Consider the following 288,358-nt stretch of genomic DNA (forward strand, 5'->3'; position numbering starts at 1 on the left):
GGAGCAGGAGACACTGAAGACAAGTTACAACTGTTAGATAAGAATGGCAGCAGCACATGTGAATGTATGGCACAAACCTTTAAGAAAATGGGCATTGTTGATTCTGAGGCATGCAGAATAACTAGTTCTGCATCACATTTCCAGCGTTACCGGCTAATATCTTTATTACAAAGGACGTCTTCACACTGTGATGATCTGCAATTTATATTATGTTGGTTAGCTCTGACTGGGCTTGTGAGTCACGTGATGGTTTTTTTCTGTTTGAAATCAGATGAAAATAACTCTTTGACTGTCTGTGAACTTGTCCCAGAATGAGCTTCCTGTGGTGCCTGCTTACATGCATCCCAATTGAGTTTTCTCCAATGTTTGCCTAAAGTGATTAGCAAGCAGGTTTTCAGAATTAATATATTTGCCAGCATCACTGAGAAAAACGAGTGCAACATGCAGCTGGAATCAATTGCCTCTCTCATTTCAGTGACTGCTCTCTGCATACATATTTTTTCCATATATTCAGAGTGCATGATGTAGCTTTTGTGCTTGTTTAATTTCATCACCTAGCAGTTTGTACAGTATGGTCATGTTTCAGGAAACCAGTAACTTGCATCACAAACAATAATTTATTTATATTTTCCCCCCCTCCTTCTCCATTTTTCATTTTCCTCCAGTTGATTGAAAAGCTCCTATATGTGAATCTCCCCGATTCTTCCTCATTGCAGCAAACATCAGGTGAGCAAGTCATTGTCTGCTTTTCTGGCATTTCTAACATTTCCTTTCTTTCCTTGTTTTGAGTGATATCCTGAGGTGTTATAACTGAATTTTTAATATCTAATTATTTCCTTTAGAAAGTTGTCCACAACAGCCTATCTTGATTTGGAATTTATTTAGGCCATTGTATTTGAGGGCAGGCTAGGATTGAAAGGTCAGAGTTGAGCAAAAGTCATGCTACAGACAGATCTGCTCATTTCAAATAATTTCCAGCATACTTTGTTGTACTTCAGAAGTCTTGTCCCTCTGCTATTTTTCTATCTTACCATTGCTTTTCAGATTGCCTAGTCTGTCATGTTGAACTGAAATGGTGATGCGGCATTTACTGGAGGGGTGGGTTTTTTGTTTTGGGGATGTTGTTTGGATTTGTGGGGCTTGTTTGTTTGTTTTCTCCATCAGTGTTACAATATTTGAAAGTACTATCAAAATTTAAAAAAAAAAGAAAAAAGAAAATACCTGCTCCCGTAATACTAAATTTTGCAAATCTTAGTAGTAAGTGAGATTTCTTACTGTTATGTGCAACTGTGGGATGAGAACTGTCATATCAGTGCCTAATGTACTGAATAATGGGCCTTCTACATAAAGTTCATTTGCTTTCTTCCTATAGTGACAGATGCAAGGAATTAATTTCTCTTAGCAAGAAATGTTCATTGAAGATAAGGCCTGAAATAAACACTGACACACAACTGTGAAACGCCCTGAAACTGTTTCTTGGTGACAAATTACTGCTGAGGTACATAGACCCTTCCACAAAAGTGACACCTATTGAATTTATTAGACAGATTATATAGAAAAGACTGAATCATTTTTTTTCTCCTGTTTGTAGAGCTGACATTTACCAGCTTCTCCTAAAGAATTGGTTATGGGCTGCTGAAAACAAGTCAGATGGTTATGAAATCTCTTGAACTAACCACCATGGATCACACAGCCTCCAACATTGTTTGTGCAGTAGCATTTTTTGTGTGGAGGTGGACAGATCTTGAGTTTGAGGCTTAAGTCATTGATCTTTCAGTGGGAAATTGTACGAGAGTTGCAATCAGAGTTGTGAAGCTCTGTGAATACAGTGAAGCATGCAAACAATTTGTACACTGCACAGGCTAAGGCTGAATGCGCTGACTGGGTTGCACCAAAGGAGGAACCTGCAGAGTTGAAATCATGCAGCAGAGATAATGGGAAATTTCATTTTTACTAAGTGAGGGAGTCAATGTAGTCAGTGAAGTGTAAGCAAGCATTTAAAAGTCAGCTTTTTGTAGAGGAATATATGTTGCAATAGATTTCTTTTCTAGGTGTTTCTTTTTGGAGACTCTTGTTACAACACTACCTTTGGTCACCAGTCAGTTTGAATGTGGGCTAATGTTAAATTCTGTCTCTTACTTACATGTAGTCAAAAAATACTTTACGTGGTACTTCTCATCAGTACTTTGCAAAGGAGATTAATATAAGAAGTTGCAGTTTGTTAATCTGTTCACAGAATCAGCAACAAAATAAAATCTGTTGATCACAACCTGTACTGCTTTTTCTTGCCCAGTTTATATAACTACAGATCATTTTAGTCCCCTAGTCATGTTATTTTGGGATTTGAGTCCAGGTTGGTGTGGTATGGGGAACAAAGGCTGAACCTCCTGTATCATCAGGTCACCAGTCCCTCAAGAATTCAAGAGCCTGGCAAGCCATGTGGTTCATTGTGCAAAGGCACCAGTTCACTCAATTGGTATGCATTTAATCCTGTGCTTAAAATGCAAGTGAGCAAGCTCCTAATTAAAAGCCTTCTTTATAATTTGCAAAAGCAGAAGCATAAAGAATTTCCCTGTTGCATCTCCATCCAAATTATTATCAATAACCTTTTAAAAGGTAAACAGGGAAGTAATCCTCCCTCAAGGTATTCTGAAGGAGAGGAGAATAAAGTATCCTTCACCAGCTTAGGATCAAAGCATTCATGAGACAAACAACTCCTGGTGAAGGCAGATTTGTGAAGGTCTGTCTTCTCTATCCTCAATAACTTTGCAGGTGTTTTTTTCCCCCCCCTTGCTTCATATCCCACTTCCCTACAACAACCCCCTTGAACGAGATATACTTACAGCTGAGCATGAATGCTATATGGAACGAATTACAAAAAAAACCCACCCCTACTGAACATGTACTATAGGTGAGCACTGTGTGATATGGCTCAATGTAGTTGTTTCAGAAGGGTTAGATTGATCCTTGCCCAGAATGCTGCATAAACTCAAAGCGCTGCTTTGATCCTGCTCTCCTCCCTGGTTTGTTGGATGCCAGTACATGGGTGACTTTTCCCCGAGAGGTGCAGTGAATAAGATATTACAAAGAAGTATTCAACAGCACTTTTTTTTTTTCCTGTTTACCTAACTCAGGGGGACCTCTGCAAATAAATAATCTGCTAACTTTTGTTCAGCTTGCTACAATGGAAAGGTTTATCTCACTCGCAGACTTCTTCCCAACTTCTCCATAGACACGTGAATGCAGCAAATATACCCGAGTAGCACCCCAGAGGCTTTGGGTCTGTTTGGCCTGATGTATGTGATGACAGCCCAAGGCTGTCCTGTTCTCACAGTGAGGTGCTAAAAGAAGCTCTCCATCATTTTAGCCAATGAAAAGAAAACCATAACTCTGATGCCTGTTTTATTCCCCTCAATCATCCCTTCTCTAGCATCAGGATTCAGCTAGAATTTGGCTGTCTCCACTAGTCCTGTCTCTTTTTTTGCCTACTCCAAAATACCACCTGTATCATGGAGTGGCAGAAACCTTTCTCCAGTTGGCATAAAAACTTTCTGGACTCCAAACCTCTCTGCCTCAGAGGCACTGTGAGGCTACAGTGACTCTAACCAATTCAACCTGTACCATTGTGGGTGAGCAACATTGTGCACATATGATACAATGTGAAAAAGAAATTTTCAGCCCAGCAATGACAAGCCCCTAGGTTCTTTGGATGTTGGAAAAGATTGTTTTGATATTCTGCCGTATGTGTAATTTTAGTATTATTTTTTTCTCTCCTGTGATTTAAATTAATTCGAATCAAATCATTAGGCCCCAGACTGGTGCTGAACATAATGACTCATCCCTAAATTAATATTATCTATCCTGAACTATTCCTGTCTAAATCACTGGAAGATTCACACTCTTCACAAAGTCAGCTACATTCAAATGAGTTCTGCAACATTTCATTAGGTAATGATGTACTTTATATGTCTGGGTCAGCAAATGTTTTCCTGCTCTGACTGAAAATGGACAAAGTATGGGTAACTGAACAGGTGTTTTGTAAACTTCCCTGAGTGAAAGAGGAGTTAAAAAAAAAAAAAAAATAGTAAACAGAGCTTGAATTAGGAGAAAATGCAGCATAAGGTACCACAGGAATTTCCAGCTCCAGCCTCACTTCTTCTTTGTACATGTGGCATTCTATAATAACCTGCCTCTGGTTCAGCAAATTCTGTCTTATAAATGATGTGCTTGACACCAGCACTTGAAAGGGAATATACTAAAGGGATCTGTTAGCATGAAGAATAAATGCACATAATTAGATTGAGTTCAGTGGTCTAGGTGAAACCTTTGTATAACCGAAGTCAGTCATTTCAGGTGCTTGCTGTACATTGGACCTCTCACATCCCTACATCACTGTGTCATGCTCTGCATTTCAATCACAGCTATATGAAAGGAGAGACTGGCAACAACACAGCAAGAGCATCCTACAAATGCTTTTCTGTGGCTATAGAGCCCACATGCTAAACATTCTCCAAGCTATACATAAAGCAATTTGTCTCCTAAAAGACTTAAGTATAGCCCAAATAAAATAAACGGAGAATTATTAACTTATTATTGCTGACCATCAAACCTTGTTAGGTTTTTTAATTTATTTTCTGATTATCAACTTCGAACAGTGGCTATTTTTATGTATTATCAAGCCTGTCAGTAAATGAGCTTCTTTCTTGCACACCTGTGTTGACATGATATGGCATTTAAGGCTTAAGTAATCTTGGTCTCCTTAGGAGAAGAAGCTGTCAATTGTCCCCTATAATTAATGGTAGGTTTATCATATGAGGCACTGCCTGTAGTTTTAAGCAGTAAAGAAAGCATGGCTGTCCTAGATATAGCTTGCAGAGTGCTGGCTTCTGGTTATGGTAGCTGCAATAAGAAATAACTGAATGATAAGACTTGACAACTGCTCCATTTTATAAAATATGAAACTATTTTTGCTTAATTTCTATGTTTCCATGAACAGCTGGAACTTTCCATCTTCCACAAATAAGCAAGAAGAAGTGGTGATGGAAAAAGAAATAATATAATTATTTTCATCTCTCTCCCCTTTGCTGGCATAAGGCAATTACCTAGCTATTGAATACTTTAATACAGGTCTCATCTGCAGCAATCTCGTGGTGAATTTATATGACCAGCCCTGCTGGCGTCAGTTACTTTCGTAACCTGAATATGCTGGATACAGCACATTTATTTCATTGTGAGAAAGTGAAGGAATAATGCTAAAAATGAGCGACTGAGCTGACGGAAGTGACATTCGAGGCAGCAGTTAGGAGGGGCTCAGAGTAATTCAAGTGTAATGAATGTGAATCATACCCGTATCAGCAGATTTGGTATCTGGAAGCCAGTTTGCTGGAACTCTTATTGAGTTGCGTCTCTGAATCTTCTAGGTTGTTGGCGATTGCTCAGTCTCCAGGATGTCTGGGGATGGGCTTATGGCCACTTTTCATCTAGCTGCTCTTCTCTAGTTACTCACCATCAGTGGTCCTATCTTGCTGCCATCTTTTTCAGGGTATTGAAGCATAGAAACTTCTTACAGTATCAAGGCATGGTCCTGGGGCTATTAGTAACAGTTATTTTTCTCATAGATGCAATCTGTAAGGATCCTAAATCCTGTAAAAACATTCAAAGTGTTTTTTATACTTTTTGATTCTGCTTTTTCCAAAGGCTTCCTCCATTTCCTCCTTGTGTGTCTGGGCTAAAGCAGTATATGTGGTGGGTCATATGTTTTTATCCCCAGATCAGATGTATTACAGAAGTCAAAATGATCAGAGAAAAGGTAAATAACATTTAAAAACATTCAGTAAAAGGTTGCTTTGTGTATTAGGCCTAGATTTTGAGCAATAACTTTTTGCCATTTGCTCTTTATTCAACAGTAATTTTTAAATTCAGTGTGGTTGAATAAATCGTTGGGTATCTCAGAATGAACTAGCCGATTATAGTTTTAAACAAAACACTAAACAAATACATCAGTGAAATATTTTATTTTGATTCTCTAAAAACTGTTGTTCAATCATGTAATTTTCTCCTTTGGCAGATTTTCAAAGTTTTCAAAATATCGATTGTTCTGTAATTTTAGTCCCCACAGCTGTGGCAAAAAGTTAATTTCCTTACAAGTGAAGCCAATCTGCATAATCGAGATCTGAAACAATAGTACTTTTTCTGCTTTTCCTGCTGAACAACTGCCTAAAGTAATTCTTGTGCTATCATAAACTACTTGCAAAAAGATAGAACATGATGTGCAACAGAGAAGTTTCATATGAAAAATAACATAGTGCATGATTTAATGTTCCTGCAAACTGACTGTATGCAAAAATGTATGTACTTCTAGTACTACTGGGTAAAGAGTTTCTAGCATTCCCATTTCCTAGAGGGCTGCTCTTTACATGTGGACTTCTCTCCTGCTCGAAATCCCATGCACCTTTCATTTCCCACAGCTGGCCCAAGGAAAACTCCCACTTCCCCAGGGGGGAGGAAAGAATTATATTTATCCAGATGCCCATGTAAAGTCTCTCCTCTTAGCATATGTCAAAAAAAATGACAGGCTAGACAGCTGGCAGGTGCACACTGCAGTGAGCCTCTGTGAGCTCTCTAACACCTCAGCCGGTGAAAGCAAAGTAGAAGTTGGGCAAGAAGAAACAGTGACAATAAAAGAACTTGGATAATGAATATTCCTGCATATATGAGTTGCTGTGCAACACCAGTGGGGACCAGTAAGATGCAAAGGAATGAAAAAGGAAGATCGAGTTTCTGGAGTGCTGGGGATTGCTGGGTGGTCTGTTTTGCAACAGAGGTCCAGGAATCAAATGGCTCCCTATATTCCAGTCAGTGGGTTTTGCTGACCTAAGGATTTCATGTCAAGGATATCTTTCTGTTGCAAGGACCTAATCACCTCCATCCACAGAGCTCATCAATACAGGTTCCTTTTCCGTGTAAAAAGAGAAGATACTTTACAGATAGGCTTTTTGTCCACCATTTGCCCTGTGGTTAAAAATGAGATCTGTGCCTGAGAGAGGCATTGAATTTAGGAACTGAACAGCTCTAGGGCCTTAAAAAATAGATGACTAAGCTTCCTTTTGTGTATGTGTCTTGCTAGTGTCACACATCTAATGACGTCTGCAAGGATGACTGGAGTTACTCAGCCATATTTTCAACCACCACTTTGAACAGCTTGACATAGCCTTTTATTTTCTCTTTAAATACTGGAGGTATTTAACAGAAAATATATTTAAGTTTCTTTTTCAGGGTAAGATTTTTCCCAGCAGTATTTGGGGCAGAACATGTTTCCTGTAACCTGTGTCAGGGCGCAGCTGCTCTGTGAGGGCTGAGTGCCCATCGTGCCTTTTATTGCTGCCCTGGGATGGATGTATCAGTCTGTCAGAATCTGGCAATGAAGTGAGTCCTGTGTTTTAAGATAGACGTGAAGAGAGAGGTTCATCACAGGTCCCACCTAGCCATGTTTTAAAAGACCTCTATGACCCATTCACCCCTTGCTGAATGTCACTCTCAAGAATTCTAGTTTAGACAATATATGGATGGCGGTAGATACATACACGTATATATCCATGCATGTTTATATTCATATATGTGTGAAAGCCTTGACAGATGTGAGCAGTAGGTGTTATAAATGGTTGTAGCACATTGAAGAGATAGCATTACCAGTTGTGATAAGCCACATAGCTAATCTGCATTTTAATTCCACAACAAGCCGCAGCAGTCAAACCCAAAGCTGTGGTTCAGAGGAGCAAACTGCATCTAATTTGCACCACACATGGCAAACGAATCTCCAAAGCAGAAGAGGACCAAAGAGCTGGCTCCTATAAGGGAAAGTTACTGACTTGTTCAGTAAAAAAAGAAAAAAAAAAACTTGAAAAACATGAGTAATATGTATGCAACATGTAAGTTAGAGGTAGGTTACGCCCTGGTTACTTGAGCAGAGGGTGCTTGAAAACTGAATGTGAGTTCGCAGTGGCCTTCCAGAGCCCAGTGCTACTCTTCCCACACGCCAACAGCTTCCTCTTTGGAAAGAAGAAGTTATTTGTTTTCAGGAATTGCTGAGCTTAACATTAAAATATACCTTCATAAGTCTGAGCACTTTACAGAATCAAAGTTTTATCTTTTTTACTGTATAGCCAGTGAAACTGAGGCACAAATAATATACTCTATTTAAGGTCACACAGGAGTCTGTGATAGAGCCAACAGTAGAATTTGGCTCCTTCCTTATAACGATTGTTTACTCTGAATTGTCCCTTCTTCCCAGCCCAATTTCTTCTCTTTGTTGTTAATTTATACCATCTTCCTTGTTGAATTATTTTAACTAATGAACAGGTTATAGCTTTATTTGCTTTTTCTTTCACAAAGATTGAGACATGTTTAATTTAAGGAATCAAGCAAACCAGCTTTCTAACTATTATTACCTTTTTAATCAAACATTAAATCCCAAGATTTCTATTTAGTTTTCAGTTGTGTATGTTTTTCTTAGTCTAACCTCACTGCAGAATATTCTGTTTACTTATAACAAAGCTCAGGCTTTTGCTTGATGAAGCTGTGCTGCTACCTTTACAAGTTATTTTAACATATTATTTTAATTGCCTTAAATAATTGAACTGGTTTGCACATAGACATATCATTCCATTCATTTCTGTGCAGATTTTTTCTTCTTCGTTTCTATCATAACTAAGATGCAGAAGCAACTAGATAAAACAGTGTTAGTTACAGACTATAGAAGTTGAAGTCTGTCTCTTCTTTCCAAGCCTAATGTAGTTGCAGCACTACTCATTAATTTCAGATTGCCAGTGAATTTAAATACCGAGTGTCATTATTTTACCGGTGTCTCCTGCTGCTCTCTGCTATCCCAGTTCCTGAGGCAGCAACAGGAATCTGACAGTGCCGCCATCTTCAGGGACATGATGTGTTTCTCTCAGTGAGACACCTTTAGCTGTTCCTGTGAACAAACAACCAAACAAATGAAGCTAAAGAACTTGGGAATTACTTGCTGCTCAGGAAAATGTTCTCTGTCCTGCTCACACTATTTCTTTTTTATTTTTTTTCAAGGTTGTAACTCTAAATGGCATTGTAAGGTTCTCTTTCTCTTATCATCTCTTTGTGATTGTATTGACCATACCTGTCACATTCATAGGCAGCATTGAAGTGCTTGGCATCTCCTGAAAGGCCAGGAAACCTTCTGGAGGCTTTGCTTCTGGTAGAGAATTGATGTCAAAATGCAATGCTTGGAAAAGAAAGGAAAGCCTCTTTTGTTATAAGAGCAAGGAGGGGACTGCTGTCCACCCTTTCAGTAAGAAATGCCATTTGATGGGTTCACATCAGGATTCCTGCCTGCTGTGATGACCCTTTGACAAAGGCATGTGAGTCATATGACGGTGTCTTTAACCTCATCTGCAGAAGCCTATGCCTTCACTGAATGTTTATATATGTCCTGATCTTTACATGTGGTTTCTCAGCATTGGGTATACATGCAAAAAGGTTACTGATCTATACAGGCACCTTAATATTTAAGGGTGAATTTTTGAAGCCTGAGTGAATGTGTATGTGTGGAGGTCTCTAGTAATGGAGAGGAAGGGACCCCAGGTAATGTCACCAAGCAATCTTGGCATGTGGGGAAAGGAGGTGAACAGTGGTGGGACCCACTGGGTCAACCAGAAGAACTGAGCTTAGCTGTGATTCTTAAACTGATATTCATGAGTTTTAAATGCTAAGCAGATTTGCCACTGCATAGGGCATCACTGATTTATTATAAAAGAAGAGTATGGCAAAGCTTTAGACCTATCTAGCTAAAGGTTGATCCTGAGCACTGTTTCTTGGCATCTATGAGCAGCATGCTTTTTGGAAGTGATGTGCTCCAGATGTCACTGATGATTTTGCCCATCTAGGAGGGAGAGGGCACTAGGGATGGAAATCTGCCCTGTCAGCACTGGAGCAGAGTTTTATCTTCAGAGTATAACCTCAAAGACTGTAGAGAATCTTAGACGACAGAGATGGGTACAAAAGACGTGATTTTACAGTAGGTTGTGGTACCATGTTCTGCTCCCTGAACATGAGTACCCTGCACGCAGGCCTCCAGCTCAGGAGCTCCTTTGTTGTGGAGGAGCTGGCCTTAGGGCTCATCAAGTCACAGGACCTCCTCCTTCAGCTTCTCCTGGCCCTGCCCACGCTGACCATCCATGTCACCAGGAGGAAACAGCCTGGCAGGGAGACCCCAAGCAGCATGAACCCTGCTCTCACTCTCTCCTCACCCCATGCACCAGGGTCCACCAGCTCCATGGAGACCAATGTGATACATGGCAAGGTACTCTCCTCACCATCGTTCACATAGGCCCTCTCCATCCATTTTTCAACCCTACAATCTTTCCTTGTTAGTTCTCCAGTCTCTGTTTTCTCCTCATCCCATGAGACCTTCAGGGTTGTTGAGGAGTGAGTGAGACCCTCAAAGGGCCATAGTGAAAGATCTGTACAGACTGGCAGTGCAAAAGCCTTAGGTCTCATTAAAACCACAGTGGAATCACAAGTGTGCTCTCTGCATGAGGACGAATTTTCCCTCTTTTTTCCTTTCCCAGCCCCTGGCTGTGATGCAGGATGCTCGACTCCTCAGCACCACTGCAGCACCGTCTGGACTTTCTGACATCCATAACATTGCCCTTCCCTGCCCTGGTTCACAAATCTGAGGGAGCCTCAGACCCCTGCTATACTTCTGTGACTTCGAGTCGTGCTGTTTCCCTCATCCTCTACTGCCTGACCAGCTGCAAAGGCACATTAACAACTCTCACAGCCTCCAAGTACTGCAGGATGGGCAGAGCTACCGGTGGAGTTTGCTTTCAGCTCTTGTGGCTGAGGTGGTTGACAGATGTTTGGAGGATTTCTTGTCTCTGGACCAGCACTTCATCTGTTCTGAGTTATTCAAAACACAAACAGTGGGTTGGCAGGAGTGAAACATGCTCAGAACCAGGACATCAAAACAGAAATATATTTCTAAAAAGACAAGTGTCAAAAAGAAAAAAAAAAAAAGGTTTTCATGCAGTTTATAGTGAGATGTATTTAAATAGTCGAGTTTACCTTCTTTTAACCCCTTGGTCTCCAACTTGAAATGCTGTTCCACTACATCTATAGCAGTTTTTATGCTTAAATGTTATCATGGGCCTTTTGGGTCCCTGCTCTGCTGATGGATGGATCAATCACATTCCCAAGGTGTTTGGAGTACTAACTCATAATGTGACTGGGGACTATCCTGTTCAAGTGTACTGTTATAAAGTTGTAGCGAGATCCCATGAATGTAGTGAGAGATTCTGTTGTATGGAGTGGTGGAGGGGGCATTCAGTGAGAAATAAAAAAACTCAAAAAAAAAACAGAGCCAGGGAGATGTAGGGAGGAGATGACAGCAGAAGTAAAAGAAGGCTTGAATTTAGAGCAGAAGAGAGGTAGTTTGACATATTTCAAAATCATCATCAGTACAGGAAGAAGAGTTTCAGGGTTCTGTAGCAGATACATCTTGCCTACGTGTTCCTAGTAAGGTAGGGGCGCTAGCTGACACCCAAATGAATCAGCACCAGAGTCACGTGAAAAGGATGAGTTACTGTCAGCAGGCTGCGTGTTAGGAACTCCAGTCACAGGTAGAAAAGTAAGTATTCCTCTGTGAGATCTTTGGAATATAATCCTAATAAAATTCAAGAAAAAACATAGGAAGCAAGTGTTTAATAAGCAATGGAAACAAAGTCCAAAAATATCAGACCAAAGTAAATTATTTCAATTATATTTACGCTTTCTCTTCTTTTTTGAGTGTGATGATTATGTGGAGGGAAAAAAAAAACAAACCAAGCAGCCAACCGAAAAAAAACCAACCTACCAATGTTTCAACCAGTGTTGAAAGCTGCCATATCCTATCCAAATGTTATTTGGTCCACATGAGAGCTGGTGCTATTAGAATAACGGTAGCATAGAGTGAAGATAAAACCCCATTATTACTTTGCACTAATAAATCACCGGAGTGCTGCTTTGCTGCCTTTCAGTAGTTGCAGAAATAACTAGCTATTGATGCTGTTCATCTGGGTATCATCCACATAATTTCCTGTTCTGGTTATAATCCTTATCATCAGGACAAAGTCATGCAATAATATTACCTGAACTCATGATAGTCTTTGACCTGCAAATTAATCTGTTGCTGTGCTTTATTTTGAGAACACTTTTGATGACAGTGGATTCTTGCTGCGTTGTCACTGCTTATTGTTGTGACAATGTGCTTGGTATGAACACGTTTTTTTAGAAGCTTTCTGTTCTCATGGAAAATAGTACTGATGCTCTCACATTTTCCATTTTTGTTGAGATCTGATGTGAAACTGAAGACTCCAAATGTACATGCATGGTGGATTTATGAATTCTAGTTTTGAGCTTGCAGCACTTTTATTACCTTTATAGCAGTCTGGACCATGACTGAGTACCCGCTCCTTTTTCTTTCCAATAGATGGATCACTGTGCGACCAGGGCCTGAGTTAAAAGTGATGGAACTGCTTTTCTTTTTATGTTAGAGTAACTCAGCCCAGATGAACTTGACTGATATTAATGTCAATGGAGAACTGAGCAAAATCTGCCTGCATCCAGTGGATATTTTACATATTTATTTTACCTTCTCATTTTTTTGTGTTAATGTAAACAGATTTTATGAATTCTTGCCATCCATGAAGAGAGCACATAGCCAGGGAAGATACTGCATTTTTTTCTGAAATGAAAGGGATGATATTTACCCATGTTAGATTCCTAATAAATGTCAGTTTTTATCTGTTTGTGTGCTTTTGGGGGTGGATGGTACCTAAACATTCATACTTGAAGCACTAAAACATTTTGCAAACTATTGTAGCCGAGGGCATAGCTACGCCTACCCAACCAGCATAAGAATTGATGAGGAGGTGTGGAGAGGGAGAGGTGAGAAAAAGATAGAAAAGCAAACCTGGGTGATCTGTGTTTCACATGATTGGATCCAAACGATTATATACCTTTATTCTCACTAATCATCAGGTTTAAGGTGTGATTGCCTTCTGTTGTTGAAGGCGTTTTGGCTCGGTGAGTTCTAAACCCAGTGGAGAGCTGGTCTGTAACTGGCCATGGGGTCGGTCTGTTTGGTGATGCTGGAAGCATCCTGCTGCTTCCAGCTGTTCCTGCTTGTGTTGCTGGAGAGTTTTTGAGGCAGAGCCATCAGACTGAAGCCTTGATCTGAGTCTGAGTATGGAATATGAAGCCATGATGCTGGGCATGGACTTTCAACGTGGGAAGTCAGAAGACATGTTTACTGTGAGAGGACACTTAGGAGAGCCCAGACACATACCTGCTGCTCTGTCCCGGAGCTGGAAACTAGGAGCATTTTTAATTTCTGTCTTGGTGGCCAGCAATCTCCAGCTGAAAAGTCACAGCCCACACCTAAAGAGCATTCTGATTTGTTTTGTTTCCTCTTCACTCATCTTTCTTTTAGCAATGCTTTATTTTAAATTGATTTTGTTATTAGTGGATCTGCTCAGAGGCAGTGCACCTCTTACATATATTGAGAACCTGACTCCTGACTTTAGCGGGAGCAAGTGACAATGTTTTAAATTAAGCTGTCCTCCCTGCAACTATCCTTCTTCCTTTTATCTCCCCACCTAACCATAAATAACCAGGCAGAAAAAGGCAGGTAGTGTTATAAATTGTCAGGATACACAATTGCCTCATGTTCTGCATTCTGTTCTCTTTCCCCATTATCATCAATTTTAAACTAAAACTTCATCCATTTGTGGTTCTGCCATGAGAGGATGTCAAACAAATTGATATTGTAGTGTTTAAAAAGTAGTATAGAATACAAATATATACCAATACATTGATAATGTTCAGCAGCCAAAAAACCTACTTCTAACTGGAAGGTGGTGTTTTATTACTGGCATTTAAAGACTAAGGGAAGTGAAGTATAATATGGGGAAGAGTGATTATCACTCATAACCTCTCATTTAAAAAGATGAGTGCTGGTTTCTCTTGCTGTGGTGGCCCATGATCTATTAGCCCTCTGTTTCCCTTATACAGTGGGTGTTCTTCTAATAAGGAGTTCTCTATTTACTTCTAAAACATCAGTATATCATCAGTCGCAGGTCCTCATGGTTGTTCTACTAAACAATTGCAGGCAGGAATTCTAATGAGGTCTGGCCCTCTTGCTTTCCTAAACACTCAGCCAGAAATACCTGGCACAGTATCTGCCAGGCAGTTGAGGCGGCTGGCAGGGGCATCATCCTTGCCTTTGGGTTCATGCTCCCTCTTCATTTTTTATCATGACATTTCAGACTGCCTCGCTGTATTCCACTCCCCCTTGGCTGGTGCTCTGCTGTATTTCCAGAGGTGCTATAACAAGCAGAACGTGTTTTGCATTGCAGTTACTTTATTAAATGCGGATTCACTGTCATGTAAGGTACGTGGATTAGTTCTAAGTTACAAAAATGTGTTTGTGCTTGTACCTGGAGCTTGTTTCCTATACTGGGGCTGTGAGGTGAGTGTGACCTTCCAGGACACTGTTCCCCACACCACTCCAGGCTGACACATGCACGAAAAAAAGACATTCCAAATTCCTCATGCCAACTCCCAGTTTCCTTTCATGTGTTAAAATGTGTAAAGTTGTGCTTCAGTTCAACTCACAGACATCCTGAAAGAAAAGTCAGAAAACGTTCCACTTTTACTGCCCAGACTATGATGGGCATGTTCTGTGCATGTCTCAGTAAGTGTCAGAAGACAAAAAGGGAGTCAAAACCTGCTGTTGACTGACCTCTCTTTGCCCTAAAAAGTCCCTTTCTCTGATATAGCTAATGCACAGGTGAGCCAGCTTGCAGCGGAAGGGGACTTAAAAGTGGGAGGGCAAGTTTTTTTGGTGTGTTGGTTGGTTGGTTGGTTTTTGTTTGCTTGATTTGGGGTTTTTTTGGTGGTTGTTTTGGTTTGGGGTTTTTGTTTGTTTTTAATTTTTTTTCTTTAATCACTGGAAGCTTCTAAAATGTCTAGTCATGCATTAGGAAACAAAAAAAAATATCTTAACTGTGCTGCCAGTTTCCTTTTAGAATTGTCTGAATGTTTCCCATTTTGGATAACCTTCAGACACCATGCAGAACGCCACAGACCATATCCTGTTATCGGTTTTGGAGCTGAACTGCCCTCCCATTGCCACTGAAGTTTAGACGAAGGGAGGCAGTTTGCATAAAAAGCAATGACACAATATGGTCCATGATCTTGTTTTAACAAATCAGGCTGACTTGCCAGATGGGTTTCTGCTGTTGAGAGCAGACAATGCAACGCTTGTTTTGTCTGATTTTTGGAACTCTGGGGATTGTGACCAAAAGTGCTGTCATTGAAAGTAGTCCAGAATTAGTGGACTTCCCTTCACTTTTCACTCTTCTGAAAATCTTTAGGACTGTGGTTTTGACAGTGAGCATTTGTTCATAAATATTTTGTTACACAAACCTGAGACTGCAAAAGAGGGGAAAAAATCTGCTTCTACGTACTTGAGCCAAACTTTCAGGATATTTTTCATGCCATGCTTTTTGTGTAGTGCCAGTCTCAAAAAATTATGCAGAGCTGTTGGGAAAGCAAGCTGTAATACAATGCTGCTGCTCCACAAACTAATAACATCCGAGAGAGTTGGGCAGCATGATGATCGTCATGTTTCTACTTTTTCTTATTGTTTCAGTGCTTAAATCACAGCCTTCAGAAGTGACTTTCACAGAAACAGTTACTAATAAAACCAGCCTCACCAGGACAATGACAATAAACTTTATTATATTTGCACTGCCAACTTCCAGAAGAATACAGGACTATTTAAATAGACACTCAGATTCCATGTAAGGAATCACTGGCCATGAGATATGAATACCAGAATGACAGCAATTATGTATTTCAGACTGCAGACTAATCAGGAGATTAATATGTATTTGTCCAGTTCAGTGTTAGTCCTGCTAGTTAAGCCCACTAGTGACAGCTATAGTTGGGGACAGGGCAATGATTTGTTACCCACTACAACAAATCAATCTATAAATAAACATATGACAGAATGAGCACCGTGGATGGGAGAAACTTTGATATTTTTAGAGAGACAAGGATGTCTTATTCTATCCAAAACTGGAGGCAGTCATGCTAATGAGTGGGAGATGATTGTGATAGATCAGAAACAGGAACTGGAGTTAGTAATAATCTCTGTTTGCTCTGTTTCTTGCTTGCAAGTGGGAAGCTTTCTAAGAGGGGAACTCAGTGATAAAATGTGAGTTGGCCTTGGCAAGTGATGCTAAGGGTGGATCTGGCAGCAGCATGGGATGAGCCTCACACATAATTTGGGGGTGGAAGGGGAGCTGTGAGTGAAATATAATTATGGCTTGCCTGGCTGGTAATGCTGCCCTGAAGTTGCTCTCCTCCCTGTATTGTGAAGACATTTTCAGTGCAGCTGGAAATGCTGTTGCTAACCAACACATGAATATGAACACAGAGAATATAAAGCCACTGGCATTTTTGAAGATCAAGTGTAAAGGCTCTTCATCTGGAATATATTTGTACTTGCTAATAGCTTCTGACAGTGATAAACTTTTGGGTAATATCATTTCACAAATGTGAGGTTAAATATTCCAAAGGATTGCTCCAAACATGGACTCACATTGTTTTTAAGGTTCCTGGCAGTGAAGAGGTCTAGCCTGGCTTGTCTTGCCATTCGAAGATGAACTTTCTCACTTCATTAGAGATCTGTCTTTTCTGCTGGTTGGGAATGAGAAGAAAAAAATATAAAAATAGAAGTGGTTATATTTCAGAAAAAAATGCATCTATCTTATAAACAGAGCAATTGATATACTAGTCATAATGATGCATCTAGTCAAGCATCCTTAATAAGCTCCTGATGCTCTGCTTGATTTGCGCCAGACGGCAGCCCAACACAGGCATTGGAAATGAAAGTTGCCCTTCAAAGTTGGATCTCTGATGACTGGCATTTCGCCTGTGTGTTCTGCTAAAGAATCATGCTGCCCAGGAGCCTACCTCTGCAGAGGAACTGACTTCTTGATACCCTGCTAGTTCTCAGTGTCACCTCTTCCCTCATGACTTGTGGGAACTCATTCTGTGTTACCAAAAGAGGAGTGAAGAGGGAGACAATTGCAGTATATAGACGTCTGAAGAGCAATTGGAGAGAGATGTATTCCTTTTTTTAGTGTTGTTTTCAAGTCCACATTCTTTTAAGAAGAGACAGAAAAGTCTCAAGGTTCCCCCAGATCATCCTTGAAATCATTCAAACATGTTTTTGTGACAGGCTGAGAATTAAGTAGGGTCAAACTAGGTTTGACTTGCAGTATTTTTTTCCCCAGTCATTCAGAATAGCTACTTTATGTATGTGTTCCCTTGTATAAAGCAGAGTAATGTGTATGTAAAAGCAAGCAGCACACAAAAAGAAATGTATTCATATAACAAGGACACATTCCTGTTCCCTACAAGACATAATTCAGATGTACCATTTCTTGTTCATCTCTAATCATTAGTGCCTCACCCTTTAACCCTCTGGCTTTGCTGACAGTTTGTATCGGTCAAGCACTGAGGCCAGCAGCTCATATCGAGCTCCTGTGCCACATTTGTGCTTCCAATCCCCTCCGCTCCTCTCTGCTGCCTGTTCTTCTCCCCAGCTGCTGCAGTTCAACATGCTGCTTCCTCCTCCTGCCAGGACTGCAGCACTCACTAAATCCAGGTCTAAACAGCAGTCTAGGGTAGCATCACGGTGCCTGTGCTGGGTTAACTCAAGTGTCTTTCCCCAAACCTCTGCTGTGGCAGCTTGCGTGCATGTCTTCTGGGTGAGATAGTTTGTGATGGTTTGTGAATGGGCCAGTGCAGAGCACTCCTGGGGCTGCAGGGGGCATGGCAATGGCCACGTAGGCAGTTGCCAGTGGAGCTGTGCGCACCCCTATATCTGCTCATTATGACCTCTTCATTCTCCTTCTTGCTTCAGCTAGGCGCTTGCATCATCCAATGGCATTTTTAGGTACCTCTCTAATGCCAAACTGCCATCTCATATATATTTTTTTTTAAATTTTTCTTTTAATTTTTTACTTTTTGGGAGCAATCTTTTCTGTTTGGGGTGAAAACAAGCTGTGATTGAGTGCTGTTTCACATCTCTAAAAATAAAAGTTGGCTTTCTTAGTGCACAGCACACTCCCTCTCTTTCTGCCTCTCCATCTACCCCTGCTTCCCTCTCACTGTTTGCTTCTTTCTGCTGGAGAGACTGGGAGGGGGGCATTCTTGGCAACTACCGAAGATGGATCCTAAGTGGTGCACAAGCGCACACATAGCAATTTGGCACACAGCAGGGGCCGGAGGCGGGAGGCATTTTGGGTTTGTCAGCTCATCGGCACAGCTAGGTTCTTGTCAAACAGCAGAAGTTGCACAAGTCCCCGGTGGCTGAGATGCAATCGGTGAAGCTGTGTTGGTCTAGAAAAGCAAAGATGTGAGGCCACAGGATCATTTCTTCCCCCAAGCAGCATCACAATTTACAAATCGGGTTGCAATCTGATGTTACCGCCTCAACACTCATTCTCTTTCTTATGTGCTTAAATTTTTATTTCAGTTTAAATACCTATCTTCTGCCTGTGTATCTTCATGTCCCTGCCTTCACGTATCAGCAATTCTGTTAATTGTGAATCTGTGATATTCATTGCTGGGAAAATTTGAGATCTTCTTGGGGTCAGCTCAAGCTTGTGCCTTGGACCATTTTTGTCAAGCACAGGAGTTTCCAGAAAGGTGATACATATACCATGGGAGTTACATGAGCTGCTCCAAAACTGTACCCAACACAGGGCTGCACCAGTATTTGGCTTAGCTAATAACACTGCTCCCATTGATGCAGCATTGATGACTTGTCAAAAAGTATATAAGAATTAAAAGTGTATTGTGTTTCTGGTCTAGGATCTGAAGACACTTTGCATAGCATGATACTATTTTTCTCTGACAAGATGCCTTACACTTCCCTAAACTGCTTCTCTGACTTAAAATATTTTTTCCAATGTATATTTGCATGAATCAGAGATGCCTTTTCTATTTGGATTTGCAAGCAAAAAGCCTTGGAGCTTTTTACCTCTATGCTGTTTGGGAGATGTCCTTTCATCTGCTACAGTGTGATTTTGATTATGCTCATCTTCCTTCCATGACTTTGTCAGTTGCTTCAAGTCATGCTATATAAATTTATTTAAGATATCTCAGTAACAAGCTCATATAACTCTGTGATTACTTTCTTGCCTTGACCTCCACTGTTGTAGATGTTGAATCCTAATGAAGGGAACATGAGGATGCTGACAGATCCCTGCTTTCATCTGTTCACAACCACTACCCCCGGTGCAGCACTGCACTCTGACAGAGTAAGGGGTTGCTTCTTCGAGAGCAGCAAAGTCCTGAGAAGTTATTTTAGAAACCATTAAGCCAATCTGTCACATAATGCTTGGCCTGGAATTAATTTTATGCTAATCTGATGATCAATCCAGCATTCTGCAGGGTGGAAGAGATGGCATAATTACAGACTTCTGTAGGAATGGAGTTAGGAGGTTCTGGCAATCTCGCTTCAGGAATCAAGCAGTTCAGGGGAGCTGTGGCTCAGCCTTTTCTTCCACAACACCACTCTGGACTTCACACACACCATTCTGCACACTGGATGGAGAACTGTGTGTATTGCTATTTTTCAGATGAACTGATATACTTAAAAAACTGAAACAGAACAAAAGCTTAATTATTGGTAATCAAAGATGAGAACCATAGAATACTGGGTTGGAACAGCCCACAGGGATCATCTAGTCCAACCTCAAATGTTTGTTTGGGTAATTAAAGGGTGGCTGACAGAGAGTTCAAAAATAAGCCTCTAGTCTAGTGGCATTCTGCCAGGTTAAAGTCCTGTTGTGGAAATATGTTAATGTTGTCTCGTATATACAGACTGGCTGGAAACTTGTGTCTTATTTGGTGTATGTTTCAAAATACAGGAGTTAGAGGGGCTGGACTAAAAAATTATTCTCCTCTCGTTGTAATATTGATCCTTGTGATAGTGCATAGCAAGCTATGTTGGCAACATCATGGGAGACCATACACTCACTAGAAAATCCGTGATACGATAAAAAAAAAATCGACATATACGTGAGGAAACTCAGTAGTGAGGTAAAATCTCTTGTGAGAATTGCATGCAGGTGCATCTAGGTCCAACACCACCCTCATGCCAGAGTTTGGGTTGCTTGTTTCATGTTGTAAGTGCTTGTGCAATGTTGAATGATGATACCAGCTGTGCTTAGGTTCTTGAATTACAGCTAGATGGTGGCCATAAGAGGAGATACCATGCCTGCAGGAATGGTTGGCTTGCCACTAGACTGAAAAGCATGGGGCTGGAAGCTGAGACTGAAAAAGAAATAAGTAGTTTGTTGAATCTCTCTGTTGTTCGTTATAAGCCTCTTGGAGAATATGACTTTGTATGTCAAAGTTTTGTTTTGATATTCTTCCCTAATGGCCTGTGCTGGCATATGGTCCCATACATAATACAAGCCTAAAGCAGACAGCTAAATCCCAATACACTCAGAGGAGAGATAGTCTCTTACCGGCATTCAAGCTTTGCAGCTAGATTTGGTCTTCACTTGGTCTTGAATTATTTGTGATGAGGAGTCTAGCTAAGGACATTCATTTCCTGAAATGGATATGCAACCCATGCGTCAGCTACGAACATCCCTCACTGAACTGATGCCTGGTGCTTTCCTCTTTGAAGAAAAGCTGCAATTTTCTTCCTTAGTAAGCTTAATGCCTTTTACAGAAACTGAACAAATCAAAGAACAACTGAAGTTATATATATGTACAAATACAGGTAGCTGCACATGGTCACTTAACAGATTGTGTCACATCAGGACAAAGCAGGCTTTCCATGTTCCAATTTGGTACATATTATAAGGGTTGGAAGAATCCACATTCCTTAGGAGCAATGTTCCTTTCTCCAGTAGGCTGGATTATGTAGCTTTCATCACCTGACATATTTTCTCCGAAAGACAGTAAAATACAAAGAGAATTTTCCAAATCTACCAATAATGTGATTTGAAAGATTTAAATGTTAAATATTTGTTTTCAAGATTTAGTCTAAAGATAGATGTTCTGGCTAAAATGATTTTTTTTTTTTTTTTTTTTTTTTTTTTTTTTTTTTTTTAAACTGGATGACTCGAATGGTTACTCAGGGAATGAGTAAAGAATATTTAGCTATTGCAGTCTGAAGAGTGCATCTTGATTTGGTCGGGGTAAACAAACAATACAGCTAGTAGGGAGGGAGAGAACCTGCCCAGATCTTGGCCTGATCTATATATTACTATCAAAAGAGAGACTTGGCTGTGGAAATTAAGTTCTTTCTCCCTGGGGATCAAAGAGGTTACTCAGAGGATGCAAGGGGAATGTAGGGATTCAGCTGTGTCACATTTTCTCTTTAATTTAGCTGTCTAGGGAGCCTCCCACGTTTTGCAGAAGTAGAAACATCCAGTTTCATTTTATCTTTCTCAGGCTGCAGCAGCTTTCTTCTTCAGAAGCCAAGGTCTCTGTGTTTACTTTTGGTGTCTGTCCCTTTAACTCTCCTACAGTTTTGCAAATGCTTTTGGTGTGTTTTTAAATTTTAGCTTATAATCACATTTTTTAAAAAGGCACCATCTGGTCCCTGACTTGGTTTAAAATAACAAACCAGCCAGCACAAAGCGAGCAGTGAGAATTTACACCTTTCACAACCCAGTTTCCACACCTGTATTTCTCCACAAACACTGCCACTGGTGGGTCTCGTTACCTCCAGATAGGTCCTGCAGAAAGCAGGGCCTTTGAGCTATTGCTTTCCATTCCTTTCATCTTCAACGTACTCATTTTATGGAGACAAAATGGATGCATCAAAGAAGCTTACAGCTAGGACTGTGGAAGATCTGCTGTAAACTACTCAGTTGGATAATTTGGAGTTGGAGCTCACGTTTGTATTTAAGCTGCCCTCTGGTGCTTATCACTGCTGCAGTGCAAGCCTTCACTGCATCCCTGGTGCCTGGAGACCCCTGCAATACCCAGCAAGCAGAGGAAATCAAGTACTGCATGAATTCCTTAAGAAAAAAAGTGGCCCAATTCTGTGGGTGTTCTATTTTAAGCAGGATGTTAACATGCCATGTTATAATTGCAGGTTATTCTAGGTGGGAAGATTTTCTTGATTTTTCCGTTGTTATGAGTCACTTGTAGCACTAGCTTATTTACCTTCTTGCTGCACACATCAGCACTGTCTTTCTTGATACTTTCCCAGTAGCCACAAATCAAAGCATGCGACCATCACCCTTGGTGTGGCTGAGGCTCAGCCTGGGATTTATTTTCTGGCTGTTGGAGGACCTGAGGTTGTTGGTGTCAAGGTAGCAGGAGCAGTGAAATTAATATATCCTTTCTTATTTGTAGCCAGCAATTTTGGAGGGACTAAAACCACTGTTGGAAAGAGAAGCAGGCTAATGTGATGAACATGAAAGGACCGTGTTGGGCTGTGGGTCTCCCATGCAGTTTATCTGTCTTGTGGGATATTCACTTATTTTTGTTTTTCTTTTAACTAAAGGCCGAGCTGGACAATTATTTCCCTACAAGCTCCTCTGTGCCTGGATCATATTCCTGAGCCTGTCGCAGCTCCCCAGTGCTGGTGGCTAATATTAACCCCACAGCTGATTGTCACGGTTGGTGCCCTGTGACAGGTGCGGGACGGCCGCCGTGCTGGAATTCCGCCCAGACCGATGCCGGCGCTGGCACCGGCCTTCCCATTATATCCAGAAGGGCCCCGTCCTGTCGCCACGATGCCCCAGCCCCCCCCAAGCTGGCCCCAGCTGTCCGCGGGACGTGGAGCGGGGCAGCGGGTGCCCAGGGAGGCTGCTGCACAGGGAAACAAACTGCGACTCGTCTGGAGCAGAAAGGTGGAAGACTCCTGGATGGGACTACTTCTGCTGTGTGGACAGGGTAAGGAGAAGGTTTCAGCAGAGCCCCCAGGGCTGGCGGTTTTGTAGCGCTGCTCTTAGAGGAGGGAAACATGGACACACACACAAAAACCTAAAAATCACGTATCAACAGTGTGAAACTAGTAGATCTGGGTTGTGTTTACTTATCTGTTGGTCATAGTTTCTTTACAGCACAGCACTTTGGGTTTGCATTAATTTTTATTAGTGTTCTCTAAGTTTAGAATGCTCCTGTGCAAAGTTACTTTCAGTTCCAGTGGTGATTAGATGGTGATGACGTGTTTTAACAATAAACATGGGAGAGATATAGAAAAAGAAATCAAATGTGCTGACTGCACTTGTGGGGGGGGGGGGCAGAAGCGCTATTGCTCTGCTCTAAAAGTATCTGATCTGTCTGCTCAGGGGTAATATCTTTAAGGTTTCCTTCCTCCCTTTGCTTCCTCCCTTTCCTTCCTCCTTTTTTTTTTTCCTAAACCATAATAGGAGCTTCTGGTAAAGACAACAAAATGTCTAGGTGGTGTTTACTTGGCATAGAGGGTGGAGAGAGGAAGGGGGAGCGGAAAGGCTTGTAATGCTTCACGGTATCATTTCTAGTGTCCTGTTCCCTTTACGTGACCCTTCTCCCTTGACTGTGTGAGTAGACGCAGGGCTGTCAGGCAGATCAGAAGAGATCTGTGTGCTGCAGTGTGACTTCTGCTGAACAACCATGCATGGTATCTGCGCGATGGCTACATGCACGATCACGGATAGAGCGAGGCACATTTGCTTAGGGAGTTGAGCAGGTTCTGTCTGCAGTGTGACAGTCTGCTGTGTGCTGGAAGCCAAATGCTGCTGCTTCTAACATACAGACAAAAAGTGAAAATAAAAAGAGAGACTTGTCTCTGTAATTCAGTGATTTCTGCTCTGAACTGGAGTGCTACCAGGTGTAGATCGACTTGAGCAGTGCTCCTGGAGAGTTTGATAGTTGCAAAAAACACTAAAAATGAGTGGAAATCTCTCCATTGACTTTGGTAGGTTTTAGATCAGCACTGTCCTCACTATTTCTGTCTACAGATAGTTAGGGAAACAATTTTCTGGAAGTTGTGGAATAAATAAGTGCTATCTGGGCCAAATAAATACAGTATGGAACTCATGAGGAAGCTCCAACTTCACAAGGGTCAGGTGCAGTCCAAGTATCTTTCTAGGAGAGGTTTTGATTTGAGTCCATTGAAATTTGAACATGGTTTTGAGAAGAAAGAGAGAAACTGCCTTTTCTCTGTGGAACTTGTGACAATTGTATGGGGGGGTCATACCTCAAAGTGCACTGGAGGCTGCAGGAACTGTAACATCTTGAGAGGCTGTGAGATCCTTCCCAGACCAGTACCTCTGATTGAGGACATTGTGCTACTGTAATACTATTACTGTCCTGCTGCTCATGACTCCTCCAATGCCAGCACTGGACTAGGGACTTGACGTGGTTGTTTGGCAATGAGGACGCTATGTAAACTATGATAATCCCATACATGTTGTAACGCCCTGACTCATGCTTCCAGCCAAACCTTTCTACAGCTCCCTCGCCACTTCCCACCACCCACCCACCCTGGTTTCTGTTCCTCTTATTTTGATATGTGAAGCAGGATTTGCTGCACCTCAAACCAGTGGTTCAGCAGGAGATCCTGTGCAGGGAAAGGGTGGTGTTTTGCTGAAGGCACAGGGAAAATACAGGTCTCTCTCCCTTTGAAAGTAATTTATTTGCAGCTTTGAAAGTACCTCTATACACAGCTCACAGAGGAGCCATTTGCAAATTTGATGCCAGTTTTTAAATACAAGATGAAAGTGGATTTCACTGTCACTAAACCCAGTTGCTAAGAGCCCATCAGGATAGGTCTGTCTACCTGGAGAGCTGGTGCTCTTGCCTTCCAAAGGATCTTGTGTCCAGGTAGGAAAGCACAAATGAGCATATGGATCTCCAGTGGTGCTGGGGACACAGTAGATTACAAAATGCAGGAGATAGAACAGCACGTTAATTAAAAGTTTTATTTATATTTTTAACCATTATGAGAAAATTTTCAGAGTTACAAAAGTTTGAGACTAATAAAATGTTTTTCCTACAGTACACAAATCACTGATCTTGGCTAGAAGTTAGAGAACATATCTAAATAAGTTTTACAATTGACCTTTCATAACCAAACAGGTCATGCAGTCATTGCTGTATCTGCACATAATTTTTTTTTTTTTATTAAAATTATGTATCAGTTTCATAAGAAACTGTCATTATGCGTTTATGGGTTCCTGTATTGTGTTATGTACTGCATCACACTCATAACTTACCTTTGCATCATTCTAGTAACTTCTTGGATATTTAGCTTGTAATGTCACTGCAACATATTATGAGAAAATCCAGTTACATTTTGAAGCAGTATGGGAATCTCCTCTGTTAGTGCAAACTCATTATCTGGTCAGACCTATTTTAATTTGGTGATAAAGAAATGGAAAAATCTATTCTGGTGACATACAAATCTAGCCAATGAGGAAGAAAATCCCTTTTGCTTTTTCAATATTACAATCATCTGCCTTTTCCTATGCCCTAGGAATATATATGTATGCATTAGACAATATGATTTCTATAACATAGAAAAGCATGGGCTAGTTACTTTAAAAATTGACCCTGTTATGATCCTCATACCACTGCTGGTGAAGCTGGTGATAACCAAGCATGCAAGCAAGGTATCCCATTGCCACATACTGACAATCCTGCACTTCTGCGAATTTGTAAAGGAACACTTCTTTCCCTTTCTGGCACAGAAAATCTGGTGATGATCTGTCCCCTCCTCACCAAGGTCTAGAGATAAAGAGCAAGGGAAAAAGGCTATTTGGCAGGGAGACTGGGGAAAGAAGACTGGGACAGATTTTCTACCAGATGCTCCCCAGAGCAAAGGCAATTTCCAGACAAGTTTGTTTACAGCTACAGTTGTTTATTTTTTATAAACTCTCACCTCTTAAAAACCAAAAGGGGGAGGAGAAATTATTGGAAACACAGAAAAAGCATGCATGAACAATATTACTGGGGGAACAGAGGTATTCAAGTGGACTACATGACCCATCCTTTGGGGAGGTCTGAGGAGGACATAACCATAGAAGAGACTGGACAATGCCCTCAGACACATGGTGTGAATTTTGGGGTTCTGCTATGCAGGGACAGGCGTTGGACTCGATGATCCTTGTGGGGTCCCTTCCAACTCAGGACATTCTATGATTCTATGATATGGAGCTGGGTCTGTTGCTGTCCAGGTGCCTCCTGTTCTTGCCTCAATTGTTGCTGACAAAATTCACTGGCATGCTAGGGTAACGTTGACATGTTCTCACTGTAAGTGATTACATTTAGATGTCTTTGTCTTGAATCTAGATCTGTCTTAGGTCCATCTAATCCTGAGTTTCCCTTGTTACTTTCCTGGAATGTTCAGCCATCTCTCCATCTTTCTTCTTAAAGGAAGACGGTGAGTTGTCAACAAAACAGGCAGGTTGACATCTCCTCCATGAAGGGGATGTTGATGAGGAAGGCTCCTAAAGAAGGTGCCCCGTTGAACCCTTAACAACACACTGGCAGCTCCAGGCAGGTCAAGCGGTGGTGGAAGAGTAATGAAATGGAAAACTGCAGCACCCCAGGCCCCCAGCATCTGCAATGGTGGATCCCCATGCAGTGCAATGGCCCAGAGTGGGAGCAGGGTAGGCGACTACCAGTGATGAATGCTGTTGAGACCTCAGAGGGAAATGATATAATAAATGGTTATTCTGGCACAGTTGGAAATGTTTACATAGAAGTGGCAGGTAATAAATAAGCTTATGTTGCTATAGATCCTCCAGGCAGTGCTGCAGCAAAAATACTTTCTGATTTTCTTTAAGGGAAAAAGGTATGAAGGCAGGGACTCTTATTTGTAATAGCCAGGCATGAATAGAATTGTGTTTGCTTCATATAGTCGATGTAATCTAAGGCTGATCAGGACCCAAGTCAAGTATCGCTGCAGCTGTAGGTTCTCAGTTGTCATAGCTAAGGTTACAAAACAACTTCCCTTGTGGCTTGTCTAATGTCACTGTCTGGAGATGAGGCCCCACTGCTGTATTCATGGTTAAAACACCTTCTTTACTTGCACTTGTTATCAGGTCTGCCAGGAAGACGGGCACAATCAGACAGTTTGCCCCAGGCACTGACTCATTATATGTGATAAGTGGTAATATAGAGAGGTCCATAGACTCAACTTCTGCCCTGGAGTTTCAAATTGTTCCTGTTTATCATTTTCTATAGTCTTTTACTTGCCCGCCCCCCCCTCCATTTTTTAATGTATTTTTCTCTCTTGTTTATTTTTATTTGAATACTAGAAAACAGACCTCTGTTGCTGCTGCAGTGGTCAGTAAGATAGGCTCTCCAAGCTAGTTTTTGCCGGGTAGATAATTATTACTTGCATGCAGCATTACAAAATTAATAAAGATTTTGATTAACAAATCCATGAATTGATTTAGCAATCTGGAAGTGATTGTTCAAGAAACAACTTAGCATCTCTTGGTTTAAAAAAAAAAGTGGGAGGAATATATTGGCAGTATTTTTAGCATTTTGAGGTAGCTTCAGAAGTCTTACCCACAGTCCCCCAAAATCAGTGAAACAATGTCCCCTCCTTTTTATTTTCTTTATAAACACCTAAGCCATGCATAAGAAATTTTGTACTGAAAAAAAAATTTAAATAGATGTCTGAGGGTTAGTGAGCAGCCAGGGAATAAGAGTACTAAAATTGTCTGCTTAACCTCAAAGTTTAAAGTCTTTCACAATGTGTTTCAGATATATTCTGCAGGGTTTTTGTTGGTGGATTTTTCCCCCCTCAAGAATACCACTCATTGTAAAGACAGCTATCTAGCTGTCCACATTTAAAGGACAACCCTGCTGCAGGAAAGCAAACAAACAAACACACAAAAAATAAACAACCAAAATAAAATAAACTATGAAAACAAAACACCAAAAAAAAAAGCTCTTATACAATTGAGGTCTAGTTTCCAAAAATTACAATGCTAAAACTGTGAGTTTTTGTGGGCCACTGGTATTGCAATGGATGTTATTAGTGAATAAGAGAGGGGCCATAAGAGCATTTAGTATCTCTTCTTACATGGGGTGCTGATACCTACAGTGGGGACTATCCAAGAGAGTTAGTGTTTATAAAATCAGCATTGACGTTAAATGGCATAGTACTTGTGTTTTCACACATTTTTAATTTTTAGAAGCTTTGTCATTTCAATGGCTTATTGTGCACCTGATTTTATATCTCCTATTTTCTCATCCATGATAAAGCTTTCTGGGATCTAGGACTTGGCAGGGAGGGAGGATTATTTTGGAATAGGCATGCAGTGACCTATAATTTGACTTACAATATTAGGTAATGGCCCAACAGTTGCTGTATCGGCCTACTGAGGACCAGCATTCGGAAAGTGAAGTCTGCAAAACAAAGCAAAGCATTTTTTTCCTGAACACATCCCATAACTTTGACAATTCAATGTGGCTGGATAGATTCTTGCTGTTTCCTGTGCTTCCGCACTACACTAAGCCTAAAGTAACTGGATTTTAGGATTACTTCTTGTTCAGTGCAGAATTGGCATCATAGGATTATAATGCAGGAGTTTCTGACCACAGTATATAATATTATCCTGCAATGTGATTTCCATAGTATTGTATTGTGTTCCCTCCTGATGAATCCATTGTTCATGAAACTGGGTATTTTAATGATCAAACAATTGTTCTGTTACAGATAACCTTAATAGTAGGTCTAAATCTAGTTGGTAAGCCAGACTACCAAGTTTTACATAGAAGAAAAAAAGGTGGCAGAAGAAACGTGTGTGGTGAATAGATAATTATATACAATATATATTGGTTCCAACATCATATTTATTTTAATTATAAGAATCTGTTTGAGAAATAAAGCAAGCATTCCTAGAAGACACCTAACTGATAACAGTAGGGTTCTCTGGTTTGCTGCAGTTTATTTGCAGATTTTGTATGGTTTACAGAGTAGTTGTGAGTATGATTATACCCACTTTACATATGAGGGATCCAGTTTCTTGAAGATCAGAGAAAAAGTTAGAGGGGAGCAACAGGTCTGCTGCCACCTGTGCCATGACCTCTTTGACTTTCTGAAGAACATTTTTACAGCCACCCATAACACTGCTGCCCATTGCAGACTCCAAACAGCCCACATGTGTCTGAGGGTTGAATTTCAGCCCAGCTGATCTCCTTTTGCTGACACTGCAGTAATGAGCTGTAACAACAACATGCTGTTCCCAGGACTGCATGGACTTTGCTAATGCCAATGAAGAAGTAAAGCTTATTTGTCGTGACAAGGTGATACTTGTATATTATGCCAGCTCTTATGCTGTTAAACAAGAAAATTTCTACTGATTCTCATTGCACTTAGGAAGAAAATACTGAGAAGAAAAAAATCAATATTTTCAAGCTGGGAAAGTAAGTTTATCAGGTTTCTGAAAGAGACTGGAGGCTAAATACAAAGCCACACATAACAATTAAGTTTGAGGAATTTTACCTTGAAATGAAAAATCCTTTCCCTTTTCACACTTTTAGACACCAGAGGTATAAGAGCAGTGCCAAGTCAATACGATGGGGAAGGACAGGGAGCTGAGCTGGTTATTACCCTCTGAACTCTTTGTCAAGCCTTCAACAACACCTTGAATTTAAAGTCCTATTGTTTGTGAGAGAAGAAGACATGTGGAGGGGCAAGAGCAAGAGCCATCTCTTTGGTTGGCAATGATTATTTGTGATGGAGATGTTGGCAGGAGATAACACCAAGAGTTTCAGGGTCCATCTTGCTGACGTGAGTGAACAGACATGAAGAGCATCATTGGTTTCAGCATGGCCCAGGTGATATGATCATGGTCCCAATGTCCTTTGGTAAGCCAGACTGCCAGAAGGTGGGAGTGTAGCTGAGATGATTTTTTAGAGAAGGATGTATCTGAGTAAGCTTATACTGGAAGCAGTCTCTCAGGAAACCTCAGGCTCGTTCTGTGGAAGTTTGATTTGTGTTTGGTTACAGGACAGAAGAGCTGTTGGTGTGATTGAGCTTGTTTGGTTACAGGAGAGAGGAGCTTTTGGTGTGGACTCTCCTCCTTTGCTAGCCTGGTGCAAACAAGGGACCTGAGGAACTGCAATATTTCAACCATGTGCTATTAGAGCTTGAACTGAAACACTAGCATCATATAGCATATTTGGATTATTTGGACTATTAATATTTCTGTTACTATTTTAATATTATTATTACTATTTTTTCTTTTTCAGAAATATTTATATCAGGGAGTCTATGTGCTTGACAATTTGCAGAAGAAATTGCTTTGTCTGTTTTAGAGGATGAAGAAACAGGGACGGCTACTGCTTCCCTGGGCAGGCTGGTCACGGAGGCAGACTGCTTGAAGCCTTGCTTTCACTCCTCCTCATAAAATCTTCTTCTGCATTGCAAGGAGGCTTCAGTGAACATCACAGCTGAGATGGATGGGATTTGGGTGGCAGGTTATGGGACAAAATCTGCCAGCCAGAGCTTTCATAAGTAGCAGTAGCCAGAGTAGACATCCCCATGGAAAAGACATGCTGGAAAAGGAGATAAATCAGTCTTAAATAAGCAATTTTATTGACAACTAAGTCAGTCTGTGATGGGTGAAGGAACTGGTGCTTTTTACTGTGTGAGAACTGATTTGTGCCATACTATCCAGGTGATAACCACGCAGAAAAAATATATAAACAAAAAACAAAACAAAAAACTGCATATACACAGAAACAAAACTGTCCATATATTAGAAAATGTCTGGTGACAACTGGACAAATGCAGCACAGGGCTGATCCTGTTGGTGTCCTGTGTTTTTCCTTCCAGGTCACCAATGAGGGTCCAAGGCATTTCTACACTGCTCAGATTCTGAGCCATCAGCTCCACAGTTCATCGCAGTTTTTCTGTTCGTTATGCAGAGTGAGGGGGAAGAAATAAGGCATAAATAATTTAAAAAAAAAAAAAAAGCTCCTCTCCATGCTACAGTTCCTTGCCTTTGGGCACTGAGAGGTTTAGGAGTGGCTTCCTGAATGGAGTAGCATCCCAACCATCCTGTAGGTTAGATGTGTCACTCATGAATTTGTCCAGTCCCTTTTAGGCTGATTTTATGCTTTTTGGCCTCTGCAGCATCCTGTGGCTTAATTACACCTTGTGCGAATAGGTTCAATGCCACACTGGAACCAGCAATTAGTACTTGCAGTGGTGATGCAAAGAGACGTTTTCTGTGTGAAATGTACTTTTCATCAGCGCTACCCCATGAGGGGAGCTGCCTGTTGAAGCTTGCCGGAGATAACTGTTTCAAGGGGGGAAGGGGCTGGCACCAGCCATCCTGTTGCCTATGAGCAAGAAGAGGTAGATAGGTACTGTCAGCGTGGTGCCACACACCTTGTGCTACCTGGCACTGGAATAATTAAAAAACTCGTGTTGCTCACTGAACCCCAACTGCTTCTTTTGTTCACTGTGGCCATGGAAACACCTGACCTATTTACACCTTCAGCGGTGTGAGTGATGGTTGGTGGAAGAGAGGTGGGAAAATGAAGAATACTTTGAATTTGGATTTTGGAGACTTTTAATTAAGATGATGCATGTGAATGAGGGTGTGTGTGTGCTTGAGAGTCAGAGGATCACAGCCTGAGCAAGCCAGGGGTTCCTTCCTCAGTGCAGCCACAGCATTGGGTGCTCCTTGAGCAAACGTGATTTTCCCAGAGCCTGTGTTTTGCATATATAAAATAACATTTATCTTCTCACCCACCATTTCCAAAGATTTGTCAATAGCTTTCTCAGGTCATATGAGAATTCATTCTTCTGTCACTTTGACAGCACACTCTCTCTGCAGCATTCATCCCTGAGAAGGCTCCTGTACGTAGAAATCATCTCGCTCTACCCAGAAAAGAATAGAGAGGAGTCTCATTCTGCACACAGGTTGCCCTTGCACCTTAGCACTCTCATCTGCTACTTGCCTGTCTCTCGGTAGAGCCGGGAAGGTGGGAATGAGCCACATAAAGTCATTTGGCCCCATGAAATGGAGCAGGAGATTTCCCTTAATTGCAGCTGGGGCATTTTCTTAGGCTTGCAGATTCCTGTGACAGCATAATGCCATGTAAGTTAGTAGAGCATGGGCACAGCAGATGTCAGGCTGAGCTTCCAAATTCTGTTCTTCTGAGGGCACGTATTAATATAAACAGGCAAATTTGGTTTTAGAATAGCAGTTACCTGAAATGGAGCCCTAGCTAAAAGACAAGGAGATCTGCTGGAGAGGGTAAGATATTAAACTCTAGGTGTAAAAAAAGTCCTCTGCAGATACAAGATAATCACAGTGTGTATTAAGAATGAAAGGAACTCTAAGACTTTAAAGATCTGTTGGGAAAGCTTACGAAGAAAGGACGTTCGCATTTGGTATTAGTGAGAGAGTCTTTAATATTCCCAAAGCATCTGATTAATAACCACAGCATCAGACCTCAGGAATGCAAATTTGGTAGCTCTTTTAGATAAAAGCTCCCCCTCCACATGCTTTTTAATTTTTTTTTTTGATTGCATGTTTCAAAATCATTCATGTTCTGGCAGGTAACAGTTTTTACCCTGAAAGTAAGGGTTGACAGAGGAACAAACTGTGCAAATTCTGTTCTCAAACACCAAAATTAGAGAGAAAATACCATCTGTCTCCTCTCCAGCCGACTCTCCCTGCTCCCAGTAATGCCTTCTAGTGGAAAAACAGTCGTGAAGCTACGAATACGACACACAGCAATGCAACATAACACAATGGTTTGTGTGTGCGGAGGGACGGCTGCTTCTCCTCAGAGGAGGCAAGTGGAAGCCTTGTTCCCGGCTGGATGGGGAAGATGTTCATACTGCCCTGTGCTGCTGGGCCCCTGCCTGGGCTTGGTGGGACTCTTCCATGACAAAGGCTTTCAGGTGGCATTCCTAAGAGTTTTCTCCTTGCCCCGTTACAGCAGTCAAATTGACGGAGCTTTGACAGCAGCTGTGACTCATTTCAGGAAGAAATCCACTTGAGTGCTCATTATCACTTCAGCATCATTTACATTTTTCCCAGTCGGGGTGAATATTTTGTTGTGACAGGGCACAGGCTGTTTCCTTTGCCCTGGGAAGCCCGTGCAAACAGACTTTCTACCTGGAAGCTCCTGCCAGTAGCTTTGCAGCTGCCTGTCTTTTGTTTCTGACTTCATTTTTTCCTCCTCCTTGTCCTTAATGGCTGTCTGGGTTTTGGAGACTAGTTACACAACACCTTTTTCTTTTTATTTTTTTCCCTCCTCCAGCATCACTGAGCAAATTTCAAGGCTGCGGAGGAGGGGGAAGAGAGACTGATGTGCTGAGCCACCTTTGCCCATCCACTTGTGACTGGGGTATAATAGGTACAGTTGATTTGAGACTGCCAACACTTTGCTGCCAAATTGAATTTCTCATAAACTGATTATTGCAAAGTGCTCCTGGCAGAGGAAAGTTTAACACTTTTCTAACAAGCTCAGCTCAGCCCAGCTAGTATGAGGGATACTGTGATACTAATCCCCTTCTGGATCCTTGGCCAGGATTTTGGATTTACCAAGAAACTGTTTCCACCTCCATACCCTCACCCTTGAGTAAACCCACTTAAGGTTTTTTCATATCTATTATTGGTGCAGACATAGGAAGGCTTCTCTGCTGGTGTCAAGCAGCCTACCTCCATTGATTTCAGTGCCCTGAGTTACTTTAGTCCTGTCGGGGTGATCATATGATTCAGACACTGTTGATAAAGTTGATGGTAATCTACCTTCAATAACTTAATCTTGGCATTTTCCTCCAAAGAGCTATGTAGCCAGGGACCAGGGCTGGCTGAACTACTCAAACAATTTATCTGACAATTTCTGTCCTGTGTTTTCTGCTTGCAAAATACTCATCTGAGAAGTTTTTGGTTTATAAGTCATTTATTTGTCATTTTTGTATCAGTGGGTTATAAAATAGGTAGGTAAATTTGGTACCTCAAGATGCAATATTGTCCTTGTTTCCTGACTGTCACCCTACAACCAGAAATAGGTTGTTTCTGAAGAAGCAAGACAACCTCCTACCTACAGGCAACTACCTTTTCTCTTTCAGAGACATGTGCTTAGTGGACAGAGTCCCCAGAATATACTGAATTTGCATGAGTGTTCAGGAAAGAGAAACTAGAATAGAGATTGCAGTTGAAGCAAAGCTGCTATTTGCAGTTAGCCCAAATCACATTTAAAACTCAAAAAATACTCACCGAGAGTATTACTTTGTATGAGATACATCCCTTCAGTTTAGCTACTGGAGGCTGTGCCCACTCAGTCACTGTGGAGGACCTGGTTTGTGGTGGTTCCTTGATGTGAACTCCAGCCAGATAGTCCAGGAGGTGGGAAGGGATCCCACGGTGCAAACACATCCGCTTGGCTAACCTGGCAGAACAGATGCCAGGTGTAAGCGATGCCTTTGAAAAAAATAATTCATCATTTTAAACCCCCCACACCTCAGATCACCTTCCCAGCAGGCTCTCGTAGCTTAAAATAAATAGTACCTTAGCAATAATAACAGGGCGATGGCATATCCTTATTTATTATTCTATTTGCTTTGCCTTTTCTTTATTTTTATGTCATTAAAATAAGGCAGGGGTACACACATGCTGGTGACATAGATGCAACAGAAAGCCCACACTGCTCCAGAGGGGAGACGTTTATGGAAGCGCCAAGGAGCAGAACAAAGGCACAATGTGCTGCTGGGTCCACCACAAGCAAGCACTTGTGAGGAATAATCCATACAATATACTGGACTCACATGGACAACACGGTCGCAATTTGAAATGCCATCTGTTTAGCAAATCTGAATATTTTTTATCTGCCTCTGAGATGAAAAAAGAAGTAGGAGTACTGAGGCTTTGGTTTTCTTTGGTGGTGCAAACAAGCAAGACATTTCCAAATGACCGAGCAGACCCTCGTCTGCATGGGAGAGGGCAGCTCTGCTGGTCCCTGGGGCAGGCAGGGCAACCGTTCTCACATTTACAATAATTGTGAATTAATTAAGATTATGCTGATATTTGTAATTCACATGTTTCCACTGTAATTTTTTACAAAGATTGGACAACTTGAAAATTTTTGTGGATCAAAAATCCACAAAAGCTAAGGAAAAAACACCCTGTGTGAGGACATCAGGGATTTTTTTTTTTCAGTTTTACTCCGTGAAAATTTCTTTTTGCTGTCCCTTAGCATCCATTTTGAAATGAAAAGTCACTTTGATTTGAAAAATGAACTTTTGTAATTAAAAGTGAATTTCAGTGAGACATTTTAAATGATGCAGGATGTTCACTGAAAATGACCTAAAACCAATGTCAAATCTTCTCAAAAAATGCTTCATCGAGTACTTTCAGCCAGCTCTTCTCAGCACATAGACATTATCTATAGCAGTAGGAGCTCTGGTGTTAAAACTGAAAGCGCACATCATGAAAAACTGTCGTTTCAGTCAGATAATTCATAAATATTAAGGATAGTAGTTTGACATGATAAATGGTATTGAAAATCACTATGTGGTAGAAGAGGAACAATGGCAGCTGTGAATGTGCTACAGTTAAGTGGACAAAGATTTTTGGAATGGAACTCTATGTATTTGTTGTTTTAATAAAAAAACCTATGTTTTATTCTGGTTTGAATATTTCAGATAGGGAGCAATATGCCATTAATTAAGAGTTTTAAACAAACAAGGAAGCTGGAATAATTAACCACTGGGTTTTTTTCTGTCATTCCAGACCCTAAAATATCAGAAAAAAATGGTTGAGTGTAGGTTTCCTCTTCTGGGGGATGAGAAGTTGAAAAAAGTAAGAAAAAAAAAAGTTCATTTTATTCTGGAAAAAATATTTAATTTTTTTTTTCAGATTTTTCTTTTTTAATCAAGTAAAGAGGAGAAGGGGAGGGAAGCTGCAGTTATAAAGTTCAAAATTTTCATTAAAAAAAAAACAAAAAAACAAAAAACTCTTGCCTTTCTTCCAAGAATGTAAACTAGTCCTAAAAAGCAGTATATGGAGGTGGCCCAGAATAACCAAACCTTCTGTTGCTTCTTTGCAAAAGCACTTGTATCTGCACTGTAGCTTCAGAGAGATGCGGCTGCGCATCCGCCCGTTTGAATCAGGAATCTGTTTCTCTTGGTGAGAACTGGCCGAGGAAGACGACAGCATGTTTCTCCTCCCACCTTCCTCCTAACTTTTGCCTGTGTTCATATACATATGTAAATATACATAAATGCATTTTGAATTGGCATCCAGCAAGAGGCTGGCTTTTAGGATGCATGTGTCAGGACCTGTCCTGCCTGGTAGCTACACACCATGCAGTTCTCGCACTGAAGGGGAGGGTAACACCGAAGACTAAGATGCTCTTTCTCTTCATCTGCAAATGTTCTGGCAATAAGTGCACTGCCAGAGCAGAGCAAAACAGGCTTTTGAAAGGGAGCACGACTGCAGTGGTTTCCCTAACCTGTTTTTCATCTTCATTGCTTTCTCCCAGCCCTTTTTCTCCCTGTCCCCTCACTGTCCCCAGCAGGACTGGGGACACAGTACCTGTCTGGAATTGGCCAGGCACAGGTCAGGTGAAGTAGGGACCATAACATTTTGGGTTTTCCCACTCTGCCTCCACTAGTTCTGTGAGAGAAGAAAGAGGAGGATTTGGTTCTTCAGATTCATTCACGTCTTTTTGCCTTTGTTAACACTGACACCAAATTTTCTGGGGAAAAAAGCTCCATGTTTATTTCAGAGAAAAAAAGCTGAAGTGTTGTTTTCATTCTGAACTGGGAAGAAAAATGCTCTTGACTTTCTCAAGGCACAGAACTCTAAAAATTCACTTAACATCCTATTTTACTGGCTTTTCAGTTCTGAATTTATTTGCTCTATTCTCCTCTGGTAAGTCAATAGCACACAGTGCTTTCATTTGGTCTTTTTTGCAATATCTGAAATACTTATTTTAATCGATTCTTTTTTTAAACCTGAAGAGCAGCTGTTACTTGGTGTTGACTAGCACATCTTAACATCGCTTCTAGATCACAAAGTTTCTTTTTTATGTTATAGCTGAAAGTGTTTCCCACTTAGCTTAATCTGTTATATAGGTATCTATTTAGATACCATTCATTTGGATGTATTAAAAAAACAAAAAAAAAAGTAGGGTCTCTATTTTAATTTGTGTGGCATTGTTCTATTAGACTGTATAATCCAGCATCAAACATTTCTTTAGACACAAGCCTTGCCTAGTTTCATCCAAAGCATTCCTCTGCTTGGAGGCATCAGGCAGACCCCATGAGCAATTTGTTTCCAGTTGAGAGATATTAATGTGTCGGTGTGATCAAGTGTTGTTGTTTTCTTCATTTTCATCTTTCTGTGGCATTAAGGTTGTAAACGCAACAAGTGTTGATGAATGAGATGCAGAGCCAAACAGCAAACCCCCATCAGTGAAAGCAGAGTGATGTGATATAGAGACAAGAATGATCTTTTGATCCATTAATATATGCTTTGTGTGTACACATAGGTTGCTGTACAGTGTGCTCTCATTTACTAGCTGGCTATATGGCAAACATGGTGCCTGTATAATTTCTGACCTGTGTCTGTGGAAAATGAGCTTTCAAGCCACGATCTTGTATATATACTGCTCAGTTTGTTGCCAGAGCATGTTGCATACATGTATCATATCATCACCTGGTAAACAAATTGTTTTTGCAGTTTGGTCAGCATCATTAGTTAATTAGACCCTGGCTGTTTAGGCACCTGGAACACGCAGTGGGAATCTAAACTATTCTAATAAAAGGATTTATTTATAATGAGTCTCACCACATAATGAGTTCCAACCGGGGAGGACTGACCATTAGCGGATGACTCACAGCATTACCGTAAAGATCAGAGTTGCATATTCAATTTTATAAGGCTTACATACACTTAGTGAGAGCACAGATTCTAGAAACAAATCTTCTGGCTCCTGTTTTTCCACCATGTTAAACTTGACACAGTTCTCCTGTGCCTGAGAGTAAACAAGCAAGACACAGCAGACTGGTTTTTTATTTTATTTTTTTTTATTGCTCTTCCTCTCTATAGCTTCAAGAGGAAAAGAAGCTGAGTTTTTAATATTGCGAGAATGCTCAGCCCTTTTCAGCTGGGAGATGTCAGAAGCAGCTGCAGACCTAAATGAAAGGAGCTCATCTCTGAAAATTTGCTATGCTGTAATAAATGCAGAGTTCTGCTGGTGAGCTGCTGATGGCCCTTTAATGTCTTTATACTTTAGCAGTACTCAGAGGCACTGTGGTTTCCTCCTCCTCCATCCCTGCTCCCAGCAGCTCCCTTCCCCCTTCCCTGCCCACCCAGGCTCAGGATTTCATCATGTGAAAGCGAGAGTTCACCCTAACGTTCAAGAACTATGCTGAGTCTGAAGACAAGGGCCACGCTTGGTTTCATCAGCCAGGCAGCAGCTTCCCTTCAGCTCAGATTGATGTTGTCCTTCGCTGGCGTATCTGCTTTAAACATTTGGCTCCCTGAGTCACGTTCGCATACTGCACGTTGTTGGTATGCCACATGGGGGTTGTTATCTATTTATTTTATTTAAGTAGCATATGCTATGGAAGGGAAGGATGCATTTTCTCAGTATTCTTGTGATGTAGTTTCCCAGCTAGAGGTACACAGCATGCTAGGATGAAACCCAAGAACTACCTTCCAGCCTCCAGGTCTCTGCTCTTTTCGCGCTAATCTGTGAGTATCAGCATCTGCCAGTCTGGAGACTGGCAAAGTGTTAAAAGCATGACAGATTCCCCAAAATAACGCGTTTTCAGCTGGGGAGGTGAGGATAGCGTATGCAGAGCTTGGCAAAATGATCTTGGAGTTTAAAGGAGGCTCTGGGAAACCGTCTGGATGTACTATAATTTTCAGTGTAGAAACCTTAAAAAGCCTTTTCTCCCCGAAGTTTGTAAGATATTGAGTGTAGTCATGCTGTAATTCATCATGGGGTACATGAGGCGTAGTATTGTGGACTGGTGGGTGAGACCCCAAGGAAAGTGGGGAGCATGACTGACGGGCAAACCAAACACAGCCTCGAGCAGCCCTGGGTAATGTGGAAGCGCTTGGGCTACCAGACACTTGTAATGGCCAAGAGGATCATTTTGAGGCAAATGAGCATATGCAGACAGATGATAAAACCACAGGATGGTTTGGATTATTTGGAGTTTATCACAGCTGAAAGTCAAGAGTACTGTTCACTGCTGGATAGAAATGGGACTAAACAAAGCATAAAACCCAAAATCTCTCTGACAGGAGGAAAGAGACTAATTGTTGGGATCCTTCTCAGCCTAACAGAATAAGGGAACGTTTATAGGCATTAATGAAAATATGGTTAGGAAAAGAGCCGTATGTGGTTTATGAGACTGTAATGAGTGTGGCACTTGGAGCCCTGCAGGAGGCACCAAAGCTGGCAGGGCTGCAGTCATGAGCTGTCATTGTAGTCCGTAAAGCTCGGTGGTTCAAGGCAACAGCCCCAGTTGCAGCAGGATACTGGTCATTTGGAAAAGCCATGGTTTCAGGGACAGCAAAAGATGTGGTACCAAAAGCAACTGCAGATTCACAGTAGTCTCCATCGGTTGATCTGACTCAAGAGGGCATGAATGAGAACATGCATGGTGAGAAGGAGTTCCACACAAAGTCCTGCAGGCTACAGTAAAAAGGAAGCATCAACCCATTTCCCCAAGGCAAGTAATGCTCTGGTAACCCCTGAACCTGCAAGTCTGCCCATGCCTGCATGCGATACGCAACAACTGCTGAAGACAGAGGTAGTCTTTGGAGTCTGGAGGAAAGGATGTAAGTGGTGGGAAGACTGGCGATGTCCCCAAGGTCAGCAGGTGTAAGGCAATCTCTACATCATGGGAAAAGATCTGGTAAAAACCTCATTTTGTGTTACAAGCTCAGAGTCCTCACCTGAGCTTACATAGCACTCAGCTGGCAGGTGTAGTGCTATAAAGAAAAGCATCAGCAATCATCATTATAATGAAACTTCAGTTTTTTCATAGCATGGAATATTGCAGTAAAATACCACCAAAAACTGAGTTGCTCTGATTGACACGGTAAGTATTAACATCAGGAAATCATCTTCTTTCTTAAATTTCCTTCACATTTTTTATTTCACATGCTGTTTTCATATCAGTTTGATTTTTTTCAGAGACAAATAGTCCCTTATATAAGACTTTAGCTGTTCATTTTCTTCTGAAGTTGCTCATTTGTTCTTCTTCTATTGTAGGAAACCTGTTTGTAGCTAGGATATGCCAAGAAAATAAAATGGTCCTTTTGCTCCTTTTTCCCAGCATGCTACCCAGCTGTCCCAAAATCTCAGTGCTCTTTAATACTGAAGACTTCAAGGCAGAGAGAGATAAATAGAAAGAGACTAAAAGTACCTTTATATGGGGCAGTTTGCCATTTGGCACTAGCCTCGGTCTGAGTCAGTGTTTAATTGTGTTTGCTGATCATATTTCTGGCCTGGATATTTTAAAAGAAATGTTATCAATTAAAAAGAAAAAAAAAAAAAAGGCAGGAAAAGAGAGGAAAAGTCACACTGTGAGCTGCCTGAATGCTTTTAAAATTTTATTTTTCCTTTTTAAAAAAAGAGCTCGGGAAATTGAAAACATCCACATTATGTAAAATGCAAGTAGAGATTTTGGAGTGCGAGTTTACCAAATATATGCAAAATCTAGATGTAATTCATCCCTGGTGTTGCAGCTGGCATAAATTTATTCCAAGATCTGTACAGAATCCTTTAATTCCCTGGTTTGACAAAGACTGGCAAACAGCCAGGTTGTATCAGATGTGCCAGGCATTGTGGGCTATGGTTTTTGCCTAAAGTGCCCTCAGTGAACTCAGTGTTGTCACATATTTTCTATGGTATTGTATGCACGAGCATCCAATGTAGTTCATTCAGCCTAAAACATCATAGCCATTAGCTAATGGTGACATATTTGGGTTTGGGGTTTTTTTCTATTTGTTTCCGGGTTCAGTCATTTTGGCCTGGGATCCTGCAATGTGAAATTCCCCTGCTAACCATATTGTGAGAATGGGATATAAGTCTGTAAATTGGAAGCTAAGCTATAGCAAAAAAAAAAAAAATCTTTCTGAGGACTCTTTCTCTATATAGCTTATTAAAGGAGTAACGTGGCATTGCTCAACCTGGATGGAAAGCAGCCTGTGATGGGAGGGCATGAGAAGAGACAGGTGTGGAGGCTGATGCTCCCACCTCCGTGCTGCCTGGAGAGCAGGCACAACCAAAAAAAGTTTGGCAGGCAAAGTGCTGCTCCAAGTTTCTTACTAGAGAAGTTTGTCTGCTCCCCCGTGAGGGGTCCCATGCAGGTGTATCACCCTTGAGCAGAGCAAGAATCCAGATCTTTGAGGCTAAATTGTTTCCAGGTGCAAGCAGCAAATTCTGCATTTGGCTCCTCATGCTCCGCCTTCCCCAGGGCAGCTGCAGCAGCTGTGGCAACACTGCCAAAAAAAGAAGAGCCCCCCAAAACCCCACCCATAATACAATGGGGAATTTGGCGTGGAGCTTGGCATGATTGTGGGCGAGGAGGGGGGCAGAATATCAGGCTCCATTATCTTGTGCATGGGTTTGACAGAACAGCTTTTCCCTGTGAGAGAGAGATTCCTGGCTTTGTTTTCTTATTTTCAAACGTAGTCTCCAAAGGAAGCATGAGAAATAGAATAGATCACATATAAAATACCCAGGTGGAGTGTTGCTGGTTTAGGTCTTTCATCCTTAAATTGATGAGAATGTTGTGAGTTTCATAAAACCTGAAGGATACATCTGTGTTCCTCCGGCAGCACAATAATAAAATCAGCAGAGGCTGATGCTACTGTGCAGATACATCGCTCACAATAAACATTTGAAAGGCATTACATCTCTACAGTAAATGAGGCTGTCAAAGAAGGCCACTTTCAACAAATCATACTAAATTATGGCATGTGAGAAGTAGTGCAGATTAGCTACTCTTAGTTCATTCATCACTTAATAGCTGGTCTTGAATGGCAGGCAAGAAGAGGGAAGCTGAAGGTATTCAGCGATGTATTAGCTATGGAAATACAGGGGAGATGTCCTGAACCCAATTGTTTGGCTGCACACCCTGCACCTTTGAAATGTAAGGGAGCTTCCGTGCATCTCCAAGGAGGCTGCAGCAAGTGCCAGAGCAGACTCGTGGTGGCTGCGGCACATTGTGCTACTCACTGCACTCCCTCTTTGTGGAGACATGTTGAGCATTTTCCTTTTCCCTGATCTCCTTGAAAGCCATTCAGGCTGAAAATGTATTTTACACTTTGTGTATCGGTGCGACAACTAGTGTAAATGTCTCTTCAGTGTCGGCATTAGCAGCTGACTGCAGCCACCCATCCTTGCCCGCCTCTGCCACCAGCTCTCCTTGCAGCCTTGGTCACATCAGCTCCACTCTCTGCTTGCAGTATGTACCAAATAAATAGCGCTTCCAACGCTTATTTTCATTTGGATATGGATCGCACGGATGAAAACCTCAGTAAAAAGGAATTAGTATTTGTAGAGCGAATTATTAGTATTTATAGTGCTTCTGGCAAACTCTGCCTTCTTAAAGGAAGTGCCGATAATTAGTTATAGTGTTTTAATTAAAGAGAGCAATCTGTAATTAACAAAGGGATGCTGTATTCTACATCTAATTTTTATTATTTTTATTAATCAGCAGTACTTCACAGATGTTAAATTTTCAGTTACTGGTTACTTTTGTGTATTTTTTCCACTTCAGTGGAGTGAAATATTTTTACCATGTTTTAAGACATAGTCAACCTGATGGGGAGACTCTGTTCATGTCATATTGGTGCTTGTGGCAGTGTTGTACATGATACTTTGGATGCTCTTGAGAGAAAGTAAATTTCTGTTCTTGTGCTTTAAGTTTCAGCGCTTTGCTCCTGTGGTGTAAGTCACCTGCTGAACTTAAATTATACAGGTTATATAGAAACCTAGTTTACTATCCAATTTCTTCTCAGGTAAGTGGTCATTTCTATTAACTGAGTGTTTAGACAGCATTGCACAATAATTAGTCTGATTAAATTATCTCATGTGTAATTCATCAAAGAAAAATATTTTGTTGTTATTTTTATTTCTTTTCTGATTAAAAAAAAAAACAAAACAAAACACCTAAAATTTAGTTTTGTAACACTCATGAACTCAGACATTTTTCAAAATGGCAACCATATTTCCCAAATGACCAGTTTGAATGTGAAATATATTTTATTTTGGTAAATTATTGTTCTTTGTGTGGCTTTATATGAGTCTGGATAGCTGAAATTGGTATTATAATAAAACCTGGTAAGGACCCAGCGATGATATCTGAGCAACTTTCAAAGAGCCTATATTTTTGTGTATTCTGCTTTGGAGACATATATATTCAACTGCAAGTGTCTAGCTCAGAATGACCATGGACATTAATTTCCTACAAGATGTGCCTGACTATTCATCTGTTTGTGTGTCCTGTAGAGACAGCACGAGACAGTCTTGAGGATCGTATGCTTCTTAAATAGGTTGCTTTGCTGCAGAAGCTGGCAGAAAAATTCCTGAGCAGCTCCACACTGTTGGCATTAGCAGTTAACACCCTTCTTGTATGTGACAGGACATGTGAAAGAGGTGTATGGCCGCCTAAGCTCACTGTCAAAAGCAAAATAAAACGGTCAGAGCTGTCAGTACCACCAGATTTATATATGTTCCTTGCTGTTATGTCCTGCATGCAAGGTGCAACCTCTATCCAGCTGATAGCCCCTGGATTTTAATTTTCAGGTGAAGTCCCTTGACACTTTTGCAGTCCTCACAGCTTCGGTGGTAGAGTGGTTCCTGCGAAGTGTAGCTTGATGGAGAGATTGTAGCTGCAGATTTAGTCTGAATGTTAATGGGATGTAGAATTTATATTGATGGGAAGGGAGAGGAAGATACTTTCTTTTCAAACAGAGGTGTCTCTGACCAGGGGAAATTGGTGTGATCCTGCTTAAAAGGCTCCTGCTGGGGCTGGCAGAAACAGTGATGTGGCCTCTGCCTTGGAATGAGAGGAACACGTACACACACTGTGTATCCACCCAGGCTTGGCAGTGGGGTCCAAAAAACCTTTAGCTTTTTTCTCCTGCCTCTCCCTTCTCTTCTGCTTTTCATCCTTCCCACAACTCTACATCTGGATGTAACTGCTATTGTTTGTTTTGAAATAATTTGGGAAACTTTTAAAACAAAACTGAGGTTAGCATATCACTATTTTGCATCATCTTTAATTTCCTTATTTATTCTTCAAGTATCTTTTGAAGGAGTAGCTAGGATTTAGGATGCCCACATCAACTGTAAGCTGAACCTTCTGGGATATCCTAGTCACCTTCCCTTCTACTTCCCCTCTTACCTAGTGCTTCAAAATAAGAAAGACCTTCCTTGAGGGGAGTGCTTACCCATGCTTAATTAGAGACTTAACTATAGCCTTAAATACTTTCCCAAATAAGAATCATCCAGTGAATCACAGCCTTGTGAAAATCCCTGGCAGGGAAGCTTCAGTTCTGAGGCTTCCAGATGGTTCACCATGCCCTTGTTTTGAGCTTTGCTGAAGAGTGCATGAAAAGACTCACAGCTAGAAATAGGAGCACTTGCATTTAATTATTTATTTTATTTTGGTTACACACCTGGGCACACAGGTTAATGATTCTCTCAAAACAAGAGTTAGTGAATGTTGGCATTTACTAAAAAGGAAATGCCTTATTGTGTTATGTGTGTATAAGCTAATGCAGGTTTCTAGGGTAGCTGAGAGAAGGTCCTGGAGGTCCTTCTTACTTATTGTTGCTGAAGGGAAGAATGGAAAGGTAGAAGGAAGAGAGCCACAAATAGAAAATTAAAAAAAAAAAAAAAAAAGAAAAAATTAAGAAAAAAGAAGAAAGAATTAAGAAGCTAATAACAGCGAAAGCTCACTGCCGGGGCTATGTCTCTTGCTGTGTTTGAATGATTTTTCTTTGTAGACAGCTTTGCACAGCACTATTTTTAGAATCTCTTTAATAATTGAGCTGCAGCGATTGTGCTCAGCAGTTAGAACAGTCAGGGAAAATAGCATCTCAAAGAAACCATGCACCAGGGTAATAATTTAAATCAAACTGCATTATACCGTGCTCCCCTTTCCTCCCTCCCCCGGAAGGGTGAAATGCTGCAGAACACTGAACACAGGGGGGAAATGAAAATTGGGCAAGTTTACAGCATGTAATAAAATCCATCAAGAGAGTTCATGTTTTAGAGGTGGAGCAGAGGAAGAGGAGATCTGGTCATCTGTTAATGAATTACCATCACCAGGTGCTTTACGAGGGGAGTGCCTCAGCTTCCCACCACCAGTAGTGAATTAGGAGAGGGCAGCCTGCCCCCACCTTCCAATGGGACAACTGTCACAGAGGAAAAATGTCTATCAGACCATGCCAAAACAAATGCAAAGCAGCAGTCCAGTGATATACAAGAAGCTCCAGTGGTACTGTTGCTGTGTGATGAGTCTGGCTGTTGCCTGGCTGTACCACCAAGGCTGTGGCACTCACCAGCACCGAGCTGGGTCCCTGCTCTGCTCCTACCAACTGCATCCTACAGGCTTGTTTACCCATACCCGTGGCAACACATTGTCCCCAACATCTCTTCTTACAGGCAGCAAACTTTGGCCTCTCATGGGAAAGCAACTGAGGTGTGGACAGTAAATCCAGGATAAAAGAATCACTGCCTAATATCTCTTGAAAATACAGGGACAGCAGCTGCTATGGCAATTTGTAGATTAACACTACACTATTCTGATTTTTAGTGAACTCGTAAGTTAGTCCTATTACCTTATCACAATACTGTTATTTCAAACACAATTTGATAATAATTTTATTTTTCATTATATTGTGATAATTATTTTTATTACTGATACAGACAAGCCTGATGGCATGTTTAAGTCCTCTTTAAGGTTTTCAAGCATTTACAAGTTGGTTGTCTTGTCTTAATTAACATGCTTCATTACTACACAAACAGAAAATTCTTTGAAACAGAAAGAGAATATAAAGTGTTATGATTATTGCTAATTAATGGCTGGCTTTCAAGATATAAAAATAGGAAAAAAAACAGTTATCATCTCACAATGTAATATGACAACACAGAAATAATTAGAATCCAGTTCTGAACAAAACTGTAGAACTTGTGACAAATTCAGAATTGCAAAAATGAAAGTTATACAAACTCCTGTTCTCTAGAATTTTCTTCTAACATAAAATTGTTAAGCAGACTGAAACAAAGATATTGAGAATCTGAGTGTTGACCTTGTCTGCTCAGGATGCCTCAAAACTGGGTGCAATCTTGAAAATGCACAATAACCTACTGGATTTTGGGAGTAGGATCTTTATGGATGATTAATGAAGCTGAACTTGTCTCTTAGGAAGTTTGATTTTCCTATCAGCACATGGAAGATTCCCCTCAGCCTTCCTTTATTCAAACTTTTTATAGTTACTAGAACTTATTCTTCTAATATTTGAACTCAGATTCTTCTCTTATAACACCTTTTTCTTCCACTTTTTTTTATAAAATAATAATATTGACATTCTGATATGAGAAATATCCGTATGATAAGAAGCTGATGTTGAAGTTAATGGCTTCTCTTCAAGTTTCAACAACTTGGCTGTCAAAGTGTAAAGGCTCTTTTTCAAAAACATTTATAATAACCTAAGTCATAAAAGTCCACTAAAAGTATTAGAAATATAATTATATGGCATTAACCTTCTTTCCTATTCTGACCTAATACAGAAAGGAGTCTCTTCTTTGAAATTCAAGAAGAATATTAAAAATAACTTCTATGTGTTTTCTTTGTTAGTTGGCTTTTATTTCCTTTTTTAAAGTAGCATGCACTTTTTGCCTTGCATGTAATAAGACCGAGTTTTAAAGACATTTCATTGCTACTAAATTTTAAGCTCCTGTTTTTTGACCAAATTGGAGTTGTTGTATCCTACTTCATTAATTCTGTGTTGACCTGGTTCCCAGAATACTTAGTTTAATTTGGGAGCTGTCAAGGAAAACAAAAAGGAAGAATATGTTTCAGGATAAGTTGCTCCTCAGTAAACATGTAGACAGCATCCAAATTGTTGGTGCTGAACTGTCTATTGCCTGTCTGCAGGCGAACTAATTTGAAAATTAAAAACAAGAATGTCACATTCATAAATAATAAAATAATCCCAGCAGGCTTGTGGAAGGGGTTGTGTCAAGAACTTGTGGTTTGAAGACCAGGCTGAGAATGTGATTGCTGGATCCAACTGGAAAAGTCTTGCCCGGGCTATCACAAGGCAGGAGGGGGCACTGAAGTAAGACCAATATGTACTTGACTGCATATTTTTCGGATATCTGTAACTGTTTGGTTGCTTTGAGACTGCCATGTGACCAAAGGGTTCTTTGTTAAGCCTGTAATCCATAGTTTTCTGGCATGTCGTCATGGGAAGATTAGCTTGAGAAACCTTAAGTCTTGTGACCCTGGCAGTTCTGGAGACTGGATGTGGGTGAGATGAGGTGCAGAAAAGATCTAGGAGGTGTCTGCTGCAGTCTGGAGGATCCATACAGAGAAAGCAGAAGACAAGTGTGGGCTGTACTGAGCAGATCTCCAAGAGGTCTAAACCCAAGGCTGAGAGCTGTGATCAGTGACTGCAGACATGGTAGAACAGCACGGGGTGGAGGCAGAAGAGCATGGGGCCACTATTCTCATCTCCCTCCTGAGAAGAGATTGGGGTTAGACTGTAGCACATCCTGTCCTTGCAAACATGATTTTTTTTTTAATTTAAAAGTACTCTATGCTTTCCACAGCACCTGTGCTAACTCAGAAATAGAAAGGTTGAGCCTAAAGTGTTTGGTATTGCAGCAAATTAATTAGTCCCTGAAGAGCAGAATGGCTTTGCTCTGGATTTCTTCTTTTATTCTCTGTCTGCTCACCTCATCTCTAAAGTCCTCCCTCTGTCCTCTCCAGTGGTCCCAGCAGGTAGGGAGGGAGGTGTGTTTGGGGCCAGCTGAGAGTATTACAGGCGCTGCTCAGCTGCTTGGCCACTGCCCAAAAGCACAGACAACAGCCGACATTTACCTGTGTTTTCCTCAATACAGACAGTGACTTGGACTCTATCTACCTGTTTATCTCTGTGAAACTTGTAGGACCCAAAAAGTTTGAGAGCTCTGACCCAGTGGCCAGGAGCAATTTGTCAGTTATGATGACAGCGGAGCGAAGAAAGGGAAAGACACGAGGCAGCATGCAGGCAACACCATCACGCGACTGAACTGGTCTCAAAAGTATACTGAAACATAAATTTGCCCTTCAGTTTTAAAAGATAACTTTTAGAACTTGTTAATGTCATATGTAACGTAATATTTATCACATTTTATAAAAGTGGAGGGAAATACCATTGCTAGACAGTGGACTTTTATATGAATTAAAAAAAAAAAAATAGTTCAACTCTTCTTTGGAGACTTACCAGCTGATAAGGAGACATTACCGATGTAGTAACTGAAAGGACAGAGGAGTATGAATAGCCAATAAAAAAATAATTGTATTGTTTTCTTTTCAGCCTCATACTTGCTTTTATGCTTACTGAATGCTGGCTTCTATTTATTGTGGAGCATAAGTGTTGGAGTTATATCTAAATATAAAATATATATTTAAAAAATAGCAACATGAATTCATTGGCACAAAGAATTCATTGTTTACGGTTTACAGGTTGGCTGATATGCAAAGAATATGTGTGAGTAACATCTCTCTGCAGAAAGACAGAAATATGCATATATCGTTATACTTGCAGCCATTCAGCAGAATGGCAATTTTCAACTTCACAGACTTTCCTGAAGCTCAGATGCATGAGCCAATTGGACCCATGAAATTGAAAATGAGCTCAGATTGGTTTGGAGGGATTAGAGCTACAAAGAGCATCCACGGAATTGCGAACTTGGCCTCTCTGAATTATCTGAATCCAACCTCACAAATTCTAGTTGGAAACTTCATTTGATGGAATTTGCAACATACTGGAGAGAGTCAAGTGGACCTGTGGTCCCAGAGACGGCTTTGTGGCTTAAATGTTGTGAGCTCTCAGCTCAAGCCTGACTCCTCCAAAGCTTGAACAATCTATTTAGTATTTGGGGGTATTTAGATGGATTATATGTCAGCTGGAAAGCCCATGAGTCCTAACTGCTCATGTAAGCTTGTAACTCTGCTTCTGTTCCTCTTAACCTTCTTTTTCTGAATTGTGAGTGATGGGAATTAGTGTTTAATTTATTAATTTTATTTTCAGTGAAGGGAGAAAAGGAGGAATTTAGTATTTAATTTCTTCTAACTTTTTTAGAAAAGAAACAGAGCTAATAGTCAAACATCTGAAAAATCCTTCTGGCTTGACCTTGTTAGCATCTCCAGTGTTCTCTGTGTAAATACAAAGACATCTTCCACTATAGGTTTCTAAAATAATCACAATAATTCCTGCTTTTGCTACATCTCATTGTCCCAGCTTTATGGAAATTAAAGTGAGAAAATATCTTCAGTAAGAAATATGGTGGCTGAAATACCTTGTTTTGGTGACAGAAATAAGAGCTACCTGCGGCCAGGAAGGTGCCTTTTGCAGTGTATGACATTCTCATCTCTTCACTGTTCAGCCATTAAGGTGTAATGAATATCTTAATGTCCATTTTTTAATGGAGAAAACTGACAGAGGGATCATTTAATCAGGTCTTCAGTCTATTTTTTCAAAAGTGAAAGCCTGCCACTCTTCCTACTGAGATCTTTTATTTGTGCAACTAGCAAAGGCTACTGTCCTAGAGAGAAAAAGAGCTTTCTACATATTTTAGGATTACTTGGTGCACTAGTTTTAAATTGCGACTGCCAGCAACTGATTCAAAGCAGAACTCTAGTCACAGCCTCATTGCACCATCTGTGCATTTGATAAAAGACAGGTTCGTTTAAGGATATGCTGAAAGGGAGATAGGTAAGAAATTAAAGACTCCTATATTCATGGACACCAGACTGCAGTACAGTGCAATGATGTCTTTGTACATAATTTCTACATAAATCTTGTCATCAGTAGTCTTACTTTTAGGACAAAGATTAAGAATTAACAATAAAATATATTATAATCTTTTTCACATGTAGCTGAATATCTATCTGCAGAGGCTGAGGCTTTCCACACCCGTCCCGCCCTTCCCCGCTATCCCCAGAAGCTAGAGAGAAGCTCCTGTTTCCATAATACCATCTTTCTGCCATTGTTTTTAATCAGACTATCTTTAGATAACATGCAATCATCATCCTCTCTTAAGATACCCATTACAAAATGACCCCCGCTTTCTGTGTCGATCTAGAGAGACCAAAATTGTTAGTCTGATTTTTAGTAGTCCTGTAGTAGAGAAACAAGCATTTAGAAACGGAAAGTAATGGAAAGAAAATGATAATTTCATTTTAGCCAGGTATTCAGAGCAGAAGGCATCTGAATGTTAATTGTAGAGGAAATACAAAGTCTACTCATTGTTATGTTATCAAAATTGCTTGCGAAAAGGTAACAGGTGATTGTGAGATGCTAAATTTACAGAAGGATCCATTTGGAATTATATTTTAATTTAGAAACTTATTAACAAATTTACTTGTAGGCACATGGAAATACCAATTATGTTCTGAAAAATGTAAGTGCATCAATATTAGGAGCCTGAGCAGTGTTATTCATACACAGCAATGTAATTAAATCCACCTTGAAGTGCGAAAGTCAGTTCAATTCTCATAGAATCACAGAATCATAGAATAGTGTGGGTTGGAAGGGACCTTCAAAGGTCATCTAGTTCGACTCCCCTGCAATGAGCAGGGACATCTTCAACTAGATCAGGTTGCTCAGAGCCCCATCCAGCCTGGCCTTGAATGTTTCCAGGGATGAGGCATCTACCACCTCTCTGGGCAACATGGGACATTGTTTCACCACCCTCATTGTAAACAATTTCTTCCTCATGTCTAGCCTGAATCTCCCCTCTTTTGGTTTAAAACTATTACCTCTTGTCCTATTGCAATAGTGCCTGCTAAAAGTCTGTCTCCATGTTTCTTATAGGCACCTTTTAAGTACTGAAAGGCTGCGATAAGGTCTCTCTGGAGCCTTCTCTTCTCCAGGCTGAACAACCCCAACTCTCTCAGTCTGTCCTCACAGCAAAGCTGTTTCAGCCCTCTGATCATCTTGGTGGCCTCCTCTGGCCCCTCTCCAACAGGTCCATGTGTTTCCTGTGCTGAGGGCTCCAGAGCTGGATACAGGACTCCAGGTGGGTTCTCACCAGAGCAGAGGGGAAGAATCATCTCCCTTGACCTGCTGGCCACGCTCCTTTTGATGCAGCTCAGGGTACGATTTGCCTTCTGGGCTGCAAGTGCACATTGCTGGCTCAAGTCCAATCTTTCATCCACCACTACCTCCAAGCCCTTCTCGTCAGGGCTGCTTTCAGTCCCTTATCAAGGGGACATACACGTAATCTGTACATAAAAATACATATTTGTAGAGTATATACAAATGGATATAGTGATGCTTTATATATGTTATTCCTCTATTCTGAAATGTTTATTTGAAATAAGAGGGTTTTATCAGACTAGTAAGTAATTTAAGACTTTGTATTACATTTGGGCAACTATGTACTTCTTGCTAATTTATTTTCATTAGCTACTCAGACGTATAAATGCACTTACAGCAAACTTACGTAGCTCTCAGGAAGCAAAAATTGCCTTATGTTGAAGAAATTTTATGGTACCATTAAGGCTGACCCTAGATAACTGGTTAGGAAGGTTTTATGCTGTCACTGCACCATTCAAGGTAAAGTGCTAACCTGGCATTGTTACGGCTTCTGAAGTTAAATGGAGTTCCTCATAGGTCTTTGCAGTTATTTTACAGTTGTTATTCATTAATATGTAATGTTCAGATCTTGTATGCTTTACTATCATTACATCGAACAGGAACAAAAATCAAGGATTTAAGAGCACTATAAATTTCTGGTGCTGACATATTACAGTGCTAATACACTGTGAGACAAATTTTCAAAAATATTTGACATTCAGGCTAATTCTCAAATGAGCTAGATCCCAGTTCTCCACTTCAGTCAGACAGCAAAGCTGCAGGGGAAAATCTTGCTCCAGTGACTGTTTTTGTGGAGAAAACCAGTTAGATTGACAGGAGCCAGCATGCTGCCCCAGTGCAGTGACCAGCAGCATCACCTTCCAGCCTGGGGAGGAAGGAAGAATGCATGATCATCTACCACAGACACTGCTGATTCTTCCTCATTCTGCTAAGATTAGAAGCACCAGTTTACAGCCTTCAAGGCTGAAGAGCAAGGCTGGATTATTAACTATTAAATATGATATTAAGAAGCAAGAAGCAATTACTTTCTCATTTAGCAAATTCAGGAAGTTTGCAGAATTATGAGGCTTTAAAACTAGCTGGCTTTTTGAAACAAATAAATCTTTAGCCAGTGCTTGAAATGGATCTGTATATAAATGTGGATCACTAATATGGCAGGATGGAAGCAAGGCTTGTAGAAAGGCCTCTAGACCTTATAGGAGATTGTTGTCTATACACATATTCATAGAATTGAAAGGGTGCTTGTGCTTACATTTGCATCACCTTTATCTGATGACTAACATAAAAAGAAAGCAGATATCAAACTTTTAATATCTGCAACACCTTATTTAATACAACCCTCAAAACACCAGCTTAAAACTGTCATATAATTTCTTCAGAAACTGTATTTCTTGTACCATGAAAGCTGAAAGCTGATGTGCGACCACTGTCATCCACTCATATATTGCTGTAGGTGGAGCAGGTAGCACAGCCAGACACTACCCTTTAAAAAACAACACCCGAATAAAACCCTCTCCTGTTTAATTATCAATAGATCTGGCTAACCCTCTGCCATTCTCTGGATATAAATATTCCAAAGTCTATGCTTTGGGCTAGATTTCATTGAAATTTCATCCAATGCCACCCAGCTGTTTCTGAAGACAAAGTTAGGCAAAAAAAAAAAAAAAAAAAAAACCAAAAAAAAGCTTTTTTTCCCTTGAAAAAACACTAACAGAATTTCCTGAAAAGCCCCATTTCCCAAAAACTTGAATCAGATCTTTGAAAATAGCAGTTGTTTTGGAATGTGCATGTTTGTTCTTCCCATGAGCATCCGCTAAAATTACAAGTTTTGTAACTACAGCTCAGACATGTGCAATAGAGATTTCTTTTAATTCCAGTAGCTAATTTTCCTCATGCTTTCACAGCATTTTGTAAATGAAATACTCTAAATAACTTAGCTGTCCGAAGCTGCAGCTATACAGTGAGTTTAAGCAGCCCATCTTGGCACTGCTGTGGATCTGTGAAGGAAATACCAATGGACTGTTGATTTTCTGCCCCTCTCAGTCTTTTTGGGGTCATAATATGCTGCACATACTCTTAATGTTTTGCACACACCGTTAATATCTGAAACTATCTAACATACACAGATCATATATGCCACATTTTTCATGAGGGTCTTTTACAAGTCATGGCTTTATCAAGAACATGATATGTGTGTTTTACCAGCTCTTTTGCATGTGTTGCTGCCTATAACACGTTTAATTATCTGCACAGATTTTCAGTTGGTCTTCATTTCCTTGAAATGGCTGATCAGTCAAGTCACTGACAACTGAACAGCTGTGTTGACTTGTGTTGGTACTTTGTTTGACCAATTTGCTTTGATCCTTCCAACAAAGAAAAAGTCATTTTGATTCTGGGTTTGGCTCAGAAAAAATGAGTTTGGTGTATAAAGGCCTCTATCCTAACTAGAGCTCTGTCCTTCAGGTATATTTCAAATGAGGAAGGTGGGTCTCAGTCCCCATCCCACTCAAAAGGTGTTATGGGACCTGAGTGGGACTCTCTAGATCACTATCAGTGACACACAGGGATCCAGTGGGGGTACATTCCAGGTGACTAGAAAGCTGTCTGCAGGAAAAGCTGAAAAAGAGATCTGAAGAGAAATGGAAAAGACCAGGAATAACTATATAAATGGTGTTGGTTTGGGTAGTCTATGGAGCATCAGGATAATCTCATTACACTTGGGATTTGATGAAGACTAAGATGCTAAGGAAGAGGAACGGATACGTGATGAGTCTTAGGTTTGGAGGCTGTGATTAGCTACACAGGGAGAATGACCATGGGATGAGGAGTCCAGCTGTGTGAGGAGCAAGTCAAGGTCATAGTCAGGAGCTTTCAACAAACCATCACACTTGAATACACATAAATGCACTATTTCCAGAACCTGAAGTGGTTCTTCAAGGACTTTGGATGAAAGATTTGCTTTTAGAAACTTCTGTGAAGTTCCTCCAAACCCAGCAAAGTATGTGTTTAATTTCCCTTTTAGTGTTGTTGCACCTGAACAATACTAACCTACTATATCTCCACTAGGAAATGAGAGAATTAGTTTTGCCTGTGTCACTTTAATTAGCCCCTCCCTGCTCTGCCCATAAATAATTTACTCTTTGCAAAATACACTTTAACTGCACGATCAAATTTTTCCCTCTGGACTGGAGCTTCCTTCATTGCGAAGAATAGCTCTGATACAGTAACAAATACATACTGTGCAGCAAAGGATGCTGTTTATCTCCTGCCTCACCTGTTGCAGAAATTAGGCACTGTTTTCCTGAAGGATTTTTTTTCGTGCTCCTGCCATGTTGTTCTGATACAATATTTATTAAAACAAGACAGAGAAGCTTTTACAAGTCCCATTTGAACAGTTCCACAAACTGTTGCCTTAAAGCAGAAAGCGTTGCCCCCTTAACTGAGATTCGGTCACTAACCATAAGAAAGCTGCAATACTATTTCACGTTTTGCTTCTGTAATGGATCCAATGAGTCTTTTCTATGTTACACTGAATAGGAGCCACAGTGCTTATGTGGTCACCTATTCCTCAGCTGAAGGCACAGTAACTTCCATGTAAGCTACAGTAACTGGGAGTTGAGGGGCAGCAACATCAGGAAGACTTTCAAATTCAACTGCAGCAGCACCTCACTAAAACCAGTCTTTCAACTGGGAGTGAAAGGTCTTCATTTTGACAGAAACCCAAGGTTCTCATCTCTGTAAATGTCTGAGGACTCACAGCATCAAATGAAATCAGTAGGAAATTTGCTTTGGACAGCAAAGATGCCGTTCAATGCTAAGTACACTTAAACTCTCTAAGCAAGTTGAATGACTCGTTAGTGTATTTTTATAAACCTGAACCACAATTCCTGTAATTTAAAATGGAGTTAGTACCACCTTTTAATATCACAGATTTTGGAAAAAAAATAGTATTTCCAAAACTGCTTGAATGCTTTAGTGGTACGTGCCAAAGAAAAGTCTGTAAGCAAATTGTTCTATTTAGAGCAAAGAGTAAATTACAAAGCCAAACCATTAACACTGATGAGAAATTAAATACTGAACAGCTCCTCATAAAGTTAGTACCATCCACCCAGTGTGTTGTATGGTACAAGGAATCAGCAAAGCAATAGTATGTGACTTTGTGATTAAAAACTCTTTGTTAACGCATTCTCATAAAGGGAGTAAATTGAAGTTGCTCAGATCATTTGAAGTTGTTCAAAAAAGCAGAGGGTTATGAGTAGCCTAGAGAGTGAAGTAATCAATAAGGTGGTTGAGTATGCTATTTATAATATAATACTTCTCTGTAGTTTGTCACGTTTGTCATTACTGAACATGCAGACTCTATTTGGTTTGCTTGGCAAGGTTTTGGTAGTGGAGGGACTACAGGGGTGGTTTCTGTGAGAAGCAGCTAGGAGCTTCCCCCATGTATGACAGAGCCAGTGCTGTCTGACTCCAAGATGCATCTGCTGCTCATCAAGGTCAAGCCCATCAGCAACAGTGGTAGCGCCTCAGGGATAACATAGTTAAGGGGGAGAAAAGCCTGCACAACTGCAGTCAGAAGAGAGGAGTGAGAATATGTGAGACAAACCAAGGTCAGTGAAGAAGGGGGGCAGGAGGCGCTCCAGGTGCTGGAGCAGATGTTCCCGTGCAGACCGTGGTGAGGCTGGCTGTCCCCTTGCAGCCCATGGACATCCACAATGGATCAGAGATCCACCTCCAGCTCGTGGAGGACTCGTGTTGTGCCCAAATGAGACTGTGACCCTGTGGGAAGTCAGCACTAGAGCAGTCTACTGGCAGGACCTGCAAACCGGTGGAGAGAGGAGCCCAGGCTGGAGCAGGTTTGCTGGAAGGACTTGTGAGCCCATGGGAGACCCATGCTGGGGCAGTCTGTTCCTGAAGGACTGCACTTTATGGAAGGGAAGTTCTGCAGCCTGTGGGAAGGACTCACTTTGGAGAAGTTCACAGAGGACTGTCTCTCGTGGGAGGGGCCCCACACTGGGGAAGAGTGTGAGGAATCCCCAACCTGAGAGGACAGAGCAGCAGAGAAAATAGGGGATGAACTGACCACAACCACCACTCCTCATCTCCCTTCACTGCTGGTGGGGAGGAGGTGGAGAAAATCAGGAGTAAAATCAGGAGTAAAGTTAAGCCTGAGAAGAAAGGAGGGGTAGGTGGAAAGTTTATTTTAAGATTTGGTTTTATTTTCTCATTACCCATCCCTGATTTGATTTGGAATAAATTAATTTCCCCAAAATTGAGTCTGGTTTGCTTGTAACAGTAATTGGTGAATGATCTCTCCCTGTCCTTAACTTGACCCATAAGCCTTTTGTAATATTTTTCTCCTCCTGTCCAGCTGAGGAGAGGAGTGATAGAGTAGCTTTGGTCAATGCACCACACAGATTTAACTGTAATTGCAGTAAACCTTCCCTTAAGATTGGGATTTTTCCTTATAAAAATGACCATGGTTTGTCTCGTTTATTGGTTTTTGCTAATTGTGATTCTTCATGGAAAGTTTTCATATGTGCTTTCTCTCAGCATCACTCAAAATAGTTTTTCTAAATGAAACACACTGTTATATTTGGAAAAGAGAAAAGTAGTCCAATTTTATCCTTTTTTCTAAGCATGAATGCTAGAACCTTCTCCATCTCTGCTGCAGACTGTTTTGTAATAAACTGTTTTAATTACAAGTAGTCTTGCTGTCCATGAGGAAATTTCATAATCGTGCTGCATGGCGAGCTGTGACTGATACCTCTGTCTCTTTCTTCCCCTGACTTTTTCCTTCCCTGAACCACACTTTTGACAAACATCATACCCTTACGCTTAGTCACTTGGATGTGGTGAGCAGCTGGTGCCAATGATTAGAAATAGAGAAGTAGCTTATCCAGTGAGTAGGTTTGTTCATGTGATTTTGGGCTTCAGTTTGTGGGGTAACACAAAGGAACACAGGGTACACAAGGTGAAAGTAAATCTCGCAACATCAAATAAAAGCATTAAAAGGAGCAGTTGTGTAAAAGTGGATGTTCTCCCTTACCTCCTGTGTCAAGTTAGGGTTAAGGAGACAGTTTTTGAATGATCTGTAACTCGCTGGAGCAGAGCAGAAAAGATTAATACACTTATAAAGTGCTTAAACTTGCCTCCCAGCCTAAGCTCCAAATCTTGTTTAGCTCCTTTGAACCAGGAAGGGCCTTCTACTTTTATTAAACAACTGAAAGCACATTGGTACTCATAATCTTGAGTTCCTCTAACCAGATGTGTCCAGATTACTCAGTTTATTGGTAATCTAAAGTTTCTGGTTTTTCAAGGAAACAGTAATCCAAATGCAATATAAAAGAGCAAAATTATTCTGCATTTTTTCTGGAGCTTCTGAATCCTCTCTTCCTTTTATATGGCTCTAATTTCTTTTTCAGGAATGTGTCAGAACTTAATAAAAAGGATAGGAGCATTACAGTTTTGTTTGTGATCTAGGGAGACAAACAAAGCAGGGGTTGATATGCCAGAAGTGATAATGGCCTATCACTTTCAATGGAAGACCCTTGAGTAATATTGTCCTGGAAGTGAGATATAAGTTTGTTTTAATTGCCAGTCAGGATCACCTGAGTATTTTCTGCCACAGGGTCTCGTGATAACAGGGAAAAATAAAGCAACAAGAAACAGCAGGCACTATATGGGTATCATTGCACAGCCAAAGCTTCCTCTAGGTGTTGTTTTTTTTCCCCTAATAACTGTCTTTTCTCATTATACAGAAAGCCATCTCTGCTCATATGAAGTCGAAGAAAAGCAGAGGCAGGGTTTTACAATGAAATTTGTTGACATCTGAAAACACTTAAGAGAAAAAAAGGCCTCACAAGAAATATATTTAAAAGTACTTTTTAAATTAAATTGTGTTATCTTTAGTTAGTACCTCTTCTGAGAAGCTATTTATTTGCATAAGACCTGATAGTGTAGAAGGCTTAGGTATCTGATGTGTTCTCTGATGGTCTAGTGTTGCCCACAGTACAATTGTTCATTAATATGATTGCATTTTATTTTAAGAGTTCACTGTAATATTATAGGATGATATAGTCACAGAATATCTCAAGTTGGAAGGGAACCATAAGGATTATTGAGCCCAACTCCCTGCTCCTTGCAGGACTATCTAAAACTAAACCATATGACTAAGAGTGCTGTCCAAGTGCTCCTTAAATTCTGTAGTACACATTTATCTCGGGACAAAGGAGGAATGCATGCAAAAGACTAAAAGTGAACAGTTTACAAGATACACTGAACTTTCTTGATTTCTTCCTATGGATTTTTTGTATCTTAATGATATTAAGATTAGTAAAGCAAAATCAGCAAACAAGCAAACTGCAGGGTTTTTTTCTGTTATTATTAAATCTCTGAACAATTTAGACAACAGGACCTAGTTTCACTTAACCTGAGTTGTTCGATTTCCTTGCAGGATCCAGTATTTCTCATCGGGGATTACATACTTTCACAGACCAGCCTAGTTTTAATATGGTCTTTCACCCCTTCTCTGAGAAGACTCCACTTGTGATGCAAGCAGTGCTGTTTAACAGTGGGAATCACGTAATGTAAAGGATGTGAAAGCATTTGGATTTTCTGTTAAAAATCTTCAAAAGCTGGCCTTTAGCAAAGAGCCTTTACCACAACCTCAGGATACTCTACGATCTCTCATTTCACTGACTTCACAGCTCTAGAGATGGCTACCAACAGCAGAACACAAAATTTGGCTCACTCCCATTCCTTTTGAGTTGACCAACTCTTTTCAGTCAGCCCCAGACTGGACTTCTATATGGCTTAGGGACTTGACTGGAAAATCTATACTACACGCAACACAGCTTTGCCTTCCCCAGTAGTGTGAGACAGTAATTAGGATCTATCAGTGAGTTTCTGTTGGGCTCCCTTGGAAATTGCAGATTGTATTTAGGCAGTCAATGGTGTCTTGCAATGCATGGAGCCATTTTAGATCCAGAATTTCTGTGAAACCACCTTTCACCCTTTATTTTGGTGCAATTCAGGTAAACTGTAACTTTCTTGGATACCCTCTATCATTTGGCAGTGTAATTAATGTGTAGTAGGCTTTTTTCCCCCCCCTCTTCTCTTGGAACAGCATTGAGTCAGGCTGTTCTGCCCCAGAGCATCTTTAAGGCTTCCTGTCCATTTGTATCAATATTCCTTTCCCTTGGGGCTTACTTCTCTCGACAAGACCAGTAAGCTACATCAAGTAACCTTCAGATCACCATTCAGGGCACATCATTTGCTGTTTCTGTCTTTTTGTTTAGTGTTTTGAAAACAGCATACATAATTCATGTACAGGTGCAATTTCCTGTTGCCATCATGCTACAATATGGTGTGTAGTAGTAATCGGTAAATTAAAAAATACTGAAAATGAAGAGGCCATGGTGGGAAGTAAAAATATGTGGATATTCTTAGTAGGTGAGCTGGAAAAGAAAAGCTGCAGTTGTACACTTCTACTGCCATTCATAGTGTTCTCTCTGCTTATTTTTCCTATTGCATGCATGGAGGGCCATCTCCATTAGGTGTTTAATTGGAACTGGAAGGATCATGTTGCAAGCTTAAATTGGCCACTGATGTAGAGACACATGCTTAAAAGTAAAAACAAGAAAGTGAATATATGGATCACAACTTAAGATGCTTTCCAGTTGCTCAGGGAGGCAAACCAGTTTTACAGTACTAATTAACATTTTAGGGCATGCTATATCTAAATAGCAGGAGACTGTATGTGTGTGGGAGGTATCATTTCATGACAGAAATAAATTTAAAAGTGATCATTTTCTGAAAAGTAAGAAAATATTTTACTTTTGTGGTACAGAAAAAAGGTGAAAAGCATGTTTTTACTATCAAATGAAAAATTTGGGTATTTTGGCAAATGGCATTAGAAAACTGCAGCACTAAAACTACTGAGGAAGAACATGAGGTGTACATGCATGTTTCTCTCTCCTGTTGTTAATTGTCTCTCCATATCTCTGGCAATCTGGCTCTCCCTCCTCCATTTCACACGCAGTGAGGATGCCAAGAAAAGTTGCCTGGCCCTTTCCCCCTCACTCCACAGATGCAAACACTGAAGCCCATGCTGGGGCTTCTCCTCCAGCACAGTGACTTTAGTTCCCCAGTGAACCCTCCCTTGCACAGATCTTTATTGCCCTATTTGTTGCTGGTCTCTTTTGTGCATTGCCCCCTCACATTCCACCCTCATGGCCAGGGATGCCAACCTCAGCCCCTCTGTGCTGAGATTTCTCTTTCCAGTGCCTCCCTCCACACGTGGCACCTACGTAACAGGGATGTTCAAACAACTGCTCACCTCTTCCAGGTGTCTTGCTTCATAGGTCTCTTCTAGATGAAACATCTGTTTTCCAAAGAGGTTGTGGATAGATTAAGAAGTATGTCTGTAATCGAAAAATACCATTAAATCTTTAAAATACGTGATTACCATTTAATGCACAGTTACTACCTCCCCACATTTGTTTGCATGCATCTTTTTGTGTGTCTATGCTTTTGAGCTGTAAACTTGTGTTTCTCTCTGCCAAAATAGTGCTTTACAACATAAAAAATATTCTGTAGGTGTTCCTAATGGAGAGAGTTGGTATTTTAGCATCTGGCTATTGTAATGATCCCACTTATGCAAATAAAAGGAATTTAGTGTGAACTGAAAAACAACTATGACTAAGAAAACATCAGTAACAATGAGCAATGGAAAGCAGTGGATCGTAAACACCAGGAAGGAAATTTGTCTTGCTCAGGAAAAAAAAAAAAGGTAAATAATAAAACTGAATGGGAGACAGAATAAGTACTAAATAAAATGCCTGAAGAGAAATCCTGATATCAGCAGCAATTACACATTTTAATATGTTGCTTGTAAGGCAATGGAGATGATATGGACAGGTGTCTAATTATATATTCTGTTTATAATTAAGCCTTTATTTTATATAATTTTAGAACCACACAATAACATAAACTGAAGAACACAGCAGCACGTTTTTTTCTATAAGTCTAGTATTTGTGAATTTCTGTGTCCAACTGTGTACAGCATTGTTAAAGAAACCATCAATCAGTCATTATGATACAATGCTGAATGTATTTCAGCCTTACATTCTGACTACTGCAGGCCAAAATATTGATATGATTTATTTTCTAAGGTAATGTGTTATAGAAGCTGACAATTCAATAACTCAGCAGTGTCCTGGAATATAGCTTCTTGATATTGTCTTGCTCTCATGAAGCAAAATGGAAGAAAAAACACCTAGTTAGATGCACAGTTCCAGACAGATTTCCAGCATTTTTCAGGAAATATCCCAGTTAAGTGTGTTAGAATGTTAAACAATAGAAAAATCTTATCAACTCGCACTCTTGGCTTTGCCATTTTTTGTGGTAGATTTGGGTACAGAGTGAATTTTCTAGCTTCTTACAATTCTGGGGATAAAAAAAAAGCTTTTAATTTAACTAAAAAATGTATGTGTACAACTTTCTACTGTAAAGTTTCAAGTCAGATTGCCTGTTTTGAATTCAGAAATCTGAACACATCTTAATTCTGAAAAGGACAAGAATTGTTTCTGATAAAGATTGTTTAGAGACAAAGCAGTTAATTTAAAAGATATGAAAAAACTTTTATAATTAACAGTTTTTGTGTTGCACTTTTTCAGACTGATGAAAGATAAAACTCTCGTAAAGTTTTCACAAATGGTGATCTTTTTATTTAAAAGGGAAAGAATAAAAGAGGTGTCTGTTAAAAAGCAGGTCCAGAGACACATCCCAACAGCATGACTCATGCTCTTAAAACTCGTTCTATGCCTGATGCATCAAATTTGCTACTCTATGTAAGCCTGTAGCTTGCTTTCTATTGAGAGAAGAAAAAAGACTTTAAAAGACGGAGGCAGGAGACCAGACTTTTGCAGACATGTGTGGCAAGACTTCCAGCTGGTAGTGTTAGCACAGATTTCCCGAGAGCTTAAGAAGACTGCTGCTGGCCCATTAGCACCACCACACACAGCGTGCTACTTGTCTCAGCGTAGACATCACACACCCCTGTGTTAGAAGCACCAGCAGTGAATATTAATCCCAGTTCCATGCGTCCTGTGCTCAGGGATCCACAGAACTGGGGCTTCTTTCTGGATGGAAAAGATAACATAGGGAGGCAGCTGTGCTGTGGTGCTAAAGGTTTGCATGAAGTCTGGGGTGATATGATTAAGCAAGAAAAGGAGGGGGAGTTTCTAACTTGTGTTTGTGAGTCTATAATCACTGACATGTGTATAAATAAAACTTCAAATCCACTGGTGTGCCAAAAGGTTTGAAAATTAGAAAGTAAATAAAAATGCATTCCATTATCTAAAACATCATGAGGTTGTTTGAAATACTCTCATTTTGGAGCTCTTAACATCTCTTTAGGAGGCTGCAGCCTTCAGATATACCTGTAACGCCTCCACTAAGTTGCCACTTGTATTACTACCCGCCTTTGGTGAAGAAACACTGGCACAGATTTCCCAGAGAGGTGGTAGATGCCCCATCCCTGGAGACATTCAAGGCCAGGCTGGACGGGACTCTGAGCAACCTGATCGAGTTGAAGATGTCCCTGCTCACTGCAGGGGGTTGGACTAGATGGCCTTTGAAGGTCCCTTCCAACCCAAACTACTCTATGATTCGACGAAGAATATGCTTCAGTAAATCACAAAAAAAAAAAAAAAGGTATGAATTCATATTTTTTTCTCAATATTCCTCCAATCTTAAATGAATGCTACCTTATACATGTACCATGATTATACACATAAGATTTTAAAATGTCATTTTGCCATAATTAGTTTCATGAAACAACAGAAAGCTAGCAGAGTTTCCTCAATAAGTCTCTGCGGAGACAATCAACTACTTCACTAGATTCTTTGCTGTGGGTTCATTTTCCTTTCATCTCTTACTTCATGGAATGAAACAAAAAACTGAAAAGTATAGAAAACTATAATGTGAAAACATACAATCAGATTATATGAAAGGATATTGGCTTTATGCTGTTAAGAATCTGACTGATTTATAATTATCCAAACCTGAATGTTTCAACAAAAGGCCATTTTGACTATTTCACTTAGAGCTGTGTTTTCTATGAAGATATCAATGTATATACATGAGTATATAGACAAAGAAAACATTTGTTCCAAATATTTGGGGTTAAATTACAATATACACCACATAATAAAATAGTAGGAAGTCTGTGAAAGGATATAAAAAACTGTTCTTGAAAAAGAAATTGCATCTCAATGACCCGTTAGTCTTTATCACAGAAGAGAGGGAAAAGACGTTTAATGGCTTTGCTTGATTCACACTGTGATCCTCTACAGCTGAGCTACTGGTGGCTTCATGGTCACTGAGAGATCGTGAAGAGCCTATGGAGAGCATTCAAGCTTTTGTGTGTGGTTTGTGCACACTTTTTCTCTCATATTTCTTCCTTGACATATTTGAGAGCCTTGTTTTGAAGTGGAATGTTGAAATCTTGGCATTATTTCAGAAAAAGTCTTGTTTACTAGCCAGCTCTTACAGGATTTTTGCATTAAGAGTAGTAAGATGGGAAAAAGGACACCTGAATGCAGGCTTATTGGCAATGTGCATTTGTGGATAAAAATATTAATTACTATGGGAATGTGGTGAATTAGGAGTAATTAGGACTGTGATTGGGAACAGAAAAGATAAATGTTGACATGTTATGTGACTCTTACATACATTTTCACTTGGAGTAACCTATATAGAAGATGTCACTTTATCTTAGAGAGGATTCTGTGGGGTTAGAGGGTATTCCAGAAGAGAATGACAATGAATAAAGGCACAGGAAAGCTCTCATATGAAGTGAAAAACTTGTTTACCTTAGAAATAAGAAGACTTAGAGATGACATGTAAGTACATAAAGCAGTGAATGGTTGCAAATAGGTAGATGAGGAGCCTGTGTATTGCAACACTGGTGGAATTCATAAATAGAGATGTTTAACATTAGAAAGGGAATACGACACCAAAATTCTGTGAGGTATTGGTAGCAAAACTAATTTACTTGAATCTTGGTCATTTATATGGATAAAGAAAAAGATCTCAAGTTTAATGCTAGGAAAGAGCTTAGGAAGAGTTATTGAAGTACTTTTTTCAGTTCACTTCAGGATTAGCAACAGGATTCTGATAGAATCAGACCCACAATTGTTATTTCTATGTGTGTGTATCTCTGTGCATCTCACAAATGCCCCTTTACAGGAAATATTAATAGAAGTGCAGTAAAAACAAAACAGTTTCCCCTCCTACCCTAGCACAGTAGCCTCCAGGGCACCTTATTTTTGTAGGCTTTTACCTAGAGAGAGAAAATACTTTCATTTAGAATTGTTCCTGAAACTAGGATATAGCAATGAAGGTTCACGTTGTCTATCTGGAGCAGGCACAGGCTCCAGCACGGATTCCCCAAAGTGGGGGTGTCAAACTCATTTTCACCAGGGGCCACAACAGACTCACTGTCGCCTTCAGAGGGCCAAACGTAGTTTTAGGACTGTATAGATGGAACTACTCCTACATTTATACATATATAAATGTATATATACATACATATATATACATAAAAATGTAACTACTCCTACACTTATACAGTCCTAAAATTACGTTTGACCCTTCAAAGGCAACTGTGAGGTGGACATGGTCCCCAGTGAACGTGAGTTTGACACCCCTGCCCTAAAGGGAACCCATAGCTGGGTTTTGCCCTGAAGGGAAGCAGTTAATTCACTCCAGGGTAAAGTCGTCCTTTCTTCCAGCCCAGCAGAGAAGGCTCTCCTGGTTTCAGTGGTAGAAATGGAGTACATTTCCTTCATTTCACAGTCCCTTTGGACTCAACAATAGAGCAAGAAAAAAAGGAGATGAGAGCTCATAACAAGCCCTTTGCAAAAATGAACAGATTGGGGGGAGACTTTCTTATGGTAACTGATACCAAATAATAACAACAAACACTTTCAGGAAGGCCTGAGATTCATGAGGAAAATGAACCAGTTTGACTTCTCAATGAAAATTCATAGTCTGTATTATATCCCATGAGTATTATGACACTGTTAGAATGTGAGAAAGGGGAAGGTGAGATGCAAGTAACTGTTTCTTTTTCTGCAGAATTACTTGCATGGAAAAGGCTAGGATTTCCCACAAGCTCCAAAACCATAAAATATCTATCTTTTTTCTTTGTTCATTACTTACATGGATAATATTTATATTGTGTGCATGGCATTCTAGCACATTGTTCTTTTTTGTTTGCCAATTCGTGTATTTTCTTAGCAAAGCATGGATTGCTAAGGGTGGCTTGTCATTCATTTGAAAGTCCTTTCTAACTTCATGACTGATCTTGTCTACCTTTGATTAAATTATTTTTTAAAACATACTTTCACCTGGACTTCTGTACTTTTTCCAGGTGCCATTTCTTGTCTCACCAGCTTGCTGAGGGTATTTAAAATGTTTTTACTAGAAAATAATTCTCTCAAGACATATCACATAGCTAAAAAGCAAAACAAAAGAGAATCTAATTTGCCTGAGGGAATAATCCCAGAAGAATGGTTACTGCTGAGTGTGAAATCATAGTTTAGTAGTGCTCCAGAACAACAAAAGAATGTATTCCTGTGTTTCTGGAAATCCTATGTGCAGGACACCACTGGGAGAGATGGAACTTGAAGTTCCTGATTCCTTCAGAAGCTGGGGTTTGTTTGCAAAACAGATAGTTCCTCTATTGCAAAAATAATATCACCTTCTATTCCAGGTGCAATAAAGCAGTTGAGTACTGACTTGGAAAAATCAATTATTTAACCTCCAAAGTACACTGCTATAAACAAACATTTTAACCTCACAATCCACCTTCATGGACATGGTATTTTACTGTTGGAACCGAGCAATTGTTTTGGCCTCTAATCTATTGCTTTCCTTTCTTTTATTTTTCCCTTCCGGCTCTTGAAGAAGCCAGCAGTAACATCTGTTAGAGTTAAGATACACTGCAACGACTTTTCAGATACTGGAGCCCTGTAGCGTATTGGCTATGCAGAAGCAAGGAGATAGGTATTTCTGTCTACATGATCTATAACACTGTGCTGCTCATTCAAGAAGAGTGATCTATTTTTAGAGGTTACCAAACAACTCAGAATAAAGAAGCAATTGTATAACAGATGCAAACCTGAACGTTCAGATTATCCAGTTAAAAAACTGGAAGAAATCAACCTTATTTCAGTTCAGCTGGAGGGAGTAAGGTTCTTTAAGAGCACCCTAACATAGAACTTTTGCTATCAAGAGCTACAGATGCTTTAAAAAACAAGCAACCCTTTTCCCCACTTCTGATGACAAATAATAGGAATTATAGTGCAAGAGATTTATGCCAGTGTATGATGTTGACTGCATTGCACCTAGAGTTTTAAATCCCATTAGAAACTGCTTATCTTGTTAAATGAGGAATTTAATAGTATGCTTGGATAGTCAACAGCCAAAACAACATCAGCAGTGTTTTCAAAGAGTAGGAAAAATGATAAAAATGATGATGACTGAGTAGGTACTAAGTGTCAGCTCTGTCAGTATCATGGGCTTTAGATTTAAGTTTTAATATAATATTTCTCAAACATTATTGATTGTCACTACTTAAAATTCACAGGTTTCCTCCTATAATGCTTCAGGAACATTGAAAATGTCACTGCAAACTCAACACCTGGAAACTTTTATATTTGAGTTGGAAAAAAAAAAAAACAAACCTGCAGTGTTTACTCTTACAAACTGAGACAGCCTAATAGTCTTAATATTTCAGCAATTTTCTACGGCAGTTTATTAGGTGCACTGCATGAGGATAAGATAAAAGTTTTCAATTGTATAAGAAGAAATAAGTAATTTTTAAAATTTATCCAACGTAGTATAACACTCCTGTAAAGATGGGTAGTAAAAATGAGGCTCGGGTAAAATAAGTGGCATGAATTCAGCAGAGCTTTGATTTCACCCCACCTGCCAAAAATCCCACTTTCTACCAGATCCTGGCTTCGGAGGAAATATTGGTAATGAAATAACTCCTTTTCTAATGTAAGATAGGGTAACCTGATGTGAGCAGGCTAGGGGAGAATGGCAGGATGGGGTCTGCAGTGGTAACCTTTGCATATTCAGCTTTGCGGGGGTGAAAAAAAAAAAAACAAAAAAAAAAAACCACAAAATGAACTAGAAACACTGACAGACTGAAGGAGGGCATACCCTATTTTGAGTGAGATGAGGGCTGACAGCAAATTCACACAGGTTGAATTGAGTGTGGGGGGGGAATTTTCCTACTGTGTTGGATTTTTCAGGTTAATGTGGAGGAGCTCCTTACTGCTTCTGTGCTAGAGGCCAGGTGTTAAGAGAAGCTACAGCTTGCAGGACTGTGTGGAAGGAATAGAGCTCAGGCAGTTACTAGAGATAATCTCAGTGTGTGTTTCTTGTACTTGTGGTAGCTAAGTATGGAGAAAACTCTGCTACTGAAAGGGAAACAAATTCATTTCTACTTCATTTTTTCTTCTAGCTGGCTTTCCAACTCTAATGAATGAAAAGTCATCTGGAGAAACACTAATTGTGTTTGACACCACAAATACTGCAGTAATGGAAGCAGGTTCCTCAGCTAGGCAATCTGTTGATCTAACAAGCTGCCTCAATGAGATTAGCTAGTTTAAGGTCTTGTGACATTATTCATTAGTTTTCTAACACACTAATCTTTACAGTACGCTTCCCAATTTGTTGTTGTATGTCTTTCTCTAGCTATAGACTCTGTTCTTTTATACCCAAGATAATGCTTCTTGTTAATTCATTGACAATCAGCAGCAAAAAAACAGCACTCCCTGGCACTTCACCCTTCTTGCAATATCTCTGAGAATGTTCGTTTCTCATCAATGTCATTTTTCTGTCAGTGGGAAGGTGACCAGAGGAGTTGATCAAGAAGGCATCAGAACGTATTTATAAATGGATATCTGTGAAATTTGTCAATGTTGAAATTAGTTTTGTGCAAGAGAACTGGTTTTATATTATTGTATTTTCAGGAGCGGTCAAACTGCAGGAGTCTAACAGTTGAGTGCCCAGAGGAAGTATCAAAATCCTGTGATTAGCAAGTTCTTGCAGTTTCATGCTATATACATGGGTGTGGCAAGAAAAGAATAACAGAACTAATGTATGTTTCTGTTAACAATACCAAAGATGTTTAGGCATCACTAGGATTGCGGCAAAGCATCCTCTGTATATTGTCAGATTTTACAATCATCTATGGTTCTCTTCTTACTGCTTTTTGTGGTAATTCCTTATCAGCATGAAAAATTCTTATTATTGAAAGTGACTGTTGCCTTCACATTAATCTAAAATATAACTACGTCACTATCATAGCATAACTGCATTTAACTGAAAGGGCAAATATTAGCTTCAGTTGCAGGGATCCAGGAGTTGCAGAGAGAAAATGTGCCATGCTACACCTTTACTCATCACAAAATTGTGATATGGAGGAAAAAGTGTTTGGTATGCACAAATAAAATTCAACAAACATAATGGATCTATTTGTCTTGGCAACTTCACACGTTTCTTTTTTTATAATGAATCACAATATGAATGTAAACATCAATTGCCATCTTTCAAGAATTAGAAAGTTTCAACTGCTATTTTTTGTCATTCACTGTGCAATTGAACTCTTTGAGTATCACAGGAAAAGCTGTTCACAAATGGAGCACTTCTCAGTTCAGAAATACTTTGTCCTATATGGTTTTATTTAGGCTATACCTATAAATAGAAATCAGCTGGAAGAAATGAGCTTACTGTGCTAAATCACACTGGTTTATTTAGCTACCCAGCTAATCCTAGTAAGGCTAAAAAACAGTTAATAGGCAGTCTGTAAGATCTTATAAGATGACATTTGGAAATCCTGCAGTCATATTAGTCATTAGCCATGGCAATATTCTGCCATAAGGCAATGAGTCAGACAATTTATTAGAGAACCTCATCATGATATACCCTCTGGCATGAATACGGAGAGAGGGAAAGGAAAAGGAGAAAGCAAAGCACATAGAACACAGGAGAGGAACATGGAGGAATAGAAGAAGGGCAAAGAAAGTCTGAAAGAACTTATTTTTTAGAGGTAAAGGGTAAGGGTGAAGAGGCAGACAGCATAAATCATGAATCTTGAGGACCCACAAGGTATGCTACCCTCATGCTTAGTGAGTGAAGTTCAATATCACTGGAAAATCTAAGTTTTCTTACAGTCTTAGTATGATGTCTTGCTCCAGACATGAGGCAGCTCTTGGCCACCTTCCTTACAGGTGGTCGATAAAAGTTGTGGAGAAGACTGGCATTGAAACACTGTTTTTAATTCTGCCTAATTTCTCAAATGGATGCGTGGACACATTTGGCTTTAGCAGCAATCATGTTTGCTGAGAAGCATCAGCAAAACAACCAAGAGTGCACACAAGCTGACAAAAAGCCTACAGGGGACACTGGAGAAATGCTCACCCTTGGAAAAAATGCTGGGCACTGCAATTAAAAGGAAAGAGGTCTGCTACTTAGGGGTTTGTGATGCTTTTACTAGCAGTGACTCCTCTGCCGCTATTTTGGAAATAAGCACACCACTTTTGGCTGTGATGCTCATATATGCAAGGCTTGGTGCCTGCGCCATCACTGCAGTCAATCTTCAAAGCTGCCAGCCCCTGGAAGAAGAAAGGCAGGACACAGTAAATGCAAGTATTGTACAAATACTAAAAATGATAGACACAAGGAAAAAAAAAAAAAACACAACAAACAACCAACCACTCATACAACTAACATTTTACTGCAGCACCTATTTTTTTTCAAATTTCATCTCCCTAAGGTGTGCTTTACTCCATGGAAGGGTGTGATGACTTAAGGACCTTATTTACAGTATTTCCAAATGTCTAGGTCTTGATTTGTCCTGAATCAAATTCATTTATGTCCTCTAATGATGTACAGTTCTATCAAAAATTTCTGAGCTATTAGTAAGATGTTCTCCATGAAGGCACTATCTTTTATGTGGTTCACTGGCTTTCTTCGTTTGCAAGGTTCATTTCTTTTTTGAGGCACTTGAGGAAAGAGGTTTCCAGTTTTATTTATGTTTATAGCAAAGTGTTTACAGTTATAATCCAGAGAAGAGCTGATCTGTTGGGGTTTTTTTGGTTTATTTTCTAAGTATTCTGATTTGTATGAAAATACTCTGCCTGTGATAAACACTTACTATAACTACTTTATAAATCAAAATGAATAATTTATTGTTTGTGCTTTTAAAAACTGTGTTAATCAATACCAAACGTTTTAAAAGAATACATACAGATGATATTATTGGCAAATGAGATTGCTGCTGAGATCAATGTAAAATTCCCATCGTCTTTGATGAAACTATTTTCAGACTGGGATGTTACATTTTTGCAGACAGCCATTACATAAACACATAAAGATTGATAGTTCTTTCCCCAGAATTCCAACAGCCATAAGAAATATCAGAAGAAAGAGGTGTGAAGAATAAACAAAGGCAACAGGAGATGGGTTGAATTGCTCAAAGTCATCCTTTAAATAAAAGGTAAAATCAGGAGCAGAGCCCTGATATTTGAATCAAGACCTGGCTCCTGCTTAATGACATTTCTTCACATGCAGCTTTCTAAGGTGATGCATCTTTCTTGGGTTGTGGAGATCTCACATAGTGTGTAACAACAAAATCAACTGCAAGAAGAAGCTTCAGCAGGTTACTCCCCACTGCCACGAATTACTTTCCTTAGTGGCATCTTGCCTTTCTCTCTGCCCTATCCCCATGCTTGTGAAGCTCTTCCCCTCTCTGTCATTTACTTCTGTGAGCCATGGGGCTCTCCTGACATTGATAGAAAAGGCGAGACAGGGAGAAAGCTTTGTGCCTCACATGTCCAAATAAGCAGTGGATCACAGGGCCATGTAATACAGTTACGGATTTGAAACAAGGCTCCTGTTCGCCATGACATCGCACTTTCAAATTGTTTCATAAAGCTTTACTTCTTCATAAGGAATCTCAGAGGGCCAGTGTCTAATTCCTCTTTGGGGGAATGTGGTAATATAAATACAACTAGAATTTCATAACATAAATATTACAACAAATAAAATATTGTTGAAAGCTACATAGCATAAGGATAACGACATATGTCATTAAAATATATTTATATTTTAATTGTCATACTAATCATTTGATCATGTGGGCTGTAAACTTATCATGAATTTCAGCTGCATTAGGAAGGGGCCATAAAATTGTAACTGAAAACCTTCATGCCACATACTAAATTGTGACTAATTTTACTTATTCTGACATTATCAACCTTCCCCAGTTGTTTTAATATCCTTGTAGAAATATTAGTTTGACTGTTTTATTATGTTTGTGTCTTGCCCTGTGATGTCTCACTTCTTCTGTGTAAGTGCTATTACTAATAGTCAAGCAAATGAAGAAGTCCAAGGACGACACTGTTTTCTTTAGAGTACAACTATTGCTGGATAACACTGGAAAATGCACAGGCTTTCCAGATGAATGTGTCTAAACACAGAAACTATTTTACATGGAAACAATCATCAAGTTGAATGGCTACTGTGGTTCATTATCCATCATACTTTAAAGAAGCTTATCTGCAACCTAAACGATCAAAACATAAAACAGAGGTTAGGATCATGGTCCAATCTTTCAAGAGTATGTATTATAGGATGTCTCTTAATGCCGTTCAAAGGACTTTTTGTGTGTGTACATTCAATTGACTCTCAACAGGATTGTTCTGAAATTTCTTGATGGGCATGTACATGTGACTGAGCAGCACAATCTGGCCCCTCGTAAAATCCAGACACTCTCTGTCCAAAATGTCATGAGGCTTTGAATGTAAACTTACATATCCTATAGATATCTTAGTCCAGTGCTCTTCACCCTAAATTCAGCAACAAAAGATGAACAACTACAATAGCCACAGAAAGCAGATGAATCCTGAGAAAAATGGATTTCAGGAGCACTCTATCTATTTACACAGAGAAGTTATACAATAACTAAGGGCAAATGATGAATCCCTGAATCACATGTTGGTTAAAGCTAGAATAGCACAGAAGTTGCCAGTTTTTTTGAATGCTGAGGAAAGGAACTTTATTAGAATCAGAAAAGTAATGTTATTCTGAGACCTACTCTCTTGCTGCATCTGTCTCTCTTTCTTCCATCTCTGCTATTTGTTAAATTTCTGCCAAGAGCCTGCCTGCCCTCTAAAGCCTGGCTTCTAGCTACAGATTTAAAGAAATAATAGAAGTGTTTTATAGTTTTTGCTTCATAATGTACTCCTAGTAACTTTATGTAAGATACACAGCATGCCAGACAACATTAAAGAGAGTGGAAGGTTCAATTCTTGTTTCCTTCAAGGGTTTGTTTTGTTTGGTTTTTTTTTTTTTTTAATAAACTACAGAACATTCTTTTATGTTAGGGAGTTTTGTAATTCACATAACTGAAATGCTGATGAGTAGCAGCCTTGGAATGAGATATTAACTGAAGATAATGGAGGTGATCGTATAGTTTACTCTGTGGGCCTTGGATCAAGCCCTGAGAAATTTTTATTTTTTAAGCTGTATATTCTGATAGGACCACATAATTGCCATATTCATCAAGAGGTGTTCAAAAGCAGACCAAAGCATGGTTATAATCTCCCAGGATTTTCACAAGGCTGGAGCTACACTGCATTGTTGTGTTGTACTGAACTTTCAGGTAATTATTTAGTTTAATATGTCTCCAGGGTTTTCCATGACACAGGAAACTGATTAGAAATTTAAAGCATACAGGAGTAAAAACAAACCAAACTGAATTTGAAAGAGAACAGGCTTTTCTCACAACAAAGCAAATTTTCTTATCTGTTCCAGCAGCAGATCAGCAGTAAGAGTTAATATGAAGGCAACACATAGGTAAATGGCTCTGATAAATGAATCTTCATCTTTCTAGGTGTCCTGTGCTTGGCTTAAGCAAATATATCATTCAGAGCTGGCTATCCCTTGATTCAGTCATGACAGGATGTGCTTTTGTCCCATTTAGGACTATATCCCTATTTGGATTATGTATATATTTGCATAGATATTGGCTCCTGCTTTACTAACAGAGGAGAGGCATAAAATGGAACTTCTCTTGGAATGGCAGGAAATAAATTTTTGGTATGCACAGGTTCCCCATAATCTTAAGTTTACTAGCCAGCAAATGGGGTAAGAGTAGCCACACTTTTTAATTAACTCATTTTTTTTCCCCATGGCTGTCAGCAAATTTACATTTGGCTGCGTGAATCCAATTTCTGTTGGCAGCACAGGCATTGAGACATGTACAGCTTGTGCAGATTGCAGCCTGCATCCGTGCTTAAATACTGAACTCTGAATTTCATTGCTAGGCTGTTCAGTGCCCCCACAATGTCTTTCAAAGTCTTATAAGCTCTGGTTTATTGTATTACCTTTGTCAGTCTGAAGTGCAGTAATTTATATTTGTCACAACTCTCCTTCATTTGGCATGGTGCAACCTTGGGCTTTCTTGTCTTGTCTTTTTTATCAGTGAATAATTAAAACCACATAAATAGTTGATCTTGGTGATACAGCATACAACACCAAGATGTCTTATGTAAAAGCCATGTATTTTTACTTCTACTGTCTCATTTGCTTGAACTAGATGAAAAAATTGTTGTCATGTAAAATTAAAGATGATAATAATAGGCACTATTATTCTGTTTACTGCATGCTGCTAATACAGAGATTTAGATTTCTCCTGAGGAATGTTTTGATGTATATTTGTTTTCAATTAAATTTGCATATGCTGCTTTAAAGAGAAAGATACTCTATTTATCTCCCTATTTGCTTTCACTGAGGAGGGAATAAAAGTTCCATACTTCTCTCCCTTCACTGCATCACTGTAGGGGAGCCCTGTATTGTGCATCATAAAGAAATTGGGAAGCTGGGTAATTAATCATGAGCTTTTATGTAATAGAAAGTTTAAAATTCATTAGCTTTATATCAGAGTGAGTGTTATGAGGGAGAACATGTTGTGAATGAGAGGGAGAGCCTTATAATTAAGGAAGTGTGTAAATAATAATGAAAGTCATTAGTGCCATTCAGTTTGTAAGAATGTCATAATGTAATTGGAGCATTAAAGTGAAATTTGCGATGACAAACATTAACGATACAAAAGAGAGAAAATGTGGTTATCTTTAGTTTGACAGATAATGTCAGCTTTCTCACAAGGCCCAGATGGTGCACAGGAAAATGTTATGAACAGTTTTGTTTTAATATTTTTATGATGTGATATTTGGGAATACAATGTCACAAACACACAAGGAGGCTTGCATTTATGAACAAATAGTGCCTTGCAGAGTACAGAGTCCAATGCTGAGTGATGGAAGCAATAGACAGGGAAAGCCCTGTCATTGGTGCAAGACTATTGTTGCAATAAAGGTGAGGTGTGGTGTAGCATGGTATTATAAGGATGTTAAGTTTTCTGTCTGTCTCTCTCTGGATTTTTTTTTTTAATTAAAAAAAAAAAAAAGGAGAGGGGAGGGAGAAAAGAAAGAAAATGATTTAACAATTATGCTGGAAATTATATGATGCTAAAATTGTAACATATTCTGCTGTTTCAATGAAGGGACTTTCTACAGTATTGAGCATTGCAAAGACTGTAATTTTAGGGCGTGAAAATATGTAGATTCCAAACAAAGGAAAAATTTAAATATGTCTAGTGGATAAGGCAAGGCGAAACAAAAAAGAAGGCAGCTGGAGAAAATTTGGGGGGACTGCATTATTTTAAGGGCAGTGACTCAGAAATAACTGTGCTTAAGACCCTAAGACCTGAAAGGTCCAAGACCAAAAAGTGCTGGAAGCTTAAGCTGTTGCATTCTCTCTGTCAAGTACAGCATTATGGGGTTTCATACTGCCCCTATCACTTCATGTTGAATGGACCTGATTTTTACACAAGCAGTCATCCATTATTTACTGTCTCTTTTCTGCAGCCCACTAGCCAACACAAAAGTTGATTCCGAAGTGTTCATTCATGACCAGCGTTTGCTGTTTGCTGCTTCTCTAACTGAACAGATTAATAAATCTTGGAGGTATAAGCACAGATGGTCACAATTTTACAAAATAAGAACTAGCCTTTCTTTTCTTTACCTTTACTGTAATTCCAGCCTTTATATTAATTTGTGTATTGATTACAGATTTTGAGAATTAGTCTGTAATCTGGCAGGTTCATCCCTATTTAGGTAAGACATATTTTTTTAAGACTTCTCTTTTAATTATTCCTGGTATAATAGTGTTCAAGATGTGACTATCCAAAATACTAGCGGCCACATCTTGAAACCATCATACTTGTTTAGACTCAGGCAATAAAGCCCAACCTTCTACAAGCAGACTTCAGATTGGGGATCCTAAAAGAGCAATAATTACCAAGCCTCTTTAAAGAGTGATGTACTAAACTTCATCATTTCATGTTTATGTTCCTGAGTTAGCAACCCAGCCTTGCAGTTGCATCCGCAGGAGTTCAAAGGTGGGAGCAGCTGTATGTAAGCCAAGGCCGGTGCCTCTCTCTCTGGGAGGTGCCCAGCTGGCTTCCTCTATATTACTGTTCAAACACAATCAACATTTAGGCATTGTGGGCAGCAGAAAACTTCAAGACCCAGGGTTAATATAGGTCTGGGTTCTGCTCACTGGAGGTCATTGCTTTGACTTCCTGGCCAGTGTGAACTTCAGAGTGTACTGCAGTGAGGTTGGGTGGGCTGCAGGAAATTAATGCATCCAACTTGAACAGATGCCGTGGACGGAGTCCTTTCTAGAGATTCTGAAGGGAGAAGATAAACATTGTTCCTAAAAAATTTTAAAGGAAAAAACTGGTATCTGATTGAAGAATACCAACATACTAGTGGGGCATCCAGTTATTTGTGAAAAATACCTGCAAAGTAGATCTGGGCCTGATGTCACTGGGTGCCTTCTCTTAAGTTGTTATATTCAAAACATGTATTTCAGAGAAGGCTAGATGTTTCTAGAAGCAAAAGTTAAGAGTGCAACATGTTCAGAGGAATTTCAAATGGAGAAATCAGTAGCTGACGAGTATTCTGGTTTACAGGGTCTGATTGGCACAGCAAGGCTTCTGTGCTTCACCTCCAAATCATTTGACAGCTGCAGTCTCTAGGTTTTCATATGGTATCTGATCTACACAGTGGCACTGCTTATTTAACAGATAGTGCCTTGGGTTGCATCTGTGTGCCCTGACCAAAACACAGAACAGAGATGTGTTCAACATCACCAAGACTCAGAGTTCTCACTACATGAAAGAAATAGCTAAGCTGAAATACCTCATAGTCTGTATGATACATCTCTGTCTACTTACAGCTGTGATGATGGTCTTTTCCAAAATATACTGCTGTTGCTCTTAAGTGTCAAACCAAGCCTACAACTCCATAATAATGTTTTACTGCTATTCTTAATATTGCTACAACAGGAATTCTAGAATGTAAATGGGATTCCTGACAAGATTGCTTTTTTCTTTTTTCTCCTCCCTGTCATTTCCTAGATCCACTTGCTCACCCATGAAGGTCCCTAGTTCCCCACCTTCCCCTCTGTCAGAACACCTGTAGTGATGGTTTAGCTGTGAGAGAGGCACCATGTAGCTCTGAAAGCCTGTACTACCCACATCTTACTATGGTAGCTGAAAATTGTCACCAAAGCTTGTCTAATCTCTAGGTATGCTGGAAGGAACGCTATGCTTTTACACTTTGCTTTAGATAAAAGACTACAATAAAGGATTTTCTTGGTGAGATCTTGATAGGAAACTCCTTTGTGCTAGTGAAGTTATTTGTGATTCTTATGGGTCCTCTGCTGACGACTGTAACTTCCCCCCTGCAGATGCTGTGTTTGTCATATATCTCCTTAGGGCCACTCATACTTGTAAACCAAGCAGTTCCTGGGCTCTTAGGTGACCCTGAGCCGTTGGGTTATTAAAGCTCATAAATCCTATTGAAAGATTTTGAAATTTCCTCAGCTTGATTTTTTCCCTACTGTACTCTAATATATGTAAGTAGCACACATTCTCCACAATGAATCAAAGGTTGCAACATAACCAACTCACTGCACAACCCCCTTTTTCTCACCATTTTGTCTCTGGCCCATGCTAACACCACAGCTCACAGCATTCTTGCCCACTCCCTTTTCTTGCTCTTTTTTCTCCTATCACTGCTTGTCTTGTTTCTTTGCTCTGATGTGCATGCTGGACATATATATTATAAAAAAATACAGTGATGCTAAGTTCCTATATCAGAGATGTGTTTCTGTCCAGAGCAACCAAGAGCTGCTTGCTGCCTGAGTTTCTCAACCTGTTATGGCTCTTTGAGTGTCGTCTGCAATATGACTGAGTCAGAAGGATACTGGGCTGAGCCCTCTGTGTGGTTTCTGGAATACTTTGAAACATCCTTTTTGACCTGCCAGATGCCCTTTAGCCCATGAAACAGTCCACTGGTCCCTCTAATGCTGTAACCTGAAAATCCTCCAAACCTTCTGCCTATAAACATAAATTAAGAACGAGAGGTCATTTGCACCAATGCTAGCTGTCAAAGCCAGAATTCAAATTCCTACTAATTTTCTTTTGAGAGTCACAGCTGAGCAGGAACTGCAATTTCTGGTCTTAAGGGGGATCAGATGACTTTTTTTTCTTTGTGGGGTGAGGAAGTCCACACTGGAATATCCTTTTCAAGATACACAGATACAGCACATCAAACACTTTGGGATTTCTTAAAAGAAACTAAGAGGGGATTTGAAATGTCAAACACAAAGAAATGATGCTGTGCTTTTAGTGGGAAAAAAATACCTTCCTCAGCCCCTTTAGCAACAGATTATATTTTTAAAGCGTTGTTCACTGATCTTCCTCCAAAGAGAGAGTCTTAGGTTTAGGTACCTGATCTTAATCCTAATGAAGCCCATTGCAAAATTCTCACTGGCTTCAGTGGGAACAGCATAAAGCTTCCTTTTTTTTAATCAAATGTGAGCTACCAGTACAAGCTGTACACAAATTGCTTGGTTAATTTTCCTTTACTTGTGATGTTGTAGCTGAAACAAATATTTTAGCCCCTCCTGAGAAGTGTTTGAAACCAGAGTAATTTGGCTGTATTTACATATTGTAAGGTGCCATTTTAAGTAGAAGTGCAGTATTTTTAAATCCATCTACAAATTATGCGTGATTAATTTGTTTGTAACACATAGGATGTAAAAATGTAAAAAAGTTTAAAAATTAAAACAACTAAAACTGATCTCTTTTACAGAAGGCTATGACAAAATACATCAACAGTTAGCCTCCCATACTGTTGTGCTTCAGTCTGAATCATTCCATAACTCCAAGACACAACAGACTTCATATGCTAGCTTTGTTGCACTGAACAATGACTTGAGCTTTTACTAATGGATTAAGTAACACTGCATGCCTTCTATTACAGGAATCTCCTGTGATCGCAGAACTGCACGAAGCTCTGTATGATTGTCTGACATCACATACTTCCAATCTGATGTTGGTTTTTGAGAGCCCACTAAGGTTTTCTTGACTTCTAAGTGCAATTGAGGTAATGTAGTTAGAAAGTGTGCTTGCAGTGAACAAGTAATACAATTTGTTGTCATGCTTTGAAAATACCTAAAGCTGAAGAGTTTGGTGCTGCCTATTGGAATTTTGTATAGGTATAATGCATGTATGCTTCACTGCTGTAGGGTGCTCCTATTGCACAAGGGCAGCGTGCACTATCGAAGTCCTAGAAAGAGTGCACTGGGGGTTAATTAAATCCTTTTTTCAAGTAAAGGTATTTGCAGAAGTAGGTCTTGTGTTTGGTTGGTTTTGTTTGTTTGTTTTTTGTTTGTTTGAGGGTTGGTTTGTTTGTGTCTTGTTTGGTTTTGTTTTTTTTTCTGATTATCCCCAAAGTCTGGCTATGAAACAGACAGAAAACATTGTCAGAAGTCTGAAGATTTTATCAAATTCTGCCTCTGCTTAAACACACAGCTTCTGCTGACTTCCAAGAAGCTTAAATGGACAGTTATCCCTGTGCATGTTTACAGATCAGCACAGGCAGCAGCAAACCATTGCCATGGTTCCCCATCTCTCAGATATTATGATTGTGTAACAATTGTGATTTTTCTTTCTGCAAAGAAAAGTCCTGAAGAGAAGATGTAGGGTGCATATTGTGTTAAGATTCATACCTGACTCCGAGAAGGTCTGAGGTGACTTCTCAACAACGGGAAGCAATTTCACCTCTTTACACACGCTGTGTTTGATGCTGCTCACCATTCTGAGTTGAAATATTACCTTTCACGATCCTGGGGTGATACCGTTATATTTTCCTGTTTCCTTTGGTGTTGCTGGCATCTTTTAGCATTTGGTAACTTGCCCCAAGCACATCCTGCCGCACAGGAGAGTATGGAGTGAACTGCCAGGACTACAGCTTGGATGAATTTTTATCTGCTGACAGATCTGACGGATAGCTTTGGCGCTTCCCACACGGAAGACACTCCAATATCTCAACGGTGGGAGACAAGCTGTGGACATGTGGCTGTTTTACTTGTTCATTGTGTCTAGTTACTGGGGTAAGGTTTTGAAACATTCACTCCCCTCACTTCCTTTCCTCCTTGCAGGTGAGTTGCAAGCCATCTAGTGAAGGTACGATTGAGTACTGCTGTAATGTCCTGATGCAGCCTGCATTCTCTCCTTTAGCTGGGCAATCTGCTTGGGTGGGAGGGGATGTTGTGAAGCAGCCAGGTGAAGTCTTCTGCATTTCAGTGCATGTTCAAAATAGTTTTGGCAGCCATTTAGGAAAATGAACTTGGGTCCACTGTAGAGATGGCTGAAAGGAACAATTCAAAACCAAAGAAGTAGTCCTTCCCCTGTAGCATGGCGGTGCCATTTATAGCCAGTCTTTTTGCTTTCAGATCCAACATGCAGCACACAGTGTGGGGATATGTTAAATAATGAAATTAAAAGTAGATGGAGCCACACGCGACGATCCTAGGAGTAAGCCACATCAGGAGGTGCATTAGCAGAACAGGTTTTGGTGTGCCTGGCTGAATGCCTCTGATCACTTGAGGCGTGCACTAGGAGCCTGCTAATGCACACCCTGTTGTGGTTCATTGCTTGCTGTATTCTTCCAGTCTGATTCCAGTCAGCAGTCCCTGGTAAAAGCAGGTGTTTGCTTCTGAGGGGAAAGACGGATTCCAAGGATGCCAGGATAATACCTACTAAAGCAAACGTTTCCTCCCAGGCTTCTGTATATTTGTCTGTGTTTGACTGGTACATGAGTTCTTCTACATGCGTTAATTGTGGCAAACTCTCTTTTCTAACAAGGACTTTCTGCAAGTACATAATGAAGGGAGTGCATTTTTAACTGTATATTTTAAATAGGAATTGTCTGTCTGTGAGAGTTTGGTTATTTGTATTGCTGTAGACAGAAACAATCACTTATACTTCATAGTACCTTGCCGCTTTGTACTTATTGACTGTTTATGTTTAATCTATACGATTACTAATTGCAGCTAGTACCAGACTCTTCTGTCTCCTTTCAGGTTATTGTAGTGGAGGGCATTGTACCAGATGCATGGTTATTCACAGAGCATGCTTTTCCAGCAGCTGAATTGCTGGATCTGCTCTAAATGATCTATGGCAATTACATTTGGCATTGTACAGCTATAATTTTACTGCATATTAATAGCCACCTAGCAAAGAAGTAAATGCCCTTTTCTTGGCTGGGTGCAAAATGAATGCCTGGATGTATCCAATTGGGTAAGACGAGGCTCGGTTTTTAAACGGGTAGCGGGGGTTTGATGTATTGGAAATGCGTGTGCTGGTGAAATGTCTGTTTTCCTCTGCCTTGATGGTGTGCGGTGAGGCTCCTGGAGAAACATCATCAAGCCAGAGCCTAGAAGGAGCCATGCTGGGAAAGAGGAGGGGAGGGGGAAGGGGATCATGTGCCCCATTTTAAGTGGCTCATCTGCTACCACCCAAAATCTGCTGCAGTCTTTCCGCGCCCCCCCCCTCCTCCCCGCTTTTCAGCAGCTCAGCTGAGCAGTGCAGATGCTGTCAGGTTTCACCAGTAAAAGTAATAATTAAAACCACCCCTCCCCAGACCTTCCCTAAAGCTGTCCGCTGGAGTCAAGGGCCCATTTTCTTATATTTTTTTTGGGGTGTGGGGAAGCAAGCGATGGGGAGTGGGTGGAAGCAAATAACAAGGAATCAGAGCAGACTAACGAGCCTTCTCCTTATTAGCGCTGCTTGGGGGCTTTGTCTCTGCTCCCGGCTGGGGATGGGCTGATGGGGAGGGGTTGGGGAGGCAATGCGACTGGAGGGGCCGGCGTGCGGGAAGCCACACGCACAGACGGACACACAGACATACACAGGCGTCCCACACACCAGACACAGAGCGCAGCCGGGCAGCTCCTCGCCCCGGTCCCGCCGCGCAGTTCGCGGTCGGCGTGTGTGTCGGGGTGGGGTAAGGCGGGAGAAGGAGGGGGAGGGCGCAATGGCGGGGGAGCCAAGGGCTCCTCCGAGGCGGCCGTTGGCGCGGCCGAGCCAGCGCGGGCCGGCGCGGCGGCGCTGAAGCGCGCAGCGAGCGCGGAGCCGGCGAGGAAGCGCCAACGATAACGCGCCGCTGCCTCGGGTCCGCGGCGCACCACGCTGCGTGGGCGGGGAGAGAGAAAGGGAGAGGGAGAGACTCGCAGACAGACAGTAGAGCCCGGGAGCGCGACAGATAAAGGAGAGGTAACAGAGAGAGGAGCGAAAGGGTTCCAGTCAGGCACCGAGAGAGAGGACAGGCAGCAGCCAGAGGCAGGGCAGGCGACGGCAGCCCGGCGGCGGACCAGGGCGACGCGAGCGGAGCGGGGAGAGGCGAGCTGAGCCCAGGCAAGGCGAGCCGAGCCGGCCCCAGGCGGGAGGCGGCCGGTGGGGTCGGGCGGCGCCGCCGCGGCCAGCGCGCCGGGCCAGCAGCGGATCTCCTCCCGCGGAGGAGGCGGAGGCGAAGGAAGAGACCATGTATTTCAGGAAGACAGGCACTGTACTGTAACAGCAGCGTTATCTGCAGCCAAATAAACAAACCAGCCAACCAAAAAATACCAAACAAACAAAAAAATAACCCAGGCCACCAAGACGCTGGGGGCAGATCCTGTTTTCAGGCAAGGTAAAAAAAAAAGGAAAAAACAAAACCAAAAACCGAAAAAAAAACAAAGCAGAATCTGTAGACATTTGTGTGGCGTGATGTTCTTTGTTGTTGCGATTTTTTTTCTTTTTTTTTTCCTTCCAGCATGTGTTTTCTGTCATTTCGTTGGAGTCAGTCGCCCCCCATCCCCCCCTTCACCCCTCCCCGTGATCTTTCAATTTTTGAGGTCAGGGCGGCTTGAGCATGTGGAGTGGAGGGAGAGGGGAAATAGGAGCTGTGCATGGAGCTGGGGCTTGCGCTTATTACATGCGATGTGCAATTATTTATAGCAGCTGCAGGATTCCGACTCTTAAGATGCGGTATTTACCAGAGCGGGAAGGGGGGAAAAAAAAAAGGGGGGGGGGGGGCGGGAGAGGAAAAAAGGATGTCGTTCATAGTCTAGAGGGGCAGGATGATATCGGTGTTGAAGCTGGAGCCTCGCACGGGATCGCGAAGCGGCAGGGCAGAGGTGGTGCAAGCCAGGTACGGCGCTGAAGGAGGGCTCAGCCGCGGGTCTCGGCGTGGCCCCGGGGCCGCCTGCCCCCGCGGAGGGCGGCCCTGGCGCCTCCGCAAAGTTTCCGCCGTCTGCCGGTAACGACCGGAGGCGCTTCTGGTGGGAGCCGCGCCGCCTCCCCCGGCTCCCTCCGATCGCAGCGGGGCGGCGGCGGGTCGGGCTCGGACGCGGAGGTGAGGTGACCGGAGCTGGGTTTGAGGGTGACGGCGGTGCTCCTTGTCTCGGAGCCGGTGTCCGGGAACCTGGCTCAGGCTGGGGAGGGGAGCGCTACAGGGGGGGAAGCTGTGAGGGGAGATCTCCCTCCTCCCAGCGGTTCTTTTAGCTAAAATATATCAAACGGTAAAAAAAACCCCAACTTTTACTCGCCGATTTGTGAACAACATCGACGGTAACGCTTTTAAAAGCCGTGCTTTGCTGGAGGTAAAGCCTGGGCTTGTTTGACTTGCATTGTTCTTAAGGGTGGCGATTTGAGGGTAACAGATGTACTTGATGCTTCCTTAGCGTGTCTTTTTTTTTTTTTTTTGCATGCAGTGAAGGAGGATCACAGTCCAGGAGTTACGGTCACATTGTTAGGTATCTTAGCAGTCTGTTTTCATTAAAAAAAAAAACTTAATGTTACTCTGTTTAGTGTAATTCTGCTTATTTGTATGTGTGTTTCAACGATATCGCTTGTAGATCTAACCAAGATGTGCTTATCCAGTGCAGCCATTCCGCAGTCTTGTTTAATTTTTGTTTTGGTTTTGTTTTTTGCATTCATTTACCGTTTCGGCCAGCGGGGGGAACACGCCGAAATTTCGGGTGGATTTTTTCCATGCTAGGTGTGTCTTTGCGCCTCTCGTCTTTGCGCTTCCAGGTGTGTGCGGTTTTGCTTAAATTCATCCCGCTGTCGTGTGATGTTGCTGTAAATGTGCCGGGAGGGGAAACAAAGGCATTAAAGAGCAGCACAAGTGTTTGTTGGTCACCTGTTTGACTTCTCTACCATTGCGCTGAGCTAGATGCATGCCCGGTGTGCGTTCTTCTAAATGACATATGTAAATTTTAGGCAAGTACAAGGCAATTGTAGTTGAGGGTGATGGGGAGGGGAGGAAAAAAAGAATACTGTAAACTGACCTGCAACTTTTCAGTCGCATAATTTAACTGCACGATGATTTTTGTTTTAGCAGTCTTCGTCACTGATCGAGGCAAGTTTGTGTGCACTATTAGGCTTTTGCTAATTTCGCACTGACTTTTCCTCTCAGTTCCCAACTGGGCATGGTTACCTTGAGAGCTGTGCTATCAGCGCTGTCAGAGCATGCTCCGGTGGGGAGATCGGGTGTGTTCTATTTTTAATGCTATTTAATGAAGATGCTTCTCACTCTGCAATATACGAAGCATAATGGAAGAGCAGAGCGATGATTGGTTATGGATACTGGAAAAGGAAAAATGCAAAGGTAAAAAACAGAAATCCCTCAAATATTTCTATTAGATTAATGAAAGAAAATGCAGCTGTGCAGAAAGGTGATCGATTAGCTTGTTTTAAGTCAAACTCTGTTGTCTAAAATGATTTAAAAAAAAAAATTAAAGTTATATGAAACAAGGTGTAGATAGGTAATGATTTTGCTCCGTTGGTAAATCTGATTGTACTTGGGAATGCTTAAGTCGAAGAAGAGTATTCTATTATAGTTCTTTTTTTAATGTTGAAATGTTTTATGATGGAGTAGCGCTAAGGAACACCTTAAAATACTAATTTTTTTCTTACGTTAGCCATTTTTACTGATCAGCTATTTATGTTCTTATTGGTAGCCTCCTGAGGTGGGAGTTTTGAGGTTTTATTCCTTGCAGTTTAAAGTTAATTCAGTTGATATTAAAAATCATTGTTGCATGTGATGCTCGCAAGCACCTGTAAACGTGTTGCGATCTGTGTGTAAAGGAAAATACTTACAGATAACTACAGTGTGTGCTTTTACGCAGGATGCATGTAGATACTTTTGAAAAACTGCCTTGTTTAGTTCCATGTATCTGTAGTCACAAATCCATTTAGTAGCTATTTGCAACAATCCATGTACTCGGAATCATATAGAGAAACTCTTGATTAAAGATATCTTCTATAAAACAATTGTATTTTCTCTCTGCTGCCTACAGTTTTATAGGATGGTGGTCTAAAAAACGGCTGAGTACCCCTCCTGCAAAATCCTTTTCCGGGCGATAATTTCCTACTGCTATATTCTAGTCCTTTCGACTGCCCCAGGGCTAAGTGTGCAAGTGAGGGTTGCTCGGATGAGTGTTACCCTGGATCGTACTCTTGAAGGAAAAATTACGTAAAAATGATGGAGGAAGGACAATGAGATTTTTAACACAAGTGTAATGGTTGGTCTCGGAGAGAGAGAAGAACAGCGCAACAGTCTCTTTTAAACTTTATCCTACTAGAGTGAAATTGTGGGCCAAATAGTGTGTTCTTGGTGGTGCTGCTTTTCCTGTGGGCTTTACTGGCGTTACTTGCATGATTACAGTAAATTCAACTTGGCCTGATAAAATCACTGTTGTTAAACAGAATTTCTGAGAGTACATAAAAGAAACCTACAAAGTCTTAAAATCTGCTGCGCTCTTGGATTCCTCCCAGGTTATGATTTTAACAACTAACTTTAAACTTGAAATCAATGGGGGGGAAGGGAAAGTGCGCTAATTCTAAGATGACTTACTTATAGTCTGCCTTTCCTCCTGTAGGCATCACTCCCACTACAGTCAATGGGAGCTTTAAATTTGGAAGTATGTCAGGGTTTGGTTGAATGGTTTTAACAGTGCTGAAGACAGACACGGGGACAAATCTCCAGCAGCTGTAAATTGGCGTAGTTCCATTGGTTTTAAGAACAGTATAGGTTTACACCAGCTGATGATACACCCCTCTGCTTGTAACATACAGGATCTGTAACTTGCATTGAGTGGTATTATTAATTTTGATGGCATTAATTTCAGAGTAGGAAAAATATTTTGGCAGATTGGCAACTTCTTGTTTATAGGGACTACTCATAAAGGAATGGCTTGATCCAGTGAGTGCTCCCAGCTCAGTTTATTTGCTCAGTTGTAAAGAGAATTTGTCACTTACATGATTATTTAAAGGAAATGCTATTCGTGTTAAGTAACCTATTTTCAGAAATATTGTTCAAGATTGGCTAGTTGAGATGTAACTACCGTGCAATAAACTTGCAAAATCCGTTTGTCCCCTGCTCATTCATTTACTAGATACGAAGTTCTGTATTAATATTCTCAGCAGGTAGTAAGTCAAGCAAATGGGTTACTTTTTCTTCTAGAAGATTGAAACATTCATCAAACAAGTAATACATGACAAAGCCTGTACGTTCCAGTGAAGAGCATTTGATTCTGAAGACTTGAAAGTACTATGTATGAACGTCTTTGTATCTGTATGGTAATATGCATTTCTAGGGCGCGTTCTGTTTTGATGACAAAATTCAAGCCAGGTAAGTAAGATTTTCCTCATTTGGAGGCTGGGTAAATTGACTTGCAGATAAATTATGCAAACCATGTGAGGTCACTCATCGGGTTTTTGACAGCCAACAAATGAGACCTGTTCCGGTCTCCACTGTTAGGTGGGTCACTCCTGGATGATGTCTCCCTGATTAATTGCTGGTTTTCATTTTGTTTTCTAATTTTTCCACTTCGTACAAGAAATGATGAGTTTCAGAAACATGTAGATTTAGTTAAATTGTTTATAACTATTAAAAATATTTTGGTTTTATGTAAAAATTTAATGATAAACGCTTCTAGCAAGGAAATGCCTTCAGAACAAGTGCAAGGAATGTCTTAGATCTGCTCTGGTTTCTTTTGGAAATGTATTAAACATGCTTGTAAATTCATGTAGATGTACTGGCTACTCTACAGAACTGGATATGTTTTTCTTGGGTTCTTCTTTAAGAAGGAGAATTAAACCCAAATCATAATAACAGCCACTATGGTTTGCGTGAGTGTGCACACACATGCAATGTATTAGAAAAGTAAAAAAAGACATTACGCTATAAAACTACAATACTTTTTGTTTTAATTAAGACTTATTTCTTGATAAATAACATCTGTGATGGGTTCTTGTCTAGTAAGTCCTGATTTGTCGGTGAAGGTCCAAACCACTTAGTTATAGGCTGTAAGAGGTAAACTGCTCGTCATTTTCTTAGATGTTTGAAGTAACTCTAGTTTTAGACTGTGTTACCTCATACGGTGGCTTTACAGTAGGTTAACTTGATGCATTGCCAGTGACCCTATGTAAGAGTGCTCCCTATTTAGAAGTCTATGTTTTTTCCTTAATTTAATGTTTAAGAATACATAAATGATCTATGTTAATTCTAGATGTGTGGCATTTGCAATCCAAAATTACTAGTTGCAGAGTATTGTCTGTGACACACTCTGTTTCATCTTTAGGGGAGGAAAAAAAAACCAACCAAACCTGAACAAATACTTTCATACTCTCCTACCACAATTTCCCTCTTCCACCTGTTAATAATGTTACCAGTTTTTACTACCACTTCCTTTTTCACTGTTGTGGTTCCCAGGCTTTCAGGTAATCCATCATCAGTACACTTCTTTAACGGTTCCTTGGAAAAAGGTGTTGCGGAAAACGTCTCCTCATTCAAATGTATCGGGTTTTAAGTGTATGGTGAGATTTTTAAACTGTGTGAAATCATTCTGGATTCCTAAATAAATAATAAGCTGGTATATGAAAATGTTACATCACTTTTGTACCTGCCTCCCCTCCCCCCTGTTCCCTTATACTGAGAGGAAGATGTGGGGAGAAACAAGGAGTAAACAAAACATATTTTACAGGAGTGAGTTTAGAAAGAGCTATTTAGATGAAATAATTGCTACTGTGATAAACATAGTGAAAAATACTAGGCAGTCCACAGGTTTTTCTGTTAATACTGAAGAAGCTATGAAGTGTGAGAGAGTGATAATGTCATACAGCATGACTTAGCTGAAATGCAGAAGGCGTAGTTAGGCAGTGACAGCTGGGAATTTGGAATTTATGATTTGGATATCCAATGACTTTCTGAAGCAGGGGGCTTAGAGTATTTTCTAGTCACTGGCAATATATGGAGGCAGTAACCACGTCAGACTGTTCTCAGGGCAGACATGTTCACACAGCATATGTTGAAATATGTAAGGTGAGAAGTGCATTTTTTGTGAGTGAAAGAAACTGTTGTTCACGGAGAAACTGGTACATTTTATGCTTCTTTTTCCAAATTAGATGTCTGCTCTTGATCTTTTCAAGCCAAGAGTCACAGTTAACAAGAAGAGAACCATGAGAAAAAAAAGTTCTGTGAAAAGTGTTCTTGTAATTTAATGCTTTCTGGTATATATCTCATTTAGTCTCAGGCAATACCATGGTTTATTTATGAGCTGTTTATACAGCATCTGTGTTAAAATTATAGAAGCTTAGTAACATCTTCGAACTGATAAAGCTGCCTTGGAGCTTTCAGTCAAAGGAAAGCTTAAATGGTCAGCAGAACAGTGTTAAATAGTCAGGAATTAAAAATCAAAAACTCCAAAACAGAACAACAGCAAAAAACCTCAAAAAACGTACCACCACCACCAAAATAAAAAAGCCGCAACAAACCAAACACAGCAAACAAACCACTCCCCCAACCCCCCCTTCCACCACTTAAATACTCTGTTTTTCTTTCTGGAAGTTTTTGTCTGTTTGAATTCTATGCTAAAACATAAAAATTAAATATATACGAATCAACTACTTTCAAGTTTCTATTTCATTGCAATTTTTGTGGCCACAGAGCAGTGATTTTTTTGTTTTTTTACTGGATTCATAAAATCATCAGAGCCAGTTTTATATTCTAGGAATTGAATTCCATCATCAAAAACATGCCCGTACAGCTAATAATTTTGTCATTAATTAATCCTGTTGCAGTATTTGTATTTTTATTGCCTTGTTAGTTGAAGTCTCCCTGTGCCTTCAATACAGAAAGCATTTTATAAGTTTTCATTACTTCATTAAATATGAGAGACTGTGGTGGTTGTCTTTACAGGGAGTGCATGCATCCTGGTTTGGATGCCTTGCAGAGCTGCTACTGGTGTAATGCTTTATTTACTGTGAACAAAGTTGTTATTTGTTCCCAAATAAAAGGGATGGCAAGGCTTTTTGGTTGAATGAAGCTAATGCAGATAAACTGCAGTGATTGGAAGCATGTTATAAACACAATTGAATTGTTGTACGGTTAAATACTCCACACTAATTAATATTGAATTCAAATGGAAGTGTTACTGAGGAGCAGACCTTAGTGTTGATGCTCTCATGTGAAATTGGTGCAGCACGGTGCGCTTCTGGAGGTTATATCTACTTTATGCTTCTTGGGTATTTGTGCCATTGAACTTAATTTGAAATGATTTGTCTTCAATTGCACAAAAGTAAATTGTAAATTGTAAATTGCAGTGGTTCAAACTCAACTTTAAGGTTTCTCTATTTTCAAGCAACTATTTCATTTCTAAATACACTGCCATTGGCATAACATTTAGAATCATTTGAATGAGCTTGCTTAATGTATTATAAAGTATTTGTCATGGAGTCAGAAATGTTTATGGTGTCATAAAAGCTTTAGGAGAAACACATCAAATAAATTGGTCCACTCTAAAGGCTCGCTACAGATTTTAATGTAAACTCGGGAGATGTCTGATAGCTTTATAATTTGTGTACTTTATAAGCCATGAAATCTGAAGTCAGGAGGTCTGACTTTAGTGCTTTTGGTTTTTGTTCATTTTAGAAAAAAATCAGAGCTTTCTTCTAGAAAATAAAAAAGAGTGGACATAGATCTAAAAGGAAAGCATAATGAGCACATAGGGCATCTTAAAGTGCTGTGTTAATAACACCTAGTACACTGAAGAAAATGATAACAAAACCATTTTTGCTTCAGGTACGGTTTTTGGGGAAGCTTGAATTCATAAACAACAAGTTTAACTTAATTGGAAAATGCATTGTATTTAGCAGCTTTATGTATCTCAACATGATTTTCCACTTCGGTATAGCAATCTGTTCTGCATCTGAGCAGCAAAATGGAGTGGTGTCTAGTGACAACAACTGTGGCAAGCAGGGTAAGAATCCTCTTAGATAATGAAGCAATGAGTTATTACTGATGGATAATGTAACTTTTGTTTAATTTGTGTACTGATGAAAATGACAGGATTTGAAATAAGTCCTTGAATGACCCGCTTCTTGAAGTAACCATCTTAAAATTAGAGGCTGAGATAAGGGAGTAGTGGGGTAAGGTACATAATGGAAGATTAGCAGCAGTAGTACTGCTTGTAATGTGAAATCAGGTTGTGAGGCATCAGAATTAGAAGGACAGCAAAGGAAAGGAGGACTTTCAGGAGACATTCCCTGAAGAGGAAGTAATTGGAATTTTGGATCACCCAGAGAAAATACAGAGGTGTGAAGCGTCTTTTGAATATAATTGATTTTCAGTTTTTAAAATAATAATAAATATAATAAGACATGATAATAATTTAAAAATCCTTATACATGTGATGTATCTTTGCATGGAGGATTGGGACAAAGTGAGTACTCCACTGCAATCACAGTTGATCTCCTCAGATCCGAGGCTGTAGGAACTGTAAATGATCTGTGTCTTCCAAATTTTGCTGTTGTGGAATTGCTCCTCTCTGCCACCTGTCTGGCAGAACAGAAAGGAAGATAATGAAATTGTTGCCGGGTTCTGAGGGCAGCTACATGGCAGTGTGCGCTAGGATGATGCTGCTTAGCCTGGCTTAATGTCAGCGTATGAAGCTGGCGGGTGAATCCTGGGGAGAAATGCAAGTTCATGGGCTCTCTAGTATGTAGCCGGTTCTTCTATGAGAATAAATGGGTTTCTGTCTTAATAGCTCTTGTCTCAGCATGCCAATAATGTCATAAATTAGTTGGGTATTTACTGAAATAGCATAATGTGCCCCGTGACTGCGTCAATTCACACCTTTCTGTAAAGGGCTTTGTGTTGGAGAAGGATTATCAGAAAACAGCAAACTTAAGACACAAATCTTGATGCAGCATTTTGACTGCCTGTGGTTATGCTACCGGTAACCGTATAGCCATAGCCGTGGGGCTGTGGTTCCTGCAGACACCCTGTCCACTTATTCTTTTGTCATGATCATTTCCGCAATGCGGGAGGAACATGCGGCAAGTGCCTACCTCTTCCAAAGCCCACACGTTTCTTTGATGTGTTTGTCATTCCTCAGGATTTGCTGTTTTTTCTGTTTTTTGGGGTTTCTTTTTAAGCAGAACAGAGAACATAATTTGTACTCAGGAAGGCTAATTATAATTTTGCTTTTACAAATAATTTCTTAGAGAACTGTATGTTCAAAGAATTGCTGCTCTTTTCTACGTTACTGTTATGTTCAGTGTCCAGGCGATGAAAGTCAAAATGTAGATTCATTTGGCACCTGTTCCTGCTTGTGTTTTATAACATGTCACGTCTTTATTAATGTTGTCAGACACTTCCAAGCCATCTGTATTAAAACTACATCAGTAGAAGAGCGGTTCAGAAAACCAGACAATAAAATATCAGCACTTCTTAACAAAACATTTTATTGATTAAACAACATAACTTCAATATGTAGAAAGATGAAATCAGTTTTGATTACTTCAGTACTTTGAGAGCAACTGTGCTAATACTCGATTCTTTGATTGGCCTAAAAATGACAGCAGACTGAGCAATTCAGTTATGTATTACAAGCGAATGCCATGGCACAGGAATGTGTTTGCTAGATTTACATTGACTTGAGATCATAAAGAAGGAGGACCGTAAGTGACCCAATACTTACGATGCGTAGTTAAGTGTCCCTCTTGAATGTGTCATTTATTACCGACACTGAATAGTTGGAATGAGGCTGGCAGATGACGGTGTAACATACCAGTGCTCCTCAGAACATCAGCTGCATGTACAAGCAATTTCAGTGTCTATTCATTGCCAGACAGATGATTTTAATAAAAGGAATTCAGAACCTCCATTTTTGACCTCTGATGGTTTATTCTGGGGCCAGTAACTTGAGGTACTGTTGTTATTAAACATTGTAAAATTGGAAAATGGAGGGAATTTCAAGTAGCCTCACAACCTCAACAGAGAAAACGAAAAATACAGAGGGGAGCTAATGTCATATTCTTCTGGCAGCAGCCCAGTGTGTGAAGTAAAGCACACTGAAGTTAGGAGACTTATTGCATCCTTATGTGTAACGCACAAACAAGGGATCTTCCATAGCCCTGACTTAAAGATTGCTGAAAGGACATGGAATGAAATATTAGAGAAATTCACTGCAATCCTAATATAAACTCTTCTCTGTTTTTGTTTCTTGATGTATGTATTTTAAGCAGTCTCTAGCATTTATGTCTCTCCCTCTTTTCTGGCTGTTTCCACACATGCATCAGTTGTCTTGGTTCTGCTCCTCACATTGTCTGGCCATTCTTCTTACTGGGCATTTGCTTTTGTAAGTTGTGCCCCTTGTGTGAACTTCCCTTTGTTAAACTGACCCTTCTGATTTTTCTTGGTTTTTCATCATCTACTCGTGTTTCCCAGCTTTTGTTTCTTGCCTCTCTCTATATCAGTTGCTTGCCCCTGTTTGAAATGCCTGAAAGCTTTGATTTATTCATCATATAATAGTGCGTTCTTAAAACTTCTGTAGATATTTGGATAGTGAGTTTATAATAAAACATGTCATATAAAGCATACTATCATCATTCCAAATATTCTGGTGCCCTGATCTTTTGGACTTTGTTTTGGCATTTAAGAAAGGAGTGCCAAAACAGCTCTGATTTCATCTATGAAACAAAAGGTTTTGTGGTGTAATCTAGAAGACTTTGTGCTATGGAAGTTTCATGTACAGCTCTTATAAGTGTACCTGGGTCCCTTTGGATCCTCCATTCAAATTCATTAGCTCCATCGAATCCAATATATGTGTGATGCTCCTGGAAAATATTGTGTCTTGAACTCCCCATCTGTTTATGTAGATTTTTTTTTTCCTCGATTAGTAATATTTTCAATAAATTTCATATTAGTTGGTTGCTTAGAAAATAAAGCATAATGGAAATGAGATAAAATTAAATGCTTCCGATAGTGTGTTTGTTGTCAAAGAGTTTTTACAAGTTGACTCTCAGACCTTTCAGATGGGATTGCTGTCTGTGGTATGAGCAGGAGATCCCAGCAAGTAGTGTAGTACTTAATGCATTACATTGGATGTAATGTTATTGGGTTGTGCAATGGAGAGAGGAAAAATCGATGGAGTTCTTATGTAGAGAATGATTTAGTATTTTGTGTATCTGTGCACTTGTTGAATAAGCTTGGAAACTGCACCAAAAGCTGAGGGTTATATAGTCTAATAACTTCAATTATAATGATTGTTTAGCCACAGATCACGTTCAAAAGTGGAGGAGACTGGTTGATTTTAAAGGTAGTTACCAACTAAGACATCTAGCTGTATACATTTGAGGACCTATACTAAATACATAATCCATTTTTGTGAAATGTTTATATAGAAGCTACTTGTAAAGACAGGGAAATAGAAGAACTATTGGCTGAAATTTCTCACTGAAGTGGAAAACTGGTGTGTTTGAAGGAGCATGGTTTGCTGCCATTATCTGAAAGCTGGTATTTTATTTTTCCTGGAAATCTAATTTTTTTTCCTATATTTTGTTTTTGTGGTTTTTTTTAGCCTCTTTTAATTCACTGTTGCTGAGATATAGCAGGAGAAGCGCCTGTACTCAGCTGCCAGTTACGGATTTAATTCAGTTATTTGTTTTTCAGTAATCTGATTGCCATTAGTGCCTAGTTCACTAAGTGCCGCTGTACTCTGATAGTTTATTATGAAAGTACCATTATGAGTATTCCAAAACCTAATAAAGAAATAATGACAGCAGTCTGAACAGATGATGTATAGTAGCTATGAACTTTTTTTTTCTTTTTTTTTTTTTTAATTTTAATCTTCAGACTGGTGGACAGTCAGCTCAGTCATCTCTCAAGCAGCGCTGAATTGAAGAAATCTCTCACCAGTTCAAGAAAAAATTATGTATTGTGTGGAGTCATTCCATGTTTCAGAGGGATGTCATACTAACAGGTTGTTTAATCCACAAATAATGGTGCCAATTCTCTCCTCAGTGTACTCAATAATTGAATTATTGAGTTCAGTTGTTGCCAAGGAGATGATTTGTGATTTTTGAAAGCATGTCTCTAGAAACCCAGAAGACTTGGACCACAGTGAGATGCGTTTGTTTTTTCATGTAGCCTATGTTTAAGTTGAAGGAAAACTATTGCTTTTATTGACTTAATTCTCTAGTCTTAATCATTGCAAATAAAGGCATGAAAATGTTAGTCCATATAGCCCTCTTGCTGCAACTTGGAGAAATAAGCAACTGGAATATGCTTCTGTAGCAGGAGACTGGTACGGCTAGAATATCCTTCTGAAGTGCTCATCTATATATTTTATGGTCTCTTAAGTTTTAGCTACCATGCTTATATTTCTGAGTAAAACTGCATTGAGCTCCTTTCCAAATGACTGTATTACCGGTCTGCTGCCTTTCCAATGTAGTGGATAGGAGAACAACTGGATTCCATTTGTAAGATAGGCAGAACACTTTTTTTCAGCTTTCTGCTAAATTCAGAAATTGGAACAGGTCAACTGCCATTATGCAGGAAGGGAAGCTGCTATAAAAATAACATCGCTTTGTGTTCTTCAGCCCACCAGAGTGACTGTAGATGCAAAATGCAGTCTTTACAATCCCCACTCTTGTGCTCACTAGTGTCAGCAAAATGAAAATAAACTTTAATGTCGAAAACACTTTTTTTATTTTTGGCTGGCAAAAATGTAAAGCCAACCAAAACCCTCATCCAAACACAACCAAAAAACCAACCAGAAAACCCCAAACAAAACATCAAAAACCACTCCCCAACCCCAACAAACAAAGAAACAAAAACTAAGAACCTGAAAGCCAGGATGATGACACTGGGTTAGTTACTCCTGCTGTGAAGGGCTCTGTTGTAGCATGGTGGGGGGTGTATGAACAAGTCTGGCAGTGGTAATGGCCTAGCGGAGGCCTGTTCCTCTCTGCCCTGCACAGGCTATAAGTGAGGGCTGTGATAGTCATAAAATGCCCGTTTACCTCAAGAAACAGAAGGAAACCCTTTTATAAATTGTCTAACTAGTCTGACAAGAGAGAGGATGAAAGGATGTGTTTGCAGATAAACAGGGCTGCTGCCTTTTAAAGAGTATTTTGTGGTACAGACAGTGAAATACCATGACAGGTTTGTATTAGGGGTTGGTTTGTTTGTTGTTGTTTGTTTTGTTTTTTATCAGGAAGGGGACAGATTTTTCAGTACTTCCAAATGCCTGTCTGAGGTTATTTGGATTATTTTGGGTTATTCTTTTTCAGTGAAGGCTTTTAAAAATATTTACATCTTAAAAAGGGACCTTTCTGATAGTGGCAATAGCTACAAATTAAAATGCTACCGATAGTATCAGTTGGTGAGCCGCATGACTTAACAATATCCTCATAGAAAATGGCTTTCCAGACAGTGCTTTTTCCAAAGAGCAAAGACAGGTTAATGGGTGTAATGTGAGAGAGTAACATGAAACAGTTTCAAGAGGGAAATGGTCTACCATGAGACAGGAACTTGGAGAAAGATATTTGAGCAACAGAAATCTCTGTTGTTCAATTTTTTATTTTTTTATTTTTCCCTAACATTCTCTAGCACTGAATTTCGCCTTCCTCATGCTCAGCTTTAAAAAGGATCAATGTCCCCTGGGAAGGAGAATAGGCAGTCAGACATCTCTCATCAGTGTGAAACTTCTTAACAAAGATTTATTTGCTGAGTGAATAGAGGAAGAAAACAAAGCAAAAAAATAATAGATTTTAAACAAAAAAATGCACTTTCTGCATCATCTGCACTTCCCTATAAAAAGTAAAGTGTCCAGCCACTAACTGGGGTGATCCAAAGTGTGTCTGTACAATAGGGTGTCAGTTGTACTACATGGTAGACAGTGAGGATAAAACCCGTGGTATAAATCAATATTCCCGTCAAGGCTTTGAAAAGCACTGGGAGCACATTTGAACTTGGGTAGTGAAAGCAGACTTCAAGTGAAATTGAGCCCGTCGCGTTGTTCAGTTTGCATGAATACTCTATGGTGTACTTTAATGGGTGTACAGCTGACGTACTCGAGATGCAAGATATCCTAGACAAGTACTCCTCCTGTGTAAGTGAAATATGAAAGATGGTCTGAGAAGTGTAGGCACTGCTAAGCAGGCTAGTAGAAGAAATCTGAAGGAGAGCATTCCACTTTCAATACTGCGTTTATTGTAAATAACTAAAATGTCATCACTTTATTTAGATGCTGATACGACTACCTGTTTTTTCCTGTGTTTATTGTCAGTGTTGTGATGCAGGCTTCCAGACTGCTTATTTCTGAGTTTATTTCTCTTAGGAAATGAATCTGAGCCATTATGATAAATGACTTGTAAATACTATTGCGGTCTGATTAGATTTATAACAAAGTGGATCCTGTAGACAGCATTTTGCATAAATAAAAGCATTTCTCTTGCTCTTTCACTTTCCTACCTGCTATCTTGTAGTAGTAGTATCTTGTAGTTCCTGAAACAGCTTGATCTAGAGGGTGCAGTTCACTGCAATGTGCTTTAGGTGGTCATACAAAAAAAGCATGGAAGGTTTTTCCTGACTGTTAATACTATTGTTAAAAATTCAAGACTTCTGGGTTCCTTGTTACATCCCTTGTATCTTCTTGTATAGACAAAAAATGTTTTAAAATATGCATACAGTTTTGTAAGTGGCTTCTCTTCATACACACATATTCACCTACCTGCCACAAGAGTTTCAGGGTGCAGAGGGGGCACTGGAGAATGGTGGCCACGTACCTGGGGAAGAAGGTGCTGGTTACCCATCTAGCTCTTGTTTTGACCAACTTCTTTACTCATTTAACTGCTTTCTTCCTCAGTATCCTTACCTGGAAGGAGACAGTAACCTTTTTTGTGTTTATATTCCCCAGATGTGTGGTGTTTTCCTCCTTAATTAGAGATTACGGCATTTTAGGGATTTATTATAAAGAGGCACTACAGGAATATACACTTTCCCTCTGTGGTGCTAATATTGGCAAATACAATGAAGTTAAGGTACCTTCACAAGTTAGCTCAGTAACGGTTATCATTTGTGTGTAGTCTTTGAACCCACAGAAAATACAAAGACATTAACTTTCCTGTTGCTGCTGTTACTCTCTGCAGTCAGTGTTGGGTATTACTGCCTCTGTTTAGCAATTATTTTCCAGCCAGTTCTAGCAGGAGATAATGTTGAAGAATTTGAACAAGTACAAGACAAATAGGATTTGAAAAACAGTCACCATATGTTAAAAAAAAAAAGTCAGAATTGTGTTAAAATTTAAGAATTTTAGTACCTGAGGCAAAGCTTGATAGAACTGATTCTTTCAGCTGGTTTATTTTATATTCTAAGTCTAGAAATATGTGCTTAGATATAGCACATATTCAGGCTTAGCCCTTCCAAGGACAGTTTTTCAAACAATATTGTGGGGTTTTGTTTGGTTGGATTGTTTCGCCCGATATGTAAAAGTAAAAAGAATACATCCACAATTGCCAGTTCTAACTGTTGCACACAGCTTTCAGTTAGGCAGATTTTTATTTTGACGGTCAAAGTTTAATAGAGAAAATATTTTGAGGGGGAAGCTTTTGAAAAAACTACAAAGTAGACTTGACCTGTTTTGTTACAGGCATGTGAATTTCCCTCTTGTGCTCTATCTTCACTTTGTGTTGGGTGTTTATAAAAGGCCAGTCCCCTTTAATAAATAGCAATTACATATAATTTTCTATGCTAAGTTCCATTCAGTATTTCAAAAATGCTAGTTTTCTTGAGACAGATGTGAATCTAGAATAGCTACTATTTACAGTGAATCCTTTCATTATCTATATGTTTTATTGTTAGAACGTAAATATTTTTCTAAAAAGCCTTGTAAGGTGTATCATGAAAATGTATGATACTGTAATGATTGTGTAGGTATACATAAGAATTTAATCTCCTTTTACATCTTTGTTTGGACTTTATAACTTCTGTCTTGAGACTCTTTGTGTTATAATCTGTTATTTCTCACTTGACAGGATTTTTCTGGAGGCTGGCATAGAGAAGTGACATAAAACCAGGCATTGTCTGGTTTGCTGGGCTCTGTATATGTGAGAGGTCCTGGATTTTAACTTAAGGTTTCCATTGACTTCTGTGGCGTCACAGTTTCACTGTGGGTTTTGGCATGGATATCACTGAAGTTTATGTACCGAGGTATCCAGTTCTATGTGTCACTGGCTTGTACACGTACATGCTGCTTAAGTCAGTGGCTTTTGGATAAAAATATAATTTTACTTCTTATTAAAGCACTTATTAGTTCTCATATAACTGCTCCATGCCATTAATTTTAGGCTTTTTCAACAGTCTTTTTAGTGCTGTTCTAGGCTCACTTTGAGGTGTAGTTTTGACTGCTGTGCAGCAGGTACCCTCCTTTGTGCGTCCCCTGTTCCCCTGCTTATCCATTTTTCGAGGAGGTACCAGCCATGGATGAATGGCTGGGACGAGTGTGTTAATCGCTTTTCAGTTTTGTTCTCAACATGAATGAAGGATTTAATTTAAAACGGGAGTTATCCTTTTCCTTTCCTGCTGCCCTGGAACATTGTGCCTATCCTGGTCTCAAAGTTTTTTCCCACTACTGGAAATTTTAAGTTTTCTCCTTGCTGCAGCTAGCTGCAGCCAGTCTTTCTCTTTTTGTTTTTAGTAATACCCTGTTTCTCTGACCTTGAGTTCCTTTGAATTTTCTGGTATTTTGCATGTGAAATGACCCATTTCCCATGTCTCTGTGAACCAGGGAACACCCTTATTCCTATTCTGTCTTCTCTGTGCAAGAGCAGCTTCCCTGTAGTACAGAATTATTTGCTTGCTTCTTTAATAGTTTCTTATGTTGTCTGAAACATGTAGTGCTTTTAAATTTAGCAAAAAAACAGATGGCTAGGGGCATAAAGTCCAAAGCCAAATTTGGTAATAAAATAAGCCTGTGGCAGCAGTAAAGCATTAATGTATTTAGCATTAATTTGTGCTTTGAAAGGTAAGATTGCCTGATAAAACCTTTATATGAGCCAGTAGAGCCAAAAGACAATGTTTTCCTACTATGGTGAAGTACAGATTGAGTTACAGACTGTTGTGTTAGTTTATTGATTGTCTGATGAGAATGTATATCCATTGTCTGAGCAAAGTATATTTACATTCCGTAAATTTATATACAAAGTGTGTCAGAAGCCTAAATTGTCTTCCTTGTGTGTCACTATTCAGCCTACATGCATGTTTCTTTAGAACTTTATACTGCAAAAATATTAGGTCTGATCTGCTAAAACAGTTATAAATATTTTAGTATTAGATTTGTCTCCAATAGGATAATACTGAGCAGACGTTAACTTCCACAGAACCATGTGAAAATAGATACAACTGCAGTAATTGATCAGTGCCTTGTTTTGCCTTGTTCTACTCATGGGTAGATTTCTTGTATGTACACACGCATATGTATATATACAGTGCTCAGCTGTACTTCACTGCAACTAAAATTTTGCATTCACTGTGGTCATGAGCAATAAAATAGACCTAAGATAGAACGAAGGAATAAAAATGATTAGGTTAAATTTAACAGGTAAAGTAATGGCATTTCCAATTCTTAAAAATCATATGTACACACCAGTTACATACATGTGTAATATGGTGTTTGCCAATAAAAAGAAAACAAAAGATCAGTATTGTAATATCACTTTTCATTTAAAAAAGAAAGGCCATAGTCAGGTTCGTTTCTTTATTTTCTAAAGGTAGTCAGAGGCTCTCAAGTATCATGTAAATATTTGGTGATTTAACCAAACTGGGGCAGTAAGAAGTGTCCAGAAGCATGCATTTCAGGAGAGAAAGAGGTCTGCAAGTTTTATCGTACATCCCCAAGAGAGAGTCCATAGATGAAAAACAAAATGACTCCCATTCCTATAGAATCTGTTAAAGAACCAAGAAAACAAAATGTGGTAGTTCTAAGTCTTTTTACCATCCCCAGTTCACATCTGGAACCAATAATCTATAATATAGGAGCAAACCCAGAAACAATGAAAGAAAGCTCCAACCTGAGATGCTCTCCTGGGAGGTAATTTTGAGTTTGGAACATATTCAGAGAAGTGCTTGGCAGAGGAACTAAAGGCCATTGAAAGAAGTTTTATGTTGTGTCTCTTGAAACAGAAATAAATTTCACGTACTTAAATTATCCCTTTAGACCTCAGGCTCCATATTACTATGTAATTATTTTATTTTTTGTTTATCTTTTTTTCTGTTTGTCTGAATTGCCAGAGATTCCAACTAGGTATATGGTATTTGTTCTTGTACAGTCTGTTTCACATACTTGCATTGATATAAATGTTTAACATTAAATCAACGAGCCTTTTTCATAAGAGATTATAAAAACTTAAGTGGATGTAAAAGAAAATTATGCAGACACTTTTACTTTCAGAGAATTTCAAACAGTTGTTTAAATGCTTTGTCATATTTTGGTTAGTTTTGTCAGGGAGCTTATGCGAACTGTTTAATGTCTGGACTTAAATGAGAATCACTTGATTATCAGTAGAAGAAAGCAGAGTATTTCCAGTATAGAAGAAGGAAAGCTGATCTTGAGGCCCCTAATAGGGTGTATCATACATGGGTGGAATTACAACCAGCAGCCACACAGGACTGTGGTGTTGGAGGTTTGGAACAGTAGCTTTGCCAATCACAACTTCAGCTGAAATACTGCTAATTCTGCTGTGGCAAGGAGTCAGTGCAGTCTGATATTTGAATCAATTGTTACAAGATATTAAATGTTCACATATTGAGAAAATTACTTCCACTGAAATTGAAACAGGTTTCTCTTATTCCATTTTAACCCTTTGCAACCAAAAAAAAAGTGGCTATCCAGAAGTTAAACGCTTGAGAGATCTTTTGTACAGTAGAGTGGGTAATAGGAAAGCATTTGGTAATGAAGGGACAGGAAAGAAGGTCCTCTAGGGGAGGTCTTCCAGTAGTGTGTGCACTACTAGCAGTATGCAGCCATCTTAACAATGCTTTATGAACTGTGCTTGGACAGCCAAATGTTTTGTCCTTCTGCAGGGAGTAGCCTATTAGTTGTTACAATGCCAGTGGTGGTACCCACCAAAAATGTGAGAACTGCCTCTCTTAATTATCCCTGCTTTGTCTGAGGCTTCATGCTTCGGAAACTTTTGTATCGAGAAGCCCTTTGAGGATGACTACAGTCTCACAAATTGTTTTAAAAGACTGATTCTAGCCTCCCTAATTGAATATCTGTAAGAGCTGTACTTCGCAGTTGGGCCTAGAGTTTACAACCAAGATCAATGGCTTATTAAACTCTTCCTTTTTTGGTCCCACACACTGAAAAAAAAGTTTCCTTTGTATTGAAGAGGCATAGGTGGGAGGCAGGTGAAGAAACAGGGGCAGAGATCCACGTTCATGCAGCCAAATAGAGCACAGGAATGTGAGGCAAGTGCATTCATTGCATCAGAGGTTGGTGGTTTTTTTCTTGTTGTTTGCTTGTTGTTTTGGTTTTTGTTTTGTTTTGTTTTTTTGTGACAGTAAGTCGCATTCTTCCTAACAGAGGGTGAGAAAGCATTTCCCAATGAGTGTATATCTTCAAATTGATATCTTTCTTATGATATTGATGAACCTAAACTTTGTTAATTGATTTGTGGAAAGTAATAGGAGTAAAAATACCTTTAAAACCTCTTGTTTTACTTTCCTGGGGTGTTTTTGTTGTTGTTATTTGTTTGTTTAAATACTGCCCAGTATTCTTGTCAGTAGTCTTACTTCTTTATATCACGACAAGAGTGTTTTTAGGCAGCCATGTTAAATCGCAAACTAACACGTCCCATTTGTGCATGTGCTATGTGCTGAAATGTCAGATACTTAATTTTTTAGGCTGTCCTAAGTATGAAAATGACTATCGCCATAGCCTCCAGAGCAATGATATCTTTGTCGTGCTCTGATTGTAGCCAGAACACGAGAGACGCTATATTTTTGGGTAGAAGATAAGAAAGCTAAGAATCAGGCCAATCCTGATATGTTTGAAAAGCTTCTCATTGTGGCACTCTGGTCTCACCAGCTTCAAACAGCATGGATCAGAATTACACATGGTAGAATATTTATAGGTGTTGGGCTTCTTCACTGTTGGTTTAAAAACGGTCATTGAAAAGATCCATTGTTGCCTTTTTTCTACCATGACCATCCTTTCTTTTATTAAACTGCTGACAAACCACTTGTAGTGAAAGAAGCTTGATTCTGTAAATGTTTGTGGATAGGGAGGTAAGTATTTTGGGGCATGTTGGTTTTCTAAAAGCAGAAGTTTTGTTGGTCAACTGGGATATGTTGGTTTTGATTCACTGTTATGGCTAGAACAGAGTTCATTCAGTTAGCGCTCCAAAGTGTCCTGCCTCGTTGCTTCATTCCGAGTTGTCAAGCGACGACTGTGGGTGCTGGAGGCGGGTTAGTCTGTCTCAGTGTTTTTCTGCTCTGTCAGTGCCTTGGTATTTTGATTTCGTGAGGTCTAAATGTTTCCCAGAACAAAGGTTTCCAAGAAAGGAGAAAGGCCCTTTGAGCCTGACAGCTGAAATTTGGGCAGTTCTATCAGTTAATAACTTTTATGAGACCATCAATCTTTCAAATTCTAACCTTTGGTTGAATGACTAAAAATGCAACATTAAGCATAAATTAACATGCCAGCAATTACATTTGGCAGCCTTTGCACCTGTCTTTGGCTACAGTCATATACAAATGTAAAGAGCCTCAGACCTTTTTATTCTTAGATCTCCAGTCAGACTGGAGGCAGGCTAAAAACTTGTCTGGATTTAAGATGGCAATGATGTGGATAAGGACTGGGAAAAGTCAGATGAAGAAAGAAAATGAAAAAGAACAGTGAATTCCCTCTCTATTCCTTGTTCTTCAAAGGTACTACTTTTTTTGTTTGCTTGCTTGCTTATTTGTTTGTTTTGTTTTGTTTTTTGAGAATGGTCTCCAAAGCTAGAAGTAATAATGATTAGTATTCAGAATTGTTGTAGTAGTACTTCAAAGAGTTGGTCAATCCCACTGACTTAACTATTATGCTTTCTCACAGGCTTTGTCTATACTGAGAAGGTGAAAAGGGGGTGCCAAAGTAACGAGGTTGCACACTGAATAAACCCCTAGCAGCAAAAAACATAAGAGTTACAAGATAATATCTTTTCGTATGGCTCGTGGGGATGGGTTAGGCCATAGACCTTGTGTCTGTTCTCGGGAGGGTAAGGAACAGGGAACATTGTTTCCGTTTAGATTGAATTCATCCATCTTCAGAACTCAGTGTCACTTAGTATTATTTTTTAGTATGGTATTATTGTAGACCAAAAAAAATTCCCTTTGGACAGAGAAGATCATACTATGACCTGTTAATAGAAAATGGAAGGTCTTTTCTTGGCTGAGAGACATAGGTCTTTTCTTGGCTGGCTGCATCGTAACTGGGAACACAGGATAAAGAGGATCTAACTGTGTTGGTGTTAATGCATGTTGGACTTGCTGTAGCACAGTAACGTTCAAAATGGAGAGTGGATTTGTCTGCATGGTGTTTTAAAGGTGTATTAGTGTAAGTACTGGTTTTCCTGATACTTGGTGCTCTCAGCTCTCTTTAAATACCAAGTTCACCATGGGCTACAATAATTAGAATACACAGAAATAATAATATTCCTCCTTCTTTTTCTTGCTCTACTTTCCTGTATCTTTTCCTTTCTTTTCCTCCCTCATTTTTGAAACAAACAATGAGATTAAGTACCAAAACTCCATTAGTACAACATTGCAGTTGAGAATGAAATTGTCAGGATGGCTGCTTACGGTTCCCACAACAATCATAACTAGGCTAAATTGCATGTATGTATTAAGGCATAAAACATAGAATACATCAATACAGAATATTCCTCATAACGCATTATGCATGCTGTGGGAGCCATCACTTTGCAAATCTTGACTTCAGTGTTTTTAAAATCTCTTTCGAAATGTAACATTAATGTAGTTTTTCCTTTTGCATCTACATTTTTTTCTTTGCCCACTGGTGATAAAAATCAGGTCATGAATGCGATCTTGGTATCCCTGTGAACTCTGCATAGCAACCAGTCCTCCTTCATTTAGTGCTTTTGCCGTGAAAACTGATACAAGAAGAAATAAATAACAGCATGAAGTGAAATGAAAAGTGTAAAACAGCGAGTTCCCATTATGGCCACATTTCATCTCAGTAAGATCTCTGATAAATATTTTTAGAAAAACAAATTGAAATATTACTTTCTTGGCTTACAGATACATGTAAGGGGATACTTAGATCACCTTTCTATTCTGCTGACTGGTAAGTGTCGTATCATTTTGCAGTCTGGCCAACCTTTGGTTCCTGTGCTGCTGTACAATAACAGTTCCCGTGCCAAGGCTACACCATGTAGATGTCGGGGGTTACTAAAACCCTGAACTAGGGGAATTTAAACACACAGTAATTGCTGAAGCTAATGTCACAAAGCTGCTGTGGCAGCATAGCAAGCCTTGGTCTGTCCTCTGGTGCAGTGGCGGGACTTGTGGGCTGTTGTCATCTCCTTCTAGCCTACTTCCAGGCTCATCCATCCTTTATCCTGTTTGATTTGGTTCTGATGTTTGTATGTTTTAGCTGTCAACCAAATGAAGACTTTCCCGTGAAACTTACAGAGCCAGGAAATTGACCTGAAACTGGTCATGCAAAGGTCTGATTGTTTCCGCTCAGTTGAAGAAGATAGCTTCATTTTCAGTGGCAGCGTTACTGTTGTGCTTCGGGCTTACAACCATCATCCTCCTCTTCTGACTCCCATTGAAATCAAGAGGAGTTTGTACAGAGCAGCAGCATAGTTTGTAATCAACAGCAGGGTATTGCATTTACAGTGATTTTGTTTAATTTGCTGTAATTGGAGTTAAGTGCAGAAATCTTGCTTAGTTGTGACTTATTATTATAAGAAGCTGGAATTTTCATAATGGTCTATGATATTTTGGTGTCCAACTTTCCTTGGAGGTTAATGAATACTTAAGAGTCTTTATTGTCCTATATTTTGAGCAACTGCAATTTAATGTTGATTAACAGAATGCTGATAGAACTTTTACAGTTTTAATAGAGATTTGGTTTTGTCCCTAAAAATACATACCACCTTCTTGTCTCGTTTTAGCTGGTGGACTTGTTTCCTGTATTATGGTAGGTCCAAGCAGCTCCTGTCAAAATTTTATGTGGAGTATGCTCGATAAACACAGACGAAAAAGTATTTCCCTCACCAAACAGAATGCAATCCATTTAATTTTGTAATTCTAGAGTGACAAATTGAAAATCATGGCATTATCTGAAATACTTGAAAAGCAGCTACAGCTTTTTCATGGTTTCAGAGGTGTGTGTTGTCTTTGCAGTTGCTGGTAATCTTGGATTGGGGTTGGAAGATGCACCATGAGACAGTAGCTCTGACAGCCACAACTCCAAGGCTCCTTCCTTACAGGTCAATATGAGGTTGACTTTTTTATGGTCATATACTAGCAGGAAGGTCCTAAATTGTACTTTTGTGTTCCATGAGCTGTCTGTCTTAACAGCTCTCTTTAGGAGAACAAAGGTTGAGAAGAGGGGTAGAAAGAAGAGAGAAATATTACTGTTCTTGGGGGTTTATCTGTTTAGTTGTTCTCTGACACAAAAAGTATCCCTTAGATGTAACACACACTGAGATCATAAACTCGAGGTAAGTTCAGGTCTCCATGCATGCAGGCGTTTCTGAGGATCAGGACGTTTCTAGCACAATTCTCAGCTTGGCACAAACCTAGCTTTGCTGATGGTGTTTAGTTGAGCCTTTAATATATTGGACTACATGGTGCAGTAACACAAGTTGTTGATGGGCCTGTTCTTGGTCCTTTCTAAATTATGGCAATTTTGTAATGGTGAGTTACTTAGATATTTAGAGGACAACCTATACTGTGCCCACGAGTTTTCTGATTCATGACAACTAGGGAACTGCTTAAAGGTAAACTATAGCACTGAACTTACTAGTAGATTATATACACATATATATATATATATATGTTTTAGGTGTGCAACAGTTTATTAGCTTCTTTTTCTGTTGCACTCCTAGGGGAAGAAAATAAAACTTGTCAGGTTATTCTATATATATTGTGCATGTATATAAAGGCAATACCCATCTGTAAGAGCTGTGAAAAATCACCTATGCAACATAGAAACTTGGGCAATAGTAAAAGGAAGAAAAACAACTTCAGCCCAGTTCATCCTGTTCAACAAAAAAGAAATCCATCTAATGTTCTGGAAGTCTGAATTTTTAGGAAAAGATAGCATTGTTCAGAGATACAACTATTTTAATTGAAGTATTTTTGAAAATAAGTAAACTCTAAGGCAGCTGAGGCTAATTTCAAATCTGTTTTGTTATAAAATTATTTTTCAAGTCTTCCCTTAAGGTTGTTGCCATAACTTTCATACTGTCAAGTGATTTCAGTCACAAACAAATTTCTTATGGTGACCAAATTTTTTTGTAATTTAGACTGAGATTTTTTCATTTCTGTAACAGGGTAAAAAATTTCACTCAGTCATACAGATTTGTTTGGAAGTCATGCATTATTGAAAGTCCCGTGATTCTCCAGCAGAGTTGCTAGTGTGTCATTATTTATACTTGCTTCTGCTGGTATCTGCTAAAACTTGGAATATATGTAAGTTTGCTTATAGTTGGTACCCATATAAAACAAGTCCCTGGGCATTTTAACCACATTTTAAAATGGAGTACATTTACTAGGGATTCTGTGGTGTTTTTTGGTGGCGGTGTTTGTGTTGATACTTAACAAACCAAATTTCATAATTGTTTTGTGTGATTTTGAGATACTGTAGCACTAACAACACTATTTGTGGAATAGTTCCTTTGCTTTATTATTCTGTATGAAACTGTGATTCTCCTCTCTTTCCCTCTTTTCAGTGTTTCAAATTTTACGGTAGTTACAGGGTTTTAATCGATATTTGATCAATTTGTTTTGCTATAAAGTGTGTCATAAATTGAGCAAAACATAGAGTTCGCTAGTTTTACTTTTTATTGTCTTTTGCAGAAAGTTCAGACAGGTCACTTTTAACATCGGAAGGGCATAAATAGTTGCCGTTGCACTTTGACACGTTACAATAAAACATGCGATGGCTGAGGTCTTTTTTGTTAGGAAGGGTGATTTGCAAGAAGGATCGCAGTTCCTCAGAACTGGGCCTGCAGTGACAGGAGTGGTTATTGACTTGCCCTTTCTTGTTATGTCATGTTTCATCAGCCTTTGAAAATCTTGAAGGTGTCAAAAGAAATCCTGAGGCTCAAATAGCATAGCATTACACATTAAAAAGTATTGACCAAACAGATTTTGTGTTGTACACAAAAAAAATGATTTTGGTTCTTCCATGGGGAAGGTCAGCCTAGGCTCAAAATATTATTAAATAGGTGAAAAATACTTCATTCACAGGTGGACTTTTTAAAATGTTTGGAGGGAAAAAAAATAAATCACTGGATTAAGTGGTTGAATACCACTGAAATATTCATAACTAGCCAATAGGAAATTTTTGTTAAAGAATTTAGGGCAACTGAAGTTCCAAAGTACTCCTTGAATTCTGAAATCTTAGAGGTACCTTCTTGAGTTTTTATGAAAGCCTTTATTTCTTCCAAAGACTAATAAATGAAGGTCCCATTTAACAGTCTTGTTTAAGATCCAGGCTGGGACCCAAGCCTGGAAATACATCTTTAGAAAATCTGTAGCATAGAATCGTCTTTGATACATACCAATTTTCGTAATGTTTAAGTCCCACTGCCTCCATTTTTCTTCTTCAAATTTCATAAAGTGTATTATCCTCTACCATTTCAGTGTTGTACTTTATAATCATATTTTTATTTACTCTTTGATACAGAGCACAGCAATGGAAAAATGTGATGTTATGGACGTTCTGCAATGGAAATTGAATATATTACAGGCTATAGAACTTCAGTCCCACACTTCTCTCCTGTAATTTAAGTCTCAGTATTTTTGGATTGTTGATATAGTTAGTGGTTTCTAGTGCCAAGTAAGACAGATTGTTTCACAGCAGGTAAACACAATTTTGGATATTATAGAAGTTTTCTTAAAATCATATTTGAACTTGTAGAGACTTCAATCTGTATAACAAGATTTAAAGTGATCAAAAACCATCACTTTTTTCTGTTTTTTTTTAATGTCATTTTTGATTAAAGTTATATATTTTTCTAGTTTAAATTGAATCGGACATATTCCTTGGAGTCATTGGCTTGAATATTTGATTTCTGCTCTGTATTCATTGCTGTTTTATTAGTTCATGTGTCACGAAGCTTTCTGGCTAGGCATATGTGGAGTGGTCAAATAACGTTTTTAACAAAACTACTTAGCTCTCTCCCATACATATGTCATAATTTCTTCCCTGAAAAACACAAACAGACATGGAAGCACTTTTTCTGCCTTTTCTTTTGTTCACAGTATTGCCTGGAGCCTGGAAGTACTGGCTGGAAAAGGGAAACATAATGCAGAAACCACGGGGTTTCTGGCAAGACCCTTTCAGAAGCCGAAGCTGCAAATCTATGAACTGACACTGCTGGTTCTGTAAACCTGGCGTTCTGCCTTTTCTCTCTTGACTATTGTAACTGCTTTTGAAGAGGATTTCTTCCTCTCACTGGCCATTATGGTGACAGTATAAAATACCTGGCTGGTATTTTATAGTTGGATTTGTTTGTTTCTTCAGGAACTGATCGCCATGTCTAATATATTGTCCCTATGCTGCGAATGAGGAAATATGATATATATCAGCACGTATCTTAAGATCGGTTTTAACAGAGGGGGAGGATCTCTAACAACATTTTTAGGGATGGCAAAAGATACAAATGTTGATCTCTTTGTTATTTCTGCAAGTGAACATAAGCTGAGGATATCTGGCACTTAAGTGCTTGGAGCATTGCACAGAAATGTGTAATGGTTTCATTGGCTTTTATAATATGCGTTTAATTATTAGACATTTAAACATCTAATTTATAGTAATAATTGGCATGTTTCTTCATTTTCCTTTAAAACCATGGCAATATAGAGCATGAAATACAATCCATAGTATGCTTACGGCTTCTTTTTTTGAATGTGTGCCATTTACTGTTCAACTGCATTGCCTGAGACCAGCCAAAATGGAACCAAAAAAATGGGATTAATGTATGTACATAAAATACAAATATACATAAATTAAAATGTAAATATATATAAATTAAATACATAAAATGTACAGTTTTTATATAAAACATATAGATACATGTACCTATTTATGGGTTTATAATTCCTCTATAACATGCGGATAGTAAGGTAAAGTCTCTGCCTTAATTTTCTTTTTCTTAGGAAGGGCTTCAAACAATGAGAAAACAAGGGGATGTAGATCTAACAAGAAAAAGTGGTCATTCTCAGGAGATTCAAAATTAAAAACAAGACACATCTCCAGATTTGATTGAAAACTTCCAAAATCTCATCTAGATCTCTTGCAAGATTTTAAATAGAACAGTGGTATCTAGCAAAATAAGCTTACTTGATGAGATTTTGTCTGCATAAAACATTCTTACAAAACAAACAGATACCCCCCAAAAAATGCAATCAAACAAAAACCAACCAATGAAAAAAAAATCCCAAACAAACAAAAACCTTATACAGATTTTATTTTTTTTTCTTCAGCTGCAGGCTTGTTTTGTTTCAGAAATAGCATTAGAAGAAACAGGAATATCTATTGTGTTTCATTCCCATGATCAAGAGGCTTTTGGAGGAAAAGAGTGCATGTTCTTTTCTTTCAGTTCTTATGTGAAAGCTTTTTGCTGTTTTGCTGTTGGTGTTTGTCTGCTAAGGCAATTCTAGTGGTTAAGTGCAGCTCTGTTTCATCAGCATAATGCTGCTTTGCTGTTGGCAATTATTTTCTTTCAGGATTTGCCAATTAAGCTAGTGCTAGTGAAAATGCACCTAATTTGTCAAGAAATGGCAGGATGAAATATAGGGGCCATTATATAAATTGGGAAAGAGAAAAATCAGGAAAAGCATATGTGAGACTTCGTGATACTTGATCCATTCCTCTGACATTTTCATTCTGGTTATGCTTCCCTCCACTGGTGATGTTGGAAAATGTCTAAAATAATTGGTCATAAGTTATGGGTCATCCATGTCATGAGTATAAATAAAAATTTTGATTTGAGAGAAGCTGCCCAGAAAGTTTTGTGCTGGGATTATGTTAGTGATGTACAAAATTGGTTTGTTTTGTTGTGTTTTGTTTAGTGTGGGGTGGTTTTTGGTTGGTTGGTTGGTTTTGTTTTCTTTTGCTTTTTCCCCCTTAGACTCAACTGGTTTGTGTTTATCACAACTGGTTATTAGTGAATGAGGCATGATGGCTTAGCTGGCTGCTGGTTTTACCTGCAGTCTGCTTAGACCGAAGTCTTCAAAGGCTTGGCGTGTGTGCTCAAAATGCAGACTTGTAGTGCCTGGGTTTTCTAGTAAAGTCCTTAAGCTTTAGGAGGAACTGAGTAAAGATTTAGGTAAAGGTGAGCTTATAGTTTTTGTATGTAAAGCAAAATTGACTTAATCCATGGTTACCTGAGAGGATAGAAATGTCAAAGAGAAGGCATTGAAAGGAGGAGTATAGGGTTAGCTTGACTTGAAGTGTTTCAAGAACTGCTGTATTAAATAACTTATATATTTATATTGTTCACATTAAAATTAATGCAAGTTATACATTCTTCCAGATTTTATTATGTGTAGCAGTGCATCATGGTGCACCACAAATCGCTTTAGTCATCTCACCTAGACTGTGCTGGACACCTGTAGTCCCACCACTTCAGTCCATGACAGCACCCAGACTCTGCAGTAGCTCTGGTTGCCCTCAGCACTGCTGAGACCTCTCTGTGGGGCACCCTGGCTCATTTATGCCGTGTTGTTGATCACTATTTCATACTGAGACGCGAGTATTCCTGCTGGTGTATCCTTATGATGTTCCCTGTCTTTAAACTGGTTTTAATGTTCTTCACTGTGTGTCAATGGGTGAAGGAATGTCTGTCTGCACACAGTGCACTCCTGGTGGAGGGAGAGTGTGAGAGACATGTAAGGAAATTTTGAAGCAGATGGTCCATTGATAAAAATTAGACTAGATGTAGATAGCAATAGAAATAGTGTGTATCTCTTTAACTGGCATTTAAAAGGAATTGGCTTCTTGAAATCCAACAGCAAATAGTGAGGTGACATACAGTTATTTCTCACAGGAAGAGAGAACTATTGAGAAATCAGGAAAGCTATTTGAAATAAAGAACAACTATTGGCACAAGAAGAAAAATATACGAAGTATTTGGTGTATACAGTGGGGTAATAGAGAAGGTGTCCTGGCAAGACAGTGAGGTTCTTGAACATCCTTACAGTAAAATTACTAGAGCATCCTCTCCAGACCTCCTTTAATCCTAAAGTAAAGCTATCAGTCTCTAAAGAGGACTTTGTGATACAATTATCTTTGATAGCTGAAAAATAGACCTGATTATCTGGAAAGATGAGTTTCAGTCCCCTTTCCTTTTGAATTTGCCTGTGTCAGCTATTGTTTTCATTACAGGATTTGAGGAAAATGACTATTGTGTATTGCAGGGTAACGTGTGTGCACTGAAAGGATGGTTGGGCACCACTGTGTCTCCGTGTTTGGAGTCACAGGAGCTGCACTGTGTTCCACCACCTAACAGTCAGACTACTTAGTTTAATGGCTTTGATTTTAGGAAACTTTGTCAGGTTTATGTCTTGGAATGAGATACAAATTGGGGTATGTGTTTGAAATGCATGAGGCGGTGTTGAAGGCTGGGCTAAAGCAAGCAACTCATTCCAAGGGTGAAGATTTCTACATCTGATTAGCTTGTTAAAAGTTTGGCTGTTACTCTGTTCCTAGTAAACTTATGTGATTGACATTTATTAGCCAGATCACTCAAAGCCTCATATCTTTCCATGCTTATCCTGGAAGACTTCAAGTGGTCATAGTGACAGATAAAAGAGCTTTTATTTTTTTTGAGCCTTTTCTTAAGTATTACAACAAAACTGGCTCTCCCTATAGGCCATCTATATTTATTTTCCTCAGTAACGCTTCTAGCTCTGCAGAAATATAACAAGCTAGAGGGAACATCATCGGTAATATTTGGCTGAAGATAATGACATTGACATGAGGTCTTCTGACAGGGGATTAAAGTGGAAAATATTGGTGCCAATCTGTTGGGAACAAGAGGATCCCTTTGAAAAAAGCAATCAGGTGTAAACCACAAAAAATTGCTTTGTTTCTGTTTGTTTTTTGTGGTGTGTTTTTTGTTAGACTGTTCTCATCCCTGCTGTAATTTCTAAGTACTGGATTTTGTGTGCGGATTGGGAGGAAAACCAGTGCTATTCCAAGATAGAGGTTTCAGCTGGGATGTTGCTTCTTGTATCATCTACCTTCCTCTTTTAAAAGACAACTAGCTGTTGTGTGAGATCTGAAATCTGAGACAATATATTTCAGTTCGCCCTGTTTTCATAAAATTTGACCACCGTTTCCACTGATGATTGTTTGCTGGCCTGCTTAAGATGTGTCAGTGGCCTCTGTGCTGTTGCTTGTACATAGGTGCTCGTGTTTCTGTGACTCCTTGAAAAAAAAAATTGCATCTGCTGATAGTCTCCATTAAAGTGCCAACAGTAAATAAGTCTAAATAACCTTTTACCTGCAAAGGTCCGTGGCACACAGAAGCACAAAATGTAGGCAATCACTATATCTCTTTTGGTAGTGAAGATGGAGAAGGGAATGAAGTGAAGACAAGAGGAGGCTGGAAATAAAATAAGGTTTCAAGTATTTCCTTTAAAATATTTTTTTTTGCCTTTGTTTTTTTAAAGTTTAGTCTTCAGTCTTTCGACAACCAGTGAACTTGTAGGATTCCACATATTTCACAGCCTTAAATTTTATATTATTTTGTTTTGATTTGTTTTCATACCAAAGCATTTTGATGTGAGAGCTGGCGTGGATCATCATCCTGCCATGCTAATACACAGCAGTAAACTTGGCCCCCAAGTGAACATGTGTATTTCTGTCGGAAATGCGGGAAAACAGTAAGAAAGGAGCACACGGTACTGCCTGTTTGATGAGGTAGGTCCTGAAGACTAGGACTGACAAATTAGTAGTGTGTTCAAACTGAAACTCTAGGACTCCAGGATTTATTTTACTTGCCTTTTTGGGGGTGTTTGGTAATGGGTGTTGTGGTGTGGTCTGGTTTTGTATTTTCTTTTGAACAGTAGTTTTTGAATCCTCAAGGTTCACTTTGAAGCCACCACAGAGAGTTGAAGCCACCACAAAGAGCTGAAGCCTTTGTTTTCAGTGTGAAACCCGAGATTTTCCTCGACTGACTTAGAGTCATAGAATCATTTCAGTTGGAATAGACCCTCAGGATCATCAAATCCAACCATAACCTAATCTAACTCTTGATGGTAGGAATTGGAATTTTTAAGTAAATATTGAATAACAGGAAGTTTATGCTTTAAGACATGGAAGTTTGGCAACACTGAGGACTGTGTGTACTGATAGTATTAAGATAATGCTATAGTCCGTTTCCAGTGGTTTCCAGGAATCTGATGAGTGAGTTAGCAATAATGAATCAAGGCTATTTTTACAAATATGGATGAGGTATATATTGCATAGTGGAAATCATGACTGACATCTCTGCTTCCAGCTCATGGGCTTGTACCTGCAAGCCATTCATGCAAGTGGAGAATCACCATAGGATGGGAGGGATTCTGACATGTAGGTACCGCTTATATCAGTCAGTTTTCAGTTACAGGACCTGTTCAGGCTCAAATGATTTTACTTCTGTGCGTAGCAGCTTTATTTGGAGGAAAAAAAACCCCTTGTACTTCACTCTGACAGAGTTCAATCCTGCCTGCTGCTGCTGCCTGCTCTTGGTTAAGAATATGCTGTTTGGCCTTAAAGTCTGCTCATCCTCTCCTCCGAGAGACCATTTTGATACTTACTGAGACCATAAGGATCTCAAAATTCCTGCTTCAGTATGTCATGTTTTTGAGATCATCAAAATGCTTCCTGATGTGTAAAACAGAAAGGGCTTACTCTCCTGTGGTGGGCTCTTAGGGTTTTGTCAGAGGTGTCTCTGTTTAATTTAAGTTGACGGTCGTCTATCAGATGGTCATTGAGGAGCGCTCTCTAAAGCTTTTGCTCATTTTTCTATTCTGTGCTTTTTTGACAGCTCTTCTTCTGGGTATAGGATTTAAACTCTTGTATTAAATTTAGCGTATTCCTTCCCACAGACTTATCTTGGAATCTGCGTGGTATGTGTTATATGAACATATGTGACCATATGTATCTTCATCCATCCCTGTCTCCTTGAGCTCTGGCAGTAGCTGCTCAGGCTCAGTGATCCCTTTAGCTTCTAAAATCAAAATCCTGTTAATAAAGAAAGCAATTTAAGAAAATAACACAGCTTTTCTATGCCACAGTCTATGCTGATCAGTTGGTGTTTACAAATTCTATAGAGATTATATTTCCATTAAGGTTGTTCTGTGAATTGCTTGATGTGGACACCCACGTTTTTTCTCTTTCATAATGGTGTACAATACCTGCTTTAAGGAACTGGAGGGTGAAATATTGCCACAAGCTCCCATAGACTGCTTCTACAGAGCTCAACACCCCAAAGAAATTCTGCTTGCTTGCCAAGATAGGCTTTTTTTTTGCCTAGCAACAAGCTTTGCGGTTTCTACCTGAGGATCAAAAACTCAAGTGCATTTGTTCAGCCTTTTGCGTCACTTCGGTACTGAAAATTTTGATAGCCAAATCATCTCTGACATTTCTGTTGATGTGCAAAAAAGAGAATAATCCAGTATGTTTTTCCATAGCAGTGCTGTCACTGCAGGACTGACGATAGTAAAAAATGCATTCATCATCGAGTAACCAGATATCCTGGAAATGTGTGAGAAAAAAGAGATATATTTTCAATCAAAATGTCTCACTCTTAATGGCTTTTTTCTGACTGATTCTTTTCTGCTATTTATACTCTCCCGGAAGTATTTCATAGAAACCTGAGTCCGTTTGAGAACCCACCCAAACAGCCAGAAGTGTATTTTACGTATTGTAGTATGTAAATGATTAGTCATCACTTGTAAACTGCCTAATGGAGGAGGAGGAAATTTATATTGAGGGAAGATGAAGATCTCAATTATGACTGCTATACGGCTCCGTTCTTCCTACCCTTTTTTTTTTTCCTAGAAAATAATGAAGGATTATTTTTTTTAAAAAATCACCCTAAGAAAATTTGTCATTGCAGGTTTGAAAAATGGTACCTGTACACCATAATCTTATTTTCCACTTGCTTGTGTTTTCTTGGGGAAATACATGTGGGGGTTTTTTTTGTTTTAATTTAAGATTCTGTGTTTTTCTCATACACTACCAAGGGAAAATGAGGTTGGCATCGGTGTTCTCAAGTGTAACAATATGCAGAACTCAGTTTATGAAGAAATATGATTTTGGTTAAGCATGATAAGATTATGTTGAGCATCTGTGGGAGAAGACCAGAAATTCTCTTTATTGGAGCCTTGGCAGATCTATTCACTTGCTGATATGATACCCTTTGTTTGGTTGGTTTGGTGTCTGGTTTTTGTTTTGCTCTGTCTTATGAATAGTTACTTCACAGCACATGGTAACACTGAAGAATCCTGAAATGATTTTTGTGTATCCTGATTTTGGCACAGATTTCTGATTTCTCAGTTAATTTTGGAGGGCTTTGATTGCAGTGGTCTCTCCCTTGGCTGGTTGTTTTCTAGGTGAGACTGTAATGTACTGTGTTTCTTTGGGTTTTTTGGTTTGTGGTGGTTTTGGTTGATTTTTTTTTTTTTCTCTCTTTTGAAAGTGTGAGGAGAAGGGTTAATTGAAGATGGTTATGAGGAAATATTTTTCAGTGAGTGCTTTATTCACTCTTTTCTCTCTGGATACTGGGTCCATGAAATAAATTTGCATGTGCTTGAGTGCTTAGGCATGATTTTCCTTATTGTTCTTCCACTCCCATCATGATCCTGTAAATATGTTTGTCAATGAGATAAAAATTCTGAAAATGCCCTGTGAGAAATAACAAAAAAGTGAGTGGGAAGACTGACTTTGTATTACTCTGTACAGACATAGTTTATATTATTCTGTACAAATCATTAAGTGGTTTGAGGAAAAGAAATATGTATATAAATTTGTAGTCTAGCAGTGGTGGTTTACAGAACTGTGTGCTTGGTCTCCTCTATGTGCTCAAGCTCCCGGAGAGAGCAGGACTTGATTTTTGTGAAAGGCTAAATTTCATTTCTGATGCATTAAATTAAGCTCTTTTAATGTAGTAAGTTCCAGTGCACTGCCACATACTGCACAGCAATTGCAGCCGTGCACAATTTCAAGTGTGCCTCAGAATCAAGGAGTCTAATATTCCAGTGAGTTGATTTTCAGTTTTGGTTCCCCCCACCAGGTAGAAAGATATATCTTTCCTCCTAATGTCTGTTTTTGTGTATTTGCACTAATTGGTTCAACCATGATTCATATGCAAGCCTTGAGAAGTGGTGCCTGTCGTTTCGAGACAGTTCGGCACACGGCCACAGCTTGTAAATCAGTCCAACTCATCCCAAAAATGCTTCTCTTCTGTCAGATCAGCTATTCAGCTGGCAAACACAAGCCTGATGAACAGCATAAATTGCATAGCTGAGGCAACTCTTTCTTCAGGCTGATTTTTCTGAACCATAACCTGGAGATCTCCTTTTTCCTCCTCACACAGTGCCTCAAAAGAAAGTTTTTCTGGTGGCCGTTGTTCGGGGAATAGATTTTCTTCTTTTTTCTATTCTTGATCATTGCAACTTTTATTTGGCTTATTAAATGAACATCTCGATTCACTACCGTGGCAAAGGAGGTCACTTTCTAAAAGCACCCACCTAGCTTCTTTTTCAATAGTTTTTGACTATTGTAATTTTAATTGGAGCAGAAGCCCTAGTTAAAAAGCAGGCAAGTACTTTTTCCTCATACCTCATTGATTTCTGTTGGAGCAAACAGATGAGTTTATACATAAATATCTATATATGCTTTTTTTTTAATGAAAAGTGCTGGAATTCACTAAAAAAGGTTAAAATTGAAGTGAGTAATCTTCAGTGCATAATGCAATTGTTAATTTTAGCTCCTTGCGTAGGAGCTGTTATGCCTTGAACAGCCGGCTCTAGCCTTCATTAGAGAAGCAGGAGGCAGTTTTAAGACAGGTGGAGCTGGATCAAGCTGTGAAAGTGATTTGCTTGAAGCTGGTCATTAGTGTTAGGAATCTGGTCCTACCTATTGCATCCTTACCTTGTGCCATGATCGTTACCCTTGTTGTTATTTACTTCTCGTCTTTTTCCAGGTTGACTATGATCCGTCAAACTCTCTGAAGGACCAGCATGGAGATTGGCACTCTGAACTGTTAATGGGGACATGGGACTTACGTTGTCATTTATCATTTGCGTGGACTTAACCAGCGACGAGCAACAGAAGACGCTAGAAAGACAGTGGGAATTATAGCAGTTTTTCAGGTAAATTATTTTGTTAGTGCACCTGATAAACTCTAAGTGTAATTGTTTTTGTGAGCACCATGCAAGCATGTAGCTGAGATGCAGGGTAATATGCCAGTGAATAACTTCTGCATGCATGTGCATTTCTTGATGAAAATCCTTAACAAATTAAGGGTTATTTATCAAAGCAGTTTCAGGTCTTGCCATTCATCATCGTTTGAATTTTTAGCAAAGCGGTTAGAGTTTCATTTGTAACGGCAGAATAGCCAATACAATGCGACTTCCTGGGGAAGGTGATGGAGGAAAGAGACCAACCCAAACTTTCACTTGGCTTATGGTGAGCTAATTGGTGACCTTCATATTCCAGCCGGTTTATTTATGAACTGTGTAGTTTCATTTCTTGTGAAATCCGCAATCCTTCTTGGATGGGAAGATTATACAGGAAATGTTTTATTATTTTATTTGCTTACATTGTCAAAATAAAACAAAAAATTGGAAGAAGTAATTTTTTAAAACTCAGTATGTCTTGGTTTTTCACTTAAAAGATAGCTTAAAAAGAAATGAAGGTGAGTGATACCAGGTCTGCTGAATGTTAGTTACAAGCTGTAAAAAGAAACATGGCAAAGTGTGGATTTGCTTAATAGCCATTGTTTCATTGTTGAGAAGTTCCAAGGTATTGCAGAAGACCCTTTCTGAAATAAATCCCTTTCTCAACCGCAGTTGTTTTTCCTGAAGATGCTTCTTAAGGCAAATGGATGGGGAAAGAAAAGTTAAATTATTCATGAGCCTCATTTAACAATTGATCAGTGGGGGAGGCTTGAAGAGGAGGAAGCTGGGGGGAGAGAGAGAAAGGGAGAGAAAATAATAATAGGCTTTAACTTTGAAAAGCCTTTTAAAGCTTCTGTACAACAACCCATTGTGAGCTGAGGGTAAATGCAGTTCAGTTAAGATATCTTCATTAGAAATACCTGCCAAGAACTTCCTGTAGGATTTTCATAGTGCTGGAGAGTGACATGGGGTTTGGGAAGAGGCTTATGATTTTAATAGTGGAGCTGTCAGTTTGATGCCTGAAAATGCTGACCCGGAGAGCTTTATTGCCAAATTTAGATTTCATAGTTATATGGAATTATTGCCTCTTCAAATATATATATATATATATATATATAAATATTATATATATATTTTAAGTTCGTAGTACCATGGATTTCTGCTATATACAAAAACCATGGTCGAGTGCTATAAACAGTGTTGTTGCTGATGCTTGGTTTTTATTTCTGTTTGTTTGGCTTTTTTGTTTTTTAAAACAAAAAAGGAGAAAAAAAATCTAGAGGAAGGGAGCACTGAGATGCCAGAGACCTGGAAGTCTGAATGAATCCTTCCTGCCTGGTGTTGCTGGGCTCTGTAGTGGAGAGTCCCTCACCGTCCCTGCCTGCACTGCTGCTCTTCTGGGGCTGAGCTGAGAGAGTTAGGGTTGGAAAATCGCAGCACCTTGCCTTAAATCTGCTCACCATCAGGACTGTGTAGATTGGAGCTCTGCTTGTTTGATGACACAATTCTGCTGTTACCAAATATTGTCAATTCAGTACATCTCTTCAGCTGGGGCATACACAGTTTCCCCCTCCTGAGCTGCGCATTTTGGTTGTTTATCAAAGGAGATGAAATTACTTACTTGGAAATTAAAAAAATAATATATTTTTATATATATATATATATATATATATAAAAAAATTCACCCCCAATGTTTTTGTGTGTGTGTTTGTGTCGTGATATCTTGACCTTTCAGGTCACCAAATCTTGTTATTTTCATTTCTGTCTGGAAGAATGTCTGAGCAAGGTAAATTGAATGAGGAGACGGCAGAAGAAACTGCAAAAGAGCAGGAGTCTGCTCTCTCTGAAGCAAACCCGGACAACTGTATTCTCAGTAAATCTGAAAGCTCAGAAGTAGAGGAGAAGGAAGAGAAGCTGAGCGATGCCAAGACAGAGCTCCAGGTAAGAAAGGAACAGTGACCGGGCACGTTAAATAGCAATGTGTTACCATTGCCTTTCCATTCCTGTGATTGTTTTCATTGTCTACACTTCCCCTATTATTTCTCTCATAATTTTGAGACTCTATCTATTTTTTCTTTTTTTTTTTTTTTTAATTTTATTTATCCTTCTTTTATTTTTGGTCCTTTTATCTCCCTATAAAATAAATGCTGTTATTTGTTACACCTTTCAAGTTCTTCCGGCTGCTGTCCATGCTATTAATTTTTCTGAGAAGTTAAATCCTAGATGTCTGTGTTAAAGTTTGGTGAAATATTTGACTGTTTTCCCTCTTTGGGGATTTAGAAAACTACCTTGATCTAATGAATTTACAGGTAATACTAATGAATAATTCCTTAATGTGTGGTTTGGTTTGTAGGTGTTACTGCCAACAAAAAGTTGTAATGCAAAGCCTAAGAAGGTAATTTGATAAGAAGACTATCCGATGAGGGGGTTTTAATCCTTTTTGCTCAAACGAAAATAAAAATAAAGGGGGAGACTACAATTTAAGAGGAATTTGGAGAGGGGGAGCATTTACTTAAGTATGCCTTTTCTTACATTTTTATTATATGCAAAATTACAGAACACTGTGCACTGTTTTTGTTGTTTATACCTGTTCTTAAAATGAATAAAATGAACAGAGATGATTCTTGGTTTTCCCTGCTTTCCAGACTGGGTTTGGGGAAGTTGTTTTGCAGTCAACAACTGATTAAAATTTCATTTTAGGAGTCATTTAATCTCTTTGTTTATTGGTAATGCTCTTGCCATGTAGAGTTTCCACTGAAGTGATAACTGCTTCTCTTTTTTGCTGTACCCAGAAACGAGGTGCAAATCAGAACCAGCAGAAAAAGAGATCCAAGGTGAGGGTCTGTCTTGTTTTGGAGTTGCGTGTCATGGTAGGATGATGAGTTTCAATCAACTGTCTGCGATTGAAATTATGGCCTTTTGTCACTTATGTGGTGGTTGTTCTTTTTGTTTGTTTATGTATTATTCTCCCCCCCTTACTCTATAGTCTTGTTGCACAAAGGCAGGGGAGTTCTTGTAGGTGAAACATGTCAGGCTCCCCTTCCCTTATCCATCATACTTCTATGCTGCTGGGCTCCCTGTGTGCTCATGTTAGATAGCATGTGTGCACCACTGGGGAAGGAAAAAGCTTGTTCCTTTTGCTTTAGTAATTAATGTTTTTGTTTGAATTTAATTTTAGTGAACTAATCTTGACATAAGCAGAGACTGACTAGGTCCCTAAGGGAGCCGGTAGGCAAAGGAGCCTCTAGGAACAACAACAAAACCCACAAAAAACAACCCCCTCAAAAAAACAAACAAACCCCCCCCAAACAAACAAACTAAACAAAAAAATCCACCACACAGCAACCACCCACAAAATATTATTTTAATTTTCTAAGTACAGATCCATAAAACTTGCTCATCTATTGTCTGTGTTCCTTTGATATAACACTACTAGAACAAGGTGGGTGCTGAAGGGGAAAACAACACAAAACAAACAAACAAACCCAAGCCTAAATGACAGAAGGAACCTTTGAGTTTAACTTTATGTTAAATTACCTTCAGTATTGGATTATCTATTCTTTACTGTTATGATCTTTGCTGGAAATGAGTGAACTGTAGCAGAAATGATTAAAGGCAAAAAGAAACCTAGCACCTCCCCTGTGTGGCAAATGGCTCATTGCTTAGAATCTTTTCTGTCCCCATCAAAAGCAGATACAATTTTTTTGGCTGGGTGGGTAGTTGTTATTTGGCATATTTAGGGGCAGCTGATGTGTGCAGCTTATGTGACTTGGGGTCAGTAGTAGTGTTCTCTGTTTTGTTTTCTCTCTCTTATTCAGTCAGGAGCTAAAGGAAAACTTGTCCGGAGTCTTGCTGTGTGTGAAGAGACATCCCCTCGCCCAGGAGCAGAAAATCTTCATGATAATCAGGTATGCTTGCAATCATTGCTGTTAGCTGCATGGTTGCCTTCTATGTTCAACTTGCATGATTATGTTATTTAATTGGGCATTTAACGATGTCTTTCTTGGGGGAAAAATTACATCCAGCAATGAAAACATTTTTATGAAGTTATCTGGTTTAGCGTGAACTTTATTTTTGAAATATTAATTTTGTACTATATCACAGGGTGTTGTTTGCTTTTTTTTCCAGACCCCCTGAAAATTTCAGCAAATGGAAAAGAATTCAAAAGAATTCAGATTTTAAAATTAAAAAAAAATATAGTAACAATCAAAAAGAATATTAATATGTTCTTTTCTCTAAGGCGATCTCTTTCGAGGCTGCACCAGATACAGTTACGAATATGCTCTGGTTTCTGGTTCCTCTGAGACTCCAGTTCATATCAGTGTCCCCCTTCACATAAAATTCGCAGGTCCTTTGCTTTCTGAAATATCTTGATAGAGCCAAGGATGCCTCCTACTGAGTGGCATTTGTTTTTTAAACTCTTGGTGTGGATTTTTCCGGTATTGAAAAGCGTGTATTTGCGTTTATCTGTACTGGTAGTGTTGTAGTCCCAGCAGCTGGTAAGAGTTCTGCCCCCTGCACATCTGACCTTGGACAATAACACTTTTTGGAAACTAACTTCAAAAAACATGCCAAAAAGCAGAAGTAAAAGCCTCAAATACTCTTCTTTGCTTGCCTGGTAAGAGCAAGGCTTAAAAAAACCCAAACCAAACAAAACAGCATGCCCAAAATATCATGAGTACTGCCTATAATTTACAAGATGTGCAAATGAGATCAGCCATCAAGAGAGCTTCAGCAAGTGACTTCTTATAAGCTTAGCACAAAAAAAATCACATTAAGTGTACTTTCTCACCATTTCCTCTATTGACTTGAAACAAAACAAATCCAGCTCTCCTCTTAGCTCACAAGCATGGAGAGATTTTTCTCTTTTTAAATTTTTTCCGAAAAACCAAAACCCAGGTTGTTTAGCAGGGGGGTATCTACATGTTCTACTGCTCTACGATGATGCTTATGCAGTAGATGAGCGGGTTATTTTATCAGTTGTTCTGTTGTAGGTATACGCTTTCTGCTTAACCTGCGTTACTCAAGATGTGTTACTCTTGTTCTGCTTTCATTTGTATTTTCTATTGTTTAATGGAGAATGAAAAGGAGAATAATATGAAAAGATTGTATTAAGCATCGCATGGTAGTTTATAATGTACTGCACAAGACCTGTATGAAACATCAGAGAGACTGGCAGGTTTTTGAGGTAAAATCCCTGCCTGGTTTGCACCCCGATGCCAGGCAGAGGAGAGGTTCCTGTTACGCGCAGCCTCTGGTCTTAACTGGCTTTGACCAGCTGTGGCAAAGATTTATGGGAGACAAAAGGCCTCCTTGGACCCCAACATCCATTTCCTAAAGACACAATTGGCTTGGTGTATTTAATGAGACAGGAATAGCACTTTTACTGTTGCTGACTTTTTACTAATGAATTTGGCTCAGCTTTGCCATGGAAAAGCTGGACCTGCAGGCTCCTCCTTGGACTGGCTGAAGGATACAGGAAGTTTTATGCTAACCGAATTGCTTTGCTTCACTTTAGAGGAGAAAAAGCTTATTTTCAAGTATGGATTTTTAAAAAAATATTATTTTATCTTAATGGTTTACAAAGCACAGGGAATTAATTACCAGAGAATGTACGGTACATTACCAGAACTACTGAGTTTGGATTGTACTGCAGACTTGATGTTTGTATTTATATCTGAATACTTGCCTTCATTTTCCTGTATAGGAAAAAAAACTTGTTTACCTGTATTACTTGATCTTGAACGCTTACTTGATGGTTCACTATGTCCTTACTTAAAAGGAATGTTGCCTTTAATGTTATACTAGTGACCAAGAAGTGTATTATTGCAATTTGAACAGTTATTTTGTTGTTCACTTTACCTTCCCTGTATCAATGTATTTATTAACATTGTATTTTATTATTGAGAAAAATCAATAAAAATCTAAGAAAATATACAGTAGCTTGCTTTCCCGACTCTACAGCCCTTTTGTGTGTTTATTCAGTGCAAATATATAAGTATTATGTTATATGTAAGACAGTATCTACTGTATGTTCATATGTGTGCTTATGTGTAAAGTCTGTCGTTTTCCTTTTCATAAGTGCATTTTACCAACCACTGCAGAGGGTTAGGATTAATGTCCTGGGAATAGCATGGCCAGTTACATTTTTCTCCTGTTTTGAAAAGTTAGCGGCACAGTCACTCTGCTCGAGGCAGTGCAGGGAATCTCAGTTATCCCTCGGGGTCTTTTGATAGTGGTTGATCCAAAGTTTGTTGTTTGAATGAGAAAATGAACTGCCCTTGGAAGTGGAAGAAAGCAGGCAGAACACTAGTTCTCTAAGTACAACTGAGCAGGTTAGCAAACATTTTTCTCTCTATCCTTACCTCAAATGACCAGGAGTTCCCGCTCTTTCCCTCTGTATGCTTAGTTTTTCACCAATAGTGGCAGCCAAATCTACCAGAAGTAGGGGATAAGGATGGTAGTTCAGGTTAAATTTTGGCTCTAGGGCTTTGTTTCTCTTCTATAGTGCTTTTCATCTCAAGTCTTTTGTGCCACATTTGAACCTCACAAAAAGTCGATAATGATTAAACTGAGGAATGGCCCAATTTCTGTCTTACTGTGGCATGTTTATGCTGATACCTCGTTCTGTTAGGATCTTGTCTTACATGTGTTGTGGTGGCTGATTTGTAGTTCTTTAAAAAAATCAAAAACATAAAATATAACTCTGGAAAGCAACTTTTGAAATTATAATGGTCTGGTTGCTTTAAAAGGAAAAAAAAAGAAACCCCTGACTTTTTTTTTTTTTTTAATTCATCTTTTGGTATGCTAGTATTCTCTGAAAAATTGTAAAGGAAGGGAATTTGCTAGCCTTCAAGAAACTCTGATTTCTCCAGTATGGGTGAATTTGGTTTTCATTAACATTATGCCAAAAAAAATTATCATGCATGCAGGACTCTATTAAGAAAACTGCATTACCAGGGAGTTTCATGAAGCTTAACTCAAATGTGTGTTTTTATGCTACTTAAGCCTACACTGGTATTTTGGCCATTTTTTTCTTCAAAAAAATATGAACATAGAAGTATGCTTCGTTCAATTTTGTCCAACCAGATTGATATTTCTTCAAATATATAAATTATACCATGGTAACTTCAAAATAAAACAATTTGTATTTTGTTAAAACAAAGCCAAAATAAAGTGATCTTGTAAGCCAGGAAATAGCAAGTTCTTTAGAGCAAATTGGAAAACACAAACCAGCTTAAATTCTCAGTTTAATTAAGTTTTTAAAGCTGAAGCATGCTTTCAAAGGGGTTCATGGTCTGTGAAATGCTGCGTTTTTAAGGATAATACCTGTGGTGCCTTGGCGAAATTCACTTACCACAACTTGTTTGAAAACTGCAGTGCACATTTCACCCCTTTTGCTAAAGGCATGTTTGCATATGTCTTTAGATACAAAGTACCTGATAAATTAGTAAGCACTCTTATATACAACTGAGTTTAGAATTTGCTCAGTCTTCTACTGTCAGAGCCTGAAAGCTCAGTCTAGCTGATACTGTGCTTACATGTGCAAAATAGTTCGTATAAGCCTACAGGATTTTTTAGGGAGGGGAGAGAAGTTATATTTTCTAGACATTTATCCATTGATGGTCATTTAACATGTACTGATTAAATTAGAGAATTGCTTAAGAAAGCCAATATAAAATTTATTTCACTGGTCTAATAAGCCTTAAGTGAGAATTACTGAATTGTAGAATAATATAGTAACTTTAATATAGGTAGACTAAAAGTTTATAGGATTAAAATATTAGGAAAGAAATCCACTTACTGCTAGAATTTGGCCTCTAAAATGTCATTATACTCCTGGAAAAACCATTTTTCAAATAGGAAAGAAATGTATCTGGCTTCAGCTTTTCTAGCTACACGTAGTTTAATGCAAATCTCTGCAGGTTGGAAGCCATGGGAAGCCTACTGAATCTGGCCCTGAATTTATCTCTCTTTTTTCCCAACAGGAGTCAATCCAACTACAGCTTTCAAGTTTTCCTAGCTTGCAAGAAGAAGATAAATCTAATAAAGATGACTCCGAGAAAGAAAAAGAGAAGGATAAAAATAAAGATAAAAACAGTGAAAAAAAGATCAGAATGTTATCAAAAGGTGAACTTAAAAATATTAAAATTGTTATTGTTATAAAAATGATAGTGTTTTTATAAGCATGCATATCTTTGTGTATAATTAAACAGAAGTGTTTTCATATATTGAGAAAATTCAGAACCTGAAATGCATATTCACGAGAGCGTTTTTTGTTACAAACATTGGGCTTTGAAAATGAAGAAACCTTCCAAACCGAGGTTTGGTATTGCAGGGTGTTAGTTTTCTTTAATGTAAAGTAAGTCTTCTGAATACTTTACCGTGTTGGTGTAAACACATATATATGTAAATATATGTGTGATTATAAAATAAGTGTAAGACTCTAGTATGCTTTTTTTCTCTGGATTGATAAATATATTGGCATGTCATTTGTGCAATGTTGGAGAGTTCTCATGGAGAATTTCTCTTAAATGCTGTAAGGAAGTCCATCCGTGACATTTAGCTTGCATTGCAATCCACTTTATCACCTACTAAGCATTCTTCAGAAAAGATTTTGTATCTAAATTTGGTATTAAAAAAAAAAAAAATCTTATCTATGGTACAAAGTTGCATTGTAATCTCTTAAAAATAATAATTGCCTACCTGGGGTGTGGATCCGCAGCTGGTGTGAATTGTCAGTTGACTTCAATGGAGCTCTCACAGTTCACGCCAGCTTGGGGATCTGTGTGTACTTTTGAGTCAGGCGATATAGCAATGCTGAAAAATTAATTCTGACTTCTGTCACGCATCCCTGTTACCTGCCCACTCTCAGGCGTCACTAGATTTCAGTCTGTTCATGCAAATAGAATTCCCACTGGCACGATGCTTCATTTCCCATGTGTACGGCATATATTAAGTGATGCAAAGAGACATTGATGAATAAAACCTTTTTTTTTTTTAATTAAAAAAAAATTATTTAGTAGTCTAAAGGAAGAACTTGGCAGAGTCTTGAGTGGCATTTAAGTGATTTTTCAAATGACAAGCACTTTCTGTCAGTGTCTAGTTTTGATGCCACGTTCTCAGTAGAACAGTACAGAGCAATCAAGAAAATCCACCCAATGTGTCTGAGTGTGGGTCTTTCTTGGCTGAACTCCAAATGAACATTTTCTTTCGGAGCATATGCTTTTGGATTGTTATTGGAAAAATGGATTTTGATTTATAGCATAGGTTAATCGTAACTATTGAAATGAAATAAATGAGTGCAGGGGTGTTTGTTTTTATTTTTCAGATTGCAGTCAAGAGTATACAGACTCAACAGGCATAGATTTGCATGAGTTTCTCATTAATACATTAAAGAATAACCCCAGGTAGGTATTTTCTGCATTAGGGCTGACACTCCTGAAATTATAGCTGGTAATCATCAAGTTCCATAACTGTATACTAAGTTTTATTAGTTCTGGAGATGGTTATGAGGGAAAATGTAAGGGAGGTAGGCTGTTAACTAAGCAAAAAGCTATAAAAAAACATCAGCTTCTCCCCTCTTCAGTCACCCATTGCTTAATTTCACTTTCAATGACATCTGGTCTTTGTCCTTACCTTCTTTGCATAAAGCTCTACATGATTTTAGCAGTAATATAACTACTGCAGTTGGAGACTTGTGTATGAATATAAAGTAGCTTTCTTTTGGCAGTGCTGTACACAATTAAAATCCTGTGCACAATGCCAAATTCTGCTCTCGGTATTCCCATAGTTTTCATTTGGAGCAGCAAACTCATCTCGTCATTAAATTTGCCGCTAAATGTCCAAGGAAGGATCTGTAATGTTTTTATGTGTTGTGATTTTCAATGTTCGTTTTAATTGAATCTGTTAAATAGGTACCACATAATTCTGCAGTTATAGGAGAACTAGGAATAATTGGGTACCTAACAGCTTGCATAACCTCTTGTATAGATGACGGAAGGTCCCTGAATTGCTTTATCTGCACAAAATGAGAAAGTTCAAGAGAAATAAGGAGTGATGGACTCTCTCAGGCTTAGAAATAAATGTATATGGGGGAATATGCTGGGAGAACTTTTGAATGTTTTTGGCATGAGAGCGGTGGGGAAAAGGAACATCTGAGACCTGCTGTGGCTTTGCCTCCTGGCAGCCATAATTCAAAGGGGTTGTTCTCCATTGTGCTCTCTCTAACTAGATTAGATGTGCCCAGTCTTCTCTCTTGCAGATCAATGCCTCGTGGAAGATCTGTCTCAGACAAAATGTTGAAAATTTCTGTGTTAGCAGCTCTCCTTATGAAAGAGTTAGGTTAGCTGGAATTTTCGTTTTCCTTCAAAAAAGTGTGAAAAAGGACCAAAGCTTTCCATAGCAGTCAGGGTCTTTCTATGCAAGGTGTTGATCACAACCAGGTGTGGCTGGAAGCCCTCTCAGATCATACTTGAGCTCAAGAAAGAGCTAAATCTGCAGTCTTGTCCAAATGCACCAGGGCAAAGCAAATTTAATTTTTAATCAAGGTGGCTGACAATAGTTGCAAAATTGCTTTAAAAACAATTAGATATTCATTTATTCATCTGAAATGTCTGTTTGTAGTTCATGCTACAAATCCTTGTGTTTCTTTTTGACAGGGACAGAATGATACTCTTGAAAATGGAACAGGAAATCATTGATTTTATTAGTGACAACAAGTAAGTCAAGTTCCCTGCTTGGTTATTAAGTCACGTGTGTGTGTAGCAACACGAGCTGTGTGAGGGATAAGCTCATATGGACCACAGTGTTCTTGAGTGCTGTTACTGACACGCTGCAAGATCAGGCTTTTATTTCCTAACATATAGTGGTACTGCTTAAAATACAGTAGATGTAAACAAACAAAAACCTTTCGCTTTTTGCTATGTCAGAATTTTTCAGTGGCTTCCACTGGCTCATCTCATTAGGTGCAAAAGTAAAGCTTTCGGTGCAGAGGACAGTGAAATATTGTACCTCGTGGGTTTCCCTGGGTGCTATGCTATTCTAATGTATTGGAAAATAAAACTGAACTTGGATGGAGGGATTCTTGCTACTACATGCTCTTGATAATAAAACTTTAAAATAATAGAGTTAAAATAGGTGCAGAAGAAGTAGTTATGCTGATGGGAAATACATGCTTTGTCAGAAAGAGAGAAAAAAGGAATATTTACCAACCCAGATCCTTCCAGCATTGCCCGACATCTGACCTTTGGGAAAAAACCAGAAGGCTGTTGTCAGTGTCTCAGCAAATCTGCAGAATTGTTTGTGTGTGGGGCTGGAGGCGAATTCTTTCCAAAATATGGAATACTCAGTCAATGCCATGAAGTGTGAGCTTTGTTTGTTCCAACATAGTGCATAGAAATATGCGTATGAGAACCTCAAAATAGAATTGCTTTCTCTTGTCTGCCCTTTTGTAGCAGACATTTATATGTAAATGCACGAAAGAGAAGTTTTCAGTTAGATTGCTGTCCACTGAATTATCAAATGTATTGCTATTTTCATTTAATTATAGCTCAGAGGGAAATGTAATTATCGGTGTGATTTGTTTTCTTTTTTCCAGTAATCACTATAAAAAGTTCCCTCAGATGTCCTCCTATCAGAGGATGTTAGTGCACAGAGTGGCAGCTTACTTTGGAATGGATCACAATGTGGATCAGACTGGAAAATCTGTAATTATCAACAAGACCAGCAATACAAGAATGTAAGTAGCAACACCGTTGTGTTTTCCCTTGTTCCCTTTCACAAGAGCTGGTTTGTACCATAACTGTGTGGTGTAATTTCTTTTTTTTTTTTGTTAGCAAGGGTGAGTGTTGTTTATCCCTTTCCAGGGTGGGAGGGGAGGACAGGGCTAGCATTGTGAGGTTATTTAAGGGATATGAAGATGCACAAGGAGAAATCAGCCTAATTTGTGTCTTGCAAGAAATTTAACACAGTAGTTTGGAATGTTTCTTTCCCTGAATCCTTGATGCCACCACTTTACTACAGAAATGGACTCCTTGCTTTATATGTCACCTGATACCATGTGGCTGTACTCCTAAATAACCCCAACAACATATTTGGAAGATTGTCTCTTCCTTGTTCTGGCTCTCCCTGCTTCAAAAGGCATTTTCTGCCCAACCTGGTTATTTAGGATTTAGTTCCCGTCCACCACCTGCCACCATTCATTCCCTTTTCCTCCTCTTTTCATCTCCTGGTTCCCCTTTTTTTCTCTTCAAATCTCATCATTTGACCACAGAGTTTTTGTGGGATATAAATTCCTTCTGATGGTTCAAATGCATTGCAAAATTCTTGGCAGGTTAAACTTATGCTGGCATGCTCTATACTCTCCTCTGTGAACCTGTGTAAATCTAGCAAAAGCTCAGTATCAAGTTCCCTGGCTAATTCAGCAAAGATGCAGTCATGTGTCCTTGCCTGATCAACATCACTTGTTCTCTTGAGTGCCACGTGTGTATTAACCATCATGGAACCATAGCCTTCTTCTCCCTCTTTACCTATCAGCTACATAATGAAGGGGAAGTAATTACAACTGGGTAATGAAGTTTTGGTATCTGGTATTGGAACAGGGAAGCCACATTTGAAAATTGTGTACTTCCTGTATTCAATTAGTGTGAGAAATAAAAACACTTATTTCATTTGCATATCCAGCAGTTAGATGACTTACTTAGATGCAGTCGCAAAGGGTCTTTTTTCTTTTTTAATGTTATTATCTTCTTTAGAAAGCTAGAGGAACTACCTGCAAGATCAAAACGTGAGCCAAACACATTGACGTTTGTTGTTTCACTGAGCCCTGACTATCCTCTGTGTGTGTGACATAAATTTAAGATCATGGACAAACTATTTTAGATCCTTTTCGTGGGCTATCCCTGAGATACTCAGTCATCTGTAAAATAACATTTGGACATTAATTTTTAAAGGTTTGAAGAAAGCGTGCACTGACCATCTGATTGTCAGAAGTCAAGAAAACTACAGTAGCTCAATAGTTAAAATTAATACTGAGGCTGCTAAGGCTTAGCCTCAGGGTCTGGTCATACCTGCCCCTGTACAAGGACTATGTTTGGATATGAATAAGAAAAAATTGGGTATGCAGCAAACCAGTGTTCATTGTTGAGCTGTAAATGAGTAAAAAAAAATAGTCTCAAACAAAAGACAGTCAATCATATTTGAATGCTTTTTAGGCAGTCCTTGATCTTTACAGTTTTCCCTTTTCTGTTCCCGTCTGTGTCATCTCTGTGGTGCACCAACTGCTACAGATTTTTCCTCACAGCATTGCTTTCTCCTGGTTGACTTGATAATGTGATAATATCACATTAATATCAGATAATACCTCGCTCAGTTGTGTCTATGCATCACAGAGATGTGTAGCACTGGAAACACTGTTGGAAATGCTTGCACAACACTTCTGGAGAGGACACTGAAGTCTTGTTCAACAGTCAAAACTATCTGAGTGCTCTGGTGAAACTGTGGCTTCTTGTGTGGTGCCAGGCATGAACTGGCAACCTTGTGGGCAAGCTCAGCGGGCAGGATGTTGCAGGGGTATAATGAATCGAATGACCCTTTCAGCTGTGACCTTGCAGCTGAAGGTGAGGCATGGAGCCAGACAATTGAGTTCTGACAGTGTTTCTCTGTAGATCTTCTAGAAATAAAAACAGGGCTTTGCCCCACTGTTGACTGAGTACAGCTGTTCTGTAAGCACCACACAAACTGCAGATTTTTTTGCCTTCTGCAGTGATTTGGTGATAGGTAACTGGATTATATGAAGCTTGTATTGCATCATGGTGCTGCCAGTTTGTTATTTACTTTATTTTGATACTGCTGCAAAATAAGTCTTTGTAGAAGTAGCTCTTTCTTTTCATAACTGGAGGAGATGGCATAGTTTGTGGTTGTTTGTTTTTTTTTTTTTAAATGTCGCTGGCTCTGACAGAAAATAGGTTGTTATTATCCAGCTTGAATAAGGGCTGATGAGATTTTATTATCCACAGCAAATATTGTGTAAGTTCCACATCTGAAAGCATCCAATGTGATTTCATGTGTTCCGCATTTCAGTGCTCTCAGAGGAGACAGTTTTGTGTGGTTCAGAATCAACACCAAGTACTGGGAGTGTGTTGACTCTATTAATTACTACTTGGGCAGTATCCAGAATACTGGAGAATCTAGAGAGCAGCTGAAACACTGTTCAACGTGGTTATGCTGTAAGCCCGAGCCTTGATAATTTCATGAGAATTTATGGAGAGGCCCCGTAGGCGGATATTCTGAAGTTTCGCATTTTGACAGTAAATTATCTCTTCACGGCATATGGTTTCCAAAGTACTTTAGCTGCATACTGTGGAGGGAGAAGAATAGTCTTGCATACTCAAGAATTCATAAATTCTGCACTAGCTGTGACTTGTGTGTGTGTGCCTGTTTAGGAAGAGCATATGACTTTGCGGAGTCACCAGGTGGGCTTTGAATAAGCACTGTGTGGCTTATTTCTCTGGCTGAGTGAAGGTTTGTGTCACATCTCTGCACACACTTGCAGATGACGAGTTGTTCCCTGGCTCCAGGCAGTGGGGTGCATTTGTCCTGTTCAGCAGAGATCTCTCGTTCTGGCTGCCCACAGGTGCTTGGAGGCACAGTTGTCACGGGAGTTAATGGCTTTGAGATTAATGGACTGGTGCGGAAAATCTGGTAACAGTGCTACTTGTAGAGATGCTGCGACAACACTCCCTTAGAGGTGGTGCAGTAAGGAGTAGGGTCTGTCAAACGGGTGACTAGGATATGAAAGGAGTGTGGGGGGGTAATTTAATTTCTTTTATCAGTTGGCCATCTTAGGGCAACATCTGTTTCCTTCTGTGCACCTGTGCCTTTAAAAAAATACCTGCTTTTTGAGGGCTTGGAATCTGAGAAAGTGCTTATTGAAGAGGTTGCAGGTGGAAGGGGGGCTTGTGGCTTGTTTGGCCAACCATGCTGCTTTATAGAGAGGGAAAGACAATGGTAAAAATGCACTCAGAGTCTCATGTCTCTGGGATTGCAGTCCTGGAGCTTTAGTAAACTCTTGGTGAAGTCTCTCTTAAAACTATAGTCAGACCACAATGACAATTCTGCAATCTGAAGACTATTTCTGATGAGGAGCTTAGTCTAAGATGCCTTTTTTTTGTTGTTTTTAATTTTATTGGAATGTGAACAAGTCATTCTGGTTTTGAAGCTTTTTTATGAAATTAAATGAAATTTTAAACCACAGAGAAGTGACCTCAGCTACCCAAGTGTTTGTTAACCTTCATAAAGTTAAGTCTCCACTCTAGCTCTCATTACAGAACAGTGGATTTTAAAAACAAGTTCTTTTTCCATATAATTTTTGAAATTAAGACTAGGTTAAAAAAGGAGAACAACTTCAAAAAAATAAATATTATTTTTCATGGTCTCATATCTTACAAAGTCCTGCCTGACGAAATTGTCCAACTTTTAAAAATCTTGTTCTCAGCAGTATATATGAGAAAAGTAAATCAGGAAACGAAGGAGGGGTTTTTGTTGTTTTGTTTTTGTAGTCAAAGAGTTCAAATACTACTTAAAAAGAGAAGTCTACTTTGTTCAGTATGGAACTGCTCTTGTATCACCATTGTGGTGTATATTTGTCTGTCATCTGTGTCTGCCTGTCATCTATCTAAAGATATACTGAAATGTGTAGGGAACTTAAGACAGTGAAATATGATATAAACAGAAGTTTGGAATTGAGGCAATATGTTAGGGCATCCCAAGTTGGAGGAAAAAAAAAAGTTTATGTACCACCTTCTATTCTTCATAGTTCCTATCAAACATCTGGAAGTACTTCTGAGCTTTTTGCACATTTACTCTTATAAATTCAGTCAGATTCATTCATTTGATTATCTGCAGATAGGTGGGAGAAATGTAGGGGAAGTGTGTTTGATGTGCTTGGTAAATGAAAAGGGTTTTCATTTGGTTGAGATCATCACCCATGTGAAAAGTATGTCTGTACTACAACCCACACAAGCATTCATGTACGTTTTTATATAAGCGTGAGTGGCAGGGCTCATCAGAATTGAGAAGGTAGAGTGCTTAGAATGGTTGTATTTAGACATTTTCATACATTCTGAGGGTGTAACATATCTATTATGAACTTCATACTAATACTCATATTCAGTTATGACTAATATTTTTTTCAAGAGCATCATGAGTTATGATTCTTGTAATATTTACTTTTCTTCTTACTCTGTTAGTATGTAAATGTTAATGTATTACTGGCCCAGCTGGAAGGTTTTTAGTGCCTTTGAGACGCATCAGAAACCTTGGGCAATACTGAGATGTTTTGTGTGTTACAGGAATTCCTTGTAATCAGGGACTGAATTGTATCAGCAGGAGGAGACATCATGTATAGTATGTATGTTAAATAACCTACAAGACCTTCATAGTTATGACATACAATCTGTGTTATTCTGTCTCCTCTGTGTAAGAGTGGTTTGAATCACAAACAGAGAAGAAAAGTTCTCATTAGGTTTTTGTTGTGTATATAGTGAGTGATCTTGTTGTAGTTAACTTCTATGCTAGTAGAGGTGTGATGTGCCAATTTCACTATCTTAAGAATCTGAACTTTGGTACAGCATCCTACAGACATGTCAGTAAAATAGCATTCACCGAACATTGGCAATTTCAATGAGGAATAGTTTATAGATTTTTTTTTTTTTTTCTCTAGGCTGAAGTGCCAAGAGCACTTCCTTGAGATGCCAAGTACTTTTGAAGCTTTCAAAAAAGTATACCTTTCCCCTTGGCTGAATAATGTATTCAGTGTAAATGACTTTAATTTCTTTAAGCAGTTGTTTGAGGATGGGAAAAATGGGACATTTTCCACATGCAATCGGAAACAACTCTTTTTTAGTTAGGAATATGGTGGTAGTTACAACTGTGTACCTGAACGCATTTATCTTATATTTTGGAAAATCTCAGTCAAAGCAATTAAATGTTTTCCAGAGAGTTTGAAACACAGTTTTGGTTCCCCATGTCCCCCCCCCCCCCGCCTCCCCCCCTGCCGCATTGTACTATGGAATAGTTAGTTATCCAGCAGATAGTTTGATGTATGCTATCTGCATTTAAGCACCTTACGCATTCCTTGATTTTCATATATGTACGCAGAGTAATGATCTCATGAGTGTAGAATCACTTCTATGAGCCATATAATGGAGGAAAACAGATGTGAACACCACTATTTCTGTGAGCTTTTTTTGTTTGTTTTATTTTGTTTTTTCCTTGGATAATTTCCTTGCATTAATTTTTTTGTTGTTCAAGAGACTATGGAGCCCATTCCTATTTCCTGTTGTCGTTACCTCTTTCCCGTCTCCACTACAGAATAGTTGTTCCTTGACTAAAAGGAATAAGAAGAAACTTTCCCTCTGGTTTACAATTGCTATTGCCCAATCAGTATAGCAGGGTCATATGTTACAAATACATAAAGAAATATAAGGGTAATAATCCTATGCAACTAAAATGGAAAAGAACTATATAACCGAGAAGTAACACTTGTTGTCTGAGACATTTTGTTCCAGTGTAAGATAAATTAATACATCATGCAACTAAGAAATCACTAAGAACATAATAAAGCAATTATGTATAATAATAACTATGAGCTTATGTATCTACATAGTAACGTAGCTTTGAAGTAACAAATTATATTGGTTTTAATGGATTTAATTTATTTTAAAAAAAATATACAAAAGAACCCCTGTTCATTTCAATCTGGTATTAAATTAGGAACATGAGTCGAAAAAAAACCAAAACTTGTTTTGGTGCAGCAGTAATTGTGTCCAGGATTCAAGAGGCCAGTGTCCCCATAGTCATTGTTGTGATGCTTTGGTTTTAGCCTTTAGCTCCTTCCTGGCCTTTTCTGGTGCGGTCAGAGCTGCAGCCCAGCGCTGGGTGGTACATCCCTGCGTGCCGAGCAGGGGGAGGCTTACACATCCAAGAGGAACGGGGAACTTCACAAAAAAATACTTCAGAAAAGCATTTAAGGGCGATTAGACATTTCACATGGAGGTTCAGGAAATGTCTGCCTCCAGCAGTGGCCTGCATCTCCTCATGTGCTGCATTGCCTCGGCTTTTTGACGCAGAAGAAAGCCACCTGATGTGGAGGAATTGACTTTCTTTTATCCGTTTGCATGGTGATCGGCGAAGTAATTCAGGGTGTGCATTACTGGTAGGAATTTTAGCAATATCTTAATATTATGGTACAGACACTTGTTTCAGACATAAAGTTGCCCCTGTTCCACTAAATGCATTACGTGAGGTTGTGCATATTCGCAATTTGACTGCTTGATGCTCATCTGGAAGAGACTGAGCTTTTTTCTCCCAGTTGTTGTCTTTTTTTAATGTTTGTTGTCTTTAATGATACTTAAACTAGGACAGCCTTTTTTTTTCTGAGCAAGCTTTCTGTTGTTTTACTCACATACCTGTTTCACGTGAAAGACACAAAAGAAAGAAAGAAAAAACCCAACAACTTTGTACACTTGAAGTTGAGCTGAATTTGAGCCTAAAATATTGGCTTCATTCTTGCTTTGATCAGTGTAAGCCATATGCTGGACCCGTGGAAATGACTTAGTCTGTAAATGAGATGTTAGGGTTAATGAACCAGTTCTAATAGCTCCAATATTAAATTTTCTTCTAATGTAATTTATCAGAACTAAATTATGTCTAATTAAGGTGGACATATACTTTACTGCTGTTCTATACTGTAATGAAATATCAGTTAAGCATTAATCAGAAGACATCTATGGTATTTCTCTTTTTCTATTTTTTAAAAATCCTTAAAATCACAGCATTTAATAATATAGGTTTTGATAAACCTAGAAGGTTATCATCACCTGCTCTCTGTGGGGAGATGGGAGGTTACCCAAGAAAAGAGCTGTAGCAGGAAAGTGCCTGTTAATCAAGCTACTGTTTGGTCGTTTATGCTTTCAAATCACTGGAAGCAGATCTGGAACCTGAAATGGCACCTATACTTTCCTCAGAGGTAACTTTACGTCAGTAATAGGTGAAATAATGTCTTTAAATCTGGGCATTTCAAAAATGACGTGCTGACAGATGAGCAAGTGAGTTTTCGAGGTGGTCCAAATTTGTTTTAGTAATTGCCTTTTACTGTTCTGTTGCCTTCCTTGTCTTTAATGTGGCATGATCACTAGAAATGGAAAAAAGTATTGTGACTTTTGAGAAGTCTTTTTCTTTGTAAGCAAAGTCAGTTGTTTCTGCTTGCTGTTTCCAAGGTAGCCTCTGACAAGTTATTAAAAACAGACACTCTTCTTCAGACCAATGATTGTTCAGTGGATGAATTCTGATCCACAAGTCTTCCTGCTGGAGACAAGTAAAATGTCCATGGCCTGAAGTAGAAGTAAACACAAGAATTTGCTATGGTATTGATTTGTATGTGTGGGGCATTTTAAGAGGACTGACAGTTTCTTTATTAGCTGGTTGGCTTTTGGGGAAGTATCTTGCCTTCCTTGGTACTCTTCAAATCTTGAATTTGCTTCCTTTTTCTCTCTTCCTTGTTAATTTTTGAACTTCGAAGATGGAAAAATGTAATTTTAAATAGATCATATCAGTTATGCAACACTGTAATTTTCAGCCACTTACAGAGTATGCCACATCCTTAAAATCAAATATTCATGAATTCTGTAATAAACTATGCTACCACTTACAAACCTCTACTAGCTGGAAATAAATTGGTGCTGTGCAAGTTGTTCAGTCTTGATAGACACCCTGAAAATCAAGAACTAAATCCAGTCCAGGAGAGTGGGAGAAGGAGGTTCCTCGAGACTGAGAGAAGGCTTTGCAGTTCAGCCCCATGTAGCAGAAGAGCTGCCCTTGTCCTGCCAGCACCTCCTGTAAGTTTAGAGCTAGGTTCTCATGTTCTGGCTCCAAAATACTGGGCCAAATATTGAAGCCTGTACTCAGATGGACTCTCAGGGAGACAAGATGTATTATGGTTTTGCGTCCATAGACTTAAACAGGAGGACTTTGTGGAATTAAGCTTTGGGAGGGCCTGTGAACATCATGAGATGTGCTATGATACCTCAACATTAGATCAGGTTCTTTACATACCATATATTCTGAAAGCCTTCAGTATCTGGCGCTCTGTGTGGTCCACACACAGAGTGACTTGGCATGGAAGAGATTCGGTGTACGTTTACTCTATCCATCTTGCATCCTTCAGCTTTGCTCTCATTTTCTTCGTGAGAAATGCTACTGGTGCCAGCTCCACTGAAATTGTGCTGCTGGGGTACTGGGACTGAGCATCTTGAAGGGGTGGGTGAGAGTGACAGAATTAACCACATTCTTTCTCGACAAAAAACCCAGGGGGGCGTAGCTTCCATGTAGCATTATCAGCTCTTCCTTTCAGTCCTGCCAGAGTTATCTGCAACCCTAATTAGAGGAGTTGAATGCCCATCAAAATAACTTGAGACGTTTCACATCCTTGTTGTTTAGTAATGAATACAGAACATGTTTAGAATCCAGATGCTGCTCTGAGAAAAATAGTAAAGAATATAGTCTTCAACCAGGAAAGGTGTAGCATTTGGTATCTGAGGGCTTTTCCCTGACTCCGTGCTGCAGAGTAGGCAGCATCTTGAAGGAATTGTCTTGTACAGGGTTTATTTTTTTTTTCCATGGCTTTCAGTGTGCTTTTATCATCATAGCAGAAGGTTTTAGTGACTCATACTATAAAAGCAGCAATCTGTTAATGAGGCATTTACCTTCAAATACTTGAAATGCCATCTTGAGTGGTTTTAAGTAGTCAGTTGTGATAATATAACTGCACTGTACTTTAACAATTATCTGTATTTAAATTTCCACTCTGACATTTTGAAACTGTGTTTTAGCATCCATCAGCCCCTAAATACCCAAAATCCATTTGAAGGCTGTAATTCTTGGCCCCCATTCTTGAAAAGCATTGTTCTGGGAGAATTTAATAAAATAATTTAACCTGGAGGGCTGGAAATCTGCCTTTCATCATTAAGTTGGGGCCTGTTGACAATGACAGTATTTGCTTCCAAGTTCTGTGAATTCTCAAACTCTCAGAATATGTTCCCATGCTTCCATGATCAAAACATTCATTTGTACTGCAGATAATAGCGTTTCGGCCTGCAAGTTAAAGCAAAGAAACAGTAATGCTTGTGTAGTTTTTACTATGACAGTAATGCAAAGCCCTAGGAGAGCCTCCAGCATAAAACCAAAAAAAGCACTGCGGGCAGATGTAGTAGATACTCGCAAACTAGCAAAGCAAGAAAAGCCACCACACTGTGTCACAGCATGCCTTCAAAATAGCGGCCAAAGTGATGCTGGACTGAGCAGTCAGTTTAATTAGAGACAAGTGCAAATAACAAGAAAACACCATTAAACCATCAGAACACCTGCATAACAGTGCCCTTAAATCTTCACAACTTCTCTGAACTCTGTTGGCAGCAGCGCTTCTCCCCTGCTCTCACCATCCTGTTGTTCTCCAGATGGTTTTGTCAGTGATTCATTTTGTTTGCCAGATGATGATCGTGTGGCTATGTGGGAGTGGTGTTTTGTCCATTCCTAGCCCCATTACCCTACCAGTCTTCCTCTCTGTGTTGCCGTTCGTTCAGGAGAGGATTATTAACACACTGTCTGTCCCTCATTATGTGCAGGGAATGAACATTGCATTACAAATGCAAAGTTCATTGTTTAGGCTCTTGCACACCGCAGCTACCTCCGCTTTTGAACTCACTTTCCTGTATTGCATTCCTTCCAAAAGCTGCTTTGCTATTACCTGTGAGGCTTTTGCAGATGATGTACTACAGTGCTTGCTAGACTTTATAACTACATCAGGTGCTGTATTGGCAAACCCATCTTTTCCACACATGGTGAGGTTGTTGCTTCTTTTGAAAGGCATCTTGCAACAGCCTGTGCGCTGTGGTGCTGTCAGAAGCATGTGCCTCGTAATAAAGATTTATGTGCTGTATATAAGTCAGCGCTGACAATCCCAGACTGTTTGTGTGCTCTGCTACTATAGTGACAGTCTTCAGAACCATAATGTTCAAACCTCATGCTTGTCTCTTTCCATTTGTCCTTTTGGTGTGGTATCTGTGTTTCCTGTTTCTTAGCCAGCTATTTCAGAGCTAATTAACTTAATTTTAAATGAGTGTGGGTTTTTTCCCCCAGGATTCCATTTCTTATCTCACATGCAAACAGAGGTCTATGAAACTGCATTAGTTTGCTTCCAAACATGGGAGACACAAGCAAATGCCCTGTGACTTCCTTAGTCCATGTATACTGATAGCTTTTACCATTCTGCAATATGTTTTGAAAATCTGTAATTTGATTAAATTGTGAATACCTGGTTAAGGAACTTAGGGTTCACGGTTTTTTTTTCATTGCTACTTAAAACGGTTGACTTGGACTCAAAAGCATTAAATGAGCATGTAATGGGGAATTCTTCTTAAAGGGGCCATGTAATAAAAGTGCCTGAGGAGTAAACTCTGTTTTCTGTCATAACGAGATAAATTGAGAGGAACTCTACTGAAGTAAATGGAAATAGCTCACATTAAAATCACCATAAAGATAGTAGGAAAAAAACCTTATAATGGATGTTGCTATCAGAATCTTAACTTCTTTTTTTTTTTTCATTTCTGACACACATAAATGTTTTGCTGCTTATTCCAGCTTTACCATTTCCAAAATACAGGCTTCGTATATGGAGTGAGTGCAGAAAAGTGTTTTTTTGGCCCTTGCTTAAGTAAGAACTGCAGACGGCTTTTAAGTAATGATAAAATGAGAAAGGTAAATGATAGTTACCAACTTGTGAAAGAAAAAGCAGGCACAAAAAACATTTATAAGAGGCTAGTGATGGAGCTTTGTTCTGCTGTAGATTTGTTACTATATATCTGACTCAGTGTTTCACAAAATGACAGTATCGTTGAGGTTGGAAGGGACCTCTGAAGGTCACCTTGGCCAGCTCTCCCTACTAAAGCAAGGCTACCTAGAACCAGTTGCCTAGGACCATCCCAAGGATGGAGACTCTACCACCTCTCTAGGCAACCTGTGACCATGCTTGGTCACTCTCGTAGTGAAAGCACAGAAACAAGAAACTTGAATTGAAATTACCATTGTCATGATCTCCCAACATGAAAATGAAGGTGAAAGAGTTGAAATGATGCATGAGAAGGAGCACAGCCACTACAGGTGGGAAAGCAGTATTGGGATGAGGTTCTGCCTGAACACTCTCCCCAAGTCTGGGCCTGATACTGCACTGAAGTATGCAGAAGTGCTCCCAAACCAGGGAAGCTTAATGATGCCTGTTACATTCTGTGTGTGTAAACTGAGTAAACTGATCACTCACCAAAAAGCTGTTTCATAATCTGGCCTTTCCCTCTTTTCACTGTGGAAGAAAATGGATTAGGAGAATGTTTCCAAAGATTTTGAGCGATGGGAGCAGGCTTTGGAGAAGTCTGCAAATGCTCAGAGAGTTTCATGAAGCTTTTTATGGTGAAAGGTTTGGGTGCTTCAGGACACCTACTGAAGTTGGTTCCTTGTAGTGGGTAATCCTGGTGGCACCTACCTGAAGAGCATGGTGCTGCCTTGCGAGGCAGGATGGAGAAGAGAGGCTGTCTTGGCTGCTGGAAGGGCCGAGGCTTTCTGGCAGATCTGGGAGTGAGAAGGGGGCTGTAGAGCTGCCTGGGGGATGCACAGCAAACAGCTCTAGCTTACTCCGAGATCCAGTTTCTCTTAAATATCCATAGCAGCTGATCCAAAGCTTTACAAGGAAGGAGGAAATGCGCTGTGTGTTTTGTTCTGAAATGTGTTGCCAGAATGGTGACTTAAGCTACCTGAAAACTTTTAGGAATTAAGTGAATTCATATGTGATTGTGTTTTTGCGAAATTGCATTTTTATGGCACAGGTGTTTTGCTTCCACTCATACTGTCAAGTAATAAAAATTTGGATGATCAAAAGGTTATATTAAATAAAAAGAAAACAAACAAACACACCAAACTTTACATTTTTTTATCTTGTATGATTTCCCCCTTCCCATGTGTTGGTTTTTGAGTCTTCAAGTCATAATCGGATCATATTTTCTGGTTTTCTCAGTACAGTCTCCAAATTGCAAAAATCCTATTAGCTTGAAAGGGAATTGGTATTTCCTGCTTAAGCTTTTTTTGAGTTTGAGGTTCTCAGGTGGCCCACTATTTCCAGACATGGGGACTAAATTAAATGCTGAATGTCATACAGGTGGGCAGCATTGTTTCTAAGTCTACCTTTGCACGTCTGTTTTCTTGCACACAGTTGTTAGCATGTAGATGTGGGTGTACTGTGTGGCCAAGGTCAACCCAGCAATATAGGATAGGTATTGTAGGTTGGTTGGTTGGTTTGTTTGTTTTTGCATAGGATCCCTAAGTACTTAGGGTACTTGAGTTAGTGATGAGGTCTTCAGAAATACTCTGTCTCTCTTCAAAAAGGCTATGCAAATTCAATTTTTACCACTTAAAGTGAGGTGTGGTTAGGACTTTAAGGTGTAAATTAGGTAAGCAGCGTGATAATCGTGAATAAGTTCCTGGTTTCACATGGGTTTGTAATAATAATTGTAAACCATGCTTTGACTTGAGTAAGATCTTAATTTATGCCAGTGCTGAAAATAAACTTGATAAATACACTCCCTTACATGCATGAACACAATTTGGTGTATTGTGCAGACTCTACTACTGACAGTATCAGGGCTAAAAAAGCTTAGAAGAGAAGTAAATATGATTGTTATTAATTTAGGACTCCCATGAGATGAATCCCACTGTATCTACTGTATTACTGTAATTGTATACTGTATTAGTACATTGGTAGTATATTGCAATTTTACTCAAAATTACGTATCATTTTTCCCTTTTCAAGCAGTTGATTAATCTGCAAATCCATACGCTAATGCAACAAAAGTGTCTGCTTTCTTTTAGCAAATGCATTATATGGTTATAGGGAACTTTAAAGCTGTGAATGTGGAACTTGCACTGTCTTCCATCAGAGGATGAGACCCAAATCTCTGCAGAGTCCATCACTTCTCTACTGAAGTGATTAGAGCATTTGGTTCCACTTGTTGGTTTTAAACATTGTTTGCCATCTATATCCTACTAATAATACTTTTTTTCAGTAACTGTTAAAAAAGAAAGTGCAGTAAACAGTATTGAAGGAAAACACAGACACATGTAAATATCACTGAACTCTGATGTCTTCTTTAAAATAATTTACATTTCTTTCAACTAAATGTCCGTTTCGGATTTTTAACGTCTGACGGAGGCCTGCAGCTTGACATGCCTGAAGATGTTTGTTGCTCTGCTACCCCATTTCTCACTAGACAGTCTTCCCTCAGGCTTTGCATCCTTATCAGCTGAGATGGTCATGCTGTTTGGAGCCTCACTGGTAACAGTGACCCAGAGTTGCAGTGACAACTGGGCGAGAAGGATCTTCTTGTGTTGGTGGTACCACGGCACTCTGTAATGCTCTGCACATTCGCAGAGTCTGTTTTTCACAACTGGAGATTAATCACCTACTGGGCTTGTAGATTAATTTTATTAACAGGCACATACAGGATCATTAGTTGAGGCTCATGGCTTGATCTAACGCTTATCTTCTGACAAGTGGAAATGTTTTATATATAGTAAATGAAGTGAAAATGGGATTAAAAACTGAAAATAATGCTATGAAGTATGGAAACCGTGTTGTTGTTTAAATAAGTTAGTAGTTGGAGGAGACAATTTCCCAAATTGCTTTTTCAAGCTTTGTTTCTCTCTAATTTTTGATTACTTTCTTTTCCTCTGCATTTTAAAATTCCAGTTATTTGTTATGCCTGATACATAGTTCATTAGATGCTCAGCAGATAGTTTACAACTATAAATTTTACACGGATCATTCAATTGCAGAAATTTTGTTTGTGCTTTAGCATGTAAGACCAGAAAAGTAATATTCCTCAGCTGGTCCTGTCAAAGCAGAGTATTTGAGGGAATGAATCTTCGTATCTGGCTGTGCAGGCACAGTGCTCATTAATGGGAGCAAAGGCAGAACAACCCACCTAGCAATCCATTAATGGGGCTGTGTAGCCCTTCTGTTTGAGGAAACATCACTAATGACCCATTAGGTTAGAAAACTATGCAGAGGGCCACGGTCCTCTGGCCTTTCCCAAAAGAAGGCTAGTAGGGCATCCCAAGAGTCTCCTGACTTTCACTTGTTAGGCCATATATCTGTTATTGCTTGCACCTACAGATGATGGACAAAGGCTTCTTGAATTCTCAAAATTTGTGGAAATTGGGCTGGTATGTTTTGTTGCTTTGTCATAAAAATACAAATTGCGAGCAGAAGTTAGAGTCCTTCAAATTCATACAGAAAGAAGCAGGAGAGCTGCTGTCTCTTAATATTGTATTTCTAACAGTTCATTACAAATGTTTCCTGCGCATCTGACAATGAACCGTAGTAGACTGTAATTATGGCATGAATATGTGCTGAATTTTGATTTGAATTCCATTGCTAATTAGTTAACTGCAAATCTGAATGCTATAACAACAAAATGGTGGCTGATTTACATATCTGGTTTACTTTTTCATTCTGAAATAAGATGAAGCAGAGTTTTTTATTTTTAAGTTTGTAGAGGACTTTTATTTACAAAGTCACTGACGTCTGTAAATTCTACCTTTTCATTTCTTCACAATTGGTCCATTGATGTCAGCGGAAGCTTTGTTGTCTTGTTTATGTAGGTCTCTAGACATGAGCATCTCCTACCAGTACTGCAGTTAGCGGGTCCTTCAACACAGTAAGGTTTGTGTTCCCTGATAGAAACCTCACGCGTGACACAGCCTATTACTGCTTTTAAAAAGCAGCTTGTGCATTAGCCAGTCCCAGTTGGGTAATAGCAGTATATGAACCCAAGCTTGGTTCTTCAGGCCATTGGTCACTCTATCAACATCTGTGGGGCTTAAAACATTACAGGTTTAAAACATTACAGGTTTAGGTCTGAGAGTGCTGCAGGCTGGAGACTGAGAGCTGTGAGGTGTTGGCAGTGACAGCAGATGCTTCTTAAAATTTGCTTTTTGTGCAAGGTGAAGTGACATAAGATGCAGCTTTTCGTGCAAGGTGAGAACATGGAACAGAATCCTTCAGCTTAAGAACCTGAAGATGTTGAGCTTTTCACCATTGGGGTTTGGGTTCAAAAAATAATTTAAAATCTGGATGGGTTTAAATTTTTGAGCTAATTGATGTTCTTTGATCTTTCTGGAGTATCCTCCTGACTTAAAGGTGATGAGATAATATTTTGTTTAAGCAAAACATCATCAGTCCCTCGAATTATCGATTTTGTTTATTAGGAGTGAGGAAACTCTTAGGTTTGGTTTTCAAGATGTGTATCAGTTTTTCCTTACTTTTAAAATCGAAAAGGCTTCACTAGGTGGCCATGTTGCCGGAGGGCATGGCTACCAAAGGAAGCAAATTAACATAGAATATGTTAATTTGTTTTTCCTGTCCTTCAGTCACAGTGAGGAGTGTCTAAATATTTCAGTGACTGAGATTTCGGATTCCCACTCCTTGCTACACAACAACAACAACAACAAAAGCTATTTATAGCAATAACAGTTAGCAGCGATACAGCAGCCTCAGATAGCTATAGGCAGCGTCTCACCATGACCACAAATGTTAACTGCTTTTGCACTGAATGCCTCTGTGAAAACAAAGAGCACTGAGAAACAAAGATCAAAGCAAAACCAAAAGAAAGATTTTTTTATTGCTATGTTTTACTTTGCTGGCAGACCAGAGCAAAGGTTTTCTGAACATTTAAAAGATGAAAAAGGTGAAGAATCCCAGAAGCGATTTATCTTGAAGCGAGATAACTCTAGTATTGATAAAGAAGACAATCAGGTTGGTTCTCGGTTCGAGAGTTGCTGAAATTTGTTCTGTTTTTGAAGGTGGGCTGACTGATGTTATTGTTGTTCTTTTGTTGTTGCTCTCTTTCTCCTCCTCCCCTGCCCTCCTGCCCCCCTCCCCGCCTCCTTTGGCGTACGTACCACCCACCGTGGGTAGCATCGAGCCCTGGCGTGGCCGCTTCAGCCGTGGCAGTGTGTGGGTTTGCATGGGCGGTTTGCTTGGCGCAGGACTTGCTGCATGCCCACGGGAGGGGGGAATGCCGGCGGCTCTGGGCTGCGTGGAAGGATGTGTCAGTCGCATTTCTCAGTGTTTCGCCTAACTATGGCAATCGTGACGCTCCCTCCCGCTTTCTCCCTTCCCTTGTAACCTACTCAGAGTTGGATTTCAGTATGGACTGATGATAAACTGGTGTAGCCCAAAAAGGAGAGAGGAAAAAAACAACAATAATAATTAAAAAAATGTCCGGAACAAATGTGATGGTGAGGCCAGGCTGATTTTTTTTTTTTTCTTAAAAAAACTTTCCTAAATTAAGTTTTGACCAAAAATAAATCAATTTCATCTTTTAGTTCCCTCCCTCCTCCTGTGCCCTCACCACCTTCTACTGTCTGTGTAACTTGCTTGTTGTGCATGTACTGTGGCAGACGTTACCCCTCTGTGTTGCCTGTGCCATAACACTAGCTTACCTTAGGTGAGCCCGATGAGTAGGGGAGTGCCAGGGAAATGTGTTTGTGCTGCCTTTAAAAGTGGGTGTTGTGCTGTTTCAATCCAGTGCAAGCTATGTATGTGGAATATATTAACAAAACAAAAAAATATCCAAAACGGTTCTAATGTGAATTACTTTTATGAGAATGTTCTCACAGGTAAGAAGACAGCATGTGCTTTATTTGCTTAGGTTATATTTGCAGAGGGACGTGCCAGTGAGTCTCTCATTGATACTCTCCTTCGTGTTTTCAATAAAGGACTGATGTTTCCTTTTTTTTTTTAATATCACCTTCTTTTCCTTGACTTTCATTTGTACATAGCAGCCTTGCCAGTTATGCTACATCTGAGTTGGCTTTGAAAGCAAACTCCAAGCATTTTCAAGGTGTGATGAGCTTGGGAATCAGCCAAAGGAAAGCAGCATGGCCTAGCTCACCAGCTGCTGGGGTGCAGGGGGGAAAGGAGCAGTACCTGAAACCCAATGGCCAGTGAAGCATTTCTTGCTGGGGGTCCTCTTCTCTCCTCCTTCCCATGGCACAGTCAGTTTCTGCACTGTGGTTTACAGAGAGGCACAAATGGCCATTCTTTTCCCAGCAAAACTAAGGCTGAGTGTTCCTTTATGGTGTGGAAATGATTAAAACTGTCATGCCAAATATTTGGGACTTCTCCTCCTGGTACATGTAGACCATGTAGTGGGTTTCTTCTAGGGTTTGCAGCTTAGGTCTTACCACCTAGTTTCCCTCTTTTCTTCCTCGATTTCGTAGGTAGTGCAGCACTGCCTGCCCTCCTACACAGCCAGTAGGAAAGTCGAGAAATCTTAGCATTTGAGAGCAATGGCACTTAGGCTTGGTCTGAGAACACCCGGTTTTAGGACAACAGGTCCACCAAAGCCATGCAGAAAGCCTCGTTTTGACCAGTTCCTCTATCAACCTGCATGTAGTATCTAACTGGATAACCTGAAACTCTCGGGTGCCCAGCCACACAGGGCGCCTCATGCAGGAACGACAGCTATCGTTTTCATGCTTCATTTGTCTAAGTGAACATTTATTATTCTCAGCTGACAGTTACTTAATGGCAGTTTTTAACAGCTCAACTTATATAACCCTCCTGGTTTTCTTTCTGCTCAGCAAAACAGAATTCTTCCATTTAGAGATGACAGACGAAGTAAATCAATTGAAGAGAGAGAAGAGGAGTATCAGAGAGTGAGGGAGAGAATATTTGCACAAGATGTGAGTAGTTGTTTTAATTGCCTCTTTAGTGCCATACCTTTGCCGGTAGTCAGACAGTCTTGCCCCCCTCCAACACAAACACCGCAGCTGGACTTGCCCTGTGGAGCTGGAGGTGACAGGGAAGGATGATTGGCACAGAGGGTCCGAGAGCAGCTTGAGAGGTGCACAGAAGGTTAGTTTATGGAAAAGGAGGTGATGAGAGATGCAGGGAGAAGGGCAGAGGAGAGATGAGGCCCAGCATGTTGTCTAGGGAGTGCTCATCCCCTTTTTTTAAATGTTGGTGTGGTCTAGGTTTCCTTCTTTTTTCCTTCTCTTCTACCAACCAAAGAGCAGTGATTTAAATGGACGCTCTCAATAATTTCAAGTAGCTGTGTTATTTCAACTTTGTTTTAAGCTGAATAAAATTTTTAAGTGTCCTTCTGCACAGCCTTCTAATGGTTTTGTTTCTTTTGATGAGTGGCACTAATTCACTAAAAACAAAGAAAAGCTGGAGGTTGCACAGGTTTTTTTAAATTTCCAATTAAGGAACTGTATTTCTGCCATCAGAAAGAGGCGGTCATATTGTTGATGATTTTACTCCGAAAGGAATAATATGAAACAGGCATTATAATTCCCGCCTTTACCAAAAAATAAGAACTTGCTCTGTTACCAAAAGAAAATGTTTAAATCTGAAACATCTGTGATCAATATTTAATGTTCTTGAAAAAGGAAAAACTTTGCTATAATACTGTAATGACAGGGTCCTAAAAGGAAAAAAAAAATAAAAAAATCAACATTTTGTTGTTTTATCTCTTATCTCAGTGGGAGCTCTTCCACTTGAAGGAATATAGGAATAAACCAAATTAAAACTATTACTGAAAATCATATTTGGCAGTGTCCTTTTAAATTAAAGCTGCTCATATGTTACAGGGCTAATAGTAGTATTTTAGATATCCTTTTATTTAACTCTGATTTTGGAGATGGACACATCCAAGTTCTTCTTTTTCAGCACAATACATTATATAGTTTTAAGGTGTGCGTTGTCTCGTTTGTGAAAAGTAACTTCACTTTTTAATAAGTAGCTTGCCACATATAAGTATTTTTAGCCTGACCTTTTCTTTCTTGACTGAGACAATTCAAGTCCAGGTAGAGGCCCTTTGTATTACCTTTTGCTTTCAGCATGTGGGTCAGATGTAAATACTGTCACAGTATATACTGTAGAGTTATTGAGTCGCTCAAGAGCTGCAAAAGCCTCTTTGCAACCCATTTCCTATATGAAAGTTTCTGTTTCTGGCTTATTACAAAGGAGTTTGTGCAAAACCAACAAATCTTTGGGTTTTGAAGCAGGCTTTGAATGAAGCACAGTGTTGTTTAAAAATACAATATGGAAAATTGTTGCCAGAATAATGCAGTTTCTATCACAAGAAACAGCTAGAAGTGCCAGGCTGGAAAAGTGTGTTGAAATTCGCTCCACAATGCGCTGCTTTTTTCATCTTTAGATACTTGTTAAAGACAGGCAAGCGGTGGGTGTTTCAGTTGCCCACAGCAGGAGGTTGTTGTGGTCCACTGGGTTAGCATCTCCGACTCGCAAGGCCTAAGTAACAGCATAGTTTGTGGCTGGCGTTTTAAATTGATTGAGAGTGAGCGTTTTTAAAGACGGGCAATGTTAGGTATCTCTCCCTCTCTCTCTCATATCCTCTCATTTGCTCTCTCTCCCTGCTATTGCAGGTGCTAGTGAGCATCGTAGTGCAGTGAATTTCAGCAAGCTGTACTAATAATATTAACAGGAATATATTCTTAGCTGAGCTTTTTTGAGTGGAGCACTCCTCACAGATACGAGATGTTTTTAGGATGATGTCAGTGGTTGTGGTGGTGGACAATGTCATTTTTTTCAATTTTAGGAAAGAGAGAAATGGCTTCCTTTTATAGGTAGCCACTTACTGCATGGAAGACTTTATAGTTTTAAAGCCCTCTGCAATTGTTAATTAATCCAGTTCTCCCCAGGTTTCTCTGAGGTAGGTACCTAAGCCTTGTCGTGCTGCAAATTACAAACGTAGAAAGAGAGACAAGAGGTGATTAATCATGTGGTATTTTTTATTATCTCTATACTGTTTACACTGCTGTAGTCAAACCTTTATTGGTGCCTTGCTTATGATCCACAGCAAATGGATTATAGATATTTTGCTTTTTGTTAGAGTATGCATGAAGAGACAGAACTTCCAGAATATTTTGGACCTAGCACTCCTCCCTAAACATGTTGAGGTGCCCAAAACTCTTTCAGTACATATCAGGCCAAGAGTCAGAACTTTGAACAAAATTTAGGAGGAAAAGGCAGTCTGGTTAAAGGAGCAAAAAATACTGTGCATGTTTCAAAAAATGTCTTAACCTGGACCTCACATACCAGCCAATAGAGAGTTTGCTTACCCTTCCTTTGATTTTACAGCACTCTAGTACACCAGATATCTTTGTTTCCAAGTGGGAAGGTTTTAACAAAATAAATATGTTCATGAATAATGCCATCATTATCATAGTCCTTATGATGATTAGTCTGATATTAGTCAGTTTAAATTATACTTTCTGACAAGTTTTCCATCTGCTGTGTTGGCTTTAATAAATTTTGACAAGGGGAGCTGGAGGTTTTAATGACTCCTGTCATGTGTAGAGTCATAGCAAGTGGCAGGGATTAAGAAGCATGTTAATGTGATAATTTAATAAAAGGATCGGTAAAGAAGTAAATACATAATAAATGTGATCGTTCCAGCTCACTGAAGTAAGAACTTAAAAGTACACATTAAACTTTTCAGGCTGCTAACAGTGAAATAGTGCTGCATGACCTCTGTTATACTCAAAGCTATTTTCAAGGGTTAGTTTGTTTGGTTTTTTAGTTGCAAAGCCTATAGCCTTTCTTTTTGAAACATGTTTTTATTGGAAACTCATTTTTACAACAATTTGTGAATTTTGCAATCAAGTGCACTGGAGCAGAGGACCTGGCATATCTGGCTTTTGCAAACAAATTGTTTCTTGTCTGAGTTGCTTTGCTTGCTTTTAGCTGGTTGAAAAGTAATTGTCCAAGAAAGGCAACTAACAATCTAGAAGAATTTTTTAAAAGTATATGTTGTTCTTTCCCTGTGAACTAATGCAAATTGTAGATTTAACAGAGAGTCGCAGATGTATGTGTAAATGGTACACTACATTTGGCTTCTAAGCATGCAGAAAATTGATTCTAAAGACTAGCAATCAAATTATATGGAGGAAATTTCATTCTTCAAGGTTAACACAATGTATAACCTCATGAGGCATGATCACGTAAGGACCATCCGTTGTTCATAAATGTATTGTTTAGTAATTATTGTGTATTCACTGAAAAATGTAGATGTTTTATTACTTACACAAATGCTAGACTTGCCCATGGTACGCGTGAAACTTATTAAAGGAAATAGACCGTGCTTTGTCTTTTTTTTGTTATTAACTGTAACGGCTATTTTTGACTAAGGAGTTTATTCTGAGGAGCCAGATCTGTTAGATAAAATAAATCATGATTCCTCTGTTTAAAAAAACACTGAGGATCTTTATCACTCTCTGGTTAAAGAGAGTCACAAAAGAAATATTTGAAAAGGTTGCTTCAGCCTGTCTTATCCTTCTAGTAGGAAAAGATTAGGAAGAAGAGTGTTTGAAATTAATAAGAACAAAACAAAGACATGCCTCATGTTGGCTACCATAAACTTGTAGATACTAAAACGCCTGTTTTGCTATACAGAGCCTTTGTTTGTGGCTGCAGATCAAGTAATAAGCATTAGTTGGAAGCCTGAGATCTATCATGTCTTGTTAACTGACATGAAAATGATTACCTGATGGTATCCACTGCAGGATATTGCTGCATGTTAATAGTTATCTATGTTGGCTAATATAATTAAAAAAAAAAAAGAACAGCAACCCCCAGTATACCTAGTGCACTGGCAGAGCTGATGCACATTTTCCAGTTGAGACTTAAAAAGGTTCTGGGAAATTGAAAGAGTGAAATACTTGTTTCATAAATGTCAATTAGTCATACAGAGCACCCTAATGGAAATCTTCCATGCAGAGATCTCTGAGGAGGCGAATTTGTAGGTAATCTTATGTAACTTTTTTTCCTTTGTAGGTTTGTTGTCAGTGTCTTTGAGCATACATGAGCCAAGCCTTTTAAGAATGTTTTACACAACAGCTGTGCTGTGTACTTAAGCTTTGCTGGTGCTTTAAATTGGGCATTATTGATGCTATAGATCAGGAAAGTGAGTCCTGATCTTGTAGTAGCTAAATTGCTATCCAGAGCTCCTTAGCCATCTGATTTTTAACAGTAAGAATAACATAATAAAAAAGAACCTGTCTTCTCTGCCTCTCAACCTCTCGCCTGTACTCAAAAATGGTTTCCAGGGATTGTGTGGCCCTGCACCAGCATCATCAGCCAGGAAAATAAATGGAGTTAGGATGGGCCCTGTCTTTAAGTCTATAATGCAGTTGATAGTGGTTCCCATTGAGACACTGAAAAGGGAGGAGACGTCTCCATTTGCCCCAGTCTCTTTAAAAGCTTGAAAAAAGAAGGTACATGTGCCTGTGCTTTTGTAACTTTGTGGGGACACAGACCAGTACCCTGGTCAAACCAAAGGTTTTTTACTCACTTGTCCTGGAAGCATAGCTATAACACTGCTTATGAAATGTGACTGAAGTCAATGCACAAATTCCTATCATGAACCTCAAAGTGAAGACACAATCCGAAAGTTGAGGTTGTACAAGCCCCTGGGGTGTTTTTGCAATGCTTGTAGGTAGTTATGCTGAAGTTTGTACAGCCACATTTGTTAAAGAAACATTGTGAGTAAGGTACATAAAATGAGAGAAGGTGCAGTGTTTTAGTGCTACAAAGGGTCCCAGCAGTTTTAGGTGGAACAGTTTGTGTCTCCTCTCAGCCTGGAGTGAAACCCTGTGTCTGCTGTAGCTGGTGGGAATTTGGTCCCTCGCAATGGCAGACTTGCTCCTGATATTCCAAGGCTTTGCGCTAAGGAGAGACGCGCTTGCCATGGATGCAATCTAGAGCCTTGCGTGTGTAGTAGGAGTGCAGGGTGGGAGCTCACCTGGGAATCCCACAGAGCTGTCAGATGTTCCCTGATGTGGATGTTGGGTGGGTGAGTTACAGTTTTAAGGAGAAAACGCATTGCCTTCTCAGAGCTAAATTCCTTCCTTGTGTAAGTTGATGGGATGGCACTAGATGCAGTGGCAAGAATCTTGCCCATGCATCTGCTGGAGCATTGGAAACGAGCAGGGTGTTGCTTCCGGCGCTGGCCAGCGCTCTTTGAGCAGGTCATTAGCTCACCCTTTTCAAAACAGAAACGCCCCAAATCCGTGCATATCCAATACCATTAAAATTTGACACAGCTAATGATGGCATTGCATTATTCTTTGAACTGATGAGTCCTGCTTTTATAGAAGTAATGGGCATGATCTCCGGTACCCTCCTCCCTTTGCCTGCCTTTTGTTTAAATTCAGTACAAGTACTGACTGTCTTTTCTTCTGTACCTCATGGAGATATAATCCAATGACAGCTACGAAGCACTTCGTGTAGTGAACATGAAATAGGAGGGATATGAAAAATCAAAGAGAGAGAATTATTCATGGGAAATTGAGCACAGCTTCATTTCTCTGCATACAAAATTAAGCAATGCTAAAAGAATTATACACTTGCCCATAGGATTTATTTCTTCCAAGCCCTTCACCTTTCTCAGGATCTAAGTCTTCCAGCAGAGAACCTTTTTGCAATAGACAATTATTGTTAATATTATTATAAACATTATTATCATAATTTCATCTCTCATTGTGGGCATGACTGTTTCCTCTCCAACTGTAAAATGTAAAATCACACAGTATTTCTAAGTACTGCAATGTCTTCTCTCCCTTTGAAGAATTTTGTCAATTCTGCATGCTTTCCTCCTGTTTGTCCTTCCTACCTGCAGCTCTGTGCTATTCTGCAATCTTATTTTGAGGTGGTAGGGCAGACCAGTGGAACCTTTTATTATATAGGAAAAATGTTTTTCCCCTTTGAATTGTCAGTATTTTGCACATACCGCCGCCTTCTTATCTCAGGGCTGAGAAGTTTCAGTTTGTTTGCAAACTGAGACCCCTTGTTGGCAAAGTGTTGTAATGCATGGAATTCATTTTACTGGCCTGACCTTATTCTTGACCTTTTTCCCCCTCTTGTCTTCTGCAAATGCAAATGATGCATGAATTGAAATCCCCTTAAGCCTGAACAGGGGAGGTAATTCTAAAATCAAGGAAGGAATTGGAACAGCAGAGCATATCTAGAACGTCTGATACAATGCCTTTTTTATTTTTCAGTCAGTTTGCTCCCAGGAAAACCTTTTTGTGGAAAACAGGTAAAAAATAGCTTTTTGTGTGTGTGTTGAACTTAGCTGTTTCCCTTATTATTTTGTCTATCTGTAGTTCTATAGTTGTTTATCCTAATACGAAGACTGTTGAGCAAATTTGTAATTGATATTATCTGCAGTGTTTTTGTGCTTTAAGAGGAATGAAGAGAGTTTGCCTTGTACTATTGTTTCTGAACAGATACGGTGTTACTGCTGCTTTCCCAAGACTTTGCATTTCAGTTTAAAAAGCAGATTGTGGGAGGGAGGAGAAGCCCACCGAAGGTTTCATTTCAAATGACAAACCTGTCTCTGGAGTGCCTTTAGAATTTAACGTATTGATCTTTAAAAAGCACTCTAGCAGTGTCTGGATGACGGTATTTATGAAACTCCACACTTGTGTTTCTGTTGTTTAACCTGCTCTCCCGTGGGGCTGAGCGGCAGCACTGACTTCACTTCTTGCTTGTGAAGGCTCGCACGTCCCCCAGACCAAACCTGCTTTGCTGCTGCATTGTGAATGTGATGAAATGGTGACATCTGAGCCACCTGTTGCTTTGCATTAATGTGTGATAGTTCTTACGGATGTTCTTATTATTACAATGAATACACTTTAAACAAAGGGAAGAAGAAACCGCGCTGGCTTCATAGCAGCCATAAATTAGCTTAACCGTGATGAAAATCTTAGAAATTGTGTGCCTTTGGGGCACATAGGCGTTTTAAACAAAACACTGGGAATTTCACTGGTGAGTGTTTCAGAAGTGCTAGTCCAAGTCTGTCCTGTGGAGATTTGAAACCTGTTTATCATCCCCTTGAAGAACAGGAGGTTATCTTTCACAGTATTTCTATCTTTGTCCATCCTTACATCTGTGAGATGCTTTGATGGGTAGGACTGTTCATGTAGAAAATGACTCCCCAGTAATGGTACAAACCAGCTTTTCCGATGGACAGTCCTGTAAGTGCAAGGAGGGAAGGCTCTCAGGAGGTAATGGCCACTGTCATCTAACCACCTTATATTCTGAGAGCCAAGGATATTTCCTCAGCTGCTGCTTCTGTATCATGACTATGGAGATATGAAAATAAATCAAAATTACAACAGAGGAACCTGAAGAGCAAAAAGCAGATGCTCTCATAAACCTACTTTTCTGTCTCTGGAGAGACTGGGATAATAAACATGACATATCCGTTCACGTTCCTGAGTCAGTATGGAAAGTGCTCAGACACTATGCTTCTTGAGGAGACCTCTATGGAATAAAGCATGAACTTCACAGCCAGGCCGCCACTGGTTTATGCCTTCAATCCCACACCTGCATGCAGGAGAATGAGGCCAGTTCTGGTGTTGGCACACGGTTTACTTTGCTGAAACCTGTGAGCTGGCTGACCAGCTGTCCCAGTGTGAGGATGCATACCCAAGTGGAGACCAGTAAAACGGCAGGTTGGAAACTGGGCTTCTGTTACTGCCTGCACTGTTGTTGTCAGGAGGGTGACTTCAGCTGCATTCCTCAGAACATGGCTTGTTCTTGCTGCGTGCCTTACAGCTTTAGATCACATGAAGCACTTAAACTTGTACTTAGCTCCGTGGACATGAGCAATCATGTTGATTTGCCGTATTGAAAGTTAGGTATGTGTTTAAGTGCTTTACCTTTCTGTTCACCAGAGAACCTGAGCGTTTCTCTGAGCTGCAGACATTTCCAAGCGACTTAGCAAGTGCTTAAAATTATATATGCAGTATTTTGCTGGCTTGCATTTTTTATTTTCTTATTGGGTGATATTTTTATGAATTTTCTTTTGGATGTAGATGTATGGTTCCTTGGTTTCTGAGAATTACCTTGCTTCGTAACAAGAAATGTTAAATGGCCTTCAGCTTCCCTGGCTGATATTTCTTATGTTCAGTTGACTGTGCACAGTTATGGAAGGGGCGGGGGGAGAGGGGGCAATTTTAACTGTATTTTTTTAAAAATTTGAATCTAGCATAAGTTGAAAGATGATACTAAAAATAAAATACAGATTTACAGATCAGAGAAATTTGAATTATGATGTCTGTTATCATAATATTTCTTTTCATTTTTCAGTAGGCTGTTGGAAGACAGTAGTATATGCAATGAAACCCATAAGAAAAGACAGCTGTTTAGGTTTGTATGACTTTATTTAATATTCATTTCCCCGTAACTCGCTCATTATGTTATCTGTGTCCTTGCTGAGGGAAAACTTGGCAGGTGTTGGTATGTCATGTTTCTGATTGGAAAGGAGTGTGGAGAACAGAGTTCCTGCTTGGCTCATCCCACGCTCTCTGAATGGAGAAGTCACAATGGGACCCTTTCCTTTGGTTTTATGGATCATTGGCTCAGGAGCTATATGAGATTTCCTGCTGCTTGGACTGCTGCAATTTGGGGGTGATTGTGACTGGTGGAAGTTCATTTTACTTTAGTATCTATGACAGGCATATTTCACAGAGTAGTGCCCAGACTGACCTTTTCTCCTTACATTGGTTTATTAAAAGCTGAAGTAAAAGTATGATGAGGTGAAACTGATTGAAATTCCCGTATCTAAGACAGCAGTGTTTTGAAGTTTTGTGAACTTTGTCTTCCAAACTCCAACTTATTCTGCCCAGAAAACACTCAGATGTATTCTGTATCCCAGATCACATCCCAAGCCACAGGGAATCAGTAGGAGTCAGTCCATATTTTCATGGAGAACATCTTTGTCCGTTGACACACAGGATCAGTGGAAGACCCAACCTGGTGGTGACTGTTCTTCTGAGAGACTTAGAAATAGCTCTCTTCCCACACCATGAGCTCCCACAGGTTCAGTTCAAATCAACCAGACTTGAGTGTGCCATCCTGTTTTTAAAGTCAATCAACTGCCATGAGTCTAAGCAGAATAGGCAGAAGTGATGAATGCTTTCAGAAGCGTGTCCTTCATCCATTAAGACATGTGGTTAGCTAGGCAGAAGTAGGGTGATCCCTAGATGTCTGTGTGCATTGGGATTTGCATAAGTAGCAGTGATAGTTTGTGTCACTTCAAACCTATATCATCTATATTATATAATTTTTCATTGCGAGGAGAAAAGAATGCAGGATTATTTGGCATGCGGTTGCTGACTGTGCATGTCTGCACAGCTGCCACGGAGAAGATGCTGAGCTTGCACCAGATAAGCAGCAGTACTGGAGCTTCTGGAGCCATGTCCCATGGCCACAGGCAGCAGGCAGAAAAACTTTTCTCCATGCTGTGGACTATCCTTGATGATCTGGGAGTCTTGTATTGGGTATGCAGGAGTAAGGAGGCATCTTACACACAGACACTCTTAATAACTAATATATGTATGGGTTTGGGGAACAAAAAAGAATTTTGTGAAACCAAAACCCATGGGTAACTGGGATAAAAAAGCATTCTGTTTCTCCTCCTCTTTTCCACTAGAATATAAATGTAAGAGAATTGTTTAATTTTGAAGCACAAGAATGCAAAAGAGACTGTAAATAATATACTTTTTTTTTTTTCTTTCCAATTAAATCTTAAGGAAGATTTATTTTTGAAACCTATTTCCTTTTTTTATGTTATTTCTTCTGTGCTGTTTCTCTTCGTGCTTTCCCACTGTCTGGGTCTAGCAAAGGTCAACAGGTTAATACTGCTGGTCACATCTGTGAGAGGCTCAGATCACAGGCAAGAACCACACCAGCCTGATCCTGTCTTTGACACGCTGCTCCTTCGCGTCCTGAGTGACACACCTCGGCGGGTTCTCCAAATAAAAAGCAGGAGCCACATTCACAAGAGAAAGGGGACCAAAAAAAACCAAACTAAACTAACACCCACAAAAAAAACAACACCAAAGTGACACCATAGATGCAGTTCCATCTTTTAATTTGTACAAAGAACTTTGAACCTGCAAGGTATTATACTGTCAAATAAGACAGAGCAGTGGAAAATGTCTTCTAAAAGCCTTCCAAAAGCCAGTATTCTTAGCATCACTTGGGATAGTGGTCATGGTGCACTAGGCTGTGGTAGGCATGCTGGTTTTGTCATTTTAGCAGTGCATTATAAGCAGTTCACCATAAATTCTCCTCCAAATTCTGCTTGCATTTTACTGTGTTGTTACAGTACACTGGATGCTCTGCAGCTGTTAAAGGACAAACAGCCTCTATCCTACAGTTTTTTGCAATTACTGTATGCAGAGGAAAAAAAAAAAAAAACACACTCAAATGGTAGGTCTCTAAGTGAAGCATTAGCACTGGACAGTCTGGGGGAGGACACATATTTAGGGGAAGACTTTAGGTGACTCTACAGAGCAGATGATGAGTGGGGACAATGTGCAACAGAAATAAGGAGGATGGATATGAAGACAAAGGTAGAGGACAGGTGAATTTAGTGGGGAAAAGCATTACAGATGATGGACAGCGAAGCAGCAAGAGACATGATATTTACTGAGGGAAGAGACAAGTCAACACGCAATAAAAATTCTGTGTCAGTGCTGCATGATATTGCTATGTCAGCCCTGTTCGATTAAGTGCTCTTAGGATATATGCAAAAGGAAAGCAGTAGTAAGTGCTGTGCATGTAAAAGGGAATAGCAGTGTTTACTTGCAGAAGGCAGATAAGTATGGGAGTCAAGTCCCCTGTTTCAGGCATGCTTTTTGTAAATGCAGAGCATTTCCTTTTTCTTGCTTGCTACAGGGTGCTCAAAGATAGACTCTTCCTTGACATGATTTTGTTTGTGTGCGTGTAAATCTTTGTTTCTTGATGTCCGTAGGGGTAACAGAGACAGCACGGGGAAGGCATCTGGCAGTCGACAGAGCAGTACGGAGAATGACTTGAAGTGGGCAGACCACCAGAGACCATGGAGCAGCACAGACTCGGACAGCTCAAATCGAAATTTGAAGCCAGCCATAACAAAGACAGCCAGTTTTGGTGGGATAACCGTCCTGACAAGAGGAGATAGCTCATCCAGTAACAGAAGTACCGGCAAACTGTCTAAAACAGGTAGCTAGTACTGTATTGGGTTCACAGTACTTCTGAGTACGGTATATCACAGAATGGTTTGGATTGGAAGGGACCGTTAGAGATCACCTAGTCCAACCGTCATGATTGGACCATGTGGCAAATTACACGAACAGTTGTATTCCCTGTGCATAGCAAATGTGTATGTCCATCTATGTATGCTAAAATGTGGGTACCTGGCATTGAGTTTTTAGGAATCAGGAAGAAAAACCAGTGTCTGAGCTTTGCAAGTCATAGGTGAGGTAGACTTTTCCTGTAGCAGAGTTTGTGCATGTCCTGTAAAAACACTGTCCTCACTTGTTGAGGCCAGAAAAGGTGGCACTCCTTTCAGACAAACCACAGACTTTAGCTTTTTATTAATTTTAATCTTTTTGAATCATGAAGAACTAAATGTCAAATATCTCATGAGAAATCCTGGAACATTTTGCTGTTGTTGCTAAAATGCAGACCATCTGTATTTTGGAGTACAGCCTCTCCTTCGCTACTGGCAGATGAGGCAGTGTGCTGTGGTGGAGGCAGGCAAAAGCGTTGAATTCAGAGATCCCACAATCTCTCCATTTCCTTGTTCAGATCCTGTTAAATAAAAACGCCATTTAAGGAGACTATGGACCTGGTGGGAATTCTGTATCTGTTTGCATTAACTTCATGGGTACATTACCATATGAGTTGCAGGGTCTGAATCTAAGTAATTTCAAGCCATGCCATTACACTACTCTATTATATTTGTGTGTAAAAGTGCATAATAAATAAGGAGCCCATCAGATGATTCCATCAGTTTGGCTCATTTGATAAATATAGTACAGGACAAGTAGTAATCAATATTTAGCACTTAGTGCACTTTCAGCCTGAGAGTGTTTTATAGTCAGTGCTTAGTTTAAAAACCGTTTATCAAACCTGGGTTGGTCAGATTTCACTCCTTTTCCCAAAATTGTACAATAGCCTTTGCTGTGATTCAGGATGCTGGGGAATGGAGTATTCAGAATAAATCAAGAAAACCTTTGATTTCATAACTACATTCTGAACATCTGGATCTTGAACGTAGTTTAAAATTTTGTTATATTTCACAGCTGTAAAGGAACACAGCTGGTGGGAGAACCACTCCTTCAAACCCTGCTGGTCATAAAGCTGCTGGGAGCTTTTGGAATATCCTGCCTTTTTTTCTTCATACTTCTATTTTATGTTTCTTTTGAGACCTTAGACAAATTTTTGGTTTATTATCTCAAGTTTCATAGAAACATAAAATATTTCAAGTTTGAAGGGACCCGTAAGGATCTCTTTCTAAGTTAAGATTCCCTTTCAGTTTTTCTCCGTCCTTATGTATATGAAGTTGTATGGAATTAAGACATTAGTTTGACTTTGATAATTAGTATGGTCTAGTTGCTTACCTATGGCTTGTTCCTGAGCATGACCATATGCAGCACAGCAAAACCAGTGTGTATGTAGTTTTGAAAATACACTCTCCAGTTTTCTTTATTTGTATAAAGGCTGAATAGGCTATACAGTGGGGCATGAAGCATGCAGTAGTCCATGTTTTACCTCCAGATTTCTTTACCTCCCATGGATCCTTCCATTGCATTAGAATTCCATTTGATATGCATGAACTAGGGAGGTGGCACAGATTCCTGTTATATTTTTTTAAATATCAGCACCTTCAGTAGAGTGTGGGTAAATGTATTTCTGTCCAACATTGTACTGCACAGGTGCAGAGCATTTAGAATAGTATCAGGGAAATCTAATTTGGAGAATTGAGACTCATAATTGCAGAAGAGTAATACTTTTAAGTAGCTGTTTTATTCTTACAATCAAGCATACTAAAGGGTGCACTTAGAAAATATATTGAAAGTGAGATCTCTGAAGCATGCCAATAGTTGTAAATGCCTCTACACTCTATATGCACCAAACTCAGAATTGCTTTAAATTGAAAGCTCTTGTAACACATTTTTTTAAACATCAGTGATACTAAAATTCCATGTTCTTTCCAGAGCAATTACATATTGTAAGTGCTTTGCATTTTTTTAAGTGAAGTGTTTAAATTTGAAAGCTAGTTGAGGCACAAAAAGAGTGAAAGTTGAAAAGGAAAAGGTGGGGAAAAAGAGCGAGACTGGATGTCAAAACAGACTTAAACCTTCAAAGCCAGGACAGAAAGTCAAACTGTCAGTCAATCTGAGGAAAGTCAAAGGAAATAATATGTGAATTGTTATTTCTATCATTCAATCTGAAATATTACTGAATAGCATTAAAGCAGAAAAGAATGGCTGTTCAAAAATAATGGGAAAATATGCTTTGATAAAGTGTTCTCACTTCAACAAAAAATGCTGAGTGCATTCATACAGCTGTCAGAGCCCCCACATGCTATTTGCATGTGTTTTCTAAGGTACATGAGGTACCAAGTAATGCTTCATTCTGCATGTTTTTGCATTAGATCTTCATCATTCTGTACTCCAGTCATAGGCAGAGCTGGGCGTTCCATGGCTCAATAAATTTGTAAAGCTTAATCGTGTTTTTATTTGGTGGATTTTTTTTTTTCCTTTGTCTTTACAACAGGGATTGAGATGGGATTGCAGAGGTGTAGCTACAAACATTAGGTCCGGTGCCCTGGTAGAGTGTCAGAGCCTGGTAGGCACCAATTCTGTCCTGGTTCTCCTCTGCACAAAGTACTAATCTGTTCTCTGAAGAACTTTATGATTCATGTTAACAGATTCAAAGCATTTTTGACCTGCATATATTATATATGAAATCAGTTTGAAGTCAGCAGTTGGTCAAGATGTTCTTCATTGGCTAAATGACAGAAAATGCTTGTGGCCATTTTAAATGTGAAAATTACTCTACATATATTACATTCATCCAGAAGCATTGTCAAACACATTTCGTGAGCATGGAAATACTAAGACTTCAAGAATTTTCACTGGTGGCTCACAGCTGCATTTGAGAGTATATATAGTGATGCAATATTAGCACTGTAGCCTTTCTGCAGCATTTTTAGTATTGTCACCAAAATCAAATGTTCTGCTCCTAATCTTAATTTGTGATAAATCAGGAAGTAATGGTACATAGTGGACAAACAGAAACTGAAACACAGAAAGATGTTAGACTCCCCTTAGGCCAAAATAGATCATAGTATGCACAGTCCCCTCAGTAGAATCCAATAGCATCAATTAGTCTTAGACTTCAATTGCATTCAGCTGCACAGGAATCAGAGTTTAGCAAAGAAATTATGTTACTTCGTTCTTGCAAACTTCACAAAAGGGGCTGTTTGCAACCCATTACATGGTTATCTTACTGTTGATTGTTTAGATAGCCCCATTCCACTAAAAAGCACAGACTGTATATTGGAAATAAAGTTTTCTTCTTTTATTCTGAAGCTTGGTAGATATATAGAACTGTATTATGCTATAATTCAATATTGAGTGGGGAGTTTATAATGGAACAAAGTACAATCAGATTGCATTCCTATAACCTAGGACATCATCCAAAACCTTGATTAGTTTCTATTTCCAGTAATATAGTAGACTTTCCAGGATTGACTCAGTGAAATAGATGTCCTTGTAGGCGTCGAAGATGTACCTGTTTAGTCTCTAATATGCCCATGAAGAGGAAATCTAGGTTATCAGTTACCATGTTATTTTCACTGACACGTTACAGCAGGTTTTAAGAGACATCATTAGGAGGGAAGACAAGACATGTTTCAAGGAACTGTCCTCTGTGGATCTACATATCTATTAAAGTAATTGTTGGAAGACTTAAAAGATGTACCTATTGCATCTTTAGCTTCTCTTAATGGGTCTTCCATTCACTGCAATGCACAGCTGCTAGAGTGTATTTCTTTCCCTCCCATTTATGACAAGCTGGCTGCATTGGGTTATCAGCTGTGTTGACACAGATCTGTAGGGATCGTTAACTTCCTTGGCAGGCCTCCAAGTAATCAGAGCCACAATCTAATCTCTCCTGTTATAGGTGTTCATTGCTATCCCTGTTGTGAAAAGTATACTGCAGTCATTTCAATATGTTAACTTATTTTTTTTTAATATAAAGTATCCTGTAAATTAGAATTATGTCTCTGAGTTTTGGAACTGGATTTCTGCTTCTTTATGATTTTCTTTAATCGAGCATTAGTTTGATGGATCTCGTGAGTCCAAGAGAAACTGTAGGAATGTTGATGTATGGGCGATAAATCATGAACCAACTGCTTCCAGTTATGCTGTTCCTACCAACCGACTGTGCTGAACTATTAATCTTATTTTGGGATGTGCAACTTGTAGAGGATTAATTGTGTTCAAATGAGTATGTACCATTATTATAAAAAAAACCCTAAATACATTGTAACATACAGAAATGCAAGCGACTTACAAAACTAGAAAAAAAAAAATTCCTAAGCCAAGAAACTTTAACCCAGACAAAAATACTTCTAGAGGTGATCAGCACTGTACTGCTCCTAAAAAGTTTACTGTCTGGAGCACGTAGTTGAGAGTCTAGTTGATAAGAAAGAAAAAATTTACCTCCAATGTAGAAGGTGGGATGAACAGAGATGTTCAAAGTCGTCAGATACTGAATGCTGACCCAAATAAAATGGAGCAAGATGTCTTGCATCATTCACTAGTGTTCAAGATGTTGGAAAATGAATGGGACCTCCATGCTCTCCCTCTGCAAACCCTCTAAGCTATTAAGACTTTGTGGTGATTTTTCTGTCTCTTTTTCTTTTAGCACTCTTTGAACTGCTATATCTCTTAGAATACTTTCAAAATATATTAATGGAAAGTGATGAGAATATGAAGGTTGTTATTATACCAACTGTGAAGTAGCAGGAGAATTACAGAAGAATCTAGAAGAAGGACCCATCATTACGTAGTGAAAAAAAAAGAGGCTGGATTGTGTAGTGCAGGCAAATACATCATTTAGTCATAGTTCCATTCAAAAGTCTTTAGTGAGACGTCTCTTAAAGTGAATCTGAAGGAAGTTGGATAGGTTTGGGTTTTTTATTCCATTTGCTACAGTACTGAATTCATTATGTGGTGATTTCTTATTCCAGATTTAGACATCATGAAAACAGCTAATCAGAGCTACAAAGACAAGATTAATTGGTGTTAATTTTCAAATATTAGTGTTGGAATTTGCTTGGCTGAATATGTCTAGACTTAAAATGATAGGAAATAAGTTGTAGTGGTTGAAAAAAATTTAAGTAGATCAATCTTACACAGGATAAATGGTAGCAAAATTGGTTGAGTAGTAATCTCTGGGAATTTTTTTTTCATATTCAGAAAATTACTGAAATGGTTTTGTGTCTTATTTGTGTTTTTTCAAAATTGCCAAGTTGATCTACTTACATGGGAGCACAGAGCATTTCAAAGCTATCATCTTGGCCAATATGTGGTGATAACTCCTGAGGTTGTTCCACTTTTTCTGCCTACCATTTCATGAGTACATTTGAATTCATTGCAGTCCTTTGGCTTTTTAACATTCAGAAGCTGGTAAAGATCAATCCATGTTTCTGCCATAAAAACAGTTGAAAGGGGGAAAATAAGAAAAAGAATTAAATGTCAGAGCTCCAGTAGTTGTCTTTTACACTAACGGCGTTTCTTCACAATAGCACAACTTGGGGTAGAGAAGTCTGAACTCAGGCTTGGCACTACATACACACTTCAAAATAATACTGGGAGGTTTATGAAATCTAACCATTGTACTCCTGAGTCTCCAGGTAGCTTTTTAAACCCTTGACTTCAATAGGTGATGGAAAAGAGGAGAAAGTAAAGCAAAAACTCAAAAGAAGCAATATGAAGTGCATGTAGAAGGACCAGAGAAATGCAGGAAAGGACCCGGTAACTGCTGTAGAAAGGAAATTAGACTTATGTGGTTGCATTTACGTTTGGGAGGAAGATGCAAAATGCTGCTTGCAGCTTGTTGAGGATGATTTGCAAGCACTTTGTAGAAACGCTGAAATCTGAATTGATCCAACAAATAGAACTATCCCTCCAGGAAAAATCTTTCTAAATTTCCAACCTTAGTCTACAAGGAGGGGAAAAATACAGCAACTATTATAATACAATTTCGGAGTGTATTTATAGAAATTAAAACTTTATTCTGAAATCTTTGTTACTCCCCTGAATAGATACTGGAGAAGCAGATTTAGGGTCAGGCTGATGGCAAATGGTGCACAGTTGATAAAGAGGACTTTCTCTGTAGTAGCTGCTGTATGGATATGAAGTCTGGAGAAGATGGATAAAAATGTGTTTTGCATAGCAATATGCAGTGATCTGTGGAAAGACCCTCTATTTGTTAAGTAACAGGATGCTGTGATTTCTTCAAAAGAAACTTGTTTTGCTCTAATTATGGGGAAATAAATTAATTCCAATATGGATTTGACTGAAAATGAATCTGAGGCTCTTTGCAATCTACTGCAGGGTCCTCTTGTAATAGCCCAAATACGAAGGGATGTAATTTGCCCTAGAAGAAAAATGTTTGCCAGAACCTAAGTCTGAGTTCTCTCTTTTAGTCTACATCTGCAAGAGTTCACTAAGGAGGTTAGAAATTAGTATAAGATGCATAGTTATTGCAGAGAAGTGAAATAAAAGAAGTTGCATTCAAGCTATCCTTTAGTTTTGGAAGGAAGCATCCATGCAGACATTGTCTTGCATACCTCCCTTGTATTTGCCTTAACATCCTGCTTTAAGGAAACCATTGATCTGAGCCTTACACTCTCAGAGTTTCTTGTCTTTTTTACATGAAGCAAATTGAAATCTAATCAAGTAGTTTTGAAATTATATTTTATTTTTTTTAATAATGTGTCTCCCCATCCTTCCAGGCACGTTGTGTTTTAACACATTTGATTTATCTTGATTGATCAATTTTAATAAACTAGGTGCTGAAAAATCAAAATGGCAAAAGTCTTATTCAGTATCTTAGGTAGCTTTAGGTTAATACACATAGAATCATAGAATGTGCTGCGTTGGAAGGGATCATTGAGTCCCATAAGGATCATCAAGTCTAACTCCTGTCCCTACACAGGACAACTCCACAGTTCACACCATGTGTCTGAGCGTGTTGTCCAGTCTCTTCTTGAACACTGTCAGGCTTGGGGACATGGCATATGACACAACTACCTTATTACTTGACCAACAGCTCTTTCAGAAAATGTTTGCTGTTTTGTGTGTGTGTAGTTTTGGGTTTTTAAAAATTTTTTCATTTACAGACCACATGTTTCGTTTTTATACCTTATGAACCAATAATTTGGCATTATAAGTACATGCTGAGTATTTTGTGTTCTGTTTGATAAAGCTGTTTACTGGCTAGGGGGAAGCAGATGTTGTGGGAGGAAAGTGGTCTTTTGAATTGTAGAAATACCACTGGATACTGAGCTCGGTAAGGAGTGAAAACCCCGCTCCTACCAGCCTAGTAGTGGTTGCCTTTGCAGTTTGTGAAGTCTGTCCTCACATACGTGCTGTGTCTCAGTGGGACTGGGCTTCCTTGTAACCCCATTGCTGCGGTTGTGTCTCCCTGTCAGGCTCAGAGTCTTCCAGCAGCGCTGGCTCCTCAGGATCCCTGTCACGAATACATCAGCCTCTCCAAAGTGCATCTCTTGTCCCTGGGGTGACGGCCAGCTCTTCAGGCAACGTGTCCTACCCTGAGAACGGAATGACTGGCCAGGTGGCCCCCAGCAACACCAGCTATATCATTCTTCCACTTGAAGCTGCAGGCATACCGCCTGGCAGTATCCTGCTCAACCCGCACACAGGTCAGTATGATGCTTTCCTGCTTGCTCCTGCCCTTCAGTGTTTCTGATGTCATCTGGGGAACTGGCAAATTTCATGTTTCTAGAGGTATTTTCCTGGAAGCACTTTATGAGGAAGCAAGCGGCAAACATACGTAGAAATGACATTTGGCAGGTTGTTTTCTTCAAATCTGTAGGCAAAGCTGGATTGGTTTTCTGAGGCTGTCGTGGCACAGCCAGTGGGAAGTGATGCAAAGCATGCTGGTGTGATCCCAGGCAGGATATTAATCTGGTAAAGTCCTGGCACCCTCTGGCTGTGAATCCTCTGAGAACCCATTAGCTTCAGTAAGGACAGACCCTCTTCCTTATCAGGCGTGCTGAGATATGGTGCAACTGAAATACAATGCTCAAAGTTTTAGAGATTGTGCTTAACAGCAGAAGAATTTCAAAAGGCTTAGAAGCTGCATTTGAATGAGTACTTCAGTGTTAATTTTCCTGTGTGATTAGCAATTGTATTTAAACACAATATTTAAAATTTTTCTGATAAGAGAAAGTCGTAATCTCTTCAATTCCGCATCGTGGCCCTGGTAGTTATTAGCACTGCTGCACTTGAACGAGGCATTCACAGTCACCCAAGGACTGTGGACACTTCAGAAGCCACTCAGCTTGACCTTGAGAGCTTGCTGAAAATTTAAGGCAATTTGTTTCCTCCTTCATTCAGATGAAGTCTGGATAATGTTATGCTATTGCTCCCCATGTTGTTGTACTGGCAACATTAAAAAGGTTGTGGGAGGTTGAGAGTGTGATGCTTCTGCAGTGAATTAGACTGTTTCAGTGACCGCGACTAGCTGTGCTGTCAATCTTAGCTTGAGTTATGCTGGGTTTAAAATAACAAAGCCTACAGTGCGATGTATTTTGCATTATACTGGGACTTGAGAGTTGAAATCCAAAATACTTTTTCAAAGTCCGTAGTAGAGCATTCAGGAGCTTTTTATTTGGGTATTTTTATTTATAACCAGCATTTTACTTATATTATACCCCTGTGTTCCAATATTTTGATGGAAATGCTTAAAACTTATTTGTGAGTCCACTGCTAAAAATACTTTTTAGTCAGAATGTGGTCAAGAAAAAATGAAAGTTGAAGTGTCTAAGAAAAACATGGCCTTGACAGACTACTAAACCTAATTTTCCACAGACATTTAAAGATAGTAGTATCTTGGGCTGATCAATACGTATCAGGGAGGGTTCTTGTTCGGTTAGATTTGGATGTGATAAGTTCTTCCCAGAGAGATTACGTAGAAAAGCACATGTTTGTGCAAGTTACTAAAGCCTTTACTATTTATGTGTACTTTTTTTTCAAGCTATTATGTTATGGACATCAGAACCTAATACTGTCAGCATAAATGGAGATTTTAGTGATTTCTTAAAATTACTCAGAGGAGAAGATAAAATGGGAGGTGGGCATAAGACAAAACCCATAATTATTAATTTAGTAATTTCTTTTGTTCTGGTAGTTAACAGTTCTGTCTGTAACACTGGAATTTCTTTGTCAATACAGAAGGCCACATTTTATGTGCTATGTGGTCCATTCCCATACAGAAGTCAGCAGGCCTAGGGAGAAGTCCATCTATAATTCAAGTAGTAGGACTGAGAACAACAAATGAAAGGAATCGCTGCTGCTTCAGGCCCACGAACAGCTGAGAGGTTGTGCTTGTTCCCAGCCATGGCAAGGGCACAGGCTGCAGTTCACCGTACTTACAAACCAGAAGAACTGTTTAGGAGGAACATCTCCTACAACTGCTTTGTCTATTTAGCAATTTGCAGCAGATGGCTCATGTTTTTCCCCAGGAGTCTGTCTACCACAGATATGATGCCTTTCAGTACTGTCACTAGACCAGAGTACCTGGTCTTCACTCCTGGTGTGCCTCATTGTCTGCAGAGGCATTATCAAAAGCTCCATGTGTGTCAGTATGTTTAGCATTCAGGAAGTAAGTGCTTTTGTGTACATAAAATTTTGCATTTCTTTAAAACCACATGTTTTGTTTCTGTAGCTCCCTTGTAAATACACACATAATAAAGAAAATGAAGGGAGCAGACTCTTCTAAAGACAGAAATTCTTGTCTCAGATTTATAGCTTCACACTGCTACCTGTGCTAGAAGTCAGGCTATACTGTAGCATCTACTGTGGTTTTAACATGCAGCAAAATACATGCTGCAAATTTGTCACTCTTTGGGCTCAGAATCTTTGCATCTTATTAGAGTAACGTTACAAAAGACGCTCCATAGGGAGGAGACAGATTGCTGGATGCTGTCATCAGCTATCAAAGTGATGGATGCTGTCAGAAATATAGATGAAGAGAAGACAGTTTAAAGAAAAGGAAAAAGGAGCTTTGTTTCCTCTAATGAATAGATTCTCTTTCCCTATGTAACACCATTCTTTAGTTCTTTCTTTTCCTCTTGCAGAGAGACTATTTCCAATCTTTTTTTTCTCTTTTGATCATAACACCGTGTGCTTTAAAGACCGTTGCTTCCTTTCACGTGACATAGTCACTGACTGTGCAAGCCTCTAATGACATCCACATATGCTGTCAGTATCTCCCTGCTCTGATTATACCTCTCAGCTCCTTCTCAGGTGTTGACAATCCACACTTTCTTTTCCATATCCACAGTTTCCTTTGTTTCTTCTCCTTCACCAGACAGAGAATCTTCTTGCTTGCTTTGGGAAAGCACCATTTATGTGGCTGTGCTGTTTTACTCTCCATTTCACCCGCTTTACCAGTCTGTTTTACCCTTTAAAGGATTCCTCTTGACAAGTTCTCTGACTTAACCTCTTTGACAGTGTAAGGGCATTTATGTTTCATTCTTACTCCTTTAAATGACATCGCAATTTTTGCCCTTCTATCAAGGCCACAGTTCACAATTTACAAATGTCGTTCCTGTTACCATCTGATCTCTCCTTTTCATTTCTTATTTCAAGGTTTCTTTATGAAAGGTTTGTCTTTTCCAACATTGCTGGACCTTTTCTCTTTCAGTTCTGTCACCCGTTGAGCCACAGGACTTGCTCTTTACAGCTTCCCTTGAATGTCTGGCTTGGGCTTCAGGACCCTGTTATCCCACTCACTCAGTACGATTTCCCCAGTCTCCTAAAGGACTTGTGGAGCCTGAGACCCCCAAATCTTGGGAGTCTATAATGTTGCCACTTAGTGCGTTCATAGCAAGAAGGAGAAAATGGGGCAGTGGACAGAACTGCCCCATACTTCTCTTCCACCCGTTCTAATCATGACCTTTCTCACTGGGAGTGTGAGACTAGTCCAGTATAATATAGCAACCTCATCGAGAAAGCCTTCGTGCTTTAGAGATGGAAGGTGAGGTTTCTTTATATGATGTTCCTCATACGTTTCTGACCATGATAGTTAAGAGGAAGGAACTGAAAGGCTGAGTAGATAGAACAGGTAGAGAAACTCGTGGTATACAAATTAAAAGTTAACTGTTTCGCTATTGCTCTCAGTCACTGAATTCCTCCAGATCTCCTATCTCAGATATTCAGAATTCAATTACCTACTTTAAATGTTATCACTTCATTGCTAAAGTTACTTTTTTTTTTTTTTCCTCATGGAAACATCTGTAATTCTTTTGATTTATGAATTTATGATGGAAGTGAAAAGAAAACCAAGGTCATGGAAAACATTTTCCCCACAAAGAAATACCATTTCTTTTTTCATTGTAAGACAATGAGTTGGGTAAGCTTTTTTAAAAAAACAAAACCCAAACATTACTTTTGCAAGGTTACTTCCCCCAGCTACAATATCTGAAGCAAAAAGAATTCAGCAACTTAGTAGAACACTGGACAGAACTTGTCTCATATATAAGAGATTTTCAAAGACATCTTGTTTCTTCCTTGATAACTTCCAGCACTGCCTCCTCTAATTACATAGGCTACAGGTCTCAAAAGGATAGCACTATGTTATTAGAATGTGTAAATAAATTAGTAACAAGGTGATTTTGTTTGTTTGTTTTCCCTTCCATGCAAACCACAGTGCGTCAGGAGTAGTTATGTACATTTGACTGCTGTTGTGTAGTGGTAAAATGTACATGAATGTTCTGTACCTCCGGTGTTTGCTCCAGAGTTCAATTTTAGTATTAATTGATTCATCATGGAATGACTTAAAAGTAACCATAACACCTGAATAATCTTATAGCCATGGTAACCTTCCACGCATTCCTTGGAAGGCCATACTGCCAAACCAAATATCTACTGTCTGCCTTGCCTGCAAAAAGAAATATATATATATATATATATATGGTGGAGACTGTAATGAGGCATTGAGAGTGATAAGCATTTTACTGTTGTAGCAGGTCAGCTAAAGAGTAATCATTTAAAGCAAGGTTGTATGATTTCATACAGAAAACAGTGCATTCTTTAAAGTGTTCAGCAAAGGTGGAGTGTTTTGTTTCAGGTCAACCATTTGTAAATCCTGATGGGACGCCGGCAATATACAATCCTCCCAGTGGCCAGCAGACGATGAGGAGCCAGATGGTGGGACAGTCTCAGCAGCAGCCTTCATCCCAGCAGCCTCAGCAGGTTCAACAGCCACAGCAGCAAATGGCAAGTCACCTTGTCACACAGGTAGGTGCAGTGGCCATTGGAAAAAGAGAAGAAGCTCTCAGGGGATACGAAGGATGACCTGAAGGGTGGGAGGGAAGGACGTGGCTAGGCAAAATATCAAGATGTTTTTTCTTTTGAAACAAATGAGGCCTATGAACTGTATTTTCAATGTGGATGACACAGATGGGGAAGGAAGATTCCTTTTTCAGTTCCAGCTAAACGATGATTTCATTTTGAAAAGGACTGTTAAACGAGTTGCTGTATGTCTACATAAATTTATTTTGCAAAAATTACCCGTAAATGAAAGCTGAAGCACTCATGCTCAAAGTATTGCAGTCTGTAATTCTCTGTCCAAAGAGCTGAGGACCTTTCCTTGTCCCTTTAGACAGCAGTGGGGTTAAAAGAAAGATTCAAGTACAATGCAGGGCTCTACAAACTTCTGTGTCGGGTTATATCAAGCCTCAGCTGTGGGTAGCCTACTTTCCAAGCACTCCTGCCCCAGACCGTGAGTCTTCTGCCTGCACCCCATGTTCTGGCTGGTGACCCTGCTCTGAGCAAGAAGCTCTGGAGCTACCGCAGGAGAGGGAAGGGCAGAGCAGCGTAGTTTGGGCACGATGCCACTGTACGTCGACTCTTTGGCCTTTGGCCAGGCCGTGGCTTGTGGCCAGATGCAGCTGAACGTGGGCAGCAGGGTTTGGGTCTGGTTCAAACTTCTGTGGATTGTGAGCTTGCTCTCTCAGAGCAGAGCAGGTGGCGAAACTACTCAAGCAAGGATCGTACGTGCTGCTTAGTTGCAGAGCAGCCAAGATCTGTTATGGTTCTTGTGTGGCTCTGTGATTTGGCACAGTTTCATCCCAGGCTACCCAGAAATACAATGTTTAAATTCAGTGAAGTTACTTTGATTTTACTGGGACTTAAGTGTGCTTATTTCTTGATTTGGTCTTAGCAGTTTCAGAAGATAGAGGTAGTACCAAACCTGTGTAAGACTCAAGTTAAATGAGAGGTTAAAATGAAAGGAGTAGTGAAACTAGCTAATCCAAGGTAATAGCGCTGTGGAAGAATTATTCTTTCACTTAGATGAACATCTGTTCTGAGCTGATGGGCCTGTCTCTGTTGGTTATTCACAACCTGTTCTGTGTCATATTTTTTTTTTTTTAGCTATTGTGTTCTGCCAAAGCAGCTTTAAAATCATTATTCCTTTGCCTATGACACACTCGGAGTTAAATCAATCATTATCAGCAGAATTCAAATATACACTTACGCTGTGCTGTTCTTCCATTTTATCTCTGTAAATTAAATGTAGAATCATAATTTGGCTTTGCCTCACATCTGTAAGAAGAAGGTCTAGCTGTGGTTTCATTTGATCAAACAGCCATCAAATATATGAAAATAGGCAGAAAAATCTGTGATAAGGGATTGTTTAGTATAAAGCTAAAATGAAGACTAAAGTCGCAGTATTTGACCTCTTGTATTTGGGCTGGCAATGACTCACCTGCATTTTCAGAGCTGTTTGTGATCTTTGTTCTCAGTAATGGAGGTGGTTGTTGTTGTTGTTATCTATCTCTAAGTAGGTTGTATTTATCGTCTTTCACTGTGTTTGTTTTGCAGCCTGTTCAGGCAATGCAGCCATCTTCTCAGTCAGTCCAGTATCCAGCAGTTTCTTATCCTCCCCAGCATCTCCTGCCAGTCTCTCCAACGCAGCAGTTTTCTGTGGTACTAATTTTTGTTTGTTTCCTTGAGGTTGTGTGTGTGAGCATGAGTATGCCCAAGGAGAACCTCTGGGGAGCACTGTGAGTGGTGTCCCATATGAGACCCTCATCTAGATCCCTCTTTGTCTTAACACTTTTGGTACTAACAAGCATTTTGTAAGAGCGCCCGTACTGACTCTGGTTAACTAAATAATCTGGAGGATAATGTTAGGAGCAAGGCACTCTACCTGGTTAGCAGAGCCTCCAGAAAAAAATGTTTTGTTGTGCCTGCGATAGGAGCTTGTGTCTCTGCACTTTATGTCGAGGGAACTTAAATTGCTAGCTTGAGCATTTGAGATTTGGGTTATTTCGCTTTATATCCTCAAGGACCAGAGAAGAGACCTCTAGAAATCATTATTTTTTTATTTTATATTGCTTTGTTAGTATACTAAATCCACTGCCTGGATTTATTCCTTGATGATACGAGCACACTTGGAAAACAGAGTAGTGGTGAACCAGCTGCAGAAGGTGTGGTACGCTATTCATCATGACAAAGCGCCGATGTACATGTATAATAAAAATAAATAGAGTACTCTTTGGGAGTCTGAATCTGGCTTGGTGCTTACAGGGCTAGGATTATACTGTTGTAAAATTAAGCTGACATTTTAAGAGGCACTACAAGTTTTTTTTCTGTTATTTTTTTTCTCTTGGTCCCCCAAGATAGAGATGTTGTGTAGTTATAGTAAGAAATGGAAACAAAGCTGAATGGATCCTTGCAGCTAAAATAATGTTCTTAATGCCTGGTAGATGAGTGGTACCATTTAAAGGACAAGAAAAAAATGTTCCTTGCTGAACAGAAATTGCATATCTCAGTGCTAATTATCTTCAAAAGTGTCTTGTAGGCATCCCAGGTTGTTCTAAGTGACAGTCATAAGAAAGCTGGTATTTTTAGTTGGTAATTTAATAATGGAACTTCACCTGAATTAATGTCTTCAGTGTACATTACATTATATACGCAATGTCTAGATTACAGGATTTTAAAGCTCTTGGTCTCTGTTTTGAAAATCCAGAGACATTCCAGGCTCAGTGAAGTTTCTTGTAGAATCTCTTTACAGTTATTTGCTATCCAGATAATGAGTATCCTAGCTTTTTAAATAAACAACTTACGTACCTGATATAGGATTATAAAGTTAATAGCATTATTTCTTGTAGCACCTGAAGGTGTGCCAGGAGTGTTTAAGATTTTGGCCCATGGTATCTGCTTTCAGAGTGGTAGTGTGAGTGTCTGTGCAGTGCTTCCCATAAACAAACTTTTTTCTCTATTTCGAAATTTCCTGCCAATAAATACATTGTGCAGGGTGGTTTGGGAGCGTGACCACCACAGGGATGTGAACAAAATTGAAGAGGCTCTTTTTTGAAAACTTACATGGATGTTCTAAGTGGAAAGCATTTTCATAGTCCTTATTCCCTATCTTTGAGGAGGTATCAGGAGGGGACCGTAATCTACATATTATCACACAGTGGAGTTCTGTGCTGGATTTATTGCTGTATAGTGTATGTTTTAATCTTGAGTATTTAAAAATCACATGATGTGGACACAAACAAAAATGCACAGAATCACATTTGTAAGTCTTTGACCTTCACAGAATATACTTGAGAGCATTGATTAGCAATGGATCTTTTTGTGAGACTGAACAGATACTGTTTAGAATCCTTGTATCATTACCAGCATGTAATGAGATTTAGGTCCATTGACTTTATTTGGTATGTTCATCCTGCCATAGATTTTTTTTTTCCCCTTCCAGTCAAATAAAGTACTTTTTTCTTTCAAACTCTGAATAAAAATCATTGAAATAGCAACAGAAGGCTTAGCTTTTTTTACTTTCTCTATGTTCACAACCTTGGATTTTCAAAACAGTCCAAAAAGGAAAAGGTCTCCACCTGAATCCTACTGAATTCCTCTTGGGATCCTTGTGAAACACAGGTGAAATTAGCAGCATGTGTTTGGCTGAGGAATTCTGTGTTTGTGGGAAGAGGTATTCATACTATTTTCATGCCCTTTATGTTTAAAATGTCTTCTTTTGAACACTGTAAAAGTTCACTTGTCATTTTAGAATAAAAGTGGGGGGCAGAGTAAAAGCCAAAATAATGGGCTTCTGTGCTGAGCAATGCCATTCACCCTTCAATCTGGAAGTCTTTGTCATTTGGCATTTATAGTGATTTTCATTTTAGTCGCCTCCATTTTTGTAGATATCCATGCAAAGTTTGGAACATACTTGAGCTGAGCGATTCCTTCCCCTCCACGTGCTCTGTTTGAACCTGTTTTGTTTTGCTATTTTGCGTGTCTACTGCAAACATCGTGTCTGCATCATTTCCTACTGCCTTTTACCCCGCAGCGAGATGACATGACAACACAGTTTAACCAGATGAGCTTAAGTCGTCAATCATCAGGAGACAACTCCGAATCGCCTTCTGGTCCTGTCTACCCGTCGCCTCTCCTGCAGCAGCCTGCCCAGCAGCCGGGTTACATTATGGCTTCCCCAAGCCAGCAGCTTCCCCCAGGAGGCTTTACGGGTTCAGGTCCACCAGTATCCCAGCAAGTGCTGCAGCCACCACCACCACCCCAGGGCTTTGTGCAACAGCCACCACCACCTGCTCAGGTAGGCAAAACCTTCGCTGCCAGTTTGGCAGGGTGCTTGTTATGACATCAGAAAGAAAATATTAAAACATAAATCTAGATTTTAGATTATTTATTTTTTCCCTCCCTGATAAAAGCTTAGCAGATTTTTAGGCAGCAGGAAACTTGCGAAGACTGTCGTTTCCGGGGTTTCGGCAATTCCTTCTCTATCCTCAAACCGTTTTCTGAACATATGTTCATACTCCAGGACACATCTGCACATGAATATGAAGGAAGAGGGTGAATAAATACCCGTAGTCCTTTTTGCCTATGTTATATACCAAAAGAGCAACATGCACATCAGCCCAGGTAGTCGTTAATCATATTTAATTGACTCGAACATGTGAGATGTCACAGATCAGTAATTTTAACTCTCTTCCTGAAGACTGATTATGTTTTACTGTTCACTACCAAACATCTCTACTTGTCTCCTGGGTACCTTTACGGAATATTGAAAGTGATTACTGTCAAGAAGTAAAATGCACAGATGACTTTCTGGTCCATTTTCAAGGCATACACTTTAAAAAGCCAAATTTCTTTATCCAATTATAGATGACTTTATTTAAACTCTACTTGAAAATGGTATTAATAGTATTTCTCCTGTTTTCATTTTTAGGCAGCAGGAAGAAAATATATAAAACATAAAGTGAAAAAACTTCACCACTTCTTTTAATGTAAAAGTAGGGTAAACTGTATTGTTTTTTTTGTTTGCCACTTCTTACTGAAGAACTCTGATTGAGTTTGTTAATGGGATTCTGTGTTGACACAGTAATGACGAATTTATACTGTTATAATGTTTTAAGTGGGCTAGAGATCTAGTTAATTAGTTCACTAATTAACAATAGAAGAAATCTGGATGCTCACATCTCATAGAGGACTGTGACATCCATTTTCTGTAAGAAATTCTGCAGCACTTTTTCAGAGTGAAGGCTTGCAAAAAATAGTTTTTAAGGAGGTGAAGTTCAATATAATGTGATTGTAATAAAATATTGTTAGGAAAAGATTTCTCTGCCAAATGTAGCACTTTAAAAAAAAATTTAAAAAGTGAGGAAAAAATGACATGAAGAGCAGAATCAGAATCCTCTGATAAATCCATCTCCCCGTTTAGACCGTGTCTCCAAAGTGAGTAAGTAGAGGCTGTCCAGGCTTCACTCCCTGTGTACAGCTCCCCAGTGCCCTCAGTGTTTTCTGGCATCACTTAATCAAACCTCACGACACTTCTAGTGAACCAGACAAATGCAAGCACCTCCATTTTACTAGCTGTCACCGCAGCAGGCGAAGTGATGTGGTTCCCAGCCCTGTGGGCTGGGGTTTGCTGCAGGAGTGAAGGGGCATGCAGCACCCTGGCATAGCGTTAACTTTGTGAAACTGTTTTCTCCGATTAATACTTACTCTGATGCTACTGGAGGGACAGATTAACTTCTTCGGAGGACAAGTGAGGAGAAGGAGCCTTTTCATGTATAGGCTGCTGTTGAACCAGTACAGTACTGGTGTGTCTAATAGCCCCATGTGTCTGTCCATACCTCAAATACAGCATGTATGGGCACTTTCCTCCTACACTGTAACAAAGTGGAAAGTTATTGAGGGCGGAAAAATATCTCTTGGGTTTGCAGCAACTTCTGTTACTTTGCTGGGGAATGGTTTGTCTTCAGAGGGTGTAGAAAGGTGAGAAATTCAGTGCTGTCAGCTTCCTCTGCATCTGCTGCACCATACATACCATTCAGCTCCAGCTTATCACTATTCCAAAAAAATCCTTGTCTCATCCAGATACCTGTATGGCAGAGGGTGCAGTGGGGGTCAGTCCCTGCTGCCTGTGTGGCTGTACTGTGAAAGTGCAGTGGTCTTGATCTGCTGGAAGGGTGAGGGGGCAGGAGCTTTCGACATCCGTGTACGCAAATGGGAACTTCTGATCAACGTTTCAATTCATTCTCTTCAGCCCTAGAATGAGTCATGGTGGTTTGGGTACTACTTGTAGCACGTGTACAGCAAATAGGGGATCCCTCTTGTAAAAAGATGAGCGAAACCTTGGGCTATAGTAGCTCCTCTGCCCTGTTAACAGTTCAGCTTTCTGCACAGGGCAGCTAGACCCCAGCTCTGTGTCTTGCCCATGGCAAAACTTCACTCTGGCACTGTCAGCCACCTCAATCACCTGTACTCTTTTGGGCTTAAATGCAATAGTAAAGCAGATGCCAAAGCCAAGGCAGGCTTAAAAAAAAACAGAGGGGGGAGGCAATAAAAATGGTAGAGCATGCAGAACATTTTGTGATGCATTAATCAGTGCAATGCAATCAATGTTCTAGTAGGTTGGCTGTGGTGCCCTGTATGCTGTTGGAAAATAGCAGTGGGAACTTGGGTGGAGGTCCTGTGAGTATGATCATTTCCTTTGGGAGCTGAAAGGACAAGAAGGAAATGCCCTCCAAGCCTACAAACCCAGTGGTACTTTATTTAAATTATTAGCTTTTGTATTAAAGTTCAATTAAATGTTGCTCTACAGCTGTTCTCCAAGATTCTCTCTCCCAGCCTGTATCACAGCAGAAGCAGATTGAGTTTGAAATGTCATGCCTAAGAAGTGGCAAGAGGACTCCTTCCATTTCTTTTGCTGCTTCTTTCATCACAGCTGTTCCCCAGATAGACAGCAGAGTTGTGATTTAATAACCTGAAAATAATGATCTATCTTCATTCATCCAATTCGGGAAACACAAAACCCAAAACAAAGCATCAAAAACCAACCATTACTCTGGTTTTATTGAACGGAACTTTTAGCAGCGAATTCCTGTTTGTTTTCTGTATCACAAATAGCAAACATACATCTTTCTTTATTTTCTTCTGTTTTCCATTTTCTTCTCTTTCTGATGGTTCTTCTATAGCACTTTTGGGCCCAGGCTCTGCAACAAGGGTCCACATTTGGTTTTTGCAGGACCCTCTCATTGGTGCTTGTCATTGCTCTGCCTCTGCAGGTGAAGAAATGGGAAAACTGTGAGTACTGTGCCAGTGGGAAAGCATACATTCCCTTTAAAGTTCTTTTCACCTCTGACTCATTGGCAAAATGATGTCCACAAATGAGGTGGCATGAATTCTTGGAGAGTCTGGAAGAAGTAATACACATGTTGAGGGATTTTTTCACCTGAATTAATTTTGTCTCATCATTTTAACCATCTCTTTGCAAAAGCCCCCTCCTATAGAGTGCATAACTGCCATAAGACAAAATCTTTATTCATAGCATGTCTCTTCTAGGAAACTTGTTATGGAAAAGACTGGGGAGTCATTGCAAGTGGCTGGGTCTTTCCTTGATGATCTCAGAAGATGACATTGAAGGACAGGCCTTAAGCTGTGCACAGGCCATTATTTTTTTGTTACTGTTATTGTAATTATTATGGAGGATTTGGGGTAGGGGAGGGGAAGAGAAAAATCCTTAAAGAATGACTGATCCCAGTCAGATACTGGGAAGAAACAGCACCTCCATGTGTCCTTACATCACTGTGGTGTGTGTTACCTTCATTCCCATTCATGCAGCTGTAGCTGCCATTAGCAATAGTGTCAGCATCACTGATCAACTGGATGAAGCTGTTCATCCAAACCCAGCTGATTGTCAGTGATGTCAAGAGAAGGTGGGATACCTGTCTGATGGCAGAATCAAGCTGTAAGTCAGTAGAGAGATAGGTTAGGCAAGCAATATCAGTCTGAAAGTTGTGTGTAATCGTCTTCCATGAGGAAATAACCAACATACCTGTGGACTCAAGGGATGCTGTTAGAGAGCAGTCTAAGGGAGGCCCAGCCTGGTAATGGGTTTTGAACTGTAGGTGGGCAAAACAAAGCAGAAAGCTGACGCTGTATTAAGTCTCTGCCCGTCATCTAGAGACAAAGCACAGCAGAAAAAGAGAAAAGTAATGCCTGTTTGTGCCATTTCATGAGTGTCTGTGAAGTGATGTGCCCAGTTCTGTTACAGTGTAAGTTAAATAAAGAAAATGCCATGTATGAGAGGAAAAATACAGATGTGTTGGAATGGTCAGCCTACAAATTAGGTGGGTATTCACCTTCAAAATAAGAATATCCATGGAGGTACGGACCATCTGTGGACTATTTTAATGGTATTTATTAAAGAGGAGGATTTTTCACAGTGTCAACGATTATGATCAAGAAGCAATGCTTTTAGACTAAAGAAGGCAGAATTTATTTAGGTTGTGGTCTTAGAAGCACATTTTAAAAAATTCAGGGATTTTGGTTGGTTGGTTGGTTGCTTCTTTTGTTGAATAACCATGTAGCTGTGTTGGCATGCTTGTTAGTGTAGTGGAAACCTCCTGGTTCTGCGAATGAAATGTGTTAAACAAGCAGAAGGTCTAAGGTGAGATGGTTCGTTCACACGGGAAAGTAATTCAAATATAATTTGACATGTCAGTCAGCTGCTCAGCTGTTACAGAAATGCAATGTTTTTTTTGTTGAGAAGCACATAAACAGAGGTGTTAGTAACACTGATGTAATGAGAAACTAAAAAATTCAAGAGGGTCAGAGTAGACAATATAAGTGATACTTGTTATCTCTGATCCTTCTAATTCCACCCTTCAGTAAAGTAATATCAGAAAGGATAAATAACATTTCAACTATTGGCATAGAGATATACTCAAGACACATGAAAATAGATCCTTCCAGACCCTTAAACCACCAAACACCCAAAATTTCTGTGTGCATATTTTGGACCAAGCCCTTCTTTTGATGTCTAGTATCTTAAAGATCAAACAAAACAAAACAAAACAAAAACACAAAAACCCCCAAACCAAACAAAAAACACAAAACAACAACAAAAAACAAACCAACAAAAAGCCTACCCCCAAAAAAAAACCCACAAAAAATCAACCAATGAACTAGAAAAAAAACACATTTCCTCTTTGGAAGTCGTGTATGCATGATTACTAGCAAATTCATCCATTAATCTTTCTAAATCAAATTATTTTCCTCCCCAGAACTCCTACTACTAACATTTTTCACCTTGATAGATTGCCATGTGATAAGCTTCTAAACGGAGTATATGATAAATGTATTGCATTGAATTGAGAAAATGAGAGGGAGAAAATCCTTTGACTAACTGGTATATTATCTGTGTGATAAAATTCCAAATTAGCCTGAATGCTTCAGTGTATGTATATATTCTTTGCTAAGCATGTTTAACTATGAATCTCCTTTCAAAACCTATACTCTTTATGCCGTGTTTTAAAGTTAAAACCTACAGACTCTTTCCACAAGAGATAATTTGCATTGTTCTCATATGGTCCTATATTTTCAAATATCCAGGGGCTTGCCTGTGCCTGGAGAATGAGGAAGTTGAAGATAAATCAAATAAATTTAAATCCTTTAAGTGAGATTAAGCTGCAGCCAGGAGAAGTGAGAGTATTTCCAGAGGGGTTTAATATTCTTTAAATTTGTAGAACATGATAATAGAAAATGAAGAATATTTGAGAGGATGTCTATTCTGTTCCCCAGCTTTGACTTTACTTAGGCCGAGTCTTCTCACTGCTTTCATATCTTTTATTTGAGAGGTTTCCACAAGATGTGTTAATCACACTGAACTTGCCTGATCCCTTAATACCTTGCTATGATGTTTAAAGAGTGACTTTTGCTCCTTAAATGTTGGGGTCAACTTTCCTATACCTTCTGGCTTTTCTTTGCAGGGAAACAAATTTGTAATGATTTTATCAATTTTACAGAGGCGTTTTTGCTTTTGTTAGTTTAGTCTCTAATAGCCATTAGGCGTCACTTGGTATTGTCTGGAGGAAGGTTAGTTTACAACATTTTCCAGTCAAACATTGTCTTTCTGGTATTCATTTGAATCTGGCTGATACTATCTTGGGGGGGTCAGGGCAGGGAGAAGGGAAAAAAATATTTCCATTGATTCAAGAGCAAATGAATAGACCTTGGAAGAATAAATGGATATTCAAGCTCTGGACTGACAGATGATGCTGACTGTCAGTTGGTCTGGGGGTTTCACTTCACCAATGTGGCTGAGTCCGGTTTCGTTGATCCTGATACTTTTCCCACCACAGTCACCCATTCAGTAATCTTCTGCTTACCAAATTAGCCATCTATACCCTCATCTCACCTGTTCTTTTGTATCTATGCCTGTTCTCTTTCATCTGACATAATCTCTAGGAAAATTTCTGGTCTCTCTTACGATGTCCTAGCAGTTTACAAAAGGATATAGTTACCTTTACTCTGTTAATACTTTCTGGGTGATCGAGTTGAATGAGGCATTCCAGGAGCATTTCTTCCATGTGCATAAAAGTGGCAAAAGCACTTCTTATTTTCATATTAAAAAAAAAGACAACAGCATTTGTCTTTGTGCATGTGTCTGAGTAGGGTAAATGCTAGACAGAAAGTAAAAAAATATTGTGTGATTTATAAAGGAATGCTGACAGATGTTGCAGAAGTCATGAGAGAAGCAACGTTCCCCCAAGCCTGTGTATTTCTGCATATGCTGCCAAACTCTGTCAGGTACCTACAGCATCCACTGCAGCTGAAAATGAAAAATTTTGAGTGCTTTGAACTTGCCATGGGTCAGTTGAAAACTGTTTCGCTCAAATGTCTCAGTAGCGGTGGTATAGCATGTGTGGGAAAAACCTTTAGTTCCAGTCACCCTCAGACTTCTATGTTCATCTCCGTGATAAGGTGATGTAGTACACGTTGCTCTATAATGGCGATAATAATAGAAAAAAGAATCCTACCTGACAGATTTCTGACTCAATGCCTACCCTCAGCTCCTGTAAGAAAACAACTACGATTGTTTTTTAAACTGTAATTGTATTCATACCAAGTATGAGAGAGGCTTTACAGGGAAACATTCATGTAAGGAAGGAGGAAGCTGTTAAACAAAAGTGTGAATTTAATTGTTTCTTACAGGTGTTATGGGCACACACTCTCCGCCTTTCCCTCTATCTCACCTCTACATGTTTTTACTCCAGGCCATTCTTTGCTTAGAATTGACCGTTTTTTCCAGAGTTCACTTTATGGTTCGACATGCTACCTATATCTATTGTTGTTATGGAAGATGGTGTTTGCAGCTGTTTTTCTGTGACATTTGATATTTTACTGTAATTTCTTTGGTATATGTATGTAGCTTTTTATGCATCCTGTCCATTTTTGTCTCTTTTAATTGCAATTCTTTTTCTTCTGTTTCTTAAAGTATCTAAGAAGAAATTTGGACACTGATAGCCCTTTTCCTAGCAAAGCTGAAAGCAAGCAGCAGTTCTTGAAGAGACATAATGCAAACCTCTCCTCTTACTGTTACCGCTAATATGCTTAACTTTAACTCATTCTCCTTCCAGTTCTGTTTTATTTTGTGAATCTTTGATCTTTAAAGTACATAGTTAGCTGCTGTTCTCTTTCATTGCAGATGCCAGTGTATTATTACCCATCTGGTCAGTACCCTACCTCAACAACTCAGCAGTACAGACCCATTGCCTCAGTTCAGTACAACGCACAGCGGAGTCAGCAGATCCCACAGACTGCACAACAAGCAGGTATTTACATCTGTTACTCATTTCTTCACCTGCTCGCAGTGCCCTTGCTGGTGAAACCTATTGATTGTGTTTTAATTTTGAGTTTGAACAGCAGAGGAGAAAGTTGGTCACTGTTCTGTTTGAAAACAGAGTGAAAATTACAAATTGATGAACCCTTTGCTTGTTGATATGGAACAATGGAAGAGCAGAGGTTGTGTTCTCCAGCACTGCTGTCCTGTGTGCAATGCCGTGTCCTCAGTGTCGATGCTCCACGTGATGGGGCACAGAGAAAGCCAGGAGGGAACTGGTGTGGGCGGTCACATTGCATGTTCAGGGCAACCCTTGTACTTTGTCCTTCGTCATGCAAACTCCCCAAGCATTTTTAAGACTACACAGTGAACAGTGATGCAGGAGGGGCTGGTTGTGCTCCACCACCTTCTGCTCTCCCTAAGCTCAAGGAGCAGCAGGGTGGTCCACGTGGTTGGTGCCTGTCAGGACCAGCTCTCCGCAGCGATGTGCAGCTGGAAGGGGGGCCGTTACACTGTAAGAGAGTGAGTAGCAGGTCTCACAGTGAACCGGTCTCTTTTCCTACTGTGTCTTGCCACTCCTGATGACACCAGAGTAAGAGGGATGTAGGCAGAGTTGGGATGGTGTGTGTTGAGGGAGGGCAGGGATTGTGCTCGTGAAAGGATCCTCGCATTTCAAGGGAATAAACAGTTCTGGGTTTGGAGATTTTTTTTTTTTTTTTTTTTTTTTTAAAGTTGTTGATCATGTGTTTCTTTAATGCACACCTCCAATCATAGGGTGTCTCAAACAGTAACTCCAAGGTGGGTGGGGGTATTGTTTCCCAATAGGGCATGCAATTACAGACGTGCCACGTAGGACAAAGCATTCATCTTTCTGTCTGAGTTTGGCAGAAATCTTTCTGAATGGCAAAGCAGATTCCCTGCAAAGACGTTTATATGAAAGTCTTTTAAGATGCAAGTCAAGAGCCCAGACGTGAGACATGAGCAAGACTTATGGGGTCATCCAGCCCGTCAACCTGTCTGTGTAATGCGACTGTTGGCAATTTTGTTCACGCTCTCTCAGGCGCTCAGGGCAACAAAGACGTGGCAAACACAGCTATAACTGAGCAATTGATTACTTCTTTTTTTTTTTTTTTTTTTAAAAAAAAAAAAGCTGTTCTATGTTCTAATAAAATGCGTGTTATTTTGGTCAGTGTCTTGGTGACTGTGTCTGCTTTCATAACTTTGTATTTATACATTCCTGGGAGAGAAAGGGGTGAGATATTGCACAGAGATCATCTGTCTCTTCTGACTTTTCCTGCCTGACAGTCTGGTACCATATTTATTGTCTTTCTATAACTTAAGTGCAAATCAACTTAGATGACATTATCTGAGTCTACTGTATTGTTATAAAACCGTATTTATCAGTTTAATGCTGTATCCACAGCATAGTGGAGATTATGGCAAATGAAGTGCATAAGAGATGGTCTGAAGCACTTGAGTGATGTTCTGGAGAAGATCCAGCTATTTGATCTTGAGGAAATCCTAGTTTTAAAAATATATTGTAGCACAGGAGCTGTTATGTTTGAGTACAGGCAATGCAGAGATGCAGATGCTAATTTTGTTTCTGTGTTTACTACATCATTTTCCTTACATGTTTGGAAAACATGAGTCAAGGAATTTGTGTAAAATATTTAACGCATCAGTCTTCTCCTGCAATTCGCTCTTCCAGCTGCCTGCTCAGTTGGAAACATTATTCTTCTCTCTTGTTTAAAAATGAAAACATTGTGACTATGGTTTAAACTCCCTGCTGTGGTGATGGTTTTAAGCATTTAGCTGTTCTCAGATCTAGAGACTTGGCTGAGAACAGATTTGCCAAGATGGTTCATTCCTTTGGGCTCAGATGCATCCTTTCCCATAGCCATTGTCCGAGTGTGTGTTAGGCACTCCAGAAAGCAGCTCGCCGTTTCCTGTAGATCTTTTCTTGGAGATGGTGTAAGGATCAATCGAATTTATGTTCCACTGCATCCATTGTCATTTGGAAAATAACTGGCTTTCCAAAAAGCCACGTAATTTTTACAGCATTGCGGTACCACAGTAGATGGGCTAGTGGCACCAAAAGAGAGCAGATACCTTCCACCTTGTGCTGCAGCCTTTTGACAGCAGGGTGGGTGTGCTGGGGCGCACCTCTCCTCTTTCAAGCCGCTAATTTTGAGGAAACTTTTGAAACGTTGTGTCGTTGCAGCTTCCACTTCTGTGTGAAACGCGATAGAAATTAGATGTAGAGCTCAAAAATTTGCTCTGAGGGTTATTTGAGGAAAAATGTCAAGAGTAATCACACTCATTTTTCCTTCAGAAACTAGTTCTGAACACAGAAAAAACATGAAGAAAACATTTAAATCTTCCTAAAAAGTTGTATGTGATGTGAATATAGCAATCAACGAGGAAGCATTTCAGACTGCAGTTTTCCTTCCCATGCAGACTTAGTTTCAGGTTAGCACATGAGCAAATGTGCAGGAGCCGGGGAAAACTGGGGGCAGGAAAATGAAGACATGAAGGAGAATAGCACTGACAAAACTTAGCTCAGGTCAGGAATATTGAGGATGGAAAGGGGGGAAGAGGTGGGAAGGAGGCAGGTGAAAAGATAAAAAGTTTTCCTGCTTGGAGGAGCTTTTGGAAGCTTTCAAAGCAGCAGCAAGGAGTTCAGATCTTACTTTCGCCACTTGGGGCTGCAGAGGTCAAAGTTGGATCTAATGCCGGCAATTTGTTTTGATTTTTCTTAGAAAAGGTCTCTTCAGGAGTGGAGCGATATTGATGACTTTTACAGCAAACGGCTAAAGTAAAATGTCAGCACAACATCTGTGATGGCTAAGGGAGCCTGTACTCTCTCGTGGCTCGGGAAGGAGAGCAATATTAAGTTAAAATGCCTCCAGGGCAGAAAAAAAGATGAGCTCACCTAAAATTAGATTAGAGCTCTGGCAGCAATAAATCATTTGGAAGGAAGGAGGAGAACTTTTTTGTGTTTTTATTTACTTTTTTAGTTTTATTTGTTTTCCTTAACTGCTGGTTTGTATGGGAATATAAGTGACCCCCTTCTGGCAGAACCCTGCTACAGAGGGAGTTGTCTATGAAGTTTTTATAAAAACTTCTGCCATTTGAATTATGTTCATTTCTGTTAAAGCAAAAAATATGGTGTCTGACAGCACACTATCATGGTCTCTAAACAGAAATACCTTCATTTCACTCAGATACGTACCATTGTTGCTCTTTTTCATTTGCTTCTTCTCCACCGTTCTTGTGTCCAGTCCTGTGCAAGTCAGAGTTTTCCAAAGTGTTGCCATTGAATGGGGCCAGGGTCAAGCCAGCATCTGTCCCACTGTGTGGAGTATGTAGGACATCATAGGTGGATTCTTTGGGTATGTTCAGGAAGCTGTTCTCAAAAACATTATGCTCATTTTTCAAACTGTGTGGATATGTTGCTACTACTCATTTCTGTACTCTATTTAGGATACTGTGGGATGCCCAGTTCTGTAACCACACAGAAGAAAACATTATTTCTGTATTCTCATCTAGCAGTACTCTATAAATTGCACTTCTAACATCATCAGTATTTAATTCTTTAGTAACTATCCCTATTTTTGTAGCTTTGAAGGCTTTCAATCCTAGTTACTGTGCTTGAATAGGAAAATAGAGATATACTGATGATAAATCAGTAGTGATTTGTATTTTACTATGATAGAGGATACCAGCAATGGGTTATTTTATATCTGTGTTTCTGTAGTTGCATTCACTGTAGCAAATGCTGTGCACTTTGAGGATTTTTTTTAAGTGATTCATAAGCATGAGCTGGATAACTACATGCATGTTACTTTGGGATATGAAACTGTTCTTACTGCCATTCACAAATGAACAAGCTGCAAGAAATTACATGACTTCATGACTTTTTCCTACTTTGGTTCATTGTTTTATGTCTGCCTTGTGTTCGAGATAATTTCAGAATGCAACAGAAATTTTATGGATAAAATAATACTTAGATCCTCGTTCGGGTCTGCTTCTAAAAGGCAGTCAGCTTGGTTTATCACACAGTTGTAAGGTAAAACTTGGTGTTGTGAGAATAAAGCCAAGACCTCGTCTTTGTCTTCTGAAAGCATTTCTCGCCATAAGCTGATACTGAGAGTTAAAAAATGGGGGAAGGGAAATGTGCAGCACTAAAAAAAAATTGTTTTGGTATCAGGGTCATTAGAGAACCTTATAAAGCAGCTTTCTACCTTCATTAGCAACCTGACAAGAGCTCACGGTCGACGATTTGTTTGCATAATTTCATCTATAATTTTTGTGCTTATATAAACATAAACAAGTTCAATTTTTAAGTATCTAATTATCTGAAGAAACTATTTCTTCTACAATAATTACTTACTGCATTATTGAAACAGATTTGTTCTGGAGGTGTCCATCTGTGTTTAATGCTATATTTCTTTTTTCAGCAGATACTGGTGCTCCCGAAAAGCTTTGCAGGGGGGTGTCTCTAATTTTTTACAGGGGCTTGACAGGAACAAGATGGACAGAGTGCTATTGTTTTAGATACTTAAGCATAGTGTATTAAGCAATGTTCATTAACATTGATGTGAGCCTTTGTAATTTCAAAGCATTTTATGAAATGCTAGGATCAGATCAAGGAGTTAGCAGCAGTAGCACTAGGAGGACTAAGATGAAAATTTTAATCTTGAACTGATCCACACAGATATTAGTTTCTGTCCAAGTATTTACATTTCTGAGCAGCTGAAACATAAAGGTGTTACCTACAAGTGCTTCCATTTTGACAGTACTAAATGTCTTGGACCAAGAGCATCTGCAAGGCAGAGTTCAGTTTTCTTGAATCGCATCTGGAGGTGAAGGGATCCTTGTTTTGTGGGGTTTTTTTTAGATTTGATTTTATGATCTGCTTCCAACTTCAGGCATTCCTATGGTGTAAGAAACCTGGATGCCTTGACCTGAGAGGGCTTTAAACCCATGTGTGCACTGCAGGGGATATTCTTACTGGGATTTCTGCTGTTCAGGGATGTTCCCCATCTTTCTTACAGTGTTTTCTCTAAAGGTCTGAAGGACCAGAGAATTAAGTGCATGAATGAGAAGGGCATAAAGCAAGAAACTAAGGTCTTGCTTTTATAGTATTTCACTGTTGTATAGTGTGTGGTTAAGATTAGGTCCAAGATCCATGTACCTCCTTAGTGTTTCCTATTAGCCTACCCATAGCAAATTTCTTACCTAGAGTATCATACCTGGATTTTATTCCTCTACTGCTGAAGGAGGAGTCTGTGACTGAATTCAAGATTTAAGAAGCTTGCTGGGAGAGCCAGGACTTGGGCTTAAAAGTTATAAAATTTCTAGTCTTAGGCTAATCCTACTGTCCTTACGACATTAAGCAATTGTGCTGTACCAGTACATAATCAACATTCAGCTTTACAGAATATCTGTAATTTAAAGTAATAGCAGAATTAATACTATCATACTCCTGCAGTGTACTTGATTCTGAAAATTAAAAGGCAAAAAAATAACTTTTGTCAAAAACCTTTGTTCTTCCTCAAATGACTTGTTAAATTATTCAGCATTCACATGAAGAGAAAGCAAATATTGAGGGAAGAGAACACCAGTAAACTTGACAGCCATAAGAATCTTAAGACAGGCATTTATCTGTTTGGGTTGTTTTTCTCTTTCAAGGCTTCTGAAGTTTTGTTTGACTTCTCTAGCACTAATTAACATCTAAGCCATTTCTGACAGTGTCCCTAGGGTTTCACACTAATTTTTTTTTTTTTTTTTTTTTTTTTTTTAAAGACAATTAGTATGTGATGATCTCTTGTCAGTTAATGTACAGGAGCAAGCAGAGAGAGAAAAGATTTCTAACAGCATTGTGCAGTAGATAGGACTTCAAAATAGCCTCTGTAGAAATTGCAGAGGCCACACTAAGATGTAGGGAATGCTCTAAGGTGTTCGACAATGTCTCTAAAGAATCTTTGTATTTCTGTCTTTGCCAAAAAGAGTCATACATCATCTCTTGCTAATTCTGTGTTGGATCAATGCACAGTGCTTCCGTTTCTTGCAATGGAATTTTCCAGCAGTCAGTAATTGGCAGGTTTATATTGTAGTCCTTGAGAGGGAAGTCGGATTTCATTTTTGTTTTCCTTTTTTTAAAAAAAATTATGTATTTGTTTCTTTTAATGAATTTTTCCTTTTCCAATACCATCCTGCCGTTGCTAGAACCAGTGTAGCCCCACCGTCAACAGAAATGCTAGAAGGCCTCTGTGGAGGGGCAGAGGCCATCTCCAGCTCGGCTTCAGGCATGCTGCTCACAGTAGGTCTGTAGGCTTTGAGCCTCAGTTTTCTGAAACTTTATTGCAGATGAAAGCAGAAATGGGATGGAGAAGTGCAGAAGGCCTTTTGGGTCTCAGCTAATATTTGAAGAGATGATCTGAGTGTACACCAGAGAGCTGCACTGTGTGAGGAGGGGCGACGTTTGCCTTGCAGTTGCTATTGATTGAGGATTTAAGAATCGAAGGACACTTTGCATTTGTAAAACCTGATACAGTGAGACACTTATTTAGACTGGAACATGGCAGAAGAAATCCGTGTGAGTTTGAGGTGACTGGAAGAAGGGCCACAGCATGTGTTCAGTGTTAAGGCAGAGGAACTCAAGAACGATGTCCCACAAATTTAAGTGGTGCTCTGCTGCCCAGACCTAATATATAAAAACACCCTCGTGCCTTTACCTGTATTTTGATCAACCTTTCTTACAAGCAGTTATTGTTTGCCTTAACTGGCTGCAAGAACAGCATCCGTCTGCAATTGCAAGGACATTTTCTGTTTGACTCACCAACAGTAGATATATATAATGTATGCATTTATATAACAAGTGAGCAATTGTCCTCATTTCTTTTTTTTTTTTTTTTTTGTGAGTGAAATATGGCTGATAGTGTGGGTGTGTGAAGGAGACAGGCCTTGAGTCTTCCCCAAGAAAGGAGCTGGTTTCCTTAGCAACAGGCGTGGGTATGTAATACCTCTCCAAAGAGTTCTTCACCTCTTTCCCAGGTCTTGCTCCCTGTTGCAGCTCGCTCATTATACACCAGAGCAGATAGCATTCCTGCAGCATGAGTTAATTGTAATGCATGGTGGCTGGTAGCTGTCACTGGTATTGGACATAAAATAAAAAAATTGAATTTGCTGTCTGAGTGTCTGGTTCTAACAACAACTTGATTATTTCTGTTATTACTGGTGATACATAGTCCCTGCTGAGGTTCACTTCCAGTGGGTATCACTGACATTTATCATTATGAACAAAAAGGATAAATGCGGGTTTTCTTGCTGCAGACTCTAGTGAGGGCTCCTTCATGTCTGATAGGATGTAGATTGAGAAGGGAAAGAGGGGATTCTCTACTTGGCCTTTGCTGTCACACTAAAGACCTAGCTGTAAATGTGAGTCATTTTACATTAATTCACTCCAGAACTGACAAATAGAGGTTGGTTAATACTATTCAGAACTTCTGTTTCTGCTTTTGTTTACGCACTGGTGGCAAGACATGCCTTTATCCTCGTCAAGAATGTTATTTTCAGGATGGAGATAAAAATAAGCATAGTACTCAATATGTTGAACTGGAATTCCTTTTTACACAACGTGTTTTTTAGAAGTTTGAATCCCTAACCCAACCATATCTGAATAGTGGGAAGTTAGATAAGCTTTTACCCCAGTTTATCTGGAGGGAGCTGAGATTAGAAGCACTTTAACACAGATTTTTCTTCTGTGTTTTTATGCATTTAATTTTTGTTTTCAGTGCAGTTCCCAGGATCCTAATGTGTTAGCAACAAATACAGTCTTTTGACTACTATCATACAAGTGCTTAAGAGGAAGGAAAGGAGAAGAGGTTAATCTGTGCAATAGTGATTTTTGTACCATAGTAATAGCAAGGAGCTACAGCTAGCCTTGAGAGCCCTCTGTGCTAAAACATATATATATATATAAAGAGATTTTCTTTTTCACCGCGGAGATGCAACGTAGAGCTTCCATCCACGGCTAAAAGAGTATTAAGGCAGGTACCATAGTGGTCATCCAATTCAGGGCTGTTGCCCATCTCTAAAAAGTTCCTTAGACAGCTTAGATAAATCAGAAAAAGAAATAAAAAGCTTTTACTGTGGCAGCTGTTCATGCATTCACTACCTGTAAAATGCTGGGCACACAAAGTTCCCACTGAGTTCTGAAAACAGTAGGTTGCTTTTGGGATCATACGTGCAGGATCCCTAAGTGTACTTCCCTAAATATTACTTCATTTGGAATAATTAATGTTTTTGCAAGTGTTTGACGTTATCATCATCAATCTTTGTATTCCTTATATTAGCTTCTACCATGAAAACCCACAACCATCATGAGAAGTGGCTAGTGGACTCTGCCTGTAAACCTCAGCAGTCTTTTGCGTATTGCGAAACATTTCTTTCTGAAAGGCTTTAGCCCTGTGGCATTACTTAAGTGGGGAGAGGAGGTGGGGGAAAAGCAGCCATTTCTGAGCAAGCAATTATTTAGGCTGTATATATATGTATGTATCCTTGCTCTTTGTCAGCCTGTGTTATCAAAACAATTTGTTATATGCTTCAGCACTGTCCTCAGGGCTTCCAGGTAGCATGCTGGTAAACCAGAACATCTTCAAATAGCATCTGCTTAGCAATGCTGCATTTCCACTTTGTTTTTTGTTGAAAGCTACCTTTCCTCAGGTACTGAGGCTGTAGGGGTACAAAAGACTGGATTTTTACAAGTCCTACAAAGGAACCTTAGCAAATTAAATTTTTAAGGTTCCCAAGTACAGAAGGGAAATATATGAAATTCTAAGCAGCAATGTGCTACTTCAAAATGGTTGCTCTGTTAATAGTTTGTATCAAATGGCAGTGGTACCATTTTTCAAGACTAGGGAGGTGATCATCCGCCCTGTACTCAGTGTTGGCGAGGCTGCACCTTGAATACTGTGTTCAGTTTTGAGCCCCTCACTGCAAGACACTGAGGTGCTGGAGAGAGTTCAGAGAAGGGCAATGAAGCTGACGGAATGTCTGAAGCACAAGCCTGATGAGGGAGAAGAGGAGGCTGAGGGGAGACCTTATCGCTGTCTACAGTTCCCTGAAAGAAGGTTGTAGCCTGGAGGGTGTTGGTTGCTTTTCCCAAGTAGCAAGTGACAGGACAAGAGGAAATGGCCTCAAGTTGCACCAGGGGAGGTTTAGATTGGATATTGGGAAAAAATTGTTCACGGAAGGGGTTGTCAGGCGCTGGAACAGGCTACCCAGGGAAGTGGTGGAGTCACCATCCCTGGAGATGTTTAAAAGGTGTTTAGATGAGGTTCTTATGGAGATATTTTAGTGCTAGAGTTAGGTTATGGTTGGACTCAATGATCCTGAGGGTCTCTTCCAACCGAAATTATTCTATATCATATTCTGCTCTATTGTGGTGAGCCGCTGAGGAGACAAAATATACAAGTCAGAGCTGCTTTACCTTTAGCCTCTGTCTCCTGCCCTTGCAGCTTCAGGGGACACCTTTCCCCTTGGTGCTACGCTGCTCCTCCTCACAGCTCCCATGCACGCCTTGCAGTTCCCAAAGCCGCGTTGCTGACCTCACTTCACCTGGAGGCTTTTCAGACAGCTTAGTGGTAGCTGCCCAGTGAAAGGATCGATGAAATGTGTATGATATGGGTCATCAGTTCGTATCACGGAGCTGTGTGCAGGACGCTCTCATAGGAGAGGGGAAATGTGAAAAAAAATATGCAGGAGGAAGAGAATGAGCTGTATTTTTCTACTCCAGAAGTGTGCTTCAGCATACTGGCCCACTGGAGCAATAGGCAGGAGCCATTCAGTCCCTAACTAACCCCACGAAAATGGGAAGCCAGGTGTTTCTTATGTTAGGGTCATTTTAATGAAGAAAACATTTCTAAGTAAGAGAATACAAATTTTTTTCTGCTCTTCTTCGATTCTCTCATCTCTGTCTCCCAGAAATATGACCTTGCAATAAAAGGAACAAGAAACTTTTTCCTGGAAAATATAGCTAGCAATAGCAGTGAGTTTGTAGGGTGTTGTCCAGAGGCCTATTGACTCTGCATGCTAGTCCCACTGTTTTCAAGGAGATACCATATGTTTGCAGTGAACCATATTTATACTTCTGTGGTGGAATATTTACAGTGATAAATACTCATCTGATTTTATTTGTTTTCTCCATGTGTTGATAGTGAGCTATGGATATGTAATGATAAATGAAATGTGTAATTGCACACACACTCCTCATTTCTTCTATGCAAATTTGAGACAAACCAAATGGCTACAAAGCTAATAAAGGGATTGTAGCTTTTACTGGGGTTTTTACCTTTTTTTTTTTTTTTTCCCCGGTGATGTATTTTTTTTTACATTAGAAAGAGCAAAGTGGAAGTGCAGAGCTATTCATTTTTATTAAGAGTTTTAGTCAGGTGAGCAGTATGTGGTAGGATGGAGTCTTTTTAGTCCTCAAACAAACAATTCTTCTAACTGATTTGAAGCCTGGAGGAGGGCACAGTTAGTTCAGTTTCTGCTTGCTCTTTCTACTCAGTCCTGATTAATATGTTACATGAGTTTACAGTGGCATTTGAAATGCATCAGGCAGCTCATTTGTGCTATAATATGGCCCATTGTGTAAATATAGAATGATATGATTTATTGTAGAAACAGGTGTGAGCACGTGGAAATACGATTTGCCTTAGAGAGTTGTTTCTAATTGACTAGTAAAAAGCTGTTTCCAAGTAGGCCATAATTAATCAGCGAGAACTCTTTTCCTGAGTTTCCTTCTGTAAATGAGCAGACTCAGCACATCCATCAAGTAGAAACTGAGAAAATGAGAGGGGAAAAAGCCTGAGTCTCCAGTGAGCAAAGTGGTTGTATTTCTGTGAAGCAATCCCAGTAGGGCGCTTTACTGAGTGATCGCAACATTGACTTTGAAAAGAAATCTTGAACTTCTCCTTTCTCATGAATTTGTTAAAGTTTTAATACACTTGCAGGGGTTACTGTGTACCAAGAAGGAGGCTCAGGTGGGTCAAGAAGAACAATGGCACGAAAAATGTGCTGATTAAACAAAATGTGTCTGTGATTCCTCTTTAAGTGATCTCACACATTCTCCTATATCTTCTTTTCATTATGTTGTGTTGTACAAGTACATTGGTAGTTACTGTAAGAGCTCTAATCATGCTCAGTTCACTAAGCACAAAAGTGAGTGTCAAAAGCTTATGTTGAACATCCGTTTTGCAGCAACATTGTTACAGTGTATTGAAAATCTTTAGGTCTGGAGGTGAAACAAGTGATAACCCTGTTTTTACAACACATTGTAGTAATTGAAAAATCTGGGGACATTTTCATCATCAAAAATGAGACCTAGTTGAATTTTTCTATGTATTGAGTTGGTGAAAGAGCTGTCACACTGAGAGGCAGGACTTTGCTGTTCACACTACACTGGTGGTGGAACAGGGATGCATGTTGGTAAATCTGCTGTGCAGATGGTTGGTTTTGGGTTCTACTTTAGTAGATTCAGCAACATCTCATTTATCTTCTTCTCCAGCAATTTGGGAATGAGGTTTATTTTTTAATACCTGCAAGTCAAAGGACTCCCAGTCTTTAGTACAAAGTCCATAGAGCTTCGTGGTTAGAGAAAGATGTTTGCACGGAAGGCAGAGCTTCCTGCATGTGAAAAAGAGGGGAATGTGTGTGTGTGTGTGTGTGTGTGTGTGTGTGTGTGTGTGTGTGTGTGTGTTACAGGAATCAGCCCTCAGAAGACTACACACTTAATTTGTAAGAGTTGACTTCAAAAATCTTAAGAACTAGCTTGTTGGAATGAAACTCAGAAGACCAACAGTTAGGTGGGGTCGTGTATAATTTCGTAGTTAGGTTGTGCTGTAAATGAGCAAAAGCCGTAATCTTCCAAATTGTTGTTCAGTTCCATAGGTCAAGGACATGGATCATGTCTTTCCAGGGCTTTTGAAACTAGGGATAATTCTATATTAGTTTTCCAAGAATGTCCATGAGTTGCTTGAAAAACTTAGTGTTGCTGCACAATGAAGGTACTAAAACCACTCTTTCGGGATTCAGTGTTATCAGCTGGATTTTTAGCCTTGCTCAAAAAGTGGCCATCCAAGTATTTTCTATCTCTTTCTAATGTCCAAAGGACAGAACTAAGAAGAAAATGCTGTTCTTTTTTAAAACCTTTTTTCTCTAAATACCTGCAATTTCTACAACTCCTTGTATCTGTAATACTAGAAACGCAGCCTGTGGGCTGCTGGTGTCCTTGGGAAGAATTGTGTTGGCCCTGAGAGCTGCCTTTTTTTGCGTGAATGTTGGGGACTTCCTAGTACCAGCAGCTCAATCTTGTTTAAAACGTACTTAAGATTTTTTTTTTTTTTTCCTGGAAAAAAATTTGTGAGGTTAAGAGCTGTCACTGTATGTTAGAAGGAAATGTGAAATAGGCAAGGCTTATTGAAATTGTTCCCCCAATTTGGCTATTTTAATGTGAAAACCAGCTGCCTTCTTTGACTTGTCCCTTTTTTTACTCTGCAGTGGAGCTGTGGGCCACTGACATGCATAATTACAGCCATTCCTGTCCAGGTAATCATTTCAGGGTTATGAGCCCCATCTTGCTCAGTAGGACTTGATTACATGTTTAAAATGCTTTCCTGCATAAGGATTTTTTTTTCCTGTATCTGAGGCAAGAGCATGAGCAGAACTGAACACTAGTGCTTCCTAAGGGACAGTGGATTCTATTCTGATCCCAAGTGACCAGCCATTGATACTGTAACATCTTCAATACCCATGCTTTGAGACGGCCCCAAGACCAGATAAGTTTGTGTGGAGCTTTTTTTCCCTTTTATTTTTCATTATGCTTTGTGTCAATCTTTCTTTCCAAAGATGGACATACTTTTTACAGTTAACAAAAGCCCCACATGTGTGACTTCTGAGTGATCTGGAGAATATGCATAGGCAGGTAAGGAAAGAAAACTTGTGGCTTCAAGCACCAACTCTCCCCAGGGCAGGAGCTTAACATTTAACAAGACAACTGCCCTTTTGAGGTGTCCCAGCAAAAGCAGATGCAGATTTCACTGAGGCTTGATCTTTCAAAATTCACTTCACCTACTCAGTTACTTCTTATGGGAATTTTCTCACAACGCGCAAAGGATCCATCTGGAGAAAATTGCTAGCAATGTATACCAATTCATCTGTGTGCTGGAATGTCTAGACCTGTGTAAGGGCTGAGGTGAAGGCTTTATGAGCTCTCATGCTCAAAACCATTTTGAAGTCCTGTGTGAAATCCTTTGTTTCACAACATAGGAAATATGAAGACTAGAAATTCTTCTGGGGGACAATTCAGCAATGTATAGGGCAAATTCTGTTGCAGTACCTGGGATTATTATGTAATTAAATACTGCATCTTATTCACACATGCCTAAGTAGGTGGAATTAAGGTTGTAGGAGCTACTTTTGAATTGCCTTTTTCTGATTTCTAATTATTTAACCGTGCCACCATGGTGCTTTCTTGGGCCATACGGACACAAATGCATTGACCTGTGTTGCTGTTTTAAAGAGCTTGAAATGTGACCCCTTAGGACAATGCAGCTGTACTCAATAATGACAGATTTCTCACATTTTTCAGTGCTTGACTTTCATTTTGGGGGCCTGCTTGTCTCTGTACAGAAGTCTATGTCTGGTTTGCTCCACATTTTTTTCCTCAAGTTTTTTCTTGCAGTTCCTGCATCCCTAGCTTTAGTAATAACTCCAGCTTCCTGCTGGAGTGTCCTTTGGTCGTGAAACTACTGTGATCACACCATGGAAAAGCGGGGTTGGAACTTTGAGGGGTATGGGACTTCTCTTTACTTCAGATTGTAACTTTCTGGTGGCGCGTAACTTTCTGGGACACGTGCATTTGCACAGACCATCCTGCACCATCAGATTTCTTGTGTGCAGGACTTGGGAGAGAATGGTTCTGCATGACTAAAGGGTGTGTAGGGTTTCCATCCTGACCACTTCAGCCTGTGGTCTGAAAAGCATACTATTATCTGATGAGTTAGAATTGTATTTGTATTTTGTCAGTACATGAAAATAGAACCTTAACAAGAGATACCAGTTGTCCTTGCTTAAGCAATAGTATTGATCCCAAGAAGATGGAGAAGCTTTTGTCTTCTTGTTAAAAAGATTGTTATATTGACATAACAGAAACGGAAAAATTGAACCTATTATAGGGGGGAATTTTCCTTTCGTTTGAAGGGCAACACTGCAAAAAGACACTTTACAGTTACTAGGCTGTAAAAGCAGGTGATAAAATACTCTCAGCTTTTATATGGTATTTACCTTTTATGGCAGCTTTCCAGAACCACTGTCTCAAGCCTGGGAATCCTGCTACTATTTTCTTCAGAGACCTAAAGAACCTGACATACATGGAACATTTCCAGTTTTCACATTAACTTGTTGTTTGTGTTGCCCTAGTTGCTGGAACCCTCGAGTAGTGCCATGGTTAGGTATGACTGATCACCTAGTTAGAAGGAAGAGGGAGTGGGAAGGACTGTGTGCCTCAGCAAGTTTCTGCACAGTATAGAGAAAATGGGGAAAGGGAGACATAAGGAGCAAGTGGTAAGAGTAGACACCACCTTCTTTCCCTTTCCTTTTCCTGATGCTCGCTGTTTAGTCTTTTTCTTGCACAGAGAGTCGTGAAATCATAAGTCCATCACACACTGTGTTAAAAGATTCTGTAATGAGATCTCAGAGGCCCAGGAAACCATCTTTGTTTTCCCTTTGGAAGAAAAATGAGCTGCTCCTGCCACAGCTGGGCTGGCTGTGCAGCCTGGAGAACCTGGGTAACTGTCAGAGGACATGGAGACAGAGAACAGTTTTTCCAGTAAATTGGGCTTTTCAGGCAAAGTAACATCTGTGCCCATACTGAGAATTAACCTTCCAGGGGAGCCATCCTGAAAGACGCTTCAAAGACTGCAACATAGAAATGGGTATTTCGGAAGGAGGGAGATTTGGAACTTATACAAGTGACGTTTTACAGGGGATTAAGTGATTGTTTTCTGTGTTTGAGGTGGTAGACAGAATAGAAGTAAATACTTTCTGGTCCCTTTTACTGCCCCGATTACTGGAATGCTGTGAGGGTTATTTTGCTGCTTCAGAATGACAAGCATGAGCAGGTGATAGTGTGAGGAAGGATATTCTTTGCAGTAGAGAGGGGAGAATCCATCTCCTGATCAGGAGTAAAGTTTAGCAGAATATTTCTGGTCTTTTGGTAAGGTAGAATTTGCAGGATGCTGCAAGCACGCTTCTTTATTTAAGTAACAAATGTAAGTCTGAAGCATATAGACAAGGAAAAGAAAGGGGAGGAATGACTTCTTTGTTACAGCTTTGATATTCACGTTGTTGTTACTGAAGAAACAAAAATGCTCTCATTCTTCTCCCTTGCTTGAAGAAATCTATTTCTGCCTTGTACTTCTAAGTGCTGTAAAAAAAATCATAATTACAGTGTACTAAACTAATTCTTTTACACTGCATTGACCTTAAAATAATGTTGAATCCATATTTCCATTAACTAGCAATGAAAAAACTATTAAGAATAACACTTAACACACAATCAATTCAATTCCTGCAAATGTTTCCAAAGAAGAATGGTGCTGCAGAGCTGTAAATAAATTGAAGTGATAGCCTGCACTGTGCTGTAATATCTGTACAACCCAGAATTTCAATTCAAGGAAGAAATGTTCTTTCTTCTAATGATTAGATTAGACTACAAAAATAGATAAAGGGGCAGGCTCAAAGAGATGCTGAGGTCTTCTTTCCCGTATGCTTTAGGGAAACAGAAAAAAAAAAGTACTAAGTTTTGCCACTTTTTCATTTTCTCTGAGTCTCCATCTGTAGGAATAGTGTTTACCTACCTTACTTTTACAGTATCAATCTGTATATAGGTGTTTTATGCCATTTTAGTTACAGTGTCACTGGAGCATTTTTCATATGGAGACTGTAAATATAGAAATATGATTCTCTCAGGCAGTTACTGGCATAAACTCAAGAAATGGCCAGCTTCCTCTAAGAAGTTATGCAAACTCATTCTGTAAGTATGCAGTATGTCTGAGGTCCTCAGGTTATACGGTAATGGGTATCATACAAATAAATAGGTGTTCGTTGTCACTTCCCGAGGGAGTATTTTGGGTTAAATAGAAGTTAAAAATGCCCACTAGAAACAAGCTCTTTGTTAAATGTGCTTTATCTTTTGGAGGTGAGCCGATTGCAGTATAATTTCTGGTAAACTTATTTTGATCCACGGCAAGATGGAACTTCTTTGACTGAGTCATTAACTTCTTTTGTTGCTGCAGGAGCTGTAAAGACACATAGATGTGCTTCCTAGTGTGTCAGAATGGGAGGACTGCAATAATTAGAGCCAGATGCAATTTGTTAAGCTTTCCCTGTTATCACGAGTCTGCCATGTGGCTCTCCATGGCACTGTCCAGGGACACGTTATTTTCAAAGGATGCCCTCTGAAGTTCACATTGACTGTCATGTCAGTCTTGGTCAATGGTAGAATGTCAGAGGGTGGAATTTAGCCCAAAGTCTCTTAAAATAAAACACTTTTTCAATGTTTTTACAGTGGTAAAGCCTTGTTGTGGGAGGAGACTTTTTCGTCACGCTTTTTCTATGCTCCTTTTCCAATGTGACTCTTGAGCCATGGGAAGAACCTGGCTCTTACTGCAGGTTTGAAGTGGTGCTGCCAGTTAACAAACATGCCCAGTAACTTGCTCCCTTCACAGAAGTGGTGATAAAGATGCCAGCATGGCCATGGTGACCGCAATATGGCCAAGTCCCCATCGCATTTTGTGTATTAGCGCAACTGTACCATGCCAGCACTTAGGTCGCTTTATTAACCCTGTTGAAGCCATACAGCAGCCAAGGTCTACAGCAGGGTGACAGCCTGTAGGTCTGCAGCCCGTGACTTAAGTGCCTACAACCTGGAAGCAAGAGGCAGTTATTTTCCACGTTCCACCTGAGAGTTAGCATCTAAACTGTGACCTTGTGAGCCAAACTTTGTTCCAGAGCCAATTTGTAAACGCTTTGCATGTCAACTTTAGCTGGGAAGTCCCATCCACTCTCACCATCATGACGTTATCTTCCAAAAAACCCATGAAAGTACAGCTTTGATGTGTTCCTCTAGGTGCTCAGATGCTGTTGCATCTGAGGTATTATCATGAAAAACACATTATCACAGTAATTCAGGGCCTTTGGGCATCTGATGTTGCCAATTGCTTTCACTTCTTGCTGGTATGTAATTTATCACTGGTGTGGCTTACCCTGCTAAAATGCGCCCTTTGTGGGCAGAGGCGAAGCTAATATACTTTCAAAGTGTGTTTGAATTGCTCCAATAAATCACTGCTGTCACTGTGAGCAGTTTTATCTCTTGCCAGAACAATATGTTATCTTCATGCTTTATAATCTTGATACTATTCTGGACTTTTATTTGTGTAAATTCTAACACATCACAACTTATTTCATCAAATTATTTGAGCAGTCTAGATTTTTTACTTTTTTTTTTTTTTTTAATGGCAACTTTGCCTTGGTTTGTAATGAGGACAGCACTTTTATGGAATGTGTTTTATAGGAGTAGTTATTAGTTTTTTATTATTAATTAGAATCATGGGCTCGGAATAATTTGGTTGGAAAAGATCCTTGAGATCATTGAGTCCAACCATATCCTAACTCTAGCACTAAACCATGTCCCTGAGAACCTCATCTAAATGTTTTTTAAACACCTCCAGGGATGGTGACTCCACCACTTCTCTGGGCAGCCTGTTCCAATGCTTCACAACCCTTTCTGTGAAGAAATGTTTGCTAATATCCAACCTAAACCTCCCCTGGTGCAACTTGAGGCCAGTTCCTCTCATCCTATCACTTGCTACGTGGGAGAAGAGACCAACACCCTCCATGTTACAACCTCCTTTCAGGTAGTTGTAGACAGCAATAAGGTCTCCCCTCAGACTGCTTTTCTTTAGCTCTAAGAACACTTGCAGTTTGTTTTGAATTTGTTAATTTTCATTCTTTTAAGCAGTTCATGCAGCTGGGGCAGCCTTGTTTTGTAGCTTATTTGCTCTCCTGCTCTGCTGTGTAGATGAGCAGCTACACAGCCATCTAGAGCTGTGGAGTTTCTGCGAATAGAACAGCGGGGAGATGCAGGAACCTCCCTGCCTTGTAGAGTGTATTTGCTATCTGTGCAGAATACTCACCACCGTAATCAAATGTGTGGATTTAAAACGAAAAACCTCCTCACATCTGGAAAGCAGTTGCAGACAAGCCTTCTTACCTGAAACCTGCATCCAGACCTATTCTTCTGGGCAAGGACCAACTGCGCTCACGCCGTCTGCCTGCCCTGTCCCAGGTGCGTTGGCTAGGACATTTCCCATCCGCTAGCTCGACCACCCCAACAGGCACGTTCCTGATAACGTCACTGTAAGGTATGGACAGACACGAGTGCATCCATCGTATTTTTCTTCTGCCACAGTGGTATTATAAATCTTTTTATGAGTGTGACCTGTGGCTGCTTCAGGACCTCACCGTTACTTGGAAGCTCCTTGCAACAAGAGCCTCTCCTCAGCTCTCCTTTCTCAGGGATGCTCTAAGATGCACTGTTTCCAGGACAGTCAATAAAATGTCTCCTTTTTATGGCCATTGCTAAAATACCAGTGAATATGAGCCAATTTGCCATGGCTTCTCCTATGATGGGAAAAGAAGTGCTTTTCTTTTAATTGATGCAATAGCTCATTCCAGAATGTGAGAACAAGGTCTATAAAGTAGTCAGTTTTTATAATTAGAAAATTATTTATTTGCAGCAGATATATTTACTAAAATGTGAAGATTGTATTCATCTGGTTTTGAGTTTGAAGAGGTTATGCTAATTGTTTAAAATTGAACAATGCCTGTACTGTAAGGAAATTTTATAGGCCTATATTGAGTTTCTTGTCATAAGGAGTAGTCTAAAGGTTTGACTTACATTTGTCCTTTTTCAGTTACAGAAGTTAGTGTTTATTCTCAAGGTTTGCACTCAGAATGAGCAGTAGTTGCTGAAGAACATTTTGCAGATGTGTTTGCAGATCCTGTGATTTTCTCTTTTCAAAAATTTTAGCTGCACAGACATTTTCGACAAATTGGCCAGGCACATCAGCTACCACTTCAGAAATGCATGCTGTAAATTTTACATGGAGAGACATTTTTGGCAGCTGCTTTGCAATTTGGCTTTGAGCAGCCCCAGAAAAAGTATATGAAATCGGTTACACCATCCAGACCACGTAAGCAAGAAACAAGTATTTTAGCCTAAGGTCAACTTGGATGATCATGCTGCATTAAGTTCAGTGATTGCTTGTGTAGGAATGCACATATACTGCTGGCCACATGCATAGATCATTTCATAGGGTCAAAGGAGCTAAGGATGGAGAATACTTGTGTTTCTGTGAAAAAACACGAAGACACCTGCTTTTCCCACAGGAGACATATCTCCCACCTCAGCTGAGCCTGGGGAGCTGGCAGTTGCCTTTTATCAAGTATTGCAAAGCTTTTCAGACCCTTCCAGGTTAATTTCAAAATGCCCATTTGTATTGTTTCGCTGGCAAATCTCTGATTTGCGGAGATCTGTAGTTAAGACTTGTGCTCTGGCAAGTGACTCTTGCCATGCTTTCTTCTTCTCCTTCCTGCCAGTGTTGGCAGACTTCAGGCTCTGGGCATTCAGCCCTACTCTTGCAGGTGCTGACAGGAAAAAAAAGAAAAAGAAAAAAAAAAATCTTACCAGGATCAAAGTATGGTTCTTCATCCAACTGAAAATTTTGGAAAGCTCTGTGTGAACCTCTTAGCAAATGCAACACTCAAAGGTCTCTTCATATTATATATTGGAGATCAGTTGTTTGTCCATTCACTTTATCAGTTGAGTATACAGCACTTGTCAGTACTGCTGGATTTAAAAAATGAAGGAGCTTATTTTACAGATGAGAAAACTAATATACAGAAAGGAGAAGTAATGCACTCGGGATGTACTGTGTCCCAGGCAAGCAAAAAGCTATCAGTATTTATGATGTATGCAAGGAAAACGTTCTGCTGCTAGCTCTCAAATCTACCTTGACCACACACCCAGGCTAATCTTCAGTACTTATACTGAGTTGAAGACTCCATGTGTTTATGGTCTTTAGTGTGCATTTTCCATAGCTCTGTATGCTTAGCTAGCATTGCTCATGACTTCAGACTTCTCAAATACCTTTGGCCGTGAGGATTGTAAACGCAGCTTTGCTGGGGTTGCAAACTAGTAACAGTGTGCTGTGTGGGAACAAATGCTCCATAGCAGTTCTGCCCCATTGATTTCTGAGAGCAGACATTGCCGTGGAGAGACCCACAGCAGGCAAAGCACAAGTATTCAGGAGACTTTCCTACATTTAAATTAGTGCTGTGCTTAATTTTTTGCTAATGAAAGTAAATTTTGTGTCATTTATGGTTTCAGATTCCCTGAGGGAAGATAAGGGGATCAGGACTGATGGGTTTTACAGAACAAGTCTGCATAAAACGCTTTTGCTTGGCATACCAGCCTTCTCAGGCTGTCGCACTGGTTAACCAAAATATCTTTCTGCCCAGTAACTGGACCAGCTACAGTGGGAGTTTTCCAGCTAATGTGCTCTGCAGTGAAAGCTGGGGATGAGCAAGGGTGAAGAGTGGTTTATTCTCATGTAGCTGAATTAAACCCTTCTCTGTCTGACAATTTTGACATCTGTTGACCAATAGGCCTGATTCCAGGCTCACTTGAGCTCACAGCAAAGCCGCTATTAGTGCAAGTGAGACTGGGACTGGCGGGGTGACGTCTGCCCGTGTCCCAAGAACTGCTGTCAGCCTGTTGGCCAACTTGGCAGAGAGACTTGGAAATCAATGTAGATACCAAGCAGTTGCTTCTGAAGCCACCTCTCTCTTCCTTCTGCCTTTTCCTTTTCTCACATTCTCTTTGGGCCCAGATTTCTTGGGGCAGGTGTGCAGAAGAGCTTGCCACTTGCTGCTGGCAGTGTCAAATCTATTCATTTCTTTCTGTGAATAAACAAGAAACTTGTGTCTCCAGGTGTTAATACTCTTGTTTTCAGAAGTGCCACTAAACCCTTTTTTGAAGAGGCTAAAGTGAAAGTTTACACACATTGTGCATCCCCTTGTTTCTTTTTTCTTTTTAATGTAGTTCACATTATACTGCTCACCCAATGCAAGAGCTGAAAATACGGCTGCCTGTGATATGGAGATAAGCATGCTTTGTGGATTTAGCTGCCTGGTGTATCAAAAGAGATTGTAAAATTGTATGAGTGAGTTATTTTGCAGATTGATTGGCCAATTCGAACAGAAAAATTCTCAAATTCCTTTGAAATGAGATGATTTCCCCCCCACTCTTAAACCAAAAGATGAAGCAAAGGCTTTAAGTTGCCTATGGGCAATAAAACCATTTAATTTCATTGAAAATATTTTTTAAATGTAGATCAAACAAAATTTTTGAAGTGTTATAGATTATTAGTGTTCTATTTGGAATGTCAGATGGGAATGTTTTACTTTTTCAGGCATTTTTGGCTTTTACTCACTCCTTCATAAGATTTGGCGACAGGTGAAGCTAACCAGGCTTCTGTAGCACACTATAGTGACAACCTCTGTAGATTTTGCTGTTTACCTCCTTCCAAGAAAAAGGTTTAGCTGGAATATACAACCCAGTTTTAGTGCGGTAATCTGATGTGTTGCTTTTGTACCTATGGCAGAACTGAAATCAGCGTTTGCATTTCTGCAGTGATACAGAATGGAGTGAATGCTTAGAACAGGTTGATACAAAGCACATGTAGGTACTTTTGCTTTATACTTCAAGGCGCAATGGCAGCGAAGAGTCTTAATGATTGCTATAGTAGCAGAAAAGGCCTAACCAGTGTTCTCTTATCTTTCTTAAACAAAAAGAGCTGTTAAGAATAAATTAGGGTCTACTACTAAACTAGAAGGGTTTATTTGCAAGATAACAATGACTGGGAGCACTGTGCCTGTGCCATGGAAGTAAATAGTTTAGACTCATCCCTGGTTGCCGTTTGGTTTATTATTTGCCAGTATTTCTTGGTGCATAGCCAATGCTTAGTCTAATGTCACGTGCATATATGTACATATATGTGCATTGGGCCATGTTTGAATGCAGACTCAGTCCCATCTTGCCTCACTTTCCAGCTTGTGGATTAAGAAGTAGCTGTGCAAAAGGAGAGTTGAGAAATTATTTTATTTCATATATTGTAGAAGTAAATTTTACTGGAATGGAGCCGCTTTTTCCTTAGGTTGATTGGTACCTGACTGGTCAAGTTTTGCATAAACCTTTTAAAGGATGCTAAGAATAAATGTGAATAAATGTATTAATATCTCTCCTATTGGAGATCCCTTCCTTCAAGGGCCTGAGTTCCCTGGCCTCAGTCCAGAAGTGTACTCAAGCCTGTAAATCATTGCCCTGAAATCAAGAAATGGCTCATATGCTTAAAAGTTAAGGAAATTCTTAAGGGCTCTGCTGTATAGGGGCCAGAGTAATCACTGTGTTGCAGGTGAGTGCTCCTAATGTGGTGTAAAGCTGGTTAAAGTTGATTGCTAACCACAGTAGTATTTGAATTACGTTCTGCATGGGTGCACTTGGAAAATACGAGATTTTTGCAGTTGGACCCATATGGACAGACATATGTTCCATCAAAGTCCTGTTGGCTTCAGTATCATCCTTGCGTATGTTTGCATCTAGCTGGGTGATGTAGCCCATAACTTGCTGTGGCCTTATGTTATAGGCAAATAAACAAGCACAAGGCCTTTTCCTCAGTGATTTGATACGTTAACCTATAGGTGTACGCAGAAGCAGTGGGGAGGAAAAGTGCCTTATTTGCTGCAGGTGGTATTTACAGTTGGTGTTGCATTTATGAAAACTCTACTTGAGGCTGAGCCACAAAACAAAGCCCAGCTTGTGAGAGTGAAAAGCGTAGATCATTAGTGAGAATTTATGCTGCCAGCAGAAATTTACCCCATTCTACCCTCAGTAAAATGCAGCACAGTTTGGTGAGTCGTGCATCACCAGCACACCACAGTCTGCCTCCAATACATAGGATGTGGGCAGGAGCCTGTACCTGAGCAGCAACCTGCTGGAGTACTCCCTGCGTGGGATGGGGCTCTAAGTACTACTGCTCTCTGAGGCAGCGCACAGAGATTTTGGTGTATTTTCAAGAAGAGTTTTGTGCAGTTCTGCTGTTTTTCTCTGGGAAGGTTATTTATGCTCGGTGCTTATTCTTCTGTCTCCAGCTGTCTTGTCTTTGTCAAGAATGTGCTAGCTTCAATGCAGGAACCACAGCTATTCCTTGAAGTTTGTGTGGTAGCTGGTGTGATGGAGGTTCACGCTGGGCTTGTGCTTGTAGATATTTCAGCAATACTGGGAGCTAAGTTATAGATCAACATGAGGGATCAACAGTGTGTTTGCTTAGAGCTTCTGTCATATATTTAGGGGCAATCCAGAAAATCAAACTAGTGTAATGTGGAGATGAACCTGCTGAAATTCAGTGAATCTGTGGGTTCACAGCTTGTGTGGAAGATCTGATCATGCTGGTTTTGTATTTGTTCTTTTTTAGAATCACACTTAATTTCACGGGGCTCACTGTCCCGTTGCACACAGTTCTTACGGATTGGCTAAAAAAACAATGGATATTGCAAATGATTGTTATACTATGGCCAGGAACAGTTTTACATAACAGAATGCAGACACAGGCACGTGTGTATCTATAGGAAATATTACACAGCGTTCTGTTTGTGTAATGAGCTACATTGACCACATGTGCTTCCAGCCTGCTCTATACGCAAAGGCTTCATCCATCTCCTGCTTTGCTTTGCATTCAGCACAGAGCAGTTGTGTGCAGTCAATTCATGTAGCACAGCTGATGATCGGTAACTTGGACACTTATTATTATCTTCCTATATCTTGACTGCTGCCACTCGTGTCTGCAGGTACTTTTGGCTGGAAGTAACAGCTGTAATTTCAGTCTGGTGCCCTTGGAAAGCCCAGGCTCGTTATGCTCAGTGGGGAAAGTGATCGTATTGCCACCTGACTCCAGTAAAGAAATCATTCAGATGCAATCAGAGAAAGAAAAATCTCTCTGGTGGACTATCTTGGGTTGGTGTTACTTGACTGTTTTCATTATTTTTACAAACTCTCCTGGGCCTCCTTGTGTTGGACCAGTGCATCACACAATCTGGAGCTGTTACCTGCCCTGCACATGGTTAGAGCACAGTGCTTACAATGAACGGGCCACTATTTAACTTTTTAGCTCTCCATTTCAGCTGATACTTGTTTCCACTGATACGGATACGGGTGTGTGCATGTGTATGCATACCAGGAGTTAATGCCGATTTTTTTTTTTTAATAAGGGTTTGAGTTTACACCAAGTGTAAGTCTGTACCAGCTTCAATATTGATATTCCTGCCCTGAACTACAAGAAGTTACCATTTTGCATGAAAAACAGTCGCATGAGACAAAGAATACATTTGTAACAAAGGTTAAATTTTGCAATTCTGCAAGTACGGTTTTCTGGGTAGCGAGATAAGAACAGTTTGTTCTTGTAGTTTTCAGCCGAAGTCATAGTTTTGGTTTTGTTGTGTTTTTTTTTTTTTTTTTTCTCTGAAAACAATAGTAATAAAACAGTTAATCATCAAATCATTTCTGTTGGAAGAGACCCTCAGGATCATTGAGTCCAACCATAACCTAACTCTAGCACTAAACCGTCTCCATAAGAACCTCGTCTAAATGCCTTTTAAACACCTTCAGGGATGGCGACTCCACCACTTCCCTGGGCAGCCTGTTCCAATGCCTGACAACCCTTTCTGTGAAGAATTTTTTTCCCAACATCCAATCTGAACCTCCCCTGGCACAACTCGAGGCCATCTTTTCCTGCCTTATCACTTGCTATTTGGGAGAAGAGACCAACACCCTCCATGCTACAACCTCCTTTCAGGTAGTTGTAGACAGCGATAAGGTCTCCCCTCAGCCTCCTTTTCTCCAGGCTAAACAGCCCCAGTTCCCTCAGCTGCTCCTCATCAGACTTGTGCTCCAGGCCCCTCACCAGCTTCGTCACCCTTCTCTGAACTCTCTAATACCTTGGTGTCCTTCTTCTAATGAGGGGCTCAAAACTGAACACGGTATTCAAGGTGGGGCCTCACCAGTGCTGAGTACAGTGGCACAATCACTTCTCTAGTCCTGCTGGCTATACTATTCCTGATACAAGCCAGGATGCTGTTGGCCTTTTTGGCCACCTGATCACACTGGTGGCTCATGTTCAGCCAGCTTTCAATCAACATCCCCAGATCCTTTTCTGCCAGGCAGCTTTCCAGCCGCTCTTATTTGTATGCTTTATTTCTTCACAGTTCATTGTAAATCTTAGCTTTAAAGAAAATTCAGATTGTCTGCAAGACCGTATGAACACTTTGTCTCTGAATTCAGCCAAATCCTGCACATCATTCTTGTGTAGTCATTCCAGATTAAGACCTTCTATAATGTTTTGCTGGCAAGGGCATCTTTCTAGATGCCACTTTTCGATGTGAGGCGAGACCTACAGCATACCGACACTAATGAGTTTTTACTTTGGTGTTTTAGTTGTGTATTAGCTATCCAAAAAATCCCATGAAGAGGAATTGTAGCCGACTACAGCAGTATAAGTCTATGGCCTTAGTAAGGGCTATGACTAGATTTGCATCTGTCTTAGTCTTTAAGCAGTAAAGCTTTCAAGAGCAACCCCATAATTCTCCGGAGTGACCTATTGGCCTGCCCATGGATCTGTGTTAACTCTTGTTAACGTCAGCGGGATTGGTGGGCAGGGGCCAAGAGCAGAAGGATTGTACTGTGCTTTTTCGTAGGGCTATTTGGGACCTCCCTGATGCCACCACAACTGCACACCCGCATGCAATGCTTGCCTTCAGTGGCTTAGCTCCATGGGCATGAGAAGACTTCACTCCTCTCAGAATAATGTTTTTCAGGTCCCGCAGTGACCTCAGCTGGCTTTGGGCAGCTACGCTGCTTCAGTGTAAACCCTGGCTCATTGTGCTGCCCAAAGGGAAGTGCTTTCCAAAGCCCATCTCCCCAAAGTTGTCAAGCTTGTTCACATGACTCCATGAATTAAATTAGTTCAAAATAATAAAATACTTTCTTCCTCTCTATAGATCACGTGTGTCATTTGCTAGCTTAGTGACTTCTTTTTTTTTCTCTTTTTTTTTTTAATCTCCAATAAAATTCAGAAGCCTCAGATTACCAAAACAGCTGCACATGCTTTGTCTGGGTTAATGCATTTAAGTCAGGCTCCAGAGTCTGGTTAAGTGCCAAGATCCTGGATCAGCTGCTTTACTGGAATTATGCTGCTGTAATGGAGCCCTGCATTATTCTGTTGCAATTATTTTGGCTTGCAGCTGGCTGTTCTCCCTATATTTTTACTGAAGTGAGATAAAAGGATTTTGTCTTAAAAATAGAATTTTCCTTTCTGAATCTTACAGAAGCTTTGAGTTATATACCGTGTCTGTAAGAGATGCCCCTCCATTTATTCAGATTTATCTTCAAGTAGAAGAGCAAATAATTTTTGTCACAGCTTTTGAAGAACAGGAACAGTGCTAAATGGTCTCAAAACATAAAAGTGCATTGAAAAGAGGATAAAATAAGTGATTAAAGTGTCGTATAATAACATGGTTTTGGGTTCTCAGCAAGAACAGGTTTATTTTCAGCATCAAGCTGCTTACTAGTAGCAAGTTGTTCTTGAACCTGTTCCTATAATTTGGAAATCCTTTGTGTAGAGGAGTAAAATAATAAGTCCAGATTTCAAACCAAAGAAGAAGATTTCCTGAGCCTTGAATCTCCTGTATTCATATCGATCCAAGCTCTTTTTAATGCCTGTTTATATACATTTCTTGTCAAATAACAGCTCTCTCAGGTTCTCTAGTTGATAGCGAAAAGTAAACTGAATGCAATCGTTTATCTTTGAACTGTTCAACTGTGCCCTTCTTCATGTTCCTGTTAATAATGCCAGGTCTCCCAGGAGCACTCTCACGCAATTTTATCACATAAGCTTTTTGTTTGACCTTACCTGCTGTTTCCCTGGAACACAGGGGGCGAAAAAAAGCCAAAATGCCAACCTGCCTTAATTAAAATTTTAGTCTCAGAAGGTGTTACAGTATGTGATTTCATTAGGTATTTAATGAAAATATTTAATCATACTTCTTATTTGTCTGGGCCTTTTTACTTGGTAGTGAGGTCACCAAGTTTTAAAACAACTCTTTTAAGGTATGGGAAAGTAACTGAGGGATGGGCATGCATCTTTAAATGATTCATAAATTCCTTGTATCCATGATTTTGCACGTTTGCCCTAAAGGTATTGGTTGGATGACGAAGTATAATGCTCCAAATAACAGTTCAGTGCTCTTTGTGAAAACATTCTCCCCCCCGTGGGACAGCGAACACGCATATAAATGGTTTTTAAAAGATAATGCTATTTCTTGTTTCTAGCAGTTGGCACTTGGCATCATAGAAAAAGGGTAAAAGAAAATGTAATGGATATTTCTTTGACACGTAAGAAGCTCTAAATCTCACATGTGATATGCAGCATTACTTTCATCATTTCTCATTGGCATAATCTAAACAACCACAACAGGATCCTTTCTGCCATCCAGGTGAGGCCATTTGTTTTATGCAGTGACTATTTTTGAGGAAAAGGCTGTGCACCAAACACTCCCTCTTAGCTTTTGCAAAGATGTAGCTTATTCTGGTTTATATAGGGCAAGCAGAGTTACGAAAATAGATTAGCAAGGCCCTGATCTGGCACATCTTTTGGATTGGGGGGGTTTGCATTGCTAGGGGAGTTGTTTTATTCCCCTATTTTTTTTTCTCATTTTGTTAGCAGCCAAGAAGTGCCCTCCATGCTTCAGATGCTCTGTGCTTTGCGTTTCTTCCAGCCCCTGGGGTTGCAAAACAAGTAAAACCGGGATTTCATATAGCTTTTTGAGGAAGAATAAATGAATAGGACAATGAGGGGCAGTTGAGCTAGATAAGTTAGATCCTGCTCCAGCAGTTGAATAGGACTAGCCAGGTGGGGGATTTCAGAGCTGTTATCCATTAAAAAATCTCTTGTGTGTCAGGTTATTTTCATCAGAAGTTTTTACTAAATCCATCAGATAAATTGCTCTGAAATAATGAAAAATTGCAGCAATCTTGCAAAATTTTTTTTTTTTTATTCTTATGAAGCTGGATGAAGATACTTTTGCACTATTGATTTTCTGGGATTTGTAACTCTGTAAACCAGAGAGAGAAAGAAGGGTGGGGAAGACAGACAAGCTGTCTTCCAACCAGGATTTTTCTTCATTCTCTTGTGATAATAAATCTTACTGGCTCATATCTCTGATGCATATACATCTTGCTGAGTTCCTTAATGCAGCTGAATGTAGCTCTCTGTGAGTCTGCCAACAAATGTGGCTGTTGATCTGTGACAAGGTTCAGGAAGCATGAATGTGCTCTTAGCAAAGCCATGGCCAATTTAGGGGCCAGGGAGCTACGATTCTGGCAGCAATTATGTGTCAAGCCTCTAAGTTCAAAATCCTACAGTTTTATAACCCCAGCTCTGCAGAGAATTATTCGAGTCACTATCATTGTAATCAATTTAGGAATATATTTACTGTGTTATGTGTTTTCAGTGAATTTAGCTGGAGTGCCCTTAGCTAAAAATTGTTTTGATCCCTGCACAACTTGAAAGAATCGATGTCATTAGTTTTAAATTTTGAAAGCAAAACTAGCATAATACCCCATGCTTTCGCCTGCAAGTGGTGCTGCCAGAGTGGGATGTGCTTTTACATGAAATGAAAGAAGCCAGACTGTAAGTAACTTACATTAAAAGGCTTCCCATGTTTCTGAGGGTCTGAGCCTGTGGAGTGCCATGGGGAAAGAGGTCTGTGTGCTGTTGTGGTTTTTGGCACATGTGCTGTTTTATGTGTGTTATAAGCCACCTCAGACCTCCACGTTATCTGTTGGTTCTTAAGACTTCTTTATTTCAGACATAGGTATTCTTGTTTTTTTCCCTTGTACGTGTGTGAAAACTAAGTAAAATAATTGCATGGTCTTACATTTTGAGGGGAAAGAGATGGATTTTTAGCATCAAGCTATTGTGTATTTGTCTTTCTAGGTCACATGGTATCCAGTTCACACTCATAAATTTTCTGTGATGTCTTCAAGTGAAACACAAAGCACAAATATCTTAGTAGGTCAAGACATTTTTGTGTGTCACAGTAGGACACAGAGGAGTGGATGGATCAACTGCAGCAGATTTGGTTTGCAGCATGCCATGCGTTTTAGATCCAAGCTTAAAGTATAAAATTTTTAAAAAGTGTTTTGGATTCCAGCTGCACAAGATGCAGTTTAAATCTTCAAACCCACACAGAAAATGACACACCAGTGGGGAAACATTCATTAGTGTGTCCTCTGTGGGAGTCTTCCAAACTGCACGCACTTCGGGGTGAGGCCAAAGTCAAAATCAGCTTAAATTTATCACTTAATTTTATGTTTTCCATGAGACTTTTAGTCCATTATTTGTGGTGAAAATGGCCACATAATGACCAACTACATAATGAGAAAAAAAAATTCCTCAGCAGCCACCCGAATCTAACATGTAACACATGGACGTGAGAAGCCAAGTCCGAGCACAGCGCCTTGGGGCAGTGCTCCTCTAGAATGAGCAGTATATTTGGACATTTTGTCGCTGGTGATAACGATGTTCACATAGGAGGTGAAACATCTGGTTGCAACCCGGTACTTGAGTATATCACACAATGTGAGGAGCATTGGCAGGAGGGACTCATGGACCCCTGTAGCAGGGAGGGGGTTGTTCTGGCTGCTAGAAACCCCTTGCCTCCAATTCCTGCTCTTAGTTGTGCTGGGGAGGGATTTCAGTATGTGCCGGCTACAGCTTGGCCAACGGTCCTAAATGCAATGGCTGAAATGTCTTCCTTTCCTCATATTTTATGGGCAACATCACAAGGCTCTTTGTGTCAAGACACACTGTTTGATCTTGCCAAACTGATTGCTGCGTTTTTTTTTTTTTTCTTCCTTCCAGTTTTGCAAGTCCTTTGGGATAGACCAGTTCAGAGCTTTTGGCAAATTAGTTGCCAAAAATTTTACCCAACTTACCAATGTATGCATGACTGAACTGCAGTTCTACAAGAACGTTGTTTTCTTCTCTGATTAGTAACTTATTGTGGGCATTGTAAGTTTCTATGATTATAGAGTAAAAGCTTCGTCCAACCACTTTAATACGTCACCCATAGCTTATTTTAAAATGTAAAGGAAAACATAGTCTAGCAAAACTGTGGGAATAGATACTGATCATAATCTTCAGCCTAGAAAACCTATTGAGCACTACTCCAGCTAGGGCAAAGTAAACTAAAATAGGCCAGAAATAGCCTATAGTATATCCACCATACATAGGTGAACTCTCTGCTTGTGGAGCGAACTGGGTGGCATTGCCAGTATGTGGTCAAAGAGAGGAAAGACTGGTTCCTGTCTCACATAAGATCAGTCTTTTTCCTTGGAAGACAGAAAATGTGTTAAGAGATAACTGGGTGACATTTTCATAAGTATTTCAAGTCTGAACATGTGATTTAATGTTCTGAATAATACTGGACACAGAGCACAGTCTAATCTTATCTTTATTCCCAGAACGTCGTATTGAACTGATGAATATCCTCTAGCAAGCTGTCCATCCTCATTTTAAAGGTTTTGGGTGATAGCAAATGTGCTTCCTCTCTGGGTAAATTGCCCCCTTGCTAATTATAGAGTCAGTTGAAACCTTGAATTTTATTTCTAATCTGAACAGTTCTAGGTTTAGCCTCCAACCACATAGTTTTATTATACTGTTTTCTATTCTGTTCGAGAACTATCTATCAGCAGATACCTCTTCATCTTTTGAATAAATTGAGCAGAGTTGAGCTCATTAGGTCTCCCAGATGAGGTGCACTTTCTGACCTCAGATCATTTTTGTAGCTCTCTTCTCAGCCCTGACTGGTTTCGGGGAGTCTTCTGCAAATGTGAGCCCCTGCAGCGAGCACAGCTCTCAAGACTGTGTGCAGAATCTGCTATTATGCTGTTTCCAGCACACCACAGTGTATTCCCTGGTGTCTGCACCCAGAGGTGGTGCTTGCTCCCCTTGGCTTTTTCCTGGGAGCTCAAATTCAGTCTTTTCCCCAGTGCTTTCGGTGGCAGCAGAGGCTGTGCTGGTCTGTATTGGGGCCGTAGGGCACCAGATTTGTGCACCCAGCCCAGTTAGCCCTGCTGAGGTTTCTTTTGGGCTTTGCTTGCCTGAGCCACTGCAGTGTGTTGCCAAGGTTCCTGTGTTTTGGGTTTGCTGGTGGTGACAGCTCAGCTTCTCCCAACACTACTGTGAGTGAAGCGGGAAGGGAGCAGATAGGCTCTCCAATCACTTCACATCAAAACCACCGTGAATTTATGCATTTTTATTGGATGGGCTTAAATGCAAGGACACTGTTCAAGTGGTGAGAATACAATATGAGTACATTAAGATTTTCAGCTCAGGGACTCATGCCAGACTGCCACACTTGTCAGGCAAAGTGCTCATTACTTTTTACCCAGGGTGCTGATACACATATTACAAAGCTATCTTGCTAATATATGCTTCTAATCTAAAATGAGCGATGAAAGAGTCCCTCCAAACATGGATGTGCTGTTCATGAAGGATGTATGCTGAGACCAGTAAAGCACCAAATATTCTTTAATTACAGCTCTGGGTGATGTTACTGGCAGAGATGTAAGACCACTGCGTTTTATCTTTTGAGATCTGTCGCCTCATCAAGAAATTAAAACATTTGTGGGTCTTTCATGCAGTCTTTTTCCCCATGGGATGTTTAAGTTAGCTCACTGTCAGCATGGTGATACAGGCTGTAAAGGTTTAGAGAATTACCTTGATGGTATGACGGCCTCTTCCATTTCAACTGCAATCCAAGGCTCATTTTTCCTCTGAGGCATTCATTGAAATTCTGCGCACGATTTGTTCCTCTGGTTGTTTAACAATGTCTCTCATGTTTGCCCTGATTTAAAAAATCCTCCTTTGTAGCAGAGATAACATAGAGCAGGATGATATAATTGCAGTAAAGAGGCCCTGGAGCTTGCAGTAATAGGATGGTTCATCTGATGTGTGCTGCCATTAGAAAATAACCCACGTATGTATGTTCTCAGGGGACAGTAAAGAGGCTTTTAAGAATTACACTTTATGTAGTATGAAAGCTAATGAGCAAAAGAGCAAGTATGGAGGAGACTATGGTTGCAGAAAGCATTCCTGTTTTCACTCATCTCCTGACACCTGTTTAGCTCCAAAACATCCATCTCTGCCCAGCAATGTATGGCTTTTTGTGCACTGCAGTCCATTCCCAAGCCTTTTGAGAATACTGGATTATTTTAATTTCACTGAAAAAAAAATAGCATGTCAAAAGCACGGCAGAGCTGAGTTCAAGGGTTGATAACTGATGTGTGTGTACAAAATAAATAGTTTTGGGAGAATAACCATCTCTGATAGTCTGTGCCCTCATGGGGAAAAAAAAAAAGAAAAAGATTTGCTGGAATGATATAGTTTCATGAATATTGCTGAAAGGTTGATATATTAAGACTATCAGTTATGCAGAGCCTCACTTCTCCCAGCTCTGTTCTTTTTCTGGCCAGTACAAAACATGTGAAGACACCAACACGCAGTAAACACCAAAGGACCCATTTCAAATGTTACATGATATGCAGAGTCAGAGTTGCAAAGTTTGGGCTATGGAGGTAGAAAATTCAGAGCAGCTGATTTCTGATATTAACAACCTCTTGTTCAAATGGATTGCCATGTGGAGTGCACATTTCATCCTCTTTTGTGCTGAGAGAGAAGGCATCTAGCAGAACAGGCTTGGCCTTCTTTGTTTTTTCACAGCATTTTCCTCTTGGTTATATAGCTTGTTGTAGATAAAGAAATTAATTCACCTTTTTATAGTCTGTACCCTCTCTGCAGTATTGTAGTATATTTTTCTACCTTGTCAGGTTTTTCTGTTCAAAAGGAATGGGTGAACTTATATCTTTCTTCATGCAATCAACATAGTAAAGGGTCAGACAGATAAAGGGAAGTGGCTTCACTCACATTGCAGAGCTTCAGAGGTGAAGCTGGATTTTGACCACCTGCTCTACTGGGGTTCTGCAGCAAGGTCTGACATCCATAACTTTATATTCCAAAGGGTACTAATAATAATTAAAAAGAAGTCCAAGAATATTAAGTGAGGAAGAGATGACAACCAGCATCTTTGGAAGGATACAAGCAGGACAGTAAACTTCTTAAGCATCCAAATTTCCACCCACAAGTGAAGGGATCCAGTGGTCAGGAGGCTGCAGTACCTCTTTCTGGGTTGATGATGTGACTTAATTTCTCTTAACGGCAAAGAACACTCAGGAGACATGATGAGATTCTTACATCAATACCTCTTTGCTCCCTCCTAACCACACTGGAACTGCGTTAGAGTGAATGTGAGGTATTTTTTTCTGTTTGTATTGAGGCCCCTCTGTGTGCACAGAGCATTATAAAGGGCTCACAGAGGGAGCAGCAAAGTCTGGTCTTCTCCAAACACCCAAGGGTGTGAGCAGGACTCTGCATGTGGGGACAGGGGTGTGAGGAGTGCACATGCCCTATGGGCAGAAGAAATTGCTGAAGTCCTTGAAGAGTAATAAGTTCCTTAAAATAATAATAAATCTAGTGGACCTCAGCTCCTAACTTGTCCTCTTTTTGTATTCCTGCACATAAAGTGTGGAGTGGCTGAGCTGTGTACTTAGCAGTGTTTGTCTGTTAATACAGAGGAGGATTTCAGGCCAGAGGTAACGCCCCCATGTGATAATGCCTACATGTTCAAGCATAAGGGTAGATACTTAGTCATTTCCCTAACTTTTTGTTTCAGTTTGATACTTATGCCTGTATTGGGCAATAAATTTGTTGTATTTGGTGAATATGGAACACAAAGCTGAGGTGAAGAGACAACTGTATGTTCAAACGTACAGCAGAGTACCAGCAGTAGTCTGACTAAAGTAAAGGTGATGCAGTCATATTTGATAGAGATAACAGAAGAGCTTCTCCCTTCCTGGCCCCAGTGGTGTGTGTGTGTCTGTCTGTTGGTAGAACAGCGGTCACCACCCTGTGTCACTGCATCAGGGTCCACCTTTTTGAGCCCAGATCTGACGTCTGATTGTACTCCCCAACTTCATGTTGCTTGGTCCCTTGCCCACCATCGATCTGTCATTCATTGCAACATCTGGAACTTACTTTGACAACTGCAAGTGACATGAGATGAATTGTCTGTTGCTGCTTCTGCTGTCATTTGGCTCCTCTCTCTTTAAACTTCCAGTCTTGCAAATACCAGAATAGTAGTGCTAAATTTTTTGATTCTTCCTCTTCCCCCACCCCCATGACTGGTATACAGGAGCTGGAGAGGACTTGCAATTTTATTATTGCTATATAAGCAATAATAAACTCAGTTACAGCACTTCTGCTGTTGGTAATTTTGTGATTAAAAAATACACTGACACTGTGTTTGTGCATAGAAAAAGAGCAAATTTGAATGTGTAATAATCTGGTGCATTTGGGAGATGTTTGATGCTATATCCCAGCTGAAGTAATCACTCATGGAACTCTTTTTTTTCTTATTTTGCTCAATTGACTAGAGATATTAATCTCCTATCTGTGGAAAGGCATCTTTAATGCCAAAAAATCGATCAGAGATACTTGGCATTTCTTTGGCATCAGAAAATATTTTGAAGGAAAGCTATCAGCTGACAGTGGACCAGCAAAAACAGAGACATTGGTTACTTTATTTTTCTTACATAATGAAGAAATGCCCAGGTGATGATTTCCAATTCGTGAAGTATATTGAAGCATGTACTGTATTCATGAATATAAATTGAGCAGACGTGACACACATTTTTCATTTAAAAATAACAGTGTTGCTGCTTCTGATAATTCTTCTTTGCCTGAAATATGCTTATTCTGAGAACATCACTGCGGAGTTAATAGTTCACTGCATAACTGCATGTTAAAAAATACAAGTGCAAAAGGGCATGGAATGTCTTAAGGAGAAATTATTCATATATTTATGATGACTGTGGCTGGCTGCCTTTTTCAAGGACAAGACGATCTTGCATCTTCATTTCCTTTCCCATTTTTCCTGCAGAATCCTTCATCTCTAAATAGTAGCATCACCCAGCCAGCCAACTTCCATCTGATGAGGCTCATTCTCAGGTTGGATCATGTTGTTGCCAAGCAGTGCACCGCACTGCTCACACTTCACTTCCCATCCATGCTTCTGCCTCTTTAGCAGCTTTTTTGCCCTCCAGATCATCCAGACTTTGCCCATTTCTCGATCAGTCCTAGAGGAGCCATGCCAGCAGAAAACCTGCAATGTTTCGTTGACTTTGAACGCAGAGCCAATCACAGGTTGAAACAGAAGCACCAGCTTCTTATCCCTGTGCAGTCACTTGTGTGTCATCAGCTTTTGCACCGAGCAACGGGAAGGACCAGACACTCCCTAATTTATGATTTTCTGCTTTTGCCAAATATGCAACTAGTAGGGTGGAATATCACACCTAATATGCTTTAATCGTATAAAAAGCCTTGCAAGGAGGAGCCAGTGTGTATACAGATGTTCTCTTTGATTAAATAAAGCCTTCTCTGTTTACATTGTCCTAGGGAGCTGCATTACATGAAAGATAAGAGGGTAAGATAAGAAACATGACCTGAAAGAAAACTACCAGATTAGACTATGAAGACCAAATACTGGTGTTGTTGAAGCCCTGGGAGTTTTGCCTCTGGGGAAGCAGCCAGGAGCCAGTAACACCCTGTGTCTGCTTGGGGCTTTACAATCCAAGAACACAACCAGGCATCCCTGAAGGTGGTCTGCGCCACAGGGTTGAAAAGCATGAGGATGCTCACTTACGTTAGACTGCTCTCAACTCACACCATTCATTTATTCCCCTTCAATTTCTACTTCTAGTAATGCTTCTCTAAAAGTAGAGCAACTTATTGACAAATGCAGCGAGAAATGATGGGATCATTTGCTGTTCCTTAGAACAAGTTTAATTTAGCCACTGCGATTGACAGGTTATTTGAAGATGGCTTTCTTCTTCCAGGTTACCAGCCTGTCCTGCCAAACCAGCAGCAGGGGTTCCAGGGTCTCATGGGAATGCAGCAGCCACCCCAAAGCCAGAACCTGATGAATAATCAACAGGGAAATCAGGTGCAAGGCATGATGGTGCAGTATCCAGCCATGTCGTCTTATCAGGTACTTGGAAGCTATAGAGAAAGACTGATTTTCTTGGGGAGTGCTTAATTGAATTAAGTTTTCCTGTCACAGAATGGTCTTTTATTACTTCATTAGGATGGTGTGTGGCAGGAGGCCTCCTGATAAATACACTTCAAAGTCAAATTGGTTTCTTTGCTTCCTGTTTACGTATTCTTAATACTCCCAAATTTCATTCTGAATTGGAAATAATTTAAATGAACTATTTATTACAGCTTACAATGCAGGTAAAATGTCACAAAGGATGAAGTAATTATACTTCTTCCTGTGAAGAAAATGAATTTAAAAGAATAAAAGCCAGAACATTGTTTATTTCTTTTGCCAGTGCGATATTGTTTCCTGTAATGAAGCTGAAGGCTTTGCCTGATCCAGTTAAAAATTACTCATCTGTGGAGGCTCCTGCCAAGTATCTCACTGTGTCTTCTCTAACAAGCTGTAGCAGATAGATTTTTGTTTAGTGGATTTTGGGGAAAGGAAAGTGGCTTGATTTTTACCAAGTCCTTAAGTTACCCAACTTTATACCTGAATTCTCTGAGATATGCTAAGGGCCTGGGAGAGCCTACGAGGTGGCCTGTCCTTATGTTTCCTGCTGGTCCTTCTGAAAAGTTAAGAAACTAAATGATATTTAATTCATATTAATAGATTGCACTGATTGAGCAGCCATTCATCTTTTCCGTTGACTTCTCTGAAAACACTACAGCAACCCAGATGGAAATGGGGGAATTGCTTGTGGGTAAAATTTTCCCCTTACATCTTCAGAATTACTGTACTGAAAATGTGCTTTAAAGGTTAATGATCAGGTTAAAGGTTTAGACCTTTTAAGTATGCCAGGGTTGATTCTTCTGTTTACACTTATCCCAGAAATTCATACTCAGCTAGATCACAACAGAGCCACCTACTAGAACCAGGAGCTGAGGGATTTCTCTCTAACCCTTTTCTAACAATGAAAATCCTCAGGGATGAGAACAGTTCTGAGCAGGAGAAAATGATACGTTTTGGCAGAACATGTTGATTACTCAAATTCAGCTAGAAGGAAGATTCAAGACCTACTTTAATTTCTTTTACTAATTACTGGGATTTTTTTCCTGTGTCTTTCTGTATTCCTATCTAGGTGCCAATGACCCAGGGTTCTCAAGGATTGCCACAACAATCATATCAACAACCAATCATGCTACCTAATCAATCAGGTCAAGGAACACTTACAGCCACTGGAATGCCTGTCTACTGTAATGTCATACCTCCTGCCCCACAGAACAACCTACGGTTGATTGCCCCACACTGCCCCTCCAATAACGTTCCAGTTATTTCTGCCAGCTGCAGGACAAACTGTGCGAGCATTAACAATGCAGGGTGGCAGGTCAAATACTGACACTGTGGCTTAGCGTGGATATACGAGGATAGCGGTGCATTATTTGACAAATAACTCATGGCCTTCAAATGAAGAGGAACACAACAGGATAATCAGTTGAGGACATAAGTACTGACTGCTCAAGTGATTTGCTGCTGGAAAAATCTGTAAAAAAAATAAGAATAAAATCAATTTTGAAAAAAATGTTTGCTGGTTAATGGTGCATATTTTTGTCATGTCTGCTAGGTATGCCTTTATAGCTTAGCTAGTGACATGAATTCATTGAGGTAAGATTTTTTCCTACCACTGAACACCACTGTGTAGATTGTAATATCCCTGATTCGGATTAGTTTTGTACTTTGTGTTGAGTTTGTGAAGCTAAAAGTATTTAAAAATATAATAAAATCACATTGTACCAAAGCTGTAATGGAAATTAAAAAAATGAAAACAACAAAAAATAATTACTGAATGGAAGGAATAATTTATATACACTATAGAGTTTTTTTATGGATATATACTGTATTGTAGTGCTTAATCACAATAAAGCTATTTGACCTCATGGAGAAAGGTCATGTTTCTACCACCTGGTTGGTCTCTTCTCTGTTTCTGAGTGAACATCCCTTTGTTTCTGCATTGTCTTGTTTCAGGTGAAGCTAAGGGAGGAATGATGCTTGATGGTTTTATGGGAGTCTGAAGAGAAGGCAAACATACCTGTGTCTTAGCATGCACTACTGTAACAGCTGAGGCCACTTAAAAAGAGTAGTGTAGCCACCCAGAAAGCATCCAATGAATGATGTACCAGATCATCTTAAACTGAGTTTGTGCTTTTCCAGTCCCCAGGACCAGTAATGTCACAAATGCAGTTTACCACAGCTACAAGCTTCTACTAACTTAGACCTGTTCTAGAGGCCAACCAAGAGCTGAGTACAAGACGACATAGATGTCCTGTGATATCCTGTCAACTGACTAGAAGATCAGTTGCTACTGATGTGGCAGCCACAGTACCCAGTAATTTTCTGCTCTACCCGGTTATTGCTACTCCAGTGATAAAGACATTTTGCAACAAAAAGATGACAGCTCAAGAACTTGGCCCATCATGTTTAAGTAGTGGGGATAAACAATACGTTGGGGTTTTGGCTTTTAAAATATGCAGCACAGTGGTTTGCCAGAAGTTTTTAGAACCCTTTTTTGAACTTCTGTGGTGTTTCTCATTGCTATAATACTTCCATGTTCACTCAAATTCGCAACTTGTTCTGCTAAATTATTCTTTGTCCATAAATGCTGCATGGAGTTCCTCGTTCGGTTTCAGTGATGACAACATTTGAGTCACAAATTTGTTTACCAGGCAAAAGCCTGTGGCAGTTTTCAAATAAGCCGAATTTTTGATCACTTTGAACACCTTTAAAATAGGTAGGAGTTGAGCACCCTGGAATTATGCATGTACATCATGAAAAAGCCTGAGATCCTTCTATGTGTAAAATCTGCCTGTGTCATAGAATGGTTTTAGGTACAGTCAGAATGACAGTAGCCTACAATGCCTTTGCCCATTGTCAAACTGAATGTGAAACAGCTTTTCCCTTTAAGAGGGGTAGCATTTTCTTTGCACTCTTCAGCTGTGGAAGCAGGAACTGGAAAGGCTACAGCCCATATTTAAACAAATATTTTTCTTTTCTATACAATAAACAGGATTCAGTATTATTTTATATACATGTCTTAGAGTGCAGAATTTCTACTGAATCCAGTCCTGTGGGATCATAAGAAAGCCAAACACTGAATTTTATGTAGTGTAATCACGAGTCATCTGCTGAGAGACAGTCAAGAACAGGTAAGTAAACACAATTCACTCTTCAATTAGAGGTGAAAAGCCTTGGGAGAGCCTACAGATTGATTTTTTTAATTATTTTTTTTTCCTTTTTTATATCAAGATACTGCATTAGAATTTTGGCTGTGACCCTGAGCTCTCAGTTCAGATGCTCTGCTTTGTATGTTTTTTTTCATTTTATTTTTTTGTCTACTATGGAGGTTTTTCTCCTAGCGTTACAATCAGTCATGAGACATAATTGGGTTTGCTGCTGCTGGGTGACTGATGGCCGTGCTTCTCTGTCAAGGCTCCAGAGTCCAGCAGGAAGGACCTGCAGGTGGCCTTGCCCGGGACGGGTTGTGTGTAGCCAGGCCGAATGAGCCGTGAGGGGGATGAACCTCCATGCATGCGGTGTGTGGAGTGAAGAGACCCTTTGGTAATCACCACGTTCAATTCCTGTTTCTTCTCTTCTTTGAAGCACTACTCTTACCTTATTGATCTTCCTTCTTGTCAGAGAATTATGAATGAATTGCCTGGTAAAAACAAATCTTCCCTCACTATCATAGAGCAAGGGCAAGCTGGCCTGTAGCTGCTCTCAGCAGGGATGGACAAGGGAGTGGAAAAGCAAAGTCTACAAATCTTGCTTCTGTAAAGATACATTCTTGTGTCCTTACACTGCTCTTGGTCACATCCCCTTGGCAAACAGCATATCCCACAACTGACCATGGCTGTGAGTTCCCATAGTTTACCTGTCTCTACCCGTTCTTTGACCAGATTGTATCAAACATGTACGTGGCTCTGGGAGCAGGGATCCCGCTGACTGACTGCTCTCAGCCTTGTGGCAGCAGCACCTACCTGCACATTCATGTACCTTCCTGCTGAAGTGAGGCTTCAAGTTTTTATGTAAAACTGAGCAATTTCAGGAGGAGGTCACAGCCACTCACCTCCAAATGACCTTCATCTTCTGATTGTCTCACTCTCCAAAGAGTCTGAATCTCCTTAGGCATATGAGAAAACTGAATTTCATCTCCCTAAGCTATGGAGAATGCCCTAATTATTAAGGTGTCATATACATGGGGGAGATATCTCATGTGGTGGTGCACATACTTGCTTTATTCTGGAAGAATTTGTATTTGAAGAAAATTAAGTAATTCTGTTTCTGTATCAAGTGAAGCACATAAATTATTCTCTCATTTTTTTTTAATCATACAATATTTTAAAGTCTCCAAAACTTTTTGTTCGTTAACAAAATATTCTAAGCTGGATTGTTTAGCAGCCTTCTGCTGTTAAACCAGAGATGTTTCAGCCTTGTCAGTAGGTGAGGAGGACAAAAGAAGTTGCCTGCAAATACAAATAACAAAAATGGGTAGGTGAATCTCAGCGCTTCTTTGTCAGTCCTTTGAACTAGAATCATAAAATCACAGAATAGTTTGGGTTGGAAGGGACCTTCAAAGGTCATCTAGTCCAACCTGCAATGAGCAGGGACACCTTCAACAAGATCACGTTGCTCAGAGCCACATCCAGCCTGGACTTGAATGTCTGCAGGGCTGGGGCATTTACCACCAGTCTAGGCAACATCTTCCAATACTTTACCACCCTAATTATAAAAAAAACGTCTTCCTCATGTCTGACCTGAATTTCCTCTCTTTTAGTTTAAAATTGTTACCCCTCTTCCTGTAGGTACTCTCTGTAAGAGGAGTGCTTTAGACCCACCTGACCAAACTTCGTTCAAGCAGCTCAGCAACTGATCACCTTCAATTCAGAGTCCAGCTTGTAGTAGTGAAATGATTTACAGGCCATGGTCCTCTCCCATAGCATTGCTCTGTCACTGTGGGCTTGTTTTTCTCTAGTTTTCCCTTGGAATTTCTCAGGCTTAGGCAGCACCTCTGTGGCAGCCCTGTTGTGGTACTAGGGACTGTTCATTGCATTTTCTCTTTAGCTGCTGCATACTCACTTTGGTAGTTGTATATTGCTTTCTTCTTTTTTATATTCTGAAGCTGATGGAAAGTTCTCCCAAGGCCCCATACGTATTTAATTTACCACTTCTTTTTTTTTTTTTCTTTTTTAATTTATATTGCACTGGGAAACCAAAGAGGCATATCCTGAATTAAGCTGACTGCATCAGATGACACTGATCAGCCTTTTGGATGGGTGTAATTCATTTGGGCTGTAATTTGTAGAGGTTGTACATCCTAACAAAAGCCAGATGCCATTTGCTATTGTTTTGCCCTTTGTGCTGCCCGAGAAGTCAATGATTTCCTTCTAAAACTGTATTCCCTTATGTTTCTGTTTAAGTCCGTGTGAACAGCTTCCTGTACTGAAGGAAGGCTGCATAAATTATTCCAGTAGCAAGGAATGGAAATGTGCCAGGAGGCCACAATACGCCCAGAGCATCTTGCTCTCTGTCCCATTAGCTGCTCTGCAGCACGGTGATCTGCCCTGCAACAGACATTGAGTGTTTCAGTGTGATTCTTTCACCAGCATTCCCAAAAGCAATGCAAAATGTGCACTGCCCAGTCTCCTTTCAGCCCTCTCCTTCACAAGGCTGCTGAGCTGTGACATGCGTTGCCCCTTTGGAATAACTGCAGAGAAACCAGTTTCCTGCTTTAACTTGAAGTGGGGAGGCTCTGGTGGAGGGTGATGCCTGGCCAGGTCTCAGAGCTTTGACTTGCTGTCTCCCAAGGCTCCTCCCTTGACTGGTAAAGAATCATGGAATCATCGAATCATTTTGGTTGGAAAAGACCTTTAAGATAATTGAGTCCAACTGTTAACCTAACAGTGTCAAGTCCAACTCTAAACCGTATACCTAAGAACCTCATCTGTGCATCTTTTACCAGGGATGGCGACTCAGTCACTTCTCAGGGCAGCCTGTTACCTATGCCTGGCAACCCTTTCAGAGGAAGACTAGTTTCCTTAGTTCCCAGGACTATGTCTCCCATCCTTAGTCCAGAGACTTCAGAAAGGCTCACAGCTTCAACACCTGCTTACCTCACGTTATCTGAAACCACATTTCTGAGGTGGGACATCACCACCTGGTCTTAGACAGTGGCCAGCTCAGGGCAAACGCTGAGACAAGCTCTGACTAGTGCTTGGGCAGAAATCCTGTGATGCTCAAGCACTACTCAAAGCTGCCTGGCAGGCTATAGAAATGCACTGAGTTTTTTGGAGTGGAAGAAGCCTCATCACATGCACACAGCTTGTGCCTACCATAATACAGCTGTTGCAGCAGTTTTGAGGATGCCTGCTCCCAAAACAGGGCAAGAGATCCCCATCTCTGACTGAATTTTTGTCCCTGGTTTGCTGTAAGAATTGACTCTCTTCCCTGCTGGTTCTTTTCATTCTTCAGAAAAGTGGATATAATGAGCCTTCGAGGCAGTGGACTGATGGTTAAATAATTAATGCCGCTCAGTGTTTCTGAGGATGGTTGCCCCAGCACTCAGTGAGTGACATGAACTTTTGCTATACTGCTATATGTTTTGCAGAGTTCAGCTTTGGTTTGAATACTGCTAAAAATACTGCTTTCAAGTGCATGTCAGAAGGGAAAATCAAAGCCCACCCTTCTCGCCCTTTTTACGATATCTCACCAACTGTGGAAGGGGACGACTCCTTGTTACCTCTCCTGATATAAGGACAAGAAGATGTAAGAGGAAAAAAAAAATCATATTAAAACAAAGAAAACAGGAGAAGAGCTCTTTTCCCCCCACAGAGTGTATACAACCTGTGGTATTCCTTGCTGCAGGATGTTAGGTGTGCCTTCAGAAACAGATGGACAAGGTCAGAGAAGAAAGTTGTACTGAAGGCTGTTAAATACAGGTAAACAGTGTCTAGTTCACAGAGGCAGGGAACAGCCCAGAGAAATGTTGCCATATCATTGCCCCATTCTTAAACCTTTCTCCAGATGCTATCAGAGATGAGTATTGGATTGGGGATGAACCTCTGACCCGACCCAATATGGTAGTTCTGTAAAGCAATATTTGTTACCCAATACTTGGTAAGGAAATAATAATAATAATAATAATAATAATAATAATTAGTATCATCTGAAAAAGCCCATCCTATAAAAAACCTTGAAGGATTGGAAGGAGGAGGTAGGGCTAACCCTGGGTTAATTTTATTCAGTTTGTTTAGTGTCAGGTGCCACTGACTGTGTGAGTAACTGACTGGCATTACACAGCTGCTTGTTCTGCTGTTCAGAGTAGGATGCAATACCATGTTGAGGATGAAATAAACCTTCCAGTGGGAAGTACCTCATGATCTTTTAATCAGCTTTCATTTCTTCTTTGTAGCATATAATTGTTCATTACTGTTGCAAAGGTTAATTATACACAAGCAATGTTTTTGTGCTAAGAGTTGTTTGCTTTAGTTAAGAATAACTGAATTTTTTTTTCAGGTGGCATTTTCCATGTAAGCTGTTATTTCATGTCAAAAGTCCTGGCTTTCCTGACCATCAGGTGTAGTTGCTACTAAGAGTGGGTTTTATAATGTTTTGTCACTGACTGAACAGAGGTTAATTGATGCAGGAATTGCAGGAATAAACAGCAATAGAGCACCTGAGATCAGCTTTCAAGCTGAAGAATAACAAGTGTTCTGGGTAATCTTATGGATGGCTTGTTGGAAGCAGTGTTGGATTCCTCCTTGGTTTTCATTTGGAGAGATCAGCTGCAAACACACACATGCTTAATGAAGGTCTGTATCTCAGTTCATCCTTGTGTTTTTAAGGAAAAATTTTGGAGGCTGCAGATTTAGGAAAATAATTCAAAAAAACGTTGCCTTTTATGTTGCAGGTACAGTTTTACAAAAGACAGTTGTAAAAAGGAAATGTAAGGAGAGGATAATATTATAGTAAAAATACATGCTTCCTGGCACAGAAATCTCCATTGAACTCTACTGAATATATCCCTAGAGGAATGCTTTAAAAAGGTCCCCTCAAAAAGTGCTGTGTATCTTGAGATAAAAAGCAGACTTCACAGTTCCCAAGGCTACATGTTTTTTTCTTAACCCTAAGGGTGAATCATACGGGTGTGAATCAAGGCTCTTGCCATATCCAGGTTTTGCTTGCAAATCTATGCCATATCAACTCCACCATCATAAAAAAGACGTCTTATCTGCACAGAAAACAGGTGTATAGATGTATATGAAACACTTTATTTATTTTTTTTTCCAAGACTGGAAATTTTCTACTTAGCTCCTATTAACTTTGATCTCACCACAATTAAATCTTATGCCAGGTGGAGCTCCTGTGAAAAAAAGGACTTCTGTGCATGGACATGAGCTGGCAATGTCCAGCAATGATGCACACTTACGGCTCAGAGGCCAATTGTATCTTAGGCTGCATCAAAAGGAGCATGGCCAGCACATTAAGGGAGGTGATTCTGCCCCTCTGCTCTGCTGAGACCCCACCTGGAGTCCTGTGTCCAGTTCTGGAACCCTCAGCACAGGAAAGACATGGACCTGTTGGAAAGAGGCCAGAGGAGACCACAAAAATGATCAGAGGGCTGGGACAGCTCTGCTGTGAAGACAGGCTGAGAGAGTTGGGGTTGTTCAGCCTGGAGAAGGCTCCAGGGAGACCTTATTGCGGCCTTTCAGTACTCAAAAGGGGGCTGTAAGAAAGATGGGGACAGACTTTTTAGCAGGGGCTGTTGCAGTAGAACAAGAGTTATGGTTGTAAACTAAAGGAGGGGAGATTCAGGCTAGACATGAGGAAGAAATTTTTTACAATGAGGGTGGTGAAACACTGGCCCAGGTTGCCCAGAGAGGTGGTAGATGCCCCACCCCTGGAGACATTCAAGGCCAGGCTGGTTGGGGCTCTGAGCAACCTGATCTAGTTGAAGATGTCCCTGCTGATTGCAGGGGAGTTGGACTAGATGACCTTTGAAGGTCCCTTCCAACCCAAACTGTTCCATGATTCTATGATTCTGTGTGTATGTATGTGAGGAAAAATGTTTGTGATGGAAAAAAAAAAATTGTTTGGTGGGTTGGTTTTTGTGTGCATTTTGTTAGTTTGTTTTGTTTTTCTAAAGCTTTTCAAGTAAAACAAAGATTTTAAAAAATTTCTTATGAACCATGCACCTGTTTTCCAAGCTAAGTTTTGCCCATTCATTGAGGGCATGATTTAGTCATGGGACACGATGTCAGGTGGTGGGTGGTCTCATTAACAATCCTTTGATGTGCAAAATTTGCTGTAGTTATTTGCACAACAAATTATCTCATCTAAGAACCAAAAAGGGAGAAAATTGACATTGAGATCAAACCTTAAATGGTAAATCTGGACAAATTCTGCCTTTGAGATAAAAACTTTTCAAATACACTAGTGAATATTTCTACAGGAAAAAAAAAAAAAAAAACACAAATAAAAAGAAATTACTTTCAATACCTCAAACTGTGCCACCCATTGTGAAGTCCAGGAGATCAGCTAAGTTTCCTCTAACTAGCAGTTTAGAACAATTCACGCATGCACTCTTAATCACATTAACAGTAATGGAGGACAACGAGCATCCAGAATCTCCCTGACCCAAATTTTCAGTGAGGGTCAAGTCTTGGCTCCGCTTAAGCTTGAGGTGAGTTTTCTCTCACGTGGAACAAGCAGGAATGCATCTGCATGAAGCTCACGTGTGGCACTTGAACCAAGCTCATGTGTGCATTGATGGCCACTCTTTCATTTTGTTTCATCTGTACAGATGAAACACTGAGGCTTACAGCGTGCGGCAACTCAGAACTGCTTCAGGCATCCACAGTCCTGCTTCCCACTGGGTGCATAAGCCTGTTGGGCAACACATTCCCATGACTATGGGCTATGCACAGCTTGATACTTTTCTTATTGATATTGATATCAGCAAACCACATGTCATTGGGCTCGCTGCCATCTTCCACTGGGCTGAAATTGTCAGGGAGTGGTTCAGAAACTACAAAAGGGGTCCAAATTATATGAATAAATCTGGCTCCTTCCTGCTGTCCTGGGGATGGAGAAGGGGGAAGAAAAAAAAGGTCTGTTTTAAGTATTTCTTGAACAGTCCATTGGGACTTGAAGATTGTACATAGTTGGTGTGTGGTGGAAGGAGTTACTGCTGATGTGTGAATAAAGATGTTGCAGACATCAGAGCTGTCACACAGCAGCAGAATGAGCTCTGGATGTGAAGCATTCATACAGCATAGGAAAAAATTTGATCTGAGAATTGTTCTTTTACTTATTAATGTGCTTCTATGCTCCCCTGGACTGGGGCTGTATTTTTTAGAAAGGTGCCTTTCTCTACAGCCCATGTTCTGTGGTAGAGAACTAGAAGCATCGCCCCTCTTTGATTAAGAAATAATTGGGTTTTGGACCAAATTATTTTTTGAGTGGGTAGGCTAATTGTCCGAACAGATGTATGTGTCTGTTTAGCAAAAATGTTTATTAGTGAGAGTAACTGGCATTGTCCAAGTATAAGTGTGTAAAGGGAAGTGCCATTTTTTTCAAACCACTCCTCCACCACGGGATCCTTCTGGTATAACTGTAATTTAGAACCATTCTTCTCATTATTAAAGCATATTTTGTTTAAAAACAAGGGGTAAGGTTTAACTACAAAGGTACCAGTGGCTCTTTGAAAACATTTTTCGTGCAAAGAAATACACCTTTTTTTGTGAGAACTGAACACTTCTGCATTCAAAGCTTCAGTGGCAAGGCCTTTTTGCTCATCTCTGCTGTGATGAGCTCTGTGAATGCTGATACAGTCATGAGTAGCTAAAAGAGAAAATTTTGCTGCTTTTTTTTCCCCTTTTCCCTTCCTCTTTGTGCAGTCCGCTTTTGTTCCAGGTAAAGAAGCCTGTGCTGCTGTGAGCTGGGGCTGAGAGGGCTCTGAAACGACATACACAGAAAACAAATGGCTTGCAGATTCAGTGAGAGAGGTGTGATAGCAGCTAGTTTTGGGGAGCACGCGAGGAGGTTCAGAGTCAATGATATGCTGCTGTGTGCTTCAAGTACATGTGCTGCTCCCCCAGAGATTAGTGCAGCAAAGCCTCTGAAGATGCTGGCTGAAGCAAGGAGCCTGCACTCATGCTTGCTTGTGAAGGCAGGCCAGCACCAGCGTGACCTGATGCCACCGTAGCTTGGAAACGAAGTCACACCCTGGCTGCCTGTTCTCTGTGCCTATTCTGGTCAGTGTTGTAGTGCTCTTTGTACAGCGGAGGCATGAAAAAGCCAGCTGTGGCCATACACAGGTGCCAGGGAGAGAATTTCTAATATCAGCAATATGTATAAGATGAGTAGAAAAAGGATACCTAATGCTCTGGCACCCCTGAGATCCAGAAGGGAGATGAAACAGATGCTAATAACCACACTATGGGAATGGTTCTGTGGGAGAGGACCAATCTTTTGAGCTTGTACAGAAACGCAGGCAGAAAAGGCACCATTAGAGATTCTCAGCCTGTGCTACCAACCGATAATATTTCCTTTTGCTGCTGCTGCTTGCATTAGAAGAAGAGTTATTTTCCTCAGAGTTTTATGATAAAGACATATCCATATCAGTGAGGATGCAATATTCTAGGGTAGAATGAATCGCTCTGTGCAAGTCCCTGTTCCTCTCTCTTTTGACAACAGGGGGGCAAGATAATTAGTGCAGCTTGACATCTAACTTCTAGACAGCGAGAAGTGGGATAAATGATACCCATGACATGGAAATCATTCCAGGTAGACCAATGACAGCTACTGGATTGCCAACGCCCTGTGCACGACTATCATTAAAACACATACTCTCCCCCTCCAACCCTCCCAATATTTTACCAAAGTGGAACACAGCCATGAATCAATGCAGTGTGTCTCATGGGTAGTAGCTGGAGAAAAAGCCTGAAGGTCTGGGATGCTCTATCACAGAATTATTAATTTCTTTGCAATTAGTAAAATCTTGAGCCATGAGACGACCGAGAGGAAATGCTGGGATATATTTGACACTAACAGATAACAGAGGAAGGGCTTTCAATTCATTGCACTGTCTTGAATCCCAGAGTACCAAAGGTCAAAACCATTCTGTTTTTCAGGCTATTACTCACTGTATTTCTTCTCAACAATCATATATCTGTGTCTGGCCTCCCAGCCAGGCCACTTCAGATTGAAACGGTGGCTGCCAGCATGTAAGAGAATCTGGGTCTCACGCCAGCCTACGCAGCAGTTAAGGCCCTGATAGCAGAGATCCATGTTGTTGGTGGCTTTCAGATAGCAAGAAATGTCATCTGCTGGCCTAACTGCCTCAACAGATGCACATTCCTGTCAGTCAGCTTTGGTTCACATCCACACTTAGCTTGCAAATAAGTCCCTAATGCCAATGGCCCTAGACACGCAGCTATGTGACCTTCTGGTCACTTGTGATGACCAAGCCATCCTGGCATCTCTGAAGCTCAGAGTCATGATAAAGCAGGCATCCTTCTCAGTAGTCTTCCGTGACACTTAATCCTGCATTTGTTTCTTGCTTACTTACAGCAGCTGAACTGGGCATTAAGAGTCCCCCATGCCTGTGGCGCTGGAATCTGGAGCTGCGCTTGAGCAGGTGACGTTGTCTCCTCCCAGCCGTCACTGGTAACTGCTTGGCAAAGTCCAGCCCTGAAGTAAGCTGATATGGCCCCATATAAATATTTCACACACTCGGCTTTTAAAAGAAGCAGAGCCCTCTAGGGAATGGACAGTACAACTTCGCCAGCGTTATTTTTCCAACCTCAATCAGAGTAGACTTGTCCTCCCTGAAGATGTGTGCTCTCCTGCAAACTGGAGTGGTGTCCTGATGGGTCCAGCTCATCTCGGGTCTGGTGGCAAGGCAGGCCTGAGAGGCTCCTGCACAGGCACACTTCTGGGCTCCTGTCGTGCCTCTCTGTGCTTTTAAACATAAGCTTGTGCTACTGATCAGAGAGCAACAGCTTTAGCTCCCCTCTGAAATGTTAGTTTGCAAGCCAGGGGGGTGAGAACGGCAAAGGGGCACACTCGTGTTTAAGGCATTGGATGCTACTATATAAGGTAGCAGCATTTTTTTTACCCTTTTCATTTCCAATGTGATTCTATAGAGAGGTATGACATGTATGGAAGTTGTTTTACACTAAGTCATTCTGAAAACCTAGCTCATTAAACTTGTGTTGTGTTCCAGTTTTGTTACATCTCCACTATCAGTGCACATAAGATAGTGTCAAATATCAAAAAAAAAACAAGGACAAGTGTAAATAATTAGCTAATTTAGTGTTGTACTTGAATGCTTTTTATTTATTTGCTCATTTTTATTTCCTTCTTTTTATGTTTTCTTTCTCAAGTGTGCATTTTTCTTAACATGCTATTGAACTTTGAACACCAATTAGAAGGAAATAATTATTTTTTCAAGCAATGTCACCACCTCTGAATTTCTCTCTGTATTTTGTAGATTTTAAATTCATTATTTCTTAAAGTTAAAATGTTGTTTTGATTTGATGGTTTGTTTTTTTCTTTCCTTTAGAATGATCTTCATAGCCACAAAATGCTCTTGGAAATGGAATGTTGTACTCGACGTATAAAAGCAGCCAATACATTGGAAAATATATTTTCCACCTAGCATAAGTTATCATACACGCTGTTGGCATTCAAATTTGCTAATGTGCTTTTGGCTAAAATATGCTAGATACCAAATATGACTTTAATTGGCATGTCTCTTCAAAAAAGCATTCTAGTTGAATGTGTGAAGTAGAGCTGCCCATTACAACACACAGATGGGCAGGAAAACTGCCGTCTCAGGGACCAGATTTACAAAGTTCTAACAATTCTCATTTGTATACAATGCAATACTGTAAGCTAGAGACATGAGCTTGCGTTAAGGTGCCACTGGTTTGCACACTTATGGCCATCCTTGTGCACAGATTCTACTTCTAGTGTTTGCAGCTATCTAGAAAAAGCAGTAGTGACATCGCCATACAGGAAAATGGTGATAGTTTTGGAATTTGATAATGTAGAACTTCATGACTGAAATCCACTTCTTCCTGCTCTTTTACTAAAAGTCTTAAAATTTCTACCCTCTTTCAGATGAACTGCTGATCATATAGGAAACCCTCTCCAACAGCACCAAACTCTTGATACTATTTTTTTTTATATAATAATTTTCCCAGATGTTTCGTTGTAAACTCCCTGCATGAGGATGCTAGTCTTATCATTTCTTAGCAGATGGAGCTGCTTGGGTGAAGGGTTTTGACCAAGATCAAGCAGCAAGTCAGGAGGCAACAAAAAAACAGAAAACAAAAAGAGAGCAAGAGTGCGAGGCAAATACAAAGTTCCTCCATGTAGCTGATGCTAAAACTAGGAGACATCAGCATGGTAATGCTCAAGGCTGTAATGAATTCCTTGTCCTCAGTGTTGCAGAGGAGGGTACATGATGAATCTCAGAAGTAGGATTCATGCCTTGCTCATTCAGAGCAGCTTAACTTCAAAAGCAAGGAGCAAAATTTGTGTGGTCCAACCCTTGCCTTCTCTTACTGTACTTCCTTGCTCAATTAATTTTTTCTCCTAAGAGATGGATAACAGGGTTGTTGATATATTGGCAACAGGAGAAATCCAACTCAGACAGCTTATATAACCTGACTTTTCAAGATGTCAGGGGATTTTTTTAGATATATATCTGTACTTGTTCTTTTGGTTATCACCGAAACAAAGTTGTCCAAAGTTTGGAGCATGGTAGGGCATGAGAAAGCTGAGAAAGCTCAAAAAAAGAAGGGCAGATGTGATTTTTTTTTTTTTTTAACTACCACAGCTCTAGTAAAACAAATCAAATACAGCTTTAAAACTTCCCTGCTTGAACTTATCCTCTTCCCCTTCCCTCTCCCTGGGGTTTCTGTTTTAGAGCTCTTGAACTGATTTGTTGAGACAGATCAAAGTATAAAGTATTTCTCAGCTGGTCTTATTTCTCTCACTGGATTGTAGTGGCAGGAGACAGGCAGCTCATTACCACTGGGAGAGTGCTCCTGTGAAACCAACTTCATTACAGCTGGTAAGCAAAATAAGATTCAGCTGGAGCCATAGCTCAGTCTCACCATCACAGAAATAAGTTATTTTAGAATAAATAAATAATGTCACAGTGCTTCTCATTAGGGTATGAGGCTGAGTATTAACATGATGTTAAATACATCTGAACTGTACTATTTCTGTCTGCTACTGTGAAGCCTTTGAAGTGTATCTTGGGTTTGTCCAATTTCAAGCAAGTTTCTCCTGTGCTTGTACCTTTTCTTTCCTCTTCAACAGAGCTTCAGTGAACAGAAAGGATGGGGAGAGGGTTATGCACCTCAACAGCTTGTGAACCTTCTCCAGGTGCTGACTGCATTTTGTCACCAGGAAGTATTTGATCTGGGTATGTTTTCAAGGTGCATGAACACGGCTATCTCAACCCAGTGGTGACTCCTCATTTTTTGCAAGAGTGCATCATGGAGGCATAGCATAAAGCAGGAAACCCAAAAACAGGCAGAGACCAGGTTTGTTGGCTGTGAGCTCCCATCTGAGAGCAGCTCAGAGCAGGCAGGTTAGGAGGTTGCTTCTTGCTGCAGACCAGATGTGTGAGCAGTCTTTTCGCAAGCTTCTGTCAGACAAGGTGCAGGTCAAGATTTCTGCCTTTGCCCTTGTCCTTCCCCCAATATAGGCCCTCAGCAGCCCAAAAAACAGGAAAAAAAACCCAAAACAAAAACAAAAAAAAACCCACAACAAACAACCCTACCTTGTTTTAACTAGGGTCAACACCATGGTTTCCTCACAGACTTTATGGGTAAGGCAGTGGGAATAATGGTTCCATCCAGCATCAGAGCTGGTTTGTGAAATTATCCCCTGAAAAAAAACTTTAATCTGAAAAAGTTGGGAAGAGGAGAAGAAAGAGAAGGGAACTGACCCAACCAAAGCCACAGTTTAGTGGCAGTGATGAAAACAGATTTCAGGTCTCCTGACTCCCATGAAATCACACCCAATTCTGAAATACTTTTGAGGTGCACATGGCTGTACAAGTAAATTGAAACACAGCATGCAAGAAGCAGGATGGAGGTGCCTTTAATTCAAAAGGGATTCTCCTGAGGCTTTGTGCTTATGTCTCTGCTTAAATGCAGACCAATACATTTTGTGGGCTCTTTTCCCTTCCTTTTCCTTCATATAAAACCGAAGAAAGCCAGAGAAAAGTTATGTCCCTGCAGGAAGTGTAATTATATTATATGTCAGCTAGTGATAATTTTTTGAGTGGTAGGTCTGGGCATTTTGGACAGGTATGGTTAGAATACAGGAGATACCCTGGGCTATGAGGCAAGAGGTACTGATTCTGGCAGAAGAACTAATCTGGCCTACGTGGGCAGGTGGCTTCATTTAAAACCAGTGCAGCTGTCCTGTCTAACCAAATATTAAACTTTGCTCAGGCTCTGCTCCAGGATCCCTTGCAGAATAAGTCAAGATGTGAGATGGAAGTGAAGTCACATCCAGAGCTTGCCTGCTAAAGGAAAAGTTTGGTTGTGGACAAGAGAAGGTAAAGGGGTGAGACATTTCCAAAGCAGGGCTTGTTGCCCCTTGTATGACTTCAGGGCAATGGGAAAAGAGCTGGTGGAGCCAAAAGTGCATCACTTAATAACTTTTTCTCTGTATGCCCCAGTGTTCATCTCAGTAACAGTAATGTGGTTTGCTAGACTTGTGGTGTAGAAAAAGCAGACAGTCACTTAAAGGACGGAAAACGGGACATGACTTCCTGCTTTACCTATGTTATCCTGTATGCTGAGATTTAAATAAGTGTACCATAAAATGGGGCAAATTTTGGCCAGGTTCTTGCAAGACAGAACAAAATAAGGTTGTGTCTTGTGTGCCCAGGAATGCTGCACTCCTAGGTCCTCTGAAAAGGAAGGACCAACAAAGATGTGACATTAATCTATACTCCTGAAGAAGGGCTGAAAAACATCAGGTTCACTCCCCACCCCTGTCTCAGCAGGCCTACTGTGAAATTAAATTTCCTCAACAAGGCAAGGTTTGGAGGACATAAAGCACATGAAGTCTCCTCGGGATACTGTATGTGAAAATTGTGTCTTCAGTTTGCTGTAGCATGAGAGTGGGTTCACTGGGATTTCCTGTACACTAATGTCATTCTTAGGTAGCTCATTCGTCTCATCTTTCCATGATGTTCCCACATGGACACACATGCCAAAAGTCTCTGTGGGGCCTGTGACCAAAGTCAATGTCCTTGTGGGTACATGGAATAGCTGTGCAGAAATATTAATAAAATATTAGTAAAAGTGTCTTGAAAGTTTGTGAGGTTTTTTGTGTAAACACACACCTAAGCATGAAGACAGAGGAAATACAGCCTGAAAGAGAACTTCTGTGTCAAGGAATCCTTTCCAAAGCACTGTGTCACCTTGTTGCTCTCATTCATGGATGACTATAAAACCATAGAGACATTTTGTCCCCCTGCCTCTGTGCATATGGTTTAGAGCCACACTCACCCAGTGGTTTGAGACCACCTGATCTCCAAACATCTGGCAAGATTTTCTCAGGTGACTGTAGCACAGAGAGGTTTGAGCTGGTATTAAACAGGGATGGTGGGGGCTCTGTAGCAACAGGTTCCAAATCTCTTTTCCTGACTGTATGTCATAGCTGCTGTTTAGCTACCTCAAAGATGCCACTTTAAGTAACTGAATTGTGCAGTTTGAGGTTTGAAAAGGTATGTCAGGAGCCTGTACCCATTTAATATTTTTCTGTTTGTCTACAACCACTTTCCCAAGCTGAGGACCAGCCTGTATGCAGCAGTCTGTTGTTTCCTGAGTGGTTCCTGCTCCACAAGCACTTCTACAAGGGGCTGAAGAAGAAAACAAATATTTATAGAGCAGCAAATGTGTTAGTGTCCCTACACACTGCTGCTCCATTCTTACAGGAATGCTCCAAAATCGGAAAGAGATGGACTGATATCTTACTCTACTGTCATGCTTTTGGCTATGAACTAAACCAGATACAGCTCACAGATGAATTCTAAGAAGCACAGACAGAGTCTCTGTTCCACAAATATCCATAAGAGTTTTGTTATTATTTCAAGAGGACCTGGGGCTTGATTCTCTCTGATTAAGTCTTGGCTTTGTTAGGCAGCAGCTGCAGATTACTTACAGCCATTGGTGGTGGTGATGGGGCAGCTGTGTATAACTGATCTTTCTGATAGCCTGTATTCTTTCCCCTAGAAGGAAGAAAAAGTGTGAGTTAAGCAGGGTGCTGGGAGTCAGTCCTGCTGAGTACTAATTCTAGTTGCTACTGTACCCTGTACTTCTGGCATCTGAGAAGTTGTGATTGTTTTGGATTGATTTCCATGTTGGTACAACAGAGAGAAGCTTTTCCTTCTGTCGTGAACAGAGGTACTGAACCAATTAATTGACTAATATTGTGAAATGCTTTGAAGGGAGTAATGTGCATGCTGGAGAGATCAAACTGTGAGCAGCGGTACTAAGTTCCTGTATATTCTAAAGCTTTTCCCTTTGGCTCCCTGGAGTTGGATCCCTGCTTTATTTCTCCTAGTTCCCTAGTCCTCCTATTCCAGCTCTTGTGAGATGTCAATATGAAGCATTGCTCTAATCCTACTACTGTGTAGCCTGACTCAAAGGCCAACCCCATTTCCTTAGTCCTTGAACTGTTACACACCAAAGTTCTTGCTTTGTACAGACCCTGCGTGTTTGCTCCCATTTATTTTGCCTCAATCCAGCTGCTGGGCAGAGCATCCAGCTGCAAAGAGTTGCTGATGTCTGCATAGATGGTAAATACATCACAGCTGTAATGGACTGGTGGGCTTGGTCACCCAGAACTTTCTCTGCAGTTATTGCTGTAGGATGGATGCTAAATAGAATCCATGACTACACCAGCAATGCAAGTGCTTAAAATGAACAATCTCTAGAAGGGTTTTTGCAGTGATGACCAGTAGAAAAAATTGGTATGATCGCTTTTGTGAGCAATATTCACTGCCTACTAACAGTTCTCTGAAGTTCTTTCCTGCTTGCTGGTTCCTTACAGAGCTATATGGGATTTTTGTTTGTTTGCTTCTCATCTTCTCTTTTAACCTTCTGATTGCTGGGTATGCTAAGCTTTTCACTATAGGGAATGGACAAACTAGAAGCAGAGCTTACACTTTTAAGTGTATATAGTTTTGACTTTTCTTGTGATATTTACTCCCTGCTAGCAGAGAGGAGGTTAGCAAATGATCCAAAAGAGGTGTAAAGCTGGCTTTCTTTAAAAAAGCCCGTAACGTTAGATATGACTATGCTATGCCAAAACCGCATGATTTTTATTCTTCATCAGGATGTGTCAGACTGTACTGAAAACAAAAGGGGCTCAGAAATCCTACCACCTACTAGCAGAACCATCCTTCAGCTTATCAGGCTTGGGCAGTATTTTCCAAGCTTGCTTCTGTTTTTTTGATGTAGGAAGGTTTAGTATCTTCTTCGCATACCACAGAAGCACTAGTGGGTGTCCAATCACCCCATCAAAAGAGAGTGGTAAATCCCATAGTTTAGGATTACTATTACTTCTACTCTGTTGCTAGAGATGGCTGGGAAGGTGTTGCCCTGAGGAGTGCTGAGGTAACTACAGGATGTGTTGGTGCTTTGTGAGTGCCACAGTGGCTGTATGCAAGTAGTACAACCTGCACTGGTAGGAGAATATTAGAAAGATTATCAGGGTTGAATAAAGCTTGTGGGTTTGTTTTATGTCTTCAGTGTTGTCCATGACCAAATATTTTGCTTTTACAGAAAAGCAGGACCTTCTTCATCAGCCTGTTTTCTGTTGCTGCTAAAGACTTTGCAGCAATTACGATTTTTGGTGTACCAAGTACTGTCCTGTTACCTGTGTCCTGCTAGGTCATGTGCCTTTGCTCTTGGAAAATATCAGCTTTTTCTGATAGGTAAAAACTGTACAGAAGCAGTGCAAAGCTCATTTCAAAGATGCGAGTTCGCCCAGAAACATCAGAAATAGTGTTGCTTGAGACAACTGGCTGCTTCCTGTGTGCATTTGATTGCATGAATGATTACAGATTTGAGACTGCAAATCTATATTCACTTTTTTCTTGCACATGTAGCATTGTGGGATGAACCTGTATGTTCTTCTGCCATGTATATATGGATTATGCTAGACCTGCATGTTTCACCGGAACTATCAAGAACCAGTAAGCAGGAGCTATTCAGGCAATGTCTCAGTTGATATTGTCTTTTCTTTCTAATGTTGCAGCTAGTAATTTCTTCACAGAGCATAAAATTTTGCAGCTCCAGTGGGAGGTTGATAGTACACAGTTTCCCATCTAGGAATAATTTTTGGAAGCTCCTTCTTTATTTCCAGTTTAGTCCAGGAGGTGTTTTTTTTTAATCATATGAAGTGAAACTGTGGGATTCTTGACTATATGCTACTGTTGATTACTGTGATTTATGGACAAACTTCTGGAAGAAAAAAATGATAATATTTAGACTAAGGCATTGTCTCTTGTTTGAAAAGTTTCCTGAGCCTTACATCCTGAGAGGCTGGAAGACTATTGTGCAGAAGGAACAGGATAAGTTTTCCCAGTCTTAAACTCTCTTTAAAGCGTTTCCTGTAGAGCTCAGTCTGAGACAAAGCTAAGTGCTGGTTTGACTTTGCTCTGATTCAATACAGTCCATTTTCTCCTTTGATCTCTGCAGGTAACAGGTTATTGTTTAACTGGCAGTAAGATCTTTGTTCTAGGTGAGATAATGTGATATGAATCTTGATAAGTACCCCTGTTTGGTAATGTATAGTTTTAAGACTTCATTGATGTTCTGTGCCTGTGGGCCATCTAATGAAAAATATAAGAAACCCCATTTCTCATTAGGCCCTTTCAAAAATGTTTATTTACAAGTACATGAATCTAAAAAGGATTCTCCCAATAATACAGAATATCTAGTTTAGATAAAATAGCCACATGGATGGTTAATAGATTCACATATCCAGACTGCTTAAGGTGGCAGCTGATAAAACAGGAGTTGACCTGTTTCAGACCTCATCATATTTTTGCCTTGGGTAGCAAGCAAAAGTAATTTAGTTTAAATCATATTGCCTTTTTTTTTTTCCAACTTCACTCCTAACCCTTACGTTCTACCCAAATCAATAAGAAGGAAAGTCTCTAAAGAAGATCCTGTTAAAACAGTGACCTTGCACTTTAGCACTATTCAGGTGGGTTTAATAAGCCAAACAATTGTTTCTCTGAGTTTTTTTGCCCCTGCACAGACAACAGGCAGATGCAGTTATAACTGGGTTCAAAGACTTTTCTCATAGATACCAGCAGCAATCCAAGGAGTCACCTTTATACAAAATTTTACTGGATAAAACTAATATGAAGGAACTTCGTCATTTTGCAAACTGATTTTTAAGGTACTCAGAAAGTGGTTTATGTCAGGTTATCTAAAGTAGTATTGAACTTCTGCTGCGCAGGGGTCTGAAGTATATCCAGCCAGAGATTTCCCAACAGACTGTTCTCTCATTCAAAATTACCAATTCATTAGAGGTTCAACTAAGTTCTAGTTGAAAAAAAATGAAATCAATAAAACACCCAAAACAAATACACACACCCCCTGAACAGACCCCTGTGAAAACAGAGGACTGAAGAGTATACTTGGAATTTTTTTCAGATACATTTGATCTAGAATTTTCAAATTGTGGGTTATAGTAGAAGAAATTGAAATTGCAATGTTGTACTTTGCTATTTTGAACTGAACAGGTTGGTCTGGACTTTTTATGATGGGGTGGCTGCTTTTTGAATAATTCTTCATTTTATGGGTTTTTTTTTGGTTTTGCTAGTTGTGTTGGGCTTTCTTCTATTTTATAATTCAAATCAGAGGGGGTTTGTGGAGCAGAGACAATATGGCGATCCTGGAGTTCCTTGTGTAAAGTAGAACTGTATTTCTGCTCCAGTGGGACAGATAGCTATCTAGAACATCTAGAAGAGGATGTCACCAAAACAAAGGCCCTTCAGCTGGCTCTTTTCTAGGAAGAAGCTTCCCTTGTGCAAACGAAGCAGTGAAGGTGAAGCAAGGACAGACATAACTCCTGCAGAAGAGAAGAAAGTCTGTAAAAGGGGGAGTATGTAGCTGTGCAGGACATGATTGTACCCCAGCCTGCTGAACCAGGAATTCTGCATCTGGGTGATGCAATTAAAGGACAACATCTTTTGGTTGTGGTGATTTTTGTAAAACAAGACTCACCTTTGGTGTTTTTCCTTCACAAGGCTACCTGGGGTCCTCCTGGTTGTACCTTTGTGTGCCAGCTGGGAAGTGGGGCTACTTGTACATCTGTCCTATGAGAACTATTGTTTTCCGTAAATCATCCATGCTTATGACCTCAGGTATTCTATATAGTAGTCATAAAGCAGAAAATTATAATCTATTTCCCATCCAACTGTCTGCCTTATAGAAAATGAGTGTGTCTGTAATTGGTCATGAAGTATTTTAAATTGGGCCATCAAACAGAGTGGATCTGTTGTTCTCATTATTATTCATTACACATCACAGCCACTGATGTTGTGTTTTCATTAATTTTTCTATTAACTTTTCCCCATCAATGTGATTAAAGATTCATAAATCTGAAGCAGAGTAAAACAACCTGCCACCACCTCCCAAACCTAAGATCAGATCAAAACCATCCTGCATATAACATTAGGCAAAAAAACTGATTCAGCCTTATAAAAATCAGATATCTCTGAAAACAGATATGTTAGCAAAAGATTAGCTGTTCAAATGGTCAAGTCAAACAAGATATAATCAGGGCTAACTTTATACCTCCTCCTCATTTAACTTCTCCCATCTGTGATTTCACAACACTTTACATGGGTGTTTAACTTAGTACCACCAATTATCAATGTATTTAATTTGGCCATACAATTGGCAGACATTCCCAACTCAGCTAATTTTTTGTATGCTGTGTACTTAATGTAGCTGAAGGATATTTTTTTTTTTTAATTCTCTCTTGTTATGGTCTTTTATAAAATATATGTGACCTCTGCTGCCTCCTGTCTTGTTCTGGCCATTATAAGCAATGTTGCCTTTAGTTTGAAAAGTACTGTTTCTAGCTGCTTGTAAAGAGTAGGAAAATGATGGAAATAAATGTCAGAATGTCTCTAGACATGGTGTGTTCATGTGGGTTTAACAAACATAAATTTAAGGAAGCCATTGGTGACTGTAGTTTCATCAGTATTATTTTATTATATAAAAATTGCAGGCATAACTGTTTCCTCAATATAAGCCCCCTTCCCCCCCCGCATAAACTGCTAGTGACTACTCTAAAGTTAAGCCACTCTGACAGAAGGGAATACAGCATCATCAGCCACAGCAGTAGTCTCATGTTTAAACCTGCCTTTCCCAAAATCTTCCACATTTTCTGTCAAGCTAATTTCAACTTAGTACTTTTAGGGAATCAGTGAAAGGATTTGTATGTTCTAATGTGCTTTGAGGGCCTTCTGGTGCTTTTTGGGGCTTCAAGAACTGTCTGCCAGTCTCTGCTCAGTTACAAGCCCACTCTCCTCGGCAGCAAAGCTTACAAGTGAAGTTAGTGCTGATCATAACCTCCTCCCTGTGAGCTAGTTTTCACAGTAACTAGTATTTAGGTTTGGATTTAAGAAAGCAGTCAGGCTTACTCTGGAAGACCAATGTTATTTCATCTGGTCTTGTGCGCCTTACCTAGTGGAGACGGATTAAACTGCATACATTGGAAATTAGATCACAGTCAATTTCCTAGCTGGGAAGAACTAAGGAAACGGATGCCTGTAGAGGAATTCGGACAGGGACGCTAAAGACTCTTGTCCCAAAGACTACTGACAATGCTATACCTGTTTTATGTGCTTTTTTCAAAATACGAATGTGTTAATTACATTACTTATTTCTCCCTGTACCAAGCATGGGGTGTGTATATGGTTTGTCTCTTTGTTCAAGACCCATGCGAGTGCAATACTTCCTACCATTCACTTCTCCTGGGAAGCATGTCAGAAATGAGATCATACACACAACGCACCAACCTGAAGATGCAATGCGGTGGGGAGAAGAAAGCTTGTGTTTGGGCCTTGTCTGCGTTAGAAAGCCAAAAGGAACAAACTGCCTCAAGGTTGTACTGAATCAGTGAATTAGTCCATCTAGGTGTTGTGTAGCACCTGTGCCCTACCTTTGAGCTTTGCTCCACCCAAATGCTTTGTATGTGCTTCTTTTAGAGCTTCTCAACTTTGCAGAGTCTGTTTTCTGAAGCCAGGGTTCTCAAAGGGTGCTGAATTCAATGGAGTTTCTTAAAAGACTCCAGTCATAGCCTGCTGCTACCAATAACGGCCTGGCTAATACCATCCTCCCAGACAGCTCAGTGCACAAATTAAAGCTAAGTGGTCAGCAGCTGATCAGTCAATGAGCCATAGAGTGCTCTTGATGCCTCTGAAACATCTGTGAAGGGTAACTTCAGCCTCTGTGTAGTCTGCAGTTTCTGGGAACAGGGACCTCCAGGTCCTGTGGTTGGTACCAGTTCATTTGAAACAACATTTTAATAGATCAACATTGTGGTTCTAGAGAAGAAAAAAAAAATTACTGTAAGGCAAAGTTGACAAAGCTTAGGTCTGCAGCCAGAAACAAGTGAGACAAAAGCAGGTCTTATAGCAACATATTCTGCACATTATCTTTAGTTTCACCCATATAAAAAGCTCTGTGGCTGGGATCCATGTCTCTTGCAAGATTTCAGATGTTTTCATCAACCAGGTTTGAGAAGTCTCTGCTGTTTTCTCCTTGGAGAGACCTTCAGCTTTCAGAGTTTGTTATTCATAAAGACAATATTTAATTAAGGCATCAGGAGGAGGTAAGTGGTGGCATTTCTTGTTTCTTGCACTTTTTTTTCCCCAGGTGTGGTTATTGTCCCTGCTTAATTTTGAAAGATGAAAAACGCTGCTGTCCTCAGGACATGGCTGTATAGGGCCATCTTCTGGTCAGGCAATAAATAACTCTTTACTGAGTGCTAATGCAGCCTTATGACCGGCTGGACAGTAAGTTGGCAATAAACACTTCTATACATCAGATGGTGGTCCAACAACTTTGAGGTGGCAAGTTCTGCATGGGAAAAATTGTTTAGTGGAGTGATTTTTAGAGATAGAGCAGTTATGACATTTTGGAGGTAGGTCAGTCTGGATATCAAATAAACTAAGTCATATTAAAAAAAAACCAAACAAACAAACAAAAAAACCCACAAAACCCAAACAAACAACAAAAAACAAAACCAAAACCAAACTATAGTGAAAACTTTTTAGTCCTGGATATTTTAAAGGCTGTTAGAACCAATAGTTTTAAACCAATGTTGACTGAGCTCACATTCTGTTCACTTTGTTGTATATTTTAAAAATGCTACTCTTTTCTTCAGATCCTATTAATATATATTTTAAGTGAGGTCTGGGGTTGCATTTTTATACATGTATTTTTCATTCAAATTTTTTGAGAAAAGCATGAGGCACGTACTGGGAGTACTCAACTGAAATTTATTCAGTCTACTTCAGACAGTTAAGTACAGCAGACTTGGAGGAAAGATAAATAGTTTTAACTGAATGTGCACTTTACTATTGTTGAAGAAGAAGAATTGTCTAGAAACTTCTTATTTTCATCATAATTGAATACTGCAGGAAAGGCTATGTCGACTCTAGCTTTGGCCAAGTGGAAATGCTAGATTGGTTGATTTATATATATATGGATATTCAAGGATTTACTTGATCTGATGCCTGTGAGTACATTTGGCACACGAGCAAAACACTTTAAAGTGATGTGCTATTGAAATGGAAAGAACAGTTTCAGACAAAATTGAAGAGATGAGATGCAAACAAAATTGTTTACAACTCTGAGGAAACATTTAACACTTGGATGATGAAAAGTGAAATCACAAATTTTCGGAGGAAATATTGCAGTCAATGGAGATGTTGGTTCCCCTGGAGACAAATCAGTAGGAGTTACCTGTATAGTCCTTCAGAGATTGTGGTTTTAGTCTCTGTTGAACTTTATGAGGAAAATGCACTCTCTGAAAAACACATGTCCAACTGTGACCCTTTTAACCTTCCCCTTCCCCCCCCCCCCAGAAATAATGTGATGCCTAAACAATGACCAGACCATTTAAGTCTCATGTTGCTCATATTCTAACTACGTAAATGCTATATGGTACAAGATGGCTGTGTAGTACACAGGTGTGCAGGGAAGGAGCCCATCTCATGGAGCAAAGGGGTGAGGAGGGCAGCCCGACGTGTTGCGAGAGGCATGTCGATGAGGCATGTGGTCTATAGCGAAGCCTGCAAGTCCACACTGACTAGAAACTATCTTGTCTCCAAATTATAGGGTTTTGAACTCACTATCCAATTGTTGGTCTCCATAATTTCGCTTGAATTGATTGCTTTTCTATGTGGAACTGCAAATGAAAAAAATGCTGGTGTTTGATTTACTGCAGTGTTTTAACAGGTAGTGAAAGATGACCTGGAAAATGCTGCGTCTTTTATATCTATAAACTCACCTCCACTCCCCCATGCTTATCCACCCTCCTCTTAAGGTTTTAGCAGTCCAATACCTAAACAATTATGTAAATGCAGCATAAACTACCTATTTTACAGCTTATAAGGAGGAGCATGAAAGGACTCATGAATTCACAAAGGTGATTTTTTGTAACTTCCATCAGTTGAAAGCAAATTGATGAATCCGTTTATCCAGTTCATTAAGTGAACTGACCCCTGAAGGTTAATATAGAGTTTCTGAAAGTGCCAGAGCAATGGAAGAGGGAGAGCGGTATCAGAGTGACTATGGCATGTGCAACAACTTATTCCCTCTGTGCAGAGAGGGCTGTGGGGGGAGATTCAGTGGGACGACTTCTTTGTTTTTCCAGCACTTACTGAATAACAGATTAGCTTGTGCTCCAAAATATGCCCTGGGGGTAGTAAGCAGCTTCTCTCACCTGTTCTCCAAAGAGCCATAGATCTGAAACCTGGGGAGTGATACTAGTTAAATTGAAACACATGGTTCTGTGAACATGGAAGAGAAAAACACACCACATGTGAAACAGTAGCTGTTAACTACATATGGTTAGCAGGTCAACTACAGCATACAAGTCTTTCTCCTCCCAGCTATGTCAGTTTTACCATAATGCAATTTTACTGTCTGCATAAAACTTAACTGATTTACCTGAATAGTGGCATTGGCTTGCTGCTTCTCTTAATGTGCCACATGGTGGATATTTCATGACATGTCCAACAAAATAACTTTCTATGCAGTAGATATTGAATTCAACTTGAAGTTGTCAGTGTCATTTAACATAAGATAATAATGATCATCTGCCATTCACTTGGGAATCCCACTGGCAGAGAAGAGGTACATACCACTTGTTCCTCTAGCCCTGATATAGCTAAAAATTTCTTCTGGATCTTCCATACTGCAGGAAGGAAGAGGTAGAGAGAGTGTTAATTGTTCAGATATAGCACCTGCTTAAAAGGTTCCTGCTTCAATTCAGTTTGCAGAGATCAGGGAGTGGTGTGGGAGTGGGGAGGAGCAGCCAGAAGCAGGAAGGGGGCCACGTATGTCTCCAGCTGTTAGAATAATTCCTGCCATCAAGCACATAACTGTGGTCTGAAGATGGGCTTTGTAAAGTGCACTTCATGTTGATCTCTGTTTCACTTAGACTGGTGTTCAATACTGACAACAAGCTGTTCTGTAGTAGCTCTTGTTATTTTCCCAGACAGCACCCTTAGGACTGTGTAAATGACAGCAACAGGAAAAGAGAATAATGATGTTCTCAATATTTTAAGTGAGTTTCTGTTGTTGTTAGAGAACTTGGAGAGTCAGGAGCACTGGGACTCATAAAAGTGTCTTTGATTATCAGTTCTTATGATTTCATCCTTTTTTGCTGTGTTGGAAATGAGCTGGGCTCCTGAAGGAAACATGCATTTAAGGTGATGGTGTTTCCTGGAGTTTGTGATATGTGATGAATTAGTATAATATGGTTATCTTGAGTGTTCATAAGATAGAAATGCACACATATTCCGTACTTGTATAAATAAAATTAGAGGTAGTTCAGAATAAAATCTAACTCCTTGACAAAATCTTTCAGGACTCAAAGTTAGGAAAAATGTTGAAGAAATGTATTTTCTTTTCGTTAAAACCAATGAAAAAAACATGGCACTGTTTCCTTCCTCCTCCCAGATTTAGAAATTTACTAACATTCTCTTTCATGCAAAATCCAAATGAAAAAAAAAAAAAAAGCACTTGTTAAAGCATCTGCCTGCTTCTGTTTCCAAATGTCACAGCTCTAGTTTAAGCCAGCTTGCAATGATGTGCTTATTGGCCAATATGACTGACAGCATCGACATAACTGGCTTGAGAATTTTATTTTCTGCTTGCAAAGGCTTTAGGTAAGGCTTATAATGCTGAGCAAGCCACCAAATCTGCTCCTGAAGACAGAAAGGTTTTTGTTTTTTTTTTTTTTTTTAGCTGAATTGGATGGAGAAGGAGCAAGTTCTAAGGAGTGACAGAGCTGTCCCTTGGGACTGGCCATCTTCATGGGCAGCTCACACTGTCCATAACACCTCAAGATACCAGATGACATGTGAGCTCTAACTAAGCATTCAATGAACACAGCATGAGTTAGAACTGGGCTGCAACTTTTTGTATGTGCACTCCTAGTCACCGGGAAATACGAGGTAATTCACTTATAAAGGAAGAGTATATAGTTGAGCTGTCCTGCTTCTCTTGTGGGTTAATAGCTCCAAGGTAGCTTATCAGATCATGATAAGAAATGGGTTTTTAACTTCTTGAGAACTACTCAGGCCCTTTATAATGCAAAACATGGAAAATGTCTTGAGATTTTTCCTGTCCCCTGCACTCATCCTAGAGCACCTTGTTATCAGATTGTGCCTTTACAGGTTCATTGATGTCATACTGGGGGATGTAGTTAAATAATTACACAAACTCTTCCTGAGGCAAAAGAACAGACTTGTCAGGTCTAACAGATGTTCTTAGGCTCTTCCTCCATGAGGAGTTTTGGGCAGGAAAGTCTTTTGCAGCCTGTTATTCCCATGTTAAATGAGGCTCCGTACGTGCTGCAGTCCCTCTCGTGGGGCCTTGCGCAGAAAGGGGCCCAGATGTAGAGCCATGGGCATACTGTTGTGGTCTGGTCATATGAATTGCCAGCTCAGTTTTGTCATGTGGGCAAGTGACTGCACTGACAGTGTGAAGATGTTATTGGTTATAACCAACCTCGTAGTTCATTAATCTACTCTTGCATGTTAAACTTCTTCAGGAAAAAAAATGTTGGCCTGTCTGCATATTTCTTGCCAGCCCCATCTTGCTAATTACTCAGGCTTTGTCCTGTCTGTAACTAGAAAGAGTCCTGAAGATCAATCTCTTCAGAACCTGCTTATGCAATGGAAAGCAGTTCAGAGATTCTTGTCCTTTTACCAAAGGGGATGGATATGAAACCAAAACTGGTGTTAAGTACACCCCTAACAGGCAGTTTATTGTCTAGAGTACAGAAATGGTCTGCTGTGCTTCTGAGATGCGTATGACTGTCTGCAAAGCAGTGGTCTGGAGAACTTTTATGGCATGTTATGCACATATCCATAAAGACAGTTCCAACTCCCTATCAGAGGAAAAAAATGCTGAACAAAAGTTAAGCCTGAAGAAAAATAATTGCTGCAATTTGGGGTCATACCCCAAGCTATTTCCCTATAAATTTGGTGTAAATCTGTAAAACTTAGTTGCTGCCTGTCACCATACCTTGCTAAAATGTCTCTGTTTTCCTTTAGGATTACTGCATAAAGAGTACCAATTGAGCAAGACCTTCTCAAGCTGTGAATTTACTTGTGGTCTGCGTATCTCAGGCTCATGTAGTGCTTGCAGTATTTCTTGGAATCAAGCTCTTAATGGTCATCAGCAGATTGTTACAGGAAGGGTTCAAAAACAAGTCAGCAGAACCTTTGCTTGATGCTGTAAGTGTAATGGATGTTGCAATGAGTCCCACATTTCAGTGAGGAACCCAGCAGAATAAAAGCTATTGACATGTAGTACTGGTGAATATGTTAATTGTGATGACATGGGAAAGGCAGCCAACTGATTGCAAATCTCACTGCAAGGTATCATAACTGACTTTTCTACAGATGTATAGAACATGTCAAGTACTGTGACTAGTTCACAAACCGTTAAGTACACCATTTAAAATGTATATAGAGGAGAAAGGGCTTGTTGTTTTCATTATCTTCCTTGGTCAAAAACATCACCTTGTGTACTGCAAAGGTGGATCTGCTGCTGCCCATTAAGAGCTTGATGGCAAGGAAATATTGCAAGCACTACATGAGCCTAAGATATACAGATAATGTATAGCAGAAGCTGTGCAGGAGTTGCCTTTTATGATGAAGTGTCAACTGAAGGTCAAGACAATATTTCTGAAGGAGTTCATTAGAGTGTTTAGTAAGATTATGCTTCTTGAAGATATTCTTCTAGCTGAGAAAGGTCAGTTGATAGGGGAGTGATAAAGTGAATACACTTGGTTGTGTATGTTTGAGGGGAGAAACTACACACCAGGAATTTTTCAGCAAAGGGAAACCAGAACTATAGCATTAAAGAAATGAGTGAGCCAAACTCTGGAATCTGCTACAAGTTTGTTCCTAGACAAAGCCTCAAGGTGCTAAGAAAATAACTTTTAAGCCATGGGGGTACAAAGCAATCTTTCTTGACAAATATCAACCTGAAAATAGCAGATATTTTGGGAAATGGTGCTGTAGGCCTTCAGATAATCATTCCACTTGGCTCAGGGTAACAAGGAGACTGATACAAGGAGATCCCTTTTAATGGTTGCCCTCTTGACTTAGTGCCGTTAAGCTGTAGTATTAGGTCATGCCACTAATGAAGAGGCACGGTAGAAGATGCTGCGATGTGGTGCCAGTTTGGCTTCAAGCTCAGGGTGGAGAAGCACTGTGGTGGCTTTTCTACCTGGAAACCTCATGGAGGATGTTAGGTGTAAGATCAGAAAAAATACAGCTGAGGTAGCTCCCTTCGTTGCAGGGGTTTTAGTATGACTGGCAATGTTTGCTGAGCAAGGATGATGTCTGTAGCACCCCACAGAAAAGCCACTCACAGGTGATGACAGGGAAGGCTTTGTGCAACCTTTCACTGTTGTTTTGGAGTGTGCAGCTGCTGCTTGACCTCATGGAGACATGTGGCCCAGTTTAGTCCAGGCATTTGCTCATGTGCTTTATGTGCTGTGCTGCAGCCTTTGTGAGTAGGAATCTGACTGCTGGGCAACCAATTTTTTTTTTTGTTCAAGTGGTTCTGCATGAAATCCCTTTCTTGCAGCTTAGAATAAGTATAGTGAATCATTCCTAAATTGAAAGCTGCAACTCTCAATTTGAAGAGGAACTAAATGGGAGTTGGATCCTGTAAAAGCCTTTTACTTCAGTTTTCTGAATGGTGGGTGTTTTGGTTTTGTTGTTTTGTTTTTGGCTTTTTTCTCTCCTTCAAGCCACAGAGACATGTGGACAGGGTAGATTACCTATGTCTGCTTCTTTCTTTTTCTCATTAGCAAAATGCAAGATCCGAGATCTGATCAGTCACTCTTCTTTATCTTGTTATCAACATTTTTGTTCTGCATTGACTATGATTAGAAAATTAGGATTTTCCACTGCTTTCCAGAAAAAATGAGCAGTCTGTTACAACCTTGGGAAAGCTGAGTTCTTCCTCTCCATGTCAACTGCAAGCCCCTGCTGGGTTAAGGAACAGTTAGGCAATTTGAACATCCACAAATCCATGGGCCCAGATGGGCTGCACCCACGGGTGCTGAGGGAGCTGGCTGACGTCATTGCTGGGCCACTCTCCATCATATTTGTCAAGTCTTGGGAGACAAGAGAGGTGCCTGAGGACTGGAGGAAAGCTAACATCACCCCAGTCTTCAAAAAGACCCGGGTGATTATAAACCAGTCAGCCTCACCTCCACACCTGGGAAAGTAATGAAACGGCTTACCCTTGGTGCCATCTCAAGGCATATCAAGGATAAGAGGGTCATTAGGGGCAGTCAGCATGGCTTCACCAAGGGGAAGTCGTGCTTGACCAACCTCATAGCCTTTTATGAAGATGAAATGAGGTGGATAGATGATGGCAGGGCGGTGGATGCGGTCTAATTGACTTCAGTAAAGCATTTGACACAGACTCCCACAGCACTGTCATAGCTAAACTGAGGAAGTGTGGTCTGGACAATCGGGTAGTGAGGTGGACTGTGAACTGGCTGAAGGAAAGAAGCCAGAGAGTTGTGGTCAATGGGGCAGAGTCTGGTTGGAGGCCTGTATCTGGTGGAGTGCTTCAAGGGTTGGTGCTGGGGCCAGTACTGTTCAATATATTCATCAATGACTTGGATGAGGGACTAGAGTGCACTATCAGCAAGTTTGCTGATGACACCAGGCTGGGAGGAGTGGCTGACACGCCAGAAGGCTGTGCTGCTATTCAGCAAGACCTGGACAGGCTAGAGAGCTGGGTGGGAAAAATCTAATGAAATATAACAAGGGCAAATGTAGAGTATTGCATCTGGGCAGGAACAACCCCAGGTTCCAGTATAAGTTGGGGAACGATCCATTAGAGAGCAGTGTAAGGGAGAGGGACTTGGGGATCCTGGTGGACAGCAGGATGACCATGAGCCAGCACTGTGCCCTTGTGGCCAAGAGGGCCAATGGCATCCTGGGGTGTATTAGAAGTGGGGTGGTTAGTCGGTCGAGAGAGGTTCTCCTTCTGCTCTACTCTGCCCTGGTGAGACCACACCTGGAATATCATGTCCAATTCTGGGCTCCTCAGTTGAAGAAGGACAGGGAACTACTGGAGAGAGTCCAGCGTAGGGCAACCAAGATGATTAAGGGCGTGGAGCACCTCCTTTATGAGGAAAGACTGAGGGAGCTGGGTCTCTTTAGTTTGGAGAAGAGGAGACTGAGGGGTGACCTTATTAATGTTTATAAATATACAAAGGGTGAATGTCACGAGGATGGAGCCAGGCTCTTCTCAGTGACAAACAATGGTAGGACAAGGGGTAATGGGTTTAAACTGGAACATAAGAGGTTCCACTTAAACTTGAGAAGAAACTTCTTCTCAGTGAGGGTGACAGAACACTGGAACAGGCTGCCTGGGGAGGCTGTGGAGTCTCCTTCTCTGGAGACATTCAAAACCCGCCTGGACACGTTCCTGTGTAGCCTCATCTAGGTGTTCCTGCTCCGGCAGGGGAATTGGACTGGATGATCTTTCTACTTGCTATTCTGTTCCTGCCACACGAGATGCTGAACTCCACCATCTCGTGGTCACTGCAACCCACTGCAATTCATGCCATCCATGGGCTAGGTGCTGGATCTGCACACAGCTGGGCACAGCTGGAATTTCATCAACAGTGTAAAATTTATTTGCCGCCTTGGGCACTGCTGTTGGTAGAAAACGTGGGAGTGAGCAAGAACAGCATTCTTGGAAATAAAATAAAATTTTTAATGGGATATCATCCAACAAAACTAACACAAGAAGTTGCACCATTTATCTAAATTCAACTCTGGTTCTGAATCAACATTTGGTAGAGTGTCTCAGTCTTCACTCATGATAGCAAGAATTTAGGGAGACTGGGCAGCCAGAGTAGTGTGTGTTTGTTTTAAGTACTTTTTTTCCTTTGCCCCATGCTTGGAAGAGTTTCAAGAAGGTGAAACTGGGATTAGCCCATCATGACAAAAACTCTGAAGGATATTGACACTTGGAGCACACTTTCGGAGGAGGGGGGGGAAGTACTTTTTAAATGTCTGGACAAAACTATGGAATAAAACTGTTTCTTCTCTGGTAGGCTCCATGCTTGTTGGATTTCTGCATCTCCGTGGAAGCACACTGACATTTAGATAAGTTTTATGCATTCTTCATATTTGTGGAGGCTCCTTTACTATGCCTCCTCATGTTGCATCTGCTATGGGATAAGCACTGTCAAAAGGCAGATCTACAGTCACTTAAGGATCAGGAGCTTTGGATGGTCAGTCCCAGAGACCCAAACAGTCTAACTTGTAAAGCTACTGGATCATACTCTATCAGAGCAAAGATATTTTCTAATTTTTATATTTTTCAAAAAAGTGACAAATTTTGTACCATCACTTTTGAGTTCGTAAGATGTCAAGATGCAAGAAGTCTTTAATCACCGTTTTTTCTCCTACTAAAGCAAAATCCTATCTTCAAAGACAACCAAAGCAAGCTAGGGTTCAGCATTCTGCCTTTTACTAAAAATAAGAACGATGCTAATCTTTGTGAGATCTCCTTGACAAGGAAACCAAGCTCCCATTTCTGGGTGGATGGTAGGATCCAGCATTTCTGTGTGCAGTAATCAATGCTGAACTGACATTCTTTGCAGTATCACTTCTGGGAATCCCATGGTTGCTACAACAACAACTCCAGCTATTGAACCAGTCTCTTAGGTAATCATCCTCTCCCTTATATCATGTGCTGGGTTTCTTTTTAATTAGAAAAAAATGCTGCTTCTTACAAGCAAGAGGCTTCTGTCATTAGCACTGTGTGTCTGTCTGGGCATTTGGTCCCAGATTAATTTAGAAGCTGAAGCAAGAGCAGTCTCATGAGTGAATTGAGGTTTTTCCCCTGTCATCATGAAAGATCAGTAGTGCTCTAAAACACTTTCAGGAAGGTCCCACTTTGAAATGGCCTTTAATACTAGTGATTTCTAATGGGATGCTGAAATATGACAGCAAGAATGTGTGCAATGAGTTCCAAAAGTCTAATGACAGTGTAACATTTATCTTTTGTGTTACTAATCTCCTCTGCTGCCAGGAGATTAGGTTTCAATATGTTGAAATAAAAGCTCATACACCCTTTCAGGTCCCAACACTATACAATTGGAACATAGGTTCAGCTTGCTCTCTTTCCTCTCTGGGTACCTTAAGGTGAACCTTACTGCATTTTTTGCTTTCTGTGCTACTTTTCTGCCACCTTTGTTCCCCTGTTATCTTTTTCACACAGCAAATTGCTATAAATCCACCTCAGCTTACCACCCCCCAATTTCTAGTTTGTTTTGATATTTCCTGTTTACACTTGCCCCTATTTCTGTATGGTCCTACGTTTCTATGGCAAAATCTACCCCAATGCCAGCTCTTGTCCTATGCTCACCACATCTAAGCAGACATTTTGCCCAGGACTCTCTGCAAATCCAAATATTGCATCACTGTATCTGAGAAATGTGGCCTTTTGCTCTGTGTTCATCTGACCATGCTTGGGCCTTCTTGATTCTCAGGGAATTCAAGTGGAAAGAGGCTAATTTGCAGCTACAGTGGGATTACAGCCTGTCTTGCATAACATTGGGTCTGCAAACCTATGTTATGCAATGACTAAAATGACAGTACTACTTAGCTGAGGAGACTAACAACAATGTGCTTTGCATGCAGCTCAGATTCTTAGAAATGTTCTCCATTTAGGGTTTTCTTGCAATATTGTCTTCAGATGTTCAGTTTCATTTGTGTCACTTGGCATAGATTAATGACACCCGCTCTGAATAATTTTATTACCTATTACTGGGTATTGATGCTAATGTATGATGTTATTTCTGCACCATTTTACGTTATTGTCCTTCAATACAACTGAGACACAATGTACTGGTATTTGAAAGGTGTCGTGCCAGTTCTTGAACTGTATTTTATTTCCATGGTTTTAGATCTTTAACTTTTCTTGGTTTGTATGGCTCATCTATGGTACATTTTTTAAGTCCCCAAGTGACTGCCTAGAAGCTCTTTCTTTTGGAAAAAATACGGACTATAAAACTTTTAAAACACAGTCGAGACTTCCCCAATGTATTTCCATCAACTTGGTGATGAAGAAATGCACTCATTCCCAAAAACGGTTTTTGAAATCATTGACTAGGTATATTTGGAGACCTGTACTAGAGATGGTATACAAGGATATGTGACTTAAACATCATGAAGTCAAATTAATTGTCCAAATGAAAGATCTAAGGGGATCGTCTACATATTTAAAAGCCTGAGAATTAATCAAGTTCTTTCACTTCGAGTGTGACCTTGTTATTCAATTTAGAAGTCCTGTACTTTCACTTGTTATTTATTGTGGAATATAATAACAGCTTTCAGCTTGTTCAGTAAACTGCAATGTAAGTTAAACATAAGTTATCTGGCACCTTTTGTCATGTATGACTCATACTGTGAACCACATTCTGTTCATAGTCTGTATTTATAAAAAAAAATCTTTATTCAACATTTACACTAATAAATAGAAGAAATAGAATTAATCTGTGGGCATATAAAATCACTTAATATTTGCAGTCATAGTGGTCTGTAACAAAAAGAATCTGCTATTTTTACTGTGGGAGGTGGGGAGGACAGGAAACAAATTATACTGCTACTCTAATAACTGTCTTGATTTGTTTTGTTGTTGTTTAGTGTCCTTGAGAACTATATCATTTGAGCAATATTGCTAGTAAGAAATCAATGTGTCCAGACAATTACCAAAATAGGGCAGTCCCATAAGATTTGTTGTGTTAGTAGTCATAAATAGAATGAAACACTATCTGTAAAGGCAATAAAATACTACCATGAAAAGCCTGGCTAATTACGTTGCCCTGCAATTTCAGTGGATAACACCACCTCAATAAGTATTAGACTTCAGAATGAGTGAAGTAATTAGGACAAGGGAGATGAAGTCAACAGAATTTACTAGGTTATGAGGTCATGTAGGGCTTGTATTAACTTTTGATAAGGTCTGCTGTTACACGGAGTATCAGGCAATGTAGAAGGGGTTTCCTTAGACGAATATGAATGAGCTTGTTCAACTTGGCAAAACTTTAAGAAGGTAAGTCAGGTAAATCACTAGCTCAACTATCAAGCTTCCATTAATGCATCCCTACCTGTGATCCCAGGCTGTGCACTGGTAATAAGGTTTGAATTTTAGGGCAGGTGATCTTTTATTCTAGATGTTTGCAGTATAACTTGGAGTGGTAGGTTTCTTTCCACAACCAAAGCAAGCATGGTAGTGTTAGGTACTGGGACAGGGATCTGGGAGAGATGTTGTGAACTGCCTCTCAGCTGCTTGTTCCCTCCTAGCTGGGGTCTGCAAGGGTCTTTTCCCAAGAACTTGGCATTTACAGCATCAAACTTTCCTGCAAATTTGCAGCTTTCCAAGTTGAATGTCCTAATTCCTGACACATTCAAACTCACCTGAACTTGCAGGAGTATTGTACCCACGTGCTGTCTCTACTAGACTCCTTATCTCTGAAGAAATATTAGGCAGCTTCACCTAAGCTGCAGTAATTCTTGAGAACGCAGCAAATTCTTTTTATTAAAGCTAATGAACTCCTGAGTACAGAGCTGGAAACAGAGATTTAAAAAAAAAAAAAAAAAGAAACAAACAAAACCTCACCAAAATTAGTAATATTATATGTCATCTTAATATTCTATGACAATAGCTAACAGTAGTTATTCTTGGCTGTGCCAGCATCCTAACTTTCTCACTTAGGATCTTGGAGAAATAATTAATGTTAAGCAAGACTTCTCTTACTTCTCTTAGTCACCATCTGTCTGACACTTCCCAGAATTTAATTCTAAACCAACTGAATATCTAGCACCCCTGGCTACTCAGAGCAGCAACCTTCTGAACTCTATATTTCTTTTTCAAGACAACTCACATTTTCTTCCTTTTGTTTTCGTATTAGTTTACTTATTCTCTTCCTGGCATTTTCATTAAAAAAAAAAAAAAAGTATAGTTTTATGGATTTCATGAACTGATTTTGATTATATTTCTTTTCCTCCTTTACCCAGGATTAGAATTCTCTTGTTGCCTTGCCCTGGTGCCAGTTGGTTTTTTTCTGGATATGTTATAGGATTTTTTTCGAATTATTGCACATTTCAAATGATTGGTGAAGATTTTCAGGAAATGAGTTGATGCATCTGGAATACACACTGCAGCGGGGAGATGTTTGTCTTAGGATGTGTTACTCTCTTTGTGATCTATCTTCACAACACCTATGTATGCGTAACTTAGTCTTCGGTGAGAATTGCTCTCATTTCTTAGAAACCATCGAAAGGAAGGAGATGCAAAACTAAATGAATGGTTTTAAGAAGTTATTTGTTGTAGTACAACAGAATCCTGGTGGTTTATGCTCAAACCATTCGTTGATGCAATGATTAAAAGATTTGACAGCACCTGACTGGGTGTACTGCTCCAGCCATTTGATCATAGCTACTTACTCTTCTAGCTGTACCTCTACTGGTTTTCAAGAGAGAAAATTAGAGAGGCTTCACACAACAGCATGATTCTTTAAAACTTATGCAGCATTCTCATGTAGCCTGATATGAAATGGAGGAAGGGATGTTCAAGCATATAATCCTCTTGGCCTTTTTGTGTGCTTCTATAACCTATTATGATCACAACATATTATGGCAATGTCTGAAACAGTCTTATTACTGAAATGCCATCTTGTGGGGGTTATATTCACAATTGTGAGCTCATGATCTTTAAAAATTCTCTGAAGGAATCATGCAAACTGTACACTGGAGCAGATTTTGTGAACTTTTAATTTTATACTGGAAATGGTTATTACATAGTTTAAATGCAAGATTAAGGAAATCTGCAGTGAATTGCGTAGTGTTAGGACTACATAAATCAATAGAATACTGAAGTACTTCAATAACTGCACTTCATTTTGCCTCTTGTTTTGTTGTTTTCCTAGCCAGACTCTGATTTGGTTTCTCCAGGAATGTATCCAAATGTGCACGGAGTACAGTGAATTTCCTTTTTCCAGGGACATCAGATGTTCATTTTCATTCCTACCCCTTTTTAGTTGTTCAGCATTATGTGCCTCTTTTTTTTTTTTCCTCTTCTATGTTCTGTCCTCTAAACACAATAGCAATGAAAGTAAAGTTTGAATTTAAATAGGAAAAACACTTTATGCTACTTCTGGTGTCTGAGGTTTCAGAATGATTCCTTTGAAGGTACTCTCATATATACCTGTAAGGGAAAATTTTGTTGACAGGGTGGTATCTCTGCTCTCTTTTGAGCACTGTCTGCTCAGTTTCAGCAGGAGAACAGACATTTTAAAACTCCAAATACAAGGAATGAGAAAGCAAGAAGGGAGGATTAATTACATACACAAGGGAGAAATACTATTAGAAATTTCTAGGATGTATATCAGAAATAGCTTCCTGTCAGAAAGAGACGTGGATATAAAACAGGGAAGTAGTTAAAAAAAATCTTGATAATGGGATGTCTAGATTCAACACCACATTATCAAAATATGTTTTTAAAAGCCTTGTCTGGTATAATGCTGCACTTATTTGACCAGATGGATTATCGAAGTACCTGGAAGCCTAGACACTTCTAGCCTTTATTTTAAAAAGTTTGATACCCTGTTACCACTAAAAGCAATAGGAGAGCCTGCAGTGTGATGTCTTACATGTGAGTAAAGGTGGGGAAGGGGGTGGGGAAGAAAGCAAAATTGAGGGTATGATGTAGTGTTGGCGACTGTGAAGTCCAAGCCCTTGTATGGCAGCTCCCTCTCTGCCTTAGCTGTGAATCAGGTGATGAAACTGGATGTCTTACCTGCATCAGTTTGGCTGTTCAGTTCCTAGAGCAGCGATAGACACACCTGCAGGGCAAAGAATTGCAATGTGGGAGGCAGAAAAAGCAGCACGGAAAGATGGAAATTGTGAAAGTTGCCTCTATCGCCAAAGGCGACTACACTCAATTAAGTGGAAAAATGGAAGGAGTGGGGAGAAAAAAGAGGCATTTAGTGGGGGTGAGAAGGGTGAGTGGGTGGCTGTTAAAGAAGACAAAGATAGTAATGTAACCGGAAAGAATTTTTTTAAAAAGGAACTTGGAGACCGCAGTGAGAGGACGTGAAGGAAGTTAATGGATAAAAGAATGTCCATGAACCTAGGAGAATCTTGGTCAGAGCTGAAAAGGAACAGCAAAATCTAATTACAAAAGGGAATTCTGGAAGCAGTTGGAGCAAGTTATTATATATGTGTGTGCACTAGTGTATATATATGTCCTACTAGTTATGAAGATTAAAGTGTTAAAAGTCCTTTTTCCTCTAACTGGTACCTCTGTTACCAAAAGCTGGATTTGGGGGGAGATTTGGAATCCTTCTTTCCCTTCTGATTAGCTTTTGACACTATCTGGTCTTTCTTCTGCTCCAAGTCCTAGCATTAAATCCCACTCTTAGCCCAAAATCCACTTCATTTGATGGGGTCATCTGTGAAATTCTGACTTGTGGCTTTAAGGTTTTCATGTCCAGTTGTATTGATAGATTTGATAGGGAAAATGTCTATTGATGCTTCTAGGAAGTTCTGCAAAGCCTAATGTTTGTGACTACTCACTGGTGGAAAAAATATTGTCTAGAACTTCCCTCTTCATGTTTTTGGTATCCACTTTTCCTTACTGAATTTCATCCTTAGGAATATCTAGGAATAAAATATAACTGTCTAGGCAAAAGGAAGATTATATTGAAGCAGCTGTAACACGCTGTGTTGCCTTGAGTGCTGTAATCAGGAAATTGGATCAGTACCCGACCTCTTGCTCACCATGCAAATCTCACTACAAATGCAGTTGCGGAAACACCTAACAGGTTTGAATATGCTCACAGAAACAACTTACTAAATAACTTTGAATACTAATGTCTTCAAATTGGAAGCATGTGCATCATCTAGACCGAAAAAGCAAACTTTATTGAATTAAAAGTTTTGTGAATTTGTCACTCAAGCAATACATGTGTCAGCTGTGGCTTCAACACTAACATTGCTGTTGTTGTTTCTTCATAGAATAGGATAGAATCATTTTGGTTGGAAGAAACCCTCAGGATTATCAAGTCTTAATTGTCTGTCTTTTCTCCTGTCCATGCTCTGGCAGTGCAACTGAATGACAGTGACACAGCTGGCCAGATAAAAGTAAAAGAGGGGCACCTGCACCAACCCCTTGATTTTTTTGGGGGGTGATGGTTTTTAAGTGGTCTGCCTCATGAGTTGCTTTGCCTTCCTTTAATAGATCATTGTCGTGATAGTGGCTGTGAGTTATTTGTAATTTGGTAGCATTGAATATTATTTTTAATCCTAGCAAAGGTTGCTAAAGGCACGTAGAATAGTTCTGTGGCATGTAGCATAGAAAACCAACACAAATGTATGTTCTTGCATGCTCAGTATTAAGGCAACATAGTTTTAGTAAAATAGATTTTCCAAGCACATATATAATTCCATATTTAACACTAAACCGAAAGGACTTAAAATATAAATAAAAACCCCTAGCCTAAAGCACTTTAAATCAAATGGGGCCAAAAGGTCATTTGATCCAGTGACACATCTGTGTTTAACAGCAAGACTGGTCTGGGCTGTGTAGCTGCTGCCTATCCCTGGCACCTGAGGAAAAGATGGGGCTGAACAGTCCCTTAATTAGTGTGAGTACATTGCTGGATATTGTGCTATGACATGGCTATGATGGGGGCTTGTCAGCTGAAACAGCTCCACAGAACTGTTGCTCTTTATCTGGGCTGAGCAATCAGTTTGACAAGTTGAACTGAATGTCATTAATATTTTCTGTCATCACCATTATGATAGAGAGTTGTAGAGTAAATTTTATGCTTGGCCTGATAAGTTTTCATGACAGTTTTGCAAGGTTAATTTAGGCCTGTAGCTGCAATGAATGAAGCAGTGCTGGAAATGAGCCTTCTCTCTCTGAAGTTTCTCTTCTCTTGGGTTGTCTTGTTATCTCTGCTAGCAGGTGGTTGCTGTTTCTCATGTAACACAAATTTGACAGCTGGATCCTTGACCACAGAATGCCTCCCAAAAACAGCTGTGGCAGGATAGAAGTGGTAATTTTCTTTTGTACAAAATATAGGCATAAAATAGCTGCAATAGCATTTGCTTCTTCAACAGACTGAATCCTAGTTTCTTAGACATAGTAAATACTCTGCCAATATCAAGTCTTACATTTTTATAATCTAGATTTAGTTGTGATGTTGCAGCAGATGCTCACAGAATTCTGCTTGATCCCATCTGTGAGATGTTCTGCCTCTGATGTTTTAAAATCTGGTAATTGTTTTAGATTACCCTAATCAGAACGAAATACCTTGAATACCCTCCTAACTGTATCAAAAATGTGTACAGAGGCTGTAGGGCAATGCAGGTTTAGCCACTGGTGATTCCATGTTTGCAAAGCAGTAACAGGGTGTTTTCAGTCAGTGAAGGAGGGTTTGATTTCCTTGTTTTTACTGCAACCATGTTGTTATGTTAACCTCACTGCTGGGAGTGCAGGTAGGAAAGCACAGACCCCACCATGTAGGGGCTTGTGCATCATACTAGGGAGCACCAACAAAAGCCCCTCTCCTTCTTCCCAGCAGTGAAAATAGGAAGCAAACTCAGGTTCAGGGGTGTCATGGATTGGGGTAAATGTGGTTGTTTAAAAAAGTTCTGTGTACAACACTGAGAGCAGTGGCATTTGTGGGCTGGGCTTCACCAAAAACATGACCAGCAAATATCACCTAGCTCATTTTCTTGTACGTAGAACCATAGAATATTTTGGGTTGGAAGGGACCTTCCAACTGCAGGAATAAATCACCAGAGGCAGACAGTGTGCTATAGCCCTTGTCCAAGCAGCAGAATTTGGTTAAACTGATATTTGGGCACAGCAATATTATGTTGTCTTTCATTGGCATCTTCCTCAGGTGTTCATAGTGGCAGATGTATCTGAATTTTGCTCTGTGCAGCAATGTATATATTGAAAGTGTTAGTGTGCAGATGCTTACCTGGTATAAATTGATGTGGCTTCATTAACTTCAGTGAGACCGTGCTGATTTAGGGCCACAGAGGAGCTGGCTCTGTGAAGCAGTCAAATTTATAAATGACTGCGTAATCTACTAGAAAGTCAAGGCAGGCCAACCTCTGTGCTATGACATTTCCTCTGAAACTCACTTTAATAAGGTAATATTTTCTTCTAGTTCCATAAATGCAAATCAGCTGAACTGCACTTCAAATACTTTCTAGTTTAATTAGAAACTCTTAGTTCAGCTATACTGCAACTGCAGGTTAAAGTGAATTATTCTAACAATTTTTCATTTTAATTATCTTGATTAGCTTTTCCTTCTTTGCAATTTTATTATATCTCATTCAGAAATGTCCTTTAATTTAAGACAATAAATAAACTTTTATTTAGCAAGCTGGGGAAACTGGCGGATATGATGCAAGGAAGATTCAACTCATTAAGCATTAATGTTACTAATATTCTTCCACTAATTATTCATTAAATAGATTGTCTCAATAGAAAAGTAGGCTTGTCTTCTCTTGTGGATCATCACATTTTATTTGCATATGCCACCAAAAAAAAATAGAAATAGCAAAGCTTACTGAAGTTGATGCTAAATACTTCAGAGGACATTTTAATGAATTTCTCACCACTAGATGTATTTAAGGTCCCATTTGGTTTTTAGCTGGAAAGCTCCAGATACGCCCTATCAGACACTTTCAGAGGAAGCAATATCTATTCCTTCATAGTGTCTTCGTTTCTGACAAAGGCATCTGTGAAGGGAGGAAAAGGTCACAAAAAATACGTTCAAACTCTCCTTCTAGACTCCTGCAAATCCTATCATAAACTGAATTTGTGATATCTTTAAAATATATTAAAAAAAGGTGCTGGAGGGTATTACCGTGTCTACTAAGGATTTTGTTGCTATGCATTCCACGGGGGCAGTGGTGTCTCTCTTTTTTTTTTTTTCCCCCACCTCACTAAATCCATATATTTTAAATTTTCAAAGACATCTGCAAGAATGTGACACAGGAAAGAAGATTAAACCTGAAGTTTCATGTGATCCAGAAGGAAAGTTAAGGAGTCTATAAAGCCTCCAGCTACTGAAGTGCCTGATACAGGACACATGTGGAATTCAGATCTCTACATCTAAACCTGCACTCTTATAAAACCTCTTCTTAGCTGCTCTAGTGCCTGGAGATGCCTGTATTTTAGATACTTTCCCTGTCTGGCTTTGAAGCTCTCCACAGAACTGCAGACCAGAATTGTCTTTCTATTGGCAAGAGGAAGTTTTTTGGCCTGACTTATATCCTAAACATCTGGTCTCCCCAGTGTCTGTGCCCCAGAGATGTCATTGACGAGAGCCATAAGCATGGCTGATAAAAGTACCCAGTATTGGGCTCCATGTTAAATGCAGGGAAGTTCGTGTTAGAGTAATGCACAACTAGGTTTTGTACCTGCTTGAGAAGTGCAGGACTGAAGTTCGCAGTGATCTCATTTCCCAGGACAGTGCCATAACTGCAAGGCCATCTTGAGACATTGCTAGTGGTGGGTAGCACTCTTTACCCTGAAATTGTGCCACCCGGCAGGAAACCATTCAAGAACTGTGAGGCCAGGAAGCGAGGAAAATAATCGAATACACATCTCTATATATACCAGTCTTGGGCACTTTTTTTTTTTTAAAAGAAGATGGTGATGTGAATGTGAACTGATCCGAAGATGGATGGATTTAAACTTGAGATTTCAGATTCCCATGTGAGTACTCTGTCAATGAGCTGATTTAAAAGGCAGTCACCACTACTCTTGCATGTATTTTGAAAGAACCCTGAATGCTCCATAGCTCTTTCACCGAAAAGGCACACCTTCACCTTTGTGAGGACGATTCTGTCCTGGTGTGTGTGAGGTGATGGATCCTCATAAGCCAGAGGTGACTAATCCCAGCCAGCAGAGATGTAGATGTGGCTCTTTCCTAGATATTTCCTTCTGACTAGCTTTCTACTGCATACCAGCAATTCAAACAAGAGTTTGACCCCTACCCGTTGTGTAGGGAGGCTAATGCATCTTATACACAGTTATGGATTTCACTCTGGGAAGGATCAAATTTGGCAACCTTTTTGTGGTTTAACCCACAACAGGTTAAATAAGGAAGAGTTTTCTGAAAGATAGGCTAAAGACTGGAGTCTGAAGTTACTCAGTTATCAGTAGGAAAGATGGTACAATGGTTTCTGTGAGAACATGTAGCTGCTGGAACAATTTGTGATACTGTAGCATTAGGAATCTTCCTAGATAATTTGTCTATCTGAAATGATATGCTGTGGGTGACAAGTTCTTGGCTTCTGGTAAAACCTCATATCAGAACTGCTATGGAAGTGTTTATTGGTTTCTGCACAATTTTATGCTGTCAGGCCTTTGAAATTGAGGTTCCTGGCCCCCAATAGACAAAAGGTGAATCAGAATTGTACTCTCCATGCAGTGTCGTGTAAGGTCCTATTCAAGTCTTGTTGCTTATTGTGTCAGGGAAATATCTGAAATGAAATATCAAAGACTACAATCTACTCTTTGAATCTGTTTTTCATTCTTGTTCTGTAGCACTGGACTCCTTTAGGACCTCAGACTTCTTCCCTGAATTACAATATAAGGTCTGGTTTATCTGGCAAAAGTTTCAAAGCTTTAATCTAGCTATGGCAGGAGTACATAAGAGACACTAGTCCCATTTATAGAGACAGAGTGGGATGCTAAAGATGCAGAAGAAGAACCTGACCTAGTCTACCTTGGAGGAATATCTCTAGAACAGTTGTTCTTGAAAATCAGGAGAGACTCAAGAAAGCCATCTTGATAAGAAAAAGGGTGTTTGGCTGAGTTTAAAACTAGAAAAGTGATGTACTAACATGTATAGAAGCATTTCTGTTCAGTATCTGTGGTTTCGGTCACTTTTAACTTTGAGTCACTACTTTTGCATGGCTTTGTCTACAGTGCCAAAGATCCCATACATGTCTGAAACCTGCATTTGAAAAATTATTTTAATTAATTTTCTATTTTTATAAAACAAGGTCAATTACAAATTTGATAATTCAACTTATACTCTGAGACACAATTTTCAAACAGTGAAAATTAAATTTGCTTTCCATACCAAACCTTTCAACCCTTGTGAGCATCTCATGCTCACAAAATCCTACCACAGATGGATGAAATTGAGCTATTTTGAGAAAGAAACATACCAGTCTTTTACCTTTTCTCCCAACCTCTGCTACTTGCCACAGTTGAAAACAATCCCAGGCTACTAGTTAGGCCTTTCTTTTGTCTCTGTGACACTATTTTGTTTTCCCAGATGTTGCTGGAACTAATACACATGTGGTCCCTCAGTGTTTCAAATCCCTGGACAGTGTTACTGATAGGAAAGGTACATGGAGCCAAGCTGGCACCTAGTCTCTCTTGTGCTGAGTAAAACAAGTGACAATATTTTCATGCTAGTAGCCTATCAATATTCACTTCAACCCAAAGCTCACAAGACAAGTGTGACTTGAGCTGCTAAGAATTCATGATGACAGGCATTCTTCTGTTGTTTTTCCACAAAATGTCACACTTGCAAACAGAAGAGACTTGAAACCACACAGTATAAGCACAGCTGAAGAGGAGATAAGATCTCAAAGGGATAGCAATATAAGAAATAGCGAAAATGAGAGAAAATATGTATACCAGTGTGAGCAGAAAATAATTGCTACTGCATTTTATTTTTCTCCTCTCTCATTTCAAGCCATCTTGCAGAAATGAAATCCTCTAAGGAAAAGTTGACTTCCAGTATCATTGAAGGTGGTAGGAAGATTTTTAGCAGGTTCTTATGGTGGATAGTACTGAGCTCTGGGCGGGGCTGACCCTGCCCTCTGAGGAGATGGCTCAAAGACATTCATTGTAGAGGTGGGTTAAATGAAGTCCTGAGCAGGATGCACATTACCCTGAGAGCAACTTTCTAGGCAGAGAGGAATCTCTCTTGGGTGAAGGAAAGTTCTCTCCTTGGTCCTTAGGTCTTTGAAGAGCACTGAGGCCTCACCTCTGTTAAGTTACTGGCTCTCAAATCAGATGTCACATGTTGCTTTTGTCTTTGATTTCAAATAATGCATGTTTGAGAGAGCTTTTAAAAATCAAAATGGCCTTGTTTTCTGTGGAAGAATGAAGAGAACAGTTAACAGTCCTGTTCAGAAATATTAATTACCGGTTTCAATAGTTTCAAATTCTGTGCTTATCTTTGCCTCTTAGTTTTCTTCCCTTTGACCTTGCTACTGATCTCTCTTCTTCAACCACCTCATCTGTCTCCTTTTCACCCTTCATCACCTCAGTAAGAAGGTGGCTGAAAGGAGCATGTCTGGATCATTTTTGTTGCACAGGCCTGCCTGTGAAAGTGGACTGGCCGTCCCATCTTCACTCTAACACTCTTTGTGCTCATCTGATCGGTTCTTGTTTAGAATCCATTACCCACTGAGAAGGTGAGAGCAAAGCTTGGGAAAAGCACATTTCTCACACAATTTAATTCACATAGAGGTAGCTCTCCTCTCATGTTTATACTTCACCTGTTTTTATATTGTGAATTATTTTTGGAGTCATGAAGCAGCAGGTTACAGCCATGAAGGATCACGCTACACTGGGAGTCTTAACAGTACTTTATTTGCTGTTAAATTTCACTTAAATATTTGCTATATTAATTTCTCAGACATTTTGCAAGTGTAGTTTTTACTGCCTTGTATTCCTTGTGTTTCCCTAAGACTCTTCTTTTAAAGGTTGGGTTAAACCTAGACCGTGGGTTCCTTCAATAAAAGGCCAGGAATATCTATGTGTCATGGGCATGTTCAGCCCCACCTGTGCAAGGAAGCTCTCTTCTGTGGTTGCTGTGTGCATAGGTCTGTGTTGGGGCATCTCAGTCCGGCATTAACTTTTTACTGACTGGAAAGAAAACTTTAGCTCCAGACATACTCTTGCTTTTGGGAAGACCATATCTGAGAGTTTTATCCATCCAGCTATAAATATTAACAGCTGCCAAATATCAGGTTCAGAGTTGTGCTGTGGAGCTGGCCAAAGCAGCAATTACTTGTATTTTAGCTAGTGCTGCACATTGACTGTGGATATATTAGCTTTAGGGGATATTATTTAGAGGCTCAGTAGCTTAAAAGCAGAAATCACTTACATTCATATTGGATATTATTACAGATTCAGGAGAGCTGGCCATAAAAACACTTAGCTTTCTGTAACAAAAGGCCTCCTAGCCAAGCAAGTAAAATGTTAATGAGACAGCAAGCACTCATTTTCATGTCTGTAGCCTTTCCCTCCAAGGTTTTGGTGCTTCATACTGAGGTTCATTAGAGTGGAAATGGTTGACTTTAAAAAAGAAACACCAGCTAAATTGCTAGGGTGTAGAATTTCCTTTCAGATCATAATTATAGGTGATCAACGGAGTGTGTAATTAGTAAGTTGGGTGAAGGATATTTCCAGAACAATCAGCAGCAATTTCCTCCCTGCTGTTCCTTTCTCTGCTCTAAGGACCTTTTGTCTGCTTTGGTAGGCGTGGCTTTTTTTAAGCCTGGAAAACACCAAATATAAAAACTTCTGTTAGATAAGAGTGACACAATAAACAATAATAAAATACACACACTTCTTTCATCCCCCCCACCCCGGATATTCTGTTGTCACTGTAATAGGCCTTACTGATTTCTGACTATGTTTCCAGCACCTGAGCACAGATAGTTGTCCAGAGGAAAACAAACAAGCTCATTTCTGATCTCCCTTGACAAACCTGGGAGACTCTTGCTGGAGCCTGGATTTGCATTTGCACAGCAAAAATGTGAGATGCTGTCATTGTCTTCAGTTATACGGATGCCCAGGCTGTTTCTTGGTGTTATGAATAATTAATGGCATAATTCAATGAATCTGTCCAGCATGGCTAAAAATAGCTAGGTAAACTGAGTGACTTTGACCTTAAGAAACAAAATCTACCTCAAATTTAAAATAAATAAGTGAAAAACCACAGAAAAATCCTGTGGAAGCAAAGATGTCAGTCTGTAAAATATGTTTGATACTGAAATATGTTTGATACTGAAATATGGCTCATCTTTTACATCTTTAAGACAATTTATCTTCTTTCGTATAGTTGTTTGTTTACAAGAATGAACATTACTCATAATTAGGATGGGTCGAGGTTTTTGGTCATCCCTGTCTCTGCAGTTAACAGGCACACTGGAAGGGCATGGCTTGGCTGTGTCTCTGACTAACAGCTGTCACCTCTTCTGTCGCTGATCCTCAGCAGACTGGTGCTGATGGTTGTGAAAATGTCAGGGAATGGCACCCAGGACAAAAATCCTCAGCCACAGCCTGGGTAGTTCCTGCATATGATAACATGGAGCACAAAACCCTTGGTGTGTTGCTGTCTGGCGTCAGGTCTATGGATGCATCCAACCTGATCCCCTGCTTCTGACAGCAACCACTGTGCATCGTATGTGGGGCAACTCTAGTGATCTCTCTGCTCTCTGAGATGTCCTGCCACTAATGCCCTGAGGGTTAGTCCTCATTCGCTTCCACCGGTTGTATTTTGGAAGCCATGGATGGGCCTGTTCCTCATGGATTTATTTTGTCCCCCCAGCCTGCTTGGCCACTCTCCCTAGTACATAACAGTGGTGTGGTAATAATAATAGCACTTCTTTCAGTTAAGCTTTTAGTCCTTCTATCTGGTGACTTCAGCAGGTGGCCTCTCATGGCATCTATTGCTTTTTTAGCATGGGAATATCTTCCCTTGACATGAAGAGCTGGGCCTGTATTTGGATGTTGTATTTAGTCAGTGTACTTTCTGATCAGAATATACACTGAGCTGCTATTTAGTGTTGCCAGACCACCACAATAAGCTCCTGAAAACTTTGTGGTTTGTGGAAACTGAATGCTGTGGTCCTAACTAATCTGGTTTGTGTGGTGCATAGAAGCAGACAAACAGCTTGAAAAACTGTCCTGGCCTTGTGTTACAAGTGCCAGACACTGGTCTCCAGAACTAAATGGTGCAACATCTTCAATTAGCTGGTTTTAAGCTCTGTTTACAGGAGGAAATCTCAACCTTAATTATCAGGTTGTTAATGTTGTCCTCTAGATGAGAACACAATTACTTAAAAATATTTTTCTATCTACTTAAAATATAGTAGTTTGCTATTCTGATTGATGCTGACTGGTAACTCATGGTAGAAAGTGCGGTTGAACATGAAGACTCTAGATTTTGCATGTCTCTGTTGATAGAGTGGTGAAATTAGGCTTCAGCACGGTCTGATAGGGAGCAGAAAAAAAATCCCAAATCCGATTCTGCAGATGTGTGAGACTACTTGCATAGGCCCTTGTATGGGTTACAGGAAAACCACTAGCACTTCCCTGCTCCTATCTGTTCCCCGCCCACCATGTATTGAGTACACAGTGCTCAGATCAACCACTGGTTATGAACAACCATAATGATGGGTTTCTTCTAATGTCCTGAAATAGCAAGAAAGGAAGTGGTTTGGGCACAGCTACTACACTGTGCAACAGGACTGTCCAGCCACAAATGTGAACACTCTGTACTGGGACACCACCCTTTAGCTGGCAGAGATAGTCAGAATTTTTCTCTTCACTTGTTCAATCGAAATACAATTCCATAGGAAATGCATATTCTCTCCTTACAACTGTGTTTTTTGTGCTTTCTTTGAAAACCTATGTTAAAAAAAGTCTGAAAGTGTAGACTTGAGTGGGGGGAGAATCATACTTTCTGTGCAGATGCTTCTTTTTGACATTGAAAGGTTTTTAGCACATTTTTAATCTTCCAAAGAAAAACATGAATAAATTGTAATCTCTATTGGCATGGTAACTCTTTGGCAAGGGAAAAATGGTTCCGGGAGGGAATAGATGTACGTTGGCTACCCACTCTAATCTTTGTACTTTGACATGAGGTTTTTTTAGTATGAGGCAAACAGACAAGCAGAGCTGTGTGTTAACCCTATGGGGCTTCCAAGGGAGAGATGTTGAATATGCTTTTAAATAAATGGCATCTTCATTATTTATTCATGGATAGCATGCTAACTGAAAAAATGAAAAGAGCCACACCAGTTATTTCAACAAAGCTTTGGCTGATTTCAAATACAATTCCCATTGGTAGAAAAACAGAATCTAGTAATTTTGACCACTTCAAAGCCTTACCCAAATCATCTGTTTACTCAGTAACTGGGATTGTTTCTAGATATATGTGCTTCGTTTTCTTTTCTTTTTTTTTTTTCTTTTTAATTTGCATTAATAGTTAAAACTGCAAATTTGGGACATGGCTGACTCAGCAGCATAAATTATATACGTAGCAACTACTGATCAGTTTGTGCAATTTGGGAACATGGTTTGTGTTTTTCCACTCTGAGCTTACTCTGAACCTCAGTCCCTCTGCCACTTGGAATCAAAATATCTTCTTTTTCAAGGAGAATGTGTTTTACCTGTTTCCCTTGAGCTAGAACTTAAGCACCTGACAGTGACAGGGCTTGACTGCATTTGTGACTACTTTCTGGTGCTCACAGGGAAACATTAATGTTACTGAAACTGAGACCTGGACTGCATCACTTGATGTTTTCCTGAACATCATGGCTGGGAGGCTAACATGAACTAATGTGACAGATTTTTTGAGAGATCTGATACTCAGATTCAGTTTGTTTGGGGCAGAAATTGCCACGCTGAGACTTACACCATGCAAATTCTCTGAAATATGACTTATGCTTTGAGCAGGAAATGTTTGGTTATCTTGTCAGGGCTCACAGATGAAGTTATTGAATGGAGTCCCTGTGGGTGTTGCATAATGGCATTAGTGCTGGGGACTTTGGGGATGCAGGTTTTGTTTCTGGTGTTGTTCTGGGCTTACTTTGTGGCCCTGGACAAGGCACATCATCTCCATAGCTCTGGGATCCTTTGTGTGATGAAGATAAAGACTGCCCTGCCCAATAGAGTCTGTCCAATACCTCAATTTTCATGCACTGAACTTTGAGGTTGAACCTGGCTTACCTTCACATGGTGGATGAGGGAGTGCACACTCCCCTTCAACACTGATAGAGGTTAGCTTTCCTGCTCCCTGGCCCTGGTCACATCTTACAGCTGATGTCCTGATCTGCAGTGCGGCAGGCAGTGGCGCTGGTGTCGGTGTGTCTTGAAACAGAGGGGCTGCAGGAGACCTACTGCCCAGCTTTATCACCTTTCCTCTGTTTTTTAGCATCAACACCAGACACAACTTCTAGCACATGACCTGATGCTGTTTTTTTACTTCAGACCAGGACATTAAACACCTGAGAGGCTTTTTTTCAAGATGGGCTATGTGTCAACCACTATGGTGCGAATGACCAAGTCCTATCTCTGCCTTCCTTCTTAAGCCCTGCAGAATTTCAGGATGCAGTGTCATTTCCCTGTTTCTGTCCTGGTGAAATTTTAAGTCCAGTGCTCGGGTTCCCCATGGGAACACAAATGAACTCAAGATAGAGCTGATCAACTAGAGGAATGTGGGTTTATCATGGTCCATAGATGAGAACCTGTCCAGTGCTCTGAGCAGTCAGTTGTCTTGCTGCAGGCCAGGTGGGATGCAAAGCCCTCTTGGTGGCCTCAAAGCCCAAAGGGCTTTTGTATCACACAGTGGGAGGTTGCTACTCCAGCAGAGCTCAAAGTCTGCTTAGAGGGCTGGTGTATTTTTTTTTTTTTTTTTTAATAGCTCTTTCTGTGAATGCTTGCCCAGTGTAAAAGCAGTTCTGCATTTCAACCTGAAAAAATCTTCCTCATTAAACAAAGAAGTGCTGTCTATTTAACTACCTGAAGACACCGTTAGCTCTCTTTGCCTGTTTTGCTTCTGGTGAAGCAGTAAAGCATAAAATGTGTTTCTCAGCAGAAAGACAGTTGCTGTTTCTTGCTGTGGGGAGAGCTGAGCACCCCCGGAGCGTCACACGGCCCCTGCAAGTGCCGGGGCTGCGCTCTGAGCGGGGGATTGGCGCCCTCTGTTGCTGCGAAAGAAAAGGAATCCGCAGCACAGCTGAGAGTCTTCTTTCTCCTTCGACTTTTTTTTTGTTTTCTCCTTTTTGTTTGTGTGGTGGTTTGTTTGTCTGTTTCATCTTCCCCTCTTTCCTCCGTTTTAATTTTTACCTTCTCATGCAGCGGCTGGCTGCAGCTTCGCGGCTTAACAGATGGCTGGTTTCATCTGGCGACCTCAGGATCTCTGTCGCCAAGTAAATTCCTGCCGCAAGTGGTCGTCAGGGCAAGGCTGCTCGTCTCTGCTGCCCGCGCCGAAGCATGAAGCAGAAAATCAGCCATGCAAATCCTTGTGCATTCTACTCCCACCATCAGTGCGTGCTGACAGAGTTCCAGATGGCTGAGGCACACGTCCTCTGGCTTGCCAGCACCTAAAGGGCAGCATTGCCACCTGCTCTGTGAAACACAGGTTGGCCCGTGAGATCTGGTTTGCAAAGATTACCATTTATGCAATGAATAGTATGATAATGACCTTGTACCTTGCTGTCACAGTAAATCTTTCGTAGTTATTTACTGGTTTTGCTGTAGTTGGTGGCAGGTTTTTTTGTTGTTTACTTATTTTTTTTTTTCTTTTCCCCTCCTGCGTCTTATTTGCAGCAAGCTCTTTTGTGGCTTCAAGTCATGAAGCCTCACCTGCTCCTGCTTTTATTCTGAATGCAAAGCCTTGCCCTTCATCAGCATTAACTGATCCTGATGCATCACAGACAATGAAATTATGGCTGTTGGGGCTATTAGCAGAAGCCTCCCTGGGCTGCTAGATGCAGAATTTATAGAGTCTGTCTTTAACCTTTTAGAAAATGGAGAAACGTCTCATTATCTAAAATGATAGCCTTGTACACTGGAGAGTTTAGATATTTGAACTACTTAACAAACCCAACTTCTAAGATTTTTTTTTTTTTTTTAATCTGAAACTGCAAGAATTGTTATTCCTGTAGGCGACATTTTCACCACTGTTACAGGAGAGGGCAATAGCCATGTGTATTCCAGTCTGTCATTCAAAAGCAATGTGTTCTCTTGCTGCATCACATACACCTTCTTTACATAGCAGCTCTTTCAAAATCTCACCTGCAGAAGAATAGCCTTTCAATATTGCAGGTTTCACCTGGTGGAATTGAAAGATCTTTCTTCCACCCAGGAGAAAGCATAATCAACAAGGTTATTATCTGAGCTTGTTACAGGATTGATATAAGGAACATGCTGCCAGTTTGAGGGAGTTTTGTTGACTGTCAGTTTGGTGCTGTGCATGCTGCTCCAAGGCAGCAGTAGTCACTGAGATGAGATCTGCATGCTGCTTCGACAGTTTTTCAGCAGAGAAAAAACTTGTCAAAGTGATTTACCCAGAATCTCACAGGGTGCATGCGAGCTAGGATTATATCTTAGGTCGGTGTCTCAAACAAGTGCTCATCATTCCTCTAGAAACATTGCAGTATGATCAACATGACAGAGGTGGTGTGACTCCCTGGGACCAGACCCCAAGTCCAGTGAACATATTGGTGATACTGGAGAAAAGCTAATTTGACCTCAAATGCTGTGGTGGCAGAGTGAGGTGCTCAGCTTGACATCTGCAAGTTCTGGCTTTATGTAGGCTGTAGCACACAGGTTATGGCCCACTTTTTCCTGCAGAACACAGGCTGGCAATGCAGCTCTGTGTTTCTCTGGGAAATGCTAATCAGCAGCATAACTGCAGTCTGTCTTTCCCACCTCCCTGGATTTACCCCTGACTGGCCTCCACACTATCTTGCTGTCTTCAAAGAGGGACATTAGGATATCTTGAAAACCCAGTGTCTCAACAGAAAGGTGTCCAGAAAGACTGTATTGCTACCGTAAGCAGGCTTAATTTTGTACATTCTTGTTGTCTTATGTGCTGCAATGATTTTTGCTTTAAGGGAATTCTCATCCAGCTGTTTGGTTTATTGCGGTGTTTATTCTTAGATAAAGCTGTCAGGAGCTGCAAAAATAATTTTCCTTCTCTTTTAATCCACTATAAAACCAGCTCTTGAAACAAATTTGTTCCTGCAGACCTTGGGCAGTGGTATTTTGATTGAGACTGGCTCCCATTGCGAAGCAATCCTGCTAGCCCTGTAACATCTGAAACGGCTCAGGAGAAGGCTGGCAATACATATCAATGTCTTCCGTCACAGGCCTATAAGAATAGGTAACCGCTCATAAATTGCTGTTGTGTTGCTTTGCTTTTCTTGCCAAGGAGCTCTTAGCTGAGAAGACTGATACTTCAAGCGAAAAAAAAAGAGAGGAGTGATGTTACTTTCTGTAGTAGAATACAATCAACCAATACTGCAGTTTTACAGGTGGGTGGTCAAAACTGCTGGGTTTTCACGCATTTTCAGAGGGCACCTACTTGACAAATGCTCCCTACAGATCCACCAGTCTCATGCTGTCTGGTAGGCGTTTAAAAGTAGATGATAGTGTTCTTCACCTTCCGAGGCTATGAAATAAATAGCCTAACTATTTTCATTGTAGAAGTCTGAATGCACTGTGTGACATATCAGAATTACAAACCTCCCAGCTCCACAGAGCTGAATTTTTATCATGCTGACTCCTCTAGTGTGAAATAATAGCCCAGCAACCACACTGAACTCCAGTTGTCGTAACATGCAGGTACAGAACAGTTCATGTTGCACTCGATATACGTCAGCCCACACTACATACAGAACTTTAAAATGAGTGCTGTAAGGGTATGAGCAGGATTTCAACCCACATTACTCCTAGGAGCAGTTGGGGAGTCTGGCTTTTGTCCAGCAAGCAGATACATCAAGAGGGTATTGTCTCCCAGCAGAGCGGTACTTGGTTTCCAGCACACAAGTGCAAGTAGTACACCACTTGCTCATGTTGAAAGATTTAAGATGCTTAGCATAAGTTATCTTGCCTGTGCCAACAGGCTGATGGAGTGGTATAAGAATGACTGGTGTGCCTCCATCTCCACTTAAATTTATGGACAAATAAATTAATTTTTAGAATACTTTTTCTTTTTGCCAGCTTCTGTAGTACTCAAACTTCTTCCATTCATAGGTCAGATGTTCCTCTATTTGAATGGTATGTGACAAATGTTATTCTGCTGTTGATTAAATGCTGATACAAAGACATCCGAGGAGGCTGTGAAAGGTAAATGATAAAGGTAGTTTGTACATAAGTAGCAAAAGGAGCTACTCAATGGCTATAAAACCTTTCGGTGAGATTCTGCAAGTCAAGTATCTTCTGGGGTTTATAATCCTGTGTGGGTAGGTGTGAACTGGAGGAAGCCCTAGGCTTGATCCTGCACACTTAAAGCAAGTTGTTTACTTGCATTTGTTCAGTAACCAGACAAATAAGTGGTTAGGTACAGAGACACAATGGCGATTTCTTATTAATAGACTTTAATGAAATCTTACTTTAATGAAGTCTTACTTCTGTCAGTGTTGGAAACTTAGGTTTGGGTGGTTATCTAGTATTCTGGAAGTATAGATATAATACTTTACAGGCACCAGAGGGGTACAGGGGCCACACTGAAAGGGAATAGGAGTCATAATTCCGTGCAAGTCCCCACATTACATAGTGCGAAGAATCCAATGGCTTCACAGTACAGATGAAAACATGGCGAAGCTGGATTTTCACTCTTCCTTTGTGTTTGCATCACAGCCTTATAGACAAACAAACTTCATTGATCAGGTGAAAGAGTGCAGCTTTAAAATTTCTTGGTGGTTTTGATAGGGATTACCTGAATCCTTCTTTTATTAGGTAGTTGATGTGCCATTCTGAAATGTGCACTTGAATCCCTTTGTTCCTTTAGCGCAACCTGACTTTTCCATCAGTGTCTTCAATTCTGCATGTGGTTTAGCTCTCACTTTCCCGCTCACAGAAAAACAGACTGTCCATTAGCCTTGCCCACAAACACTTACTTTATCTTGCCTGCCAGAGCTGTGTGTAGAAGCTCCTTTCTGCCATTCAGAATGGGCAGAAGGAGGGCTTCTCCAGTGCTCTCATGCATGTGTTGCCCTGCACAGCTTCTATATTTGTTTTGTCACTGACTCATATATCACAGGCTGCTTGATGGGCAACAGAGAGGTCCCTACTTCCTACTTTGAAAGGATGGGTCCTGCAATTTGATTATATCAGATGTCACAGCTGATTTTTACCCTAGTTTTACCCCTTGATCATCCCACAAGTGGCTGTAGTTTTCCAAGTAATGATTCACAAGAATTTGTATAGTGTATCTCTGCAAAAGGTACATGCTTCCAAAGACATTTCTCCTATAAAGGGGTTTGTGGTTCTGTTTGTTTGTGGGTTTTTTGTTGTCTTGTTTTTGTTTGTTCTTTGGGGTTTTTTTTGTTTGCTTTTCAATTTGTGTTAGGGCATGCAGTGCAGCAGAAGATGGAATGAGAATGTCTTTCTGTTGGGAAGAGTAAGAGCATTGCACTCTAAGTTTCCTGACTTTTTGTGCTTGCCTGCCAGGGAAAAGTTTGTCTTAAAATTCATGGGAAAACTCCTATTGACTTTATCTAAGTATTCAGTGGGATAACCATGTCACTAGAGAGACTGGAAAAGCACCCAAGATTGGCCATATTATGGAGTAAAAGCTTTAAAGCACTCTATAAAATGGTAAAAAAAAGCCTGCAGCACAGGACATAGGACAGATTTATGTTCCAACCATATGAGAGGTTTTTAAGGGAAACTGAGAACATCCAGGCACCATCATTTCAGATGATGTTTTGACAAATAGGAACATCTTTCTCTGAGCACCTACTTGATTTTTTTCCTAATTCTCTATTCCAGCAAGATAAATGGGATATTTAAATGCATACATAAGAGGATTTAGTTTTGTAGACATAAGCTTGAATTTTATTTTCTCTTTACAGAGTCTCTAAAACAGCAGCTGTGGAGTAGGTTTCTTCCTTTTTGTTTTAAATGAGGATTTTGAGAAGTTCTGTTTGAAGAACAGGAGATGGAGCTATTTCCTAGCATGAAAAGTATTTTGCAGTTTAGTTAAGCACTAGCGATAGTTACATGTTGTCTTTGATCCAGTTCCTACATTATTAGGCTTGCAGTCCCCCTCTAATCCTTCTCTACCCCTGAAAATAGCCTCTTTTTCTCTTTTTTTTTTTTTTAAAGCTCAATAGTAGTTGTCAGCACATGAAGATAACATTGTATTCACAAGCTGGGTTTGTAATTAATGGAATCAATAACCAGCAATCCTTTGCTTATGTTGCTGGGGTAAGCAACTCTCAGAGGTGACAGGTCCTTGGTTAGAGGTGAAAGAAAAGTATTTGTAAGGCTCACAGTTGAGTGTCCATTTCAGCCACCAGGCAAAGCATGAAATACTCCTGCAATTCTCTTCTGATTTGTTTCTCTCCTCTTACATGAGTTCATGTATTTATTCTCATGTATCTAAATTAGTTGTAACTATTTCTTTGTTTGGTTTACTAAGGAAATGAGGTTTTTGGAGTCATGTTCCATGTCTGTGTGTGTCTGTCAGACTATTGCAACTAACTTTTGAACCATTGGTCAATTCTAGTGGCATTTGGCAGAGGGTCAAAAGGTCTTAAAAAATTACATTCCTGCAAATTGCATAGAAATTGACAGCTGGGTGATCGAGAGAACCCCTGTTAACACTCTTAGAGAGGGGAAACAGTCAGTTACCAAACATGAGAAAATCCACTTAGAAATAGAAATCTCTTGGAATACTGACTTCATTGGTTTTGCTGTTCCTGGAATGCTTTTTCTTTGCTTATTTTCACTCAAGGGGTGTTTTGTTTTTTGTTTTTTTAAATGAAGTAAATGTATATTATTTTTGTGCCTTAGCACAGCCTTAGTTGTAAGGCTGTTCTGGGAGAAAAAGCTGAAACAGAATAAATGATTAGTTTGGGTTGGTTTGTTTGTTTGCCTGGAAGAGGTACCAAAGAAAGAAATCATATTCTCCACTTCCTGGCTCTGGCAGGAAATAGAGGCAAAATAGGAAATGTCATTTCCAGACTGCATAGAAACAGGAATGCCTGAGAAGTAAGGGCATCTGTTAACATATAGCTATCCTATCCCTTTGCTGTTCCTGGAAACAGACTCATCAACCCTGAAATGATTTGGTAGGTTATCTCTCTCCCTTCTTCCAAAGTACCTGTGGTCCACCTGATCTATGAACAAAAGAACAGCAGTGTCTAGCACAGGTTTATTTTCCTTTACTTGGTGTCATCGGGCTGTACTGCAGGATACTCATTCTTCTTTTCAGACACAAAGATGTCTCTTGGCATTGTTACTGTCACTGTAACTGCTGTCCCAGGTCATGCTGTGAATACCGGTGCCTGCCCTGAGCAAGCTTCTGCTCATTAATGCAAAGACATAGATTTGAGGGACTTGAGATATGGTGCTCTGGGTAGGCAGATTTCTCCATCTGCTAGGAAAGATCAGTCTTGTGAGGCAAGGAAGAGTCTGACTCCCCTTCCTGCAGAGCTGAACTAGGAGGCAAGAAAGGAGGTATTAGTGTACTTCATATGGGTCTGTGGTAGAATAGGAAGCAGAAAATGCCCAGCAGTTCAAAGTAATTAATATTTTTTCCATTGTGAAATATATTATTTAGTTGCTCTTTTTAGCTCTTTCCATGTGGTCAGTTCATCTATGTGGTTAGGAAATGCTGTGTTTCCTTGGATTCATCCTTCCTCCTTGCATGCTAACACAGAGCCGTGTCCCAGCCCTTGGTATTTCACACAGGCTGACTGACCCACCATTGTGTCTGTTCAGCACAATCATCCAGTCTATTTTCTGCCATTAACCAATTCTGACAACAATACTCCAAACATTTGACAAATGCAACAGGAGTAGTTCACATCTCATCTAGTGTAATAAGAGGCAGTCTTTTCATATCCTATAAACTTCAGCGTCATTAAATTAAAGACCAGTCTACAAATACTACTAGATGCTTTCTTATTCAATTTGTGGTGGGGGAAAATGGGATATTTCTGTATGGACTTTGGCGCTATGTAAGCTTTTTCTAAAATACTGACATAATATAACTAGACCAATGTTTGTGAATCCTGAGCCCAAATAACTACCTCTTCAAATGTACGATCCATTCAACGTGAACTTAACCAAAAATGCACCATATGTATAAAGAACAACTAGAGGGAAAGGATAGCCCAGGAAAAACAGTGCTGACCTTGAAGAAATCTTGGTTTAGATTGTAGTCCAAATCACTATCAGATTTTAGGAGGTAATTTCACCTGTGTTCTCTCTTGCTTACATTGTATACTTATATAGCAAATTCTCTTGCAGAGGGACTGTGTCTAAATTATGTTTTATAAAAGGTCTGGCTTTACTTGCTTTCCTGTTTCAAAGCTGTAAGTGCTACCATGTTGTAGGTGAATTACTACGGAGTTGCACCGACTTACTGAAATCCCCTGTTCAAACAGGGAGTGTGCAGGTTTCTGACCCACCCTCACACCTTACTGCAATAGAAGACACTGTAGCTGGACATGAATTAGCTCCTTTCCTCCACACACACCTCTGATGCAGATGTGGGGACATTTCCCTGCCTCTGTCACCATCACCCATGGCTCTCAGCCCACCTTTGCCTCAACCAGGCTGCTCCTACCACTCCTTGGTGCTGAGCTTGTGCTGAGCCCCAGCCAGACTGGCTGTGACAGGGCTTGTCAGAGCTGATGGGTGTGCTGCAGGCTCACTGCCAGCTCCATATTCATGGCACTTTTAAGACTATATTTTCTCACAAATAGCCTAAATGTAATGCACACAATCTATGCATTTATGCATCTTGTGTTTACCATGGGCAGGGAAAAATTTAATGAAATATAACAAGGGAAAGTGTAGAGTCTTACATCTGGGTAGGAACAACCCCAGGTTCCAATGTAAGTTGGGGAATGACGTATTAGAGAGCAGCGTAGGGGAAAGGGACCTGGGGATCCCGGTCAACAGCAGGATGACCATGAGCCAGCACTGTGCCCTTGTGGCCGGGAAGGCCAATGGCATCCTGGGGTGTATTAGAAGCGGGGTGGTTAGTCGGTCGAGAGAGGTTCTCCTTCCTCTCTACTCTGCCCTGGTGAGACCGCATCTGGAATATTGTGTCCAGTTCTGGGCCCCTCAGTTCCAGAAGGACAGGAAACTGCTGGAGAGAGGCCAGCGTAGGGCAACAAAGACGAGTAAGGGAGTGCAGCATCTCCCTTATGAGGAAAGGCTGAGGGAGCTGGGTCTCTTGAGCTTGGAGAAGAGGAGACTGAGGGGTGACCTCATTAATGTTTACAGATATATAAAGGGTGAGTGTCACGAGAATGGAGCCAGGCTCTTCTCGGTGACAACCAATGATAGGACAAGGGGTAATGGGTACAAACTGGAACACAAGAGGTTTCACTTAAATTTGAGAAGAAACTTCTTCTCAGTGAGGGTGACAGAGCACTGGAATAGGCTGCCCAGAGAGGTTGCGGAGTCTCCTACTCTGGGGGCATTCAAGACCTGCCTGGACACTTTCCTGTGTAACCTCATCTGGGTGTTCCTGCTCCAGCAGGGGGATTGGGCTGGATGATCTTTCGAGGTCCCTTCCAGTCCCTAACATTCTGTGATTCTGTGGTTTGAGGGGTGGTTGTTTTGTTGGGGGTTTTTATGCCTTGAGTTACTGAGGCATTAACTTGGGAAGCAGTCCTCAAAATCTGGATCATTAAGAAAAAAAAAAAAAGAAATCGAGCCCAAATCTATTTGCGTAGCACAACATGCACAGTTTCAGCATTATTCATTAGTGTTAGTTCAGTTAACTGCGAAGAATTTTTGAAGAGATGGTGAAAACATGTTTTCTTGCAAACTTGGTAGTTATTATATAACGAGAGTGAACAAAAAAGAGAACACAAGCCTTTTTTTTTTCTTTTTCTTTTTTTTTTTCCCCCTCTAAAAAGTCTTTTCAGCCCTTGGCTCCACCAGTAAAGATGATGACAAATGCACTTATATTTTTGAAATATTCATAAGGTAATTTGACATACTTTGAGTGAAATCCTCACAAGTGATATCTTCTAGTAAGAGACAGAGTAGGTACTTTCAGGATATTTTGGGGTCACCTGTTCCTATTTCCAGATTGTACGGGGAAAGACTATCCTAGCTAGCCAGAATAGCTAAGACCTTGTTGATCATCCATGTTACCAAAAGTGAAGGTCTCCAACTTTCTTGCCCGCTCTGCGAATGTAAGAATATATCTGATTGGGATCAGAACTCTTTTCTGCTGCTACCATACTGTGTAAGAGCCAATATACGTTAGAAACAGTCCGGACTCCTATAATGGGCACAGGAAAGAAGGAGGGGGCAGGTGTTCGCATGTGTTTTGGAAGCAGAGGACAGAACATGCTGCCAGCGTGATTAAATTGCAGTTGGGGAAGGAAGTCCCAAAAGCTGGCAGATGTGGAAACTGTCAAACTTTGGCTATTCTGTCTTCATCCAGTTTTATTCTTAGCCACATCCTCTCTTTAGTTATACATTTTTGTTTTGGCAAAAACTTTATTTCTCAAGACAACCGAACTGTATGACACAGGGGTTAATGACAGACATACATCTACTTGTGCTAAGAAAGTAGTAGACTTTGCCTAAAATAAGAGGGATCATAGCTTTCTAAGAGGCTGCTTGTCTTCCTCGAGGTAAATTTTCTCCCTGAATCTTAGACATGTCTGGCTAAAGCACAGAAGCTTGATGTTTTATTGGAGTTATGGTCTTAATGTGGACACAACAGTATGAGTGAGACAATGCAGATTCCCTTGCCTCGTGCTTTCAGCTTAGTTTCCCAGAAAAATCTTGGTTGTGGTATGTTTTCTTAATGCTCTAAAGCAGAATAATTTGTCTTCCAGTGTGATGGTAGAAACATGTAGCCAAACATAGTCTTTAATTTGTGACCTAGCCACAGCCCCAAATTAAAATCAGTTTGGGTCATTTGTGAAATCAAACTGATATTTTAAGTCTTGAACTCTAATGGGATCAAAATACTAAAATTTCACAGCTGTGCTATAACTGAAAATGCATGAGGTTTCCTCCCTGACTGAAATGTTCAATTTCCCTTGCTGCTGGGGGATTGCGTGGTCTTTCAAGCTTCATTGTACCTAGCTCTAGCATATAGCAAATTTAATTTTCTTAACTTCTCATCTACCAAGTCAGCAAGTCCCTTGCCATTAAACATTTTCACCCTGTGAAAGCGTAGGATCACAGTGATCAAATTACATCTCAGTCTCTACTTTGATGAACTGAATAGATTCAGCTTCTTAATCAACAAGGCAGTACTTCTTCAGTCCTCTTTTGCTCTCTTTCACATTTCTACAGCCTTCTCCAGTGTGGATGCCAAACTGGAATAATATAGTGCTGTGTACAGAAGCCAAACTACTTCCTTTTTTGACAGTGTGAGATAGAGCAAGATATCCCAATACGGTATTGGATTTCAGTTTGTATATCTGAGTCATGCTATTTGGGATAAATGTTCTGTTTAAAAACCAAGCTATATAAAAATGAAATTCAGTGGATGAATGTGTTCCTCAAAAGCAGGTCAGTGCAAAGATATGGCAAAAAAATACAATGAACAGGTTTAAATGTACATTTAATTTTTAATAACAAGATAGATAGCTATAAAAAGTTCAAGTATATTTCCTAGTGGCCTTTGCATCCATGCTCAAATAATCAATAATACACAATGTTGTTTTATTTAGGATCTGTGGATTCTGATTCTTAAAATAACTATTGTGTTACTTTCAAAAACATTTACTGTGAGTTGATGTTTCTTTCCTTGGAGAAACAGGGGTTTTTACTGAGTGCTTCCAACAAATTCATAGGTTATTATAGAATTTTTTTGCTATTTGACTGTATTTTCTAGACATCCTAGTGGAGGAGTATTTAGTTCTGACAAGCAGTGCATAAGCTTGAGCTGATATTTATTCTCGTGTCTTCTGATACAACATTTCAGATTATTTTTTTTCCTGAAGTGTCACAGTGAAGGAAGAGGCTACTGTTAGTTTCCAATTAACAACTCCGTATTCAAATATGGTATACGTCTTCCTAGTCTCTGTCACTTGAATAAAACTACTTCCTCAGCAGATTTCTGTACTACTTCCACCTGCTCACAAACTAAATTAGGCTGTGCTTCCTCCTGTTATTAGTTCAACTTCCTCTCCTTTTCAGATAAACTGTCTCTTACGTTTGTCGTGATGTCTGGGTTCCTACCCCCCAAATTTTTCATATCTGTTTTATAATTACTGTCTCATTTGGTAGTAAAATAGCTGTTAGTATAGGTAGCACTATTCCCTGGCTCATAGCTATCTTCATGGCTTTTCCTGCTATCTGTCACAGCCAGAAATATTTCATTAGTTAGTGGTTTCCCTCTTCTCCCCAGTTATGTAGGAACTGCCAGTCATACAGCAAATGAATGCTGCAAGAAATCCATACTGCCTTCTCATATAATTCAGCATTATCATTTCCTCATCTAATTCTAGTACTGTTAAAACAAAACAAACAAACAAAACTAAAAAAAACACACACCAAACAAAAAAAAAAAAAAAAAAAACACACCACAAATACCAAACACTATCTAGTGTTCTCAAGCCTTTGTTTTGTTCTTGTGACTAGCCTGAGAGGGCTTTTCACTGTAGGCTGATTTAGTGCCTGGTGCTATGATTTAATTTTAGTGATTTTCACAGAGAGAGGCTTTGTGGCTCTGCAACTTAAAGATGAAAGTTCACAAAAAAACTCTCTAGGAGGATGCAGAAAAGGCTATGTGCAGCCTTCGTTTTTGCATATGTTGAGAAATGAGCAAGAGGTTTTGCAGAATGCAACGGCTATTCAGTGTCTGATTGTTCTCTATAACTACCTGAAAGGAGGCTGTAGTGAGGTGGGTCCTCGTCTTTTCTCCCAAGTAACAAGTGATAGGATGAGAGAAAATGGCCTCAGGTTGCCCTGGGGGAGGTTTAATTGGATATTTGGAAAAAAAAAAATCCACAGAAAGTGTTGTCAGGAATTGGAACTGATAGCCCAGGGATGTGGTTGAATTGCCATCCCTGGAGGTGTTTAAAGCATGTATAGATGAGGCTCTTAGGGACATGGTTTAGAGGTGGACTTGATAGTGTTAGGTTAAAGGTTGGACTTTATGATCTTAAAGGTCTTCTCCAACCAAAAAAACTCTATGATTCTATTTGGAAGTAGCTGAGTCACAAGGGAGTATTTTGAGGCTTTCTGTTGAGTGAAAGATGAACCTACCTGATATTTGAAAGATTTCTTCAGATACTGAGTCAATATGTCTCCGGAAAGGAAATGATGTGAGCTATAGACAACTGGATACTTTTTTATTTTTCCTATTACACATTAGCATGTCAAAGCCAGTTAATAGTAATCAGCTTTGAGTTTAAGGGTCTTCACTTCCACTGTGGATATGGTGTTCAACAGATCTTCCCTTCCTTAATACAGGCTGTCATTTGACTGTTGCAGTACACCGTCTTTGCACGAATGTCCTTTAGGGAGGAGAGCTTGCTTCCAAATGAACAGGTGCTTTCCTCTAACACTGCAGAAAATCAGTTTAGTTGAAGTGAAACACCAGAGGATGCATTCCTGAAATGTGGATGCATTTGAAATTGTCTTCATCAGTGCAATTTTCTGTAATTACTTTTTTCTCAGTGCCAGCATTTGACTAACAATTTCAAATTTCAGTCTCCCTTGCAACATCTTGCAAAACCCTTAAAGTTGATTCTCTGATGTCTAATAAGTGTGTGTGTGGCAGGGGGGGATGTGTACAGGTCTTTCCCACTCTGACTTCCAAACTACCACCTGTTTTCATTAAACCAGTAGGAATTTATCTTTGAGACTTCTACGAAGTGCTCATACCACACAGCTAGCTAAAACTATCAGGCTAAATCACATTTTTTTAAACTGTTTTTTCCTCAATATTTGCTCTCTTGCTCTTGGAAGACATCAGTAATAAAAAAAGACAGACTGACATGTTCAGAGGAGAGCTACATGGATGTGCAGAAGAGAAAGAAGCTGCACTGCCCAATGAAAACTGCTCAGGCTTCACGTTCAGCTTGGTGATCTTACCTCTTTCCACTCCACTGAGAGTTTTAGTGATTAATAATCACTGTAAGTACCTGGGACATGAACCACTGTGATGCTTGCCTGTTAAGTAGTAACATGTGTTGTGTGGTAGGCAAGGGGAGAGGCTCCTGCTTTGATCTCTATCCAGTTCTTCAATAAAGTACCAGACATGTAGTTGACTTCATGCTTTTCTTGCTGTACCTGTCAACACAGAGCAAACACCGTAGGATTTGATCAGCAGAAGAGTGTAAGTTGGGTAATGACCTATTAGAGAGCAGTGTAGGGGAAAGGGACCTGGGGGTCCTGGTGGACAGCAGGATGACCATGAGCCAGCACTGTGCCCTTGTGGCCAGGAAGACCAGTGGCATCCTGAGGTGTATTAGAGGCGGGGTGGTTAGTAGGTCAAGAGAGGTTCTTCTTCCTCTCTACTCTGCCCTGGTGAGACCACACCTGGAATATTGTGTCCAGTTCTGGGCCTCTCAGTTCCAGAAGGACAGGGAACTGCTGGAGAGAGTCCAGCGCAGGGCAACAAAGACGATTAAGGGAGTGGAGCATCTCCCTTATGAGGAAAGGCTGAGGGAGCTGGGTCTCTTGAGCTTGGAGGAGACTGAGGGGTGACCTCATTAATGTTTACAGATATATAAAGGGTGAGTGTCACGAGGATGGAGCCAGGCTCTTCTCGGTGACAACCAATGATAGGACAAGGGGTAATGGGTACAAACTGGAACACAAGAGGTTCCACTTAAATTTGAGAAGAAACTTCTTCTCAGTGGGGGTGACAGAACACTGGAACAGGCTGCCCAGGGAGCTTGTGGAGTCTTCTGCTCTGGAGGCGTTCAAGACCTGCCTGGACACCTACCTGTGTAACCTCATCTAGGTGTTCCTGCTCCGGCAGGGGGATTGGACTGGATGATCTTTCGAGGTCCCTTCCAATGCCTAACACTCAGTGATTCTGTGTGATTCTTCAGTGCAAAGAGAGAGGGGAAACCCAAGATCTCTCCAGGGAGCCTGCACTCAGTATGGTGAGGAAGCACAGTAGGGTTATTGATGTAGCCAGAAGTATTGTTTATGGTCCCTAAGTGAGCACGTATTTCGAAGGCACAGAAGGAAATGTTTGCAAGTCTAGTTCTGCCAGGGTCGTGGGGGTGCTCCCAGGCTTCGGTGGCTGGGACCGGCCTTCCCTGGGACCCCCACCCACCGCCACCATCTCCTGCCTGGGACCCAGGGGAAGTGTCTCAGCTCAGCCTGGGGCCTTGAGTCCCTGCCTGAGCCGTGTCATAGGTGTGTGTGCCTGTGTCGTCTCTACCCCTGTCCCAGGCTGGGCCTGGGCCCTGCCCTGCAGAGAGCGGCTCTCCTGGATGGAGGGAGCCCTCAGGGCTGGGTCAGAGCTCGTCATGCAGAACTCCAGGCATAGCAGAGCAGAGCTTTTCTATTCTATTTGCTCGCCATGAACTGAATAACGATGAGACTACTATATCCCTGCAATGCCAGGGGTGTTTTAGCTCCAAAATCACTTTCAAGGACACAAAACACAAAGAAGAAAAGTGGGATCAGGATTTTGTTTCTTTTATTTAGTTTTATTCAGTTGTTTAATTTTGTTTGTTTGTTTGTTTGTAAGCAGGTTGATGGTTGCAGGTTGGCTGGTTGGTTTAGGCTGGATTGTTTAGGATGGTAGTTTGAGATCGTATAGGTCATTTGGTTTTGGTGATTTTGGTTGGTTTTAGGTTGCATTTGGTTGTTTTGGACGTGAGAGCAATCTGACTGCGACCTCTGTCACGCCATTGATGGCCAGGGTTGATTGGACTGATGTGGCTGGCTAGGCAGGTGTCCCCTTCCTTCCTCCCTGCTTCATGCGTGTCCTTCCCAAAGCCAGGCGATCACTCCAAGAGGATGACCTTCTCTGTTGGAGGGATACAATTCATGGGTCAAGGGTATACGGTAGCTGCCCTGCCCTTCTAGAAGCTGCAAAGAAGATCAAGGTGCATTTGTAAGAGCACCTGGCTGGGGTAGTCAAGCTTTCAAGACTGCAGGCACATCCAAGTGAGGCACTGCATGGGGTAGGGTGTTTGTTGGTTGGGTTTTGGTCATGCAGGTTTTTTCGAGTGTTTTAGCTTGTTTGTTGGAGTGTTGTTGATTTAGCTTGGTTGTTTTAGGTTGGTTTTGGTGGTTCTATTTTGGTTTAGGTCATTTGCTTTAGGTGGTTTTGTTCAGGTTGTTTCTGTTGTTTGGTTTCATATTTCTGAGGTTGGTTTAAGTTGGTTAGTCTAGGTCGTTAGTTTAGCTTGGTTGTTTCAGGTGGTTTTATACTTTATTGGGTAGGTTTTAAGTAGTTTGAGATTTTTTTAAGGGCTGGCTTAAGTTGTTTAAGATGGGTTGGTTTAGATGTATTTAATTTGTTTGGATTTAGGTTGCCAAATGTTGGTTGACGAACGTTGGTTTATGTAGTTTTAGGTAGGATTGTTTAGGTAATTTGTTTTAGGTAGATTGGTTTTAGGGTGTTTCGATTGGTTTCTTTTGGTTGGTTTAGGTAATTTGTTGTAGATCATTGAAGGGTTGTTTAAGGTGGTTTGGTTTAGATTTCTCTTGCTTGCTTGGGTTGAGGTTGCTGAAGGTTGGTTGAAGAACGCTGGTTCAGGTTGTTTTAGGTAGGATTGTTTAGGTCATTTGTTTTAG

At 40.0% G+C, this 288,358-nt stretch overlaps 1 protein-coding gene across 21 annotated transcripts; it reads left to right on the top strand.

Annotated features, from left to right (window-relative positions):
* Positions 1 to 22,888: 22,888 nt before the first annotated feature.
* Positions 22,889 to 221,668, top strand: ARPP21 (cAMP regulated phosphoprotein 21). Of its 21 annotated transcripts, none has more exons than XM_065829992.2 (23): positions 22,902 to 23,019; positions 78,932 to 79,054; positions 117,724 to 117,892; positions 119,655 to 119,860; positions 120,273 to 120,314; positions 120,712 to 120,753; positions 121,738 to 121,827; positions 125,908 to 126,049; positions 127,251 to 127,329; positions 128,581 to 128,640; positions 129,519 to 129,659; positions 145,727 to 145,835; positions 147,668 to 147,769; positions 154,112 to 154,149; positions 156,207 to 156,266; positions 158,878 to 159,110; positions 166,621 to 166,851; positions 171,285 to 171,454; positions 173,042 to 173,146; positions 175,518 to 175,781; positions 183,180 to 183,306; positions 219,571 to 219,722; positions 220,852 to 221,668. In XM_065829992.2, the coding sequence occupies exons 4-23, from the start codon at positions 119,693 to 119,695 to the stop codon at positions 221,107 to 221,109; spliced, it is 2,613 nt and encodes an 870-aa protein (XP_065686064.1). In that variant the 5' UTR covers positions 22,902 to 23,019; positions 78,932 to 79,054; positions 117,724 to 117,892; positions 119,655 to 119,692; the 3' UTR covers positions 221,110 to 221,668. The 21 variants fall into 21 exon arrangements, with proteins under 21 accessions (XP_065686063.1, XP_065686064.1, XP_065686058.1 ...); XM_065829987.2 differs by lacking the exons at positions 22,902 to 23,019; positions 78,932 to 79,054 and adding exons at positions 83,049 to 83,143; positions 83,706 to 83,747; XM_065829989.2 differs by lacking the exons at positions 22,902 to 23,019; positions 78,932 to 79,054 and adding exons at positions 83,332 to 83,347; positions 83,706 to 83,747.
* Positions 221,669 to 288,358: the final 66,690 nt, after the last annotated feature.

Source organism: Patagioenas fasciata, chromosome 2 (genome assembly GCF_037038585.1).
Source record: "Patagioenas fasciata isolate bPatFas1 chromosome 2, bPatFas1.hap1, whole genome shotgun sequence".
Taxonomy (NCBI): Eukaryota; Metazoa; Chordata; class Aves; order Columbiformes; family Columbidae; genus Patagioenas; species Patagioenas fasciata.

Coding starts and splice junctions, on each gene's coding strand:
- ARPP21 (XM_065829991.2), top strand. CDS start 119,693: ATGTCTGAGCAAGGTAAATTGAATGAGGAGACGGCAGAAGAAACTGCA. Junction 121,828..125,907: donor AAAATCTTCATGATAATCAG/GTATGCTTGCAA, acceptor TTTTCCCAACAG/GAGTCAATCCAACTACAGCT. Junction 154,150..156,206: donor AACCTTTTTGTGGAAAACAG/GTAAAAAATAGC, acceptor TTCATTTTTCAG/TAGGCTGTTGGAAGACAGTA.